This window comes from Rhinoraja longicauda, chromosome 29 (genome assembly GCF_053455715.1).
Source record: "Rhinoraja longicauda isolate Sanriku21f chromosome 29, sRhiLon1.1, whole genome shotgun sequence".
NCBI lineage: Eukaryota > Metazoa > Chordata > Chondrichthyes > Rajiformes > Arhynchobatidae > Rhinoraja > Rhinoraja longicauda.
In genome coordinates, this window is record NC_135981.1 from 28,302,050 (window position 1) to 28,545,842 (window position 243,793).

Consider the following 243,793-nt stretch of genomic DNA (forward strand, 5'->3'; position numbering starts at 1 on the left):
GGGCAGTTTGCGGCCCGGTGGTATGAACGTTGACTTCTCCAACTTCAGATAGCTCCTCTGTCCCTCCCTTCCCCTCCTCCTTCCCAGATCTCCCTCTATCTTCCTGTCTCCACCTATATCCTTCCTTTGTCCCACCCCCGACATCAGTCTGAAGAAGGGTCTCGACCCGAAACGTCACCCATTCCTTCTCTCCCGAGATGCTGCCTGACCTGCTGAGTTACTCCAGCATTTTGTGAATAAATCGATTTGTACCAGCATCTGCAGTTATTTTCTTATACTTCACAATTGCGTTGTTAGACAGACAGCATTACCATCACCCAGTGCCTTACCTTTAACATCCTGACATACACAATCAACCAGAAACTCAGCCAAATCAATTCTGTTGTTACAAGATTTAAGTGAGAGGTTAGGTCATGCAGCAAGTAATTTATCTGCTGAGCCTACAAAGCCTTTCTACAACTGACAAGGCACTCGAAGGTGCATGATAGAATATTCTCTACATGAGAACACAAACACATAAGTTCAGCATTTTTGAGGACTAGGCAGATCCTTGATTAATGTTCAGTTTAGTTTATTGTCACATGTACCGAGGTACAGTGAAAGCTTTAGTTGCGTTCTGTCCAGTCAGCGGAAAGACAATACATGATCACAATTGAGCCATTTACAGTGTATAGGTACATGGTAAGGGAATAACGTTTAGTGCAAGGTAAAGCCAGTAAAGTCCAATCAAATATAGTCTAAAGGTCACCAATGATGTAGATAGTAGTTCAGGACTGCTCTCTAGTTGTGGTAGAATGGTTTCAGTTGCCTGATGGCAGCTGGGAAGAAACTGTCCCTGAATCTGGAGTTGTGCGTTTTCACACTTCTATACCTTTTGCCCGATGGGAGAGGTGAGAAGAGGGAGTGGCCAGGGTGCGACTCGTCCTTGATTATGCTGCTGGCCTTGCCGAGACAGCGTGAGGTGTGGATGGAGTCAATGGAAGGGAGGTTGGTTTCAGTTGCATCCATAATTCACTGCAATTTCTTGCGGTCTTGGATTGCGCAGTTCCCAAACCAAGCTGTGATGCATCCCGATAAAATGCTTTCTATGATGCATCTGTAGATACCAAACTTCCTAAGCCTTGTAAGGAAGTAGAGGTGTTGGCATACTGATGTCCCATTGAACATCCTGAATATTCATTCCCTCCACCAACCCACAGTGGCTGAATTAGTTACCATTTACAAAACACTACGCAGTTACTTAGACCAACTCTCGTACCTGAGACAGACACTAAAAGCTGGAGTAATAGCGGGAGGAATAGATGCACAGAGTCTCGTGCCCAGAGTGGGGGAATTGAGGACCAGAGGACATAGGTTCAAGGTGAGAGACTTGGAAAACACAGCTGATAATAACGTTACTCAAGGGATAATGGGAAGTAATATTATTCTGATCTCAGCTGGACTTCCTTCCCTGCTTCAGGATTGGTGTCAAGTCTCTGTGCTGCTCCTAAAACCCAGAACGATACAGGAACAGATAATCCTGAATGACATGGGAACAAATAAAGAAGGTGCAATTATATCAAGAAAGCATCTCTCTTCTTCGACTTTTGTTGATTGTTGGATAAAGCTGTGTACATTTGCCAAAGAGGAGAAGACATCAACACTGTGCTGGATGTTCTGTTCCAACATCCGGCACAGTTGGAACAGAAATGGATCACGTTTCCTTGATGAAAATATATTTAATTTTGTACCTTTTTTCCAACAGAGAAGCTTAGTCTGACATTTTCACTCAGAGAGTGGCGGGTGTGTGGAACAAGGAGTGTAGGCACGTACTAGAACAGCACTAGAACAGCATTTAAAAGACACTTGATTTATTCACAAAATGCTGGAGTAACTCAGCAGGTCAGGCAGCATCTCAGAAGAGAAGGAATGGGTGACGTTTCGGGTCGAGACCCTTCTTCAGACTGATGTCAGGGGGGCGGGACAAAGGAAGGATATAGGTGGAGACAGGAAGATAGAGGGAGATCTGGGAAGGAGGAGGGGAAGGGAAGAGAGGGACAGAGGAACTATCTAAAGTTGGAGAAGTCGACGTTCATACCACTGGGCTGCAAACTGCCCAGGCGAAATATGAGGTGCTGTTCCTCCAATTTCCGGTGGGTCTCACTATGGCACTGGAGGAGGCCCATGACAGAAAGGTCAGACTGGGAATGGGAGGGGGAGTTGAAGTGCTCGGCCACCGGGAGATCAGTTTGGTTAATGCGGACCGAGCGCAGGTGTTCAGCGAAGCGATCGCCGAGCCTGCGCTTGGTTTCGCCGATGTAAATAAGTTGACATCTAGAGCAGCGGATGCAATAGATGAGGTTGGAGGAGGTGCAGGTGAACCTCTGTCTCACCTGGAAAGACTGTTTGGGTCCTTGGATGGTGTTGAGGGGGGAGGTAAAGGGACAGGTGTTGTATCTCGTGCGGTTGCAGGGGAAAGTGCCCGGGGTTAGGGTGGTTTGGGTAGGAAGGGACGAGTGGACCAGGGAGTTACGGAGGGAACGGTCTCTGCGGAACGCAGAGAGGGGAGGGGATGGGAAGATATGGCCAGTGGTGGGGTCCCGTTGTAGGTGACGGAAATGTTGGTGGATGATTCGTTGGATCCGTTGGCTGGTGGGGTGGAAGGTGAGAACGAGGGGATTCTGTCCTTGTTGTGAGTGGGGGGAGGGGGAGCAAGAGTGGAGCTGCGGGACGTAGAGGAGACCCTAGTGAGAGCCTCTTCTATAATGGAGGAGGGGAAGCCCCGTTTCCTGAAGAACGAGGACATCTCAGAAGCCCTAGTGTGAAACACCTCATCCCGGGCGCAGATGCGGTGTAGATGGAGGAATTGGGAGTAGGGGATAGACTTTTTGCAGGGGACCGGGTGGGAAGAAGTGTAGTCCAGATAGCTGTGCGAGTCAGTGGGTTTGTAGTAAATGTCCGTCACCAGTCTGTCTCCTGTGATGGAGATGGTGAGGTCCAGAAACGGGAGGGAGATGTCGGAGGTAGTCCAGGTATATTTAAGGGCAGGATAGAAATTGGAGGTGAAGTGTATGAAGTCAGTGAGTTCTGCATGGGTGCAAGAGGTAGCACCAATGCAGTCTTGGACAGGTACATAGTTTAGAGAGACATGGACTAGATATGGGCAAATGGGACTGGGGTAGATGGGCATCATGGTCGCACAGATGAGTTGATGAATGAATGAATGAATGAATGAATGAAAGAATGATACTCCATTGTCACATGTAACTAGTGTATCTAGGAGGTACAGTGAAATGCTTTTTTTTTTAGAGATACAGCGCGGAAACAGGCCCTTCGGCCCACCGGGTCTGCGCCGCCCAGCGATCCCCGCACATTAACACTATCCTACACACACTAGGGACAATTTTTACATTTACCCAGTCAATTAACCTACAAACCTGTACGACTTTGGTGTGTGGGAGGAAACCGATCTCGGAGAAAACCCACGCAGGTCACAGGGAGAACGTACAAACTCCGTACAGACGGCGCCCGTAGTCGGGATCGAACCTGAGTCTCCGGCGCTGCATTCTCTGTAAGGCAGCAACTCTACCGCTGTGTCACCGTGCCGTTTGTTTTGCCTACAAGCTCGGCGGTACAACTAGGCAGCGCTGCCACACAGGAAGTGGTTGCACTGCCCTCACCTGCGGTCCGTTTGTCTTTTGTGGGTTTTTTTGTTTTGTCTTAATTGTAGTGTTTGGATGTGATGTATTGTTTTTTGTGGTTGTGTGTTATGTGTGTGGAGGGGGGGAGAGCGGGGATCTATTAAAAATTCCGTACGGAGTCTCTTCCGTACGGAGACACGACCTTTGTTTTCTGGGTTGTGTCTCCGTTCCCGCTGCGGCCTACCATCGGCCAAACACCTGGAGCTGGCGGCCTCCAGCTGGGACCACCTGAGCTCTGGTTCGCAGAGCCCGCGGACCGGACTTACCATCTGCGGAGCTGGCTGCCTTCGGAGGCTCCGGGGAGTTTGGCCGCGGGACGTGGGCCGCGTGGACGTCAGAAGCCCTGGGTGGGGGCCGACATCGGGAACTCCGGCAGCTGCAGTGTCTTCGCCCGCCCCGAATCGTGGGGCTTGAGTCGGCCCGCTGTGGACCTTTCACCGTCCGGCGCTGCCTGGACTAGGCCGCGGGATTTTCTCTGCCCGGCGGGGGCTTCAATGTTGGGAGTCACGACCGCCCCGTCGTGGCAACTTCAACAGCCTGACCGTGGGAGGAGACGGCAGGGGAAGAGAAAAGACATTCTGGCCTTCCATCACAGTGAGGAGGTGACTGGAGGAGACTCACTGTGATGGATGTTTCTTTTGTTTTATGTTGGTTTTGTGATTGTGGGTTTTATTGCTCTATTTTTATTGCTTCTTATTGTTGGACTGTGGGTAACGGAATCTCGTCCAAAAACATGTTTTTGGATGAGAATAAAGGCGATTCTGATTCTGATTCTGATTCTACAAGTGTCTAGGAAGGAAGTGCAGATGCCGGTTTAAACCGAAGATAGACACAAATTGCTGGAGTAACTCAGCGGGACAGGAAGACAGCATCTCTGGAGAGAAGGAATGGGTGACGTTTCAGGTCCAGACCCTTCTTCAGACTGTCATGTGTTGATGTTGACAAAGTTACAAAAGTAACGAACAGTCCTCTCTACTGCCTGCCACCATACGTGGCAGCCCCCCCTTCCCCCCCTCCCCACCCACCCCTTCCCCCCTCCCCACCCCCCACCCCCCACCTTGCAGGGAGTTCCCTCTTCATTCTTGATGCCCCCCTGCCGGGCCCCCCTTTGTTCTCGCCCCCCCCCCCCCCCCCCACACACCGCGGGGCCAAAGTTAAAGGACCTGCTACCGTGCTGTACGACTCTGATCTATGACTCTATATCGCTTTATTGTTGGCTGGGACCTGCAGGAACTGTAACCTCGAGCAGAAGATGGGTCAGACTTATGGCCTTGTTCCATGGCTGGCAAGAAGTCATTGTGTGCTGTGTAAACTTAGATTTACATTTCCGTTCAATAAATTCTGCAGCTCTATCACAAAAAAAAGAAAAGACAATTACAAGTACTGCAGACAACCAATATTTATGAACTTCCAGCTTTTATCTTAGTAGCAGAATAATGGGATAAATGTTCCAGGTTGGCAGTGAGAAGCATGTGGGACCCATAGCCTGGTGTGCCAATGAACATTGGGCTGCTGCTTTATGATTCTATGTCTATTTTTATTTCCATATTCAAAAGAAGTCCATCATCAGAATTGTGTAGGAAAATAACTGCAGATGCCGGTACAAATCGAAGGTATCACAAAAAGCTGGAGAAACTGAGCGGGTCAGGCAGCATCTCAGGAGAGAAGGAATGGGTGACATTTCGGGTCGAGACTGATGCTGCCTGACCCGCTGAGTTACTCCAGTTTTTTGTGATACCATCATCAGAATTGTGACAGATTTGTACGCAGTTGAAATGAACTCTTTAGTGGTCCAAACACTCCACCCTTCCTGAGGTCACCTGTTGCCGGCCCTGTTTTAGAAACATGGAAACATAGAAAATAGGTGCAGGAGAAGGCCATTTGGCCCTTCAAGCCAGCACCGCCATTCATTGTGATCTGGCTGATCATCCACAATCAATAACCCGTGCCTGCCTTCTCCCCATATCCCTTGATTCCGCTAGCCCCTAGAGCTCTATCTAACTCTCTCTTAAATCCATCCAGTCGAGACCCTTCTTCAGACTGTAGTCTGAAACATCTTCTATTCCTTTTCCCCAGAGATGCTGCCCGGCCCGCTGAGTTACTGCAGGCCTTTTGTATCTGTCTTAGGCCCAATTTTGTTCTGGCCTTCTCTATGGTTCAGTCTGAAGAAGGGTAAAGATCCGAAACATCACCTATTCCTTTTCTCCAGAGATGCTGCCTGACCCACCGAGTTACTCCAATATTTTGTGTCGATCTTCGGTATAAACCGTCTGAAGAAGGGTCTCGATCAGAAATATCACCCATTCCTTCTCTTCAGAGATACTGCCTGACCCGCTGAGTTACTCCAGCATTTTGTGTCTATCTTCAGCAGTTCCTTCCTGCCCAACTTGTACATCCATAGCGGACAGTGAAAGCACGGTTTATTTTGTGTTCTTGAGAAACTAATAACTTAATTTTGCTTCACACATTTACTTTGAGAACTTTCTCGATGTTAGGCCACAGACAGAGATACGATATGGTAAACGTTGCATCTCTGTCGAGGAAAGAGATAAGCAAATAATCTCCCCCCCCCCCCCCCATAAAACAAGCTAAAGGTACACTAAAACATCAATCTTTCAACAAACTAACAACAACAAAGAAGGAAAAAGATGAGACAGACAGATGGTGAGGCATCCATTGTCGGAGCCACCGAGCCATCTTGCCATTAATTGCATTTCTTCCCCTTTCATTTGATCTCCCAAACTGCAACACCTGATAATTTAGACTCATCTCCATCTGCCATATCTCCACACATTTCTGTAGCTGATCCATATTCACTTTGACATATTCCTTCCTCGCAGTCTGCAACCCCAGCAATCTTGGTGTCATTTGCAAAACTACTAACCAACCCGTCTATGTTTACATCCAAGCCACTGATATCACAAACAGCACAGGTCCCTGCGGAACCCCACTGGTCACAGACCTCAGTCCGTCCACCACAACCCTGTGTCAGTAAGTCAGAGAATAAGGATAGGGGGGTCTTGAAAATACGATGAAAGAATGGAGGCTTGTATTCACTGGAATAGAAGGATGAGAGGGGGTCTTATAGAAACATATAAAATTCTTAAGGGATTGGACAGGCTAGATGCAGGAAAAATGTTCCCGATGTTGGGGGAGTCCAGAACCAGGGGTCACAGTTTAAGAATAAGGGGTCAGCCATTTAGGACTGAGATGAGGAAAAACATTTTCACCCAGAGAGTTGTGAATCTGTGGAATTCTCTGCCACAGAAGGAAGCGGAGGCCAATTCACTGGATGTTTTCAAGAGAGAGATAGATTTAGCTCTTCGGGCTAAAGGAATCAAGGGATATGGGGGAGAAAGCAGGAATGGGGTACTGATTTTAGACGATCAGCCATGATCATATTGAATGGCGGTGCTGGCTCGAAGGACTGAATGGCCCACTCCTGCACCGATTTTCTATTTTTCGATGTTTCTAAAAGAAAATCAGAAAAGCTAAGTCATGGTGTTTGATGTTAACGAAGCGTGTTGGTGGGACTGGAAACACAGGCAGCCATTAATCCCAGCACATCTGTGCATGCTGCCAGAGCTGACCGGCATTGGATCCTGCACTCCACGGACTGTTCCCATCAGGATTCAGGTGAGATTGGAAACTCATTGCAACAAGAAACACGAATGGGTGGTGCAGCGGTCGAGCTGCCGCCTCACAGCGCCAGAGACCCGGGTTCCATCATGACCACGGGAGCTGTCTGTACGGAGTTTGTACATTCTCCCCATCACCTGTGTAGGTTTTCTCTGGGTGCTCCGGTTTCCTCCCACACTCCAAAGATGTACAGATTAGTAGGTTAATTGGCTTTGGTAAAAAATTATAAAATTGTTCCTAGTGTGTGTAGGATAGCGCGAGTGTGCGGGGATCACTGGTCGGCGCGGACTCAGTGGGCCGAAGGGCCTGTTTCCGTTCTGTGTCTCTGAACTAAACCAAGAATCCTTGCATTTAAATCACAGCGTTCGTCTAGGCAGACGCTGTTCTGCACTTGGTGTTTCCATTTTAGTCAACGTTGCAGTGAGGATTATGGAGGAGGTTTTGTGAATGAGAGGGAAGCATTGTCCAGTGGCTGAGACCCTGCTCTGGCATTTACACCTCACGCTGCCTCAGCAAGGCCAGCAGCATAATGCAGGACAGGTCAAACCCTGGCCACTCCCTCTTCTCCCCTCTCCCATCAGGCAAAAGTGAAAACACACACCTCCAGATTCAGGGACAGTTTCTTCCCAGCTGAACCATCCTACCACAACCAGAGAGCTGTGCTGAACTGTTATCTACCTCATTGGTGACCTTCAGACTATCTTTGATTGGACTTTACTGGCTTTACCTTGCACTAAATGTTATTCCCTTACCATGTGTCTGTACACTGTAAATGGCTCGATTGTAATCATGTGTTGTCTTTCTGCTGACTGGTTAGCGCGCAACAAAGAACTTTTCACTGTACCTCGGTACATGTGACAATAAACTAAACTGAACTAAGAATCTAAGATAGACACAAAGAGCCGGAGTAACTCAGCGGGACAGGGAGCATCTGTGGAGAGAAGGAATGGGTGACGTTTCAGGTCGAGACCTTCCTTCAGACCCGAAACATCACCCATTCCTTCTCTCCAGAGATGTTGCCTGTCCCGCTGAGTTATTCCAGCTCTTTGTATGTACGGTAGCGCAGCGGTAGAGTTGCTGCTTTACAGCGAATGCAGCGCCGGAGACTCAGGTTCGATCCTGACTACGGGTGCTGCACTGTAAGGAGTTTGTACGTTCTCCCCGTGACCTGCGTGGGTTTTCTCCGAGATCTTTGGTTTCCTCCCACACTCCAAAGACGTACAGGTATGTAGGTTAATTGGCTGGGTAAATGTAAAAAAAAATTGTCCCTAGTGGGTGTAGGATAGTGTTAATGTACGGGGATCACTGGGCGGCACGGACTTGGAGGGCCGAAAAGGCCTGTTTCCGGCTGTATATATATGATATGATGATATGATAAACACTCGAGATTCGGAAGGGAAGGTTACCATCTAATCGACCTTATTGACCACTTTGAGGGGAAAACAGAGTGAAGTTGGATAACATGGTGGAATACAATGAGATTTCTGTCCATTTCTCTGGTCATGTTAGATATAGAATGGCCACAGTTTAGTTCCTTCCTAAACTAAAAGTCTGCTCCCTGGGCCAGCTCTCACTGAAGCTGATGGATTACGGCAGGTGAGTTCCATTAATTAACGAGGCAGGCAGCCTGCTGCTGATTGCAACGTTTGACTCGATGAAGCAAGGGTTGAGGCTGGCTCAGGAAAGTCCTAGGTCTGACATTTCTCGGTGCCTGTGTGTACAGATGGCCACATCCATTCAACTGATTGCTCTGGGAACCTGCAGAGCGTGACAAATTGAATTCTAATAGCACCGGCCTCATCAGCTCAAGGCATTTTGTACATTTTAACGCAAGAAACAAGCAAGCTTCTTGTCAATAATTCCACATAAATTTGGCAATGCCGCTGCAATACTCAGTGATGTACGGTAAAAAAAAGTAATAATGAACTGCAATCAACATTTGGAAACCTGTCAAGAGGCCTTTAAATCATTATTTTGTGTGTGACAGCTGGCTTTAAAAATGCAAACTATATTTTACATTTTGTCAAGCTGTGGGGTTTAAATAAATGTCAGTTTGTGCTCACTGATGTTTAAATAGCATTAGTTGGTGAATACAGTATTTCCAAAGCACCAAACACAACCAATATTACTTTATCTGCACAAATTGTTTTAAATGCCACTATGGTATCTGCCTCCACCACTACCCCTGGCAGTGAGTTCCATGGCCCCACCACCCTCTGTGTAAAACACCTGCTCTGCAATCTCCTTTAAAAGTTGTCCCTCTCATCTTAAAGCTGTGCCCTCTAGTCTTTCATCTTTCCATCCTGGGACAAAGGTCCCCTTTCACAATCACCTTTCAGGTCTCAGTGTGAAACTGGCCTTTGGTATGGTTCATTAGTGCTGAGGGAACGTTCTGATTACTTAACTGGTATAAAATGACAGAGATCAGAATATCCAATTGTAAGTCAAGTTTTGAAGAAGGTGCCTGATCGGAAATGTCATCTGTCCACTCCACTCAACAGATGCTGCCTGATGTGCTGAGTTCCTCCAGCGGTTTTCATTTTTGCTCAAGATTCAAGCACCTGCAGTCTCTCCTGCCTCCTTTCACCTCCCCTGGTTGTTATACAGATGCTCCTCGACCTACGACCTAGCTTAGTTGGCTTCTGTAAAAATATTGTAAATTGTCCTTCGAGTGTAGGATAGGGTTAATGTATGGGGGGGTTGCTGTTGATACAGACTCAGTGGCCAAAGGACCTGTTTCCTGAGCCTCTCTGTTTAAGGGTAGCGATCGGAAGTCTTCCTGAGTCAGTGATAAACTACTGGCCCTGCAAACAACTGGAGGTTCAGAGACTAAACGTTGGGGTGGCACGGTGGTGTAGCGGTAGAGTTGCTGCTTTACAGCGTCAGAGACCTGGGTTTGATCCTGACTACGGGTGCTGTCTGTACGGAGTTTTACGTTCTCCCTGTGACTGCGTGGGTTTCCTCCAGATGTTCCGGTTTCCTCACATACTCCAAAGCGGTACAGGCTTCTAGGTTAATTAGCTTTGGTAAAAATTGTAAATGGACCCTAGTGTGTAGAATAGTGCTAGTGTACAGGGTGATGGCTGGTTGTCGCGGACTCGGTGGGCTGAAGGGCCTGTTTCCATGCTGTGTCCCTAATGCTAAAGTAAAGTCTACAGTAAAGACACTTGTGGTGTTCTGACAGTGTTGAACTTAGCGGTGTGGTTCAGAAAACTTCCAATGTCAATGGTGTAGATGAGGATGACACTTGAAGAACAGCCTTTGGGTGAATGCTACCTGAACCCTGCTCCAAGTGTCAGTGCCTTTCACAAGGAGCAGGCAAACATGAACAAGGTTCGGTCAAATAAGAAATGATTAAACGTCACATGCTGTCCGCAGTCATCACCTTAGAATAAGAGAGCAGGGGAACAGGACGCGACAGTTGGACAAATGTGAAGAAAGTTAGAGAACAATTCATTCCATGGCCTCTGATGCCCATTGGGCTCCTTTCCACCTCCAACCTTTATCATGTGCTCTTCCCACCTGCCAATCCCCCCGTCCCCCACACACGTGGCAGCCCATCACTTGCCAGGCTTTGTCCCAGTCTACCTATCCTTTCCTCCACTCTAGTCTTCCTAGGTTTCACCAAGGTTTTTTTGGGTGCAGCGGTAGAGTTGCTGCCTTACAGCGTATGCAGGTTCGATCCCGACTACGGGTGCTGTCTGTACGGAGTTTGTACGTTCTCCCCGTGACCTGCATGGGTTTCCGAGATCTTCGGTTTCCTCCCACACTCCAAAGGCGCACAGGTATGTAGGTTAATTGGCTGGGCAAATGTAAAAATTGTCCCTAGTGGGTGTAGGATAGTGTTAATGTGTGGGGATCGCTGGTTGGTGCAGACCCAGTTGGCCAAAGGGCCTGTTTCCGCGCTGTATCTCTAAACTAAACTTTTCTCTACTCCAATCAGTCCGGAGAAGCGTCTTGATCCAAAATGTCGTCTGTCCATTTCCTTCTGCAGATGCTGCCTGACCTGCTAGGGTGGGATTAGCTTTGTTCATTGTCATGTGTAATGAGATACAGTGAAAGGCTTTTCTGCGTGTTATCCAATCAAAGACTATACATGAATATAATCAAACCGTCCGCAGTGCAGAGAGAAAGGATAAAGGGGGAACATTTAGTGCAAATATTTAATATTGAAGTCCAATAAAGTCCTATTAAAGATCGTTCAAAGATTCCCAATGAGGTCGATGGGAGGTCAGGTTTGCAATTTAGCTGATGAGAGGACAGTTCGGTTGCCTGATAACAGCTGGGTAGAAACTGTTCCTGAATCGTGCTTTTTCAAACTTCTCAACCACCTCCCTGCTGGAAGAGGTGAGAAGAGGGAGTGGCCAGGGCGGGCGAGACTGGTCCTTGTTCCTCCAAGACTTTAATGAAGACTATGGTCAAATTAAATGAGGGATGACCTTCGATGAAGCTCTCAAATTCCACAATGTAAAATAGAAACACAAAATGGCGGAAACACACAGCAGGTCAATAGACAATAGACAATAGGTGCAGGAGGAGGCCATTCGGCCCTTCGAGCCAGCACCGCCATTCAATGTGATCATGGCTGATCATTCTCAATCAGTACCCCGTTCCTGCCTTCTCCCCATACCCCCTGACTCCGCTATCCTTAAGAGCTCTATCCAGCTCTCTCTTGAGTGCATTCAGAGAATTGGCCTCCACTGCCTTCTGAGGCAGAGAATTCCACAGATTTACAACTCTCTGACTGAAAAAGTTTTTCCTCATCTCCGTTCTAAATGGCCTACCCCTTATTCTTAAACTGTGGGCCCTTGTTCTGGACTCCCCCAACATTGGGAACATGTTTCCTGCCTCTAACGTGTCCAACCCCTTAATAATCTTATACTATGGCGAGTCCGAAACTTGTTGGTTGTAGAAGAAGTTTATTGCAGCCGCAATATTCGAATACAGAGTTAAACAACAAGGTAAAGGACAACCATCACAAACTTACTGTCTTCTTCGAAGACTTCGCCGAACTGACTAAATCGGGCGCCAAACGCGCACATGACATCGCTGGCCAATCAGCGATGTCGCTCCCTGGACCAATCCCCATGGTCGCGTTCCCACGTGACCTCGCTGGCCAATCCGAGGGTTCAACGACCTGGACCATTCTCTATGGTCGCTACATGACCCCCCCCAGAGCCCGAGGTGCGGAACCTAGCAGGGAGCCGGATTTCGCGACCATAACGAGTACGGAGAGGGACAGCCTGAACCACAGGAGCCGGGGGTTCCGGACTTGGCGGAACAGCCGGAACGGGAGGTCCTGGAGGAACTACCGGAACGGGGGGTCCTGGAGGAGCTGCCGGAACGGGGGGTCCTGGAGGAGCTGCCGGAACGGGGGGTCCTGGAGGGACTGTCGGAACGGGGGGTCCTGGACTGAGCGGAACTAACGGAGGTCGGCCTCTCCTAGGGGTTTGACCGACCAGGACTGGTTGATCCGGATCCAAATGGGCAGGTTTAAGCCGGGACACCGAGACGAGCTCACTCTTGCCGCCCATGTCTAAGGTGAAGGTAGCCGTTCCCTTACGCAAAACCCGGAACGGCCCTTGATAGACCCTCTGCAACGGGGCGCGATGGGAATCTTTTCGCAGAAAAACGAACTCACAGTCCTTCAGGGAAGGCGGTTCATGTACCATGGGACACCCATGACGTAAAGTCGGAACTGGAGCCAGGGAGCCCACCCGTTCCCGGAGAGACGCTAACACTGATGGGACTGTAGGCAGCTGGTCTGAAGGGTCCGGAAACAGATCTCCGGGTACTCGAAGTGTCGAGCCATATACTAGCTCTGCGGACGACGCACCGAGATCTAGCTTGGGAGCAGTCCGGATGCCCAACAGAACCCAAGGAAGCTGGTCTACCCAGTCCGGGCCTTCAAGCCTTGCACTGAGGGACGCCTTAAGTTGGCGGTGGAACCTTTCTACGAGTCCATTTGCCTGGGGGTGATATGCAGTCGTGGGTTGTAACTTGGACCCGTACAGTTCTGCAAGCGCGGCCCAGAGGGACGAAGTGAACTGTGGCCCTCTGTCAGTGGTAATAACTGCCGGGACCCCGAAACGAGCTACCCAATGAAGGGCCAAAGTCCTAGCACAAGACGCTGACGAAATATCAAACAATGGGAAAGCCTCTGGCCACCGGGTGAACCGATCCACCACCGTGAGGAGGTGGGTGTAGCCCCGGGAGGAAGGCAAGGGCCCGACCAAATCCACGTGGATGTGGAAAAAACGAACAGCCGGGACCTCGAAATCCTGTACGGGGGGCTGGACGTGGCGCTGGACTTTAGCGGTCTGACAGGGCACGCAGGAACGTGCCCACCCCGCTACCTGTTTCCGTAGGCCATGCCAGACAAACCTCGCTGCTACCAAGGCAGAGGTGGAGCGGATGGACGGGTGCGCCAGCCCATGAATGGCATCGAAAACCCGGCGCTGAAGGGAGGCGGTACTACCGGCCTGGGACGGGGAAGAGAAACATCGCACCAGACTTTTGTGCCCGCCGACCCACAAGCTACCTGGGCCAACTTCAATCCCGAAGTGGTGGACCGGTAAGCCGAAACGGTATCCGCCAGAAGCTGTGCCTCCGCAAGCTCCTGGGGATCCACTTCGCAGTCCACCGCCGAAATAGGGGGAAAAGCAGGTCTAGACAGGGCGTCAGCAACGGCATTAAGCTTACCCGCGACATGACGGACATCGGTGGTAAATTCGGAGATAGCAGTCAGGTGCCGCTGCTGGCGGGCCGACCATGGGTCAGACAATTTCAAAAAAGCAAATGTTAATGGCTTGTGGTCCGTAAAGGCCACAAATGGGCGGCCCTCGAGGAAGTACCTGAAATGACGAACAGCTAAATAGAGAGCCAGAAGCTCTCGGTCAAATGCGCTATACTTCAGCTCGGCCGAATTTAGTTGCCGGCTGAAAAACGCTAAAGGCTGCCAACGGCCACCGACCTGCTGCTCCAGAACCCCGCCCACCGCCACGTCAGAGGCGTCAACCGTCAGGGCCGTGGGGGCGGAGGGTCTCGGATGGACCAACATGGTGGCGTCTGCCAAGGCTGCCTTAGCTGCTGTAAAAGCCGACTCTGCGGTCGGGGACCATATCAACTCTACCGGATTCCCCGCAAGGCATTGGAAAAGTGGGCGCATGACTCGCACAGCTGCCGGAACGAACCTATGGTAGAAATTAACCATGCCTACGAACTCCTGTAGCCCTTTTACTGTGGTGGGCCTGGGAAATGCCCGGATAGCCTCCACCTTCTCGGGCAAAGGGGAGGCGCCGGCAGGGGTAATTCTGTGCCCTAGGAAATCAAGAGCAGGAAGGCCGAATTGACATTTGGAGGGTTGGATAATGAGCCCGTGGTCTTGGAGCCGCTGGAACACGGTCCGCAAATGGGCCTGGTGTTCCTGCACTGAGGGGCTGGCGACCAGGATGTCGTCTAAATAAATAAACAAAAAGGGTAAACCTCGGCCCACGCGGTCCATCAGTCGCTGGAAAGCCTGTGCCGCGTTCTTTAAACCGAAAGGCATACGCAACCATTCAAACAACCCGAACGGAGTAATTGTTGCAGTTTTCTGTATGTCCTCCGGTCGCACCGGGATCTGGTGGTATCCTCGCACCAAATCGATTTTGGAAAACACCACCGCTCCTTCCAGCCCAGATGAAAAATCCTGTAGGTGCGGTATGGGGTAGCGATCAGCCGTGGTGACAGCATTGAGACGCCGATAATCGCCACATGGTCTCCACCCCCCAGATGCCTTGGAGACCATGTGTAACGGCGAGGCCCACGGGCTGTCAGACTGACGGACAATTCCCATTTCCTCCATTTTCCTGAACTCCGCCCGTGCCACCACCAGTTTGTCTGGCGGTAGTCTCCTGGCCCGAGCGAAAACGGGAGGGCCTTCGGTGCGGATGTGATGGACCACGCCGTGCTTGGCCGAAGGCGTGTCAAAACGTTGGATGAGCAGCTCTGGAAACTCTGCCAGAATCGCAGCATACGAGTCGGGGGCCGCGACGACGGCCTGGACAGTAGGGCTGGGCGAGGAGGCGATTGTCGGAGCGACGTGCTCATCTTCGGCGGAGGGTCGGAGGTCGTTACCGCGGACATCCGGAACCAGTGAAAAAGCCCAGAGAAAATCTGCGCCCAGGATCGCTTGTTTGACGTCGGCTATGATGAATGGCCATTCGTACGTGCGGAGGCCTAACACAAGGGACATCTTCCGTGTACCGAAAGTGCGAATTGGGCTGCCATTAACCGCGATGAGGGTGGGACCTGTCTTACCCGATCTGGTTTCGAGGTCGGTCGGCGGCACTATGCTGACGATGGCTCCCGTGTCTACCAAAAATTCTGTGTCCGTGAATCGATCATGGACATAGAGGCGCCGGTTCTGGCCAATCGTAACTGCCCCTATGTACGATCGGCCGAGGCATTTCCCGCGAAGGTACAAGGCAAACGGCAGTTGCGGGATTCGTTACCCCATCGTAGGTGATAATAGCACCAGCCGCGCTTGTGCGGATCTTTTTGGCGGGCTTTCGGAGAATTGGCGGGAGATGTGGCGCCATCTTGCCGTCGCTGTGGCGTGGTCACTGATGTCGAGACCTTGTTGATCGAACCACTTGCCTTGTTTTTTGCCACTATGAGCGCGTCCGCTTTCGCTGCATATGCTTCGGGGTCCTTAAAAGAACAATCCGTGAGCAGCAGTCGGACATCCTCGGGAAGTTTCTCGCGGAATGCCTGTTCGAACATAGGGCAGTCCGTATGCTCACCGGCTAGCATCATCATTTCGGACATGAGGACGGAAGGCAGTTGATCTCCAAGATCCGGTAGGTGCAGAAGTCTTGCCGCACCACCATGCTTATTAAACCCGAAGATTCGCAGTAATACTTTCTTCATGGCCTCGTACTTGTTTTCCGCAGGTGGATCCACGATGAACCGCATCACGCGCTTGGTTGTGTCCGGCGATAGGGCGCTGACGAGGTAGTAGTACATCGTGGATTCGTCCGACACCTTCTTTATATGAAATTGAGCTTCGGTGTGGATAAACCAAGCTTGCGGTGCTTGCGTCCAAAACAACGGAAGATGAACGCTTGCCGCGCTTGACTCCGGTGTGCCCGGCGCGGTCATCGTCAACGAGGCGTCGGGTTCCTGTTTATTCGGTGATCGTCCAGATCACGTCGGGGTCACCAATATGGCGAGTCCGAAACTTGTTGGTTGTAGAAGAAGTTTATTGCAGCCGCAATATTCGAATACAGAGTTAAACAACAAGGTAAAGGACAACCATCACAAACTTACTGTCTTCTTCGAAGACTTCGCCGAACTGACTAAATCGGGCGCCAAACGCGCACATGACATCGCTGGCCAATCAGCGATGTCGCTCCCTGGACCAATCCCCATGGTCGCGTTCCCACGTGACCTCGCTGGCCAATCCGAGGGTTCGACGACCTGGACCATTCTCTATGGTCGCTACAATACGTTTCGATAAGATCTCCTCTCATCCTTCAACTGTCCGTTCAAAGAGAAACAGACTCAATGTTTCAGGTCAATGGCTTTAATGAATGTGGGTTTGGTGCAGGAAAATGGAACTGAGGTAAAATATCAGCCAGAATCTAATTGAAGATTAGAGCAGGCAGGAAGGGGCAAATAAAGCTTCTTCAGCCTCTGTTTCTTATGTCCTCTGTTTGGAATATTTCTGATGTGGGGCCATTGTTGTGAAACATTCACTTTGCTTGTGTCTCCACAGGTGGTGACTGACCTGCTGAGCATTTTCTTATTTGTTTTTCAGGTTTCAGATGTGAGTAAAGTTCTGATTAGCGCCATATATTCTTCAAATAACAGGGGCGGCTTTGTCTACACCCACCGCTCAGCAGCCCAGTTGGGTTCCACCCCACCCTCACACCCCCACCCTCACACCCCCACCCTCACACCCCCACCCTCACACCCCCACCCTCACACCCCCACCCTCACACCCCCACCCTCACACCCCCACCCTCACACCCCCACCCTCACACCCCCACCCTCACACCCCCACCCTCACACCCCCACCCTCACACCCCCACCCTCACACCCCCACCCTCACACCCCCACCCTCACACCCCCACCCTCACACCCCCACCCTCACACCCCCACCCGCACACCCCCACCCTCACACCCCCACCCTCACATCCCCACCTTCACAAACTCAACACCCATCACACCCCCACCCTCACACCCCCACCCACACACCCCCACCCTCACACCCCCACCCTCACACCCCCACCCTCACACCCCCACCCTCACACCCCCACCCTCACACCCCCACCCTCACACCCCCACCCTCACACCCCCACATCCCCACCCACACACCCCCACCCTCACACCCCCACCCTCACATCCCCACCCACACACCCCCACCCTCACATCCCCACCCTCACATCCCCACCCTCACACCCCCACCCTCACATCCCCACCCACACACCCCCACCCTCACACCCCCACCCTCACATCCCCACCCTCACACCCCCACCCTCACACCCCCACCTTCACAAACTCAACACCCATCACACCCCCACCCTCACACCCCCACCCTCACAACCCCACCCTCACACCCCTCACCCTCACACCCCCACCCTCACACCCCTCACCCTCACACCCCTCACCCTCACACCCCCACCCTCACACCCCCACCCTCACACCCCCACCTTCACAAACTTAACACCCATCACACCCCCACCCTCACACCCCCACCTTCACAAACTCAACACCCATCACACCCCCACCCTCACACCCCCACCCTCACACCCCCACCCTCACACCCCCACCTTCACAAACTCAACACCCATCACACCCCGACCCTCACACCCCCACCTTCACAAACTCAACACCCATCACACCCCCACCCTCACACCCCCACCTTCACAAACTTAACACCCATCACACCTTACACTTTAGAGATACAGTGTGGAAACAGAGCTTTTGGTCCACCGAGTCCGTGCCGACCAGCGATCATCACGTACAATAACACTATCCTACACACTAGGGACTATTTACAATTTACAGAAACCAATGTCCTGAACATACAGGTTCAGGAACAGCTTCTTTCCTACAGCCATTCAGCTGTTAAACACTGCAACCTCAAATAAACTCCGAACTACATAGACTATTATTGTTATTGTTGCACAATTATCGTTTTTTTGTTGTTGTGTGTATGTATGTGTGCATATGTGTGTTTGTGTATATATGTATGTATATAAAGTGTAAGAAAATAACTGCAGATGCTGGTACAAATCGAAGGTATTTATTCACAAAATGCTGGAGTAACTCAGCAGGTCAGGCAGCATCTCAGGAGAGAAGGAATGGGTGACGTTTCGGGTCGAGACCCTTCTTCAGTCTGAATCGGTTTACATAATCTTCAGTTTAAACCAGCATCTGCAGTTCCTTCCTACTCATATAAAATATAGACCACTGCAAGGAGTCATAGAGATTAGCATTGAACATAGAACAGTACAGCTCAAGAACAGGCGGCACGGTGGCGCAGCGGTAGAGTTGCTGTCTCACAGCACCAGAGACCTGGGTTCCATCCTGAGTCGCGGGTGCTGTCTGTACGGAGTTTGTACGTTCTCCCCGTGACTTGCGTGAGTTTTTTTCTGAGATATTCGGTTTCCTCCCACAATGCAAAGACGTACTGAGGTTGCAGGGTGACTTGGACAGGTTGTGTCAGTGGGCAGATGCATGGCAGATGCAATTTAATGTGGATAAATGTGAGGTTATCCACTTTGGTGGTAAGAATAGGATGGCAGATTATTATCTGAATGGTGTCAAGTTACAATGAGATCTGGGTGTCCTAGTGCATCAGTCACTGAAAGGAAGCATGCAGGTACAGCAGGCAGTGAAGAAAGCCAATGGAATATTGGCCTTCATAACAAGAGGAGTTGAGTGTAGGAGCAAAGAGGTCCTTCTGTAGTTGTACAGGGCCCTAGTGAGACCGCACCTGGAGTACTGTGTGCAGTTTCGGTCTCCAAATTTGAGGAAGGATATTCTTGCTATTGAGGGCGTGCAGTGTATTTTTACTAGGTTAATTCCCGGAATGGCGGGACTGTCATATGTTGAAAGACTGGAGCGACTAGGTTTGTATACACTGGAATTTAGAAGGATGAGAGGGGATCTTATTGAAACATATAAGATTATTAAGGGATTGGACATGTTAGAGGCAGGAAACATGTTCCCAATGTTGGGGGAGTCCAGATCCAGGGGCCACAATTTAAGAATAAGGGGTAGGCCATTTAGAACTGAGATGAGGAAAAACCTTTTCAGTCAGAGAGTTGTAAATCTGCCGAATTCTCTCCCTCAGAATACAGTGGAGGCCAATTCTCTGGATGCTTTCAAGAGAGAGCTAGATAGAGCTCTTAAAGATAGCGGAGTCAGGGGGTATGGGGAGAAGGCAGGAATTCACTGATTGTGAATGATCAGCCATGATCACATTAAATGGCGGTGCTGGCTCGAATGGCCGAATGCCCTACTCCTGCACCTATTGTCTATTGTTTATAATGTACTGATCAACGGTTTTGGGAATCTCCTTAATCCTGTTTGCCAAGGCCATTTCATGTTCTCTCTCTGCTCTCATTTCATTCTACAGGTCTCACCTTCATTCTCCATCAACCTCACTGGATCCACTCAATACCTGACACCTGACTTATGCTTCCTTCTTATTTCTGATCAAACCTTCAATTTCCTTTCATAATCTCACCACGTTTGCTTCTTACCCTTACGGCCACACGCTGAGTCTGAGATCTCACTACCCTGACTTTAAACACCTCCCACTTATTTTTAATAAAAAAGGAACTGCAGACGCTGGTTTATACCAAAGATAGACATAAAAAGCCAGTAACAGCAGGTCTGGCAGCATCTCAGGAGAAAAGGCTGAGTAACTCAGCGTTTTGCACATTGTGTCGATTCCAATTATTTCTGTTGTCTTTTCCATCCAGCATCTGTTCCCAGTCTATCTTTGCCAAGTGCTGTCTTACACTGTTGAAATCAGCCCCTCCCCTCCCAACTCAATACCCTAACTCTTTGATCAACCTCAACTGCTGCCAGAACAAATTAGATGCCCAAATCAAAAGAGTGAAAGAGCCTTGAATCAGTTTAGTTTAATTTAGAAATACAGTGTGGAAACAGGCCCTTCAGCCCACCGAGTTCACGCTGACCAGCGATCACTAGTTCTGTCCTACACACGAGGGACAATTTACCAAAGCCAATTAACCCTCAAACCTGTACATCTTTGGAAAGTGAGAGGAAACTGGAACACCCAGAGAAAACCAACGTGGTCACGGGGAAAACGTACAAACTCCGTACAGACAGCACCCGTAGTCAGGATCAAACCCAGGTCTCTGGCGCTGTAAGGCAGCAACTCTACCGCTGTGCCACTGTGCCACCATATAACACCTTTTATGGCAGGCTTTAGAAAGGCCGTTTTTGGTGGGCAATTTACAAAGTCAGACTATCTGCAAGGAAGTTTACAGGCAGTGGAATAGTGGTGGCTGCTGTATGGCAGAACTCACAATTGTCAATCTGCAAACTGCAATAACGCACAAGCTACAGATGAAGATTGAAAAGAGAATTCCTTTCGATGATATTGCTTGTGGGGTCTTTGGTGGCCAAGTCGACAATTAGGCAATTCTCCTTTCTTCTTCAAACTAGTTCTCTCGGATCTCTTATGCCTTGTACATAATACCCCATTCCAAGACAGCATTGTGCAGGTCCCATTCAGTGGAGTGTGCTGGGCTGTGTGTCTGTTCTCTGGTGCTTAATGAATGAAGGAAGGAATGAATGAATGATGCTTTATAATCACACATGGCAAGTCACAGTGAGATTCTTTGTTTTGCATACACGAGTATGCAAAGAGTTGCCACATAAAGGGCGCCGACAAGTTACAGTGTTCAGTATAGTCCCCAACGGTCCCCCTTTGTTCTCCCCCCCCCCCCCCCCCACCCCACCCCATGCCGTTCAAGTTGTTCCACTGGTGCTACAGACTGAAGGGAAGAATACCAGTGGATAGCACTTACTTACTCATCCAAGTCATAGCGTTATACAGAACGAAGCAGGCCGTTCAGCCCAACTCATCCATGCTGACCAAGTCTCGCGTCCAGTTGTGTTTTGCCTTTTAGAGACACTTATTCCCGGACTTTCCCCTTTCTTGGGGAAAATGCGACTAAGGTGCATTGAGGTGCATAAGGTGCTGATGGTGAAAGTTCCCTGAGTTAAACTGCAGCATTAGACTGAGAGCAAAAACCATAACAAGGGAGTCACAATCTTCATATAATCAAGATTTGTTGAACGCAAGAAGCCAATAGACGCACTATAGTGGGGGAAGTCATTGTGACCTTTTATCTTTGTATGGCTTGTGTAAAATCAATGTTTTAAAATATTATAATCTGCACTTCTTTAGCACACTGTTGCTAGATGTATCTCATTAATGCAAAGTGCAGCGAGCCTATTTTATTTCCCTGGAAGTTTGTGGCCAGCCGGCAATATGTTGGTGTGTCTCTGTTGAATAACAAAAGGACCATTATCTTAATGTTAATTATACCTGGTGGAGTTAAATGCGGCACTGGTTTGTGTCTGTGGATTTAGCTGCAGCTTATTGAATTTCCATTTAATAACTTCCGCAAGTATGAAGAGGCAAGGTACTTTCTCATGGAAAAATATTTAATCAACATTGACTGGCCCCCAAAGCCCTGTGTAATAAAACAAGCCTGAAGCTGGATATTCACTTCTTCTTTCATCTCTGTGTGACTTTGCTTTCTCTTTTGTTCTGCCATCATACTTTGAATTCAGCAAACTGTCCTTTTACATTGAGATACATTCATTACATCAAGCTACTTGTAAGTTCAAACAAGGGTGGTGCAGCGGTAGAGTTGCTGCCTCACAGCGCCAGAGACCCAGGTTCCATCCTGACTTTGGGTGCTGGCTGTGTGGAGTTTGTACGTCCTCCCCTGTGTGGGTTTTCTCCGGGCACTCCGGTTTCCTCCCACACTCCAAAGACGTACAGGTTTGTAGGTTAATTGGCTTCGGTAAAATTGTAAATTGTCTCTAGTGTGTAAGATAATGTTAGTGTGCGGGGTCTCGACCTGAAACGTCACCCATTCCTGAGATGCTGCCTGACCTGCTGAGTTACTCCACCATTTTGTGAATAAATATCTTTGATTTGTACCAGCACCTGCAGTTATTTTCTTACACTTAGTGTGCTGGGTGATCGCTGGTCGGTACGGACTCGGTGGGATGAAGAGCCAGTTTCCGTGCTGTATCTCTAAACTAAACTAAACTAAACAAACTAAACAAGATAATGTTACATCTGATTGAGAGCAAATGCGTATGTTCTATGATGTACCCTCTTAACCCTGCAGAGATTCCAGATATATAAACATGTGGACCCAACAATTCACTTTCCCTCTGGTGTGCAGAGAAGTGTGGAGGGGATTACAATCTGATATCACTTTTTAAAACATTTGAATAGACAATAGACAATAGACAATAGGTGCAGGAGTAGGCCATTCAGCCCTTCGAGCCAGCACTGCCATTCAATGCGATCATGGCTGATCACTCTCAATCAGTACCCCGTTCCTGCCTTCTCCCCATACCCCCTCACTCCGCTATCCTTAAGAGCTCTATCCAGCTCTCTCTTGAAAGCATCCAACGAACTGGCCTCCACTACCTTCTGAGGCAGAGAATTCCATCCCTTCACCACTCTCTGACTGAAAAAGTTCTTCCTCATCTCCGTTCTAAATGGCCTACCCCTTATTCTTAAACTGTGGCCTGCCATTGGTGGGAAGAGCCCATTCTGTTACATATACCACGTGCTAGCAGCAGACACAAGCAACCACAGATGCTGGTTTTCACAAAAGGACACAACACTCAGGCAGGGTCAGGCAGCATCTCTGGAGAACATGGAAAGGTAACCTGATGTTGTCATGTTTTCAAGGAGATCTTGAAAAGATCGTTGAGTCTTTCCCTGAGTGGCTGTGGTAATCTCTTCCCTTGCTGGAATTTAGAATAAACTAGAGTGAGTGGACCCGTTGGGCCCAAACCTCTCCTGCATTGGTGCAGCACCCTCTCCTCCCCCACTCCTCCCTCCATCTCCCCCTCCCCCCTCCCCCCTCCTCCCTCCACCCCCTCCCCCCTCCCTCCCACTCCCCCTCCTTCCCATGCCCCCTCCCCCCCTCCCCGCTCTCCCACTCCTCCCTCCATCCCCCTCCCCTCCCCTCCCCCTTACTGCCCTCCCTCCCCTCCTCCATCCCCCCTCCCTCCCCCCTCCCCCTCCTCCCCTTCCTCCCGATCCCACCTCCTCCCTCCCTCCCCCCCTACCCCCTCCCCCCTCCTCCCTCCCTCCCCCCCTCCCCCCCTCCCCCCTCCCCTCCCTCCCCCCTCCCCCCCTCCCCTTCCTCCCCCCCCCTCCCTCCCTCCCCTTCTTTCCCCCCTCCCTCCCCCCATAATGGATGTTGCGTAGCAACCCGCCTCCGGGCCCGGGCGGCCACCATTGGTGGAGTGTGGGTGGGGGTCCTGTCCTGTCCCGGTGAGGGGATGTTCAGTGCGCTGTGTAGGTTGTGGCGGCAGTGGCAGCTCTCACACTGTTGCTGCACCGATGCTGCTGGACTCTGGGCGGCGTGGGGAAGGTGCTGAGCTGGCCGGGAAGAGGAGGGGGGACGGAGGAGCCGAGGGCAGGCCCAGCGCCAGGCCCAGGCCTCGTCCTCCACCTCCACCAGCCTCACCGCCGCTGCTGTTGCTGCTGCCTTTCGCCTGGCCCATCTCAGGCTCGCGGTTACCCGGTCACATCCAGGCCCAGGCCCAGGCTCCGGCTGCTTCCCCCGGCACCAGGCCTGGCTCTCCCGCCGCTACGGAGCCGGCAAACCCGCCCCCAAGAGACAGGCGGCCGAGCCCTGCTCGTACCCAAAATCAACGGGCTCCAACTGTGCAGGCGCGGATGCGTTTGTTCTGCGCATGTGCGGATGCGGCGGCCATCTTATGAAAGTACCACAACCATGGGGCCCCAACTGCATATGCGATTTTTAAAACTTTAAAATGTGAATAACTTTTAAAATATAGCACCGATTTGAAAGAAACCTCATCCATAGCACCACTGGACGACTTGAGTAAGGTGGGCCTAAAATTGTCATGCTATCGTGTACCGTTTTGGCTGTAGTTCAGGAACAAACAAACAAACAAGAGTTTTAGTAGTATATAGATGGTCTGCTTTGGAAGTCTAGTGCCAGGCATACAAATCGTTTGGTCGATGCAACATGGTGAATGAAAGCAATTGGGATCTTTGTTCTTCCTGTGAGTTTGGAGGATTTTGCATAGATAACATCTCACTTATCAATAGTTCAACCAGGACACTCACTGTAATGGACAGAGACATCCCCATCCATTCTGTGGTTCCCTTAAAGCTTCCTTCAAGGGGACTTCATCAAGCAACAGTGATCAATCAGCTCAAATTGATGCCAGATGTCAGATGAGGGGTGTTTGGGGGTAGGATGATCGAGTGGACATTTTGAACACTGTTTCATCCAGTGACTCGAGTGGCACAGTGACGCAGCAGTAGAGCTACTGCCTACAGTGCCAGACACCCGGGTTCAATCCTGACTACAGGTGCTGTCTGCACGGAGATTGTACGTTCTCCCCGTGACCTGCGCGGGTTTACTCCGGGAGCTCCAAAGACGTAGAGGTTTGTAGGTTAATGGATTTGGTATAATTGTAAATAGTCCCTAGTATGTGTAAGTGTGCGGGGATTGCTAGTCGGCACAGACCCGGTGGGCCGAAGGGCCTGTTTCCACGCTGTATCTCTAAACTAAACTCTGGCACTGTAAGGCAGCAACTCTACCATGCCACAAAAATATCTCTAAACTAAATTAGAATTATGGGGAGAAGGCAGGGGAATGGGGTTAGGAGGGAGAAATAGATCAGTTTTTTATTTTGAGTTAGATGTGGCCCTTGTGGCGAAAGGGATCAGGGGGTATGGAGAGAAGGCAGGTACAGGTTGCTGAGCTGGATGATCAGCCATGATCATATTGAATGGCGGTGCAGGCTCGAAGGGCCGAATGGCCTACTCCTGCACCTATTTTCTATGTTTCTATGTTTCTAAACTAAACAAATCAAAGATGTAATGTTATCTGTCTTTTAAAAAATGCATTATCAGTGTAAAGAATGCCCTATTTGGTAAAGTACATTTACTCCCACAGTCCAAAGAAGTACAGGTTTAGGTTAATTGGCTTGGTATAAATGTAAAAATTGTCCCCAGTGTGTGTAGGATAGTGTTAATGTGCGGGGATCGCTGGTCAGTGTGGACTCGGTGGGCCGAAGGGCCTGTTTCCACGTTGTAGCTCTAAAACTAAAAAAACTAAAACTCACAGCCGCTGAGTTACTTTGTGTGTCCCTCCTCCATTTCCTTCACCTTGTTAGTCGGACAGACTTCAACCAGGGTTGGCACTGGGAGGTCTGGCTGGTACTTCCCGTCCTGTAACTACACTCCGGCTAACGTTCCAGCAATCCATCAGCATTGCTCCCCAACCTGGGGACTAGTGACCAACTTTACATACAAGAGAGAGTATTTCACTGAAATATGTCAGACTATTTACCAGTAAATTAGGCAGCAGATATTATTATGACATATTTTAAGTTATTTCTCAAGATCAAATAAGTTGCATGAAATTGATATTGGTTGGGCCAAAAGTAATCAGATACCGTGGAGATCTCTGTGTGCCACACAGTCGTATCATACTATAAATTGGAGTTATTATAACCTACAGAGCAGTCTCTGAGGAACATTATTGAAACTGTTGAGTTTTACGATATCTTTGATTGATTGATATCACAGCTTGCCGTGATGAAATAATCTCCCAGCTCTGGTTCACTAGTCCTGAACCTCAGGACCAGCACACCAGTATTGTAGGAACGGGGGGACCATATCATTGTAGAATCAGCTTCAATAACTCTAGTCGACACAAAATGCTGGAGTAATTCAGCGGGTCAGTCAGCATCTCTGGAGAAAAGGAATAGGTGACATTTTGGGTTGAGACCCTTCTTGATTTGAGATCCTGCATCATGACACCTTTTCCTGGTCGTACCTGTTGAATAGTAGGTTGTGGTTCTGGTTGTGGTTGTGGTTCTGGTTGTGGTTGTGGTTCTGGTTCTAGTTGTGGTTCTGGTTGTGGTTGTGGTTCTGGTTCTAGTTGTGGTTCTGGTTGTGGTTCTGGTTCTGGTTGGTCACTGCGCAAACACCTCATAAGTGGTTATCTCGCGCAGGATGGGTGGTGTGTGATCCTCTGATCTGGAATCTGTTCTGTATATTGCTTTTCCTGACTCTTTACTATCTACTCCTTGCTTATCTACTCATTTACAAAGCCTGCAGCATGTTTGCATGTGTGTTTATGTGTTTGTGTGTGTGTGTGTGTGTGTGTGTGTGTGTGTGTGTGTGTGTGTGTGTGTGTGTTTATGTGTTTGTATGTGTGTGTGTGTGTGTGTGTGTGTGTGTGTGTTTATGTGTTTGTACGTGTGTGTGTGGGTGTGGGTGTGTGTGTGTGTGTGTGTGTGTGTATGTGTGTGTGTGTGTGTGTTTATGTGTTTGTACGTGTGTTTATGTGTTTGTACGTGTGTGTGTGGGTGTGTGTGTGTGTGTGTGTGTATGTGTATGTGTGTGTGTGTGTGTGTTTATGTGTTTGTACGTGTGTGTGTGGGTGTGGGTGTGTGTGTGTGTGTGTGTGTGTGTGTGTGTTTGTGTGTGGGTGTGTGTGTGTGTGTGTGTGTGTGTGTGTTTATGTGTTTGTACGTGTGTTTATGTGTTTGTACGTGTGTGTGTGGGTGTGTGTGTGTGTGTGTGTGTGTATGTGTGTGTGTGTGTGTGTTTATGTGTTTGTACGTGTGTGTGTGGGTGTGTGTGTGTGTGTGTGTGTGTGTGTGTATGTCCGTGTGTGTGTGTGTGTGTGTTTATGTGTTTGTACGTGTGTATGTGGGTGGGTGTGGGTGTGTGTGTGTGTGTGTGTGTGTGTGTGTGTGTGTGTGTGTGTGTTTATGTGTTTGTACGTGTGTGTGTGTGTGTGTGTGTGTGTGTGTGTGTGTGTGTGTGTGTGTGTGTGTGTGTGTGTGTGTGTGTGTGTGTGTGTGTGTGTGTGTGTGTGTTTATGTGTTTGTACGTGTTTGTGTGTGTGTGTGTGTGTGTGTGTGTGTGTGTGTGTGTGTGTGTGTGTGTGTGTGTGTGTGTGTGTGTGTGTGTGTGTGTGTGTGTGTGTGTGTGTGTGTGTGTGTGTGTGTGTGTGTTTATGTGTTTGTACGTGTTTGTGTGTGTGTGTTTGCTCCATTATGTCAATGTGTGTGTTTCTCATGAGTGTTTGACTAGGTTTTTGAGTTTAAGCATCTCTGAAGAAAAGGAATAGGTGACTTTTCGGGTCGAGACCTTTCTTCAGACTGAGAGTCAGGGGAGAGGGAGACGAGAGATATAGAGATACAAAGAACAAATGAATGAAAGCTCTGCCAAAGGATAAATCAAAGCCAGCAACGATGATCAGGGAAAGGTGGAGCCCACAATGGTCCATTGTTGGCTGTGGAAAAAGTAATTACGAGTGAAACTAATGAGTGAAACAGTGAAACTAACCAGGGCGACAGTGAAACTAGTAGGATGACTAGGGGGGAGGGACGTAGAAAGAGGGCATGCAATAACTAAATTCACAGTGATCATTATTCTTTGTCGCATTGGGCTTATGGGCTGGCACATAATATAAAAACTCAAATGGTGAAACTGTTTGAGTTGTGGCCTCACGGCGCCAGAGACCCGTCTTTGATCCTGATCTCAAGTGCTGTCTGTGTGGAGTTTGCACGTTCTCCCTGTGACATTCTCTCTGTGACAACGTGGGTTTCCTCTGGGTGCTCCGGTTTTCTCCCACACTCCAAAGACGTGCGGGTTTGTAGATTGATTGTCCTCTGTAAAATGCCCTTAACGTGTCGGTGGTAGATGAGGAGGTGGGATAACGTAGAACTTTTGTGAGCTGGTGATCGTTGGTCAGTGTGGGCTTGGTGGGCCGAAGGGTCTGTTTCCCTGCCGTATCTCTAAACTAAGTGAGGTACAGTGAAGCGCTTTGTTCTGCATACAACCTAAATAGTACACGTGTCACTACGTTGTGGCACCGACAACATTACAAAAGTACTGAATAGTCCTATCTACTGTTCTTCACTCCGCTAACAATCTTTTTGTGATGTGAACAACATTATATTCCTGCCAATTATGATCATTGCATTCATCCAATGTTCATAACTTCATTAGTTCCAGCAGCAGAATTAGGCCATTCGCCCATCAAGTTTACTCCGCCATTCAACTAGGGCTGATCTATCTCTCCCTCCTAACCCAATTCTCCTGCCTTCTCCCCATAACCCATGACACACGTACTAATCAAGAATCTGTCAATGTCTGCCTTAAAGATATCCACTGACTTGGCCTCCACAGCCTTCTGCGGCAATGAATTCCACAGACTCACCACCCTCTGAAAAAATGAAATTCCTTCTCTAAAGATACGCCCTTAAATTCTGAGGCTATGACCTCAGGTCCTAGACTCTCCCTCTAGTGGAAACATCCTTCCCACATCCACTCTATCCAGTCCTTTCACTATTTGATAAGTTTCAATGAAGTTTCCCCCCTCATCCTTTTAAACTCTAGCGAGTAGAAGCTCAGTGCCATCAAACGGCCATTGTACGTTAACCCAATCATTCCTGGGTTCATGCTTGTGTTGTCCTGCTCGGATCATTGCCATGACTACAGTAGGTAGGTTGTGGCCAGATCTGTTGCTGAACCTGAGAAACTGTGTGTGTGACACGCCAATTTTTTGTCTACCTTAGTTTAGTTTAGGGATACAGCATGTGCACAGGCCCTTGGGCCCAGTGAGTCCGCACCGACCAGCGATCCCCGCACATTAACTCTATCCAACACACACTAGGGCCAATTTACTTTTGTGCCAAGCCAATTAACCTACAAACCTGTACGTCTTTGGAATGTGGGAAGAAACTGAAGATCTCGGTAAAAATCCACGCAGGTCACGGGGAGAACGTACAGACTCCGTACAGACGGCACCCGTAGTCAGGATCGAACCCGGGTCTCTGGCGCTGTAAGACAGCAACTCTACCGCTGCGCCACCGTGCAAATTCTGCAGCAAACACCTTCATGTTGGATTGTAAAGAATGGATTCAGCTCTGAAGGACCTCAGCATCACAGCCCCACACAATGGAATGTCTCAATTTCCAGTCTGAAGAGATTGCACCATTATTTTTAAGTATTATCCATAATGATTCTATTTCATTGAGGCTGCAGTATAAATTTGAGAAATATTGCAGGTTGTTGAAAGTGAGTAATAATATTGTAATTGAACCAAACAATTCAGGCAAATTTATTGGTCTCTTATAACTTTATTTCTCTCTGTGGTAAAATTGTTAAGGAACTTGATGTGCACAATGTAACCTAAATCAGACCTTAATCAGTTTAATTTATTGTCTCCTTCTGAGGCATTTTACCAGGCGTTAATCCACAGGCTTGCTTGTGCTGTGTGCATGAAACATTTCCACCATCTCAAACAATTCGCCACGCATTCCGCTCTCCGCTGTATAAATTGCCTCAGCCATCACATTCTGTTTGAAAAAGTACCGAACACAACTTGTTTGATTGGGGCAGAAAGGCATGAAGTTTCAGATTAATGTTGTCATTTAAACAACCGCACACTCCGTGCTTTCTGTTATACAGAAATAATATGAAGCAGTCAGGGCTGATTGGTTCAAGCCATCTCTCGCTCCCCAAAGGACTCTCCAAGCAGCCATGCAGAAGAAAAATCTACAGGTTCTGGCAAGTGACAGGGCTGGAAAATTTCATAGAATAGGTATTTACACTGGAAATAATTCAGTGTTTTGAGATTGAAAGTGTATTTATCTAAGTGACAGCAAGCTGTGGAAGACAGACGGAGGCTCTCAATGTTAAAGAAGGCAGTTGGTAAAACTGAACAAGGCAATAGAATGAAATTCAGTTTAAATGTTATCTTGCGGACAGCAGGCTTGTTATGGTGACCTGTGGCACGAGGAATCAGTTGTTTACAAGTTAAAGTAATAGTTTGGGCGACCCAGTGGCACAGCGGTAGAGTTGCTGCCTTGCAGCGCCAGAGTCCCGGGTTCGATCCTGACTATGGGTGTTGTCTGTACGGAGATTGTACGTTCTCCTTGTGATCACGTGGGTTTTCTCTGGGTGCTCCGTAGGGTTTCTATCCACACTCCAAAGACGTACAGGTTTGTAGGTTAATTGGCTTTGGTTAAAAAAATTGCAAATAGTCCCTAGTGTGTAGGATATTCCTAGTATACGGGGTGACCGGTGTGGACTCAATGGGCCAAAGGGCCTGTTTTCACTCTGTTTCTCTAAAGTCCAACGTTCGGGCAGGCAAATGACAAACTGTTAGTGGCTCAGTAATATTGTTTGTGACAGAAACGTACAATCTCTATAATAGAAAGATTTAGATTTCCTTGCATCCCACCCTCTCCACCCCCACCCTTTCTGACAACATTAAATCACCTCAGGCTAGAGTGTGTTGAGCCTCTGGTGACTGGCTCCAGGGAACCTGTTTCATTGACTACGCCCATGGAACGTTCTTGCTGAGCATTGAAGTTCCACAGCTCATCCTGGTCAGTACAGGTGACATCTTTGGCACCAAATCTGTTCACCATCCTGGTTGTGTGTTCAGGACAATGTACATGGAACATAGCACAGGTAGAGGCCCTTCAGCCCACAATGTCCATACCAAATGTAGTGCCAGCTAAAACAAAATGCCTTTGCCTGCACATGATCCATATCCCATGTGGTCTCCTGAGATACTCATGTGCATAAGTTATAGGGGGAGAATTAGGCCATTTGGTACATCAGGTCTACTCTGCCATTCAATCATGGCTGATCTATCTTTCCCTCTCAACCCCATTCTCCTGCCTTCTCCCCGTAACCCCGGACACCCATACTGATCAAGAATCTATCTATCTCTGCATTAAAAATATCCATTGACAGCCTTCTGTGCAGTGAATTCCACAGATTCCCCACCCTCTACTGAGTGTTCCTGCACCGAGACTTGTAGCGCACATCGGCAACCCTCCCCATTCTGGGCCCCATTGTCTGCTCCTAGCACCAGCTGTGATAGAATCATAGAGTCTTACAGCATGGAAACAGGCCCCTCGGCCCAACTTGCCCACACTGACCGACATGCCCCATCTACACCAGTTTCACCTGCCTGCATTTGGCCCATATCCCTCTAAACCAGTCCTACACATGTACCTGTCTAAATGTTTCTTCAACGTTGCCTCATTAATGTCCCTGCCTCAATTACCTCCTCTGGCAGCTCGTTCCACACACCCACCACCTTTTGTGTGAAAAGGTAGCCCCTTAAATTCCTTTAAAATCTTTCCCCCCTTCCCCCCCCCGCCCCCCCCCTATGTCCTCTGGTCCTCGATTACCCCACGATGGGCAAGAGAATCTGTGCTTCGACATCATCGCAGAAGCACCTGACTTTTTTCTCCTGGCATGCTCTCCACCTTCTGAACCTTCTCCTGGTTTCCAACTCTATATCTGGTGATGATGTTCCACACGCTGCCTCTCCCACCCATTGAGGCTTGCCTCCACTAATACTCTGCCCCTCAGTGCATCGACCCTTATCCCCAACCAACCTCTCCCACCTTCACCCTCCCCTCCCCCCCCCCCCCCCCCCCCCACTGGCTCCATCTGCCCTCGCTTTTCCTTGTTTGTTTCCACCTATCACTCCAGTACTCGCCCTCTCCTACCGAGCACTGATTCCCACCATCCACCCTTGCTTGCTCCATCTGTCACCTGCCCCCCCTCCCCCCCCCCCCCCCCCCCCCGTCTCACCTCTTCTCTTTGTCTTGCCTCTAAATCCTGATGCAGGGGCCCAAACCGAAACGTCGACAATTCCATTCCCCCCACAGGTATTTCTTGCCCTGGGTTGTGCTGAGTTCCGCTAACAGTTAGCTCTTTTGTTCTATTTCCCAGGTACACAACACAAGCTGCCATCTTTCTAATTTGTCCTTTTCCTCAATTTGTCGTGCTCTCCAGCTGTTAGATTCACACCATGCAGTGGCAGGCCCTTCTGCCCATCTGGTCCACACTGATCATCAAGCATCCTTGGGCATGGTGCAGCGGTAGAGTTGCTGCCTCACAGCACCAGAGACTTGCGTTCGATCCTGACTACGGCTGCTGTCTGTACGGATTTGTACGTCCTCCCCGTGACCTGCGTGGGTTTTCTCTGGGTGCTGCAGTTTCCTCCCACACTCCACAGGCGTACAGGCTTGTAGGTTAATTGGCTTGGTAGAAAGGTAAATAGTCCCTGGTGTGTGTACGTGTGCGGGGATCGCTGGCTGGTGCGGAATCAATGGGTCAAAGGGCCTGTTTCCGCGCTGTATCTCTAAACAAAACTAAACTAAAGATCCATCCACACTAATGCCTTTTGCCCACATTCCCAGCACCAGCCCTCAGATCCTACTGCTTGCCCCTGTACTGAGGGCAATTTTCAGTGTCCAATTATTCTACCGACCCTCACGTCTTTGGATATGGGGGGAAAACTGAAGCACCTGGAGAAACCCTGAGGGCTCTCAGGGAGAACGTGCAAAGTGCACACTGAGAGCACAGGGGGTGAGGATTGGACCTGGGTGGTTGGTGCTGTGAGGCAGCAGCTCTACCAGCTGTGCAACAGAGCCAGATACTGCCCTCCATGCTAAGACAGCCTTGGATCCAGTACTCAAAATCCTTCCTTTGATACAAATGTCCAAGTATTTGCACCACCCCCACCACTCTGTGGCGCACTTTACAAGCCAACGATTATGGCACTCAGAGTGAGACTATAAATAAATGAATGAGGCAATCGTTAGTGTAAAAACTCAATCTGGAACTCCACTAACTAGCAGTATCTGCCGCGTAAACACCAATGAAACTGCGTCAAAAGTAATTACTTTCTCACAAGCAAGGAGCTCAGTTCAGTTGAGTTTATTGTCACGTATACCGAGGTACAGTGAAACGTTTTTGTTGCATGCTAACCAGTCAGCGTGAAGACAACACATGATTACAATCGAGCCATTAACAGATACACGATAAGGGAATAACCTTTACTGCAAGGTAAAGCCAGTAAAGTCCCCTCAAAGATCACCAAGGGTCACCAGTGAGGTAGATAGTAGTTCAGGACCGCTCTCGAGTTGTGATTCAGATGCCTGATAACAGCTGGGAAGAAACTGTCCCTGAATCTGGAGGTGTGCGTTTTCACACTTCAGTACCTTTTGCCCGATGGTATTACCCCTTAAGATTCAGGGCTGTTCATAAGCAAGATTTCCTCTTTGCAATTTTTTTCCTGTTAGTTCTACTTTCATTTGTCTCTTCATTCAAATCATGTGTTGTTATTTTGTTTTACCTTTTCTTTCCTCTATTTCAGTTATCTTTGGTATTCTTGTCAATGGCTCTCCTGCATCACCATTGTCCATTGTCTAGGCTTCTTGATTGTCCTGCATTCTCCTTCTATAAGAACAACTCTACCCCAGAGCTCGCTGAGAACAGGCCAATTCAAAGCTGCACCATTCGCCATGTGACCCTGCCTCTCTCTTCCTTTCCACACTCTGACCTCACCTCACCTCTTCCTCAAGACGCAAGAAGACTTTGTTATTAACTATAGTGCTTTTTAAAAATTATCCAACTCTTACTTTATTAAAACCTTATAGCTTGGAAATTGGATCATTGCCACCTGTACTTTATGGGCAAATAGAACATGGAATATAGAACAGGCCCTTCGGCCCACAATGTCCAATCTGCTTCTACATGATCCACATCCCCTCCATTCCCTGCATACCCAGATGCCTCTGTATATCAATAGACAATAGACAATAGGTGCAGGAGTAGGCCATTCGGCCCTTCGAGCCAGCACCGTCATTCAATGTGATCATGGCTGATCATTCTCAATCAGTACCCCGTTCCTGCCTTCTCCCCATACCCCCTGACTCCGCTATCCTTAAGAGCTCTATCTAGCTCTCTCTTGAATGCATTCAGAGAATTGGCCCCCACTGCCTTCTGAGGCAGAGAATTCCACAGATTCACAACTCTCTGATTGAAATTTTTTTCCTCATCTCAGTTCTAAATGGCCTACCCCTTATTCTTAAACTGTGGCCCCTTGTTCTGGACATAAAGTCATAGAGTTGGAGGGCTACATCCCATCTTTGTCCCGCCCCCTCCCCTGACATCAGTCTGAAGAAGGGTCTTGACCCGAAACATCACCCATTCCTTCTCTCCCGAGATGCTGCCTGACCCGCTGAGTTACTCCAGCATTTTGTGTCTACCTTAGAGTCATAGAGTCCTACAGCACAGAAACTATGGCACAACTGACCGAGATGCCCCATCTAAGCTAGTTCCAGATGCCCGCATTTGGCCCATATCACTCTAAACCTTTCCTATGCATGCACCTGTCGAAATGTCTTTTAAAGGTTATAGTACTTGCCTCAACTACCTCCTCTGCTGCTCGTTCCATATACCCACCACCCTCTGAGTGAAAACGTTGCCCCTTAGGCTCCTTTTAAATCTTTCCCCTCTCACCTTAAACTATGTCCACCAGTTCTTGATTTATTATTTAAATCATTCATTAAAGCAACTGATGTACCTGACGTTATCTCCAGGTGCCACTTGCACCTTACAGGAAATGTCCTTGTGAACATCTGCATTTCACCTTTGCAAAGCTTTGCAGCATCTGTTCGGCACATGCTGATGTGGCCAGGTATGTATCCTCCTGTAATTAGCAGGCACTGGAGATTTTGGATACAATCTACAATCTTTGTTAGACAGTCACAGTTGGGAAATTTCGCAAATGACACGTAACAAGGGATATGAATCATTAATTAACAATTGTGAATTAATAATTACTTATTACTTATCAATTGACAATTAGGGCAGTGCGGTGCCTCACAGTGCCAGAGACACGTGCTTGATCATGATCCCAGGAGTTTCACCTTCCACTTGTGACCACATGGGTTTCCTCCAGGTGCCCCGGTTTCCTCCCACATCCAAAGACGTGTGGGTTTGTAGGTTAATTGGCCTCTGTAAATTTCCCCTTGTGTGTAAGGAATGGATGAGAAAGTGGGATAACATGGAACTAGTGTAAACAAGAGATTGATGGTCAGCATGGACTCGGTGGGCCGAAGGACCTAGTGTAAACAAGAGATTGATGGTCAGCATGGACTCGGTGGGCCGAAGGACCATGCTGTGTTTTTCATACAAAATATTTTTGATACATATGAATATCTGTGAAGATAGGTAATACATCAAAGACCCACCTACACTCTCAGCTACACTCTCAGGTACAGGAGAAGGTACAGAAGCCTGAGAACCATGATCTCTAGGTTAAAGAACAGCTTTTTTCCATTAACCATCATGGTGGCACAGTGGTGCAGCGGTAGAGTTGCTGCCTTACAGCGCCAGAGATATGGGTTCAATCCTGACTACGGGTGCTGTCTGTACGGAGTTTGTATGTTCTCCCCGTGACCACATGGGTTTCTCCAGGTGCTCCGGTTTCAACTACATTCTGAAGACGTTCAGGTTTGTAGGTTAATTGGCCTCTTTAAATTGTCCCTGGTGTCTAGGGTAGATGTAAGGGTGATTGTGGTCAGTACAGCCTTGGTGGGCTGAAGGGCCTGTTTCCACGCTGTATTTCTAAAACTAAAACTAAACTAAAATATCAGGCTCGTGAACCACCCTGCACAACCCTAACCACAACCCTAACCACAACCCTAACCACAACCCTAACCACAACCCTAACCACAACCCTAACCACAACCCTAACCACAACCCTAACCACAACCCTAACCACAACCCTAACCACAACCCTAACCACAACCCTAACCACAACCCTAACCACAACCCTAACCACAACCCTAACCACAACCCTAACCACAACCCTAACCACAACCCTAACCACAACCCTACCTCAGCACTGAACTGCTATGGACTTTGTCTAATGTAACAATATGTATTCAGCTTGTACTATAATGTTCCAGTTACCTAATATTACTCATGTTTTGTTGTATTGTTGATGACTGTATATTTATTTGTAGTGTTGTAGCATTAATGTACCTGTAAAGCTGCAGAAAGTGAGGATTTCACTGTCCTGCTCCTTGTGCATATGGCCATTAAATACACTTGACTCTTGATAATCTCTCACATCCTCCGTTGTTACTTCACCTGCACTGTTCATCTAAACATCAAGGAATGAGCCTTAGATCCGATCACAGACACGGATCGCTGTAACTGTTTTCAGTAGTGGGCAAAGATAGACACAGAGTGCTGGAGTAACTCAGCAGGTCAGGCAGCATCTCTGGAGGAAAACGATGGGTGACGTTTCGGGTTGGGACCCTTCTTCAGACTTCAGTAGTGAGCAGCTCACTCGAAAATAACTCGCATGAGCCAGATAGACACTAAAATCTGGAGTAACTCAGCGGGACAGGCAACATCTCTGGAGAGAAGAAATGGGTGACGTCTTTGGAGTGTAGGAGGAAACCGGAGTTCGCAGAGAATACCCACGCAGGTCACGGGGAGAATGTGCAAATTCCGTACAGATAGCACCCGTAGTCAGGATCGAACCAGGGTCTCTGGCACTGTGAGGCAGCAACTCTTCTGTTACGCCACCGTGCCGCCCCAGGGATCTGCAGATGCTGGTTTGTAGGAGGCAGGGCTGAGGAGAAGCAGGAGAGAGTCAGTGGGCATGTGGGAGAATATGTTCCAGGGAAAACTGACATGGACAGGTTGAGAATGAAGCCCACATCAGATCGACAGCAGTTGTGCAAGAAGGCAGCACATCCCAGATTGTGTCAGAGAGTGATAATGTATCAGGGAAACAGACCCTTTGATGCCACTTGCCCATGCTGACCATGTTGCCCCATCTACACCAGTCCCACCTGCCCACATATGGCCCATATCCCACTACGGCTTTCTTATCCATGTACCTGTTCAACAGTCTTTTAAATGGTGTTATGTGGCGGCTCCCAAGGGTCGGGCCATATTTCTACCGACCCCTCGGCACGGGAATGGACCAGTCCCGGGAGGCGGTCCAGGACTCAGGTATATAAGGACAAGGTTTGGGCGCCAAGCCATTCCGGCAGACTAGACCCGTCTGATACCCACGATACAATAAAATATACCTTCCCGAAATACCTGGCTCCTTGCCTTTATCGACGCGCTACATTGGTGACCCCGACGTCAAAAATTCAACGCCACGTCCGGGCGCCACTCCAAGGGATCGGTCTACCCTGCCGCCGTTTCGACCACCTGCACGTGGACATTGTGGGCCCGCTCCCGCCGTCCCGGGGCATCACCCACCTCTTTACGGTGGTGGACCGCTTCACGCGGTTGCCGGAGGCCATACCACTGGCTGATACGTCTACAGCCACATGCGCTCGTGCGTTGGCCGCGCACTGGATTGCTCGCTTTGGTGTGCCGGTGGTCATCTCATCGGACCGGGGGCCACAGTTCACCTCCGAGCTGTGGTCGGCCATGGCCCACCTGTTGGGTGTGCGGCTGCACCACACCACGGCCTATCACCCGCAGGCAAACGGCCTGGTGGAGAGGTTCCACCGGCAGCTGAAGGCAGCGCTGAAGGCGCGACTCGCCGGCCCCGACTGGATGGACGAGCTACCATGGGTTTTGCTGGGCATCCGGACTGCCCCCAAGGAAGACCTGGCTTCATCCTCAGCGGAGCTCGTCTACGGGTCCCCGCTCACGGTGCCCGGGGAGTTCGTGCCCTCGTTGCCGGGGCCCACTTAGACATCGACCAACCGGTGCGGGTGGCCCAGCCTCGGCCACGAGGTCGCCCACCTTTGCGGGTCCCACCGCCTGTCCCTCCAACTGTGCCTCCGCCGGCCCCTCTGTCGACCGATTACCATACGCGGTCCGGTCGGGATGTGCGACCACCAGTGCGTTTCGTGCCTCCGGTTCTGGGGAGGGGGTACTGTGGCGGCTCCCAAGGGTCGGGCCATACTTCTACCGACCCCTCGGCACGGGAATGGACCAGTCCCGGGAGGCGGTCCTGGACTCAGGTATATAAGGACAAGGTTTGGGCGCCAAGCCATTCCGGCAGACTAGACCCGTCTGATACCCACGATACAATAAAATATACCTTCCCGAAATACCTGGCTCCTTGCCTTTATCGACGCGCTACAGTTATTTGTTAAATATTGTATTTATTTGTAATATGTTGTATTAAATGTTATTTATTAATTATTGTAGTACTTCAACCTCTGAAGGTTATCTCCTCTGACAACTCAATCCATATACACACCATCCTCTGAGTGAAAAAGTTGCCCCTCAGGTCCTTATTAAATCTATCCCCTCACTTAAACCTGTCTCCTCTGGTTCTTGATTCCCCTCCTCTGGGTAAAAGACTGTGCATTCACCCTATGTATCCCCCTCAAGATCATATACACTCTGTAGGTTCACCCCTCATCCTCCTGCTCTCCAAGAAATAAAGTCCTAGCTTGCCAATCTTCTCCCTTCAGTTCAGGCCCTCGAGTCCCGGCAACATCCCCATAAATGGACACAAAATACTGGAGTAACTCAGCGGGACAGGCAGCATCTTTAGATGGAACGAATGGGTGACGTTTCGGATGAGACCCTTCTTCAGACTAAGAGTCAGAGGAGAGGGAGACACAGAGATGTGGAAGGAAAATAACTGCAGATGCTGGTACAAATCGAAGGTATCACAAAATGCTGGAGTAACTCAGCAGGTCAGCCTGACCCACTGAGTTACTCCAGCATTTTGTGATACCAGAGATATGGAAGGGTAAGGTGTGAAAACGAGACATCAAAGAGCACTCACACCTTACCCTTCCATATCTCCGTCCCCCTCTCCCCTGACTCTCAGTCTGAAGAAGGGTCTCGACCCGAAACGTCACCCATTCCTTCTCTCCAGAGATGCTGCCTGTTACTCCAGTTACTGAGTTACTCCAGCATTTTGTGTCTATCTTCAGTTTAACCAGCATCTGTAGTTCCTTCTTACACATTTCACATGCGCAAGGAATTTAATGCTGCAAAAACAAAGAACTACAGATGCAGGTTTACTAAAAAAAGACACAAAGTGCGGGAGTAATTCAGCAAGGACATAGTGAGAAGGTGCAAACTCCACACAGACAGCACCAGAGGTCAGGATTGAACCTGGGTCACTGGAGCAGTGAGGCTGCACCAACTGTGCGTCTTTGACCAAAATGACCGACTCTGCTTTGTTCCCTCTGATGCTCCCTGATCTGGGAAGCTATCGCGATAGTCTTCAAACATACCACTGCCACACTGGACCAATACCTCAAGTACCAGGATAGATTCAGAAAGGTTGGTAACTGTGTAGACGTGATCCAGATATCAATCCCCACATAGTAACAGAATCAATTACCAGCAAATGTAGATTATCTGAAGAAGGATCTCGACCCAAAACATCACCTGTTCCTTTTCTCCAGAGATGCTGCCTGTCCCGCTGAGTTACTCCAGCATTTTGGTCTATCTTTGGTTTAAACCAGCATCTGCAGTTCTTTCCTACACAATGTAGATTATCTGTTCAACTGGTACTTGATAAACACTTGAGATTCGGAAGGGAAGGTTACCATCTAATCAACCTTATTGACTTCTTTGAGGGGAAAACAGAGTGAAGTTGGATAACATGGTGGAATACAATGAGATTTCTGTCCATTTCTCTGGTCATGTTAGATACAGAATGCCAGACAACATTTGCTGGACATGTGGGGCCACTGTGTGGAGGTGTTGTGGGCACATTGGGAGATGTGGTTTGGTTTAGTTTGGAGATACGGCGTGAGATACAGACTTGGCCCTCTGAGTCCATGCTGACCATCGAACACCCACTCACACCAGTTCTGTGCCATCACACTTTCTCATCCACTCCCTACACACCTGTGGCAATATACAGATGCCAATTAACCTAATATTCTGGTTATGAGATTAACTTGAGGAAGGAGCTGGTGTGTTAGGGTGGAGCCTAGTTGCAAGACTTGCTTCCACTGCCAGTTCTATGTTATCACACTTTCCCATCCACTCCCTACACACGGGGCAATTTACAGAGTTAATTGCCTCATCCACCAAGTCTCATCCACTCCCTACAAATACACACGTCTTTGGGATGTGAGAGCAATCCGGAGCATCCGGAAGAAGGGTCTTGACTAGAAACGTCATCCATTCCTTCTCTCCAGAGATGCTGCCTGACCTGCTGAGTTGCTCCAGCATTGTGTGTCTAATACCCGGAATAAACCCTTACGGTCCCAGGAAGAATGTGCAAACACTGCACAGACAGGATTGAACCCGGGTCTCTGGGGCTGTGAGGTAGCAGTTCTACCTGCTGCATCACTGTGCCATCCCTGTGCTGTCAGGTCAAGCAACAGGTGAAGTGTGATGTGTCCAGCGTTCTCCTCAGAGAGGCTGAATCACGCCAAGTCCCCGCGTGATGGTGTTCACTGTCACCATCTTTCCATTGTCTTCACTCATTCACACTAGTTCTGTTATCCCATTTCCGCATCCATTCCCGACACACTAAAGGCAATACAGAGGCCAATTAACCTGCATGCCCGGGATGTGGGAGGAAACCGGTGCACCCGGAGAAACCCACACGTTCACAGAGAGAACGTGCAAACTCCACACTGATAGCACTCAAGGTCAGGACCCAACCTGGATCTCTGATGCTGTGAGCAGTTTGGCTCATATGTTCTCGGAGCAGAATTGGGCCATTCGGCCCATAAAGTCTACTCCGCCATTCTATCATGGCTGATCTATCTTTCCCATTGTATTTCCTTCTCCCCATAACATCAGACACTCTTGCTCATCAACAATCTGTCAATATCCGCCTTAAAAATACCCATTGTCTTGGCCTCCACAGCTGTGGCAATGAATTCCACAGGTTCACCAGCATGATATGACTGCTATTGGGCATGCGTGGAGGGACATTTGCCCAGGGATGTACAGAATTAGTAGTGGCAGCATTCAGGAGCATGTAAATGAGCAGGAGACATGAGGAAGACATGTTGCTCTGAGTGTCAGCAATGCCCACATGCTCATCGCACATCATTATTCCCCTGCCCCTTTGTGGAGGTAATCCAATCTGGTTTCTTTAGAATCTATCATTCTGAAGCAATTAGAAACCATTTAGAAATGTATGGGTTAGTCAAGTGTAGCTCAAGAGGATTTGTTCAAAGTCACTCATGCTTGCAACTGTGATGAAACTATTTGAGTAAGTGCCTGGTTGGGATAATGGGAATTTTGTAGAGTTAGAGTATGTAGATTTTCAGAAACCATTCAATTAGTCGCCTCACAAGAGATTTGTTAGAAAGAGAGACATAGCCTAAATTGGATATGTGTAGGACGGAACTACAGATGCTGGTTTAAACCAAAGAGACACAATAAGCTGGAGTAACTCAGAGGGTCAGGCAGCATCTCTGGAGAAAAGGTACAGGTGATGTTTCAGGTTGAGACTCTTCTTCAGACTGAGAGTCAGGGGAAAGGTAAAGGAGAAATATAGACGGTGATATAGAGAGATATAGAACAAATGAATGAAAGACATGCAAAAGGTAATGATGATCCAGGACAGCTGGTGGATGGTCCATTGTTGGCTGTGGAACAGGGTGATCCAGACAGTGAAATTGGAAGTGGGAATATGGTGTTGGTTGATTTTTACTTAAATCATCCTGGGGAGATGCTTCAGATAATCCCAGTGGTTTGCCATTTGTGGTTCCTCTCTCCCTCGGTTATGTTCACATGATTGAATGGCAGAGTAGATGAGATGGGCCATATGGGTCTAACTCTGCATCTTGCTGGCTCCAAGGGCCGAATGGCCTCCTCCTGCGTCTATTCTCTATGTTTTCACCAGGTAAGCAGTGCATCAAAACTACAGCAAAAGTATTTTGTTGGAAATAGATAGGATGAATCTTTGCCCCAGAGTCGGGGAATCAAGAATCAGAGGATATGGGTTTAAGGTGAGAGGGGCAAGATTTAATGGGAACCTCAGGGACAACTTTTTCTCAAAGAGGCTGGGGGGTATATGGGACGGGCTGCCGGAGGCGGTCGTTGAGACAGGTACTAAAACATAATTTAAAAGACATGTAGACAGGTACATGGATATGGGCTAAACACGGCAGGTGGAAACAAGAGGAGATGGAACATCTTGTTCAGCCTGGGCAAGTTGGACTGAAGGGTTTGTTTCCTCACTGTATGACTCAATGCGCTATGACTGCGTGGGGTTCTTCCGGGGACTCCAGTTTCTTCCCACATCCCATAGATGTGCAGGTTTGTAGGGTAATTGTCCTCTGTAAACTTCCCCCAGTGTACAGGGAGTGAATGAAAAAGGAAGGTGACATAGAACTAGTGGTTGGCATGGGCTTGGTAGGCCAAAGGGACTGTTGCCACGCTGTATCTTTCAATCCATCAAGTGGTGGACTGGAAAGGTCCAGGTGGCCCTTTAAATCCAATCCACACGGTTACTGTTCAAATGTCTATTAAATGTAGTCATAACACAACTTCCTCTGGTCACCATGGATGAATTGGGCCGAAGGGCCTGTTTCCATGCTGTATTACTCTAAGACTCTGACTATGTCAAAGTCCATCGTCAAGAGTCATGACACAAAAGTCCACAATGGGAGAGAAGTGAATCAGACAGTTTATGGAAGAACCATTCAGAAGCCCGATAACAGAGGGAAAGAAGCTGTTCCTGAGTCTGGTGGTGCGTGCTTTCAACTTTATTGATCTTCTGCCAGACGGGAGCTGGGAAAAGAAGGAATGAAGGGTTGGTCATGTCTTTGATTATGTCGGCTGCTTTCCCAAGGCAGCGTGAAATGTAGATGGAGTCAACAGTGTGGAGTCTGGTCTGTGCGATGGACAGGGCTACATCCACAACTCTCCATCATTGGTTGTATTAAAAGTGCTTATGTGTGTAAAGTGCACCAATTATAACAAATCCTGTCTTTAGCTGGTTAAACAATGGAAACCATTGGCAACTGCCAATAGCAGCATTATGGTTGGGCAAGGTTTGATTTTCAGTTTGTCTTTCATCAGTTTCTATGTTGAAAGGTGGGAATCGATGGCAATAAGCAGTGAATAAATCATAGGTTCCGTGTGGGATTGTTCCATTTAGGTTTGTGCAGAGGGATCTCTAACATTCATTTGCAATGTTGCAATGATAGATTTTTGAAGGTTTTCAAGGAAGGAATCACGAAACTCTGAACTTTAGACTTCTAAATCAGACTCGACCACTAAGCTATACAACATGAGAACTTCTCTTCAATTTGTCTTTCGGAATGAACTATGTTTTAGATAAAGATAAACACTAAATGCTGGAGTAGACCAGTGGTTCGGGCAGCATCTCTGGAGAGAAGGAATGGGAACAATGGGCTGGACCACTCCATGCAAGCCGACCGTGGTCTCGAGCGATGACGGAGGCCCGGCTCATCACCGCAGAATGGAACTGATCTTGAGCCACCGGCATCAACGGGGACCGCACCACTGAAAGGGTGGGGGGACCGAGAGAGAGGGACTGAGAGAGAGGGACCGAGAGAGAGGGACTGAGAGAGAGGGACCGAGAGAGAGGAGGGACCAAGAGAGAGGGACTGAGAGGGACCAAGAGAGAGGAGAGACCAAGAGAGAGGAGGGACTGAGAGAGAGGAGGGACTGAGAGAGAGGAGGGACTGAGAGAGAGAGGGACAGAGAGAGAGGAGGGACCGAGAGAGAGGAGGGACCGAGAGAGAGGTGGGACCGAGAGAGAGGTGGGACTAAGAGAGAGGAGGGACCGAGAGAGAGGTGGACTGGCGAGAGCAATGGGGGACTCAGCATGGGGGGCTGCCAAGACAATAGTGCTAGTACACTTGTAGTGCTTGTATGCTGAGAACAAAGGGGGACCAGGCAGGGTGGGGGTGGGGGTTGCTGGCAGTAGATGGGACTGTTCAGCACTTCTCTAACTTTGTTGGCACCAAAATGTGACCACACTTGTGTACTACCTAGGTTGTATACACAACAAAGCATTTCACTGTACCTCGGTACATAAAGTATCATTCATTAATGATTTAACTCGCAGTCTCGGGTTGAGACCGGTCGGACGCTCCAAGCTGCCTGAGGTTCGGCTAGTCCCGACCCGGGGTAGATCGCCCGGCACGGGGGAGCCGAGATTCCCTCCCCCTCCACGAGGAAGGCCGCCGCTGGCTATGGGAGTCAAGATCGTCCCGTCAACGGAAGGCTCGAGGCCCCCGACCACTGGAGGACGAAGAAGGAAAAGATTGAACGTTTTTTCGCCTTCCATCACAGTGAGTAATGTGGAGGAGTCACTGTGGTGGAGGTTCATGTTGAAATGTGTTTTGTGTGTCCTGTTGCTTTTTATTGTTATGACTGAATGGCAAATGAAATTCCTCGTCTGTTGCAAAAAAAACTTGGCTAGTAAAGTATTATTGTGATTGTGATTGTGATTGTGATATTGATAATGATACTGACAATAAAGTGTCATTCATTCATTCATTCATCCATTCATGCATCCATTCATTCATTCATTCATTCATTCATTCATTCATTCATTCATTCATTCATTCATCCATTCATTCATTCATCCATCCATTCATTCATTCATTCATTCATTCAGGTGACGTTTCGGATCGAGACCCTTCTTCAGACTGGGAGTCAGTGGAGAGGGAAACTGGATTTTCGAAGGAAAAGGGTTTCAGATTAACCTTTGTTTCTATACTTTTAATATATATTTTTTTTCTGAAAGTGACAAAAAATCAGTTATATGTTGAAGAATGTTGAGTTATATGTCTCAAAAAGGTCATGCCCAACTTCTACCAACACACCACGTGTGTCACCAGGGGGGATAGGACTCTGGACCACTGCTACACGCCGTTCAGGAAAGGCTACAAGGCCGTTCCTCTCCCACCTTTTGGAAAATCTGACCACGCTGCCATTTTCCTGCTGCCGGAGTATAAACAACGGATAGTACGGGAAACGACAGTGACGAGGGACGTAAAGCGGTGGTCTGACCATTCAGAGGCCATGCTGCAAGATGCACTGAGAGATGTCGACTGGAACATGTTCCAAGCAAGTTCCAGAGACGTAAATGAGTTTGCGGAAGCGGTTACGGACTTCATTGCCACAATAGCCGATAACATCATCCCCACAGTAAGGGTCGGTATCTTTCCTAACCACAAACCCTGGGTGGACAGGTCTATTCACGTTGCCTTGAATGCTCACACCGCTGCTTACAACTCCGGCCTGGCATCCGGCAACATGGACGACTACAAGGGAAAGTCCTACCGACTGCGAAAGGCAGTGAAGGATGCAAAAAGGAGGTACAGGGACAGGATGGAGTCACAGATGGAGCAGCAGGACACCAGGCGCCTTTGGCAGGGGCTACGGACAATAACTAGCTACAGGTCCAGCACACCCTCAACCGGAAGTGCCGGCTCCTCCTTAGCTGATGACCTGAACTCTTTTTACGCACGGTTTGAGACGGGTAACACCACCAGCTCGCCGTCTAAAAACAGCACCGAGGGGGCGCTGGCTAGCGAGGCTGGAGGGGGATCCACCGCCGGGGATGTGCACACATTCTCGGTGTCCGAGCATGAGGTGAGGTGGGCTCTGACGCGTGTGAACACGAGGAAAGCTGGAGGCCCAGATGGTATATCTGGGCGAGTACTAAAGTCTTGTGCTACTCAGCTTGCTCCAGTGCTCACCACAATATTCAACCTCTCCTTGGCAAAGTCCGTGGTCCCTGCATGCTTCAAAAGATCCATCATTGTACCGGTGCCAAAGAATGCCTCTCCAGCGTGTTTGAATGACTATCGACCGGTGGCCCTCACCTCGGTTGTCATGAAATGCTTTGAGAGGCTAATCAAGAAGCACATCTGTGCCCTCCTTCCTCGCAACATGGACCCACTACAGTTCGCATACCGTCCGAACAGGTCCACGGATGATGCAGTCTCCCAGGTTCTACACACCTCTCTCTCATCTGGACAGCCAGGGGGGCTATGTGAGGATGCTGTTCATTGACTTTAGTTCAGCATTCAACACAATAGTCCCCAGCAGACTGGTTGAGAAGCTGCTGGAACTGGGGCTTAGCACCCCTCTGTGTGCCTGGGTCCTGGACTTTCTCACTGCCAGGCCCCAAGTGGTCAGGATGGGGGAACACACATCTAGCTCCCTCACCCTGAACATAGGATCCCCCCAGGGTTGCGTCCTTAGCCCCCTACTGTACTCCCTGTACACACATGACTGTGGGGCCAGGTTCAGCTCAAACTCCATCATCAAGTTTGCTGATGACACTGTGGTGGTGGGCCGGATCTCCGACAACGATGAGAAGGCCTACCGGGAGGAGGTGGCTGATCTGGCACTCTGGTGTCAGGACAATAGCCTCCTCTTGAATGTCACTAAAACTAAGGAGCTGATTGTAGACTTTAGAAGGGCTAAACATCCAAGGACGTACACGCCACTGGAGATAAATTGGTCTACTGTGGATAGGGTGAGCAGCTTTAAATACCTGGGAGTCCACATCACAGAGGATCTGACATGGACAACATACATTGCCACACTGGTGAGTAAGGCAAAGCAGCGCCTTTACTACCTCAGACAGTTGAGGAAATTCAGAGTCTCTCTGAGGATCCTTCAGTGCTTCTAATCTGGGGCTGTAGAAAGCATCCTGTCCGGCAACATCACAGTCTGGTTTGGGAACAGCTCTGCCCAGGACAGGATGGCCCTGCGGAGAGTAGTGCATTCGGCAGAACGCACCATGGGAACTACACTCACCCCCCTGCAGGACCTATACATCAGGAGGTGCAGATCCAGAGCAAGCAAGATCATGAGGGACCCCTGCCACCCCAGTAACGGACTGTTCCAGCTGCTACGGTCAGGCAAACGCCTCTGCTGTCACGCTGTGAAAACGGAGAGGATGAGACGGAGTTTCTTCCCACAGGCCATTAGGACTGTTAACTATCATATCACCAGGGACTAATTTAATTTACTGTATTCATTTTTTTTTTGTGTTAAAACATTTTTTGTTACTATTCTGTTTTGTAGTTTAGCACAATCCGCAGGCGTTGCCACTTTCATTTCACTGCACATCTTGTATAATATGTATGTGACAAATAAACTTGACTTGACTTGAAGAGAAGTGAAAACACCAAACACAATCGATTTATTCACAAAATGCTGGAGTAACTCAGCAGGTCAGGCAGCATCTCGGGAGAGAAGGAATGGGTGACGTTTCGGGTCGAGACCCTTCTTCAGACTGATGTCTCAGTGAGATGTCTCTCACTGAGCTTGTGGATGAGTGGAAATGGATTGAAGTCAGCCTCAGAGCATTTGTATCTGCGGCGGTGTGTCAAATCTATCCTCTCCCAGTGCTGGCTTCTGTTGGCAGGTGTTTGTATTCTCTTTGAATGCTACAGATGATCAGGTTTCACAAAAACAACATGACTGTGATTTACTGTTGGCCACAGGAACACAGGGTTGAAAGCCAGACGTCGTGAGCTCACTGGTTACTGTTATCCTTTCTCTGTCTAACGACAGATGAAAGATTCACTGAACCAATTCCTCTTGAAAGAGCCAAGTCAGGCGAAGCTTCCTGCTGCCATCCATCCTATTTGATGTCTTCATCAGTGAAGTGTTGCAGGGGACGTGTCAGATATTTCTGTGGAAAGAATTCCACATTACCTTTTGTAGATGAAACTGTGCTGTTGGTGACACTACTGGGGACCTTATCTAACTGTGGTCCATCTCGAACACAGACTAATCAGTAGATGCAGTTGACAGGAACTCCCAAAAGCAGCAAGATGGTTAAGCACGGGCTTGATTTGGAAGGTGCAGCGGCATCCAACTCCTTAAGGCCCAGAGATCTTTAATGTCCATGCTGCTCCCCGGGAAGGTAGGAGAGGAAATGAGAATAAAAATAAAAACCATCGTTGCTCGAAAGCTTAAATAAAGCTGGAAACACTCAGCAAGTCAGGCAGCAATGTTGGGAAGAGAAACGGGGTTAATTTTAGTTTAGAGGTACAGTTGGAAACAGGCCCCTCGGCCCACTAACTCCACGCTCTCGACCCGATACGTCACCATTTCCTTTTCTACAGCGATGCTGCCTGACCTGCTGAGTTACTCCACCATTTTGTGTCAATTCCACCATGATCACCCGTACACTAGTTCTAAGTTATCCCATTTTCACAACCTGCATATAGGGAACAATTCATAGAAGACAATTGTCCTACAAACCTGCACGTCTTTGGAATGTGGGAGGAAACCGGAGCACCCGGAGAAAACACATGCAGGACACGGGGAGAACATACAAAGAGAACATTTTACCTTAACCAAAATCAGTCAGCATGGCTTTGTACGTCAGGTCGTGTCGTGCTAACTTGATCGAGTTTTTGAGGAGGAAATGATGGTGGTGGATGAGGGTAGGGTGATGGATATTGTCTACATCGATTTAGGTAAGGCAATTGATAAAGTCCCTCATGGTCGGCTGCCCATATTAAGATGCACGGGATTTACAGTGACTTAATTGTATGAATTCAGAACTGACTTACTGAGAGTAGACAGAAAGACAATCTTCAGGATGGAGGTCTGAGACCAGTATAGTTCCGCAGGTATCTGTGCAGGAACCTCTGTTGTTTGAAATATTAAAAAATGATTTGGATGCAAACATAGACGGGTAGGTTAGTTAGTTTTCAGGACACCAAGATTAGACAATAGACAATAGACAATAGCTGCAGGAGTAGGCCATTCGGCCCTTCGAGCCAGCACCGCCATTCAATGTGTTCATGGCTGATCATTCTAAATCAGTACCCCGTTCCTGCCTTCTCCCCATACCCCCTGACTCCGCTATCCTTAAGAGCTCTATCTAGCTCTCTCTTGAATGCATTCAGAGAATTGGCCTCCACTGCCTTCTGAGGCAGAGAATTCCACAGATTCACACCTCTCTGACTGAAAAAGTTTTTCCTCATCTTCGTTCTAAATGGCCTACCCCTTACTCTTAAACTGTGGCCCCTGGTTCTGGACTCCCCCAACATTGGGAACATGTTTCCTGCCTCTAACGTGTTCAACCCCTTAATAATCTTATACGTTCCGATAAGATCCCTTCTCATCGTTCTAAACCCCAGATTGCTGGGGTTGTGGACTGCGAGGAGGGGTTTTAAAGTATAGTTTATTTAGTTTAGATGCAGCGTGGAAACAGGCTCTTCGGCCTACTAAGTCCGCAACGACCAGCGATCCCCGCACTATTCTCCACACACTAGGAACAAATTGCACATGAGGTTTGGAGCAAGGAGGTCCTACTGCAGTTACACAGGGCCCTGGTGAGACTGCACCTGGAGTATTGTATGCAATTTTGGTCTCCTAATTTGAGGAAGGACATTATTGCTATTGAAAGAGTGGTTCACCAGGTTAATTTCCGGGATGGCGGGACTGACATATGATGAAAGGATGGAACGACTGGGCTTGTCTTCCTTGGAATTTAGAAGGATGAGAGGGAATCTCATGGAAACATATAAAATTCTTAGCGGATTGGACAGGGTAGATGTAGGGAAAATGTTGCCGATGTTGGGGGAGTCCAGAACCAGGGTTTAAGAATAAGGGGTAGGCCATTTAGGACTGAGATGAGGAAAAACCTTTTCACCCAGAGAGTTGTGAATCTGTGGAATTCTCTGCCACAGTAGACAGTGGAGGCCAACTGGATGTTTTCAAGAGAGAGTTAGATTTAGCTTTTAGGGCTAACGGATTCAAGGGATATGGAGAAAAAGCAGGAATGGGCTACTGATTTTGGACGATCAGCCATGATCATATTGAATGGCGGTGCTGGCTCAAAGGGCCGAATGGCCTACTTTTGCACCTATTTTCTATGTCTATGTTTCTATGTTTCTATACCAACCCAATTAACCTACAAATCTGTACGTCCTTGGAGTGTGGGTAGAAACCGAAGATCTCAGAGAAAACCCACGTGGTCACGGGGAGAAACAAATATGGTCATGGAGAGTTAAATGTGTAAGAAGGAACTGCAGATGCTGGTTCATACTGAAGATAGACATAACATGCTGGAGAAAATCAGCGGGTCAGGCAGCATCTCTGGAGAAAAGGAATAGGTAATGTTTTGGGTCGGAACTCTTCTTCAGAGTGAAAGATGGGGGGGGGGGGGGGGGGGGAACTGGAGGCGGAAAAAGGCCAGAACAAATCAGTAATGGCAACAGATGGCTTGAGGAAGGGCGGAGTCTGTAATGGCCCATTGTTGGCTGGGGACGATGTGCTAACGAGAGGGATACAAGGATGTGGAACAGTGGAACTGGTAGGACAGCTAGGGTGGGGGAGAAGGAGGGGGAGAGGATGCAGGAGGTACTTGAAATTAGATAATCACCACTGGAGTGTAAGCTGTCCAAGCGTAATATGAGGTGCTGTTCCTTCAATTTGCGCTGGGCCTCACTCTGACAGTGGAGGAGGCCCAGGACAGAAAGGTTAGCGTGGGAGTGGGAGGGGGGGTTAAAACATTTGGCAATTGGGAGATCAGGTTGACCCAGCTGGACTGAGCATGAGTGTTCCTTTTCTCCACAGATGCTGCCTGACCCGCTAAGTTACTCCAGCATTTTGTTACTATCTTGTGGTCATGGAGAAAACGCAATCTCCACGCTGGCAGCACCCAATGCTGGTCCCCGGAGCTGAGGGCTGCTGTACCCACCTGCGGCAAACTATTTATGGCAAAGTATTCTCCAACTAAAAGTAGGAGATGCTGACATGGTTCTGTTTGTTTGTCGTTCTGCTAGCGACACAGTGTGCAGCAGGTAGTGTCTCACAGTGCCTGAGACCCAGGTCCAATCCTGACATCGGGTGCTATCTGTGCGGAGTTTGCACGTTCTTCCTGTGACTGAGCGAAACGGTGGCGCAGCGATAGAGTTGCTGTCGTACAGCGCTCAAAGCGCCCGAGATCAGGGTTCGATCCTGGCTACATGTGCTTGTCTGCATGGAATTTGAACGTTCTCCCCGTGACCTGCGTGGGTTTTCTCAGAGAACTTTGGTTTCCTCCCACACTCCAAAGGCTAATTGGTTTGGTATGAATATAAAAATTTGTCCCTAGTGTAGGATAGAGTTAATGTGTGGGGATTGCTGGCTGGTGCAGACTCGGTGGGCCGAAGGGCCTGTTTCTGCCCTGTATCTCCAAACTAAACTAAACTAGACTGCATGGGTGGCAACTGGGTGTTTCGGTTTCCTCCCACACTCCAAAGACGTATGGGTTTGAAGGTTAATTAGCCCTCTGTAAATTGCCTCTAGTGTCGGGAATGGATGGAAAATTGGGATAACATAGAACGAGTGTGAAAAGGTGATTGGAGGGACTCGATGGGCCGAAGGGCCTGTTTCAATGCTATAACTAAACCAAACGTAATGTTCTGCTGGGCTGCATGTGTTGAATGAATAGGACATTGATTGAAGAATCCTGTAGTCTTCATTTGAGAGACTTGGTTGTTGCACATTGCAATGTCTTTATAACATTGCCAGTCACTCCATTTCCATTTGATTATTGAACTGGTGGGTGGTGGAGTTTCAAATAGAAAAGAATCAGTTAGATAGAGAATACATTTAGAACTTCATAACTTCTATTACACACATACCAGTCAGAGCCAAAGGAATATATTGTAAAAATTATAAAGAGTAAATGATATTTCAACATTGTGAACAGTGCAACCCTCACACTTATTTCCATTTTCTTCCTTCCAGGTGCTTTAGTAATGGAATATCTCAAACCGTGCCGATCCATGAAACGTCCTCTCCTCTGCTGAGACTGTATTTACGGCAGAACTAATCAGAATGTGAATAAGTAATAAAAAGCTAGAAATCAGATAGGTTTGTCTTGTTTTTATGTATATGTTGTGCAGACGTTGATGATCACTGTGGATTACTCTGGACATTTTGAGGTGAGAGATCGTCCCTCTTGCATTATCGTCCCAGGAGCTTCCATGCACTGCGGCACGGTGGCGCAGCGGTAAAGCCCCCGACAGCCCCAGAGGTCTGGCTTGATCCTGACTACGGGTACTGTCTGTATGGAGTTTGTACGTTCTCCCCGTGACCTGCGTGGGTTTTCTCCGGGTGCTCTGGTTTCCTCCCACACTACAAAGACGTATAGGTTTGTAGGTTAATTGGCTTCATATAAATGTAAATTCTCTCTTGTGTGTGTGTGATTACACTATACTAAACTAAACTAAACTAAACTAAACAGTGTCCATGTTGATATACTGTATCGGTTACACACCTAGCTGTGCCATTAGTTTAGTTTAGAGGTGTTTAATTAAGAGACACAGCACGGAAGTAAGCCCTTTGGCCCACCGAGTCCACACCGACCAGAGATCGCTATACGCTGGCACTATCCTACACACACTAGGGATAGACAATAGACAATATACAGGAGTAGGCCATTCGGCCCTTCGAGCCAGCACCACCATTCAATGTGATCACGGCTGATCATTCACAATCAGTACCCCGTTCCTGCCTTCTCCCCATACCCCCTGACTCCGCTATCCTTAAGAGCTCTATCTAGCTCTCTCTTGAAAGCATCCAGAGAATTGGCCTCCACTGCCTTCTGAGGCAGAGAATTCCACAGATTTACAACTCTCTGACTGAAAACGTTTTTCCTCATCTCCGTTCAAAATGGCCTACCCCTTATTCTTAAACTGTGCCCCCCTGGATTCTGGATTCCCCCAAAATTGGGAACATGTGTCCTGCCTCTAACGTGTCCAATCCCTTAATAATCTTATATGTTTCAATAAGATCCCCTCTCATCCTTCTAAATCCCAGTGTATACAAGCCTAGTCACTCCACCCTCTGACGGAAGAAATTCCTCCTCATCTCCTTCCTGAAGGTACATCCTTTTATTCTGAGGCTATGGCCTCTGATCCTAGACTCTCCCACTAGTGGAAACATCCTCTCCACATCCTCTCTCTCCAGGCTTTTCACTATTCGGTAAGTTTCAATGAGGTCCCCCCCCCCCCCCCCCCAACCTTCTAAACTCCAGCGAGTACAGGCCCAGTGCTGTCAAACGCTGATCACGTGTTAACCCAATCATTCCTGGGATCAGGCTTGTAAACCTCCTCTGGACCCTCTCCAATGCCAACGCATTGCTCCCTCAGATATGGGGCCAAACATGCTCACAATACTCCAAATGCTCACAATACTATGAATTATTTGCTTCACTTCAGGAGTTCTGGAAGGAAGGAATTGTCACCTCCTGCATGCTGACAGACCTCCAGTAGAGGACAGTGTCTGATGGTGTAGAGAAGTGAACAAGACTCCTGGACCCATGGTAAGTGTCTTGTTGAGCAGCAGGAGCGGGAGGAAGATGAAGACTAACCACTTGTTCATCACCTGCATCTCACACCTGGTGCAGGGAGGCAGGCAGCTCGGGAGGGTTGTGATTGTTAGGAACTGAGAAGGCTGGGGCCACTGGGAGATGGTGGGGCATGTCTGGGACTTGCCTCAGTGCTTGAGGGGTTGGCTGGGATGATCAGCGAGGGGCTGGGCATCTCTCTCTGCACTCACTTTAAAGCTATGCCCTCTAGTCTTTGATATTTCCATGCTGGGAAAAAGGTTCTGACTGTCTACCCTATCGAATATTAGAGGGCATAGCTTTAAGGTGAGAGGGGGAAAGTTTAAAGGAGATGTACGGGGTACGTTTTTTACACACAGGGTGGTGGTGGTGGGGGCAGATACGGTGGTGACATATAAGAGACTTTTGGATATGCAGGGAATGGAAATGATATGGATCATGTACAGGCATAGACATTGTGGGCCAATGGACCTGTTCTTGTGTGGCACTGTTCTATGTTCCATGTTCTAGTACAAGACAATGGGAAAAGCCTGGTCAACCTGGGAGCCTTCCATACTGGAGAAGGATAATGGGAAATTAGGACAACAGAGTAAAGGCAACTTAAAGGTCACAATAGAAGAGGCAATAATAGGTTTAGGATATTGTTTAGTTTGTAAGGCTTTAGCTAGCTGGAGCAAAGATAAGGTCAGAAGACAAGGAGAGTCACGTGAAAGAAAGACAGAACGATAATGTCTTTTCCCCATTTGCAGAGGGATTGGGGAAAATGGCCGGAGGGCAAAGGTAGAGAGGCCCAGCTATGTGACAGACCGAGACAACCCCCACAGACCGAGACAACCCCCACAGACCGAGACAACCCCCACAGACCGAGACAACCCCCACAGACCGAGACAACCCCCACAGACCGAGACAACCCCCACAGACCGAGACAGCCCCCACAGACCGAGACAACCCCCACAGACCGAGACAACCCCCACAGACCGAGACAACCCCCACAGACCGAGACAACCCCCACAGACCGAGACAACCCCCACAGACATAAACAAGGATTAAATACGACGAAGAATAAGCTTGCTGATTAATTATCGTGAAAATGTAAAATCCACCTGTAAGCATTATAACGAGGGTTGCCAACTATCCCGTATTAGCCGGGACATCCCGTATTTTGGGCTAAATTGGTGTGTCCTGTATGGGACCGCCCTTGTCCCGTATTAGGCCTGGGGGGCGCTGTAGGCCCGGATGCTGTAGGTTTAGACGCTGTAGGCCCAGACGTTGTAGGCCCGGACGCTGTAGGCCCAGATGCTGTAGGTTCAGACACTGTAGGCCCGGACGCTGTAGGCCCGGACGCTGTAGGCCCGGACGCTGTAGGCCCGGACGCTGTAGATCCGGACAGTGTAGGTCTGGACAGTGTAGATCCGGACATTGTACGCCCGGACAGTGTAGGTCCAGAGGCCCGGGCGCCGCCTAATGGAGGTTACATAGCAACCCGCCTCCCGGCCCAGGCGGTCGCCATTGGTGGAGCGGGAGCACGTGGCCGCTGTCTGGGTGAGTTCACGTGGGGCGCGGGGCGGTGACGTCACTTTGTCCCTTATTTGGGAGTGAGATTGTTGGCACCCCTAATTATTACACACATACTATAAATTGCAGAATGTTTTTTAAGTCAGTGAAGTATCTCTCAACCCTTCCTCAATGTGCCTCCCCAGCATAGTGTGAGGAGGTCTGAATTCACTGGCGTGTTCAGGAATCTCTCCCCCGCTGTTTAAGACTCTCTCTGTTTACTGCCCTGGTCTCAACTAATTAGGAGAGCGACTGGGCCCCAGGTGAAAGCCAGATTTAGGGTCAAACAAACAAATCTCTTCTCCCCCCCCCCCACCCCTCTTGTTCCACCTGTAGTCACAACTATTTCTCCCCTCCCTCCCCTTCTATACATTCCAACCTCTGGATTCATAGTTTGCAACTCTTCAATCCTTTTGTCTCGCACATTTTTTATTTGTATCTCTGACCTATGGTCTATTCTGACCTATTCTTGCTATGGAGGGCGTGCAGCGTAGGTTCACTAGATTAATTCCCGGAATGGCGGGACTGTCGTATGTTGAAAGGCTGGAGCGATTGGGCTTGTATACACTGGAATTTAGAAGGATGAGGGGGGATCTTATTGAAACATATAAGATAATTAGGGGATTGGACACATTAGAGGCAGATAACATGTTCCCAATGTTGGGGGAGTCCAGAACAAGGGGCCACAGTTTGAGAATAAGGGGTAGGCCATTTAGAACGGAGATGAGGAAGAACTTTTTCAGTCAGAGGGTGGTGAAGGTGTGGAATTCTCTGCCTCAGAAGGCAGTGGAGGCCAGTTCGTTGGATGCTTTCAAGAGAGAGCTGGATAGAGCTCTTAAGGATAGCGGAGTGAGGGGGTATGGGGAGAAGGCAGGAACGGGGTACTGATTGATAGTGATCAGCCATGATCGCATTGAATGGCGGTGCTGGCTCGAAGGGCTGAATGGCCTACTCCTGCACCTATTGTCTATTGTCTATTGTCTATTGACCTTGGTTTATCTGCCTATCAAACCCTCCCCTTCAACTATATCAACCTACTAGCTATGAGGCACAAAGAGCTGGTGGAACCCAGCGGGCCAGATGGCATCTCTGGAGAGAGGGATGGGTGATGTTCTGGGTCGAGACCCTTCTTCAGACCTATCACCTGTCCGGCTTTGCCCTGCTCCTCGTCTCTCCCAGCTTTCTTTCCCCCACCCTACAATCAGTCTGAAGAAAGGTCCCGACCCGAAACGTCACCTATCCGTGTTCTCCAGCGATGCTGCCTGAACTGCTGAGTTACTCCAGCACTCTGTATCTTTTTTTTGTAAACCAGCATCTGCAGTTCCTTGTGTCTGCACAAATCCCTCCAACAGTTGTGAATAAATAACTTTCACAAACATGCAAATACGTATAAGAACTGTGTTATTAAATGCAATTGAAATATTAAATTATTCTTTCTTTGAAAATTATAATTACAGATAAAGAGGAGAACATAATTAACAACAATGAGATGCATTAAATTAATTGAAAGATAAATGATTTCCCTGATTTCCCGATGGGCATGCTGGACTTGTGCCAAGTTAACCTGACATGGGTTCAACAGGCAGATTGGCCAACCTCAACAATGGGCAATGCCCAGAGCTTGGTGCTTTAGTTTAGTTTAGTTTAGTTTAGAGATACAGCGCAGAAACAGGCCCTTCTGCCTCTGGGTCCGCGCCGACCAGTGATCCCCGCATATTAACACTATACTACACACACTAGGGATAATTTTTATATTTACCAAGCCAATTAACCTACAAAGCTGTACGTCTTTGGAGTGTGGGAGGAAACCGAAGATCTCGGACAAAACCCATGCAGGTCACAGGGAGAACGTACAAACTCCGTATAGACAGCACCCATAGTCGGGATCGAACCCGGGTCTCCGGCGCTGCATTCGCTGTAAGGCAGCAACTCTACCACTGCGCCACTGTGCCGACTTCCCATTGGATACCAGGAGAAGGCTGGCAGTGTGGCACAGTTACCACAACATCATTGATGGGCTGAAGGGACGGCTGGACTTCCGTCTCAGCTCAACAATCCTCATCAATTGAGTCATACAGCATGGAAACAGGCCCTTCGGCCCAACTTGCCCATGCTGGCCAAAATTCCCCATCTACATTAGTCCCACCTGCGCACATTTGGCCCATCTCCGTCTAATTCTTTCTTATCCATGTACCTGTCCAAATGTCTTTTAAATGTTGTACCAGTCCTGAACCATTTCCTGGTTAAGTAGGGAGACTCTGGCAGCTCTGACTGAGTGGCACTGTGACACTGTTATACAGTTATCATGGACACAGAAACAGGCCCTTTAGCCCAACTTGTCCATGCAGACAAAGGTGCTCCATCTACACGTCCCACCTGCCAACGTTCTGCCCATACCCTTCTAACTGTTTCCTATTCATGTACCTGTCCATGTTCTCTTACGAGGATGTTGCCAGGACTAGAGGGTGTGAGCTGTAGGGAGAGGTTGAGTAGGCTGGGTCTCTATTCCTTGAAGTGCAGGAGGATGAAGGGAGATCTTGCAAAGGTATATAAAATCATGAAAGGAATAAATCAGGTAGATGCACAGAATCTCTTGCCCAGAGTAGGGGAATCGAAGACCAGAGGGCATAGGTTCAAGATGAAGGGGAAAAGATTTAATAGGAATCTGAGGGGTAACTTTTTCACACAAAGGGTGGTGAGTATATGGAACAAGCTGCCAGAGGAGGTAGTTGAGGCAGGGACTATCCGAACGTTTAAGAAACAGTTAGAGAGTTACATGGATAGGCCAGGTTTGGAACGATATGGACCAAACGCAGGCAGGTGGGACTAGTGTAGCTGGGACATGTTGGCTGGTGTGGGCAAGTTGGGTCGAAGGGCCTGTTTCCACACTGTGACACTCTATGACTCTATGACTCTACAACTCTTTCAGACACAGCATCAACTTCGTATTGGCTGATCCTTTGGGACTAACTGAAGGAGCATTTGCTGGAAATGCTATCAACAGAAGAAGTATTAATCTGGGGCTCCTTCTGCCCTCTCAGGTTGACATGCCAGACTAATATTAATCTCTTGACGGATGCGAAGGGCAGCACGATGGCACAGCGGTAGAGTTGCTGCCTCACAGCGCCAGTGACCTGTGTTCGATCCTGACTACAGATGCTGAATGTGTGGAGTTTGTATATTGTCTCAGTGCTTCCAGGTGCTCCGGTTTCCTCCCACATTTCAAAGACATACAGGTTTGTAGGTTAATTGGCTTCTGTAAATTGTTCCTAATGTGTAGTACTAGAACTAGTGTATGTGTTATTGATGGACGGTGTGGACCCGGTGGGCCAAAGGGCCCATTTCCCCGCTGTATCTCTAAAGTCTAAAAGACTAAACATCATCAAAGAGCAAATTGTCGAACAGTTGTGGGACTCAACTATTGCTCATGAACCATAGAAATTAGAATTAGTCATTAGTTTAATGTCACATGTACCGAGGTACAGTGAAAAGCTTTTTCAGACTTGACATGTAATAATAATGGGTGCAAAACACTTTGAGATCCCCTGTGAAAGTGAAATCTATGCACTGATTTCATTTCAAATTTGGATTTAGACCTACCAATTGACTTGGTATGTGTCTCACAAGGATAATTTGTGGTTTTTTAAGAATATTAGAAATTTGGACATTGCTGCCAAGGTCTTTTGTTGCACTGAAATTATGGATATAATGAACAATATTTATGGATGTTCCAGGTGAGAGAACAGCATGGGGAAGGATGATGGGGAGTTGGTGAGATGGGAGGTGCGGTGTCTGAAGAATGTGGATTCTTATTGATATTCCTCAGATAGATTGATCTTCCCAAAAGACCGCTGGATGAAACAGCAGCCCATTTAATTTGTTTGAGTTTACAAGTAGTAGAGGAGCTGTTCAGTTTGAGAGGCGGGTGAGTGTCAGGCCTGTGCTACCCGGGTCATTCTTGGTAGTTATTCACGTCTTATCAACAGCTATCTCAACCTGAGTCGACGTGGTGGTGCAGCGGTAGAGTTGCTGTCTTACAGCGCGAGAGACCCGGGTTCGATCCTGACTATGGGTGCTGTCTGTATGGAGTTTGTACGTTCTCCTCATGGCCCGCGTGGGTTTTCTCCAGGTGCTCTGGTTTCCTCCCACATTCCAAAGACGTACAGGTTTGAGGGCTAATTATCCCTATGTGTGTAGGATAACAATGGCATACGTTTGATCATTGGTCGGCGTGGATTTGTTGGGCCGAAGGACCTGTTTCCACATTGTATCTCCAAACTACAGTCAGTGAAATTGTGGCTAAAGATAAGAAAATAACATATTTACAAAGTAAATGTAGTGTAAACTATTCTGAAAATGTTACGCTTCACTGCAAAAGGCCTAAGTGAGTTTTTTAATGATGTGCTATGTTATAATTGCAGGTTGAAAAACTATCTGGTTATAAAAGTCTAATTTTATGCGTGCTGATTACAAAACAGGTAAATTCTTCACAATAAATTACTTTAAAAGAAACAAATCACTTTTACGCAGTTTATTATAGATTCTGCTTTAATTAGATGTGTGTGATTCTATTTTTAGTTCATGTGCAGAATATTTATGAGGTTCATTGGGACTTGTGCTTTTCCTTTCTGGTTGTTTGGTTTAGTTTAGTTTAGAGATACAGCGCGTAAACAGGCCCTTCAGCCCACTGAGCCCGTGCCAACCAGTGATCCCTGCACATTCCAGAACCAGGGGCCACAGTCTAAGGGGAGACCATTTTCTCACTGAGGTGAGAACATTTTTTACACCCAGAGAGTTGTGAAATTGTGGAATTCTCTGTCACAGAAGGCAGTGGAGGCCAATTCACTGGATGGGTTTAAGAGAGAGTTAGATAGAGCTCTAGGGGCTAGTGGTATCAAGGAATATGGGGAGAAGGCAGGCACAGGTTACTGATTGTGGATGATCAGCCAAGTTCACAATGAATGGCTCGAAGGGCCAAATTGCCTCCTCCTGCACCTATGTTCTATGTTAACACTACCCTACAAAAACTAGGGACAATTTTACATTTATACCAAGCCAATTAACCTACAATCCTGTACGTCTTGAGTGTGGGGGGAAACTGAAGATCTTGGAGAAATTCCACGCAGGTCACGGGGAGAACGTACAAACCCCGTACAGACAGCACCCGTAGTCAGGATCGAACCTGGGTCTCTGGCGCTGCAAGGCAGTAGCTCTACCACTAAGCCGCCCATACACACGAGGGACAATTTACAATTTTTACCTAGGCTAATCAAGCTACAAACCTGTACGTTGATGCCAACAATCACTTATCTACCTGCACATCTACCTGCTCCAAACCTTGCATATCCATGTGCCACTCTGTCCATCCACCCAGTATCCAAAAGTCATTCAATGCCAGAAAGGTATCTGATTCACCCACCACCCCCGGCAGCATGTTCCAGGCACTCACCACCCTCTGTGTACAATACACCCACACATCTCTTTTAAACTTTGCCCCATTCACTTTAAAGCTATACCCTCTAGTCTTTGACGTTTCCATGCTGGCAAAATAGGTTCTGACTGTCTACCCTCTCAAATACTAGAGGGCATAGCTTTAAGTTGAGAGGGTGGAGATTAAAGGGCCTGTCCCACTTAGGCGAATATTTTGGTGACTGCCGGCGACTGTCAAAGTCGTAGCAGATCGCCTAAATTTTCTTTTACCCGACGACAATGACCACGACAGTGCTGTGCCAGGTCGAGATTACAGCGTCTTCTGAAACATCGCGAAATTCCCATGCTGGCAATGCTTCTCCGGCGTCCTAATTTTCGCTGAAATCACTGACAAGTCGGTAAGCACTTGAGAGTTTTGAACTATAACATCTTGTATGGGTTACTTAAAAACCAAGCTTCACTGTAACAAGGCATAAACTGGATTTACTTCCAGTTTACTAATAGCAGTATTAAAAAAATAATTTAAAAAGTGGTTAAGTGGATTTTTGTGAAAAGTGTGTGGGCATTCTTTGAAAATGTATGGGAGTTGCATATCTGGTTTCTGGGTTGCATATCTGGGTTGGGAGCCCACTTTAAATGTAATGGCTGATGGCCATAAACATCGCGCAAATTCCCACGCTTACCTGACCGTCAAACTGTCGCCTCCAATCTACCTGTCAAATGTCCTGACGGGAAATAAATTGGTTAAACACAAGTATTTTATGGTATTTTGAAATGACTTTACTTATTTTAATATTATGTGCTTCTAAATGCATCTAAGAGAACCTAGCAAACCTGGGGACAGCATGCGACAGCGACCGCAATAAACAACGATACCTGGCGACAAGCCAGCTGTCGCCGAGAGATTTCACTCCGGATGATTTCTCAGTGATGCACTGAGATCCACTAAGATCCACTACGATTCTTGGAAGACTCCTCACGATCATGCCCGCGACACACGGCGAACTGTCGGCGACAGCCTAGTTGTCGGCAGTCGCCTTAAAATTGCCTAAAGTAGGACAGGCCCTTTAAAGGAGATGTACGGGGTACGTTGTTTTTTTTTACCCACAGGGTGGTGGGTGCCTGGAATGCACTGGTGCTGGTGGTGGGGGCTGATACAATAGTGATGGCTTTTGGATAGGGTCTCTGGCGCTGCAAGGCAGTAGCTCTACTGCTACGCCACCGTGCTGCCCATACACACTTCGTACAATTTACAATTTTTACTGAAGTCAATTAAGCTACAAACCTGTGAATCTTTGGAGTGTGGGAGGAAACCGGAGCACCCGGAGAAAACCCACACGGTCACAGGGAGAACGTATCAACTCCATACAGGAAGTAAACAATAGACAATAGGTGCAGGAGGAGGCCATTCGGCCCTTCGAGCCAGCACCACCATTCAATGTGATCATGGCTGATCATTCTCAATCAGTACCCCGTTCCTGCCTTCTCCCCATACCCCCTGACTCCGCTATCTTTAAGAGCTCTATCTAGCTCTCTCTTGAATGCATTCAGAGAATTGGCCTCCACTGCCTTCTGAGGCAGAGAATTCCACAGATTTACAACTCTCTGACTGAAAAAGTTTTTCCTCATCTCCGTTCTAAATGGCCTACCCCTTATTCTTAAACTGTGGCCCCTGGTTCTGGACTCCCCCAACATTGGGAACATGTTTCGTGCCTCTAACGTGTCCAACCCCTTAATAATCTTATACGTTTTGATAAGATCTCCTCTCATCCTTCTAAATTCCAGTGCCCATGGTCAGGATTAAACCGGGGCCTCTGGCGCTGTAAGGCACCAACTCGACCGCTAAGCCACAGTACTACAGATGTTGTTTTAGAATTATTTATATGATCGGCTGCTGATGGCGCCCAGAGATGCGGAGTGCCAGGGTCTGCCTTGCACCAACCAACATTGCAAGCAGTGAAGATGGCACACTGGCATCATCAGATCATTATCAAGAGCCAACAGTGTTTTATTGTCATGTGTACCGAAATGGAACAACGATATTCTTACTTTCAGCAGCACAACAGGTTTGTCAACACAGCACTCCATAGATGACGAGGGTAACACAGACTGTTTGTGGTTTGGTGAGTGTTTGTAATGTTCAATAGTTGGTGCCTATGATTTCCTGGATCATCTCTGCTTCCCTTAAACAAAGGAACAGCATCGGTCACTCTCCATTTCTCTGGGACCTTGGTGGTAGTTAGAGACCATAAAGATCATTGTCAAACCCACAGCAATCTCCTCTTTTGCCTCTCTCAACAACCTGCGATAGATCTCATCAGGTTCTGGGGATTTATCCACCTTGATGCTCTTCAAGAGCTCCAACACCTCCTCCTCCTTAATCTCAAACTGCCTTTGCACATTAGTATTCTCCACACATATCTCACTGTCATCCATGCCTGTCTCCTTGGTAAATACAGAGTCAAAGTACTCGTCTAAAAGCTCAGTATCACCTGTAGACCACAAACCTAGCTGCTCCTTGTGTTCATAAGTTATAGGAGCAGAATTAGGCCATTCGGCCCATCAAGTCTACTCCACCATTCATTCATGGCTGACCTATCTTTCCCTCTCACCCACATTCTCCTGCCTTCTCCCCATAACCACTGACACCCGTACCAATCGGGATTCTATCAATCTCCGCCTTAAAATTACCCTTTGACTTGGCCTCCAAAGCAGCTTGTGGCAATGAATTCCACATTCAGAATGTTGCTGCTATGCTCTGAGATGCCACCATGCACATCCCCCCACCTGTTCCTCAACAGTATCCAACATGGCATACACACCAGAGAGAGAGAGAGAGAAATTACCACCTGCCAACCCCGACAGCCTTCTCTAGTGGCTACCCAGCTCTTTCTGCCGTACCTGCAGTATAACCAACTCATAAACACTCTCTCCGCCACATTTTCCCCAGCTTGGAGACTGCTTCATGCAGTGTGACCTGTCGATGTGAGAATCTATGCTATTAGTTGATATAGTTAATTAGAGATATTGATATTTTGTTGTTGTCTTAGCTAATATAAAATGAATGCTTATTTTCAGTAGAAAGCAGTAAGATGGATGCTTGTGGCAGAAACGTTATCATTGGGATGGAATGTGTTTGTCCTTTTATGAATGATAGGGAGTAGACAGAGGAGTATTACTCCCTTGTCTGATAGTGTATTGAAACAGTAGAGCAAGGTCATACAGCTGCGAGATTGCTCGTGTATAAAGATAAGTTTCTTTCTCAATAACAACTTATATGGGTGCGTGTGAAAGTAGGAAAAGTTTCGAATCCACTCTAGGCAAATTGATGCGTTTCCCCGAAAGCATGTGACCTGTATTAATGATTTTGTTTTCTCTGTAACCATGGAAATTGTATTAGAATTGTAATTGGTCCTTAATTTTATCTGTTACGCCCCTTTTTATTTCTGTATAAAAAAGTAAACAATCGTGGAAAAGTTGTTCTTCCCCTCTCCTGAGTTGAGATCTTTTCAGACACTAGTATTGTGTCTGGAGATCGTCACGGGAAGAAGCCCACGGTGGAATAAATCTGATGTGCTCATCCAGTATTACGTGTGATTATTCAGACTGAAGGTAAAGAACTCGGATTATCAGATGGACTCACTGTGCTTGGGGCTCCACAGTGAGTCCATCGACAGGTCACACTGCTTGCAGCATCTCCAGGAGCTACGGCTGGACACACGTCCTGTAGTACAGTCTCAAGGGACACTGGATCTTCTCCATCCTGCAGGTGGAACACCCTAACTTCCATGTCCTTTATCCACAGTTCATTCAGCTGAAAAACATGTCCCAAGAAAGTAGGGAATATATTTCAAGGAGCATTCCCTCAGAATGATTTTTGCTTTTGTCATCCGTAGAAGAACTGGACAACTGGACTAACAAATTTAAGTGGACATTTAAAGTATAACAAGGTCTAGGTGGCATGGCAGCGCAGCGGTAGAGTTGCTGCCTCACAGCACCAGAGACCCGGGTTCCATCCTGACTACGGGTGCTGTCTGTACGGAGTTTGTACGTTCTCCCTGTGACCACGTGCATTTTCTCCGGGGGCTCTGGTTTCCTCCCACACTCCAAAGACGTCTGCAAGTTAATTGTCTTTTGTAAATTGTCCCAAGTGTGTCAGAGGTGATCGCTGGTCAGCGTGGACTCAATGGGCCGAGAGTCTCGTTTCTACGCTATATTTCTAAAATCTAAAGTCTAAACTTAAACAGGCTCCAACTTCAGTTCCTCCTGTCATGTAGTACCTGCATGTCATGCAGATACAGCAGGCAGTGAAGAAAGCCAATGGAATGTTGGCCTTCGTAACAAGAGGAGTTGAGTATAGGAGCAAAGAGGTCCTTCTGCAGTTGTACCGGGCCCTGGTGAGACCACACCTGGAGTACTGTGTGCAGTTTTGGTCTCCAAATTTGAGGAAGGATATTCTTGCTATGGAGGGCGTGCAGCGTAGGTTCACTAGGTTAATTCCCGAATGGCGGGACTGTCGTATGTTGAAATGCTGGAGCAATTAGGCTTGTATACACTGGAATTTAGAAGGATGAGGGGGGATCTTATTGAAACATATAAGATAATTAGGGGATTGGACACATTAGAGGCAGGAAACATGTTTCCAATGTTGGGGGAGTCCAGAACAAGGGGCCACAGTTTAAGAATAAGGGGTAGGCCATTTAGAACAGAGATGAGGAAGAACTTTTTCAGTCAGAGAGTGGTGAAGGTGTGGAATTCTCTGCCTCAGAAGGCAGTGGAGGCCAGTTCGTTGGATGCTTTCAAGAGAGAGCTGGATAGAGCTCTTAAGGATAGCGGAGTGAGGGGGTATGGGGAGAAGGCAGGAACGGGGTACTGATTGAGAGTGATCAGCCATGATCGCATTGAATGGCGGTGCTGGCTCAAAGGGCTGAATGGCCTACTCCTGCACCTATTGTCTATTGTCTATTGTCTATTGTAATGTCTTCTCAGGCACTTCCCAGGGTATGAGGAAGACTTGCTTCCACTCTGATTTAATTGGTTTAAGGTGAAGGCCATTGTAGGTTATATTCCGAGTTCTTTACCTTCAGTCTGATTTAATAATGATTAAATCGAATACTGGTTGAGTACAACAGATTTTATTCCACAGTGGGGTTTCCCTCTCAAATTCCTTCAGACCCAATGAGTGTCTGAAGGGCTCTTTGCAGGAGAAGGGAAAACCGGCTTTTCCAAGATGAATTGCTCTTTATACAGAAAGGAAAAGGGGTAGTGCATTGTTACTCAATAGCCAATTACAATCTTAATACAATTCACATGGTTACAGAGAAAACAAAGCTCAACTCATTAATACAGGTCACATGATTACAGGAAAACGCATCACAGAGGGAAAATCAAAACTTAACTCTTCTACTTCAACACATGTCCATTTAAGGGGTTGTTATTCCTAGAAGAAGCAAAACCCTCATCAGTAAAGCAGGCTCATATCAGTAAAGTATGCGGGCTATTCACTCTTGAGCTGGTAAGCAACATTCCATTCCTTTGAGAACATCACCCTTCTACAAATCAATATCCATTTTACTGCTTTACTGTTTTAAAAACAGGCATTCATTTTCTATTAGCTAAAACAACAACAAGAGCTATTTTCTAACCATCTACAACAAGATATCAATACCATTAATCACTACACAACCTAGTAGCATCCTTGTACACTATGTTGCTATGGGAGCTGCAGACACTTGCATGGATGACCCAGGAGATGAATGATGGGACGGGTGGTGGAGGAGTTCGTCAAGCTGTGCACTCCTTGCCTCACACCCACTCACACTTCCTTCTGCACCTTACACATAGCCTTGAGATTAGTTTATTTTGTTTTAGAGATCCAGTGCCCTTCAGCTAACCGAACCCGCACTGAACAGTGATCCCCTCAGACTAACACTATTCTACACACACCAGGGACAATTAACAATTTTCCTACAAATTAGCCTTCAAACCTGTGCGGCTTTGGAGTGTGGGAGGAAACTGGAGTTCCTGGAGAACGTACAAACTCCACATAGACAGCACCCATGGGCAGGATCGCACCCAGGTCTCCAGCACTGTGACGCAGCAACTCCACCGCTCCATCACTATGCCACTCCTCAATACTAATCCCAAACACTCCCTCTCCACTTTGCGTGGTCCTTGCGCGAGGTTGACAGCAGGGGGGGCAGGAATGCTGCGCCTCTCCAAGAAAGCTTTGAGTGCATTGTTGAATCTTTTTCTCTGCCCATCTGGTCATCTCCCATGACAGAGCTTGGAACAGGGTGTCTGGAAAAGTAACATTGAACCTTGGACATCACTCAGAAATCAAACTTAATCACAGACTCAAACAGGACAAAATTCAGAATGGAAATGTTATTGCACCTATTGTAAGAAGGAAGTAAGGATTCAACTTGTGTAGGAAGGAACTGCAAATGCTGGTTTAAATTAAAGATAGACACAAAAAGCTGGAATAATTCATCGGGTCAGGCAACATCTTTGGAGAAGAGGAAAGCCCACAGCCAACAATTAACCATTGTGGGCTCCACCTTTCCTTGATTATCGTTACCTTTTGCATATCTTTCATTCATTTGTTCTATGTCTCTCTATATCACCATCTATATCTCTCATTGCCCTTTCCCTTGAGGCTCAGTCTGAAGAAGGGTCTCGACCCAAATTGGCACCTATTCCTTTTCTCCAGGGATGCAGCCTGACCCGTTGAGTTACTCCAGCGTTTTGTGTCTATCTAAAGATTAACCTTGGCAGTGGAGAGTTATAAAATTACAAAGTGAATTACAGAGCAACATAAAATGCCAGCTCACTCAACATTGCCCCAATAACCCTGGTGGTTGAAGATTATATGAACAAGTTAAACATTTGCCACAAGGAGAATAATCTTTAGCACAGCAATGAATCTTTGAAACAGTGACAAAGAACTAATGTCTGCCGTGAGACACCATTAAACGGGATTGTTATTATGTTTTAACTTGGTGTCTCTTTGTAGTTTCAGCACATAAACCACTAAAATGGTACATATTAGTCTCTCTGAATAGCACTCTATTAAATTAATCTGTTCTACAGTGGTGGAGTTAACCAGGATGTTTTGTTACAACAGAAATATTTATTAGCACAAAAGGATGCTTTAAAGTGTTGTGATTATCTGGTTGCTGTTCCCAACCAACATAAAATAAGCTTAGAATTAGTTTTAGTTTAGAGATACAGTGTGGAAACAGGCCCTTCGGCCCACAGAGTCCACACCGACCGGTGATCCCCGCACACTAACACTGCCGTACACACACTACGGACAATTTTACATTTATACATTTATACTAAGCCAATTAACCTACAAACCTGGACGTCTTTGGAGTGTGTGAGGAAACCGAAGATCTCGGAGAAAACCCATGCGGTCACGGGGAGAACGTACAAACTCCGTACAGACAGCACCCGTAGTCTGGACTGCACTTGGGTCTCTGGCGCTGTGAGGCAGCAACTCTACCGCTGCACCACCGGTTAGTTGAACCTCTCTAACTAAAGGGCATTCCTGGTGAAGTGGGACACTTTCCACCTCAAGAAGCTAAGGATATTTTATATTTGCTTCCTTAAAACACACAATGCTGGAGTAACTCAGTGAGGATTTTGCTTTCCCCTGGCTCTCAGTCTGAAGAAGGGTCTCAACCTCAACACATCACCTATGCCTTCTCTCCAGAGATGCTGCCTGACCCGCTGAATTACTCCAGCACTTGTGTCTATCTTCAGTGTAAACCAGCATCTGCAGTTCCTTCCTACACAGCCATCCGTGACATCCTCCTTAACCAACAATGCAACCCCCCTCCTCCTCCTCCTCCTTTTCCCTCACCCCTGTCTCTCCTGAAGCTCCTGTACCCCGGAACATTGAGCTGCCAGTCCTGCCCCTCCCTTAACCATGTTTTAGTCATGACTACAATGTCCCAGCTCATCTGCCTTACCCGTCAGGCCCCTTGCATTAAAATACATGGTTTAAACCAACCCTCCTTCCTCACTCTCCGCCTTTCACCTGCCTATTCTGTCCACTAACCTTTCCCACACCACCCTTCATACCAACATCTAGCCTCTCACGTGCCTCAGTCCTGCACAAGATCCCACCCCCTGCCAATCTAGTTCAAACCCTCCCGTGTAGCATTAGCAAACCTGCCCGCTAGGATGTTGGTCCCTCTGCTGTTAAGGTGCAACCCGTCCCTTTTGTACATGTCACCCCTGCCCCGGAAGAGATCCCAATGATCCAGAAATCTGAATCCCCACCCCCTGCACCAACTCCTCAGCCACACATTCATTTCCCCTATCTTCCCTGTTCTTACCTTCAGTAGCACGAGGTACTGGGAGCAATCCTGAGATCACTACCCTGCATGTCCTGCTTTTCAGTCTTCTACCCAATGCCACAAATTCTTGTTGCAGAACCTCCTCCCTCTTCCTACCTAAATCATTTGTGCCAACATACACAACGACCTCCGGCTGCTCCCCCTCACACAGTGTGCAGCCACTCCGAGACATCCTGGACCCTGGCACCAGGGAGGCAACACACCATCCTAGAGTGGCACGGTGGCGCAGCGGTAGAGTTGCTGCCTTACAGCGAATGCAGCGCCGGAGGTTCGATCCTGACTACGGGCGCCGTCTGTACGGAGTTTGTACGTTCTCCCCGTGACCTGCGTGGGTTTTCTCCGAGATCTTTGGTTTCCTCCCACACTCCAACGTACAGGTATGTAGGTTAATTGACTGGGTAATATGTAAAAATTGTCCCTAGTGTGTGTGTAGGATAGTGTTAATGTGAGGGGATCGCTGGGCGGCGCGGACTCGGTGGGCCGAAGGGCCTGTTTCCGTGCTGTATCTCTAAATCTAAATCTAAAATCTAAAAATCTCGCCTGCAGCCACAGAATCCCTGACAATGGAATCTCCCACCACTGTGGCCCTGCCTGACATCACCCTTCCCCATTGAGCCTCAGCACCAGGGTTAGGATCGCAGCCCTGGCTACCACTCAACCTTGTCGTGTCGTCCACTTCCAAGAGGGTGTACCTGTTTTCAGCAGGTACAGCCACCTACTGCACTCCACGTTTACTCCTCCTTCTCAGAGTCACACACCTTCACTCTTCCTGTACCCTTGGTGTTACAACCTCACTGTAGGTCCTGGCCAGGAAACTCGTTTTCCCAGATGGTCTCGAGGTCATCTAACTGCTGCTCCAGTTCCCCAACACATTCATTCAGGAGCTGCACCTGGACACTATTCCTGCAGGTGTAGTTGGCAGAAGTTCCAGCGGTGTCCCTGCTTTCCCACATCCTGCAGGAAGCACATTGTACCAACTTACCTGCCATTACTTCAGTGGACAAAAAAAAAAATCACAAATCTCAAATCAAGTGTATCCTCCTTGCCAAAGATTCTTGAGCCGAAGACTCACACATTACTCACCAAGGCACTTCACCCCCAACAAGCCACTCCCCCTAGAGTGAGCCCTACTTTTATTTGCTGTTCAATTAACTAATCAGCTAATTTACAGATTTGGATACCAGTTTTTAAACGACCCGCTCTTGAAAAACTCTGCAGCTTTAACTTCTTCAGCCAATCCCCGCACTTGCTCCTTCACCTGCTGCTCCTCTGCCGACCTTGAGGATATGTGGCATGACAGATTCTGAATTTAAATTTAAGGTGGGTGACTGGTCTTGAGGGGTGCAGTTTTGTGAAGCTGGCTGTCCGTTTTACACTCAGGTGCTGTGAGGTTGTAAAGTCCTGTAGGTTCCATCTGAGGATGAACACGGGGTCTTGTAAACCGCTCCCACTATAAACCCTCAGCACATGTGTGACAGGTGACCTGTCTGTTCATCAGGTTCCCAGTCGTTGGTCCGAAAATAGTAATGGTTTAGTCCCCAGCTACCAGGTCAAGCTTGACAAAATGTCCTTCACCCTCAAAGCTCACCCTTGCCACTGACAGCAAGGAAGGCTTTGAAGCTTTGATTTTGATTATTAAACTGTGTTTTCAAAATACACTGCCTCAATCTCTTTATTAACTTTGCTCTCCACAGATTGCCAGCTGGTAGTGGAATTATAGGACAGAAATTAAAAATCCACAATTGATTTCTGCTTCGTGTGATCGTTAAGCCATTTTACACAAGCTAAACGCAAAAACTAAACTGCAGCAAGTGGAAATCCTAATTAGAAACTGAAATCTCGCTGGCTCAGCAAGGCCACAAGCATAATCAAATGTACCAGCAAACAAGGTTGTGCTGTGGGAACCCACCCATGGAAGGCAGAACCCGGGACGACCAAACAAGACCAATCTGAAGACGTTGATGGACGACGCATATGTAGAGACAAAAGAGGAGCTGGCGAGCTGTGTGGGGGACAGAGATGTGTGGGGCATCCATCACCGTGCCTGTCACAAACCAGCAACACCGCGTCGCTAATGTTTTCAACGATTTTAATTTGATTAATTGAAAAAATTAAAATATTAGAAATATCCAGCAGATCAGGTAACATCTGGAGAAACAGGGCAAATGTTTCGGGTGGGTAGGAACTGCAGATGCTGGTTTATACCGAGGATAGACACAAAGTGCTGGAGTAACTCAGCGGGTCAGGCAGCATCTCTGGAAAAACGGAATAGGCGACATTTCGGGTCGAAAACCTTCTTCAGACTTGAATGTTTTAGGTAGACGGCCTTCCATCAAGACTGAATATTTGCAGCATTACCAGTTTTTATCTTCTACTAGACCAAGTGGACCCATTGGGCCCAATCCTCCCCTGCATTGGTGCAGCACCCTCTCCTCCCCCCCTCCCCTCTCCCCCCCCTCCCCTCTCCCCCCCCTCCCCTCTCCCCCCCTCCCCTCTCCCTCCCAACCCTCCCCCTCCCCTTCCCCTCTCTCCCCCAACCCTTCCCCTCTCTCCCCCAACCCTTCCCCTCCCCTCTCCCTTTCACTCCCTCTCACTCTCCCCTCCCCTCCCCCTCCCCTCTCCCCTCCCCCCTCCCCTCTCCCCCTCCCTCTCTCCCCCTCCCCCTCCCCTCTCCCCCCTCCCTCTCTCATCCCTCCCCCTCCCTCCCTTCCGCTCCCCCTCCTTCCCCTCCCCTCTTCCCTTCCCCTCTTCCCCTCCCTCCCCCCTCCTTCCCCTCCCCCTCCTTCCCCTCCCCCTGCCCCCCCCTCCCCCTGCCCCCCCCTCCCCCTGCCCCGCCTCCCCCTGCCCCCCCCTCCCCTCACCCTTCCCCCACCCTTCCTCTCCCCCAAGAGACAGGCGGCCGAGCCCTGCTCATACCCAAGATCAACAGGTGCGGATGCGTTTGTTCTGCACACGCGCGGATGCGGCGGCCATCTTACGTAAGTACCAGATCATGGAGAGGGTGCTGCACCAATGCAATGTGAATAACTTTAAAAATATAACACCGATTTCAATGAAACTTCTGCCATAGGACCATGGGATGACGGTGAGTAAGGTGGGCCTAAAAATGTTGCGCTATCGTGTACCATTTTGGCTGTAGTTCAGGAACAAGCGAACAAATGGCAGCACGGTAGCGCAGCGGTAGAGTTGCTGCCTTACAGCGAATGCAGCGCCGGAGACTCCGGTTCGATCCTGACTACAGGCGCTGTCTGTACGGAGTTTGTACGTTCTCCCCGTGACCTGCGTGAGTTTTCTCCGAGATCTTCGGTTTCCTCCCACACTCCAAAGATGTGCAGGTTTGTAGGTTAATTGACTGGGTAAAAATTGTCCCTGGTGTGTGTTGGATAGTGTTAATGTGCGGGGATCACTGGGCAGCGCGGACTTGGTGGGCTGAAAGGGCCTGTTTCCGCACTGTAGAATCTAAATCTATTTTTTTTTTAAATGATAATTTTAATATGTAGATAATATTGTTATTTTTTCAGGTACTAAGGAGTTAACATTAAATTCAAAACTTAGCTGCCAATAGTTATTGTTACACCTCTAAAGTACTTGCCCAAACAGTTATTCAGTGCCTGAAAACATTAAAAGGCATTGTAAAGGTATGAGCACACTGTCTTTGAATGCAGTGTTGGGAGGAATCTATTTGTATGTGTGCAGGCACGTAGTGTACACGTCTCACTGATCCAACCAGAGATTCTATCCCTGGTCACCGCACCATTATATTGCCTCTCACTGAATGTGCATCTTCGGAATTTGCTTCTCTTAGTCTGGGAATATAATAACACCGGTGGCACAGCGGTAGAGTTGCTGCCTTACAGTGCCACAGACCCGGGTTCCATCATGACCACGGGAGCTGTCTGAATGGAGTTTGAACATTCTCCCTGTGACCTGCATAGAGTTTTCTCCAGGATCCTCGGTTTCCTCCCACATTCCAAAGATGTACAGGTTTGTAGGTTAATTGGCTTGGTATAATGGTAAATTGTCCAGAGTGCGTGTAGATTAGTATTAGTGTGCGGGGATCGCATGTCAGTGCGGGTCCAGTGGGCTGAAGGGCCTGTTTCCGCGCTGTATCTCCAAACTAAACTAAAGGTGTAGAGCTGCAAGCTACCCAGTGAATCACAACTGTCAAGAACAGCCAGGGGAGACACAGGAGAGTGCACCTCCTCCAACCTCATCTATTGCATCCGCTGCTCTAGATGTCAACTTATTTACATCGGCGAAACCAAACGCAGGCTCGCCGATCGCTTCGCTGAACACCTGCGCTCGGTCCGATTTAACAAAACTGATCTCCCGGTGGCCGAGCACTTTAACTCCCCCTCCCATTCCCAGTCTGACCTTTCTGTCATGGGCCTCCTCCAGTGCCATAGTGAGGCCCACCGGAAATTGGAGGAACAGCACCTCATATTTCGCCTGGGCAGTTTGCAGCCCAGTGGTATGAACGTCGACTTCTCCAACTTTAGATAGTCCCTCTGTCCCTCTCTTCCCCTCCTCCTTCCCAGATCTCCCTCTATCTTCCTGTCTCCACCTATATCCTTCCTTTGTCCTGCCCCCCTGACATCAGTCTGAAGAAGGGTCTCGACCCGAAACGTCACCCATTCCTTCTCTCCCGAGATGCTGCCTGACCTGCTGAGTTACTCCAGCATTTTGTGAATAAATCAGGAGAGTGTAGATACTGGAACCCAGCACTGAGAGCAATGGTGTTCCTGCTTATCGCCCTCCCACAATTCCAATTTCACAGTTAACCCCGACTGCTCTCTACACTTCCAGTGACTGCTCCCATTTCCTCCATCCTACTGTCTTTCTCCTCGGTAAATACAGAGGAGAAATACTCATTGAGGACCTTACCGATCTCCTGTGGCTACACACAGAGGTGACCGCTTTGATTACTGAGAGGTTTTTTTGTTTTCAGGGGAAGGTGCAAAAATAGCCAGACCAGGGCAGAGAGAGAAAATAGCTGAAACTGTGAAATACGGAATATTCCAGTGTTAGTTTAGAAATACAGCACAGAAACAGGCCCTTCAGCCCACTGAGCCTGTACCGACTAGCGATCACTGTACGGCAGAACTATCCTACACACACCAGGGACAATTTACTAAAGCTAATCACCCTACAAACCTGTACGCCTTTGGAGAGTGGGAGGAAACTGGAGCACCTGAAGCCAACCGGCACGGTCACAGGAAGAACGTATAAACTCCGTACAGACTGCACCCGTAATCAGCATCGAACCCGGGTCTCTGGCGCTGCATTCACTGTAAGGCGGCAACTCTACCGCTGCGCCACCATCGGGTTACTGCTGTTGAGGTCATTGTTGCCATGAATTTTTACCTTGCCGGTTTCCCTGCAGAAATCCTCATGTTTCTTATCAATAGACAATAGGTGCAGGAGGAGGCCATTCAGCCCTTCGAGCCAGCACCACCATTTAATGTGATCATGGCTGATCATTCTCAATCAGTACCCCGTTCCTGCCTTCTCCCCATACCCCCTGACTCCGCTACCTTTAAGAGCTCTACCTAGCTCTCTCTTGAAAGCATCTAGAGAATTGGCCTCCACTGGCTTCTGAGGCAGAGAATTCAATGTAGAAGAGGCCATTGCATGTATTTATTCACCACTCATAAAGCACTCTCCCGGTACAACAGCAAGCAGTAAGGTCCAGGTGAATCATCATTGTATTCAGAGATTTGCATCTATCAGATTGAGATGCAATGGTTCATTTTGTTTCAATGGTGTTTTGTTTTGTTTGTCCCTTGGGCAACTGCACAGTGAAATTATCTTTGCATATTTACACGTGCAGGCACAACCATGTTGTTGGCGTCATTTCCAAAGTCCAGTCCACCCGGGACACGATGCAATGAAGTTCCTTGTTCACATGAAGCTCATGGTATAAACAGCATACAGCGAAGAATGGTAAATATAAAAATAAATACAACAATGGGTGCAAACCAGTAGAATGGTGCAAGCTTGTCCTGCAAATTGAAGTAGTTTTAGTTTAGAGATACTGCGCGGAAAACAGGCCCTTCGGCCCACCGAGTCCGCGCCGACCAGCGATCCCCGCACATTAACACAATCTTGCACACCCTGGGGACAAATTACACTTATACCAAGCCAATTAGCCTACAAACCTGTATATCTTTGGAGTGTGGGAGGAAACTGGAGCTCCCGGAGAAAACCCACGCGGCCACGGGGAGAACATACAAACTCCGTACGGACAGCACCCGTAGTCAGGATCGAAGCTGGGTCTCTGGCGCTGTAAGGCAGCAACTCTACCGCTGCACCACCGTGCCACCCCTGAAAAATCAATCAGAATCAAGTAGTGGAATAAAAAAAGTACAATAACAGAATAACATGAGAGAATTAAATGTAACAGCAAGAAGAAGAGGCGGTGAAAGAGAAGATTGGTTGGGTGACGGTGAGAAAGGGAAGGAAACATGGAATGCAAAGGTCCCCGGGTGTTGTGCCTCTTGAGAACAGGTTTACGCCACTTGGAAGCTGTCGGGAAAGAAGACGTTGCCACACTGAACGGCAGACTGGCCTGCGAAGCAAAAAGTGCTGTTGAGCCAAAAGCAAAGAGGCCGACGTCAGGCAACGTCGTGGTAGTAGGAGACTCCATTGTGAGGGGTACGGACAGGGGTTTCTGTGGCAACAGGCGGGATTCGAGGATGGTGTGCTGCCTCCCTGGTGCCAGGATCCAGGATGTCACGGACAGAGTGCAGGAAATCCTCAAGGGCGAAGGTGAACAGCCGGAGGTGGTAGTGCATGTCGGCACAAACGATGTTGGAAAGAAGGGGATGAATATTCTGCAGCGTGACTTTAGAGAGCTCGGAAAAATGCTGAAAAGCAGGACCTCCAGGGTGGTTATCTCCGGTTTGCTTCCAGTTCCTCGTGCTGGTGAGAGCAGGAACAGGGAGATACAGGACCTGAATGTGTGGCTGACGAGCTGGTGCAGGAGGCAGGGATTTAGATTCTTAGATCACTGGGATCTGTTTTGGGGTAAGGGGGAATTGTACAAAAGGGACGGGTTGCACCTTAACAGGTGGGGGACCAGCATTCTGGCAGGCAGGTTTGCCACTGCTACACGGGTGGGTTTAAACTAAATGGGGGGAAAGGGGTGTCAAATGGGAGAGACAAGGATGGAGTTAAAGGGAAAGAGAGTAAAGGGATAGTTAATGACCCCAGAATTAGCAGGAAAGAAAGCTCACAAAGGGATAGAGTATGGCCAAGTGTAATAGCGATCGATGTTCAGACAGAAGAAGGGTCTCGACCCGAAACGTCACCCATTCCTTCTCTCCTGAGATGCTGCCTGACCCGCTGAGTTACTCCAGCATTTTGTGTCTACCTTCGATTTGAACCAGCATCTGCAGATATTTTCCCTAAGAGATATGAAATGTTACATAGAACAAATTAATGAAAAATGTGCAAAAAATCAGATCAAAGCCAGCACCAATGATCAAGGGGGTGTCCACAATGCTCCAGGAGAAGGTGATCATGATTTTAGATTTTTTTAGATTTAGAGATACACCGAGTCCGCGCCGCCCAGTGATCCCCGCACGCTAACACTATCCTACACACACTAGGGACAATTTTTACATATTACCCAGTCAATTAACCTACATACCTGTATGTCTTTGGAGTGTGGGAGGAAACTGAAGATCTCGGAGAAAACCCACGCAGGTCACGGGGAGAACGTACAAACTCCGTACAGACGGCGCCCGTAGTTAGGATCGAACCCGAGTCTCCAGCGCTGCATTCGCTGTAAGGCAGCAACTCTACCGCTGCGCCACCGTGTGAGATACAAACTCAGCAGTCGACAGTGAAATTAGTGGGGAGGGACGGAGAGAGAGTGGATGCAAGGGCCACTTGAAGTTAGAGAAATCAATATCATACTGCTGGGGTGTAAGCTGCCCAAGCGAAATATGAGGTGCTGTTCCTCCAATTTGCATTTGGTACTATTACTCATTTAAGATTGTTGCATTGAGGAGGTAGGTGGTTAATAATTGGGCCCAACAAAATGTGCAAAATCTGTTAAGTTTGTCAGTATTTTACGTTGCATGAACTAAATGTAGCTGGAAAGGGTGTATTTATAAATCGTTAATTATTTGCCTTGTCGCACTCCCGTCATGAGTTCTCTTCAGTTGCAACTTATCCCCGAATGTTTTGATTTGCTGTGTCACCTTCTTTTCGAAACGTTGGACTTAAAACTCACAAAAAATGTCCAGAAAAGAAAATACTTTAATTAGCAATGTCTGGTGCCATCTTTATCCCATTCCTACTGCTTTCTGCATTACAATTTGGAACATTAATCACACGAAGACTCTGCTTCAACATGTTAAATTCTTTAACATTACCACTCCAGCTATTTATATCATTGCTCAGCAGACTACTTGTTAACCTTGGAGTCTTTTGTTGCTTATTCTGTTAAAGTCATAGAGTCATAGAGTTATACAGTTTGGAAACAGACCCTTTGGCCCCACTTGCCCACACCGACCAACATGTCCCATCTACACTAATCCACCCTGCTTGCATTTGGCCCATGTCCCTCTAAATCTGTCCAATCCATGTACCTGTCTAACTGTTTCTTAAATGTTGCGATAGTGCTGGAGTAACCAAGCAGGCCAGGGGCATCTCAGGAGAACATGGAGAGGTGATGTTTTGAGTTGGGACCCTTCGTCACACTGCTAAGTGATAGGTGGATACAGGTAAGTGATAGGTGGATACAGGAAGTGATAGGTGGATACAGGTAAGTGATAGGTGGATGCAAACAAAGATACTAGAGGAGCAATATAGACCACTTGACCCTAAAAACCGTAGTATGTCATGGCACCATTGTAGTAGGCAGAAACTTGCAGAAACATTTTAAAAGAAAAATAACAAAAATCTGTGAATTGATAGATGAGATTTTTATGGTATCATCACACATATTGTTCCCCCAAAACACTGATTACACTGCGAGAGGCATAGCGAACGGCTGGTTTTGCCTACTAAAATGGTGGATGCTCCGCTTCTTTGCGTACTACACTTCAGTATAGGCGATTTCGACGATGTGGTCCATCTTGTTCCTCCAGTATCTTTGGATGCAAGTAAGTGATGCAAGTAAGGAACAGAGAGATAGAGGGTATGAATTTATGGCTGAGGGGCTGGTGCAGAGAGCAGGGATTTAGATTTCTGGACCACTGGGATCTCTTCTGGGCTAGGGGTGACTTGTACAAAAGGGACGGGTTGCATCTTAACAGCAGGGGGACAAACATTCTGGCAGGCAGGTTTGCTAGTGTGACACCTGTGGCTTTAAACTAAGTAGTGGGGGGGAGGGGTTAACAAATTGTGAATATGAAGATGAGGTCAAAGGGAATACAGGAGATATTGCAAAAGACTCTCGGAAGAATGGGAACAGAAGTTCTAGAGCGGAAAAGAAATTAAGGGCAGGGCCAATTGTGAACGATGTGAGAGAGGAGGTAAATACAGAAGTTAAAGTGTTGTACTTAAATGCGCGTAGTATAAAAAATAAAGTGGATGAGCTTGAGGCTCAGTTAGTCATGGGCAAGTATGATGTTGTAGGGATCACTGAGACATGGTTACAAGAGGACCAGGGCTGGGAACTGAATATTCAGGGGTACACAACGTATAGAAAAGACAGACAGGTGGGCAGAGGGGGTGGGGTTGCTCTGATGGTAAGGAATGATATTCATTCCCTTGCAAGGGGTGACATAGAATCAGGAGATGTTGAATCAGTATGGATAGAAATGAGAAATTGTAAGGGTAAAAAGACCCTAATGGGAGTTATCTATAGGCCCCCAAACAGTAGCCTCGACATAGGGTGCAAGTTGAATCAGGAGATAAAATTGGCGTGTCAAAAATGTAATGCTACGGTGGTTATGGGAGATTTCAACATGCAGGTAGACTGGGAAAATCAGGTTGGAAATGGACCCCAGGAAAGAGAGTTTGTAGAGTGCCTTCGAGATGGATTCTTAGAACAGCTTGTACTGGAGCCTACCAGGGAGAAGGCAATTCTGGATTTAGTGTTGTGTAATGATCCTGATCTGATAAGGGGACTAGAGGTAAAAGAGCCATTAGGAGGCAGTGATCACAACATGATAAGTTTTACTCTGCAAATGGAAAGGCAGAAGGGAAAATCGGAAGTGTCGGTATTACAGTATAGCAAAGGGGATTACAGAGGCATGAGGCAGGAGCTGGCCAAAATTGATTGGAAGGAGGCCCTAGCAGGGAAGACGGTAGAACAGCAATGGCAGGTATTCCTGGGAATAATGCAGAGGTTGCAGGATCAATTTATTCCAAAGAGGTGGAAAGACTCTAAGGGGAGTAAGAGACACCTGTGGCTGACGAGGGAAGTCAGGGACAGCATAAAAATTAAGGAGAGGAAGTATAACATAGCAAAGAAGAGTGGGAAGACAGAGGATTGGGACTCTTTTAAAGAGCAACAAAAGTTAACTAAAAAGGCAATACGGGGAGAAAAGATGAGGTACGAGGGTAAACTAGCCAATAATATAAAGGAGGATAGCAAAAGTTTTTTTAGGTACGTGAAGAGGAAAAAAATAGTCAAGGCAAATGTGGGTCCCTTGAAGACAGAAGCAGGGGAATTTATTATGGGGAACAAAGAAATGGCAGACGAGTTAAACCGTTACTTTGGATCTGTCTTCACTGAGGAAGATACACACAATCTCCCAAATGTTCTAGGGGCCGGAGAACCTAGGGTGATGGAGGAACTGAAGGAAATCCACATTAGGCAGGAAATGGTTTTGGGTAGACTGATGGGACTGAAGGCTGATAAATCCCCAGGGCCTGATGGTCTGCATCCCAGAGTACTTAAGGAGGTGGCTCTAGAAATAGTGGAAGCATTGGAGATCATTTTTCAATGTTCTATAGATTCAGGATCAGTTCCTGTGGATTGGAGGATAGCAAATGTTATCCCACTTTTTAAGAAAGGAGGGAGAGAGAAAACGGGTAATTATAGACCAGTTAGTCTGACATCAGTGGTGGGGAAGATGCTGGAGTCAATTATAAAAGACGAAATTGCTGAGCATTTGGATAGCAGTAACGGGATCATTCCGAGTCAGCATGGATTTACGAAGGGGAAATCATGCTTGACAAATCTACTGGAATTTTTTGAGGATGTAACTAGGAAAATTGACAAGGGAGAGTCAGTGGATGTGGTGTACCTCGACTTTCAGAAAGCCTTCGACAAGGTCCCACATAGGAGATTAGTGGGCAAAATTAGGGCACATGGTATTGGGGGTAGGGTACTGACATGGATAGAAAATTGGTTGACAGACAGAAAGCAAAGAGTGGGGATAAATGGGTCCCTTTCGGAATGGCAGGCAGTGACCAGTGGGGTACCGCAAGGTTCGGTGCTGGGACCCCAGCTATTTACGATATACATTAATGACTTAGACGAAGGGATTAAAAGTACCATTAGCAAATTTGCAGATGATACTAAGTTGGGGGGTAGTGTGAATTGTGAGGAAGATGCAATAACGCTGCAGGGTGACTTGGACAGGTTGTGTGAGTGGGCGGATACATGGCAGATGCAGTTTAATGTAGGTAAGTGTGAGGTTATTCACTTTGGAAGTAAGAATAGAAAGGCAGATTATTATCTGAATGGTGTCAAGTTAGGAGGAGGGGGAGTTCAACGAGATCTGGGTGTCCTAGTGCATCAGTCAATGAAAGGAAGCATGCAGGTTCAGCAGGCAGTGAAGAAAGCCAATGGAATGTTGGCCTTCGTAACAAGAGGAGTTGAGTATAGGAGCAAAGAGGTCCTTCTACAGTTGTACCGGGCCCTGGTGAGACCGCACCTGGAGTACTGTGTGCAGTTTTGGTCTCCAAATTTGAGGAAGGATATTCTTGCTATGGAGGGCGTGCAGCGTAGGTTCACTAGGTTAATTCCCGGAATGGCGGGACTGTCGTATGTTGAAAGGCTGGAGCGATTGGGCTTGTATACACTGGAATTTAGAAGGATGAGGGGGGATCTTATTGAAACATATAAGATAATTAGGGGATTGGACACATTAGAGGCAGATAACATGTTCCCAATGTTGGGGGAGTCCAGAACAAGGGGCCACAGTTTGAGAATAAGGGGTAGGCCATTTAGAACGGAGATGAGGAAGAACTTTTTCAGTCAGAGGGTGGTGAAGGTGTGGAATTCTCTGCCTCAGAAGGCAGTGGAGGCCAGTTCGTTGGATGCTTTCAAGAGAGAGCTGGATAGAGCTCTTAAGGATAGCGGAGTGAGGGGTATGGGGAGAAGGCAGGAACGGGGTACTGATTGAGAGTGATCAGCCATGATCGCATTGAATGGCGGTGCTGGCTCGAAGGGCTGAATGGCCTACTCCTGCACCTATTGTCTATTGTCTATTGTCTATTGTGATAGGTGTATACAGGAAGTGATGGGTGTATACAGGAAGAGATAGGTCGATACAGGAGGTGATGGTGGATATAGGTGAGAGTTTTTTTGATTGGCAGATGGTTGGACAAAGGTTCTCCAGTCACTTTGTATTGAACAAAAAACTTTAAATTCCCCTTTTGACTTGGAATGTAACCACACTGCATAACATAGATACAATCCTAGCCGCAATGGGCCCTGTTAAGAATAAAATGGCTTCCTCACTGACCTCTTGTGGGTAAACTGTCCACTAATGAGACTGCATCAGAGGAGCATTCACAAGACTACTCGGGGAATCTTCCAAATTCAAAAGGTGGTTGTCTAATCCTGGTCCCCATCACTGTTCACTCACAATACAACACAATACAATACAACACAATACAATACAATACAATACAATATATCTTTATTGTCATTGTACAGGGGTACAACGAGATTGGGAATGCGCTTCCCATACGATGCAATAATTTAATTAGCTAGTCAGTATTAATTTAAACAACAACAACCCAACAAAACAAATTGTAACAGTTTTAAGACAGAATAAAGTGCAAGTAGATCTGTGCCGGTTCACTGTGCGTTGTGACCATCTGGCTCAGCAGGACCGGTTCATGGCAGCTATGGCCCTGGGGATGAAGCTGTTCCTGAGTCTGGAGGTGCGGGCGTAGAAGGCCTTGTATCGTCTGCCCGATGGAAGGAGTTCGAACAGACTGTTGCAGGGGTGTGAAGAGTCTTTGTGGATGCTGGTGGCTTTTCTGAGGCATCGTGTGTTGTAGATGCCCTCCAAGTCTGGTAGCTGTGTTCCGATGGTCCTCTGAGCTCTATGGACTACCCGCTGTAGAGCTTTTCTTTCTGCCTCCGTGCAGCTGAGGTACCACACAGGGATGGCATGTATTAGGATGCTCTCTATGGTGCAGCAGTAGAATGTCGTCAGCAGCTGTTGGGGTAGACCAGACTTCTTCAGTGTTCTTAGGTAGAACAGTCGTTGCTGTGCCTTCTTGACCAGCGCAGCAGTGTTATTGGACCATGTTAGGTCCTCTGAAATGTGAGTGCCCAGAAACTTGAAGCTGGATACTCTCTCCACACTGTCCCCGTTGATAAAGATCGGGGCATATTCTCCATTATACAGTGATATCAGTGATATACATGGACCTCTGCACCACGAAATGTCAAGATCTCCACTCCTCACTGACCAATGCCATTGCTAAACATCCAACGTGAAGCCATACACTACACACAAGGAACTGCATATGCTGGTTGACAAAATAGGACACAAAGTGTTTGAATAACTCAGCAGGTCAGCCAAAATCTCCACAGAATATGGATAGGCATCGTTTTGGGTCGGATCTGAAGAAAGGTCTCAACCTGAAACATCGCCTGGGAAGAGTTACTCCAGCATTTGCTTCTATCTTCAGTATAAACCAGCATCTGCAGCTCCTTCCTACTCTTTGCTGGTTGAGATTCAATATTCTCCATAATATTGTAAAACTACCTTCAGCCATTATTGCAACACGATGACCGAGGAATTCAATCTTTGCCGTGCATGTTCTTTTAAGTGCGAGAGGCTTGAACGTTGGTGTGAGATCGATTGTTCAGCTCAGTGTCAACCCTACAAAGCACATCTCATGAAACGATTGATGTTGGGGAACTGAGCACATAATATACGTGTGCCTCAAAACAGTTGGCTATTCAGCAACGATGTTAAATACAGAAGCAAGACATATTGCGCTAGAGTAACTCAGCGGGCCCGGCAGCATCTCTCGGCCTGAAGGCTCATGGGTCGGTGTAACCGGCAGGGAGCTGGAGACGCCGAGCCCTCGGAGTGGGCCGGTAGGAGGGTGAACCGGGCCTGTGCCTCCAGCACCTTCACGGTGGGTGCAGGAGGTGGCCCCAGGACACAATGTTGACCGGGAGGGGAGGGGAGGGGAGGGGAGGGGAGGGGAGGGGAGGTGAGGTGAGGTGAGGTGAGGTGAGGTGAGGTGAGGTGAGGTGAGGTGAGGTGAGGTGAGGTGAGGGGAGGGGAAGTGAGGGGAGGGGAGGTGAGGTGAGGGGAGGTGAGGTGAGGTGAGGTGAGGTGAGGGGAGGGGAGGGGAGGGGAAGGGAGGGGAGGGGAGGGGAGGGGAGGGGAGGGGAGGGGAGGTGAGGGGAGGGGAGGGGAGGGGAGGGGGAGGTGAGGTGAGGTGAGGTGAGGTGAGGGGAGGGGAGGGGAAGTGAGGGGAGGGGAGGTGAGGTGAGGTGAGGTGAGGTGAGGTCGGCTGGCTGGCTGGCTCACAGGAACTGCTCCAGTACATCGAGCGTACGGGCTGACCGGACTCTGAACTTTGAATAATGGTGGCAAAAATGGTGGTGCCCACATGTGTAATATATGCAAACAGAATTTCACTGCGCAGTTGCATATGTGACAAATAAAGCAGCATTGAACCAGTAAACTAGGTGATGTCACGTGTCGGGACTCTTCTTGAGACTCGATGTTAAACATATTCTAATAATGACACAGAAGGAGACTGTTTGGCCCATCTGGTTTCTGTCAGCACCCAGGGGAGCATTCCCCTCTCTTTATTTCCTGGAACTACTACAACACATTCTCTCTCACACATGCCCATTAACTGTCATTGTTTCCTGTGTAGGAAAGAACTGCAGGTGTTGGTTTAAACGTAAGATAGACACAAAAAGCTGGAGTAACTCAGCAGGTCAGGCAGCATCTCTGGAGAGAAGGAATGGGTTACGTTTCGAGTCGAGACCCTTCTTCAGACTCTTCATTCCTTCTCTCCAGAGATGCTGCCTGTCCCGCTGAGTTAATCCAGCAATTTGTGTCTATCTTCTGTCGTTGTTTCTTATTGTTTTGCCATTGATATATTTGCTAATGTGTAATTAACAGTGGCCGTATAATTTATCATCAAAACTCTGGGATGGGAGTGATGCAGGCACAAAGAGCACGTACAAACTCCACACGTATAGCACCTGAGGTGGGGATTGAACCTGGATCAGCAGCGGCGCCCAGCAGCGCCCAGCAGCGGTGTAGCGCTGCCAGAGCTCACCAGAGCCCCGCTCCAGCACCTCTCTAAACAAAAAGCCAAAATAAACAGCGGAGAAATTAACAGCGGCAGTGACAGCTCCGGCACCTACATAATTAGCACTGCTACACTGGTGTCCAGACCTGTGAGGCAGCGTTAGGTTTCATTCTGCTCGTGTCACGTGGGTGAATGCTGGAAAGAAATGCCACGGGCCACAAAAACAGGAAAGAAAATCTAAACAGAAGGAAACAGCCTCGTGTGTCCAATAGATAGAGATGTCCCATTACATACACTCCCAGTTGGGAAATGCAATGGATAAGGCATTGATGAGTCAGATGACGTAAACACATTGCTGTAGTGGTATCATGCGTTGCTGTAGGGGTATCATGCGTTGCTGTAGGGGTATCATGCGTTGCTGTTGTGGTATCATGCATTGCTGTAGGGGTATCATGCGTTGCTGTAGGGGTATCATGCATTGCTGTAGGGGTATCATGCGTTGCTGTTATAGTATCATGCATTGCTGTAGGGGTATCATGCGTTGCTGTAGTGGTATCATGCGTTGCTGTAGTGGTATCATGCATTGCTGTAGTGGTATCATGTGTTGCTGTAGGGGTATCATGCATTGCTGCTGTAGTATCGTGCGTTGCTGCTGTAGTGGTGTCATGCATTGCTGTAGGGGTATCATGCGTTGCTGTAGTGGTATCGTGCGTTGTTGTTGTAGTGGTATCATGCAAGATTCCCATTTTTGTGACCCGGGTTTGATTTCCGGGCAGTGCACACGTATTTTTCTTGATTAGTGCGGGTGTCGGGTAATGGGGAGAAGGCAGGAGAATGGGCCTAGGAGGGAGAGATAGATCGGCCATGATTGAAGGGCTGAGTCGACTGGATTTGTCAAATGGCCTAATTCTACTCCTATTCCTTATGACATTGAGGTGCGACAATGGCGCAGCGGTAGAGTTGCTGCCATACTGCGCCAGGCACCAGGGTTCAATCCTGACTATGGGTGCTGTCTGTACATAGTTTGTATGTTCTTCCTGAGACCGTGTGGGTTTTCTCTGGGTGCTACGGTTTCCTCCCACACTCCAAAGACGTAGAGGTTTGTCGGTTGATTGATCTTGGTAAAAATTGTAAATTGTCCCTGGTGTGTGGGGTAGTGCAGGTGTGCGCGGATCGCTGGTGGCACGGACTCGGTGGGCCGAAGGGCCTGATTCCACGCTGTATCTCCAAACTAATCTAAAAACTAAATTACTCTAGAGGAACGTACAAACTGCCCTGGGTCTCTGCACGGTATGCCTTCTCCCCAAACATAATCATTGAAGAAAAACATCCCAGAATGAAAAGGAAATTCCAATTCTGATGAGAGCTAGCCAAATTTAAAATTGTAGATCTATTTACAATGGGTCCATTAGTCATGAACATAGATTGGATTACTTTTGTCTGGAATAAATATATATTTTTACTTCAAGTGTGGAACATTCCATTTGATAGTTTACTCTAAATACATTGGGCTCTGCTCAGTTCCGTCTGTTCACTATTATGTTGCCTCTTCACTACTTCCAACTGAAGGAGACAGTCTTCCTTCCAGAAATCTTGCTTCACAGATACACCCGACCCCTCTTGCCTCTTAGTTTCCAAGAAGATGTTCTTCTCCTCAGTTCTTGCTGGTGCTCTGCCCGCTCCTTGCTACCACACACTGTTGTTGTTTGAGTTCCTCCATTTTGTGTTAACACGCTGCAAGATTTCCAATGTTCTCAGCCTGAAGAAGGGTCCCGACCTGAAACGTCACCTACCCATGTTCTCCAGAGATGCTGTGTAATCCGTTGAATTACTCCTGCACTTTGTGCCATTATTGTAAACTAGATTCTGCCATTCCTTGTGTCTCCATCCTCAGTGAGGTCCTTGGACTTGTGGCTTTCCAGCAGGCTTCGGGGTTTTGACTTAATTTTGCTTTATTCCCATCCTCAATCTTGTTCTATAAGAAGATAACTGCAGATGCTGGTACAAATCGAAGGTGTTTATTCACAAAATGCTGGAGTAACTCAGCAGGTCAGGCAGCATCTCAGGAGAGATGGAATGGGTGACGTTTCGGGTCGAGACCCTTCTTCAGACTGATCAATCTTGTTCTTGTGCTGTACTGTTTTATCAGATATCCTGTGAGCCACTAATAAGCTAATCTTAGCCTCTTTCCCCCATTTAGGCAGTTCTGTCCCTTTCTCCCCTCCTCTTCCGCCCACAGTCACTGTCTACCTCTGTCCGCCTCCTTCTGTACAATATTCAAACTTTGTTCCCCAAATTTCCATTCTAAGAGTTGATCCTGGATTCTGTGCTTCACCCAAAATCCTGCTGTCAAAAGTCGAAAGTCTAAAAATAAAAATGCTGCTGTCTCGTTGCGACAACAATGGAAGGCTCCATGAAGAAATTGCAGCATCTTCACTGCCATCTACAGAGTCCCTGGCCAAGGCCACAAGGAGAAGGAGGAGTATTTGGGGAAGTATTGAGAACCTCAAGGCCATGCATCGAGAACACACGGAATGGCAAAGGTAAATGTTTAGAGATACAGCACAGAAACAGGCCCTTCGGCCCACTGAGTCCGGACTGACCAGCGATCCACACGCACTAACACTATCTTACACACACTAGGGACAATTTACATTTATATCAAGCCAATTAAACTACAATGTGGGAGGAAACCAAAGATCTCGGAGAAAACCCACGCGGTCACGGGGAGAACGTACAAACTCCGTACAGACAGCACCCAGAGTCAGGATCTAACCCGGGTCTCTGGCGCTGCAAGCGCTGTAAGGCAGCAAATCTACCGCTGCACCACCATGCCACCGAACAGTTTAGTTTATTGTTGTGTACTGAGGTACAGTGCAAATCTATTGTTGCGTGCGAACCAGTCAGCAGAAAGACAATATATGATTACGATCGATCCATTTACAGTGTACAGATACATGATAAGATGTGAGAAGAAACCGAAGCACCCAGAGAAGACCATGAAACGTCACAAACTAACCACCCACCCGGCCCATCAGACACCACCACATCCACTCTATCCAGGGCTTTTCTCCGGGTGCTTCAGTTTGCTCCCACATCCCAAAGTGGGTTTGTAGGTTAATGGGTGTCTGTAAGTTACCCCTAGTGTGTAATGAGTGCATTAAACTCACTCTGCCACTGTTCAGCCCATTTCACCAACACATTCATGCTCTCTGCAGGCCAACACTACCTTGTACTCTACCAATCTTCCCATGAACTTGCGGATCTAACCTCCCACATCAACATCTAAATCATTCACATAAATTACAAATACCACGTGTCCCTGCCCTGACCCTCGAGCAACGCCAGGAGTCACAGATACAGAATCTAATCACAAAAATGACCCACAGCCATCTCCCTCCATCTCTGGAGCTCGACTCCATCTACACGTCACACTGCCTCGGCAAGGCCAGCAGCATAATCAACGGCCAATGTCACTCCCTCTTTTCCTCTCCCCCATCAGGCAAATGGTGCAGAAGTGTGAAAATGCACACCCACAAATTCAGGGATAGTTTCTTCCTAGCTATTATCAGGCAAGTGATCTATTCTATTAACAACTAGAGCAGTCTTGACCCACCATCCACCTCATTGGAGACCCTCAGACTATCTATAATTGGACTCTACTGGACTTAATCTTGCACCAAAACGTTATTCCCTTTATCATGTGTCAGTAACGTCTCGATTGTAACCATGTGCTGTCTTTCTGCTGACTGGTTAGCATGCAACAAAAGCTTTTCACTGTACCTCGCTACACGTGACAATAAACGAAACTAAACTAAATCTCCTATTTAGAGGGGCAGAATTATGGTGACACGGTGGCGCAGCGGTAGAGTTGCTGCCTCAGAGCGCCAGAGACCCAGGTTCGATCCCAACTACGGGTGCTGTTTGTACGGAGTTTGTATGTTCTCCCCATAACCGCCTGGGTTTTATCCAAGACTCCACACTCTCCCACACTCCAAAGACGTACAAATGTGTTGGTTAATTGGCTTGGTATGAATGTGAAATTGTCCCTGGTGTGCGTAGGATAGTGTTCAAGTGCGGGGATCGCTGGGAGGTGCGGATTTGGGAAGAAGGAGCTTTGAAGTGAGACTTGGTACGTGGTTCATTTTCAAGCTTTAATGAACAGATTTGCCCTGAACTTTCATCCATCACACTTGCCGAATGACGTACAAAATGCGATGAACATTACGCAAAAAATAGACCTCCACGTCACTAGGGATGGATGTAAAAATATGGGAAATTATTTAGAAGGCAGTATCTCCAAGCTCAAACAAGATTGAAGGATAATGGATTTACGTACATGCTATGGGTCTGCGCTTTTTTTTTTTTTACAATATCCTCATAACCTTTGTGCATAAAAGAAGGTCAAATGTTTAATAAGCATAAACAATGAGGCAAGAAATGTCATTGCCATAAACCAGACCAGGACATAATAGCTGTAGGATATGGATTACTTGATCCTGCAACGTCTGATAGCATGAGTTCTTTATGACTGGGCACTCCAGCGCTGACTAGGCCTGGGAGATAGCTCAAATCATACATGCCTCACAAGCTGCATCCTCGGGTGTCAGATAGGCTGGACATATTTAACCGTTCCTGAGCAAGTGCCAGTCATTAAAAACCCATAAACATACAGCTATTTTTAATGGAGGCGTAAGAGACTGCAGATCTAGAGTTTAAAAAAACCGAACTGCTGGAGGAACTAAACCTCTTGTGATGGAGATCGTGGGGCAAGGTCTTGGTTTGGGACCCTTCTTCAGTCTGAAATGTCAGCTATCTCGTTCTCTTACAAATGCTGCCTGTCCCACTGATTTGCTGCAATAACGTGTTGTACACCTGTGCTTGATGCTTATTTGCAGATTATTTAGAGGAGAATCGCCTTGATTATAGTTTTGTCTAACCAGTAAAAATCTAACGAGGAGCTAGGTCTTCAGGTTTCCACTCCAGTCATGACACTCAGAGAAAACCACCAGTTCGTGTTCAGAGGGGTGTCTATAACATTAATTTACAACTAGGATGGGAAATTTTACATCTACTCTAAGAAGATGGAAGTTCCCTTTCCTAATGCTCTCTGATCTCTGGTGCTTAATGTTCCCTTTCTGTCCAGAATCTAATTCAAAACCTATGGTCCAATCCATTTTCTCTCTCACTCATTTTGGCACAGTGGTAGAGTTGCTGCCTCACAGCGCCAGAGACCCGGGTTCAATTCTGACTACGGGTGTTGTCTGTATGGAGTTTGTACGTTCTCCGCTTGATCACGTGGGTTTTCTCTGAGTGCTTCGGTTTCCTCCCACATTCCAAAGACGTGCAGCTTTGTAGGTTAATTGGCTTCTGTAAATTGTCCCTCGTGTGCAGGATAGAACTAGTGTACAATTGATGGTTGGTCAGTGTGGACTCAGTGGGCCAAAGGGTCTGTTTCCACACTATATCTCTAAACTAAACTAAACTAAACCGGTGTTTTGCTTTGTTGCTTTACAATTACTTCCGCCTTCCGATATGTTGGTCAGTTGGTGAACGTCTTCAGTCTGGGGTTCACTCCCAGGTTACACGGAGTTATTGTCCATTTGCACTTTTCAAACAAAATCATAAGAACAAAAGAAATAAACCCAGGAGTAGCTCATTTGGCCCCTGGTGTTTGCACTGTGATCTCAGCACCATTTTCTTGCACATCCTGCCCTAACCGCATATCCAAAACCCTGTCTTCATTATATTCAGACCAGCACATCAAGTCTCCACAGCTTTCTTGAGTTCCAAAGATCCACCGCTCTTAGGATGGAGAGGTATCTTCTCACCACATTGCTGAATAGCTGGCCCGTAAGCAAGTCACCTTTGCTCTACCTATTGTACTTGAGTTTGACTGCGGTTGCAGTTCCTAGACTGTGGAACAGCATCCCTCTCCCCATCAGAACTGCCCCCTCCATCGACTCCTTTAAGTCCAGGCTCAAAATCTATTTCTACTCCCTAGCGTTTGAGGCTCATTGAGGAGGCGCTGTGAACTGTTTGCGTGCTACTGTATGTTTCATTTTTTTCCTTAGTACCTATTCAGATGTACAGCACTTTGGTCAACGTGGGTTGTTTTTAAATGTGCTATACAAATAAAATTGACTTGACTTGAGTTTATTGACATATAGTATTATCTGATCTGATTGGTAGAATGCAAAACAAAAATGTTCACTGACACTAAGTGCTGGAGTAATGCAGTAGGTCAGGCAGCACCTCGGGAGAAAATGGATAGGTGACCTTTTGGTTCGGCACCATTCTACACTGTGGAGAAGAGTCCTGACCCAAAAAGTCACCGAGCCATTTCTCCAGGAGGCGCTGCATAACCCAATGACTTACTCCAGCACTTTGGATCTTGTTTTGTAAACCAGGATCTGCAGTTCATTGTGCATTCAAAGCCTTTCACTGTTTTTCAGTGCATAGCTAAATGTAAACCTGAGATGGTGATCCTCTATCATAGCCAAGGGAACCTGCATCACTGCATTAACCTGATAGACAGGGAGATGAAGCAATGCCAGGACCAATGGCCCATCCTTAATTTCCCCTTCACAAAGACGCAGTTAAGAGGCAACCACATTGGTGGTTCTGGAGTGACACAGGGTAGCAGCTTTCTGACAGTGAAGGACATTGATGAACCAGAAGGGGTTTACAACAGTTCAAGTAGTGTAAGAAAATAACTGCAAATGCTGGTACTGGCAGATGATGCTATTGAGGGCGTGCAGTGTAGGTTTACTAGGTTAATTCCCGGAATGGCGGGACTGTCATATGTTGAAAGACTGGAGCGATTAGGTTTGTATACACTGGAATTTAGAAGGATGAGAGGGGATCTTATCGAAACGTATAAGATTATTAAGGGGTTGGACACGTTAGAGGCAGGAAACATGTTCCCAATGTTGGGGGAGTCCAGAACCAGGGGCCACAGTTTAAGAATAAGGGGTAGGCCATTTAGAACAGCCACGAGGAAAAACTTTTTTAGTCAGAGAGTTGTGAATCTGTGGAATTCTCTGCCTCAGAAGGCAGTGGAGGCCAATTCTCTGAATGCATTCAAGAGAGAGCTAGATAGAGCTCTTAAGGATAGCGGAGTCAGGGGGTATGGGGAGAAGGCAGGAACGGGGTACTGATTGAGAATGATCAGCCATGATCACATTGAATGGCGGTGCTGGCTCGAAGGGCTAAGCGTGATTGGGCAAGAGTGGGATCATGTCGGTGTGCAATGTCCCCGTACTGTTCGCCTTGGCTGTTTAGCCCACATCGTCTTTTCAATTTCAGAATTCATTGCAGAGCCTTAGATATATAGAATGGCCACTTGGATAGAGTATAAGAGGATACCTGATAGCTCCACCTCCACTCACTGCAAATCAGCACCATCAGCAGGGAATATGCAGCAACTGGGACTAACTAAAGGATACTTTCATAAAATAGACTCTGAGAACCTCAAGGATTTGAACAGAATAGTTATTAATTATTCCTTCTGGTGTATGGATAGGACAGGTTTAGAGCGATGTAGGCCAAGTGGACCCTTTAGCTCCAAACCTCTCCTGCATTGGTGCATCACCCTCTCCTTCCCCACTCCCCTCTCCCTTCCCCCCCATCCCCCTCCCCTCACTCCTCCCCTTCCCCTTCCCCCTCCCCTTCCCCCTCCCCTTTCCCCTCCCCTTTCCCCCCTCCCCTTTCCCCCCTCCCCTTTCCCCCTCTCCTTTCCCCCCTCACCTTTCCCCCCTCCCCTTTCCCCCTCCCCTTTCCCCCTCCCCTTTCCCCCTCCCCTTTCCCCCTCCCCTTTCCCCCTCCCCTTCCCCCTCCCCTTCCCCCTCCCCTTCCCCCTCCCCCTCCCCTTTCCCCCCTCCCCTTTCCCCCCTCCCCTTCCCCCCTCCCCTTTCCCCCCTCCCCTTTCCCCCCTCCCCTTTCCCCCCTCCCCTTTCCCCCCTCCCCTTTCCCCCTCCCCTTTCCCCCCTCCCCTTTCCCCCCTCCCCTTTCCCCCCTCCCCTTTCCCCCCTCCCCTTTCCCCCCTCCCCTTTCCCCCCTCCCCTTTCCCCCCTCCCCTTTCCCCCTCCCCTTTCCCCCCTCCCCTTTCCCCCCTCCCCTTTCCCCCCTCCCCTTTCCCCCCTCCCCTTTCCCCCCTCCCCTTTCCCCCCTCCCCTTTCCCCCCTCCCCTTTCCCCCCTCCCCTTTCCCCCCTCCCCTTTCCCCCCTCCCCTTTCCCCCCCTCCCCTTTTCCCCCTCCCCTTTTCCCCCTCCCCTTTCCCCCTCTCCTTTCCCCCCTCACCTTTCCCCCTCCCCTTTCCCCCCTTCCCCCTCCCTCCTCCCCTCCCCTTCATCCCTTCCCATCCCCTCCTCTCCTCCCTCCCCTCCACCTCCCATCTCCCCCACACGCCCCCCTCCTCCCCTACCCCCTCCCCATCCCATTCACCCCTCCTCCCACTTTCCCCTCCCCCCTCCCCGCCCCCTCTCCTTCACCTCTCCCCCTCCCCTCTCCCCTCCCCATCCCCTTCACCCCTTCCGCATCCCTCCCCCTCCCTCCCTCTCCCTCCCTCTCCCTCCCCCCCTCCCCTCCCCCTCCCCTCTCCTCCTCCCCATCCCCTTCACCCCTCCCCATCCCCTTCACCCCTCCCTCCGCCCCCTTCCCCTCTCCTCCTTTCCCCTTCTGCCCCCCACCCCCCTCCCCTCCCCCTCTTCCCCTACCCCCTCTCCCTCTCCTCCCCATCCCCATCCCCTTCACCCCTCTCCCCATCGCTCCCTCCCCTCCCTTCTCCCCCTCCCCCCTCCCCCCTCCCCCCTCCCCCACGTTTTTAAATGGAATAACGTTCTTTAAGAGTATATACAAGGGTTAATGGTCTTGTGATAGACACAAAGTGCAAGAGTAACTCAGTGGATCAGGCAGCATCCTTGTTGAAAATGGACAGGCAAAATTTCAGGTCGGGACCCTTCTTCAGGTTTAATAGTGTGTGGTTAAGTGTAGAGCAGAGAATATATTTGAGGACAAAGATTTCAGATAATAGCCAAAGGAATTAGGAGGAAAATTAGTTATTTTTAACTAAGTGAATTTTTATGGTCTGGAATAAAATACCTGAAAGGTCAGTGAAAGCAGACTTCAGAGTTACCTTCAAAAGATATTGAATATATTCAATATACATATTGAAAAGAAAAACTACGGGATTAGGGTGAAAGAGAATTGTAAGATATTATGGCTTCAGCATGCAGATAGAAGCACAGACAGGTTTCCAGTGCACACTGTTGCCTGTGTGGGCCTTCTTCATTGTACATCGCGCAGACTCACACACATTCACGAGACTCACAAGATATAGAACATATCACACAACACAAACTGTACCATTCTAGTACTCAATCCTTAAAGTTACAGTTACCATTATATGCACGACACTGCTCTCCCCTTAGAAAGTAAAATAACTTGTAAATGAGACAAACAAGAATAATTTTATAAAGTTAATCTAACAACTGGTTCACGCACTCTTTCTGATCTCCTGAGTGGTTTAGGGGGAGTCTCAGGTTGTGGTTCTAAAGGAGAGTCAAGTTCAGGATCATTTACGTTTGTCTCCACTTCCTTTGGAGATTCTGATCTTACATCTGAACTTGGAATAATGCCAAAGTCTGACAGATCTGCTTCATACGTGCTCTGTTCTTGTATCGGTTCATCCCTTGTTGGGATCATGTGGTTTATGTGCACACGTCTAACACGTCCTCCAATTTCTACCAAGTACCTCCTGGTACCACACACTTCAACTACTGTTCCCACCTCCCATTTGTTTGCTTTGTAAGGGGGGTTGAGAACACAAACCTGATCCTGTGTATTGAAACAACGTTCTGTTTGACTTCCATCATAATGACGTTTCTGATCAGATTGTTTGTGTTCAACCTGAGGAGACAGGTTAGGTAGAAGCACACTCAGTCTAGTTCTCAGCCTACTTTTCATGAGAAGTTCAGCTGGCATATACCCTGTGGTAGATTGTGGCATGGGACGATATTTCAGTAAGAAACTGGCTAGTCGCTGTGCATACTGCATTTTGAATTCCCTTCAAGAACTTGTTCCTTGAGAGCTCCTTTGACTATCCTGACTGACCTGCCGGCTGTGCCGTTAGATGCCGGATGGTGAGTTGGCACTGAGGTATGCTTGATACCATTAATCTTCATGAAATTTTGGAATCGTGCAGCACAAAATTGGGGGCCGTTTTCAGAGACAAGATGATCAGGTAATCCATGATAAGCAAAGATTGACCACAATGCATCTATTGTTCTTTCTGTTGTTGTGTTTGTACCCATATGTACCACCTCAATCCACTTTGAGTGCCTATCTACCAAAACAAGAAAATGATTCCCTTGTTCACAAAAATCCACATGAACCCTCTGAAAAGGTCTAGTAGGCCAAGACCATGTTTGCAAAGGGGTTTGGGCAGGCCTACTCTGACAGGTCTGACAGGTACTACAAATCTGCCAGGTGTGACATTTACTTGCCATTGCTTCTATGTCATTGTCCAATCCCTGTCAATACATGCAACTTCTGGTTGAAGACTTCATTCCAACAATACCTGTGTGTTCACTATGGAGATCTATAAGTAATCTTTGTCTTAAACAATTGGGTACTAATACTCTGTGACCCCATTTAATACACCTTGCTCTCAAGACAATTCATGTCGTCCATTGTGATAAGGTTTTAGTTCATTAGTACATGGTTTTATGTCCGACCATGCATCCAAAGTTCTCCCTCTATCTTCCTGTCTCCACCTATATCCTTCCTTTGTCCCGCCCACCTGACATCCGTCAGAAGAAGGGTCTCGACCCGAAACGTCACCCATTCCTTCTCTCCTGAGATGCTGCCTGACCTGCTGAGTTACTCCGGCATTTTGTGAAATAAATGCATACAAAGTTTGTTTGTACACTTGTTTTAGCACTGTGTCCTTTTGAGTTTCAGCAGCAATTTCAGCTGCTGTGACTGGAAACTCATTGTCCACTGCTTCTGTGATGTAGATAACGCCTTCAGTGCCCACTTCTGATTCTTCGTGAGGCAAACGCGACAATGCCTCAGCGGTTGGTAGTGGATACTGTTCATCATCTGCTTCTTGGTTGATGGTCACTTTGTAGGCTCCACACAATCTCACTGTGTTGTCTTCTTTCAGAACCACTGTTGGAGTAGCCCAATCACTGTGCTCTGTTTTAACCAGTACACCATTTTGTTCCAACTGTTTGATTTCAGCTTCCAATTTACTTTTCAGTGAATGTGGTACTGGTCGCGGTCTACAGTAGACAGGCTCCACATCGGGTCGAATCCTGATGTGTGCTTGCTAACCCTTTATGCCATCGTAGCTGTCATTGAACATAGCATGATGCTTCTGCAACTACTGATCCAGTTGTGTTTGCGCTTTGACTTGGAATACAGATTTCCAGTCCAGTTTCAGTAAGCGGAGACTATTTTTTCCCATCAACGTTGGTCTATTGACATAACACACGACAACTATTGGCCAGTTCAAAGTCTTGCCTTTGTGTTGTCCATCACTAACTATCTCTCAACACACCTCCATTACTTCTCCAGAGTACATTTTCAGCTGAACGTTTGTTTCTGTGATTGGCATATTGTGAAACTTGGATTCATAGGTGTCTTTGCTTATAATTGAGCTATCAGCAGCGGTATCAATACACGTAGTAATGTATTGAATGGTCACCTTGACCCTTGTCTGAAAGTCTTTCTTTCCAGGCCCACCGTTCGTAGTATAGATGTCGTGCAGTCCATGTTCATCACTCTCTGACCCACCGTTCATAGTATAGATGTTGTACAGTCCACGTTCATCACTCTCTGACTGTTCCTCGAGGTTGTGAATCCCACGTGTTTGGTTTTGTTGAGCATTTTGTTTTGCTTTGTCCTGTGATGGTGCGCTGTATGCTGATGTAATATGGCCTTTCATTTGGCAGGTGTAGCACATAGAGTCCTTGAACTGGCACTTATTTGCTTTGTGTTGCCCATTGCATTGATAGCACAGATATGCACTTTCCCCAGAACTTTGCTGTGAAGGCCTTTGCCCTGTCTTGTCGCGCTTGTGTTTTGGAACTGCCTTTTGACTGTTGACGGTGCCAGCATGTGGCCGAAACTCTTGTGCACTTTGACATGCCATCTCCATGGCCAAAGCAGTTTTGCACGTCAAATCAAAGGTCAGGGCTGGTGTGTTCAGTAATTTTGATTGGATTCGCTCATCCAGCATCCCACATACAAACTATCACGCAAAGCTCGATCCAGAAATGCCACTAAATTATTGTGGAGACAAGTGATAATGAACTCACCCACAGTTTCACCAGACTTCTTGTTTCTTGTGTGACATTTGTAACTTTCTGCAATATCTATGGGCTGAGGGTTGAAGTGAGCATCAAGCTTTGAACGAACAGTCTCAAATGAAACATTCCTCGCTTTCTCTGGGGCGAGGATGTTGATGAGAGTTTCGTAAACTTCAGGACCAATGCCAGTTTATAGAATGGCTTTCTATCGTTCCTGGATGGCCTTGTTTTGTGCTCTTACCTGCACTTGATCATCATCCTCTGTTTCTTCAGCTTCAATAATGTCATTCGCAATAAAAAACATTTCCATTGGCTCACAGTAAAGGTTTCACAGTTCTTGTCGAAAGTCCCTGGCCGGCTTATGTATCCCAAGGACGCCATCTTTCCCCGTAGACACAACGCAAAGATAGCCTGACAAACTCTAGATGACTTGTACAGCTGCTGTTTTAAACTACAGTCCCTTGCATAGAAGGATCTGCTGCCTATTCGTGCCCAGTTTGCAAACAACTGCGACACAGCTTCGTATTTGTTGTTTAAAATGTTAAACAATACTGCATATTGCAAAATAGTCCTGCACTGTATTTAAAGGTTGAGTTCACAAACTCTATCCGATCCTTGTCGCAATTGTAAGATGTTACTGCTTCAGCATGTAGATAGAAACAAGCACAGGTTTTCAGTGCACGCTGTTGCCAGTGTGGGTCTTCTATATTTTACAAAAGTACACTGCCCATACTCACACACATTGACGAGACTGATAAGATATAGAATATATCTCATGACACAAATCATACCATTATAGTATTCAGTTCCTAAAGTTACAGTTACCATTATATACACTACGAGAATGGAAGTGAGATTAATTGAAATGGCTTCCTTAAGAAAGCAGGGAGGTAAAGGGCTGAAAATGATCTTTTACTGGCAGGAATCTGAAATGCCGCAGGCAGCAAGTGAGGGGTTGCATATACAATCATCCGACCAATGCCAAACTACTTTTGTCTGCAATGTCAAGTCACCACATGTACTGACCAAGTTATCACAGAGATATTGCTAACCATCGTAATACCAGCTACAAATAGAATTTCCTTTCCTGTTTGAGGAAGTGGCCTGATGTTTCAACTCGAACACACAAAATACTAATTTTCTCCGTAGATCGCGGCTGCTGTTTGGAGCACACAAAGGCCTGGCAACATGCACCCTAGTCCCACACCAATGTTGGGCCCTCGCCTTTGGCCTTTGATGGGAACTCTGCTGTTATTTTCCTGTCTACTATTGCAACTTCGTGCATTCAATATTGATGCTGAAAATCCAGCCGTTTACTCAGGACCTGAAGGGAGTTACTTTGGATATTCTGTTGAGTTCTACATGCCTGAGGCTGGCAGGTAAATATCTTGTTTCTGTATTCAAACGTTGGGAGTGAGAAATGTGTGCATTGTTCAGGAATTCAGTGATCGCTAGCCAAGCATGGGTTTGCATCTGCTTCACTTCCAGCAGCACAGGAGTTGACAGCATGATGTCTGGGGTTTATTTGACCCTCGGGACAATGTACAATTATACCAAAGCCAATCAGTCTACAAACCCGTATGTCTTTGGAGTGTGGAAGGAAACCAGAGCACCCAGAGAAAACCCACACAGGTCACGGGGGCAAATGGACAAACTCCGGACAGGCAGCACCCGTAGTCGGGATGGAACCCGGGTCTCCGGCGCTGCAAGGCAGCAACTCTACCGCTGCACCACCGTGTGTTGTGCTGCCTCCCACAGTGAATCTCACACGAGGTTAAAATATATACGTTACCCAATTTTTAGTGCTAGTTCCTTAATTAATGGTGTAATAACAAAACTGTGGACTTATCATTCTCATGCAGGACACACTGCGTAATGAGGAAGGGTTAGTTAGCAGTCTTGTTGTGCGAGGCCCCTTGGGCAAGAGTGATCATAATATGGTAGAGTTCTTCATTAGGATGGAGAGTGACAAAGTCGATACAGAAACAAGTGTTCTGAACTTAAAGAAAGGTAACTTTGAGGGTATGAGGCGTGAATTGTCCAAGATAGACTGGCGATTGATGCTGAAAGGGTTGACGGTGGACATGCAATGGAAGGCATTTAAAGGTCGCATGGATGAACTACAACAAGTGTTCATCCCAGTTTGGCAAAAGAACAAACCAGGAAAGGTAGTGCATCCGTGGCTAACAAGGGAAATCAAGGATAGTATTAAAACAAAAGATGAAGCATACAGATTAGCCAGAAAAAGTAGCATACCAGAGGACTGGGAGAAATTCAGAGTCCAGCAGAGGAGGACAAAGGGCTTAATTAGGAAAGGGAAAACAGACTATGAGGGAAAACTGGCAAGGAACATAAAAACAGACGGCAAAAGCTTTTATAGATATGTCAAGAGAAAAAGATTAGTTAAGGCAAATGTAGGTCCCTTGCAGTCGGAAACAGGTGAATTGATCATAGGGAACAAGGAGATGGCAGACCAATTGAAGAAATACTTTGGTTCTGTCTTCACTAAGGAAGACATAAACCGTCTGCCGGAAATAGCGGGGGACCAGGGGTCTAATGAGATGGAGGAACTGAGGGAAATCCAGGTTAGTCGGGAAGTGGTGTTAGGTAAATTAAATGGATTAAAGGCAGATAAATCCCCAGGGCCAGATAGGCTGCATCCCAGAGTGCTTAAGGAAGTAGCCTCAGAAATAGTGGATGCATTAGTGATAATTTTTCAAAACTCTTTAGATTCTGGAGTAGTTCCTGAGGACTGGAGGGTAGCTAATGTAACCCCACTTTTTAAAAAGGGAGGGAGAGAGAAAACGGGGAATTATAGACCAGTTAGCCTAACATCGGTAGTGGGGAAAATGCTAGAGTCAGTTATTAAAGATGTGATAGCATCACATTTGGAAAGTGGTGAAATCATCGGACAAAGTCAGCATGGATTTACCAAAGGCAAATCATGTCTGACGAATCTTATAGAATTTTTCGAGGATGTAACTAGTAGAGTGGATAAGGGAGAACCAGTCGATGTGTTATATCTGGACTTTCAGAAGGCCTTCGACAAGGTCCCACATAGGAGATTGGTGTACAAACTTAAAGCACACGGTATTGAGGGTTCAGTTTTGAGGTGGATAGAAAATTGGTTGGCGGACAGGAAGCAAAGTGTAGGAATAAACGGGTCCTTTTCGGAATGGCAGGCAGTGACTAGTGGGGTACCGCAAGGCTCAGTGCTGGGACCCCAGTTATTTACAGTGTATATTAATGATTTGGACGAGGGAATTGAATGCAATATCTCTAAGTTTGCGGATGACACGAAGCTGGGTGGCAGTGTTAGCTGCGAGGAGGATGCTAGGAGGCTGCAGAGTGACTTGGATAGATTAGGCGAGTGGGCAAATGCATGGCAGATGCAATATAATGTGGATAAATGTGAGGTTATCCACTTTGGCGGCAAGAACAGGAAAGCAGAGTATTACCTGAATGGTGACCGATTGGGAGAAGGGGAGATGCAACGTGACCTGGGTGTCATGGTGCACCAGTCATTGAAAGCAAGCATGCAGGTGCAGCAGGCAGTGAAGAAAGCGAATGGTATGTTGGCATTCATAGCAAGAGGATTTGAGTTTAGGAGCAGGGAGGTTCTGCTGCAGTTGTACAGGGCCTTGGTGAGACCGCACCTGGAGTATTGTGTGCAGTTTTGGTCTCCTAACCTGAGGAAAGACGTTCTTGCCTTAGAGGGAGTACAGAGAAGGTTCACCAGATTAATCCCTGGGATGGCGGGACTTGCATATGAGGAAAGACTGGATAGACTGGGCTTGTACTCGCTGGAATTTAGAAGACTGAGGGGGGATCTTATAGAAACATATAAAATTCTTAAGGGGTTGGAGAGGCTAGATGCGGGAAGATTGTTCCCGATGTTGGGGAAGTTCAGAACCAGGGGTCACAGCTTAAGGATAAGGGGGAAGTCTTTTAGGACCGAGATGAGAAAACATTTCTTCACACAGAGAGTTGTGAGTCTGTGGAATTCTCTGCCACAGAAGGTAGTTGAGGCCAGTTCATTGGCTATATTTAAGAGGGAGTTAGATGTGGCCCTTTTTGCTAAAGGGATCAGGGGGTATGGAGAGAAGGCAGGTACAGGCTACTGAGCTGGATGATCAGCCATGATCATATTGAATGGCGGTGCAGGCTCGAAGGGCCGAATGGCCTACTCCTGCACCTATTTTCTATGTTTCTATGTTTCTATGTTTCTATGTTTCTACACCAGCTGAAAACAGAGTAAATTAATAAGTTATTTCTAGCACAGGAATTTCATATCAAGCAGTTTCCTAGGTGTGGGAGTGTTATGCTACCCAATAATTTCATAGAGTCATATGTCAGGTGTAGCCATTGCCTCACAGTGCCAGAGACCCGAGTTCGATCCTAACCTCAGTTGCTGTCTGTGTGGAGTTTGCACGTTCTCCCTGTGACTGCGTGCTTTTTCTCCAGGACTTCCCGCAGCCTCTGGCGTTCCAGAGAAAACATTCCGAGTCTGGGGTCCATCCTCTCCCTGTAGCTAATACCCACGTATCCAAGCAAAGTTGTGTTAAACCATACTAAGTGGACAGTGTAAAAGAGTAGACCCACTGGGTCAATACACAAGAGTCACCATGGGCCACGGTCATCTTGTGCCCTTCAAGTCCGAAGTTGAAAAAAAATGTAACAGTATTAGCTTGGTCCCTTTGCCCTGATGGTAATTGCATGACGTGTACGGGGGAGAGGAGGCACGTGTGTGTGTGTGCGCGTGTGTGTGGGAGCATTGGGTACAGGTACAGGAGCATGTGGGAGCGTGAGTGTGTCTTTATGGACAATGCATAGTTGACATTAGCCAGTGACGTTGATGGACGGCGATGGATGTTCCAACAAGTTGCGCGGTTTCTATTGACGGAATTGGTTGATATCTTTGCTGACTTTAACCAAGGTCATTAGAGGTCATGAAACCTGCAACAACTGGGACCTGTCATCGTACAGCAAGCTCCTGCCACAGTCATAGAGGCCAACATCATGGTCACAGACACTTGGCACAATGTTCCCATGCTGACCAAGATGTCCCTTCAACACTAGTCTCCCCCGTTTGGTCCATATCTCTCTATATCTATCCTGTCCATGTACCAAATGCCTGTACAAAAGGGACGGGTTACACCTTAACAGCAGGGGGACCAACATTCTGGCAGGCAGGTTTGCTAGTGCTACAAGCGTGGCTTTAAATTAAGTAGTGGGGGGGAGGGGTTGACAAATTGGTAATATGGAGATGGAGTTAAAGGGGAAGCGAATACAGGAGAAACTGTAAAGGACTCGCGTATGAATGGGAAGGGAAGTTCTAGAAGGGATATGAGAGTAAGGTCAGGGCCAATTGTGACCGGTGTGAGAGGGGAGGTAAATACCGAAGTTAAAGTGTTGTATTTAAATGCGCGAAGTATAAGAAATAAAATGGATGAGCTTGAGGCTCAGTTAGACATTGGCAAGTATGATGTTGTGGGAATCACTGAGACATGGCTACAAGAGGACCAGGGCTGGGAGCTGAATATTCAGGGGTACACAAAGTACAAAAAAAACAGGCAGGTGGGGAGAGGGGGCGGGGTAGCTCTGTTGGTAAGGAATGATATTCACTCCCTTGCAAGGAGTGACATAGAATCAGGAGATGTAGAATCAGTATGGATAGAGATGAGGAATTGTAAGGGTAAAAAGACCCTAATGGGAGTAATCAACAGGCCCCCAAACAGTAGCCTCGACATAGGGTGCAAGTTGAATCAGGAGCTAAAATTGGCATGTCACAAATGTAATGCTATGGTCTGTCCGTCTTTTTTTTTTTTTTTTTGAGTGTCGGTGTTGGGATGATTTTGATATATATTTTTTTGGTTGTGTATGTGTGGGAGGGGGTGGTGGTGTGTGGGGGGTGGGTGTGGGTGTGGGTGGGGGGGGGGGTGGGTGTGGGTGGGGGGGGGTGGGTGTGGGTGTGGGTGGGTGGGTGTGGGGAACTTTTCTCTTCCTCACGGCGCGGGGTGCGGCTCGGCTGCGGGGCCTAACATCCCCCGGTGCGGCTCGGCCGCTGGACTTTACATCCCGGTGCGGCTTGGCCGCTGGACTTTACATCCCGGTGCGGCTTGGCCGCTGGACTTTACATCCCGGTACGGCTTGGCCGCTGGACTTACATCGCCCGGTGCAGCTCGGCTGCGGGGCTTAACACCGCCCGGTGCAACTCGGCTGCGGGACTTTACATCGCCCGGTGCAGCTCGGCTGCGGGGCTTAACACCGCCCGGTGCAGCTCGGCTGCGGGGCTTAACACCGCCCGGTGCAACTCGGCTGCGGGACTTAACACCGCCCGGTGCGGCTCGGCTGCGGGACTTTTCACCGCTGGTGCGGCTCGGCTGCGGGACTTAACACCGCCCGGTGCGGCTCGGCTGCGGGACTTTTCACCGCTGGTGCGGCTCGGCTGCGGGACTTAGCTGCGCAGGCCTTTCATCGCCCGGTTCGGCCACGAGACGTTTCAGCGCCCGGTGCGGGGACTGTGCGGGTCGGTCGGGGACGAGCTGTCTGTCCGTGGGCGTGGGGAAGAGAGGGGAAGTTTTGTTGCCTCCATCACAGTGAGGGGGTGTTTGGAGTCACTGTGATGGACGTTTGTGTTGGGGTCATGTGTCTTGTGTTCTTTTTTTTTTCTATGACTGCTATGTAGTTTCGTTCGGTACTTCGGTACCGAACGACAAATAAAGCTCTGTTATACCTGTTATACTGTTATGGGAGATTTCAACATGCAGGTAGACTGGGAAAATCAGGTTGGTAATGGACCCCAGGAAAGAGAGTTTGTGGAGTGCCTCCGAGATCGATTCTTAGAACAGCTTGTACTGGAGCCTACCAGGGAGAAGGCAATTCTGGATTTAGTGTTATGTAATGAACCTGACCTGATAAGGGGACTCGAGGTAAATGAGCCATTAGGAGGCAGTGACCACAATATGATAAGTTTTACTCTACAAATGGAGAGGGAGAAGGGAAAATCGGAGGTGTCAGTATTACAGTATAGCAAAGGGGATTACAGAGGCATGAGGCAGGAGTTGGCCAAAATTGACTAGAAGGAGGCCCTAGCAGGGAAGACTGTGGAACAGCAATGGCAGGTATTCCTGGGAATAATGCAGAAGTTGCAGGATCAATTTATCCCAAAGAGGAGGAAAGATTCTAAGGGGGATAAGAGGCACCCGTGGCTGACAAGGGAAGTCAAGGACAGCATAAAAATAAAAGGGAAGAAGTATAACATAGCAAAGAAGAGTGGGAAGCCAGAGGATTGGGACTCTTTTAAAGAGCAACAGAAGATAACTAAAAAGGCAATACGGGGAGAAAAGATGAGGTACGAGGGTAAACTAGCCAATAATATAAAGGAGGATAGTAAAAGCTTTTTTAGGTATGTGAAGAGGAAAAAAATAGTCAAGGCAAATGTGGGTCCCTTGAAGACAGAAGCGGGGGAATTTATTATGGGGAACAAGGAAATGGCAGAAGAGTTGAACCGGTACTTTGGATCTGTCTTCACTAAGGAGGATACAAACAATCTCCCAGATGTTTTAGGGGCCGGAGATCCTAGGGTGACAGAGGAACTGGAGGAAATCCACATTAGGCAGGAAAAAGTTTTGGGTAGACTGATGGGACTCAAGGCTGATAAATCCCCAGGGCCTGATGGTCTGCATCCCAGGGTGCTTAAGGAGGTGGCTCTAGAAATTGTGGACGCATTAGTAATTATTTTCCAATGTTCTATAGATTCCGGGTCAGTTCCTGTGGATTGGAGGGTAGCTAATGTTATCCCACTTTTCAAGAAAGGAGGGAGAGAGAAAACGGGAAATTATAGACCAGTTAGTCTGACATCAGTGGTGGGGAAGATGCTGGAGTCAATTATAAAAAACGAAATTGTGGAGCATTTGGATAGCAGTAACGGGATCATTCCGAGTCAGCATGGATTTACGAAGGGGAAATCGTGCTTGACTAATCTACTGGAATTTTTTGAGGATGTAACTAGGAAAATTGACAGGGGAGAGCCGGTGGATGTGGTGTACCTCGACTTTCAGAAAGCCTTCGACAAGGTCCCACATAGGAGATTAGTGGGCAAAATTAGAGCACATGGTATTGGAGGTAGGGTACTGACATGGATAGAAAGTTGGTTGACAGACAGAAAGCAAAGAGTGGGGATAAATGGGTCCCTTTCAGAATGGCAGGCAGTGGCTAGTGGGGTACCGCAAGGCTCGGTGTTAGGACCGCAGCTATTTACAATATACATCAATGACTTGGATGAAGGGATTAAAAGTACCATTAGCAAATTTGCCGATGATACAAAGCTAGGTGGCAGTGTGAACTGTGAGGAAGATGCTATGAGGTTGCAGGGTGACTTGGACAGGTTGTGTGAGTGGGCGGATGCATGGCAGATGCAGTTTAATGTGGATAAGTGTGAGGTTATCCACTTTGGTGGTAAGAATAGGAAGGCACGGTAGCGCAGCGGTAGAGTTGCTGCTTTACAGCGAATGCAGCGCCGGAGACTCAGGTTCGATCCTGACTACGGGTGCTGCACTGTAAGGAGTTTGTATGTTCTCCCCGTGACCTGCGTGGGTTTTCTCCGAGATCTTCGGTTTCCTCCCACACTCCAAAGACGTACAGGTTTGTAGGTTAATTGGCTTGGTAAAATGTAAAAATTGTCCCTAGTGGGTGTAGGATAGTGTTAATGTATGGGGATCGCTGGGCGGCACGGACTTGGTGGGCCGAAAAGGCCTGTTTCCGCGCTGTATTTAAACATAGCACAAAAGGTAAGGAAATTTGTGTTTGGTAGATTATATCTTTGTTGTAACAATGCTTCTTGGCAATAAATCTTATACTGTTGGAAAGCCTGTTTATTTCCCTTTTAAATGGTGCCACATTTGTAAGGAACATGCATTTGTGGGATGAGCAGCAGAGCTGAGTATATGGGTTGCGCCCATGAAAAATTTGCCAAATCTCTGCCAATGCCAAACAGCTTATTCTGCTGTTGCTATTGACTCTTGTTTTGAGCTTCTGGTACCCCCAGGTGCTGAGAAGAATGGGATGCCATCCCACAACAGTGTGTGACCAGGCTGGTGACCAGCATGAGGAGGAGGTGCCAGGCTGTTATGGCTGTGTATGGTTCTTCCACACGCTACTGTGGCTCCTGTTCATTAAATGAATAAATTGTTAAATTGCCAATATGTCTTGTTTCTTCAGACCAATCATCCAATCCACCAAACAACACCGAACAAGAGTCAATGGCAGAATAAGCTGTTTGGCATTGGCAGAGAAGATTTGGCAAATTTTTCATGGGCGCAACCAATATACTCAGCTCTGCTGCTCATCCCACAAATGCATGTTCCTCACAAATGTGGCACCATTTAAAAGGGAAATAAACAGGCTTTCCAACGGTATAAGATTTATTGCCAAGAAGCATTGTTACAACAAAGAAATAATCTACCAAACACAAATGTCCTTACTTTTTGTGCTATGTTTATATGATATGATATGATCTCCCGGTTATTGACCATTCTCCCCTTCCCATTCCCATACCAACCTTTCTGCCCTGAGCCTCCTCCATTGCCAGAGTGAGGCCACATGCACACTGGAAGAACAGCACCTCTTATTTTAATTTGGTAGCTTGCAACACAACAGTAAGTACATTGAATTCTCTAATTGTAGATAACTACAAAACTCTCTCACTCTCCCTTCTACCACCACATTCCCCCCATCCTACACACCCCCCTCTCATGTGCCCCACCTGGACTCGCACCTATTTCTCCCCTCCCTCTTTCGCTTCCACCTACATTCCTTCATCTAGCTTCACAGTTCACAACTGTTTGATCCTTTTGTCACACACCTTCTCACCTGTACCCACCTATTACTTGCCAGGCTTTATCCTGCCCCTTCTCTCTTTTAGCTTTCTTCCTCCACTCATCTCACCATCCCTACAATCAGTCTGAAGAAGGGTCCCAACCCGAAACGTCACCTATCCATGTTCTCCTGAGATGCTGCCTGATCCGCAGAGTTACTCCAGCACTTTGTGTCTTTTTTCGTAAACCGGCATCTACAGTTCATTCTTTCTAAACCTTCTTCTTGGGAAATGCGGTTTTAATGAGGATGCTTTACTTCCTCTCCGGTGGTGTGGGTGTTGAGCTGGTTAATGATGGAGCGGACTCTGCTACCTGTGCAACCAGCTGACAGGTGTAGACAAGGGTGACTGCCCCTTTTGCTATTTATATGCTTCTGATGCATGGTCTCAGTGTTCAACACCATCCCAAACCCTCCCTCTGCTCGTTGAATGGTCATGGTCAGAGACTGATCAATTGAATTGATAGATTGAAAGATACACCATGGAAACAGGACCTTCAACCCACACTGACCATTGATTACCCGTTCACATTAGTTCTATGTTTATCCCACTTTTACATCCACTCTTTACACACTAGGAACAATTTGCAGAGCCCAGTGAACGTCTACAGGAGATGCTCGGCACCATTTTCACACAGAGGGTGGTGGGTGCCTGGAACTCGCTGCCAGGTTTGGTGGTGGAGGCAGATACGATAGTGGCATTGAAGAGACTCTTGGATTGGCATGTGAACCTGCAGTGAATGGAGGGATAGGGATCATGTGCAGGACGATAATAATAATAATAATCCTTTATTCGTCCCACAACGGGGAAATTTGCAGGGTTACAGCAGCAAAGTGGATAGCAAAAATAAATAAGCATTCATTAAAAAATAAAATGACGGTGATTGTCTTTATTTACTGGTGTGCTGGGAGCAGTGCTGGTTGTGCAGTCTGACAGCAGCAGGAAGGAAGGACCTCCTATAATCTCTCCCTCACACACTTGGGGTGAAGGAGTCTGTCACTGAAGGAGCTACTCAGTGCAGTGACAGTGTCCAGCATGGGGTGGGAGTCGTTGTCCAGCAGCGATGTTAGCTTTGCCATCATCCTCCTCTCTCCCACCGCCTGCACTGAGTCGAGGGGGCAACCCAGGACAGAGCTGGCCTTCCTGACCAGCTTGTCGAGTCTCTTCCTGTCAGCAGTTGAGATGCTGCTGCTCCAGCAGACCACTCCATAGAAAATGGCCGATGCCACCACAGTGTTGAAGAAGGTCCTCAGGAGCCCCCTGCACTCCAAAGGACCTGAGCCTCCTCAGCAGGTACAGTCTGCTCTGGCCTTTCTTACACAATGCATTACTATTATCAGTCCAGTCCAGTTTATTGTTCAGGTAAACACCCAGGTACCTATAAGAGTCCATTCTCTCAATGTCCATTCCCTGGATGTTCACCGGTGTCGGGGGGGGGGGGGGCGTGGCTGTGCCTGCGGAAGTCCACCACCATCTCCCTGGTTTTCCCTGCGTTGATCTGGAGGCGGTTCCGCTGGCACCAGTCCACAAAGTCCTGGGTTAATTCTCTGTACTCCCTGTCATCGTCGTCTGTGATGAGGCCGACGATGGCAGAGTGGTCAGAGAACGTTTGCAGATAGCAGTTGTCTGAGCTGTGCATGGAGTCCACAGTGTACAGGGTGACCAGGAAAGGAGCCACAACTGTTCCCTGCGGAGCCCCTGTGCTGCAGACCACCATGTCTGAAATGCAACTCCTTGTCCTCACGTACTGTGGGCGGTTGGTGAGGTGGTGATCCACTCCCGTGTGCTCCAGCTTGTCCCTCAGAAGCACAGGCTGGATGGTGTTGAACGCACGGGAGAAATCAAGCAACATGATTCTCACAGTGCTACCAGGCTTCTCCTGGTGTGAGAGAGCTCTGTGTAGGAGGTAGATGATGGCGTTGTCCACCCCGATTCCAGGCGATGCCAAGAGGTGGTCACGGCAACAGGCTTGGCACAGACATTATGTGCTGAAGGGCCTGTTGCTGTGCTGTGCTGTTCTATGTTCTATGTCTTTGAGATGTGGGAGCGAACTGGAGCATGTGGAGGAAACCCACATGGCCACAGGGAGCAGGTGCAAACTGCAGGACCGAGGCAGGTCATTGAGTCATACAGAATGGAAACAGGCCCTTCGGCCCAACGCCCGTACCAACCAACATCCTATACTAGTCCCTCCTACCTGCATTTGGCCCATATCCCGCTAAACCTGTCCTGCCCAAATATTTCTTAAACATCGCGGTAGTGGTCGCAAGCTCCATTCAGCCGCCAACACAGCCAGAGAACTGTGCGGAGCTGCCTGGTCCATGCATCAGAGTGGCAGACCATCACCAAGTGTCATGTCTTTGAATCACACTGAAGCTAACTGGAAGATAGACACAAAATGCTAAATTAACTCAGCGGGACAGGCAGCATCTCCGGAGAGAAGGAATGGGTGACGTTTCGGGTCGAGACCCTTCAGATTCGACCCAAAACATCACCCATTCCTTCTCCCCAGAGATGCTGCCTGTCCCGTTGAGTTACTCCAGCATTTTGTGTCTGTCTTCGGTTTAAACCAGCACCTGCAGTTCCTTCTGACACAAAGCTAACTTGGTCAAGTAAACCTATGTGTATGCAGTCAGCACCGGAAAGTATTTACTTACCCTCTCCTTAAGATTCATGATTTGCTTAAATGGTGTCATTATTGAAGGAAAGAAATCGAAAGGTCTTCACATTAGTGAAGTCAAAACTAATTCAGGGTGATTAACAACCAGAGAAAAAGTGAAAGGAAGCATGTTGGATAAACGCTTTTAAAATATTGTCTTGCCTGTTTTCAGTCCAGGTATCCTCATTGGAGCTCCAAAGGCAAACACAACCCAAGAAAATATAAATGAAGGAGGAGCAGTGTTTCTCTGTCCTTGGTCGGCTAATGGAAGTCTGTGCAGTTTAATACCATTTGATACCAAAGGTAAGATATCAGTTCAACAGGTAACTCAGTGAACTCAGGAAGGCTGGAGGCTCTGACCACTTATGTTACAATATTTAAAATCAAATTGCTTTAATTGTCATTCAAAAATAAATTTGAACGAAATTGTCGTTACCACGCAGTCACAAACAACAAAGATCACAAGACACACAACCACACAAGTTTAACACAGACAACCATCACAGTGATTCCTCCAGGCACACCCTCACTGTGATGGAAGGCAAGAAAAGTCTTATCTCCTCCTCCCTTCCTGTCCCGCGGTCAGGCAGTCAAACTGCTGCCTCGAGGCGATCGAGGGTCCCGACTCCCGAAGCCCCCGCCGGGCGATGGAAGGTCCCAGGCCGAGCCGAGCCGAGCCGAGCAGGCCGATGAAGGTCCTGAGCCCCCGCCGGGCGATGGAAGGTCCCAGGCCGAGCCACGCAGGGCGATGAAGGTCCTGCGAACGGGTCGATCGAGCCTCACGGTTCGGGCCAGTCGAAGCTGCTACGGCTGGAGCTCCCGAAAGCCGGTCGCCAGCCAGAGACCTGCGAGCTCCCGATGTTGCGGTCTGTAGGGCCCGCGGCCCAAGCCTCCGAGATGGTGAGTCCAGGCCCTGCGACCGGAGCCTTCAAGGTCGATCCCAGCTGGAGGCCGCCGACTCCACGGTTGGTGAGCATTTGGATAGCAGTAACAGGATCATTCCGAGTCAGCATGGATTTACGAAGGGGAAATCATGCTTGACAAATCTACTGGAATTTTTTGAGGATGTAACTAGGAAAATTGACAGGGGAGAGTCAGTGGATGTGGTGTACCTCGACTTTCAGAAAGCCTTCGACAAGGTCCCACATAGGAGATTAGTGGGCAAAATTAGAGCACATGGTATTGGGGGTAGGGTACTGACATGGATAGAAAATTGGTTGACAGACAGAAAGCAAAGAGTGGGGATAAATGGGTCCCTTTCGGAATGGCAGGCTGTGACCAGTGGGGTGCCGCAAGGTTCGGTGCTGGGACCCCAGCTATTTACAATATACATTAATGACTTAGATGAAGGGATTAAAAGTACCATTAGCAAATTTGCAGATGACACTAAGCTGGGGGGTAGTGTGAATTGTGAGGAAGATGCAATAAGGCTGCAGGGTGACTTGGACAGGTTGTGTGAGTGGGCGGATACATGGCAGATGCAGTTTAATGTAGATAAGTGTGAGGTTATTCACTTTGGAAGTAAGAATAGAAAGGCAGATTATTATCTGAATGGTGTCAAGTTAGGTTCAACGAGATCTGGGTGTCCTAGTGCATCAGTCACTGAAAGGAAGCATGCAGGTACAGCAGGCAGTGAAGAAAGCCAATGGAATGTTGGCCTTCATAACAAGAGGAGTTGAGTATAGGAGCAAAGAGGTCTTTCTACAGTTGTACCGGGCCCTGGTGAGACCGCACCTGGAGTACTGTGTGCAGTTTTGGTCTCCAAATTTGAGGAAGGATATTCTTGCTATTGAGGGCGTGCAGCGTAGGTTCACTAGGTTAATTCCCGGAATGGCGGGACTGTCGTATGTTGAAAGGCTGGAGCGATTAGGCTTGTATACACTGGAATTTAGAAGGATGAGGGGGGATCTTATTGAAACATATAAGATAATTAGGGGATTGAACACATTAGAGGCAGGAAACATGTTCCCAATGTTGGGGGAGTCCAGAACAAGGGGCCACAGTTTAAGAATAAGGGGTAGGCCATTTAGAACGGAGATGAGGAAGAACTTTTTCAGTCAGAGAGTGGTGAAGGTGTGGAATTCTCTGCCTCAGAAGGCAGTGGAGGCCAGTTCGTTGGATGCTTTCAAGAGAGAGCTGGATAGAGCTCTTAAGGATAGCGGAGTGAGGGGGTATGGGGAGAAGGCAGGAACGGGGTACTGATTGAGAGTGATCAGCCATGATCGCATTGAATGGCGGTGCTGGCTCGAAGGGCTGAATGGCCTACTGCTGCACCTATTGTCTATTGTCTATTGTTAGGCCATAGTGCGAACGGAGATACGACACGATAAAGCTCGCACCTCCGTTGAGGAGGAGATTTAAAACAAAAGGTTTCCCCCACCACCCCCCACATATACATGGCTAAAAATAGGTAATTACATACATTAAACACTAACAATACACAAAGAAAGAAAAAGACAGACAGACTGCCTGTGAGCCGAGCCGCAAGGCGCAGCCACTTCCGGAATTCAGGCCCATTGCTTGTAAAGTTCAGGAGCACCATGATTTACTTAAATCCCTCTAATCCTTGCCTCCGCTCTCTCTCCGCCCCTCCCCCACCCTAGTCGGCGTACTAGTCTCACTGTCGTCCTGCTGAGGTCACTGTTTGTATCCACTCGTTATCACCTTCACCACAGCAAACAATGGACCATTGTGGGCTCCACCTTTCCTTGATAATCGTGACTGGCTTTGATTTGTCCTTTTGCATACCTTTCATTCATTTTATCTATGTACCTTTTCATATCTCTCGTTTCCCTCTCCCCTGACTCTCAGTCTGAAGAAGAATCTCAACCCGAAATGTCACTTATTCCTTTTTCCCCAGAGATGCTGCCTGACCTCTTTAATAACAGTTGGGAGTAGAACGCTTCTGTATTGATTGATGTAAATCATGGTTTGAATGGAAAAATATACAAAATGCAGAGCCAGTGTTAAAGCTAAACTTGTCGTGTCATGCCCCACACTTCCATTTAAAATGAAGGTAGACTCAAAAAGCTGGAGTAACTCAGCGGGACAGGCAGCATCTCTGGAGAGAAGGAATGGGTGGCGTTTCAGTTTGAGACCCTTCCTCAGACTTTCCTTCCTATCCATTTAAAATTGCCTTGGACTCTGAGCGCTGAGTTATAGTGGGGTCAGTGAGGCAGACAGTTCAAGTACAAGGGCGGCACGGTGGCACAGCGGTAGAGTTGCTGCCTTACATCGAATGCGATGCCGGAGACCCGGGTTCAATCCCGACTACGGGCGCCGTCTGTAAGGAGTTTGTACGTTCTCCCCATGAGCTGCGTGTGTTTTCTCCGAGATCTTCGTTTCCTCCCACACTCCAAAGACGTACAGGTATGTAGGTAAATGTAAAAATTGCCCCTCGTGGGTAGAGGATATAGTGTGTTAATGTGAGGGGATCGTTGGTCGGCGCAGACCCGGTGGGCCGAAAGGGCCTGTTTCCACGCTGTAACTCTAAACTAAACTAAACTACAAGTTTATTGCTGTCTGCATGAATGTGGTGATGTACAGAATCAATAAAGATTGATCCCTGGGATGGTGGGACTGTCATATGAGGAAAGATTGAAAAGACTAGGCTTGTATTCACTGGAGTTTAGAAGGATGAGAGGGGATCTTATAGAAACATATAAAATAATAAAAGGACTGGACAAGCTAGATGCAGGAAAAATGTTCCCAATGTTGGGCGAGTCCAGAACCAGGGGCCACAGTCTTAGAATAAAGGGGAGGCCATTTAAAACTGAGGTGAGAAGGAACTTTTTCACCCAGAAAGTTGTGAATTTGTGAAATTCTCTGCCACAGAGGGCAGTGGAGGCCAAATCACTGGATGAATTTAAGAGAGTTAGATAGAGCTCTAGGGGCTAGTGGAATCAAGGGATATGGGGAGAAGGCAGGCACGGGTTACTGATTGTGGATGATCAGCCATGATCGCAATGAATGGCGGTGCTGGCTCAAAGGGCCAAATGGCCTCTTCCTGCACCTATTTTCTATGTTTCTATGCAACATCACAGGCACACTACACACACACACACACACACAAACAAATTATAGGTACATTTTGCACAGACTACAGATAAACTTCTAAAAGAATGAAGACTGCGCAATAATATAATAATATATAGAGGACCTATCTTACCACTTCACTGCAAAAAGAAACACTTCCCTATGTTCTAGTTTAGTTGGCATTTTTAGAGAAACATGCCCTGTGGCCCACTGAGGGCCTCGCCGACCAGCGATCAAGCCGCACTAACACCATCCTGCACACTAGGGGCCGTTTACAATTTTTACCAAAGCCAATTAACCTACAAACCTGTACGTCTTTGGAGTGTGGGAGGAAACCGGAGCACCTGGAGAAAACCCACGTGGTCACGGGGAGAAGATACAAGCTCCGTACAGACAGCACCCTTAGTCAGAATTGCACCCGGGTCTCTGGTGCTGTAAGAAGCAACTCTACTACTGCCCAACGAGTTTTTGCTAAGGACTCAATGTGATATCAAATATCATTAGGATATTCTTCAAATGGTGCATAATGTTCCTGAAACTGGCTGACAATGGGATGAATAAGGGTGTGTTTACAGCCCAAGTCAGCTGGTCTAATCGAGTGCTTCATTCTTCATAAATAAAAAGGCTGGGCAACTGGGGAGAGCTTGTATTATTTTGTGGGCTTGTTATAACCGCACATGAAACCGTACTCAGAGAGAGGGATGATTTACTGTTTGCCCTCGGCATTAGAAGCAGATTGTGAAGGAGCTTCTATAAGAAAATAACTGCATATGCTGGTACAAATCAAAGGTATTGATTCACAAAATGCTGGAGTAACTCAGTCGGTCAGGCAGCATCTCAGGAGAGAAGGAATGGGTGACGTTTCGGGTCTCGGAGTGCTTTACTTCGAGAAGTGAAGGGTCTCGACCCGAAACGTCACCCATTCCTTCTCTACTGAGATGCTGCCTGACCTGCTGAGTTACTCCAGCATTTTGTGAGTGAAGAAGCTTCTGATTGAATAGTAAATGGATAAAGGGAATATAGAGGTATGGTTAGTGGCATCTGGCGTGGCTTGGTGTGAGTCAGCGAGAGAGAAGTACAGGTGGCTCCTGTACAAACTGCAGAGGTGGGTCGCAGCCTGCAACGAGCAGCTCAACACAGTGACACAGAGGTGTGTTATTCCTGAGTACCTGTCCGAACCTGTGCATGCCTCCTGGCTGGTATCCAGACAGCAGCTGGGTCTGGAGCAAGTGTTTGCCAAGTTTGTTATTGGGCTATTGCAGTACTCAGTGAGTATTCTGCTCATCAACCCCTCTGTCCAAAATGCCAGCTTAAACTGTGCTGAAAGGTTCACAACAGTAACAGAAGCTCCAATGGTAACTAGATGGCCATTGTCTCCACTCTATTCCAGGAGACCCTGTGATGTATATGCTGGTTGTTATTCTGTGCCAACAACATAATGAATCACATTGGACTACTAAAAAACATACTTTGAAGAAGTTATGCATCTTGTTTATTTTGCTGTGCAGCATCATTATGATTGTGTGTATATGTCATAGATATACTGCATATAAATAAATATGCTGCCTTCCATTCCTTCTCTCCAGAAATGCGGCCTGTCCCGTTGAGTTACTCCAGCATTTCGTGTCTACCTTCGGTGTAAACCAGCACCTGCAGTTCCTTCCTACACATTTCCCCTCCTGCATTTGCTTACCATTTTGGCAAAGACAGCGTGATGCACGTGTTCACACGATCTACAGATAAAAGCTGTCACTGTTACGTTTCTGTGATCTTAAAGGGATTTGAGTCCTTGGTGTTGTATCTACTTCTTGGACCATTGCACCATATAATAATTCGACAGAAAATTGAATTGAATGGGGGGAGGGGGAGCTGTTGCTCCCCTCCCCCCATTCGTAACAAGGACAGAGTCCCCCTTGTCCTCACCTTCCACCCCATCAGCCATCGTATACAACAAATTATCCTCCACCATTTCCACCACCTCCAACGGGATCCCTCCACTGGCCACATCTTCCAATCTCCACCCCTTTCTGCGTTCCGCAGAGACCGTTCCCTCCGCAACTCCCTGGTCCACTTCTTCCCACCCTGTTTCCTGTAAAAACTCTATCCCCTACCCCAATTCCTCCGTCTACGCTGCATCTGTGCCCGGGATGAGGTGTTCCATACCAGGGGATCGGAGATGTCCTCATTCTTTAGGAAACGGGGGTTCCCCTCTTCCATTATAGATGAGGCTCTCACTGGGGTCTCCTCGATATCCCGCTGCTCCGCTGTTGCTCCTCCTCCGCCCATTCGTAACAAGGACAGAGTCCCCCTTGTCCTCACCTTCCACCCCATCATCCGTCGCATACAGCATAGAATCCTCCAACATTTTCACCACCTCCAACGGGATCCCACTACTGGCCACATCTTCCCATCTCCACCCCTTTCTACTTTCCGCAGAGACCGTTCCCTCCAAAACTTCCTTGTCAACTAGTTCCTTCCCACCCAAATCACCCCCTCCCCAGGTACTTTCCCCTGCAACCGCAGGAGATGCAACACCTGTCCCTTTACCTCCCCCTCGACTCCATCCAAGGACCCAAACAGGTTCACCTGCACCTCCTCCAACCTCATCTATGGTTCTGTTCCAGATGTCAACTTCTCTACATCAGCGAGACCAAGCGCAGGCTCGGCGATCATATAGCTCAACACCTTCGCTCAGTCCGACTCAACCAATCTCCCGGTGACTCCTCCTCCCATTCTCCCACTGACCTTTCTGTCATGTGCCTCCTCCATTGTCAGAGTGAGGCCCAGCGCAAATTGGAGGAACAGCATCTCATATTTCGCTTGGGCAGCTTACACCCCAGCGGTATGAACATTGACCTCAGGTAGTCTCTGCTTCCCCTCTATCCCCCCCCCCTTCCCAGTTCATATCATATCATATCATATATATACAGCCGGAAACAGGCCTTTTCGGCCCTCCAAGTCCGTGCCGCCCAGCGATCCCCGTGCATTAACACTATCCTACACCTACTAGGGACAATTTTTTACATTTACCCAGCCAATTAACCTACATACCCTGTACGTCTTTGGAGTGTGGGAGGAAACCGAAGATCTCGGAGAAAACCCACGCAGGTCACGGGGAGAACGTACAAACTCCTTACAGTGCAGCACCCGTAGTCAGGATCGAACCTGAGTCTCCGGCGCTGCATTCGCTGTAAAGCAGCAACTCTACCGCTGCGCTACCGTGCCGCCATTCTTCCTGTCTCTGACTACATCTTATCTTTGCCCCGCCCCCTCCCCAGACCAGTCTGAAGAAGGGTCTCGACCCGAAACGTCACCCATTCCTTCTCTCCGGAGATGCTGCCTGACCCGCTGAGTTACTCCACCATTTTGTGTCTACCTTTGACTTAAACCAACATCTGCAGTTTTCTTTCCTATACTTCTCTTATGACTTGTCTGAACCAAGGTCATTTATGTTCTGAGTCAGCATTAGTGACTTAGCAGGAATGTAATTGCAGGAACGCAACAGGGCACGAGGGAGGGGTGGAGGGGAATGGAGGGGAGGGGTCTCCATTGCTGGGCACAGCGGCAGTTCTCCTGGGGTAGGGCAATCACACAATTTTAATCAATTTAAGCGGTCTGGCAGACAGTTGGCTACAGCACCAGTTTCACAAGTTCATACGTTCATAGGTTATAGGAGAAGTATTAGGCCATTCGGCCCATCAAGTCTACTCCACCATTCAATCATGGCTGATTTACCTTTCCCTCTCAACCCCATTCTCCTGCCTCCTCCCCATATTCCCTGGCACCCGTACCGTACCAAGAATCTATCAATCTCCACCTTAAAAATATCTATTGACTTGGCCTCCACAGCCATCTTTGACAACGATTTCTACAGATTTATCACCCTCCAACTAAAGAAATTCCTCCTCATCTTTCTAAGGGAACGTCCTTTTATTCTGAGGCTATTGCCTCTGGTTCTGGACTCTCCCACTAGTGGAAACATCCTCTCCGCATTCACTCTATCCAGGCCTTGCACTATTCAGCGCATCATCAGTTTGTGTTGTTTTTCTTAACATTATTCGTTTTAAACTGTCATATTTGATAACCTTCTGTTCAGCTGCTGGCAAATGTCCCCACACTCGAGCATCATCTTTGACGTTAAGTGTGCAGAAAATAGTGTTACAGCTATAAAAAAGCACAGATTTTTAAAAAGTGCAAGAGCTGCAATGAGGTGGATTGGAAGATCAGGAATACATCCTCAGCAGAGCAGTTGCCATAGGGTGCTTTCTATGCTAGAAATAGAAAAGATTCCAACAGATATGGATGAAAAGCAGGCACAGTGCCATCGAGTGACTCCATAACGCTATGACACAGTCGATTGAGCAGAATAGGGGAATCGTGAACCATAGGCTTCAGGTGAGGGGGGAAAGATTTATCTGGAATCTGAGGGCTAACTTTATCACACAAAGGGTGATGGATGTAGGGAACGAGCTGCTGGAGGAGGTAGTTGAGGCAGGTTCAATCTCAATGTTTAAGAAACATTTAGGCCAGCACATGGAAAGGACAGGTTTAGCGGGATATGGGCTAAAAGCAGGCAGGTGGGACCAGTGTAAATGGGACATGTTGGCCAGTGTGGGCGTTGGGCTGAATGGCCTGTTTCCACACTGTAAGACTCTATGAATCATTATGAGTGTCTCTATAAGTGGCTATAAGCCTCTCTGTGACTCTGATGCTTAGAGTCATAGAGTCAGACAGCACAGAATAAGCTACACATCTAACAGATAATCATCAGGGTCAGCTTGAAGGGGTTTAGACTAAAGGCCTGTTTCCGTGCTATATGACGCTATGGTTCTGAGTCAATGGAAACTTGCCATATTGCCTTGTCTGCTGAGGAAGTAGGTGAGATTTTTTGGCCGTAACACCAACGTTGTTGGATCAGGAGAAATTGTTGGTAATATTTACACCGAGTAACTTGAACCACTTGACCATGTCCACATATGCACCATTAATGCAGACTAGGATATGTAGTATTTTTGGTTTTTAGTTTTAGAGATATAGCACGGAAACAGGCCCTTCGGCCCACCAAGTCCGCACCGACCAGCGATCCCCGCTCACTAGCACTATCCTACACACTAGGGACAATTTACAATTTTTTTTACCAAAGCCAATTAACCTACAAACCTGTAAGTGTTTGGAATGTGGGAGGAAACCGAAGATCTCGGAGAAAACTCATACAGTCACGTTGAACGTGCAAACTCCGTGCAGACAGCACCCATAGTCAAGGTTGAACCCGGATCTCTGGCGCTGTAAGGCAGCAAGTGAATTCCTCCCACATCTTGGAATGGAAGACCAGCACCTTAGTTTTGTTGTCATTCAGGGAGAGGTTATTTCTTGACACCAGGCACCAAATGCATTAATTGACTGGGTAAATGTAAAAATTGTCCCTAGTGTGTGTAGGATAGTGTTAATAGTGTTAGTGTGCGGGGATCGCTGGGCGGCGCGGACTTGGTGGGCTGAAAAGGCCTGTTTCCGTGCTGTATCTGAAATATGGAAATATGAAAAGCTCTGTCTCTCCTTCCTGTACTCCATTGATCATTGTTCATTGTTCGAGATGCAGCCCAGCATGCTGGTGTTATCTGCAAATTTGCAAACAGAGTTGAAGCAGAATTTGGGCACACAGTTATGATTACATAGGGAGTAGCATAAAGAGCAGAAGAATACAGTCTCGTGGGTTTGAAGAATGATCATGGAGGATGTTCTGTTGCCTTTCTCCACTGATTGAGGTCTATGGACCAAGAAGTAATTGCAGAGGGAAGTGGGGCATGGTGACTTCAGCCGATGGAATTGGAGGGGTAGTTGTGGGAGGTGGTGTTGGAGCGGGAGGGTGAGTGAGCACGTTGAGGCGGCCGCGGGAGGTCCTGCAGCAGCCGGGCGGGCGGGCGGGCGGGCAGGCGAGCACATCAAGTGTAGACTGCAGTGGCTACAGGGAGCAGCAGTGACTGTGACAGGAACCGGCAGCATCGCGCTGGGCCAGGCCGATCCGATCATCATTGACCCGCACCAGGACAATGAGGAAATAAGAAATGTACGTCTCCCTTAGGCCAAGACAGGACTTGATATTTTTAGAGACATGAGACTTCAAAAGAGGATCTGCTATTACCTACTTCAATTATTCCACTCTCACATGCATATGATCTTATCCATGGTATGATTTGACTGGATGGCAGGTAAAACAAAGGTTTTCATGGTATCTTGGTACACTTGGCCACACAGTGGTAGAGATGCTGCCGTACAGTGCCAGAGACCAGGGTTCGATCCTGTCTGTGGATGGAGTTTGTACGTTCTCCCCGTGACCCATGTGGGGTTTCTCCAAGATCTTCTTTTTCCTTCCACATTCCAAAGACGTACAAGTTTGTAGGTTAATAGGCTTGGTATAAATGTAAATTGTCCCTAGTGAGTGTAGAATAGTGTTCGTGTACGGGGATCCCTGGTCAGTGCGGACTCGATGGGCCGAAAAGCCTGTTTCCATTCTGTATCTTTAAACTGAACTAAACCAAACTAAACTAAACTATCCTGCCTTCTATTGGAATGTATTGTCACCCCTCATCCCGCCTTTTAAATGAGTAAATCTGGGATCTCTTTGTAGAATTACAACTAATTAATTCAGGCCTAAATGGGGATTGAACTGGTGACCATCTTGGCCTGGCATGTCTAATGCTGCACAAATGTTGTTGGAATATAACTGTTAGCTGAAGAAGACTCGAAGAGGATGAAACACGTTGTTATTAGATTGTAAAATCCTTTCTCCACTTTTATGCCGAGCAAATGGTGCACTGAAAATATTAATTTTAATTTGGCGATTTTTAATAATGTTGTACACTTAACTGAAACTGAACAGTAGAAAGTTTATTGTTCCAATAATAATTTTTGCAATGCAATTAACATTCCCAGCAGTGTTTTTTTTCTCTTTTTCTGTCTGTGAGCACGAAAGAACGAAGCTAACAAGATAAGGTAGAGGTTGGAGGAATTGGAGGAATAGCACCTCATATTTCGCCTGGGCAGTTTGCAGCCCAGTGGTATGAACGTCGACTTCTCCAACTTTAGATAGTCCCTCTGTCCCTCTCTTCCCCTCCCCCTTCCCAGATCTCCCTCTATCTTCCTGTCTCCACCTATATCCTTCCTTTGTCCCGCCCCCCCTGACATCAGTCTGAAGAAGGGTCTCGACCCGAAACGTCGCCCATTCCTTCTCTCCCGAGATGCTGCCTGACCTGCTGAGTTACTCCAGCATTTTGTGAATAATAAGGTGGAGGTTGTGTCTTAGTGACACTCACTCCAGTGCTGGGCTGTGCAGTTATTCACTGCAGCCAAATGATTTCACATCCTAGGTCACTTGCATGTGCCAACTAAGAGGATGGTGAAGGAATATTTTGAGGTATTCTCCGAATATTTTGAGGCCACACGGTGGCGCAGTTGTAGAGTTGCTGCCTACAGCGCCAGAGACCCGGGTTCGATCCTGACTACAGGTGCTGTCCGTATGGAGTTTGTACCTTCTCCCTGTGAGCATGTGGGTTTTCTCGGGATACTCCGGTTCCTTCCAAAGACGTGCGGGTTTGTAGGTTAATTGGCTTCTGTAAAAATTGTAAGTTGTCCCTCGTGTGTCGGAGAGTGCTAGTGTGCTAGTGTGCTAGTGTGCTAGTGTGTGGGGTGCTAGTGTGTTAGTGTGTTAGTGTGCTAGTGTGCTAGTGTGCTAGTGTGCGGGGTGCTAGTGTGCTAGTGTGCCAGTGTGCTAGTGTGCTAGTGTGCGGGGTACTAGTGTGCGGGGTACTAGTGTGCTAGTGTGCTAGTGTGTGGGGTGCTAGTGTGCTAGTGTGCTAGTGTGCGGGGTGCTAGTGTGCTAGTGTGCTGGGTGCTAGTGTGCTAGTGTGCTAGTGTGTGGGGTGCTAGTGTGCTAGTGTGCGGGGTGCTAGTGTGCTAGTGTGCTAGTGTGCGGGGTGCTAGTGTGCTAGTGTGCTAGTGTGCGGGGTGATCGCTGGTGCCGACCAGGGCTGAAGGGCCTGTTTCCATGTTGTGTCTCTAAAGTCTGAAGTGACGTCTAAAAATGATGTGGATAGGTCTCAGATTAACCATATTCCCTGCATGACCAGACAAGACCAAGGGAGCACAATGGATTTTAGATTTAGATTTAGAATTACAGCGCGGAAACAGGCCCTTCGGCCCACCAAGTCCGTGCCGCCCAGCGATCCCCGCACATTAACACTATCCTACACCCACTAGGGACAATTTTTTTAACATTTGCCCAGCCAATTAACCTACATACCTGCACGTCTTTGGAGTGTGGGAGGAAACCGAAGATCTCGGAGAAAACCCACGCAGGTCACGGGGAGAACGTACAAACACTGTACAGACGACGCCCGTAGTCAGGATCGAACCTGAGTCTCCGGCGCTGCATTCGCTGTAAGGCAGCAACTCTACCGCTGCACCACCGTGCCACCCGTGGATTCCTCCTTCCTGTCGGGAACATCATGGAACATCAACATTATGGAACATCAACATAATATGAATTTACTCGCTTTATAACACATTTGCAACAAACTGTACTTTTCTTGGTTGTATCTGTATTGGGCATTTATGTCATCCTTATGGCAGATATAATCTGTTTCCAGTGGTATTGGTTGAGGATCAACTGACCAGGAGAAACCTCCTCTCCTCTACTTTTGTGGAGAGTATCTGCTGCTTCACTGAGCACCTTAGAGATCCCTCTAATGCCTCCAGTCTTCAATGTTGAGGTGTTTTCTGGAGATGATCAACTACTCTGTACACGCGAGAGACTACAGATGCTGGAAGGTCCATGCAAACGGTCCCGACCCAAAATGCCAACTGTCCATGCCCTCCGCAGGTGTTGCCTGGCCCATAGAGTTCATCCATCAAATACTCTGCAGATATTCTCAGCTGAAGACTGGATTTGGTTTTGTTGGGACATCCTCCATTACCAAATAGCCTCACAACCCTCATTGTTTTTGACTTGTAATTTGAGAATAGTTATTTGAGTCAGTTCTTAGTTCATTGAACAGTAAGATTCTTCATCTGCTGGAGAACAAGTGGGAAACGGGAGTGGAGATAAACATAGTCAATGTGGATACATGGTCAGGGTGGGGGTGGATATAGGGTCAGGGTGGGGGTGGATACATGGTCAGGATGGGGGTGGATACATGGTCAGGGTGAGGGTGGATACATGGTCAGGGTGGGGGTGGATAGAGTCAGGGTAGGGGTGGATACATAGTCAGGGTGGGGGTGGATACATGGTCAGGGTGGGGGTGGATACATGGTCAGGATGGGGGTGGATACATGGTCAGGGTGAGGGTGGATACATGGTCAGGGTGGGGGTGGATATAGGGTCAGAGTGGGGGTGGATACACGGTCAGGGTGGGGGTGGATACATGGTCAGGGTAGGAGTGGATACATAGTCAGGGTGGGGGTGGATATAGGGTCAGAGTGGGGGTGGATACACGGTCAGGGTAGGGGTGGATAGAGTGGGGGTGGATACATGGTCAGGGTGGGGGTGGATAGAGTCAGGGTAGGGGTGGATACATGGTCAGGGTGGGGGTGTATATAGGGTCAGGGTGGGGGTGGATAAATGGTCAGGGTGGGGGTGGATACACGGTCAGGGTGGGGGTGGATACATGGTCAGGGCGGGGGTGTATATAGGGTCAGGGTGGGGGTGGATAAATGGTCAGGTTGGGATGGATATAGGGTCAGGGCGGGGTGTATATATATTGTCAGGGTGGAGGTAGATTTATGGTCAAGTTGGCGTGAATATATGGATAGATATGGGATATAATTATGTAAAATTAATGTAATGTCCAGCGATTAGTTGAATGCCTTTTGTCTACTAACGCTGATGCAGAGCTGCAATAACCTGCCCTTGTTCATTCAGGGGACTGGTACATTGACACGTCAACAGAACTTATGATGGATCACAAATCTAACCAATGGTTTGGAGCAACTGTCAAAGCTTACAAGGAGAAAATTGTGGTTAGTTTTTTTTTATACATATCTGCAATTCATAAGTTTATAAGTTATATGAGCAGAATTAGGCCATTCGGCCCATCAAGTCTATTCCGCCATTCAATCATGGCTGATCTATCAATCTTTCCCTCTCAACCCAATTCTCCTGCCTTCTCCCCGTAAACCCCTGACACTCGTACTAATCATGAAGATATCAATACCTGCCTTAAAAATATCCATTGATGGCCTCCACAGCCATCTATGGCAATGAATTCCACAGATTCACCACCTTCGGACTAGATAAATTCCTCCTCATTTCCTTCCTAAAGGTACGTCCTTTAATTCTGAGGCTATGACCTCTAGTTCTAGACTCTCCCACCAGAAGAAACATCCTCCCACGTCCACTCTATCCAGGCCTTTCATTATTAGGTAAGATTCAATGAGGTCCCCCCTCATCCTTCTTAAGTCCAGCGAGTACAGGCCCAGTGCTGTTAATCCATCATATGTTAACCCATTCATTCCTGGGATCATTCTTAAAGAAGATTGTGAAGTGGAATTTCCTGTGCATCTGAGCCTAGGGACAGGTGTACTAGGGCACAAACAATCAAGGAAACTCAGGTGCAAGTAAAGAAAATCACACAAGTTTATTTTTCATTTAAACGCGCTGTGTCAATTTTATATGAATGAAGGATAAGTTTAATTTTCATGTTTACGAGGGATAGTCGGAAGGAGTCTGCACTTTTTATTCGGACAATTGATGATGTTCATTTTCATTTCCTTCAACCCTATTTTATACTTTCTCAAATTTAAAGGAGATGTGTGTTGGAAATGTTCATGTAAATAGAGTGGTGAATCAGATTTCTCTTTCAATTATGTTCCCATGGAAAGTCATGCCCTTGGGTTTTGGGCAGTTTGGAGGAGGCACTAGTGGCTGGAGTCTGATTCTGTGCTGAATATTGTGTGTAGGAAATGAACTGCAGATGCTGGTTTAAATCAAAGATAGACACTAAACGCTGCAGTAACTCCGCGGGGCAGGCAGCATCTCGGGAGCAAAGGAAGGAGTAACATTTCGGGTCGAGACCCTTCTTCAGTCTGAAGAGGGGTCTCGACCCAAAACGTCACCCATTCCTTCTCTCCAGAGATGCTGCCTGTCCCGCTGAGTTACTCCAGCATTTTGTGTCTGCCTTCTGTGTTAAACATTAATACGGGAGATTGTTTCCTCACACCACTCATTGCGTACATGTGTGTCCAGGCACTGAACTCTTGTCCACTGTATATGTGACTTGCCTCCTTATTAAATGTTGGCTTCCATCAACTGTGTGGCAATAGGTTCGTTGACTGCTGGCATTGAATCTACCTTAATGTAGAGCCCTCTAACTGAAAATCCATGAAAGTAGTGGCAGCAGAATACGATGAAAGAACGAGTCGACTGGGCTTGTATTCACTGGAATTTAGAAGGATGAGAGGGGATCTTGTAGAAACATAAAATTCAGGGGTTTGGACAGCCTAGATGCAGGAAAAGTGTTCCCCAATGTCGGGAGAGTCCAGGACCAGGGGTCACAGTTTACGAAAAATGGGTAGGCCATTTAGGACTGAGATGAGGAAAAACTTTTTCACCCAGAGAGTTGTGAATCTGTGGAATTCTCTGCCACAGAAGGCAGTGGAGGCCAATTCACTGGATGTATTCAAGAGCGTTAGATATAGGCCCAAGGGAATCAAGGGATTTGGGGAGAAAGCAGGAACGGGGTACTGATTTTGGATGATCAGCCATGATCATATTAAATGGCGGTGATGTCTCGAAGGGCCGAAAGGCCTACTCCTGCACCTATTTTCCATGTTTCTATGTCTCTAAGAAACATTGGCAGATGCTTTTCCCCACTGCTACAGTCAGTCTGAAGAAGGGTCCCAACCCAAAACATTGCCAGTCCATTCCCTCCGTAGATGCTGCCTGACCCACTGAGTTGTGTGGGGGAAGGAACTGCAGATGCTGGTTTAAACCATAGAGAGACATAAAAGCTGGAGTAACTCAGTGGGACAGGCAACATCTCTGGAGAGAAGGAACGGGTGACGTTTCGGGTCGAGACCCTTCTTCCCACTGAGTTCACCCACATTCTGTGTTACTCTTGACCACTGTGTTCTTGGTTGATTAGGTGTGGGCAATGAATAGGTCTGTGCACACAAGGAAAGACTGCAGGGCCACACACTTGTGATGCTCCTGCAGAAAAGTAAGCCAATAAGGGGTTGTCAGATGGCCGGATGGTGTTGCGCGGGCGTTGGGAATCTCAGGCGGGTGACGGTGTGCTCTCTCCCCAGGCCTGTGCCCCCTTGTACCGCTGGCAGTACGTGAAAAAGTCCTATGGGATGACCCTGACTGGTGGCAATACGCCAGTGGGGTCGTGCTGGATAGCAGCCGCGAATCTCAGCAGCTACGCCGAGTATTCACCCTGTCGGTCCAAATTTTTTGAGAAAGTGTCATCCGACTATGGTAAGAGAACGCACCGCATTAAATGTGTAGGACGGAACTGCAGATGCTGGTTGACACCCAAGATAGACACAAAATGCAGGAGTAACTCAGCGGGACAGGCAGCATCTCTGGAGAGAAGGAACGGGTGACCAATTTTGCTCATATTCCTTGGGTCTCTCTCTTGTATATATGATCATGGCTGATCATCTAAAATCAGTAACCAGTTCCAGATTTTTCCCTATATCCCTTGATTCCTTCAGCCTCAAGAGCTAAATCTAACTCTCTCTTTAAAACATCCAGTGAATTGGCCATCACTGTGGAGAATTCCACAGATTCACAACTCTGAGTGAAGACGTTTTTCCTCATCTCAGTCCTAAATGGCCTACCCCTTATTCTTAAACTAGGACTCCCGGTTCTGAACTCCCCCGACATCAGGAACATTTTTCCAGCATCTAGCCTGTCCAATCCTTTAAGAATTTTACATGTTTCTATAAGATCCCCTCTCATCCTTCTAAATTCCAGTGAATACAAGCTCAGTCGGCCCATTCTGTCAATCCCGCCATCCCGGGAATTAATCTGGTGAACCTACACTGCACTCCCTCAATAGCAATAATGTCCTTCCATGAATTAAGAGACCAAAAGTCTCACCGGGACCCTGTACAACTGCAGTAGGACCTCCTTGCTCCTAAACTCAAATCCTCTCACAATGAAGGCCAACATGCCATTAGCTTTCTTCACTGCCTGCTGTACCTGCATGCTTACCTTCAGTGACTGATGCACAAGCACACCCAGGTCTCATTGCACCTCCACTTTTCCTAATCTGACACTATTCATATAATAATCTGCCTACCTGTTCTTGCACCAAAGTAGATAACCTCACACTTATCCACATTATACTGCATTTGCCATGCATTTGCCCACTCACCCAACCTGTCCATGCATCCGCCCACTCACCCAACCTGTCCATGTCACCTTGCTGCCCACTCACCCAACCTGTCCATGTCACCTTGCTGCCCACTCACCCAACCTGTCCATGTCACCTTGCTGCCCACTCACCCAACCTGTCCATGTCACCTTGCTGCCCACTCACCCAACCTGTCCATGTCACCTTGCTGCCCACTCACCCAACCTGTCCATGCATCTGCCCACTCACCCAACCTGTCCAAGTCACCTTGCTGCCCCATAACATCCTCATCGCAGCTCACATTGTCACCCAGCTTTGTGTCATCTGCAAACTTGGAGATGTTACTTTTAATACCCTCGTCTAAATTGTTAATATATATTGTAAGTAACTTGGGTCCCAGCACTGAGCCTTGCGGCACCCCACTAGTCACTGCCTGCCATTCTGAAAAAGACCCGTTAATTGCTACTCTTTGCTTCCTGTCTGCCAACCAGTTCTCTATCCATTTCCTAACTATTTCTAACCCAACACCATTTCCTGACTAATGTGGATTCCCTTCAGTTTCCCCTCCCACTAGATCCTCAGTCCCCTAGTATTTCTAGTAGATTGGTTCTGTCTTCACTGAGGAAGACAGAACCAAAGTATTCGTTTAACTGTTCTGCCATTTCTTGGTTTCTCATTATAAATTCACCCATCTCTGATTGTTTGGGACCTACATTTGTCTTCACTAATCTTTTCCATTTTACACATCTAAAGAAGCTTTTAGAGTTAGTTTTTATATTACCCACAAGCTTGAAAGAAAGCTTGCGGGTAATATAAAAACTAACTCTAAAATGCTTTTTTTCCCCCTCCTGTTAATTAACCCCTTTAACCTCTGTGAGCTCTAAATTTCTCTCAGTCGTCTGGTTTGCTGCTTTTTATGGCCAATTTATTTGCCTCTTCCTTGGATTTAACAATATCCTTGACTTCCCTCGTCAGCCACGGTTGAGCCACCTTGCCAGTTTTATTTTTTCGCCAGACAGGGATGAACAATTTCTGGAGTTCATCCATGCGGTCTTTAAATCTTTGCCATTGCATTTCCACCATCAACCCTTTAAGTATAATTTGCCAGTCTACCCTAGCCAATTCCTGTCTCATACCTTCAAAGTCTCCTTTATTCAAGTTCAGGACCCTAGTCTCTGAATTAACCGTGTCACTCTCCATCATCATGCAGAATTCCACCATATTATGGTCACTGTTGCCCAAGGGACTTTGCACAACAAGATCGCTAACTAATCCTTCCTCATTACACAATATCCAGTCTAGGCTGGCCTGCCCTCTAGTCTGTACTTCTACATATTGGTTTAAAAACCCATCCGGTATACTTTCCAGGAAATCCTCCTCCTCAGCACTGTTACCAATGTGGTTGGCCCAATCCATATGTAGATTAAAGCCATCCATGATAACCTTTGCTACACGCATCCCTAATTTCCTGCCTGATGCTCTCCCCATCCTCCCTACTGCTGTTTGGTGGCCTGTACACAACTCCAACAAGCATTTTCTGCCCTTGGCTATTTTGCAGTTCTACCCATACCTATTCTACAGCATCCAAGCTAATGTCTCTCCTTACTATTGCATTAATCTCCTCTTTAACCAGCAGTGCCACCCCACCTCCTCTTCGTTCCTGTCTATCCATCCTGAATATCGAATACCCCCTGCATGTTTAGCTCCCAGCCTTGGTCACCTGGAGCCATGTCTCCGTAATTCCAACTATATCATATCCCTTAACTACTATCTGCACATTCAATTCATCCACCTTATTACGAATGCTCCTCACATTAAGGCACTCAGCTTTCAGGTTAGGTTTTTCTGATCTCCGTTCTGCCATTTGCTTCTGTCCTTTTAGGTCCCTCTGTCTCCTTGCATTGGTTCCCATCCCCCTACCCTGTTAGTTTAAACGTGACCTTTCCTACACTCTCTTTCCCGATATGCTTCCACGTTGTTGACCCCCCATTAAACTGTTTAGTTTAATCCCACCCGTGTAGCACGGGCAAACCTGCTGCCAGAATGTCCGTCCCCCTCCAATTAAGGTGCCTTTTGTACAGGTCACCCCTGCCCCAGACGAGATCCCAGTGATCTAGAAATCTAAATCCCTGCTCCCTGCACCAACTCCTCAGCCACACATTTAGGTCCCCAATCTCCCTGTTCCTGCCCTCACTAGCACGAGATACTGGAAGCAACCCAGAGATATCCACCCTAGAAGTCCTGCTTTCCAGCCTCCTGCCTAGTTCTCTGTACTCATGTTGCAGAACCTCCTTCCTTTCGTTCCCCACGTCATTTGTGCCCACGTGCACAACTACTTCCGGCTGCTCACCTTCCCTCACGAGGATGTTCTGAAGTCGGTCTGAGACGTCTTGGACCCTGACACCAGGGAGGCAATACACCTTCCTCGAGTCTCGCCCGTCGCCACAGAATCTGTTGTCCGCACCTCTGACAGTGGAGTCACCCACCACTATGGCTCAGCCTGACGCTGGGCTCGCCGGTCGAACCTCAGCGGCAGGTTTCATAGAAACATAGAAACATAGAAAATAGGTGCAGGAGTAGGCCATTCGGCCCTTCGAGCCTGCACCGCCATTCAATATGATCATGGCTGATCATTCAGCTCAGTAGCCTGTACCTGCCTTCTCTCCATACCCCCTGATCCCTTTAGCAAAAAGGGCCACATCTAACTCCCTCTTAAATATAGCCAATGAACTGGCCTCAACTACCTTCTATGGCAGAGAATTCCACAGACTCACCACTCTCTGTGTGAAGAAATGTTTTCTCATCTCGGTCCTAAAAGACTTCCCCCTTATCCTTAAGCTGTGACCCCTGGTTCTGGACTCCCCCAACATCGGGAACAATCTTCCCGCATCTAGCCTCTCCAACCCCTTAAGAATTTTATATGTTTCTATAAGATCCCCCCTCAGTCTTCTAAATTCCAGCGAGTACAAGCCCAGTCTATCCAGTCTTTCCTCATATGTAAGTCCCACCATCCCAGGGATCAATCTGGTTTCGAGTCACAGACCTGTCCGCCGCTCGGACTGGAAGCCTCGTCTGCCCCGGCAGCTCCCAGGAGGATGTACCTGTTTACAAGAGGTCTCCTGCACTCGTTTCCTCCACTTCCTTTCTGTCTCTAACCGTCACGCCTCCTGAACTCTCGGAGTGACAGTCTGACTAGGTCCTGTCCAGGAAGCTTTCATCTTCCTGCTGCTCCAGTTCTCTATCTCGGTCTCTGAGGAGCTGCATCTGGACACAGATGCCACAGGTGCAGTGGTCAGTGACACCAGTGCTGCCCACATCCTGCAGCAAAAGCACTGCAATAATATTCCCACCATCACACCAATAAGTTTTAATATTTAAATTAAACATACAACCAAATAAATGTAGCCTCCTCACCAAGACACTTGAGCCAAAGACTCACACTTTACCTCCTCGCACGGCACCACAACTCACCCAGGCCTCTCCCCTAGGCCAAGCTCTACTTTAATTTGTTAATCAATGAACCAATTTACTAACTAACTAACTTACCAATGAACTAATTTAGATTCTGCAGCCAATCCCCGCACTCACTCCTACAGCTGCCGTTCCTCTTCCGACCTTCGTTAATCCTTGTCTATATCTCTCGTTTCCCTTTTCCCTGATCAGTCTGAAGAAGGGTCTCGACCTGAAACATCACCCATTCCTTCTCTCTTGAGATGCTGCCTGACCCGCTGAGTTACTCCAGCTTTGTGTGTCTACCTTCTCTAACTTCAAGTAACCTTTGCTTTCCCTCTCTCTCCATCCCTCCCCTTCCCAGTTCTCCGATCAGTCTGTCTGCCCCCCTGATTAAATGTTATCTCTGTGTGCTTCGTTGTCACTTTCTCCCAGCTAACAATGATCGATTCTGCATTTTCCTTGACCTCCATCCCCTTTGATGTCTCATTTACACACCTTACACTTCCTTATCTCCGTGTCACCCTCTTCCCTGACTCTGTCGGAAGAACGGTCTCAACCTGAATCGTCACCCATTCCTTCTATCCAGAGATGCTGCCTGACCTGTTGAGGCACAGCAGAAAGTGGTCTGTTTTAGTTTGATTTAGTTTAGAGAAACAGTCGGGAAAGGGGATGTCCACCTTACCAGGCACGCCAACCAGGGCAGGTGGACACGTGAGCTCATCCTCTGTAGCAGCAGAAATCGGAGAGCTGGCTGGGTTTCAGACGGAGAGAGGTGGGATGGTGTTGGTGTGGAGAGGGACCTGGGAGTCCCTGGACAGCCGGCACTGGACGGTTCCTGCAGGGAGAGCAGCAGGAAGGTGGGAGATGATCCGTGGGCCTTTACTGCGAGAGGGTTTGAGTCCAGGAGTAGAGTCTCGCTCCAGTTGTCCGGGGCCCGGGGGAGCTGCACCGAGAGTATTGTGGGCAGGTCTGGTCCCCCCACCTGAGGGGGGATCAGGTGACGTAGGAAGAGCAGCATCGGGTCACCGGATCGATTCCCAGGGTGGGGGGTTTTGTCCCGGGGGAGTGAGGAAGCAGACTGAGACCGTCCTCTCTGGAGTTCAGAAGAACGAGGGGTGATCGAGGTTGAGGTCATGGGGGCCGGAGGTCGGACGGGCCGGCGTGGGTTGCGGAGGTTGGTCGAGGGCACGCCGCTGAGAACAAAGGACCCAGCATGGGGGAGGGGGGAACAAAGTAGAACCCAGCATGTAGGGGGGGGGGAGAACAAAGGAGGACCCAGCATGGGGGGGGTGGGTGAACAAAGGGGGACCCAGCATGGGGGGGGGGGGGAGAATAAAGGGGGACCCAGCATGGGGGGGTGGGTGAACAAAGGAGGACCCAGCATGGGGGGGGGGGGGAGAACAAAGGAGGACCCAGCATGGGGGGGGGGGGGAGAACAAAGGGGGACCCAGCATGGGGGGGAGAACAAAGGGGTCCCAGCATGGGGGGGGGGGGGAACAAAGGAGGACCCAGCATGTGGGGGGGGGCGAGAACAAAGGAGGACCTAGCATGGGGGGGGGGCGAGAACAAAGGAGGACCCAGCATGTGGGGGGGGGAGAACAAAGGAGGACCCAGCATGGGGGGGGGAGAACAAAGGGGTCCCAGCATGGGGGGGGGGAGAACAAAGGAGGACCCAGCATGTGGGGGGGGGGGGAGAACAAAGGAGGACCCAGCATGTGGGGGGGGGGGGAGAACAAAGGAGGACCCAGCATGTGGGGGGGGGGGGCGAGAACAAAGGAGGACCCAGCATGGGAGGGGGAGAACAAAGGAGGACCCAGCATGTGGGGGGGGGGGCGAGAACAAAGGAGGACCCAGCATGTGGGGGGGGGGGGGGGGAGAACAAAGGAGGACCTAGCATGGGGGGGTGGGACAAAGGAGGACCCAGCATGTGGGGGGGGGGGGAGAACAAAGGAGGACCTAGCATGGGGGGGGGGAGAACAAAGGGGTCCCAGCATGGGGGGGTGGGACAAAGGGGGAGCCAGCATGGGGGAGGGGCAAGAACAATGGGGTCCCAGCATGGGGGGGGGGAAACAAAGGAGGACCCAGCATGGGGGGGTGGGACAAAGGGGGAGCCAGCATGGGGGAGGGGCGAGAACAAAGGGGGGACCATTGGAGACTTCATTGAACACTTTATAACTTTGTCCGCGCCCTATATGTGGTGATCCTTTGCATACCTTGTGTGCGCAAAACAACGAATCTCACTGTGACCTGTCATGTGATAATAGCGTATCATTAATCATTCCACCATCGATCACCCATTCAGTTTTTCACGCTGTGGTTTAGTTTAGTTTAGTTTAGTTTAGAGATACAGCATGGAAACAGGCCCTTCAGCCCGTGTTGGCTAACGATCGCCCGTTCACTGCTGATTCCTATTTATATGACATCTGCAATTGTGTCCTCAATGCTAAAAGAATATTTACAATTGTCTTTATTTCTCAGTCCCAGATCAACGTTTTTGTGAAGCAGGATGGAGCTGTGAAATCACGGAGGTAAAAACCCCATGTCTTTGTTTGTATATCATAGTTCATAAATTCATGTGATAGGAGCAGAATTAGGCCATTCAGCCCATCAAGTCTACTCTGTCATTTAATCATGGCTGATTTATCTTTCCCTCCTAACCCCATTCTCCTGCCTTCTCCCCATAATCCCAGGCGCCCGCACTAATCGAGAATCTACCAATTTCTGCCTTAAAAATATCCATTGATGGCCTCCATGGCCTTTTGTGGCAATGAACTCCACAGATTCACCACCCTCTGACTAAAGAAATTCCTCCATCTCCTTCCTAAAGCAACGTTCTTTAATTCTGAGGCTGTGCCCTCTGATCCTAGACTCTCTCACTAGTGGAAACATCCTCTCCACATCCACACTATCAAAGCCTTTCACTATTTGGTAAGTTTCAACGAGATCCCCCCTCATCCTTAACTCCAGCAAGTACAGGCCCAGTGCTGTTAAACGCTCATCATATGTTAACCCACTCATTGCTGGGATCATTCTTGTAAACCTCCTCTGGACCCTCTTCAGTATCTGCAGTTCCTTCCTACACTTCCTCCAAATCCAAGGCGTAGCTATGGGCACTCGCATGGGCCCCAGCTACGCCTGCCTCTTTGTCAGGTACGTCGAACAATCCCTGTTCCAGGCTTACACTGGCCCTAACCACTCCCCCAAACTCTACCTCCGCTACATTGAGACTGCATTGGTGCTACCTCCTGCACCCATGCACAACTCACTGACTTCATACACTTAACCACTAATTTCCATCCTGCTCTTAAATATACCTGGACCATTGCCGACATCTCCCTACCGTTTCTGGATCTCACCATCTCCATCACAGGAGACAGACTAGTGACTGACATCTACTACAAACCTACTGACTCCCACAGCTATCTTAACTACACTTCTTCCCACCCTGTTTCCTGTAAAAACTCTATCCCCTACTCCCAATTCCTCCGTCTACGCCGCACCTGCACCCGGGATGAGGTGTTCCATACCAGGGGATCGGAGATGTCCTCATTCTTTAGGAAACGGGGGTTCCCCTCTTCCATTATAGATGAGGCTCTCACTGGGGTCTCCTCGATATCCCGCTGCTCCGCTGTTGCTCCCCCTCCCCCATTCGTAACAAGGACAGAGTCCCCCTTGTCCTCACCTTCCACCCCATCATCCGTCGCATACAACATAGAATCCTCCAACATTTTCACCACCTCCAACGGGATCCCACTACTGGCCACATCTTCCCATCTCCACCCCTTTCTACTTTCCTCAGAGACCGTTCCCTCCAAAACTCCCTGGCCCACTCGTTCCTTCCCACCCAAACCACCCCCTCCCCAAGTACTTTCCCCTGCAACCGCAGGAGATGCAACACCTGTCCCTTTACTTCTCCCCTCGACTCCATCCAAGAACCCAAACAGTCTTTCCAGGTGAGACAGAGGTTCACCTGCACCTCCTCCAACCTTATCTATTATGTCCGCTGTTCCAGATGTCAACTTTTCTACATGGGCGAGACCAAACGCAGGCTCGGCGATCGTTTCGCTCAACACCTCCGCTCAGTCCATCTTAACCTACTTGATCTCCCGGTGGCTCAGCACTTCAACTCCCCCTCCTATTCCCAATCTGGCCTTTCTGTGCTGGGCCTCCTCCATTGTCAGGGTGAGGCCCAGCTCAAATTGGAGGAAATGCACCTCATATTTTCCTTGGTTAGTTTACACCCCAGCGGTATGAACATTGACTTCTCTAACTTCAGATAGCTCTTGCTTTCTCTCTCCATCCCCTCCCCCTTCCCAGTTCTCCCACTAGTCTTCCTGTCTCCGACTACATTCAATCTCCCGCTCCCTCCACTGACATCAGTCTGACAAAATGTCTCGACCCGAAACGTCACCCATTCCTTCTCTCCAGGGATGCTGCCTGTCCGCTGAGTTACTGAAGCATTTTGCGTCTTCCTTCTTCTAGAATGATCAGCCATGATCACATTGAATGGCGGTGCTGGTTCGAAGGGCCGAATGGCCTACTCCTGCACCTATTGTCTATTGTCTATTGTCTAATACTTTTATATCCCTTCTTGAAATACTTTTTATTAGTTCTGGGGGACAAATCTGTTTGGAAATGAATCTGAGTTGCAAGGCTGTGGTGACTATTTAACAAAGACTTAAGAGATTCTTCCCTTTGCTCCTTAAATGAGAAACACTGATCCGGTTTCCTCCCACATTCCAAAGGCGTGCAGGTCTGTAGGTTATTTGGCTTTCGTATAATATATGGTCCCAATTGTGTAGGACAGTGTTAGTGTGCGGGGATCACTGGTCAACATGGGCTCGGTGGGCCGAAGGGCTGTTTCCACTCTGTATCTCTAAACTAAACAAATTTCAAACTGAAATCTCAAATGAAAGAACTTTGTGCAAATATATTGTACATTCATCCAATAATATCTTACATTAATGTTCGTTTACAGCAAGGAGAAATTGAAGGGGTGGAGACTCTTTAATAAAATGTTCACATTAGGCAACATTATGTAGCATCACTTCTTCCAGCTGGAGAAGGGAAGATTTGGTAGTTTCCCCCAATAATCTTGAGTTGGCCCAACCTGCCCTCAGAGATCAGGATGAATTTTATACACATAAACTGAACTATGTGACTATTGCATTTGACTTATATTGTTGGATGAATAGTCTGGTTTTTGGCGGGATCATCTTTTAATGCTTTCTATGATCTTCCCAATGGCACATGGCACAGTTGGTGGAGTTGTTGCCTCAACTGCCAGAGATCCTGTTCTATCCTGACAAGTGCTGTTTGTACGTTATCCCTGTGACTGGGGGTTTCTTCTAGGTGTCATGGTTTCCTCCCACTGTGCAGGTTTGTAGGTTACTTGGTTTGAAGGTCACTGGATGTTTTCAAGAGAGAGTTAGATTTAGCTCTGAGGCCTAATCAAGGGAGATGGGGAGAAAGCAGGAACGGGGTGCTGATTTTGGATGATCAGCCATGATCATATTGAATGGCGGTGCTGGCTCGAAGGGCCGGATGGCCTACTCCTGCACCTATTTTCTCTGTTTCTATGTTTCTATGTCTCTGTAATTTGTCCCTAGAGTGCAGGGAGTTGATGAGAAAGTGGGAAAACATAGTAGTGTGAGTGGGTGATCAATGGTCAGCGTGGATTCGGTGGGTCTAAACTAAACTAAGTTCTAGTTCCATCCTTTCTTTAGAGTATTAGCCAAGTGCGACACTGCCATTTGAGGGATAGAATTTCTACAGGCTCAGTAATATTCTATAATCTTGCTGAAGCCACACCTCATTAAAAATAGAAAGAGGAGGTATAAAGGGAATAGAAAAGGAGTTGTCCTGTTCCACCATTCAACACATGCAATCTCCAGAGGCTGGCAGTAATCAGTGCCATGTTGCCAGCTTCTCCTCACATCCCTTGATCCAGTTAGCATCAAGAGATAGATATGCCTCCTCTTTGCTTATATTGAATGATAAGACCGCTAGCTTAAAGACCTCCACAAATTCATCACTGAAACATCTGCTGATCGTGGTTCTAGACGGCATCCCCTGTACCCCGAGGCTGAGACTGTCCCTGGAGCTTCCATTATCAGGAACATCCCTCCCCTGATCCAATCTCTCCAGTTACAATTTACACCAAACAGTTATCCTCACTCAAATCATAGAAACATAGAAACATAGAAAATAGGTGCAGGAGGAGGCCATTTGGCCCTTCGAACCAACACCGCCATTCATTGTGATTCATTGTGATCATAACCCGAGCCTGCCTTCTCCCCATATCCCTTGATTCCACTAGCCCCTAGAGCTCTATTTAACTCTCTCTTAAATTCATCCAGTGATTTGGCCTCCACTGCCTTCTGTAGCAGAGAATTCCACAAATTCACAACTCTCTGGGTGAAAATGTTTCTTCTCACCTAAGTTTTAAATGACCTCCCCTTTATTCTTAGACTGTGTCCCCTGATTCTCGACTCCCCCAACATTGGGAACATTTTTCCTGCATCTAGCTTGTCTAGTCCTTTTACAATTTTATACGTCTCTATAAGATCCCCTCTCATCCTTCTAAACTCCAGTGAATACAATCTTTTCTCAAATAACAGTCCCTCCATCCCAGGGATTAACCTCATCAACCTACACTGCACTGCCTCAATAGCAAGGACGTCCTTCCTCAAATTGGAGTCATTGGAGTCCTGGTAACTTAGAACTTTAACACCTTTAATATAATACAATGCCAACAAAATCTTCAGCTTTTGTGAATTGCTGTAGAGTTCAGGATGTATCGGGCAGGTTTCAGGGAGTGACTTGGAACTCCACCATTTTATCCATTTTATCCCTTCCAATGTTTCAATTCTACTCAACCTTCAACTAAACACAAGGCCAAGCACAGTTCTCCCCTCTGCGGGCTTATGCTGCATGACCAACACTTTCTACACGGCAGACACAAAATGCTGGAGTAACTCAGCGGGTCAGGCAGCATCTTGGGAGAGAAGGAATGTGTGACGTTTCAAGTCTCGACCCATAACATTACCCATTCCTTCTCTCCCGAGATGCTGCCTGACCTGCTGAGTTCCTCCAGCATTTTGTGTCTACCTTCGATTTTAACCAGCATCTGCAGTTCTTTTCCTACACTTTCTACACAGTGTGGCCGCAGCGGTAGTTTATGATCATGGTCATAGTGAGGCTGGCCAGCAAAGCTTCAATGCATAAGAAAGAACTGCAGATGCTGGTTTAAATCGAAGATAGTCACAAAAAGCTGGAGCAACGTAGCGGGACAGGCAGCATCTCTGGAGAGAAAGAATGGGTGACACCTCGGGTGGATGTGACACCTCTTCTCCAGACTGTCCCTTCTCTCCAGAGATGCTGCCTGTCCCGCTGAGTTGCTCCAACTTTGTGTGTTCATCCTGCTTCAAATCCAACAAACCCCAACCCAGTCCCAGCTTCTTACAAAGTGTTTAGAAAATACACAGACAAACATGGCCGATGTGCTGGGCCTCTACAGATCCTGGGTCCCAGTCAGTAACAATTCCCTGGCTGTCGTTGGCAACTTCACTGACGTACTGGTTACTTCACTCAGCCAGGACTCATCTCAACTCACCAGTCATAGTCCTGGTAACTATTAAACAATTACTAGAGTCTCACACATAGAGTCTATAGGTTAGTTTTTTAGTGTAATTTAGAGATGCAGTGTGGAAACAGGCCATTCAGCCCACTGAGTCCGTGCTGACCAGTGGTCACCCATACACTAGTTCTATGTTAGCCCAATTTTGCATCATACACACTAGGGGCAATTTACAGCAGCCAATTAACCTACAAACATGCATGGCTTTCGAATGTGGGAGGAAACCAGAGTACCTGGAAAAAACCCACGCGGTCACGGGGAGAACGTACCAACTGCACAGACGGCACCTGTAGTCAGGATCAAACCCGGGTCTCTGGCATTGTGAGGCAGCAACTCTACCACTGTGCCAGTGCTCACCCAGAATTAGTTGTCAGAGGAGGTAGTTGAGGCAGGTATTATGACAACATTTACAAGATATTTGGACAGGTACATGGATAAGCAAGGTTTCGAGGGATAAGGGCCAAATCCAGGCAGGGTCGATGGGCCAGGTACTGTTGATGGGCCAGCATGGACGTTGGGCTGAAGGGCCTGTTTCCATACTGTTATACTCCAGAATAACCCTGGAGTGAGTTCAATTATAAGAATATGTTAAATGGACCATGATGTTCAGCATTGCAATGGCCGCATTGAGTGCATAGGATATGAGCTGACATTACTTTTAGGTTTCATAGAATCATAGTCATAGAGTCATATAGCACAGAAACAGGCTCTTCGGCCTGAAGGCCATACTGACCAAGATGCCCCATCTACACTAGATCCACCTGCCTATGTTTGACCCATATCCCACTAAATCTTGCTTACCCATGTATCTCCAAATGTCTTTTAAATGTTGTCATGGCACCTGCCTCAACTACCTCCTACTTCCATATCCCCACCGCCCTCTAAGTGAAAAAGTTGCCCCTTAGATTTCTATTAAATGAGTCCCCTCTCACCTTAAACCTATTCAAATTCATGTTGTTAGAATAAAGGCCAAAGGGAAAGATTTACAGAGCCTCAGTTTACAAGTAGATGAAAGAGCACACTGTAGACAAAAACACACTGTAAAAGCTTGATCCTTCTTGTTTTTTAGGGAGGAGAAATAGTCCTGGGAGCACCTGGCAGTTTTTTCTGGCAAGGTAAGGAACTCTAATATTGAGGGAATGTCCAGCGGTATAAACGCCACAGAGGTCAGAAGGAATAGGAGTAGAATTAGGCCATTCGGCCAATCAAGTCTACTCCACCATTCAATCATGGCTGATCTATCTCTCCCTCCTAACCCCATTCTCCTGCCTTCTCCCCATAACCCCCGACACCTGTACTTATCAATAAGGCTGAAAGAGCTTTAGTTTCAAAGCAGAATAATATTTGGGTAATTTCAGAATAACTGCAGGCCGTCCATGGGGTCATGAACGAGCTCCATGATGTGCATAAGATGGGAAATACACAAGAATCACTCTATGCGGTCACCAGAGAACCGTAGTGTTGTAGCTTACGACATGGTACATTACTAGGCTATTCACATTTCAGGGAGGCCACCTTTCATCAGGATGGTGAAGAAGGTCCATCAACTGGAAAATCTATTGTGTTTCTCTCTCACCTGATCTGCTGAGAATTTCCAGTATTATATACACCAATCAGCCAAAACATTATGACCACCTGCCTAATATGCTGTTGGTCCTCCGTGTGCAGCCCCATACGCAGCAGGGTGCGATGCACTGTGTATTGTGACACATTCCTCCTGTGACCACTATTAAAATTTTCTGTGACTTGTGCCACAGTCGACCTTCTGTCGGTTCGAACCAGACGGGATAGCCTTCGTTGCCCTCGCGCATCGATGAGCCTTGGGCGCCCAACACCCTGTCACCGGTTTGTGGTTTGTCCCTCCTCGGACCACTGTCGGTAGGTACTCACCACTGCTGACCGGAAGCACCCCACAAGCCTTGCCGTTTCAGAGATGCTCTGACCCAGTCGTCTGGCCATAACAATCTGGCCCTTGTCAAAATTGCTCAGGTCTTTACTCCTGCCCATTTCTCTTATATCCAACACATCAACTTCAAGAAATGACTGTTCACTTGCTGCCTAATATATCCCACCCCTTGACAGGTGCCATTGTAACAAGGTAATCAATGTTATTCACTTTGCCTGTCAGTGGTCATAATGTTTTGGCTGATTGGTGTATGAGGACTTTGTATCTGTGACACAATCTGCAGTCCACATAATTTTCAGTTTGTTGCAATGCGCCGGAGACCCGGGTGCGATCCTGACTGCGGTTACTGTCTGTACGGAGTTTGTACGTTCTCCCTGTCACCTGTGTGGGTTTTCTCCGAGATCTTTGATTTCCTCCCACACTCCAAAAGACGTTCAGGTTTGTAGGTTAATTGGCTTGGTATAAATGTACGATTGTCCCTAGTGTGCGTAGGATAGTGTTGATGTGCGGGGATTGCCGGTTGGCTCAGACTCGGTGGGCCGAAGGACCTGTTTCCGTGCTGCATCTCTAAACTAAACTAAATTAAATCAGAGAACCAGGCAGAAAACTGGGTTCGATCCTGACCTTGGGTGATGCCAGCGTGGAGTTTTCACATCCTCCCTTTCTCTGCTTGGTTTCCTCTGGTATTCAGGGTTCCTCCAACATCCCAGACACGTACAGGTTTGTAGGTCAATTGGCCTCTGTAACTTGCCCCTCGCGTGTAGGGAGTGGACGAGAAAGTGGGATAGCATTGGACTCGCTGGGTCGAAGGGCCTGTTTACAAGCTGCATCTCTAAACTAAACTAAAATGTTGCACATTTTTCACACCTCGCAATGCAATCAGATCAGCTTTAGCTTCAGAACCCCAGTACTTTGTCACTTTGCCTGCTCTCCCTGAATTGTTCAGTGTAGTTTAGTTTAGTTTAGTTCAGAGGTACAGCACGGAAACAGACCCTTCGGCCCACCGAGTCCGCGCTGACCAGCGATCCCTGTACATTAACACAATCCTAAACACACTAGGGACAATGTTACACATACACCAAGCCAATTAACCTACATACCTGCACGTCTTTGGAGGATGGGAGGAAACCAAAGATCTCGGGGAAAACCCACGTGGTCACGGGGAGAACGTACAAACATATGTGCAAGCAACTCTACCACTGCGCTACCATGGCTTCCTCCATGCTGGTATGGTGGCCATATCGAGTGATTTGTGTGTATTTTTCAATGTGTACACATAATGAAGTTCATTCATGACCCATTGTCTGTAGTTATTCAGATAAACCTTCTTCAGGCTGCTACAAGTCTAACATGATGCCACCAAGGAGCGTGGTACATCCACTTGTGTGGCACCCGTATTTCATGCTAAAGCCTCGAGGAGATATGATTAGAGACAGAAATGTTCTCAAAATCTCCCTGCTTTCCTTTTGTAACTTTGCTGGAAACCCATTTCTATTCTTCTGTCAGTAATAATGAGATTATAATCCATAACACCACATATATCTATCTCAATCTTAGCCTGAAGATAGACACAAAATGCTGGAGAAACTCAGCGGGACAGGCAGCATCTCCGGAGAGAAGGAATGGGTGATGTTATGGGTCGAGACCCTTCTTAAAATCTGCTCCCTACTTTGTCGTGTCATTCGCGACCATTCTCCCACCCCTCCACTCCATGAAGGTGAAGTCTCCCAGTCCCATGACATCCAACTGATGCTGTCCTTCAAATATCTGCTCATGTAAAGTGCCTGAGATATCAATGCTTAAACCTTCCTGTAATCCAATCAGGCCAGTTGATCGCTGCCGACATTGACCAGATTGTCCACAAATACAACCGCAACGATCCGCTGAAAGTATTGAGCCCGAGCAGGCAAACCGAAGATGCCAAAGGGTACCAAGATAACATCTTCTTGGGTAAGGCTCCAGTGCTCTTTACTGGGAATTTATATTCTGTATTTTCTCTTTGAGGATACAGTGGTGTTCTAAGTAATTGAATTAAATAGAATTGAATTGAATACTTTATTGTCCCTAGTGACAAATCACAGTGAAATTCTTTGCTTGCGTACCCACGGCATGCAGATAGTGGCCACATAAAGGGCACTGACCAAGTCACAAAGTATCACGTGCCAGGTCCACCCTTGTTCTCCCCCTCCCTCCCTCCAACCAATTATTTCAAGTATGCTGAGGCAGAGAGGCATCTGCAGGGTAGACAGTCAGAACCTTGATCTCGGAGAAAACCCACGCAGGTCACGGGGAGAACATCCAAACAGACAATCACCGGTAGTCGGGATGGAACCCGGGACTCTGGCACTTATGTGTGAGTAAGCCCGATTCCACGGGTATCTCTCCAATATATTGGAGCAGCTCACACCCGGGGAAAGAACATTCATTGCATCAAGATGGTCTTCCTTTCCACTTTGCCCCAACTGGCTGGTTCTTTCAACTCGCCACCTCTTGCCCAACCACTTCTTGCAGTGCAGCAAGACTATTATAGCAAGGGTCCATTGTTTATTGTGTGGTCAAATGAGAGCAGAATACTGGCTAAAACACTGGACAATATCCCATGCTCTTCTACAGAATAGTGGATGGGATCATTTACACCCAACTGACACCTGTCCTAGAGTCATAGAGTGATACAGCTTGGAAACAGGCCCTTCATAGTCATAGAGTGATACAGTGTGGAAACAGGCCCTTCATAGAGTCATAGAGCGATACAGTGTGGAAACAGGCCCTTCGGCCCACCTTGCCTTCACGTCCACCAACATGTCCAAGCTACAGTAGTCCCACATGCGTGCCAGTCCATATCCCTCGAAACCTGTCCAATCTATGTACCTATCTAACTATTTCTTAAATGTTGGAATAGTCCCTGCCTCAACTACCTCCTCTGGCAGCTTGTTCCATACACCCACCACCCTTTGCGTGAAAAACGTACCCCTCAGATTCCTATTAAATCCTTTCCTGTTCACCTTGAACCTATGTCCTCTGGTCCTCGATTCCCCTACTCTGGGCAAAAGACTCTGTGCATCTACCCGATCTATTCCTCTCATGATTTTGTATACTCTATAATATCACCCTCATCCTCCTGTGCTCCATGGAATAGAGACCCAGCCTACTCAACCTCTCCCTGTAACTCACACCCTCTAGTCCTGGCAACATCCACGTAAATCTTTTCTGAACCCTTTCAAGCTTGACAATATCTTTCTTATAGCATTGTGCCCAGAACTGAACACAATGTGGTCTCACCACCTGTCCACTCTGGGTAAAAGTCTTTTCTGAACGAAGGCAGCCATATAAAAGCAGCATCCCCTCAGCAATGCACTGTGGTGGGCCTAGATTACACACATCTGGAGTGGCACTTAAACACCTCACTTTCACAGTGATGAGCCACTCATCACCTGCCTTTACAATTCCTCTCCTTTGCACGAGCAATGGTTTAGTACTTTATGTGAAGGAAGGAACTGCAGGTGCTGGTTTAAACCAAAGACAGACGCAAAATGCTGGAGTAACTCAGCGGCTCAGGCAGCATCTGTGCAGAGGGGGAATGGGTGGCGTATCAGGTCGACACCCTTCTTCAGACTAGTTTAGCTTCATGTAGAGATTTAGATTTAGATTTAGATTTAGAGATGCAGCGCGGAAACAGGCCCTTCGGTCCACCGAGTCCGTGCCGCCCAGCGATCCCCACACATTAACATTATCCTACACACACTAGGGACAATTTTTACATTTACCCAGTCAATTAACAGACATACCTGCACGTCTTTGGAGTGTGGGAGGAAACCGAAGATCTCGGAGAAAACCCACGCAGGTCACGGGGAGAACGTACAAACTCCGTACAGATGGCGTCCGTAGTCAGGATCGAACCTGAGTCTCCGGCGCTGAATTCGCTGTAAGGCAGCAACTCTACCGCTGCGCCACTGTGCCGCCCCATACAGGGAGGAAACAGACCCTTCGGCCCACCGGGTGGGCACAGACCACAATCCCTTGTACACTAGTTCTATCCGACAGATGAAGGACAATTTACAGGTCAATTATACAATTCGGCCGACTGAGTCCACGTCGCCCAGCAATCACATACACTAGTTCCATCCCTCACACGGGGCACAATTGACAGAAGCCCGTTAACCTGCAAACGTGTACGTCTTTGGAATGTGCTGGAAAACTGGAGAACTGGGAGGAAACCCACGCGGCCACAGAGAGAACGTACAAACTCCACACAGACAGCACCTTAGCCAGGATTGAACCCCAGTCTCTGGCGCTGTAAGGCAGCAACTCTACCACTGTGCCACTGTGCTGCAGTCCTATTGGGGTATCTTTTCTATTTCATTTATCTTTAAAATAATTCAGTTGAAAAATAATCTGGAGTTTTTGCATCAGTTCTTTTTGTAGGTGAATGTCAGTTTTGTGTCACTAGCTGACAATACAATATATATATATATATATAGTTAGTTTATTTGTGATTTCACTCCTTACAGATCGTGCAACGAATGGGATGAAACAGAGTGCCTCTGGGGGCCACAGTGCAATACAAATGCTAAACATATAGACGGGATAACAGTGCAGTACAATACGATACAGTACAATACAATTAGACAGTGCAATACAATACAATACATATAGACAGGGGATTAATGCAATGCACACACTGGATCACTTCATTCATAGGGCATCATATTAAAGGCACAGGAATGTCCTCAGAAGCATTGTTTAACAAGTGACCTTCAATAAGCATGCTTTATTTGAATGTTTTAAGGTCAGAGAGTCACAGAGGCATAGAGTCATACAGCGTGGAAACAGGCTTTTTGCCCCACACGCCTCCCCTACACATAAACACTTCCATGAAAGTAATCTGTTCCACAACTCCCCTGCCACACCTTGTGTTCCCTGGAAAATATCTGCAGGCACCCTGTTGGGTAACCACTCATGATAAACTCCTGTTAGAGACACAATATATCAAGGCATAGATGTTTAAAAAAAGATGACATATTATTGAAGATATTGTCATGTTACTACTGAATTCCTCATTATCTTGTCAGTTGGCTTCAAGTTGTCAGGAAATCTCGTTTCTAATGGAAGATGTCACTTGTCATGTTGAGAAAGTCCCAGGACACTTACATTTGAAAATCTGTTCTGTTAAATGCAGCTTGAAAGGTGGTGAAATACTTGTCTCGTGATATTACCTTCATAACCATCTGAATGTGTCTAATTTCCAGGCTCCTCGCTTGCCATGGGGGAGTTCACAGGCGACTCTGTAAAAGGTAGGGTTCATTGTCTTCTACTATTCTAGTTTAGTTTAGTTTAGAGAAACTGACCCATCGGCCCACCGAGTCCGCACCGACCAACGTTCCTCGCACACTAACACTATCCTACACTCATTAGGGACAATTTACACTTATACCAAACCAATTAACCTACAAACCTGTACAGCTTTTGGAGTTTGGAGGAAACTGAAGATTTCAGAGAAAACCCATAGGGTCAGGGGGAGAACGTACAAACTCCGTACAGACAGCACCCATAGTCAGGATCGAACCCAGGTCTATGGCACTGTAAGATAGCAACTCTCATTAATCCTGAGAGACTCTAGACCAAGTTATTCTGCATTGTCTGGGGATATGTGTTGTTTTGTCTTCCTGTGCAGTAGAATTAAATTCTCAATTAAATTCTTTTTGATTAGAATCTAGTTACATCTCATTTTAATATGGTCCAAATAAATCCTATGAGGCACCTTAATATCATTCTCATTTAATTGCATCTTGTTCTCACTCCACATTGTACAAGATTCCGAAGGTCTATTTGCTAACATAACAGAATTCGGAGGGGCAAACGGTGGTCTCAGTTAATGGCTTGAGACAGGGAAAGCAGAGTTTGTGCACATCTAACCCAAAAATATCAAATAGCTTCATAAGTTCATGTTCACAGGTTATTGGAACAGAATTAGGCCATTTGGCCAATCAAGTATACTTCGCCATTCAATCATGCCTGATCTATCATTCCATCTTAACCCCCTTCTCCCCATAACCCCGGACACCCGTACACATCAACGATCTATCTATCTCCACCTTAAAATTATCCCATTGACTTGTCCTCCATGGCCATCTGCGGCGATGAATTCCACAGATTCACCACCCTCTGACAAAATAAATTCCTCCTCATCTCATTTCTAAAGATACGTCCTTTTATTCTGAGGCTGTGGCCCCTGTTCCAAAATTCTCCCACTGGTGAAAACATCCTCTCCACATCCACTCTATCCAGGCCCTATCCAGACTTACCGGCACATGGCACCTAACATAGTGTTGGAACCCTAATTCCCACATGAACTCATGTTTTTGGATATGGAGGACAGATACACTTGTGGAGTGGGCAACAGAGGTGAGAGTCAGAGTCAAATCTAAAGCAATGTAGAAGTCCAGCCCATTACATACTTGTCCTTAGAGCAGCACAGTGGCACAGCGGTAGAGCTGCCGCCTCATGGCTCCAGAGACCCAGGTTTGATCCTGACCTCAGGTCAGATCGCCCGGCGCGGGGAAGCTGAGATCCCCCCCTATGCGGGAGCTTGATCGCCCCGACGCACAGGGCTTGACCGCCGGCTACGGGAGCCAAGATCGTCCCATCAACGCAAGGCTCAAGGCCCCCGACTGCGGGAGGACAAAGAAAGGAAGAGATTGAACTTTTTTTTCCTTCCATCACAGTGAGGAATGTGGGGGAGTCACTGTGGTGGATGTTCATGTTAAAAATTTATTTGGGTGTCTTGTTGCTCTTTATTGGTATGACTGTATGGCAAATCAAAATCCTCGTATGTTGCAAAACATACTTGGCTAATAAAGTACCATTATTATTATTATTATTATTATTATTAGGTGCTGTCTGTGTGGCGTTTACACGTTCTCCCTGAGACCGCATGGGTTTCCTCTGGGTGCTCCGGTTTCCTCCCACATTACAAAGATGTACGGGTTGTAGGTTAATTGGCCTCTGTAAATTCCCTTTAGTGTGTATTGGGAAATGTGAAAGGGTGATGAATGGTTGGCATGGATTCAGTGGGCCGAAGGGCCTGTTTCCATGTTGTTTCTCGAAGCTAGACTAAGCAGAACCCATGGGAATGAATTGAAGCTGGTAAATCCTGAAGGAAATGTACTTATTTTGTACAGAAGTCTGTTGTTTCCATTGGAAAACTGGAGAAACAATCATGTTCTCAGGTACAGGGGGACAAGTAGGATTGCTTCAGTCAGTGGGAGTTCTTCCAGTCGTGACTCCAGCCTGGAGCAGTGAGAGTGTTTTCTATAATCTCCCCACATCCTCACCATCTCCGGCATTTTTCTTGGAAAGACCCTCACGTATCTGTGTTGCCCATCATCATCCCACCCTGGGGTGAAACTTAACATCCTGATCAGCCACACCCATCCCACACCGTTAATGCTCATAGTTTGTGATTAATTTGGGAAGTAAGACTCAGGCTGATGGTTTGGTTGCGGAGTAGGAGGCATGACTGATGGGAGGAGTAGTTTAGTTTAGTTTAGAGATGCAGCATGGAAACAGGCCCTTCGGCCTACCGAGTCTGGGCCAACCAGCGATCCCCGCACACTAACACTATCCTACAGACAAGGGACAATTTACAATTTTTACCAAGCCAACTAACCTACAAACCTGTACGTCTTTGGAGTGTGGGAGGAAATCGGAGCACCCGGAGAAAACCCACGGTCACCCACTGGCGCTGTGAGGCAGCAACTCTACCGCTGAGCCACCATGCCACCCTTTTGGGGTATTTGGAGGACTCTGAGGAAGGGGTGCGATGGGGGATGTTTTTAGCATAATGGGGACCTGCCTGTGGTGGGTTATAGACAATAGACAATAGGTGCAGGAGGAGACCATTCGGCCCTTCGAGCCAGCACCACCATCCAATGTGATCATGGCTGATCATTCTCAATCAGTACTCCGTTCCTGCCTTCTCCCCATACCCCCTGCCTCCGCTATCCTTAAGAGCTCTATCCAGCTCTCTCTTGAATGCATTCAGAGAATTGGCCTCCACTGCCTTCTGAGGCAGAGAATTCCACAGATTCACAACTCTCTTCCTGTTGTCAGGCTCCATGGCCTGTGCTTGGCCAGGGAGATCTCATGTCAGTAATGAAAGGCTGTGAAGGCCTGTTTCAGGAGGCCCGCCGGGCTCAGTGCAAGCCTGAACACCTCTTCTATAACTTTCATTCATGCATTAGAGTGTTGGTCGGGTAGGCACTCAATCCATTGTACATTAAAAGACACAAAGTGCTGGAGTAACTCAGTGGGTCAGGCAGCATCCCTGGAGAACATGGACAGGGTGTAGCCAAGACCCATGTCTCAGACTGGTTCTAATACCATGCCATGGCCTTCATTCACATGGACACATTGAGATGTACTTTAAAATTAATCCAATGTGTCCACTCTTTCAATCTGCTTGTTCATTGTCTCTTTGTTAATAAAAAATTCTAACTTGGATCTCAAATGTGAGAACAAAAGAATTGGGTGATCAACTTTTCAGTGTGCCCTTTGTGCCTATGTACTAAAGGACCCGACCCAAAAGGTCACCTATCCATGTCCTCCAGAGATGCTGCCTGGCCCGCTGAGTTACTCCAGCACTCTGTGAATCGTCATCTCTCCGTGTTCTCCACAGATGCTGCCTGACCCGCTGAGTTACTCCAGCACTCTGTGAAACGTCACCTACCCATGTTCTCCACAGATGCTGCCTGACCCGCTGAGTTACTCCAGCACTCTGTGAAACGTCACCTACCCATGTTCTCCAAAGATGCTGCCAGACCCGCTGAGTTACTCCAGCACTCTGTAAAATGTCACCTATCCATGTTCTCCACAGATGCTGCCTGACCCGCTGTTACTCCAGCACTTGGTGTCTTTTATGTAAACCAGCATCTGCAGATCCTTGTGTCTAGTAATTGATTTACCATTCATCAAACAAACCTTTTATCTACCTGTTCATTCCACAGAATATGTCGTTGGAGCCCCCAGAGGGAAAAGCACACTGGGTTCTGTATGTATCATTTATTACTTAAATGCTTTTTAGTTTTTAGTTTAGATTTTTTAAGATAGTGTGGAAACAGGCCCTTTGGCCACGCTGACCAACGATCACTCTGTACACTAGCACGATCCGAAACACTATGGGACAATTACCCTACAACCCTGTGCATCTTCGGAGTGTGGGAGGAAACCGGAGCACCCGTAGAAAACCCACACAGGTCACAGGGAGAGTGTACAAACTCCGGACGGACAGCACCCGTGGTCAGGATGGAACCCGGGTCTCTGGTGCTGTGAGGCAGCAACTCTACCGCTGAGCCACGATTAAATGTTCATCCAATTAATATTTCTATCAGTAATATTAACCACAAAACATCTAGTCAATAAGCAGGAAGCAGGCTAAATCCACAACGACCATTGATCACCTGTTCACATATTAATTAGTTCCACACACTCACTACACATTTGGGGCAATTTACAGGGGACGGTTAATTTACAAACTTGCATGTCTTTGGGATGATGGAGGAAACCTGCACGGTCACAGGGAGAACATGCAAACTCCACACAGACAGCTCCCTAACAGGTGACAGCTCCCTAACAGGTGAACTCAACGGGCTGAAGGGACTGTTTCCATGCGGTATCTCTAAGCTAAACTACATTAAATATCTGAAGACAAGTAGTCTGGGCCTGAGCAGGTCCATTGTTTAAGATGAGCGTTTTTTCAGGATATTTTTCAGGTTTAAGCCAGCACCCAGAGATAGCACAGTATGGTGGCTTCTGGCCTGGTCTTCCAGATCACGATTGAACCTGGGTCTCTGGCGCTGTGAGGCAGCAGCACTACCAGCTGCACCATCATGCCACACTAATGGACTTTATCTGCTCATGAAGGGGCTAGCTCATTTTGGATTCTATAAGTTAAGTGACCTCCTTTGACAAACCATTTGAGGAACTGGACCCGTTTACAGGCAGACAATAGACAAGAGACAATAGGTGCAGGAGGAGGCTATTCGGCCCTTCGAGCCAGCACCGCCATTTAATGTGATCATGGCTGATCATTCTCAATCAGTACCCCGTTCCTGCCTTCTCCCCATAACCCCTGACTCCGCTATCCTTAAGAGCTCTATCCAGCTCTCTCTTGAAAGCATTCAGAGAATTGGCCTCCACTGCCTTCCGAGGCAGAGAATTCCACAGATCTACAACTCTCTAACTGAAAAAGTTTTTCCTCATCTCCGTTCTAAATGGCCTACCCCTTATTCTTAAACTGTGGCCTCCCCCAACATTGGGAACATGTTTCCTGCCTCTAACGTGTCCAACCCCTGAATAATCTTATATGTTTTAATAAGATCCCCTCTCATCCTTCTAAATTCCAGTGTATACAAGCCTAGTCGCTCCAGTCTTTCAACACATGACAGTCCCGCCATTCCGGGAACTAACCTAGTGAACCAACGCTGCACGCCCTCAATAGCAAGAATATCATTCCTCAAATTTGGAGACCAAAACTGCACACAGTACTCCAGGTGCAGTCTCACTTGGGCCCTGTACAACTGCAGAAGGACCTCTTTGCTCCTATACTCAACTCCTCTTGTTATGAAGGCCAACATTCCATTGGCTTTCTTCACTGCCTGCTGTACCTGCATGCTTCCTTTCAGTGACTGATGCACTAGGACACCCAGATCTCGTTGTACGTCCCCCTTTTCCTAACTTGACACCATTCAGATAATAATCTGCCTTCAAGGGATTTGGGCAGAAGGCAGGCACGGGTTATTAATTGGGGACGATCAGCCATGATCACAATGAATGGCGGTGCTGGCCCGAAGGGCCGAATAGCTTCCTCCTGCACCTATTTTCTATGTTTCTATGTTAATATTCTTACCACCAAAGTGGATAACCTCACACTTATCCACATTAAACTGCATCTGCCATGCATCCGCCCACTCACACAACCTGTCCAAGTCACCCTGCAACCTCAGTACGTCTTTGGATTGTGGGAGGAAACCGAAGATCTCAGAAAAAAACTCTTTGCATCTTCCTCACAGTTCACACTGCCACCCAGCTTTATGTCATCTGCAAATTTGCTAATGTTACTTTTAATCCCTTCATCCAAGTCATTAATGTATATTGTAAAAGCTGCGGTCCCAGCACCGAGCCTTGTAGTACCCCACTAGTCACTGCCTGCCATTCTGAAAGGGACCCATTTATCCCCACTCTTTGCTTTCTGTCTGCCAACCAATTTTCTATCCATGTCAGTACCCTACCCCCAATACCATGTGCTCTAATTTTGCCCACTAATCTCCTATGTGGGATCTTGTCGAAGGCTTTCTGAAAGTCAAGGTACACCACATCCACCGGCTCTCCCCTGTTCATTTTCCTAGTTACATTCTCAAAAAATTCCAGAAGATTAGTCAAGCATGATTTCCCCTTCATAAATCCATGCTGACTCGGAACGATCCTGTTACTGCTATCCAAATGCTACGCAAATTTTGTCTTTTATAATTGACTCCAGCATCTTCCCCACCACTGATGTCAGACTAACTGGTCGATAATTTCCTGTTTTCTCTCTCTCTTCTTTCTTAAAAAGTGGGATAACATTAGCTACCCTCCAATCCACAGGAACTGATCCTGAATCTATAGAACATTGGAAAATGATCACCAATGCACTCCATGATTTCTAGCACAACTTCCTTAAGTACCCTGGGATGCAGACCATCAGGCCCTGGGGATTTATCAGCCTTCAGTCCCATCAGTCTACCCAACACCATATCCTGCCTAATGTGAATTTCCTTCAGTTTCTCCGTCACCCTAGGATCTCTGGCCACTAGAACATCTGGGAGATTGTTCGTATCTTCCTTAGTGAAGACAGATCCAAAGTACCGGTTCAACTCGTCTGCCATTTCCTTGTTCCCCATAATAAATTCCCCTGCTTCTGTCTTCAAGGGACCCACATTTGCCTTGACTATTTTTTTCGTCTTCACATACCTAAAGAAGCTTTTACTATCCTCCTTTATATTATTGGCTAGTTTACCCTCGTACCTCATCTTTTCTCCCCGTATTGTCTTTCTAGTTATCTTCTGTTGCTCTTTAAAAGAGTCCCAATCCTCTGGCTTCCCACTCTTCTTTGCTATGTTGTACTTCTCTTTTATTTTTATGCTGTCCTTGACTTCCCTTGTCAGCCACGGTTGCCTCTTACTCCCCTTAGAATCTTTCCTCCTCTTTGGGATGAACTGATCCTGCACCTTCTGTATTATTCCCCCGAATACCTGCCATTGCTGTTCCACTGTCTTCCCTGCTAGGGCCTCCTTCCAGCCAAATCTGGCCAGCTCCTGCCTCATGCCTCTGTAATCCCCTTTGCTATACTGTAATACTGACACTTCTGATTTTCCCTTCTCCCTCTCAATTTAAGTAGATTAAAACATCATATTATGATCACTGCCTCCTAATGGCTCTTTTACCTTGAGTTCTGTTATCAAATCAGGTTCATTACACAACACTAAATCCAGAATTGCCTTCTCCCTGGTAGGCTCCATTACAAGCTGTTCTAAGAATCCATCTCGAAGGCACTCCACCAACTCCCTTTCCTGGGGTCCAGTACCAACCTGATTTTCCCAGTCTACCTGCATGTTGAAATCTCCCATAACCACCGTAGCATTACATTTGCTACATGCCAATTTTAACTCTTGGTTTAACTTGCACCCTAAGTCGAGGCTACTGTTTGGAGGCCTGTAGATAACTCCCATTAGGGTCTTTTTACCCTTACTATTCCTCATTTCTATCCATACTGATTCTATATTGAATTGAATTGAATGGTTTGTTGGCACATTAGCGAAGAACGCTTGCATTCCGAAGGTATGCAAATAGTCGCCAACTAAAGGGCACTTACAAAGTTACAAATTCCCCCCCACCCTCCATGCCAGTTCCCCCATTGTTCTCATCCCTCTCCCCTCCCCCCTCCTCCCAATCCAGGTCCCCATCGTCCATTGTCCTCCCCCTCCCTCACGGTGGCCCCTCCATGCCGGGTCCGCCTTTGTTCCTTCCCTCGGCAGCGACGTCCTCACTTCCCCGTGTCCCTCCTCATCCTTTATTCGGCGCCATCATAGACCGCCGCACGACCTCTCCACTAACGTTGCCGGGACCTCTCTGGACACGCGCCTCCATGCCGCCGGGCCGGGCCCCAGCTGTGGGCTCTGACGACCCCGGCTCCTAGGCCAGTGGGCTTCATTGACCCGCGAGGCACGGGCTGCGAGGCTTCTGCCCGCGAGGCACGGGCGCGAGGCACGGGGGAGGGGGGGCTCGGCTTCTCAGTGGCACCACCGGAAGGCATACACCCCCATCTATGCTGCATCAGGTTCCATGGCTCAGGCTGACCCTGGATGGGTACTCTGTGTATTTGGAGCAGGTTGGGCACACATTGACCATGGTTGTTCTCTTACTTTGACAGGTAAATATCATACGGTCTACAAGCATGGCAACCATACTAATCATAATTGGTGAGCAGGTAAGAAATGAAAGTTAGTTCTGAAACAATGAGCCTTACTGTTTCCAATTTGGAGACATGACGACACGGGTAAAATAGCCACTGCAACTAACAACTGTCTAACCATCTGAGTCGGGAAGGGTGGGGGAGACTGAAAGCTGTATCCTGCTGTAATCCCACACCACATTACTACTTCTATTGGCTGTTAGGTGCATTGGGACTTGCTGAGTCATGCGATGCACTGTTTTGGTTTTAGAGATACAGCGCAGAAACAGGCCCTTCGGCCCACCGTGTCTGCACCGACCAGCGATCCCCGCACATTAACACTATCCTACACACACTGGGAACAATTTACAATTATACCACACCAACTAACCTGCAAACCTGTACGTCTTTGGAGTGTGAGAGGAAACCCACATAAAACCCGCGTGGTCAAAGGAAGAACGTACAAACTCCGTACAGACAGCACCCATTGTTAGGTTCAAACCCGGGTCTCTGGCGCTGTAAGGCAGCAACTCTACCACTACACCACCGTATAAATGCAGATTCTTACTTTCTGTTGAAGACAAATTTTAAGCCGGTTTTAACATGCCCGGTATTAATAAGCACATTTCTAATCCCATTTATCCTTCTTCTGTTAAATACTTTCATTTGCCCTGAACTTCAACGCCCACTTTAATATATGAACGATGATATATTCTCATCCCTGATTTAGTAATAGCCACCTACATTAGCTGTAGAGCAGAAGATGATTTTAATATTATTTTGCAGCAAACAAATAAGACTGAAAATAAACACAAAATGCTGGAGTAACAGTGGTCAGGCAGCATCTATGGAGAAAAGGAATGGAAGACCCTGAAGAAGGGTCTCGACCCGAAATGCCACCCATTCCTTTTCTCCAGAGATGCTGCCTGAGCCGCTGAATTACTCCAGCATTTTGTGTCTGTCTTTGTATAAACTAGTATCTGCAGTTCCTTCCTACACAAGTTAAAGACTGTTGTGATGCTCCCTCTGGTGGTGTGTGAGAGTACAGCAAAGAGTCTGGAAGAGAAACCAAAGGTCCCACACTTCATGTTTCTCAACATAGAAGGTGTCTGTTCGGCCCATCTAGTCTGTGTCAGCTCTCAGAGCATTCCATTCATTGCCATTCTCCCATTTATGTCACTGTTACCCTCTAAAGACAATTTACTCCACCTTATTAATCTACCAGCATTGCTTTTAATGTGAGAGGGAGTCAGAACACGAGCAGAAAATGGGAATGGGAATAATGAGTTGAGTTTGAGTTTCATTTAGTCTGAATCTAGTGTTAGAGATGAGAACAGAAATTCCCAAACAATCTTAGGCAATGCCACACCTTCCCCATCATTTCACTTCATTCAAAGCCACTTCTGGTATTCACACCTGATTATTGCAAAACGTCTTTAATGTTCAAAGGTTTCAAGTGCACATAAATACATGGGGTGTGCATGCACAGTACGTATTCCACTAATATTCAATCATCATGCGTTTAATAAATGACTCGTACTAACTTCTACATACACCATGGAAACCATACTGTCTGGTTGCTTCACCGGTTGCTTTTGGAACAGCTCTGCCCACGACCGCAATGAAATTGCAGAGTTGTGGATGTAGCCCAGACTCCATAGACTAGACTCCCCACCATTTAGTCCATCCACACTTAATGATGCCGACATAATCAAAGACTTGTCCCTCCCTGGTCAATCTATCTTCTCCCTGCTCCTGTCTGACAGAAGGTACAGAAGCTTGAAAGCACGCACTACCAGACTCAGGGAGTGCTTCTCCCCCTCTGTTATCAGGCTTCTGAATGGATCTTCCATAAACGAGGGTTCTGTCTGATTCACCTCAACCCCATTGCACACATTGGACTTCTAAATGGAACTGGTGCGCTCCGATGCTGAGAACGATATTCTGTACTCTGTATCTTCCCCTGTGCTCTACCTACTCTACTTGCATTTGTTTTGATTGTATTTATGTATCATTTTATCTAATCTGATCGGATTGCATGCAAGGTAAATCTTTTCACCATGCATTGGTACGTGACAACAGTGAACCTAAACGTTTAATATAAAACAAATAGAACTACCTGCCTCCTATTATGCCAGTGGAAACAATGAGAAGACATGTTGTCCAATGTAGGAAAGCTAATGCCTTCATTGTCACCACTATGGTTTTGCTTTGCAGGTGGCAGCGTACTTTGGCTATGCAGTGGCTGTTGTGGATATAAACAGTGATGGGTAAGGATCTGTTGCCTCTGAATATAAAAGCTTACAATTGCTTGCTGGATCCCTGGATATCTTACGGACTGATCAGAGATACAGATTCAGAGATACAGTGCAGAAAAAGGCCCTTCGGCCCACTGAGTCCATGCCAGCCAGCAATTCCTGCATATTAACTCTATCCTAAACATACTAGGGCCAATTTACATTTATACCAAGCTAATTAGGGTGGCACGGTGGCGCAGCGGTAGAGTTGCTGCCTTACAGCGCTTTCAGCACCGGAGAGGCGAGTTCGATCCCATCTGTGCAGAGTTTGTACGTTCTCCCAGTGACTGTCTGGGTTTTCTCCGAGATCTTTGGTTTCCTCCTACACTCCAAAGACGTACAGGTTCGTAGGTTAATTGGTTGGCTTGGTATAAATGTAAATTGTCCCTGTTGTGTAGGGCAGTGTTAATGTGCAGGGATTGCTGGTCGGTGTCGACCCGTTGGGCAGAAGGGCCTGTTTCTGCGCTATAACTCTAACCTGAACTAAACAAAAAAATAAACCTACAAACCTGTACGTCTTTGGAGTGCGAGGAAAAACCGGAGATCTCGGAGGAAACTCACGGGGAGAATGTACAAACTCCGTACAGACAGCACCTGTAGTCGGGATCGAACCCGGGTCTCGGGCGCTGAAAGCACTGTAAGGCAGCAACTCTACCGCTGCGCCACCGTGGGGCTTCGGGCAGATACAATTGCTCACCTTCTATTGTGTGTGTTTGCTTCAACAACTCGCACTTGCCTCCATGTCCCTCAGTCCTTCCTGAAACTCCCAGCTCATCTTCCCTCTGCTCCTCTGCCTCCTGGTTTACCAAGCATAAGCTCTGTAACTCCATCTTCGTGGAGGCAGGTGGTTATACAACATGCAAGCAAGCCCTTTGACCCAACTCGTCCATGCCAACTATGGTGCGTACCTGAGTTTGTCCTCCCACCAATTCAGCTCTACCTTCACTGCAGGGCCGTTTTTACAGCATTATGGGCCCCCGGGCAAAGCAGTGTACTGGGGCCCCTACCGTTACTCTCCCCCACCCCCCTTTCCCTACCAGCCCCCCCCCCCCTGTCGTGCCAGCGAAAAGCACTTACCGAAAAGCACTTAGCGATGGACTTAGGGTGCTACATTGTTGCAAAAAGCACTTACAGATCGCTGTGAGAAGCACTTAGGGACCGAAAATGTTGCGAAAAAAGCACTTATTGAACCTACATTTTTAAAGTAGTATTTATTTATTGCAAGTCACTTAACATACACAGATCAGCATGGGGCCCCTATGCTCGTGGGGCCCCGGGCAAGTGCCCATCAGGCCCATGCGTTAAGACGGCCCTGCTTCACTGGCACAAAGCTCGATCACTTTGAGTCATAGTCATAGAGTGAAACAGCATGGAAGCAGGCCCTTCGGCCCAATTTACCTATGCCGACATAAATGCCCCATCTACACTAGTCCCACCTGCCCATGTTCGGCCAACATCCCTCTAAACCTTTCCTATCCATGTACCTGTCCAAATGTCTTTTAAAGACTTCAGTGAGGAATTTGTTCCACGTTGCTCTGCTGCCTGTTTTCAGGCATCCAGATTTCTTAAACCTTCGCTCACTCCGTGAAGTGATCATTGTAATATCTTACCATAAGGAGAGAAAGGCTCTCAGTGTCATGGTCATAGTGTGGAAACAGGCCCTTCGGTCCAACTTGCTCACACCGACCAACAATGTCCCAGCTACACTAGTCCCACTTACCTACGCTTGGTCCATATCCCTCCAAACCTGTCCTATCCATGTACCTGTCTAACTGTTTCTTAAACGATGGGATAATCCCATCCTCAACTCCCTCCTCTGGCAGCTTGTTCCATACACCCACCACTCTCTGTGTGAAAAAGTTACTCCTATTAGATCTTTTCGCCTTCACCTTGAACCTATGTCCTCTGGTCCTCGATTCCCCGACGCTGGGCAAGAGACTGTGCATCTACCCGATCTATTCCTCTCATGGATTTTGTACACCTCTATAAAATCCTCCCTCATCCTCCTACGCTCCATGGAATAGAGACCCTGTCTACTCAACCTCTCCCTATAGCTCACACCCTCTAGTCCTGGCAACAGGACTAAATCTTTTCTGAACCCTTTCAAGCTTGACAATATCTTTCTTAATCGAGGAGGCCATTTGGAGCATTGTTTAGAATCCTAGACTAAAGGATTAATTAAAGGAAGTTTTTGGTACATTGGCCTTCATCAGTCAGGGTATTGAGTATAGATGTTGGGATCTTTGTTCAGTTTAGTTTAGTTTAGAGAAACAGGCCCTTCGGCCCACCGAGTCCGCACCGACCAGCGATCCCCCACATTAACACAAGCCTACACGCACTCGGGACAATTTACACTTATATCAAGTATACAAACCTAAGCCAATTAACCTACAAACCTGTACGTCTTTGGAGTGTGGGAGGAAACCGAAGATCTCGGAGAAACCCCACGTGGGTCACGGGGAGAACGTACAAACTCCGTACAGACGGCACCCGTAGTCAGGATCGAACCCAGGTCCCCCGGGCCAGATCAGTGGCTGGTTCTTAGTGAGTTTAGATGTTGTAGCAGAACTTTGTAGGGTTGTACTGTAGTCTAGACTTCAGTAAAGTTTATAAATTGTCCCTACTGTGTGTAAGATAGTGTTTGTGTTGGGGGATCGCTGGTCGGCACAGGCTCGGTGATCTGAAGGGCCTGTTTCTGCGCTATATCTCTAAACTAATCCAAAATGGCGAGACCACCCCACAGTGATCTCTCTCTACCATCAGTGCCGAGTGCATTCACATCTGCTGTAAGATTCACATAAATAACCTACAGTAATAAAAAGGAACTGCAGATGCTGGATTATACCAATGATAGAAACAAAGTGCTGGAGTAACTTAAAGTCGCAGCTTGCCGTTTTAGTGTAGAATTGTTATCTCTTTTATCTCACCATGTAAAGACTTGGCAGGACTTTGCATTGGCATCCTCCAATAACTTTGTTCTCATGACCATACCTCAGTGTATAATTCTGATTGATGCTTTTAGCCATATTTATATTTAGCATTCAATTGGACCCGTGTTGAAAATGTTGGCAATATTTGAATAAGTAATAATTTCTACATTATATTCAGGATGAAAAGACCATGTGTGCTGCAAATTATATCAGAATATGCATTGAAATTAAATTGCAGTAACCATACTCCTATAGCACCTCAAGCGCACAGTGAACATACTTTAATAGTTTAGTTTAGTTTAGAGATATAGAGCAGCAACAGGCCCTTCGGCCCACCGAGTCTGCACTGACCCAGTGATCCCCACACATTAACACTATCCTACACACTCTAGGGACAATTTACACATACACCAAGCCAATTAACCTACAAACCTGTACGACTTTGGAGTGTGGGAGGAAACCGAAGATCTCGGAGAAACCCACGCGGTCACGGGGAGAACGTACAAACTCTGTACAGACGGCGCCCGTAGTCGGGATTGAACCCTGGTCTCTGGCACTGCAACTCTACCGCTGCACCACTGGGACCGCCGCCATTATGTTCAGGATACAGTGGTGTGTCCTGAGCATAAGTTAGACTGTACCCCTAATGAACTGTAAAACTATACCCCTAACATATCGCAGAACTGCATCCCAACATCAAAAAGAGAATGATATGGCAACATGCATTAGTATTATTCCCCAATATTGCCACTACACTCCCATTGGGCAAAAAGTATAGAAGTGTGAAAAAGCACACCTCCAGATTCAAGGACAGTTTCTTCCCAGCTGTGATCAGGCATCACAACTAAGCAGTCCTGAGCTACTATCTACCTCATTGGAGATCTATTCACAAAATGCTGGAGTAACTCAGCAGGTCAGGCAGCATTCTCCTGAGATGCTGCCTGACCTGCTGAGTTACTCCAGCACTTTGTGAATAAATACCTTCGATTTGTACCAGCATCTGCAGTTATTTTCTTACACTCATTGGAGATCTACCTCATTGGAGACCCTCGGACTATATTTGATCGTACATTACTAGACTTTATCTTGCACTAAACGTTATTCACATAATTCCCATCATGTGTCTGTACACTGGATGGCTCGAGTGTAATCATGTATTGTCTTTCCGCTGACTGGTTAGCACGCAACAAAAGCTTTTCACTGTACCTCGCTCGGTACACGTGACAATAAACTAAAATAAACTAAACAACATACCCAGAGAAGAATATCATACTTGTTATGGATATGTACCCAAATACATCATGGAACAGAATGGAATGGATCTGTTGCAAACACATCACATCGCAGCACTGCAAAAGAAGGGCTTGTACTTCACAGTGTTGAGTTGTGGGTATTTATTCTTATTTATGTGCCTTAACATCAAATCATGAGAGGCATATATCGGGTAGAAGCACAGAGTCCCTAGCCGAGACTTGGGGAACCGAGGTCCAGGTGACATAGGTTTAAGGTGAAGGGAAAAGATTTAATAGGAATCTGAGGGGTAGGTTTTTCACACAAAGGGTGGTGGGTGCATGGAACAAGCTGCCGGAGAGGGTGGTTAATGCAGGGACCATCACAACGTTTAAGAAACAGTTGGACAGGTACATGGATAGGACCGGTTTGGAGGGGGGCTATGGACTGAACGCAGGCAGATGGGACTAGTGTTGGCCGGTGTGGGTAAGTTGGGCTGCAGTGCCTGTTCTGTATGACTCTATGACTCTCTGACTCTATATAAGTCATTATTAAGAGGTCGTGGATTATGGTTAATGTGAGATATTCTTTTTATAAAAGGGAAGAATAAAACTGAGGAAAGAATCCAGGATAATATTGCTCAAAAACTCCCAGTTAATGCCATATTGATTTTAGATATCCATATGATCCTGGTACCAACACATAACCTTTCAGTTTAATTTATTTGGATGTTATGACAGGCTATTTATGGGCTTTCTCTCTGTCTGCTGCACAGGAAAGATGATATTCTAGTTGGAGCTCCGCTGTTCATGAGCCAAGGACAGGATGACAAACTGCACGAGTTGGGGCGGCTTTACCTTTACCTACAGGAGCAGCCTGGAGCCTTCAAAAAACCACACCAGACCTTCACCGGGACTGACAAGTTTGGCAGGTTTGGCAGTGCCATAGCCAGCCTTGGCGACATCGATTACGACGGATACAAGGGTATGAAGTGCACCGACGACAGGCACGAAACTCAGCGGGTCAGACAGGAGAAAATCTCTGAAGAAGGGTCTCGACCCGAAACGTCACCTATTCTTCCTCCAGAGATGCCGTCTGACCCGTTGAGTTACTCCAGCTTTTTGTGTCTATCTTTCGTTTAAATTAGCATCTGCAGTTTCTTCCGACACAAGTGCACAGGACAGTGGTGGGAAAAACGTACACAGCTCACACTCACAGAGATGAAAGTGTGTAAACTGTACAGACCTAGGGCACATGGTGTCATAAATCATCCACTATATACATGTGCAAAAGGATTTTTGCATGTTTTTAAACATTTTAAAATTGTTTCTGTCTCCATTTTGGAGCTACAATTTATAGCCGAGAGTCACCCGTTGGTTCAGTCTACCTCTCAACTAAAATTAAATTGTACGCAATCTGCAAAGGTCCCAGGTCAAATGGTTTATATTCAACCAGCTGTGCAAAGTGTACATTGCATTTAACCCTAACCAGTGGCGCGTCGGTAGAGTTGCTGCCTTACAGCGCCAGAGACCCGGGTTTGATCCTGACTACGGGTGCTGTCTGTACAGAGTTTGTTCGTTCTCCCCATGACCTGCATGGGTTTTCCCCAAGATCTTCGGTTTCCCTCCTCACCCCAAAGACCTACAGGTTTGTAGGTTAATTGGGTTGGTGCAAATGTAAAATAATTGTCCCGGGTGTGTGTAGGATAGTGTTAGTGTTCGAGGATCGCTGCTCAGTGTGGACTCGGTGGGCTGAAGGGTCCTTTTCATCACTGTATCTCTAAACTAAACTAAGAAAGCCATGTTGGAATATGATTCTGTCTCTAGATTTATTACACTGATCCACACGGCCTTAGTATATTGTAGCTCTTGATCATAGACTTGATTTGATTTCAAACACGATTGCTTGTACCTCACTCCTTCATGGCATTCACCCATGTTTGGACACGATGCAATGAGGCCTGGATGCTGTTTCCAAAGCCTCTAGTTCCTGACAACACTGAGAAATTCGGCATGTCTCCAAAGAGGAGACATAATTTTAAGGCAGAGATAAATATATTCTTGATTAATGCGGGTGTCAAAGGTTATGGGAAGAAGGCAAGAGAATAGGGTTAGGAGAGAGAGAGCTAGATCAGCCATGATTGAATGGCGGAGTTGACTTGATGGGCCGAATGGCCTAATTCTACTCCTATCACATGACTCTTACAAACTTCTACAGGTGCACCACAGAAACCATACTGTCAGGTTGCATCACAACTTGGTTTGGGAACAGCCCTGCACAAGAGTTACAGACGTAGCCCAGTCCATCACCCAGGCCAGACTCGCCATCATTGACTCCATCTACACTTCACGCTGCCTCAGCAAAGTCAGGACGTTGATGATCCACTGACAGAGGGGTTCAGGCACAGTCAGCTGGGTGAGTTTGTAGTGTAGTAGCTCTGGCACAATGGTGTTAAAAGCAGAGCTAAAGTCCACAAACAGAATCCTGGCATAGGTCCCCTTGTGGTCTAGGTGCTGGAGGATGAAGTGCTGGCCTAGGTTGACTGCATCGTCCACCGATCTATTGGCCCTGTATGCAAACTGCAGGGGGTCCAGCAGGGGGTTTGTGATGTATTTCAGGACGTCCTTCCTCAAATTAGGAGTGCAAAACTGCACACAAAACTCCAGATGTGGTTTCACCAAGGCCCTATACAACTGCAGAAGGACTATCGAGTCCACATCTCAAGATTAGATATTGTTCAGCCAGAGATGAACACACTTCTCCGCATCTTCATCGTAGGCAGCGAGTTCGGCAGTTGTGCATTTGTTTTCCAGTTGGGGGCATTTCAGCAGATGTTCCACCGTTTGTGGTTCAATGCCACATTCGCAGGTGACACCATTGAAGTTATATATCCCCACTTGTTTAGAGAGGCCTTGGCTCTGCAAACACCAGTTCTCAATCGATTGAGGCATTTCCATCTGGCCCAGCCTGCGTTTGCACCAGGAGTGAGGTGCTCACTTGCCGTTAGTCCCATGGTAGTTGAGGGAGGTAGAGTGGATATTCTAGCACCCCATATGGAGACACGTGCTTCACTTGTTCAATGCCAGCCTCAAGAAGAGTCATGCAGTTAAGAAAACTTCTCCACTTTAGGTGGCTCGGAAATGGTGTCTGGCCAAACATTGGATGTGGTTCATCTGTTACCTGCCGCTGTCTCCTTCAGGCTGGCTCCTGCTCTCCTGGTGTCTGGCAGGGCCATGCCTGCCAGGTGGTCTAGGCTGTCAGTACTTGTTGGCACAGATTACTGAGCAACATCGAGGGTTTCAGATGAAAAGGAAATGAATTGGATTTAGTTCATATGATTAGAACTGTAATATTTCCTTCCTCGGAGCTACTTGTGATCTTCTTTATTTAAAATATATCTGCTGACATTATTTGTTACAGTACCAGAGTTGGATAGAGTCATAGTACCAGAGCCATACAGCACGTAAACAGGCCCTTCGGCCCAACTTGCCCATGCCGACCAAGATGCCCCATCTACACTAGTCTCACCTGCTTGCGTTTGGCTCATATCCCATTAAAGCTATCTTATCCATGCACCTGTCCAAATGTTTCCTGAACGTTGTGATAGTACAATGGTATTGAAATATCGGTGTCCTTGCAGATGTAGCAGTTGGAGCTCCATTGGCCGGTGAAGATGGCAATGGCAGGGTGTTTATTTACCTGGGACATGCGACTGGACTCCACCAAAGACCATTCCAACAACTGAAGGGGATGTGGGCCACTGATGTGAAGTCGGCAGCATTTGGCTTTTCATTGAAAGGAGGTCTGGATATCGATTCAAATAATTTCCCAGGTAAAGTCTTAAATCTCCTTATCTCCCGCATGTGGTTATTATTATTACCTGGGGAGCAGGTAGTTAAAATACCAGGAAGCCATCATTATTTCTGCCAAAAGACAATATTTACACTGAGGAAGTTACAGGTAGGCATGGCCTGTGGGTTTTAGTGTGCAAATTTCCATGGCTAGTCATGCTAGATTGTAATAATGCACAGTCTTTCCACTGACTGGTTAACACGCAACAAAAAGCTTTTAGCTGCACCTTAGTACACGTGGCAATAAACTAAACTAAACTAAACTAAACTAAACACAGATTCATAAACAATAAGAACAACATTTAACTTGTTAAAACACAGTTCAATGTTATATCTTAGCCCCGCAGCTAAGCATTTCTCATGGATAGTTTAGCAATAACAATGCTCTTTTTTAAAATTAGATTTAGATGAAATGGTATGGGGAGGGGTTGGGAAAAGCAAAGGTAAATGGATGGGTGATGTTTTGGGTGGAGACCCTTCATCGAGACTGAAAGAGTAGAGGGGAAGTAGCCAATGTAAAGAGATGGGGCGAGAGAGGAGGGGAAGAGCTGGCTAGTGATCGGAGGGTACAGGTTGGAAGGTGATTATCAGATCACAATGGGGGAGGGAGGAGTGGAGATGGGGACAGAGGCTGGGGGGTGATGTGCAGAACAAAAGGCTGCAGAGTCTGGAATCTGATAGGCAAGATAGACGGGGAGGGGGGGGAGGTGTGAGGGGTGGTGGCAAGTGGGAACAGCAGGAGGAGAGGAGAGGTGAGGGGGGGTGAGGGGTGGTGGCAAGTGGGAACAGCAGGAGGAGGGGAGAGGTGAGGGGGGGGTGAGGGGTGGTGGCAAGTGGGAACAGCAGGAGGAGGGGAGAGGTGAACAATGGGAGGGGAGGGCATCCAGTGGGAGGAGTATATGGAGAGTTAGATTTAGCTCTAAGAGCTAAGGGAATCAAGGATATGGGGTAAAAGCAGGAGCGGGGTATTGATTTTGGATGATCCGCCATGATCATATTGAATGGCGGTGCTGGCTCGGAAGGGCCGAATGGCCTACTCCTGCACCTATTTTCTACGTTTCTATGGGGAGGGGTTAACAGCATGATTGGGGGTGGGTAGGGGGAGAGGTGGAAAGATGAGGGTGTGACAGAGGGCCGGTCAGTAGGAGGGGAGAGAAAGAGGCAGAGTAGTGCAGATTATCTGAAATTGGAGACTTCAGTATTCATGCCATTGGATTGGATACCAGAGTCATAGAAACAAGCCCTTCACTGCAACATCCATGCCGACCCAGATACCCCATCTAAGCTTGTCTCATTTGCCAATATCCCTCCTATCCATGTACCTGTCCAAGTGTTCCTTGTGATGTTATAGTACCTGCCTCACCTACCTCCTTTACACGAAGGACCTCAGAGATACAGCGTGGAAACAGGCCCTTCGGCCCACTGAGTCCGTGCCGACCAGCGACCACCCCGTGCACTAGCACTATCCTACACACTAGGGATAATTTACAAGTTACCAAAGCCAATTAACCTACAAACCTGTATGCCTTTGGAGAGTGGGAGGAAACCGGATCACCCGGAGAAAACCCACGCGGTCACAGGGAAAACGTACATACTCTGTATAACAACACCCGTGATCAGGATCGAACCCGGGTCTCTGGAGCTCTAAGGCAGCAACTCTACCGCTGTGCCATGGCTCCACCCCTCGAACAGCTCATTCCACATGCCCACCACCCTCTCAGTGAAAACGATGCCCGTCAGGTTCCTGTTAAATCTTTCCCCCCTCACCTTCAACCTATGTCCTCTGATTCTCGATTCCCCTACTCTGAGTAAAAGACTGTGCATTCACCCGACCTATCTTATACACCTCTATAAGAAAATAACTGCAGATGCTGGTACAAATCGATTTATTCACAAAATGCTGGAGTAACTCAGCAGGTCAGGCAGCATCTCGGGAGAGAAGGAATGGGTGACGTTTCGGGTCGAGACCCTTCTTCAGACTGATGTCGGGGGTGGGACAAAGGAAGGATATAGGTGGAGACAGGAAGATAGAGGGAGATCTGGGAAGGAGGAGGGGAAGGGAGGGACAGAGGAGCTATCTGAAGTTGGAGAAGTCGACGTTCATACCACCGGGCCGCAAACTGCCCAGGCGAAATATGAGGTGCTGCTCCTCCAATTTCCGGCGGGCCTCACTATGGCACTGGAGGAGGCCCATGACAGAGAGGTCAGACTGGGAATGGGAGGGGGAGTTGAAGTGCTGGGCCACCTCTATAATATAACCCCCCACCCCATAGACGCCAACACTCCACGGAATAAAATCCTAACCTGACCAATCTCACCCTCGAGTCCTGAAAACGTCCTGGTAAAACAGCCATGATTGGAGGGGCTGTTGCTCTAGTTCACTGGGACACTGCCTTGCAACGTGAGCTGATACCGCCCTCTAATGGAGAGCACAGTGTTTACAAGGAAACATAACTTTGTCCACCTTGGCCTACGTGATCTTCCCGTTGCAAAATACTTGAATTCCCCTTCCCATTCCCACACTGACCTTCCTGTCCTGGGCCTCCTCCACTGGCAGAATGAGGCCAAATACTAATTGGGGGAACAGTACCTCACATTTTGCCTGGGCATCTTACACCCCAGCAGTATGAATATTGATTTCTCTAACTTCAAGAGACCTTGGCATCCCCTCTCTCTCCGTCGCTCCCCCGCCCTAGTCGTTGTACTAGTTTCACTGTTGTTATGTTGAGTTTCACTGTCTGTGTAACTCGTTATCACCTACCCTTCCGCCAACAATGGACCATTGTGAGCTCCACCATCCCATGATTATTGTTGCTTTTTGCATATCGTTCATTCATTTTTCCTATGTACCGTCTATACCTCTTGTTTCCCTTTCCCCGACTCTCAGTCTGCAGAAGGGTTTCGACCTGAAACGTCACCCATTCCTTCTCTCCAGAGATGTTGCCCGTCCCGCTGAGTTACTCCAGCGTTTTGTATCTATCTTCGACTTAAAACAGCATCTGCAGTTTCTTCCTACACACTAGCAAATGATTGATTGTTTTTACACCTCGGTAGAATACTCCTGTCTTTAGCAAACTGGCACACCTTGTGTGTGGCATGAGCATTGTGTAATGAGCTATGAAGGAAACAAATAGGAAACTACATTGGGCAAAGATGGTACCAGAATTAAACCTGTACATGTTAGAGTGACTAGCAATAGAAGCTAGGAAGACTATTTCAACTATCTAGACCAGGAAGCTTGCTGCCTGCTTCAATGCCCCAGAGGTTGTGAGTTGATGCTGAGTAATGGATGGAAATCAATAATCAGTGGAATCATTGACTCACTGAGAAAGCCGACATTGTGCAGCACAGTGACACAGCTGGTAGAGCTTCTGCCTCACAGCACCAGAGACCCGGGCTCGATCCTGACCTCGGGTGCTGTCTGTGTGGAGTTTGCACGTTCTCCCTGTGACTGCGTGGGTTTGCTCTAGGTGCTCTGGTTTCTTCCCACGTCACAAAGACGAGCGGGTTTGTAGATTAAGAAAATAACTGCAGATGCTGGTACAAATCGAAGGTATTTATTCGCAAAGTGCTGGAGTAACTCAGCAGGTCTGGCAGCATCTCGGGAGAGAAGGAATGGGTGATGTTTCGGGTCGAGACCCTTCATCAGTCTGAAGAAGGGTCTCAACCCGAAACGTCACCCATTCCTTCTCTCCCGAGATGCTGCCCGACCTGCTGAGTTACTCCAGCACTTTGTGAATAAATACCTTCGGGTTTGTAGATTAATTGGATTCCATAAATTGTCCCTAATGTGTTGGGTGTGGATGTGAAAGTGGGAAAACATAGAACTAGTGTGAACGGTGATCAATGGCCGGCAGGGATCTGATGGGTCGAAGGGCCTGCTTCCCTGATGCACCTTTCAATCAATCAATCAATCAACCAATCAATCAATCAATCAATCAATCACCAAGAAACTAGGTGAGCATTGAAATCACCAAGGCGTAGTTGTGTGCTGGCCAAGTGGTGGTACATGGGATTAGTGTGGATGGATGACTTATGGTCAACATGCATTAAGTGAGGCAAAGGGCCTGTTACTGTGCTGTGTAGTGTTGCCAACTGTCCCGTATTAGCCGGGACATCCCGTATTTTGGGCTAAATTGGTTTGTCCCTTATGGGACCGCCCTTGTCCCGTATTAGGCCCGGGGGGTGCTGTGGGCCCAGACGCAGTGGGCCCGGACGCTGTGGGCCCGGACAGTGTAGGTCCGGACAATGTAGGTCTGGACAATGTAGGTCCAGACAGTGTCGGTCCGGAGGCCTGGGCGTCACCTAACGGAGGTTGCTTAGCAATCCGCCTCCCGGCCCGGGCGGCCACCATTGGTGGAGCGGGAGCACGTGGCCGCTGGCTGGGGAGGTCACATGGGGCGCGGGGCGGTGACGTCACCTTGTCCCGTACCTGGTGCTATGTGACTCTAGGACTGATCCCAGTACCGGTGGGACTGTGGCCTGCAAAACCACCATTGTCATTAACCCTTCCCTCCCCTATCTAGCACAGTATCCATACCCACCGCACAGTCAGCAACTTGGCTGCGGTCTCAGGCAATGGGTTGGGAAGATTGTAACAAGTTTTACAGACTCAGACTGGGTAATAATCTTCAATGCTGTGAGGCAGTTCTGTGACTTCAAAGAAATGCACAGGAATATCAGAGACAAAAGACTGCAGGTGCTACAATGTGGAACAATAAGCAAAGTTCTGAAGGAACGCATTGATGCAGGATCATGGGCCGAAATATTGACAATCTCTTCGCCTCCATAGATGCTGCCTGTCCCGCTGAGTTCCTCCAGCATTTTGTCTTTCTTTCACAGTTAGGGCAGCATGGTGGTGCAGTGGTAGAGTTGCTGCCTTTACAGCACCAGAGACCCAGGTTCAGTCCTGACTACGGATGATAACTGTATGGTTTATGTATTCTCCCCGTGACCACATGGGTTTTCTCCAGGTGCTCTGGTTTCCTCTCACACTCCAAGGACTTACAGGTTTGTAGGTTAATAGGCTTTAGTAAAAATTGTAAATTGTCCCTAATGTGTAGGATAGTGCTAGTTGGTTGCCCTGGACTCGGTGGGTTGAAGGGCCTGTTCCTGTGCTGTATTACTAAAGTCTAAAGTCATATCATAAGGCCCTCTTTAGAACTGTGTGGTTAGTTGCAAGAAGAAGTAGGCGCCATGCTAATGCATTGATGTGTGCCCGTCCTTGTTTTACAGATTTGATTGTCGGTGCCCACAATGCTGACAAAGTGCTGGTGTACAGGTGAGGACCTGTTCCTCTTCAAGTAGTCCCCATCAGCCACATCTCCAAGGATCTTTGTCCCCAATCAAGTGTCCTCTTTACACCTCCAATTTATGGTCTTGTCTCAACCACTTTGGCCTATTGGCCTTCATCAGTCAGAGCATTGAGTACAGAATGTATATGGCATGGTTAGCAAGTTTGCAGATGACACAAAAGTGGGTGGCATTGTAGATAGTGAAGATGGTTGCCAACAATTGCAGCAGGATCCTGATCTGTTGGCCAGGTGGGTTGAGGAATGGTCGATGGAATTTAACAGAGAAATGTGAGGTGTTACATTTTTGGAGCCATAACATGGGCTGAACCTCCACAGTGAACGGCAGGGCGTGGAGTAGATCATCGGGATCGAGGAGTGCAGGTACATAGTTCATTGAAGGAGGCATCACAGGCAGATAGTCAAAAAGACTTGGCACCTTAGCCTTCATCAGTCAAAGCATTGAGTATAGAAGTTGGGAGATTATGTTGCAGTTGTTTAAGACGTGGGTGAGGCCACATGTAGAGTATTGTGTTCAATTTTGGGCACCATGTTATAGGAATGATGGTGTCATGCTGGAAAGGGTGCAGAGAACATTTACGAGGATTTTGCCTGGATTCAAGGACCTGGGCAATATGGTGAGGTTGAGCAGGCGAGGCTTCTATCCTTGGAGCACAGGAAGATGAGGGGTGATCTAATAGATGTGTACAAAATCATGAGAAGGATTGATTGTGTAGACACACAGAGTCTCTTGCCCAGATTAGGTGAATCAAATGACCAGAGGACATGGGTTTAAAGTGAGAGGGGGAAGGTAATCTACACCGGACAGTGTAGGTCCGGGCACAGCGTAACAGAGGTTGCATAGCAACCCACCTCCTAGCCCGGGCGGCCACCATTGGTGGAGCGGGAGCACGTGGCCGCTGGCTGGGTGAGGTCACGTGTGGAGCGGGCGGTGACATCACCTTGTCCCGTATTTGGGAGTGAGGAAGTTGGCACGCCTAGTTGTAAGTCAGTGCCTGACACTACATATGCGTGTGAGGAAGGGAAAGGTGGTGGGCCGATAGGTTGAGATGTAATACAACAGTGCTGACCATGCAAGATGCTACGTTCTTCCCTTTCTCCAACAGGGCAAAACCGGTTGTAACAGCAGAGGTCAAACTCCTCAACATACCAAATACTCTGAATCCCGAATTAAAGTCGTGCAAGTTGCCAAATGCTAACACCCTCGTGACATGGTAAGGCGGGGGGAGGTGGAGAGGGGAGAGAACGAAGGAGGACCTGGTACAGGATACTTTGTGACTGTGTCAGCGCCCTTTATGTGGCTCCTCTTTGCATACCTTGGGTATGTGAAACAAAGAATATCACTTGGAGGGAGGGTGAGGGGAGAGGGGAGGAGGGGGAGGGGAGGAGGAGAGGTTTGGGCCCAAAAGGTCCACTTCGGCTGCTCACTGCCCTCCCTGGAGCACCTGTTCAGCCTACGCTGCCTCAGTAGAGCAGGCAAAATAATAAAAGATCCATCCCACCCCGGCCACCGTCTGTTTGTTCATCTGCCCTCTGGTCGACGTTTCAGGTCGATCAAATCCCGAACAAACAGACTTAAGAACAGTTTTTACCCCAGGGCCATACGAGAACTGAACACTACTTTCTGCACTAGGCAACTCTGTTAAAACTTTTGTACTTAATATAATTGTATTTATTTGTTTTTGCATTTATTGCATATATGTTTTTACGCACCGTCAGGATTGGCTATTTTTTAATTTCGTTGTACTCGTTGCAATGACAATAAATGAATATTATTATTATTATTATTATTATACTTGGTCTAGTGTGACAATAAAGCATTCATTCATTCCATTGGATTTCTGCTAAGAATTAAGAAAGGTGTAAACTTGATTACTGGAGCTCATAGATCACGGCACAGAATAAGGCTGTGGAAAAATGTTACATGTTCTGCATGTTTAACCACAAGAGTAATCTTCAGTGACGGGTGTTTCCAAGGGAAGGGCAGAGAGCTCTGCCCCATTTAAGGTGTCGAACTGAGAGACATTTACTTACTCTTAGCTGTACAAAACCTTGAGAGGAATAGATCGGGTAGACGCATAGAGTCTCTTAGCCATGGTAGGTAAATCAAGAACCGGATGACATAGGTTTAAGGTGAGGATCAAAGATTTAATAGGAACCTGGAGGGTAACTTTTTCACACTAAGGATTGGGGGTGGGGGGTGGGGGGGTCGATGGAACGAGCTGCTGGAGGAGATAGTTGAGGCAGGTACTATCGCAACATTCAAGAAACATTTAGTACATGTGTAGGAAAAAAACTGCAGATGGTGGTTAAAATCGAAGGTAGACACAAAATGCTGGAGTAACTCAGCAGGTCAGGCAGCATTTCGGGAGAGAAGGAAAGGGTGACGTTTCGGGTCGAGACCCTTCTTCAGACTAATCAGACTGGATAGACTTGCATTGTTTTCTCTGGAATGTCAGAGGTTGAGGGGAGACTTGACCTGAAGGGTCTCGACCCGAAACATCACCCATTCCTTTTCTTCCGAGATGCTGCCTGACCCGCTGAGTTTCTCCAGCATTTTGTGTCTACCTAGCCAGGGACATGGATAGGGTTAGAGGGACATGGGCCAAGCGCAGGCAGGTGGGACTAGTGTAAATGTTGGTCGATGTTAGTGTAGAGTAGATGTTGGTTGGCGTGGGCAAGTTGGGCAGTCGGGCCTGTTGCTCACTCTACGACTCTATGACTGGGGTTTCAGTGGAACAGTCAGAATCTCACTGTACAGGAAGGGAAGGAAATCCCTTCACTTCTCCAGCTTCAACTGTCGTCCACTCAACGGGTCGTTCACATTGGAGCTGGAGATAAAATGGCAGTTATAAATATATTACTCTTTTAACTCTGGGACTCTTTTAAAGAGCAACAGAAGATAACTAAAAAGGCAATACGGGGAGAAAAGATGAGGTACGAAGGTAAGCTAGCCAATAATATAAAGGAGGATAGTAAAAGCTTCTTTAGGTACGTGAAGAGGAAAATAATAGTTAAGACAAATGTGGGTCCCTTGAAGACAGAAGCAGGTGAATTTATTATGGGGAACAAGGAAATGGCAGACGAGTTGAACCGGTACTTTGGATCTGTCTTTACTAAGGAAAATACAAGCACTCTCCCAGATGTTCTAGTGGCCAGAGATCCTAGGGTGATGGAGGAACTGAAGGACATTCACATTAGGCAGGAAATGGTGTTAGGTAGACTGATGGGACTGAAGGCTGATAAATCCCCAGGGCCTGATGGTCTGCATCCCAGGGTACTTAAGGAGGTGGCGCTAGAAATCGTGGACGCATTGGTGATCATTTTCCAATGTTCTATAGATTCAGGATCAGTTCCTGTGGATTGGAGGGTAGCTAATGTTATCCCACTTTTTAAGAAAGGAGGGAGAGAGAAAACAGGAAATTATAGACCAGTTAGTTTGACATCAGTGGTGGGGAAGATGCTGGAGTCAATTATAAAAGACGAAATTGCGGAGCATTTGGATAGCAGTAACAGGATCGTTCCGAGTCAGCATGGATTTACGAAGGGGAAATCATGCTTGACTAATCTTCTGGAATTTTTTGAGGATGTAACTAGGTAAATTGACAGGCGAGAGCCGGTGAATGTGGTGTACCTCGACTTTCAGAAAACCTTCGACAAGGTCCCACATAGGAGATTAGAGGGCAAAATTAGAGCACATGATATTGGGGGTAGGGTACTGACATGGATAGAAAATTGGTTGGCAGACAGAAAGCAAAGAATGGGGATAAACGGGTCCCTTTCAGAATGGCAGGCAGTGACTAGTGGGGTACCGCAAGGTTCGGTGCTGGGACCCTAGCTATTTACAATATATATTAATGGCTTGGATGAAGGGATTAAAAGTACCATTAGCAAATTTGCAGATGACACAAAGCTGGGTGGCAGTGTGAACTGTTAGGAAGATGCTATGAGGTTGCAGGGTGACTTGGACAGGTTGTGTGAGTGGGCAGATGCATGGCAGATGCAGTTTAATGTGGATAAATGTGAGGTTATCCACTTTGGTGGTAAGAATAGGAAGGCAGATTATTATCTGAATGGTGTCAAGTTACGAAAAAGGGACTTACAATGAGATCTGGGTGTCCTAGTGCATTAGTCACTGAAAGGAAGCATGCAGGTACAGCAGGCAGTGAAGAAAGCCAATGGAATGTTGGCCTTCATAACAAGAGAAGTTGAGTATAGGAGCAAAGAGGTCCTTCTGCAGTTGTACAGGACCCAAGTGAGACCGCACCTGGAGTACTGTGTGCAGTTTTGGTCTCCAAATTTGAGGAAGTATATCCTTGCTATTGAGGGCGTGTAGCGTAGGTTTACTAGGTTAATTCCTAGAATGGCGGGACTGTCATATGTTGAAAGACTGGAGCGGCTAGGCTTGTATACACTGGAATTTAGAAGGATGAGAGGGGATCTTATCAAAACATATAACATTATTAAGGGATTGGACACGTTAGAGGCAGGAAACATGTTCCCAATGTTGGGGGAGTCCAGAACCAGGGGCCACAGTTTAAGAATAAGGGGTAGGCCATTTAGAACGGAGATGAGGAAAAACTTTTTCAGTCAGAGAGTTGTAAATCTGTGGAATTCTCTGCCTCACAAGGCAGTGGAGGCCAATTCTCTGGATGCTTTCAAGAGAGAGCTAGATAGAGTTCTTAAAGATAGCGGAGTCAGGGGGTATGGGGAGAAGGCAGGAACGGGGTACTGATTGAGAATGAACAGCCATAATCACATTGAATGGTGGTGCTGGCTGGAAGGGCCGAATGGCCTACTCCTGCACCTATTGTCTATTGTCTATTGTCTATTACTGGTTTCTACTCCAAAAGGGAGAAGGCAGGAAAAGGGTACTGATTGTGGATGATCAGCCATGATCACATTGAATGGCGGTGCTGGCTCAAAGGGCCGAATGGCCTACTCCTGCACCTATTGTCTGTGTATCTATGTATCTATGTTTTGAGGCATTTCTTGTACCTTAACGAGATACTTCTTAATGCAAGGATTCAGTCTGTTGCAATAGATGAATAAGAGGCATGTTTCGAAATGCAGGATGGCGCAAATAGTTTACAAGAGTAATCTGATAATACTCAAATGCAGAATAGTGTAAAAATTTATGTAAAATTGTATGTATTTGCAATAATGACGGGCAAAGGTCTATCGTAAATGTGTGGTTTCAGAATTCTAATGATTCAATGGTGCTTTCTCATGATGTGTACCAAGGTACTGTGAAATTATTTTTTTGCATTCAGTTTCATAACAATCTCACTCTACATTAGGCGCAATTATACTTACATACAAGTGTGTTAGTAGCTTACACTGAGACAGTACACAAGTATCGCCACTTTTCCAGCACCATCTCATATCCTTCAGCATGGTTTGGGAACTTATCTCCAGCCAAGTCTGTGTGGAATTGTAGAGAATCGTGGACATAGACCAGACCATCCCACAGACCAACCTCCTTTCCATTGACCCCATCTACACCTCAAGCTGCCTCGGCAAGGCCACCAACATAATCAAGGACCAGTCTCACCCTGGACACTCTCTCCTCCCCCTCTCCCATCGGGCAAAAGGAATAGGTGTGAAAATGCACACTGCACGTTTCAGGGACAGTTTCTTCCCAGCTATTGTAAGGCAACTGAATTATCCTCTCACCAACTAATGAGCAGTCCCGACTTACCACCTACCTCATTGTAGACGCTTGGATTATCTTTAATCAGACTTTTAAAAACTTTATCTTGCTCTAAGCAGTATTCGCTTTATCCTGTATTGGTACATTGTGGACGGCTCGATTGTAATCATGTATAGTCTTTCTGCTGACTGGATAGCAAGCTTTTCACTGTACCTTGGCACAGGTGATAATAAACTAAGCTAAACTAAAGTTCAGAGGTGTTAAAAATAGTAGAGACTTCACTTGGCTCCAAAGGCCCATTGTCGTGCTGGTGGCACTGGGGCACTGCCGAATGGTCCTGGCCAGGCGATATTGTTGCTGCCCCCACCACTGCTCCATGCAACTGTGGGCCACAGTTAATTCATGCGCTTGACCACTTATAGCGGTGCCCAATCTAATTGAGCCCAGGCTCCCGCAGGGCCTCCAGCGGCCCATTCCACCAACATCTCGATCTGGACACATCGCACATCGGCCCGTGAACCTGCCAATCCTTGCCTCAGACCGCCACCGCTCAGCCTCCATGCCCAGGGTACCTCCTGCAGCAAATGCAATGAAGAGGCCCAGCAGTATTTGCATACTCTGTCAGTCCATCAGTCTGAAAAAGAGTCTCGACCCAATTCCTACTCTTCAGAGATGCTGGCGGTCCCGCTGAGTTACTCCAGCAGTGTCTTTCTTTGGTTTAAACCAGCATCTGCAGTTCCTTCCGACACACTGCAGTATTTGTTCCTATATCCCGAGACATTGGGGATAGGTTCATGAAAAGGCTAGCTGAATGTATGCGTACAAACCCAATCTGAACATCTTTCCTGGACCCAGCACACTGCTGCAATTATAAATAAAGCCCATCAACGCCTCTACTTCCTGATTACAGAGATTCGATATGTCAGAGAGGATTCTCTTGAACTTCTACAGGTGTACAGTAGAGAGCATATTGACTGGTTGCATCACGGCCTGGTTCGGCAACTTGAACGTTCAGGAGCAGAAAAAACTGCAAACAGTTGTGAACACTGCCCAGTCCATCACCAGCTCTGACCTCCCCACCACCGAAGGGATTTACCGGAGTCACTGCCTCAAAACGGCAGTCAGCATCATCAGAGACCCACACCACCCTGGCCACACACTCATCTCACCCCTGCCATCGGGAAGAAGGTACAGGAGCCTGAAAACTGTAACGTCCAGGTTCAGGAACCGCTTCTTCCCTACAGCCATCAGGCTATTAAACACTACAACCTCAAATAAGCTCCGAACTACAATAGACTTGGGATATTGGTTTTGTATTTTTGCAATAGTATTTTTTGTTTGTTTTTATATTTGTGTGTGTGTGAGTGTGTGAATATACATACATACATATATACATACATATATATATACACACACACACATATATACATATATACTGAACTTTTTCTTGCTTATTATATTGTTTACCGAGTACCATATGTATTCTGTTGTGCTGCTGCAAGTAAGAGTTTCTTTGCTCTGTCTGGGACATATGACAATAAACACGCTTGACTCTCTTGACTCTTGAAAAAGATAAAAGGAAGTTCTGCTAAACCTGCGATCATAACTGCACTGTAAATGGAGTGTCATTTTATCATCTTGTTACAAAAAATGGGGTTATAAGTGGTGTACCCTCCACCTATTGGGATGCTGCTCTGTAGGAAAGCATTGCATCTGTGAAACGACACGGGAGAAATAGAAACATAGAAACATAGAAAATAGGTACAGGAGGAGGCCATTCGACCCTTCGAGCCAGCACCACCATTCATTGTGATCATGGCTGATCATCCACAATCAGTAACCCATGCCTGCCTTTTCCTCATATCCCTTGATTCCACTAGCCCCTAGAGCTCTATCTAACTCTCTTTTAAATCCATCCATTGGCTTCCACTGCCCTCTGTGGCAGAGAATTCCACAAATTCACAACTCTCTGGGTGAAAATGTTTTTTCTCATCTCAGTTTTAAATGGCCTCCCCTATATTCTTAGACTGTGGCCCCTGATTCTCAACTCGCCCAACATTGGGAACATCTTTTCTGCATCTAGCTTGTCTACTCCTTTTATAATTTTATACGTCTCTATAAGATCCCCTCTCATCCTTCTAAACTCCAGTGAATACAAGCCTAGTCTTTCCAATCTTTCTTTATATGACAGTCCCGCTATCCCGAGGATTAACCTCGTGAACATACGCTGCACTTCCTCAATGGCAAGGACATCCTTCCTCAAATTAGGAGACCAAAACTGCACACAATACTCCAGATATGGTCTTACCAGGACCCTGTACAACTGCAGAAGGACCTCTTTACTCCTATAGTCAAATCCTCTCGTTATGAAGGTCAACATGCCATTGGCTTTCTTTACAATGCAATTAATCTGGTAGTCTGTTAGATATTTGCAAAGATCAGTCATTATGATTGGGTTCACTGGTTGTTGCTTGTTTCCAATAGCTGGTAAAATATAAGAGTGCAAATTTAAAATAGATGTAAGAATAATGAAAGTGGTTTTCTTTGCATCATGGATATCTAGAATGCTAATTTTCGTTCACAGAGGTATTACTGAATCAGAGCCAGGTAATCCTTTTTAACAATGAAACGGTTGCTTAAAGGAAGGAATGTTAAAAATGTAGTTCAAGGGACTGTGAGCTGGAAAGGGTGCAGAAAAGGTTTATAAGGTTGTTGGCAGTTCTTGAGGGACTGAGGTATCGGGAGAGGTTGAGCAGTTCCCCCCATCAGGCAGGAGGATAGAAACATAGAAACAGAAAATATGTGCAGGAGGAGGCCATTTGGCCCTTCGAGCCAGCACCGCCATTCATTGTGATCATGTCTGATCATCCACAATCCACAATGATGAGGGGTGATCTTCAAGTTGTGCGGAACAGATAGAGTAAATATACAGAGTCTTTTACCCAAAGTAGGAGAATCGGGAACCAGAGGACATGGTTTTAAGGTGAGGAGGAAATGATTTAATAGGAACCTGAGAGGCAATTTTCTTACACAAAGGGTGGTATGTATATGCAACAAGCTGCCAGAGGAGGTAGTAGAGGCAGGTACAATCACTACTTTTAAGAATTATTTAGACAGGTACATGGATGGGATAGGTTTAAAGGGATATGGGCAGGTGGGATATGCGTAGATGGGGACATGTTGATCGGTGTGGGCAAGTTGGGCCAAAGGGCCTGTTTCCACAGGTATGACTTGATGACTATGTGATTGTTTAGTGTTAACCTGACAAAGTAGGGTGGGTGAGTAGTCCCCGATCATTCCCTAATTCAAAGCCAAGAGACATTGAGCAGAGTAGTTTTTGTAAATTTGATCATCTCTTGTCTATTTTATTAGTATACCTCTCGTCTTAATACATTTTCCATTATTTTGCAGTTTTGTCATGAAAATGTGTGTAAAAGTGACAGGGCGAAATGCACTTCAGCATTATGGTAAGTGTAAATATGAAATCATGGATTCTGCCACGGCCGCACTCTGACCACACGGACATTTACCATTCCCATCCTAGATTTTGTTGACTTGCTTCCATCTGTCAGCCACCCGCCTCTGTCTGTCTGGTAGTTCCCCCCACCCCTGCTACCTCTGTCTGTCTGGTCGTTCCCCCCACCCCTGCTACCTCTGTCTGTCTGGTCGTTCCCCCCACCCCTGCTACCTCTGTCTGTCTCGTAGTTCCCCCCACCCCTGCTACCTCTGTCTGTCTCGTAGTTCCCCCCACCCCTGCTACCTCTGTCTGTCTGGTAGTTCCCCCCACCCCTGCTACCTCTGTCTGTCTGGTAGTTCCCCCCACCCCTGCTACCTCTGTCTGTCTGGTCGTTCCCCCCAACCCTGCTACCTCTGTCTGTCTGGTAGTTCCCCCCACCCCTGCTACCTCTGTCTGTCTGGTCGTTCCCCCCACCCCTGCTACCTCTGTCTGTCTGGTCGTTTCCCCCACCCCTGCTACCTCTGTCTGTCTGGTCGTTCCCCCCACCCCTGCTACCTCTGTCTGTCTGGTCGTTCCCCCCACCCCTGCTACCTCTGTCGGCCCACCGCACCTGGTTGCAACTATCACCTACCCGTCTCGCCCTTCCAACCTACTCTTTTCCTTAATTTATTCACGGAAACAGGCCCTTCGGCCCTCCGAGTCCGTGCCGACCAGCGATCCCCGCACATTAACTCTATCCAACACACGAGGGACAATTTACATTTACACCAAGCCAATCAACCTACAAGCCTGCACTTCTTTGGAGTGTGGGAGGAAATAGAGGATCTCAACAAAAACCCACGCAGGTCACGGGGAGAACGTACAAACAGCCAACAGTACAGACAGGACCCGTGGTCAGGATCGAACCTGGGTCCCTGGCGCTGTGAGGCAGCAAGTCCACGCTGTGCCACTATCCCGCCCCTTGTTGCCTCCTTTTCTCTATTCTACATTGTTTGGTGTAACACAGAGCAGTACTGAGGGCTCTGTGGCAGATCACTGCCAGAATGGCCACGCACCCAGAATAGTTAAGAAGAAGAGAACCTTGTTAACATGAATGATCCCAGGGATGATAGGGTTAATGTATGAACAGTGTTTGATGGCTTTGGGCCTGTACTCACTGGTGTTTAGAAGGATAAGGGAGGATCTCGTTGAAACTTATAGAATCTTGAAAGGCCTGGATAAAGTGGATGTGGAGAGGATGTTTCCACTAGTGGGAGAGTCTCGGATCAGAGGGCACAGCCTCAGAATAAAAGGACGTACCTTTAGAAAGGAGATGAGGAGGAATTTCTTTAGTCAGAGGGTGGTGAGTCTGTGGAATTCATTGCCAGACAGCTGTGGAGGCCAAGTCATTGGGTATTTTTATAGTGGAGATTGACAGATTCTTGATTAGTACGGGTGTCGGGTTGTGAGGAGAAGGCAGGAGAATGGGGTTGAGAGGGAAAGATAGATCAGTCATGATTGAATGGCAGAGTTGACTTGAATAGCTGAATGGCCTAATTCTACTCCTATAACTTCTGAAATGGAACTCGTTCTCCATTCACCTGAACATTCAGCAATTTTGCAGAATCTCGCGTGTGCTTTCTATCCCTCTGATATTGTTAATGTTTCACTGATGTTTTATTGCCGCATGCACCTAGGTGCAGGGAAAGGCTTTGCTTTGCATACAACCCGGTAAATCAGGCAGCAGACCTCACCTGGGCAGTACACAGGTGGCACCACAATTTGGCAGCGACAAAGTTACACAAGTTCCCCGAACAGTCCTATCAGCTGCCTGCCGCCACACATGGCAGCACCCCCCCACCCACCCCCCACCCCCACCCCACAAGATTGTAAATTGTCCCTAATGCGTGGGATAGTGCTAGTGTACAGGGTACGCGCTGGTCGGCGCCGACTCGGTGACCGTTGGGGCCTCTAAAGTATCTCTAAAGTAAAGTAAACTAAAGTCGTGAAAACATCCTATTACCTGTCAGGTCAACGATTGACCATCTGTTTTTAATTTCTACTGTGTTACGGTGCAGCTTTTAATTTTATCTATCCTTTGTTTCAAGTGCTGAATGTTCAGATCGAGCTGGACAAAAACAAGCAGAGGTCCCAGCGCAGAATACTGTTCCTACATTCACACCAAGCCCAGGAACAGTTTCGGTTTCCACCAGTAAAAAACGAGGCAGAGCCTTGTGAAGAACGAACAGTTTACCTCAGGGTATCTGCCTCCCTTTGTTTAAAGCTAAATGTACTCATAATTATGTCCTGAGATGGTGCTGGGGGAGGAGCAGGAAGGAACTGCAGATGCTAGTTTACACCGAGGGTAGACACAAAATGCTGGAGTAACTCAGCGGGACAGGTAGCATCTCTGGAGAGAGGGAATGGGTGACGTTTCAGGTCAAGACTGTCACGTATTCAAGTCGCACATGTGTGTCCTGTGTTGTACTCCTTTAATTCCCAGGCCTAGCCCGTGACGTCATGTCCTCTTACAAGCAGGTACAATATCTTACATCTCCCTTCTTTCATAAAAAAAACCATCTATAAAACATAAAGTATTATAACAGAGCAAAACAACTTCAAATGGATTTATTGTCCATACTATTAATAAACATTAACCAAACAATTGAAAGAAATGAATCACTTTTCCTGTGCTTCCAATTTTTAAATATCTCAACCAACATTAATTTTGGCTAAACACAACATAGCAAACTTGGTACATATTTACAAGTCCAAATGGTTGGGTTTCTTGCTAACGCGTCCACTCCTGGTAGTGTATTCAGCTTGTGGAATTACTGGACGAGCTGGATGGGGTTGACCTCCTTCTGATGCGTTCAGCTGTGCAGACCTGGTCTGGCTGGTAGCTGACCACTGACATGGTGAATCGCGTCCTAGCCCTGGACTCGGTTGAATTTCATCTGATGTACGTAGTGCATGACCTGGTCCTGGCTGGGGCGGTGACTTCACCTGTGCCGATGACTCCGGTCAGTCGACTGGCTGGGTCTGCGGTTAGCCTGGTGCGTAGCCAGCCGCAAGTCTTTGCGATATCTCCTGTACTTCCTGTACTTCCAGCCGTTACGGTCAACAACATATGACCTGGGACCATGATGTTCCAGAACAGTGGCCAGCAACCACTGCTTAGTTCCCGGTAGCAGTGTCATCCTGACTGGATCGCCCGCTTCAAGACTGGGAAGTTCTGACCAGCCTACTGGTTGTAGCATTGGGCTTGCCTGGCCTTCTCTTTGTCCAAACGTTGCTTGACCTCTGCTGGGTTGTAGAGCATTGGCTGAAGGATCTTCCTTGCAGTTGGGAGCTTGTTCCTCGGCCTGCATTCCATCAGTAGCTGTGAAGGTGACAGGTTACAGCAGGCAAGGGGGGTGGTACGGTAGGCCAGTAATGCAAGATGCCTGTCTTTGCATTTCTTCCAGACACTTCACCATTCGTACAGCACGCCCGGCTTCCCCGTTGGACTGAGGGTGGTGTGGGGAAGACGTTTGGTGGGTTATCTGGTATTCTGCACAGAATGCTTCAAATTCAGATGAGACATACTGTTGTCCGTTGTCCGTCCTCGACGTTTCCGGTATGCCATGGCGGCTGAATTGTTCTTTCAGGGCATCAATGACTGATGTACCATGATGTTGACCATGATTGGTTCCAGATCCGGTTCACTTTCCGGTAGATTGGCTCTGCTCAATGCATCACCGATAGGCACCTCCTTTCCCGGCTTGTACATGACAGTCAGGTCATAGGGCTGCAACCTGAGGAGCATCCTTTGCAGTCTCATTGGTGCTGACAGCAAAGGCTTGAGGAAGATGCCTGTAGGGGCTTGTGATCTGATTCCACTAGCACTGACTTTCCGAAGATGTAGTGGTGGAATTTGCGGCATCTGTGCATGATCGCTAACATCTCTTTTTGGATCTGGGCGTATGGCGTTTCAGTCTGTCACTGCCCTTGATGTATATGCTATGGGATGGCCTTCTTGGAGTAGCACTCATCCCAGAGCGTCACACTGCATTACTACGTTCTTTGGCACATCGTATTAGGCTAGTACAGGGGAAGTGGTGCGCAGGTCTTTGAGCTTGTCGAAGCTTCACTCCTGGGCATGATCCCACTGGAAATGTGCCTCCCTCAAGGTCAGGGCTCTAAGTGGTTCATCAACCTTGCTGAGGTGTGGAATGAACTTAGACAGGTCCTGTACGAAGCCAAGGAATTGTTGCACTTCTTTCTTGTTCGTAGGTGCAGGCATCCGCTTCACAGCTTCAATCTTTGCTGGATCAGGCCTGAGTCCTGCTGCTGTGACAAGGTGTCTGACATACCACACCTCAGACTTCCAGATCTGACACTTCTCCATGTTTAGCTTCAGGTTGTTCAGCTTTGCCTGTTGTGCCACTTGCCGGAGTACGTTATCGTGCTGTTTCCTGTCTTTTCCCGATATCAGGATGTCGTCCATGATCGCTCTTGCCCCATGGATCCCTTCTAACATTCCATCCATGATCCTCTGGAAGATTTCTGGGGCGCTCTTGATCCCAAATGGGAGGCGGAGCCAGCGGTAGCGTCCACGAGGGGTATTGAAGGTCGTCAGCAAACTCCACTCCTAATCCAGTTTGATCTGGAGAAATCCTGATTTTGCATCTATGACGGAGAAGACTTTGGCATCTGGCATCGATGCCACTACCTCCTCTACGGCTGGTTTGGGGTAGTGTTCTCGTCTGATCGCTTTGTTGAGGTCTTTCGGGTCTATGTAGATGCATACCTTTCCGTTCTTCACTACCGTCACCATTGAGTTGACCCAGTCTGTTGGCTCTTGCACTCTGACAATGTGCCCATTCCTCTCCATCTCATGTAGCTTCACTGAGATTTTCTTGGCCAAGGCTTGCGGTTGTCGCCTTGGTGCAACCACAACCGGTTGGTGAGTTGGGTCGAACTGCTTTGTGCAGTTTTGGTTTGTTCTCCATCTTTTTGAAGATATGCGCTGGCATTATTGAGTACGAGCATCCTGTGTCTATCTGTACTCTCATCTCCTGTCCATTGACATGCAGAGTTTCATACCAGTCATCCCCTGACTGAGTGAGTGGCTTGTCATGTACAGCATACATGTGTGCATATTCATAGCCGTCCTCACTATCTTCATCTGCGGAAGAGTCTGGTGGATAGGAAGCTGCTGCCTTCTCAATCATATTCGCTTGCTGATTTCTCTGTCTGCAGACTGCTGCAAAATGGTTGAGTTTTTTGCAGTCTGAACACTTCCGAGCTTTGTCAGGTCAACTCTCATGTTGTGTAGAGTATCCACATCTCTTACACTTCGAGTCGGACTCCTTGCTTGCTCTTTGTTATTTGTGTTTATCTGGGCTCCTGTAGTGACTCTTATCCAGTCTAGGTTTGGGCCTTTTCTTTCTGGATCCCATGAAATTGCCTCTGCCGGCACCTGTGTACATAGCATGCACTTTATCCTCTTCTTTGTCGATGGCTTCCATTACTCTCTTGGGCTGTTTCATAGTTCTGGCCAATACTGATTGCCGCATCCAGTGTTTGTTCATCTCTTTTCTCAAGGCATTTCTCACACACTGTCTGGTGGTGGGAACGGAGCACAATTGCATCTCTGAGCATTCTCTCCTCCTCCTTATAGTGACAATCCTTGACCAGCAACTTCAGGTCAGTCACAAAGTTGTCAAACTTCTCGGTGTCCCACTGCCGTCGTCTGTGAAAGTTGACAGTGGCCCTTATCTGAGTTTCCTTGGGCTTGACATACATCTCCTAGTGCTTGTACACTCCTTGCAGAGTCTCGTTCTCAAGGATTTCATCCCCGTTTTGGAGAGTAATTGTGTGTCCATCGGAAGGTTAGATAAATGTCCCTCCCTTTATCGCCTATGTATGTAGGAGCAAAGAGGTCCTTCTGCAGTTGTACAGGGCCCTAGTGAGACCGCACCTGGAGTACTGTGTGCAGTTTTGTTCTCCAAATTTGAGGAAGGATATTCTTGCTATTGAGGGCGTGTAGCGTAGGTTCACAAGGTTAATTCCCGGAATGGCGGGACTGTCATATGTTAAAAGACTGGAGCGACTGTATACACTGGAATTTAGAAGGATGAGAGAGGATCTTATCGAAACATATAAGATTATTAAGGGGTTGGACACGTTAGAGGCAGGAAACATGTTCCCAATGTTGGGGGAGTCCAGAACCAGGGGCCACAGTTTAAGAATAAGGGGTAGGCCATTTAGAACGGAGATGAGGAAAAACTTTTTCAGTCAGAGAGTTGTAAATCTGTGGAATTCTCTGCCTCAGAAGGCAGTGGAGGCCAATTCTCTGAATGCATTCAAGAGAGAGCTGGATAGAGCTCTTAAGAAAAGCGGAGTCAAGGGGTATGGGGAGAAGGTAGGAACGGGGTACTGATTGAGAATGATCAGCCATGATCACATTGAATGGTGGTGCTGGCTCGAAGGGCCGAATGGCCTCCTCCTGCACCTATTGTCTATTATCTATTGTCATCAGATAGTTCACCTTTTCTTTCTCAGACTTACTGGCTAGTGGACCCTCAAACGTAAAATGGCAGTGCTGTTTGAAACGTTTCCATTCTCGGTGCAGTTCGTTTGCCTGCCAGTTCATCGATGGCCTATCACTTGCCGACATCATGCACTCAGGTCACTCCCACCACACTGTATACACGAGACTGTGGTCTAGCGTACACACTGTGCCTTCAAACACTCGACGCTCGGCATTCGATTTGTCCCTTTTCAGCTTCAGGATTGCTTATTCCTGTCAGGATTCTCCCTTCACGGACTTTCCTTTTCTCAATTCATACGTGAATTAAGGACACCGGGACTATTTCAGTGTTTCAGGTTCAAAACTTCTGACACCATGTCACATATTCGAGTCGCACACGCTGTGTCCTGTGTTGTATTCCTTTAATTCCCGTGACGTCATGTCCTCTTACAAGCAGGTACGATATCTCACAGAGACCCTTCTTCAGACTGAAAGATAGAGGTGGGGGTGGGGGGAGGGGAGATTATGGACTCCACACTTCCTGAGGTCATCTGTTGCCGGCCCTGTTTTGTTCTATCCCTTTTTGCGCCTCCAGTTTCCCCCCCCCCACCCCCTCCTACTCTTTGTCTGAAGAAGGGTTCCAACCCAAAACGTCACGTGTTGGCTTTTCTCCAGAGATGCTGCCTGTCCCGCTGAGTTACTCCAGCATTTTGTGTCTATCTTCGGTGTAAACCAGCACCTGCAGTTCCTTCCTACACATCTGTTGTACTTCGTGGTCCGGTACCTGTTGTACCTTTGTTGTGACTCTGGAAGGACCACGAGTACACATGTTTAAGATGTTATCATGGTGGAGCTTAACTCCAGGCTGTTTATTCCAAGGCTGCCTGGATCCAGAGTGACCGCCTAATCACACCAATCACTTATATACACAGGCATACAAAGTAGTCCTTGGATACACAAAGTAGTCCCAGCAATATCACAACAACATCGAGTCTCGAGATCCTGCATGGCTTGGTTTCTGTGGCAACGCATGGAATCCAGAGCTGCAGAACCACACACCGCCTGCAGGAGGGGCAGCTGAGAGCAGGAGCATTCCTTGGCAGACAGCAGCCTGACCAGGATGAGGAGGAACTGTCCATTAATGGCACCTCTCCCCAAACAACAATAGGTTAAAGAAGCACCACATGATAAAAACCTGCTGCCATTCACAGCCTCAATAAGTCCTTGTGTGTTCTGCAGCCAGAGAAAATATTTCAGCAGCGCAATTACTTACAAAGAGGAGACACAGTGGTGCAGCGGTAGAGTTGCTGCCTTGCAGCGTCGGAGACCCGGGTTCGATCCTGACCACGGGTGCTGTTTGTACAGCGTTTGTACGTTCTCTCCGTGACCTGCGAAGATTTTACCCGGGTGCTCCAGCTTCCTCCCACACTCCAGACACGTACAGATTTGTAGGTTAATTGGCTTCAGTAAAAATTGTAAATTGTCCCTAGTGTATGTAGGATAGTCTTAATGTGCGAGGATCGCTGGTCAGCACGGACTCGGGCTGAAGGGCCTGTTTCCACATTGTATCTCTAAAACTAAACTAAAAATCTAACTAAAAAACTAAATTACTGGTTTGCTATGAAAAAAACTAAAAACTAAAATCAAGTTTATAGGTTTAAAAGTGATTTATTATTTATGATAGTAATGGAAATGGAGTTAAAAATATTTGACAGGGTGGGACAGGAGATTATTTGATCTAATCTTCAGGATCAACTCTAACAAGGATCACCAGTCTTGGTGCATCAACCCTGAAACAGTTCGACTTGAGCCAGTTCTTGAGCTATCGTCCTTCTTCACACTGAGTTGTCTGTAATTCTTCCGTCAGTGGCGGGATGTGTGGGGGTGAGGAGTTAACGATGGGCAGGCGAGGAGGGGGGGGGGGTGGAGATGATGGAGGCTGGGGGGGAAATGAGGGGGATGGCACCAATTTGCCATGGCACGGCATTGTACACTTCAGGAGACACAAGGAACTGTAGAATCCATTGACAATGAATAGGACACAAAGGTTTGGAGTATCCCAACAGATCAGGCAGCATCTCCATCCTATCCCCCCTGGTCCAATCCCTCCCTACCTATGACGAGAGAAAGCCTTTGATAAGGTCCCACACGGGAGTTTGGTGACTAAAATTAGAGCACATGGTATTGGGGGTAGGGTGTTGACATAGATAGAAAATTGGTTGGCAGACAGGAAGCAAAGAGTAGGAGTAAACGGGTCCTTTTCAGAATGGCAGGCAGTGGCGAGTGGAGTGCCGCAAGGCTCGGTGTTGGAGCCGCAACTGTTTACCATATATATTAATGATTTGGAAGAGGGAATTAGAAGCAACACTAGCAAGTTTGCGGACGACACAAAGCTGGGTGGCAGTGTAAACTGTGAAGAGGATGTTAGGATAAATGTGAGGTTATCCACTTTGGTGGCAGAAACAAGGTGGCATATTATTATCTCAATGGTGTCTGGTTAGGTAAGGGGGAAGTGCAGCGAGACCTGGGTGTCCTTGTACATCAGTCACTGAAAGTTGGTGTGCAGGTACAGCAGGCAGTGAAGAAAGCTAATGGAATGTTGGCATTCATAACAAGAGGATTTCAGTATAGGAGTAAAGAGGTTCTTCTGCAGTTATATAGGGCCCTGGTAAGACCACATCTGGAGTATTGTGTACAGTTTTGGTCTCCTAATTTGAGGAAGGACATCCTTGTAATTGAGGCAGTGCAGCGTAGGTTCACGAGATTGATCCCTGGGATGGCGGGACTGACATATGAAGAAAGATTGAAAAGACTAGGCTTGTATTCACTGGAGTTTAGAAGGATGAGAGGGGATCTTATAGAAACATATAAAATTATAAAAGGACTGGACAAGCTAGATGCAGGAAAAATGTTCCCAATGTTGGGCGAGTCCAGAACCAAGGGCCACAGTCTTAGAATAAAGGGGAGGCCATTTAAAACTGAGGTGAGAAAAAACTTTTTCACCCAGAGAGTTGTGAATTTGTGGAATTCTCTGCCACAGAGGGCAGTGGAAGCCAAATCACTGGATGGATTTAAGAGAGAGTTAGATAGAGCTCTAGGGGCTAGTGGAATCAAGGGATATGGGGAGAAGGCAGGCATGGGTTATTGATTGGGGCGATCAGCCATGATCACAATGAATGGCGGTGCTGGCTCGAAGGGCCGAATGGCTTCCTCCGGCTCCTATGTTTCTATGTTTCTATGAGAGATCTGGCAGCATCTCTGGAGTTCATGGACAGTTGACGTTTTGGGTCGGGACCGTTCTTCAGACTGGTTGTGGTGGGGAGGGAGACTGCTGGAAGAGAGGTGGAGGCTGGATATATCTCTCATTCCCCTCTCTCCACTGAGTATGAAGGGTCCTGACCCAAAATGTCACCTATTCCTTTTCTCCAGAGATGCTGCCTGACCCGCTGAGTGACTCCAGCCTTTTGTGTCCATCTTCAAAGTGTGGCAAGTGATAGGGGGATACAAGTGAAGGGGGGGGGGGTTGATTGGAGGGTAGTTGGACAAAGGCCAGAGACGAAGAGACAAAAGGTGTGAGTCGAGGAGATAAGGATATTTGAGCTCTGATTGTGAATTTCTGCACCTGATGGAATAACCCTGCCATTGCCTCCTTCAGGATGAAGCCCAGTTTAAGGACAAGCTGAGCCCGATCGTGGTGACGGGGAACTGCAGCCTGGAGGAGCCGATGAACAGCTCTGGCGCCCTGCCCGCCATGCTCGCCCCGCACAGTCAGGTCCTGGTGACGAAAAAGGTGAGGCTTCAGTGTGGCCTCCACACTCGTGCAGCGGTAGAGTTGCTGCCTCACAGTGCCAGAGACCCGGGTTCAATCCTGACCAAGGGCGCTGTCCGTACTGAGTTTGTACGCTCTCCCTGTGACTGCGTGGGTTTTCTCCAGGTGCTCCAGTTTCCTCCCACACTCCAAAGACGTGCAGTTTTGTAGGTTAATTGGCGTTTGTAAATTACCCCTAGTGTGTAGGATGCGGAACTGGGACTTCATGGAACTAGTATACGGGCGATCATTGTTCCATGCCGACTCGATGGGCCGATGGACCCGTTTCATCGCTGTATCCCTGTGGTGCAGCTAGTAGAGCCGCTGCCTTTTAGCACTAGAGGCCCAGGTTCAAACCTGACTTCGAGTTCTATCTATGTGGAGTTTACACATTCTCCATGTGACCACGTTGGTTTCCTCCGGGTGCTCCGGTTTCCACCAACATCCAAAGAGGTGTGGGTTTGTAGATTGATTGGCTGCTGTAAATTGCCCCTGGTGTGTAGAGAGAGGATTTGAAAGTGGGTAACATAGGCACCTTTGGGAATATTTTGAGACCTTTGTCTCATGGTTAGGGTTGCCAACTTCCTCACTCCCAAATAAGGGACAAGGTGACGTCACCACCCCATGCCCCACATGACCTCACCCATGGTGTTCCCGCTCCATCAATGGCGGCCGCCCGGGCCGGGAGCACGTGGCCGCTGGCTGCGTGAGGTCAGTGGAACACGGGGTGGTGACGTCAACCTTTGTCCCTTATTTGGGAGTGAGGAAGTTGGCAACCCTACTAATACGGGACATGGGCGGTCCCGTACGGGACAAACTAATTTAGCCCAAAATACGGGATGTCCCAGCTAATACGGGACAGTTGGCAATCCTAGTCATGGTGCTCAGACTGAAGATCTGTGGACTCTCAGGTGGCAGAGGGTAAAGCAACTAAATTAGATTTCCCTCCTTAGATTTGATGCAGCAATGCATTTAAGCACTGATTTTCCAACTTTTCATTGCTAATGGATGTATAGACTCCCCTGACAGATGAATCTAGTATTTAGAGATAAAGCACGAAGACAGGCCCCTCGGCCCATCGAGTCCATGCCGGCCAGCATTCAACCATTCTCACCTGTTCTATGTTATCTCACTTGCTACACACTTGACAACATTTACAGATGTCAATTAAACTACAAACCCTTACGTCTTTGCGATGTGCGAGGAAACCAGCGGCCCCAGAGAAAACGCACGTGGGCGTAGGGAGAACCTGCAAACTCCGCATTAACCTTGATATTTTTTCTCTAAAATGAAGATTGATTATTATTATTCAGAATTTATCAATTTTACCTTCCACACGCTAAACAAAAGTAATAGTCAGGAAAGCACGAGCAACTGTTTGGAGATTCACGTGGGGCGTCAGTGGAGTTGCTGCCTTACAGCGCCAGAAACCCGAGTTTGATCCTGACTACAGGTGCTGTCTGTGTGGAGTTTGTACGTTCTCCCTGTGACCTTTTCTCTGACTGCTCCGGTTTCCTCCCACACTCCAAAGACAACCCTCAAAAAAGGTTGGTTGTTAATTGGCTTCTGTAAGTTGTCCCGAGTGTGTAGGATAGTGCGAGTGTGTAGGATAGTGCGAATGTACGTACGATCGCTGGTCAGCGTGGACTCAGTGGGCCGAAGGGCCTGTTTCCACACTGTATCTCTAAGCTAAGATAAGCTATGTAGATAACTGTCAGCTAATACTGTTTCTCCATCACCCAGTTATTGCTGGACACCAGGATACTGAAACATTAACTTACATTGCAATATATAGAGTAAGACAGTTAATATAAGCATAATATTATGCACTGACTGGGATCTATATCAAAATGTGTAGGAAAGAACTGCAGATGCTGGTTTAAATCGAAGATAGAAACAAAATGCTGGAGTAACTCAGCGGGACAGGCAGCATCTCTGGGGAAAAGGAATGGGTGAAGTTTCGGGCCAAGACGGTCGGGTCTGAAGAAGGGTCTCGACCCGAAACGTCACCCATTCCTTCTCTCCAGAGATGCTGCCTGACCCGCTGAGTTACTCCAGTGTTTTATGTCTATCTGGGATCTTTATCAATCTCAATACATGCCGTAACATTTTACAGCTGGCTTGGGATAAATGTAATATAGTCCCCAGTGTGCGTAGATAGTGTTAATGTGTGGTGATCGCTGGTCGGTATGGACTCGGTGGGACCAAAGGGCCTGTTTCAGTGCTGTATCTCTAAAACTAAAAATAATACAGCACTTCGTCCCAGAGCATGTGGTTGGTGACGTACATCACTGCTACCATCTGTACCCAGCTTTAAATCAGAGTCTGAACGGCATCTGAAGAAATTAAGACCAACGCCTTATATTGTTCCCTTTCCACTCTAGCTTCGTATTCTCCTGAACTGTGGACCTGACAACGTGTGCATCCCAAATCTCAAACTATCTGCAACAACGTAAGTTATTGCTTAATTGGTTCTAATTTTTCAGATGTATTCTGAACTGGGTTTTTATCCAACAGTTCCAATCAAAAACAAAATGAGTGACAAGAAATAGCTTCGGAAAGATCCTTTGATCAAATATTAATGACAATGCTTGAATCATGCTGTATTAAGGCAAGATCTTAATTTTGGAATAAGCCTAATACATTTTGATTTTCTTCACTTTCATTTGATCTCCATTCTAAAGGGGCATCGTCTTTGATGGGGACTTGTTTGGTAGAATGACACCTTCTTGCAAATGGTCCATGCTTTTCATTTAAACTATGACAAAACCCTCCGAGTATCTTTGATCGGATTGTACTGGCTTTATCTTGCACTAAACATTATTACCTTATCATGTGAATGGCTCGATTGTAATCATGTATTCACTTTCCACTAACTGGGAAGCACACAACAAAAGCTCTTCACTTTACACGTGACAACAAATTAAACGAAACTAAACGACAAAAAGGTTTACGATGATTTTCTTGGCTTCATCATTGTCAACCATGCCTTCAACTGCCAAGGTTATAAATCTTGGACATTTGCTAAACCTTTCTGTCTTTTTCTCTCTGCCTTCTCTGTCAAGATGTTCTTGGTGAGGGTAGGCACAAAATGCTGGAGTAACTCAGCGGGTCAGGCAGCATCTCGGGAGAGAAGGAATGGGTGACATTTTGGGTCGAGACCCTTCTTCAGACTGATGTTCTTGGTGAGGTTCTTGGTCAACTTCCCCTGTGGCAATATCTGTTTAGGTGTCACATTTTGTTTGATGATTTGTTTGTTTGTTTGATAATGATCCTCTAACGCACCTTCTGAGGTGAGCTTTCACATCGTGAAACACACAATGTAAATGGACTTGTGTAGGAAGGAACTGCAGATGCTGGATTAAACCGAAGATAGACACAAAAAAGCTGGAGTAACTCAGCAGGGCAGGCAGCATCTCTGGAGAATACATGTGTATGGAAAGACCAACTCGGACTTTATCCTTAAGATGAATTTGCTCATATTGGAGTGTGCTGGTGCTACATTCTGTCCTGCACTAGACATGGAGTCCATTGAACTGATTTTTGTGTCGGGAACTATCTGGAAGGTCGCTGCCCTCCCTAATCCACCCTCGCTCCCCGCACCATGACAAGCCATGGTTCCAGCTCCCACTCTCTCCATTGTCAAAGCCACAATGTCAAAGAAGGTGGATGTGTAGTGTAGTGTAGTGTAGTGTAGTGTACATGTACATGTACATGTACAGTGCGATGTGGCATTGTGCCTCATCGTGTGATGTAGTCCCAGCCATGGTTATTCTGGCCTGTGCTGAGTTAATGGTCACACACAGGTTGGCAGTGGAGCCATTGCATTCAGAGGCCAGATGTCAACCAGATGTTCCCAACGCTCTATCCAGTGACAGTTTGAAACTTTTATATGTCACATTTATACTGGAGTTCTTGCAAAACCTGGTGCATAACATCTGGGGCAGGGGTGGTGAGTTGATGAGAATATAGTCACCAACCAACATGTCCCTTCTGCACTGGTCCCACCTGCCTACGTTTGGCCTGTGGCCTATGTCTGTACCTATCTTAATGCTTCTTAAACATTGCGATATTACCTGCCTCAACTTCTTCGTTCCATACACCCACAACCCTTTGTGTAAACAAGTTATTCCTCAGGTTCCTATTAAATCTTTCCCCCCTCACCTTAAACCTATATCCTCAAGCTCTCAATTCCCCTTCTCTGGGCACGAGACTCTGCATTTACCTGGGAATGGTGGGGAAGGGGAAGGGGAAGAATCAGGGGGAAAAACGGAGTTCTCATCACACTCGAGATCTCACTGTTTCTCATCAATGATGGATCAGAGTTCTGCCTGTGACTGTTTTCTTTCATCATTACTTCCACAGAGACAAAGACCATTTGATCGCTGGAATCTCAAACCCGCTCACGATGGTTTTCAATGCAGTCAATGAAGGAGAAGGATCGTATGAAACGGAACTACATATCCCCCTCCCTCCTCAAATTGACTTCATAAGTGTTGTGCGAGATAATGAGGTAAGGTTGCTGCCACTGTATCATGCTTTGTCTCACATTGGGCACCAGTCCACTGACTCAATGCTGATCTCAGAGCAACCCCATCCTCGTCCTCACTTCCCTCAAACACCCATCAAATGGAACCATTGGACCATTGAAATCATAAGATGAGAGGAGCAGAATTAGGCCACTCGGCCCATCAAGTCTACTCCGCCATTCAATCATGGCTGATCTGTCTCTCCCTCCTAACCCCATTCTCCTGCCTTCTCCCCATAACCCCTGACACCTGTTCGAATCAAGAATCTATCTATCTCTGCCTTAAAAATATCCATTGACTTGGCCTCCACAGTTTCACCACCATCTGGGTAGGATCCTGACTGTGGGTGCTGTCTGTATGGAGTTTGTACGTTCTCCCTGTGCGTGTGTGGGTTTTCTCCGGGTGCTCTGGTTTCCTCCCACACTCCAAAGACGTACAGGTTTGTAGGTTAACTGGCTTCTATAAATTGTAAATTGTCCCTCGTGTGTAAGATGGTGCTAGTGTACAAGAGATCGCTGGTTGGCGTGGACTCGGTGGGCCGAAGGGCATATTTCCGCGCTGTATCTCTATAGTCCAAAGTAAAAATGCATCACCTCACTCTTATCAGTACTTCTGCCAAAGCTCCTCTTGCCCTGATGCTCAAAACTCTCTTCCCACATCTTCCTCATTTTGTTAAGATGTTCCTTAAAACTTAGTCTTTAGTCAAGCATTGGCCACTTGTCCTAATGTGTTATTGCTAGATGGATTGATATGTTGTTTGGATAAGGTCCAAACCCAGGAAGCATGGTGGTACAGCTGGCTCCACACAGCGACAGCAAGTCTATTCAAACCTGACCTTGGGTTTGGTGTGAAGTTTGCACTTTCTCCCTGGGACCACGTGGGTTTCCTCCAGATGCTCTGGTTTCTTTACAGTAGTGCAGCCTGTAGAGCTGCTGCTTCACGCCTGCAGCAACCCGAGGTTGATTGTCATCTCAAGTGCTGTCTGTGTGGAGTTTGCATGCTATCCCTCTGACCACGTTTGACCCTGAGTGTTTCCACATGCCATAGATATATCATATCATATCATATCATATATATACAGCCGGAAACAGGCCTTTTCGGCCCACCAAGTCCGTGCCGCCCAGCGATCCCCGTACATTAACACTATCCTACACCCACTAGGGACAATTTTTACATTTACCCAGCCAATTAACCTACATACCTGTACGTCTTTGGAGTGTGGGAGGAAACCGAACATCTCGGAGAAAACCCACGCAGGTCACGGGGAGAACGTACAAACTCCTTACAGTGCAGCACCCGTAGTCAGGATCGAACCTGAGTCTCCGGCGCTGCATTCGCTGTAAAGCAGCAACTCTACCGCTGCGCTACCGTGCCGTCCTATGGTATAGGAAGGTTCGGTTCTGGCCTTTGACTACCTCCAGTTGCTCCCCCCCCTACCCCCCCCCCCCCACATCCCCCCTCTACGTACAGTCCAAAGAAGGGTCAGACCCGAAACGTCACCTTTTCTCCAGAGATGCTGCCTGACCCACTGAGTTACTCCAGTACTTTGTGCCTGCCACTGACATGGGATGGGTAGGTCACTATAACTTGCCTCTTGTGTGTAGGTGGGTGGTAGAATCCCAGGTTATTAATGGGAACATGGAGAGAATTTAAAGGAAATGTGGGATTAGATTGGACAAGTTTCTGGTGATCGGACAGACATGATGAGCTAAATGGCCTGCATCCATGTTGTCTGGTTCTATGAACTCTATAGAACGTGCTCTGTATTTCAGTGCAGTTTGTAGCCATTGTAAATTGACTGGTGAATTCAGGTGACGATATAGGATGAGAGGAGGCAGCAAGAGCAAAGAGCATTTTATTGTCGTATGTACCGAAGCGGAACAATGACATTCTTACCTGCGGCAGCCCAGCAGGTTTGTGAACACAGGTTTACAGCTGCAGCAGCTAGGGTCATCACCAGAACTCACCAACACGCACCAACTCCTGGCTTGGCTGGCGGTGAGGGGAGCCCACCCAGTCAGATCCTTCCTACACCGCCGGAACCTCACTACCAGCGCACGCTGCCCTCGGGGCGGCTGCTATGGAGAGGAGACTGTGGCCCACCTCTTCACAGAGTGTGGATTTGCCAGGAGAGGTCTGCAGGGGTCCTTGTCACGGTTTATTTCGAGCAGCTCCGTCACAGAGGACTCTGTGATCTACGGACTGTTCCCAGGGACGCATCCGGAGACTGACATCGAGTGCTGCTGGAAGGTCATCACCTCGGTGAAAGACGCTCTTTGGTCTGCCCGATCCTTGTTGACCTCCCAGCAGAGCGAGCTGTCCGTGGGGGAATGTTGCCGACTGGCCCGCTGTAGACTGCAGGAGTACGTGCTGAGGGACGCACTGAAGCTCGGTGCAGCCAATGCCAAGGCTCTGTGGGGGAGGACCACAGTCTAGGGTCCTTCCGCTGCTGGACATGGGGGGCAGGGTGTGGTGGAGACGCCCCTCAAACAAGGGAGGATCACACCGGGGGGGGGGGGCACATGAGTAGCAAGGGTGCTTGGTATAATAGACAGATAGACACAAAATGCTGGAGTAACTCAGCGGGACAGGCAGCAACTCTGGAGAGAAGGAATGGGTGACATTTTGTGTCGAGACCCATCTTCACTTTTCCAGGAATACTGCCGAACAGAACGCTAACAAGCGCATGTACAGCCTGCAGAATGTTGGAGCAGTTTGCACAGTTCTTATTTGTACACATTTATTATCCTGAATAAAGTTTATTTTGATTAATTAAAAAAGAACCCAGGTGAGTAACGGAAATCTCAGCTCGAAGGGCCGAATGGCCTACTCCTGCACCTATTTTCTATGTTTCTATGATGCTGTGTGTAGCAGTGGTGGTGTGGTGGTGTGGTGGGGTGGTGTGTGGTGGGGTGGCGTGGTGGGGTGGTGTGTGGTGGTGTGTGGTGGTAAGGTGTGGTGTGGTGGTGTGGTGGGGTTTGGTGGTATGGTGTGAGGTGGGGTGGAGGTGTGGTGTGGGGTGTGGTGTGGTGGTGTGGTGTGGTGGTGTGGTGGGGTTTGGTGGTATGGTGTGCGGTGGGGTGGAGGTGTGGTGTGTGGTGGGGTGTGGTGGTGTGTGGTGGTGTGGTGCTGTGGTGGTGGTGTGTTGTGGTGTGTTGTGGTGTGTGTGGTGGTGTCTGGTGGTGTGGTGGTGTGGTGTGTGGTGTGGTGTGGTGGGGTGTGTGGTGGGGTGTGGTGTGGTGGTGTGGTGTGGTGGGGTGTGTGGTGGGGTGTGGGGTGTCGTGTGGTGTGGTGGGGTGTGTGGTGGGGTGTGGTGTGTGGTGTGGTGTGGTGTGGTGGGGTGTGGTGTGTGGTGTGGTGTGGTGGGGTGTGTGGTGGGGTGTGGGGTGTGGTGTGGTGTGGTGGGGTGTGTGGTGGGGTGTGGGGTGTGGTGTGGTGTGGTGGGGTGTGGTGGTGTGTGGTAGGGTGTGGTGTGGTGGTGTGTGGTGGGGTGTGGTGTGGTGGTGTGTGGTGGGGTGTGGTGTGGTGTGGTGGTGTGGTGTGGTGTGTGGTGTGGTGGTGTGTGGTGGTGTGTGGTGGGGTGTGGTGTGGTGGTGTGGTGGTGTGTGGTAGGGTGTGGTGTGGTGGTGTGTGGTGTGGTGTGGTGTGTGGTGTGGTGGTGTGTGGTAGGGTGTGGTGTGGTGGTGTGTGGTGGGGTGTGGTGTGGTGGTGTGTGGTAGGGTGTGGTGTGGTGGTGTGTGGTGGGGTGTGGTGTGGTGGTGTGTGGTAGGGTGTGGTGTGGTGGTGTGTGGTGGGGTGTGGTGTGGTGGGGTGTGGTGGTGTGTGGTGGGGTGTGGTGTGGTGGGGTGTGGTGTGGTGTGGTGGTGTGTGGTGGGGTGGGGTGGGGTGGGGTGGGGTGTGGTGTGGTGGTGTGTGGTGTGGTGTGATGTTGTGCAGTGGTGCAATGGTGCAGTGGTGTGCTGCCTTTTGATGTCTATTTACAAAACTATGAACAATTTCAAATTAAATACAGCAGTCAATGGTAAGTTTATGTACGAGACACTGATGGTTTATTTTGCAACATGCCAACTTATTTTATTGCCTTCTGGTTACTTTGTAATGAGCTTGTTTAACGTGTCCTGTGCACATTTCTTTCTTCAAGAACCTGACAAAGCTGAGCTGTAACCCAATAGAGTTCAATGGCACTCAAACGGTGATCTGTGACCTCGGTAATCCCATGGCATCTGACTTGAAGGTGAGACCCACAGAAGCTGACTATGACTTGTACAAAGATCTCTATTAACTACGATGCTAAGGTGACACAACCGTATGTTAATTGTGGACGCAGCCCAGAGCATCACACAATCCAACCACCCTTCCATTGGCCCCATTTACACCTCACGCTGCCTCGGCAAGGCCAGCAGCCCAGAGCATCACACAAACCAACCACCCTTCCATTGGCCCCATTGATACCTCACGCTGCCTCGGCAAGGCCAGCAGCACAATCAAGGATGAGTTACCCCCTGGCCTCTCCCTCTTCTCCCCTCTCCCATCGGGCAAGAGTTACAGAAGTGTGAAACGCACACCTGCAGATTCAGGGACAGTTTCTTCCCAGCTGTTATCAGGCAACTGAACCATCCTATCACAACTAGAGAGCGGTCCTGAACTACTATCTACCTCTCTGGTGATCGTCAGACTATAGGTGCTCCCCGGCTTACGATGCTTCGACTTGCGATAGTTCGACTTTGCGATGGTGCACACCGCAATGACCCGTAGTGAGCCGCCGCTCGCTGCCGGCCACGTGATCGCGTGTATTCAAAGCATTTCGACTTACAATATTTTCCGTTTCCGATGGGTTTCTCGGAACGGAGCCCCATTGTAAGCTGGGGAGCGCCTGTATCTTTAATCAGACTTTACTGCCTTTACCTTGCACTAGACGCTATTCCCTTATGATGTATCTATGCACTGTAAATGGCTCGATTGTAATCATGTGTTGTCTTTCCCGCTGACTGGTTAGCAGGCACCAAAAGCTCTTTATTGTACGTGACAATAAACTAAACTAAACTAAACTAAACTAGAATGCGGCTGAAGTATGTGCGTCTCCGTTGTTTATTCCCGTCACCATGCTCTGCATACACACATTTCCCACCTATCCTGTTTGCCGGATGCCCTTTACTGGCAATGCAACCGTGACAGTGGTCCGTGTGAGCGACCATCATTGTATCTTGCTCACCAACACCCAGCCCAGGATACGTTCAACATCAAACAGAAGCCAGCTTCACTTTTTAATTATGGGGTATTGTGTGTAGATTGATGATTGCAAAAAATGAATTTAATCCATTTTAAAATAAGGCTGTCACATAGCAAAATGTGGAAAAAGTGAAGGGGTCTGATACTTTCTGAATGCACTGTAGATACACACAGAGTTAGCCACACCTACCTGCAGTTGGCCCATATTCCTCTGAACCTTTCATTTTCCTTGTGAGAAATTACTTTAGTTTGGTTTATTATCACATGTACCAAGATACAGTGGAATATTTTTCTTTGCCTACTCTCCAGTCAAAGGCCATTGAAGTGCTATCAAATCAAAGGCTAGTCACGGGATGTGACCAGCTCTATCACAAAGACAGCAGCAGTAGACCACACACTGTTCAAGTCAGCGGCACGGTGGCACAGCGGCAGAGTTGCTGCCTCACGGCGCCAGACACCCGAGTTGCATCCTGACTTCGGGTGCCGTCAGTACGGAGTTTGTACCTTCTCCCCGTTAGCGGAAAGGGTGATTGCTGGGCGGCACGGACTCGGTGGGCCGCACGGTCTGTGTCCATGGGTGATGGGTGGTGGGTAATGGGTGGTGGGTGGTCGGCACGGACTCGGTGGGCCGGACGGTCTGTGTCCATGGGTGATGGGTGGTGGGTGATGGGTGATGGGTGATAGGTGATGGGTGGTCGGCACGGACTCGGTGGGCCGCACGGTCTGTGTCCATGGGTAATGGGTGATGGGTGATGGGTAATGGGTGATGGGTGATGGGTAATGGGTGATGGGTGATGGGTGATGGGTGGTGGGTGGTGGGTGGTCGGCACAGACTTGGTGGGCCGCATGGTCTGTGTCCATGGGTGATGGGTGATGGGTGGTGGGTGGTGGGTGGTGGGTGGTCGGCACGGACTCGGTGGGCCGGACGGTCTGTGTCCATGCTGTATCTCTAAACTAAGCTCAACTCTAAGGGTTGGTTTAATCCAGGGTGTAAATGTTTCACAGATGAAGATTCACCAGGGTCTAACTCTGGCCTGCAAAGATACTTAGGCATTAATGATGCATGGCCCATCGCCCAGAGCTACAGAGAATGCACCAAGCCCTTTTTTTAATGTTAATCTACCCCAGCATTATTTCCATCTTCATTTATTAGTTATTAATTGCTGCCTGGCATTATTTCCATGCTAACCATCTGCCCCTCACAGCTGCAGTGACAATGAAGAAGGCCAATTGACTCTGTTGCTCTTTAGTTATCCACAGGACTCCATTTCATGGTGCACAGCCTGGAACTCGTGGCCTCTGTCACAATCAGCATGCAGATAAAAAGGTAAACAGCAGCTTTGTATGTGTGTGCCTCCAGCCCACGTAACCAGAGCTGACACACACACACACACACACACACACACACACACACACAGCCCCTGGCTGACACACACAGTGCAAGGAGCTCACTGCCTGACTGATTGATTCTACACCGGCCCACCCACCCTGTCAAACACCAACTGCCCCTGTTGGTGCAACAGTCTACCACCCCCAACGTTGGCCACCAGGATGGAAGAACGGAAACACAATGAGGGTGTTCACAAGTTCACGAGTTATAGGAATATATAATAAAAGGAATATATAGGAATATGTAATAATGAAAACAAGCATTATTGTTGCATTATTATTAAACCAGAAGATACTATTGCCTGTATCTTTCATTCAAGGGAGGGGAACACATTGGTATTGACAGTAAATCAAGAGGCTCCGATGTTCATGTTATAGTAGAATTAGGCCATTCGGCCCATCCAGTCCACTCCGCCATTCAGTCATGGCTGATCTCTGCCTTCTCCCCATATCCCTTGACACCTGTTCTAATCAAGAATTTGTCTATCACTGCCTTAAAAATATCCACTGACGGCCTCCACAGCCCTCTGTGGCAATGAGTTCCACTGATTAACCACCCTCTGACTAAAGAAGTTCCTCCTCACCTCCTTTCCAAAAGCGCCCTTTAATTCTGATGTTGCCAGGACTAGAGGGTGTGAGACATAGGGGGAGGTTGAGCAGGCTTGACTCTATTACTTTGAGCACAGGAGGATGAGGGGGTGATATTATGGAGGTGCATAAAATCATGAGAGAAATAGGTCGGGTCGATGCACAGAGTCTTTTCCCCAGAGTAGGTTAATCGAGGACCAGAGGACAAAGGTTTAAGGTGAAGGGGAAAACATTTCATAGGGATCTGAGGGGTAACATTTTGACACAAAGGGTGATGGAGATATGGAATAAGCTGTCAGAAGAGTTAGTTGAGGCTGGGACTATCCCAATGTTTAAGAAACCGTTAGACAGGTACATGGATAGGACAGGTTTGGAAGGATGTGGGCCAAATGCTGGCAGGTGGGTCATGTTGGCCGGTGTGGACAAGTTGGACCGAAGGGCCTGTTTCCATTCTGTATCACTCTATGACTCTATTAGCCAACTCCAAACCCACAAATCCAGAGCTCAGGGAAGTCACCCTCAATCCCAAGCGAATCCCAAAGAAAACAAGGCAGAAGCCCAGCACCCAGCAAAGAATAGAAAGTGCAAAGCTGATGAAAGATCTGATAATAAAAACGAACTGCAGATACTGGTCTATACCAAAAATGGATCAAAGTGCTGGAGTAACTCAGCAGGTCAGGCAGCATCCCTGGAGGACATGGATAGATGAGGATTTGGGTCAGGACCCTTGTTCAGCCTGATTGTCACCCATCCATGTTCTCCAGAGATGCTGCCTGACCTGCTGTGTTACTCCAGCATTGTGTGGGATGATTTGGGTGCAGAAGGATACACAGTGCCTTTGTTTATGACAGTGCATGTGGTCCATCGCAATGGTGGCTCTGTGACGTCAAATGTCATTATTTTGTTTACCGTACGTTGGCTAATCATGCGTGCAAACACCTGTTAGTCTGCAAAAGGAGCACTGGGTTCACTCTTTGTGGACGGAGAGGCACCAAGCGGAGGCCGCCCTCAGCATCATTTGTGAATCTGTTGCTAGAATGGGCATGTGGCGATGGCTGGGATGTCAGCTGGCACCGGGTACCAACGAGGATGGCAGCAGTCTGCACCTGCTGCATGGGTCTCCATTTCCATTGCACCTAATCATGTGGAGCTGTTCATCAGGGTGAAATCTGCCCTGCATGATTGTCCAGCATATGTTGTGTGCTGACAAAAAGAAACAATTAACTTTACAGGTTCATCAGCTCGAGGAGTACAATTAGCCCATCAATTTTACCCCACCATTCACCAATGGCTGATCTTTCTTTCTCTCTCAACCCCATTCTCCTGCCTTCACCCCACAACCCCTGACACCCTATTATCATCCACACTGGTGTTACCTTACCAGCGCAACAGTAGAGTTACTGTCTTACAGTGCCAGAGATCAATCCTGACTATGGGTGCTGTCTGTACGGAGTTTGTACCTTCTCCCCGTGACCGGGTGTGTTTCTCCGGTTTCCTCCCACACTCCAAAGACGTACAGGTTTGTAGATTAATTGGCTTCGGTAAAAATTGTAAATTGTCCCTAGTGTGTAGGATAGTGCTGGTGGATGGGGATCGCTGGTCGGCGCGGACTCGGTGGGCAATCATCAACCACCCGTTCACACTAGTTCTATGTTATCCCACTTTCTCATCCACTCCCTACACACAGGGGGCAATTTACAGAAGGCCAACAAACCTACAAACCTGCACGTCTTTGGGATGTGGGAGGAAACCCAAGCACCCTGAGGAAACAGGAGCGTGCAAACTCCATACAGACAGCACCCATAGTCAGGATGGAGCCTAGGACTCTGGCGCTGTGAAGTAATAACTATCAGCTTCTCCATGGTGGACATGGTAGCAATAACTATCAGCTTCTCCATGCCTTTCAATGATCAGCTCAACCTCACCTCCAGCTTCCGATGTCCTTGATCATAATTCCCTGTGGCTCAGGAGATGTGTATAAGTTGGGATTTATTCTTAAGGTTTGGGTAATGGGATAAAGGCTCGTGTAATGAATAATGTCTCTACTACTAACCTCTATAACTCTATATTAATTTTTTTTGCAGTAAAAACTCACAAAATCCTGACAGTGAGGTGGTGAATTTGAAGTTGCAAGTCAAAGCTGTGGCTCAGCTTGTTCTCAGAGGGTAAGATACAATTTATAATCACTACTTTAACCATCTTTCATGGGCATCTTTGTGGAATATCAGACCGACCTAAGATCTCCAGTTGTTACAGGGATCAGTTACAATTTAGTTTATTGTCACGTGTACAGTGAGAATCCGTTGTTGCGTGCTAACCAGTCAGCGGATAGACAATACATGATCTCCATCTTGGATCTCGACCAACAGCTGAGTTGGATAAACCATCCTCTTGTGGTTTTTACTGTATAACACACAAGCCATGCTTTTAATTGAGTTTGGTTTATTATTTATTATTGTCATGTGTTCTGACGTACAGTGAAAACCTTTTGTTTGTGTGTGATCCAGTCAGAGAAAAGGCGATACATAAATGCAATCCAGCCGTCTAGAGTGCACAGATAAAATATAATGGGTACAATATTTAGTGCAAGATATAACATTGAAGTCTGATATAGTCTGATTAAAGATAGTTCAAAGGTCTCCAATGAAGTTAGATGGGAGTTCAGGACCGCACGGTGGTGTAGCGGTAGAGTTGCTGCCTCACAGCGCCTGAGACCCGGGTTTGATCCTGACTATGGGTTCTATCTGTACGGAGTTTGTACGTTCTCTTCGTGACTGCATGAGTTTACTCCGGGTGCTCCGGTTTCCTCCCACACTCGATAGACGTACAGGTTTGTAAATTGGCCCAGGCTTGTAGGATAGTGTACGTGTACGTGTGCGGGGCTCGTGTACGGGGCAATCGCTGGTCAGTACGGACTCGGTAGGTCGAAGGGCTTGTTTCCGTACTGTACTTTGCTCGCATTGTCTTTGGATAGGGAGTTCCAGGGACTTTGCTAAAATGAAGGAATTGTGATATAAAGTAGGATTGATGTTTTTAAATAAGTAAGAATGATGTATAAGTTTAAATAAGAAGGAAGAGAACATGAACATGACCTTAACATATTCGCATCAACTTCCACTGCCTTGTTCCAATAATGTAAGGCAGAGAGCTGAGAGAAGAGTGACAGAATTGGTGCAGGTTTAGATATAGAGCACAGAAACAGGCCCATCGGCCCACTGGGAACACGCCAACCAGCGATCCCTGCATATTGACCCTATCCTGCACACACTAGGGATTTTTTTTTTTAATTAAATTTGCCCAGCCAATTAACCTACATACCTGTACGTCTTTGGAGTGTGGGAGGGAACTGAAGATCTCGGAGAAAACCCACGCGGGTCACGGGGAGAACGTACAAACTCCGTACTGACAGCACCCGTAGTCAGGATTGAACCCGGGTCTCCGGCGCTGTAAGGCAGCAACTCTACCGCTGCGCCACCGTGCCGCCCTAGGTTGAGACTTGCCATGGACGGTACTAGAGGAGAAAAAACATTTGATTCATATTTCAGTCACTTCCAGCTACAACCGCACTGGGCCCAGTGTGTGTGGAATCTCCCAGCACATCAGCCACCAGCATGCACGTGGATAGTTTGAGTTTAGTTTATTGTCACGTGTACTGAGGTACAGTGAAAAGCTTTTGTTATATGCTAACCAGTTGGTGGAGAGATAATACATGATTACAATCGAGCCATCCACAATGTACAGGCACATGATAAAGGGAATAACGTGAATAATGTTTAGTGCAAGATAAAGTCCAGTAACACAAGTAAAGTAAAGGCAGCAGTCGAGTTGTTGCCCTACAGCGCCAGAAACGCGTGTTCGATCCTAACTACGGGTGCTGTCTGTACAGAATCAGTGCGTTCTCCCAGTGACCACGTGAGTTTTCTCCGAGACCTTCGGTTTCTTCCCACACTCTGGAGACGTACTGGTTTGTTGGTACAATACGGTGTAAATGTAAATTGTCCCTAGTGTGTAGGATTGTGGTAATGTGTGGGGATCTCTGGTTGGTGGGGACTTGGTGGGCTGAAGGTCTGTTTCCACGCTGTATCTCTTAACTGAACTAAACAAAGATAGTCTGGGGGTCTCCAATGAGGTAGATTGTAGCTCCGGACTGCTCTCTAGTTGTTGGTACGATGGTGCAGTTGCCTGATAACAGCTGGTTAGAAAATACCCCTGAATCTGGCATGTATAGTTTGATAGCCATCCTGATACCCATCTTTATCACATAGGACATTTGGTACCACATTGGAACAGCACCAAAATGAAAATCAGATGCAAAGATCATAAATCACTCGAACATCCATTTTGAGGTATCATCTGGTCTGGATTTGTATGTGAAGTTCAACAATAAAAGTCTATTCTGTCCTGATTAAATAGGAAAGAGAGGGTTATCTGATCAGCTGCTCTGCATTAGACTATCTCAAATCAATGAAATGAATCAAGACAGATCTGTCCATAAGGCAAGAAACTGAATAAACAAGAATCAGGAGCTCACACAATCTCATAACCTTTTGTTTTTCAACATCAGAACTTCGCGGCCTGAGCGGATTATTCTCCCATTCATCAATTTTGAATCGCCTTCAGATGTGGTGGTGAAGAACAGCAGCCTCCCAGAGATAGCTCACGTCTATGAGGTAGGTGCACAACATTGCCATCACCAGTGCCTGTGTACATTGCCACCTTGACATGCAGCCTCCCAGTGATAGCTCATGTCTATGAAGTAGGTGCACAACATTGCCATCACCAGTGCCTGTGTACATTGCCACCTTGGCATGCAATGTGCCCTCCCATTTGGGTAAGTGCATCCCAGAGTGCTGCTCGGGAACATGAAACAGCTGAAGGTAGACACAAAATGCTGGAGTAACTCAGCAGGACAGGCAGCATCTCTGGAGAGAAGGACTGGGTGATGTTCTTCAGTCAGTCTGAAGAAGGGTCTCAACCCAAAATGTCACCCATTCCTTCTCTCCAGAGATGCTGCCTGTCCCAATGAGTTACTCCAGCATTTTGTGTCAATCTTCGGTTTAAGCCAGCGTCTGCAGTTCCTTCCTACACATAAAACAGCTTGTTATCTCATTGTCAATTGGTGAAGGATGAGGCATGGATCCTGTCTCACTGGGTGCAATTGCGATACTGTTGCTACCATTAAGTTTGATGACATCTAGTTTCACTGTCTCCTGATTACATTTTACTGATTGTGTGCCTCATCATTATCATCATCATCAAAACAAGGATGTTTTGCAACAAATGAGGAATGTCATTTGCCATGCAGTCATACCAATAAAAAGCAACAAAACACACAAAATACATCTTAATGTGAACATCCACCACAGTGACTCCTCCACATTCCCCACTGTGGTGGAAGGGGAAAAAATGTGCAATCTCTTCCCTTCTTTGTTCTCCAGCGGTCGGGGCACTTTAAACCTCCGTTGACGGGGCGATCTTGGCTCCCATAGCCAGCGGTCGGACACTCCGCATCGGGGCGATCAAGCTCCTGCATCAGGGGGATCTTCCCCTCAGCTAACAATGATCCAGTCTTCATTTTTCTTGATCCACCCTCCCCTTTGATCTCTCATTTTCACACCCTACCCATCCATATCTCTACATCTCCTTCTTCCCTGACTCTCAGTCTGAAGAAGGGTCTCGACCCATAATGTCTCCCATTCCTTCTCTCCAGAGATGCTGCCTATCCCGCTGGGTTACTCCAGCATTGTGTGTCTATCTTCGGTGTAAACCAGCATCTGCAGTTCCTTCCTACACATCTTTCACAAAGATATTCAAACACCGCAGTACATCAGCATTGTCGTCGTGGCGATCCCTCGAGGTCGAGGATGATGGTCTATGGTCCGTTGTAGCGATTGAATCAAGTATTCACCGCCTCAGCGCCGGTCCTTGACGTGGAGCTTCCAGCCATCACCATCGCACTTCCCCCATCGCCGAAAGTCATAAGTGAAGTGTTGTGCTGCTCACACAACGAAGAAACCTGTGCGTGTGTTTGTTTAACGTGTACTTGATGTTGCATTCCAAGAAGCACACGGTCCTTCACAAATCAATCAACTCGTTCCAATGGCAAGGGAAGCAAGACGATTGGAGCTGATAGATCTGTTGCAGCCTTCATCCGCCTTCACTGCCGTTGAGTTCAAGATAACTTTGTCCACCTGGTCCACCGTTGAGGTCTTGTAGGTTGGAAGCAGAATAGAAAACTATCAATTTGACTTTACCTGTCCTTCTGCAATTTAAAATCTAAGCCTCAGGCATTCCAGCCATTTCATCTTAAACTCCCAGCATGTCTTTCTGTATCCTCTCCTCTCATTGGGACGTCATCAGTCCGAAGTAGGGTCTCGACCCGAAACGTCACCCATTCCTTCTCTCCAGAGATGCTGCCTGACCTGCTGAGTTACTCCAGCACTTTGTGTCTATCTTTGGTTTGGACCAGCATCTGCAGTTCCTTCCTACACACAACATCTTGTGATGAGTCAGCAGAGAAAGTGATTACTTTTTGTGAAAGCTCATTGAGTTATTGGTGAAAGACAGGTCTGTATCTTTGGTGTGGATGTGCAATATTGATGTGAAGCAATGCTAATGAATCCTGCTGATGACTTCGCCAGATTCTATAAACATTTGCTGTGAGAACTTGAATATCTAAAGCATACTGGAGAACATTGTGTGCCTCAACTGTGCAAAACTTAAACAAAGCGCAGATACATCAATTTAGTTGAATAGTTGAATTGTATTTTAGGAATTATTATGCAAAATAATAATGGTAATATAATTGATCCTATGTGAATACAAAATGCACTCTTTTATTCATTTTCCCTGATTTTGGGAATTACTTTGCAAATTGGTGTTCAGAATTGAAGTTTCGCCTTGTTGCCATTTTCTTTGTGATAAACTAAAGGGACTGTCCCACTTTAGGCGATTTTTTGGGCAACTGCCGGCGACTGTCAAAGTCGTAGCAGATCGCCAACATTTTCTTTTACCCGACGACAATGACCACGACAATGCCGAGTCAGGTCGAGATTACACCGTCTTCGGAAACATCGCGAAATTCCCACGCTGTCAATGCTTCTCCGGCGTCCTAATTTTCGCTGAAATCACTGACAAGTCAGTAAGTACTTGAGATCTTTGAACTATAACATCTTGTATGGGCTACTTAAAAACCAAGCTTCACGGTAACAAGGCATAAACTGGATTGACGTCCAGTTTACTAATTGCAGTATTAAGAAATTTGATTTTAAAAGTGGTTAAATGGATTTTTGTGAAAAGTGTGTGGGCATTCTTTGAAAATGTACAGGAGATGCATATCTAGTTTCTGGGTTGCATATCCGGGTTGGGAGCCCACTTTAAATGTAATGGCTGATGGCCATAAACATTGCGAAAATTCCCACACTTACCTGAACATCAAACTGTCGCCTCCAATCTACCTGTCAAATGTCCTGACGGTAAATAAATTGGTTAAACACAAGCATTTTATGGTATTTTTAAATGACTTTACTTATTTTAATATACTGTGCTTCTAAATACATCTGAGAACCTAGCAAACCTGGGGACAGCATGCGACAGCGCCCGCAATAAGCAATGATACCTGGCGACAAGCCAGCTGTCGCTGAGAGATATCACTCCGGATGATTTCTCAGCGACGCGCTGAGATCCACTACGATTCATTGAAGACTCCTCACGATCATGCCCGCGACACCCCGGCGAACTGTTAGCGATAGCCTAGCTGTCAGCAGTCGCCTTAAAATCGCCTAACTGGGACAGGCCCTTTAAGGTAGAGAAGCAAGTCCCTTGAATCTACACCTTCTTCATCAAGACAATGCTCCAGCCTTCACCTCGACACATTGTTGTCCTTATTCCTGCACAGTTGATTCCCTTACAGCCCACCACCTCATCAATATTTAAAAAGTGTCCCCAGTGTGTAGGGTATTGTTAGTGTGTGGGCATCGCTGGTCAGTGCGGATGGGGTGGGCCAAAAGGGCCGTTTCCGTGCTGTATCTCTAAAAAAACTAAACTGAAAATCTTGGATTCTCTCTTCAGACATCAGACTTTAGAGATACAGTGCAGAAACAGGCCCTTTGGCCCACCGAGCCCGCGCCAACTAGCAATCACCTCATACACTAGCACTACCCTACCCACACGAGGACAATTATACTGAAGCCAATTAACCTAGAATCCTGCACGTCTTTGGAGTGTGGGAGGAAACCGGAGCACCCGGAGAAAACCCACACAGGTCACAGGGAGAATGTGCAAACTGTGTGCAGACAGCACCCGTAGTTAAGATCGAACCCGGGTCTCTGGCGCTGTGAGGCATCAACTCTACCACTGAGCCACAGTGACACCTAAGCTGAGAATTTACAAGGCTTCTTGGTAGGAGATACTAAACATTCAGAATGTTCTTCCTCACTCTTAAAAGACTCTTCTCCTGAGACCAGGTGCACACAAGCTGTATCTCCATCCTCTCCATATCTACCCAATTCAGTCTTATCAGAAGACTTATCTTATTATGGGCGGCACGGTGGCGCAGCAGTAGAGTTGCTGCCTTACAGTGCTTGCAGCGGCAGAGACCTGGGTTCGATCCTGACTACGGGTGCTGTCTGTACGGAGTTTGTACGATTTCCCCATGACCACGTGGGTTTTCTCCGAAATGTTTTGTTTCCTCCCACACTCCAAAGACATAGAGGTCTGTAGGTTAATTGGCTGGTATAAGTGTGAAAAAATATCTCCCCAGTGTGTGTAGGGTCGTGTTAAAGTGCGGGGATCGCTGGTCAGTGCGGATTCAGTGGGCCGAAGGGCCTGTTTCCATGCTGTATCTCTAAACTAAACTAAACTGAAGAAGGGTCTCGACCCAAAACGTCACCTCTCCAGAGATGCTGCCTGTCCCGTTGAGTTACTCCAACTTTTTGTGTCTATCTAAACTAAACTAAACCTGGAATCTTTCAGGATAATTTCTCATTCTTCCAAATTCAGGAAAGCCCAAACTTTTCACACTCAATCTCCCCTCACAGATTGCCCATTGCCTTCAGAGATTAGCTGGGCTGGGTGCATTACTAAAGGCTAAAATTGCACACAGTATTGCAAGCACGGTCGCCTTCCTTTCAAGCTCCTTGCAGTGAAATCCATTTGGCTTCTTAATTGTACAATGATTAAAAGTAATAACAAAGTTCTTAACACAACAGGATTGTCTGTCGGCTTGCTACCACTAGCAGACCACCCCAGTGCCACACTCTTTTATCCCAGTGTGGTCTTGCGTACCCCCAACCAAGTAAATAGAGCTCAAACAATGATCAGACTGTAGTGAGTCCAGACGAGTGGTATTATCCAAATACTTTATTGGTATAAAACCCGTGACAAACGCAACAGACTTCTTTCTGGACGAACACTAACTTCACTCACTAATCTAATCTCTAATCTAACGTTTGGCGCCAAATACCCCGCACTTCCTCACCCCGTGACCGTAACCCAATCCGAGGGTTCTATTACCTGGCCAATCCCTATGTCCCTACATGACCCCCCCCAGAACCCTCGAAACCATACCTCACGGGCGGCCGAACCTCCCGCCCAGAACGTGTACGGATGGGGGAAACCGATACCCCCAGCGTGACAGGAGGCGGGGTGGACGCCGCCGCTGGAGGCGATGGGGGGTCCACTGGAGCGGAGGGTGCAGGTGACGGGGGGCACTTGATGAACAACGGCAGCCCGGGACCAACCATAGGCGGCGGAGGCCCAAGAGGTGGTAAACTGGGCGCCGCTGACGGGACCAGTCGAGCAGCCACAGGCCGGCCCCGGCGCGGCGGCTGAGCCACCGACACGGGGAGGTCCTGGTCTAAATGGGCCGGCTTGAGACGGGACACTGAAACCAGCTCCTGACGATTTCCTACCTGCAAGGTGAAGGTTACAGTCCCTCTTTTGAGCACCTGGAACGGGCCTTGGTAAACCGGCTGGAGAGGGGGACGGTGGCAATCTTTCCGAAGAAACACGAAATCACAGCTCCGCAATTCCGAAGGAACGAGAACTGCTGTGCTTCCGTGACTAGAGGTGGGGACTGGAGCCAGAGAACCCACCCGTTCCCGGAGGGAGCCCAAGACTGACGTGACGGATGGCGGCAAGGCGGGAGTGGAAGGGAGAATGTCGCCCGGCACCCGCAGGGGCGAACCGTAGACGAGCTCGGCCGAAGATGTGCCCAGCTCAGCCCGCGGGGCCGTACGGATGCCGAGGAGGACCCAAGGCAGCTGGTCAGCCCAATCGTAGCCAGTCAGGCGAGCACAGAGGGACGCCTTCAGCTGCCGATGGAAACGCTCAACCATCCCGTTGGCTTGGGGATGATAGGCGGTGGTCTGCTGTAATCGAGCACCATACAGCTGCGCCAGCGCGGCCCAGAGAGACGAGGTGAACTGGGCTCCCCGATCTGTAGTGATGATAGCCGGGACCCCGAAACGAGCCACCCAATGCAACGCCAGGGCCCGTGCACAGGAGGCCGCCGAGGTGTCCGACAAAGGGAGCGCCTCCGGCCAACGAGTGAACTGATCAACCACCGTCAGTAGATGAGTGTAACCCCTAGAATAGGGCAATGGACCCACCAAATCCACATGGATGTGGAAAAAACGGGCGGGGGGAACCTCGAATCTCTGGTGTGGGGGCTGGACATGACGATGGACTTTGGAGGTCTGGCACGGAATGCAGGCGCGTGCCCAGGCTGCCACCTGCTTTCGCAGGCCATGCCAGACAAACCGGTCGGCCACCATGGCTGAAGTCGCCCTGATGGACGGATGTGCCATGCCATGAATGGCCTCAAAAACCTTACGCCGCAGAGCGGCAGGCACCACCGGGCGAGGACGTGGGAGAGTAACGTCGCACCACAACTTGGTACCTGTGGGGCCACACGCCACCTGCCCTAAACGCAGTCCCGAGGTTGTGGAGGCGTACACCGCGGCAGTTCCTTCCAGGCGCTGAGCCTCCGCTAGCTCCTGGAAATCCACATGTTTACCAACCACGGCTACGGAGGGAATGGCCGGCCGGGACAGGGCATCAGCAACGGCATTCAGCCTACCCGCAATATGACGGACATCGGTCGTAAACTCCGAAATGAGGGTTAGGTGCCGCTGCTGGCGAGCCGACCACGGATCAGAAACCTTCGCAAAAGCAAATGTCAAAGGTTTGTGATCCGTGTAGGCCACGAAAGAACGGCCTTCTAAAAAATAACGGAAGTGGCGGACTGCTAAATAAAGGGCCAGGAGCTCCCTATCGAACGCACTGTACTTGAGCTCCGCTCGAGAGAGCTGCCTGCTGAAAAACGCAAGAGGCTGCCATTCACCGTCAACCTGCTGCTCCAAAACCCCACCCACCGCCACGTCTGAGGCGTCCACCGTCAGAGCTGTGGGGGCGGAGGAGCGCGGGTGCACCAGCATGGTGGCATTGGCGAGGGCCTGTTTGACCGCAACAAAAGCCGTCTCCGCAGCTACGGACCATACCAACTCCGCGGGGTTACCTGCGAGACATTGAAAAAGGGGGCGCATAACCCGAGCTGCTGCAGGCACGAACCGATGATAGAAATTGACCATGCCCACGAATTCCTGCAAGCCCTTGATGGTAGTCGGGCGGGGGAAAGAGTGGACCGTGTCCACCTTAGCTGGTAAAGGAGTTGCACCGGCCGGAGTAACCCGGTGACCCAAAAAATCCACCGCCGACAGGCCGAATTGGCACTTGTCCGGATGGAGAATCAGGCCATGGTCTCGCAGCCTCTGGAACACCATGCGGAGGTGGACCAAGTGCTCCTGGACCGAACGGCTGGCAATCAAAATATCGTCTAGATAAATAAAGACAAACGGCAACCCTCGACCCACCCGGTCCATCAGACGCTGGAATGCCTGAGCTGCATTTTTAAGGCCGAAAGGCATACGCAACCACTCAAACAGTCCGTACGGGTTGATGGTCGCTGTTTTCGGAATGTCCGGCGGGTGGACCGGCGGCCCTTCGGTTGGAATGAAATGGACGACCCCGTGCTTCTCCGAAGGTGAATCAAAACGCTGGACGAGGAGCTGCGGGAAGTCGGCCAGGACTGCATCGAACTGACCGGGAGACGTGGTAAAGGACTGGATAACTAGGCTGGGTGGGGCGGCGCTTGTAGAAGCCTCTGGCCCAGTACCCCGAGGCCGTACATCAGCCGAGGGTTGTAGGCCCCTCCCTCGGACGTCTGCGACCAAGGAAAACGCCCATAGGAAATCTGCCCCCAATATGGCCTGGCCCACATCCGCAACGATGAATTCCCAACGGTAAGTCCTGGACTCGAAGGACAGGGACATGGTCCTTTTACCGTATGTACGGATGGTGCTACCATTCACTGCAATTAGGGGCGGGCCCTTTTCCCCCACTCGAACTTCACAGTCATAGGGGGGCACAATACTTACGACCGCTCCCGTATCCGCTAGGAAAACGATCCCGGTACTCTGATCCGTAGCGTAGAGGCGGTGGTTACGGCCAACCGAGACTGCCTCTACAGTCGATCGGCCCAGGCGTTTCCCGGAAACGAACACAGGGATCTACAGCTTCGTGCCTCGCTGCCCCACCGCCGATGGAAAGAGCACCAGCCACGCCTATCCGGCTCTGTTGGTCGAGCCCGCTGCCAATGAACAGGCGCCGCCGCCCTCTCTTGGCGGGCCGGCTGCGCAATAGCGGCCGATGCGTCGCTCTCCCGGCCGCACCCCCGACTGCCGCTGGGCCTCGAGACCCGGTTAACGGAGCCGTCTCGGGCGTTGCGTTCCCTCACGAGCGTGTCGGCCTTCTCGGCGAACGCTACCGGATCTTCAAAAGGGACATCTGCCAACACCAACCTGACGTCCCCAGGTAGCTTCTCCCGAAAGGCCGCTTCGAATATCATGCACGGCTGATGGTCGCCCGCCAAAGCCAGCATCTCGGACATCAGCTCCGACGGCAGCCGCTGCCCCAGCTCTGGCAAATGGAGGAGCTTCAGAGCCCGCTGGTCCTGGGCCCAGCCGAAGGTCCGCAGCAGGAGCTTCTTGAGCCCCACGTACTGGTTCGTTTGGGGTGGACTGGTCAGGTATCGGCTGACCCGCGCAGCCACCTCCGCCTGCAGACAGCTCACCAGGTGGTGGAACTTCTCCTGGTCTTCCTCCACCTTTTTAAGATGGAACTGTGATTCTGCCTGCACAAACCACAGGTGCGGCTGATGGGCCCAGAACGGCGGTAGATGGATTTCGCCCGCGCTCGCTCCTGCCTGCGACATGCTGCTGCTTTCTTCCTACGTTCGAGGTCACCAATGTAGTGAGTCCAGACGAGTGGTATTATCCAAATACTTTATTGGTATAAAACCCGTGACAAACGCAACAGACTTCTTTCTGGACGAACACTAACTTCACTCACTAATCTAATCTCTAATCTAACGTTTGGCGCCAAGCATTTAAATACCCCGCGCTTCCTCACCCCGTGACCGTAACCCAATCCGAGGGTTCTATTACCTGGCCAATCCCTATGTCCCTACAAGACAGAGTACCGGAAGGAGATGGATTTGGAGCATGATATTAAGACAATGATCTCTTGCTCAATGCCAGCAAGACTGGAGAGCTGATTATCTATGTTATCAAACAGGTGTAGTACACGCCCCAGTCTGTATCATTGGTACCAAAGTGGAGATGCCAAAGAGCTTCAACTTCCTAGGTGTAACTATCGTCAATAATTTGCTCTGCTATAACAGCACTTGAATGCGACAGCCAAGAAAGCAACCAAAGCCTCGACTTCCTCAGAAGGCTAAGGAAATTAGAAACATAGAAGGGTATTCAGTGTATCTCTCATGACTCTTACCGATTTCTTCAGAAGCCTTACAGAACGCAACCTATGCAGATGTATCACAACTTGCTATGCGCAAAATGTGCAAATACCTACCTCAAGGGGTCTTTGATGCATAAACAATATCAGGTGATGGAGATTAAGTGGAGCGTTATATCTATAACTAGACTAAGTGGACCCGTTGGGCCCACAACTCGTTGGGTGCCCTTGTGACGTGGGAAAATCGCGTTTTTTCTTTAATATAAATGGATTTTTAAAAAATAAAATAAATCTCAATGAAAATCAAGATTTTTCTTTAAAATGGCATTTATTTCCGCATTGGTCTAGCACCCTCCCCTCACTCACTCCATCCCCCCTCAACCCCCCTTATCCCCCCCCCACCTCCCCCACTCACCTACATCCCCCCTTATCCCCCCCTCCATTCTTAGAGGCTCTCCGGCGGCGGCGCCATTCCCGCCCGTCGGGTTTCCATTGTGATGTCGAACACGGAGGTATTACTGCGCATGGGCTGCTGACAGGCACAGCAAGTGGAAAAGGGATTTATTAAAGTTTAAAATGTGAATAACTCAAAACACAACAACAATTTGAACGTTAAAAATGAGATTTATTTCAGTAACTTGTCAGTTTGTGTTTTGCGTTCTTTCTCATTGACCCTCGACATGTTCAGTTATTTCTTGTTGCCTCTCTTGTTCCCTTCTGTTCCTCACCGCCTCTCAATGTCTCTTTGTGGCGTTCTTTTCTTGACCATGCTGCGACTCGTTTGCTCTCTCCTGTTGTCATGATGCAAAAAAGAGATAGATATTCATCAGGATGTATATATTTATAAACTTCTAAAAAAAAAACTATTTATTAATCAACACAGAAGCATTAGATCAAAATGCCATTTTTCTGTTTGAAATAAAATAAATCTCAATGAAAATGCTTCTTTATTAACCGGTCAGTTTTGCATTCTTTCTCGTCAATCCCCAACGTTGAGTTATTTCTCATCACTTCTCTTGTTCCCTTCTGCTCCTCACTGCCTCTCGACGTCTCTTTGCTGTTGATGAAGAAAAAGACACACAATTTTAATATAGAGATATTATTGATCGGTCAAACTTTAACTTGAAGAAAATGAGTCATAGCTTAACGAAGCACGCTTCTAATTTTTAAAAAAATTCAGATACAGCGCGGAAACAGGCCTTTTCGGCCCACCAAGTCCGCGCCGCCCAGCGATCCCCGCATACTAACACTATCCTACACACACTAGGGACAATTTTTACATTTACCCAGTCAATTAACCTACATACCTGTAGGTCTTTGGAGTGTGGGAGGAAACCGAAGATCTCGGAGAAAACCCACGCAGGTCACGGGGGGAACGTACAAACTCCTTACAGTACAGCACCCGTCGTCAGGATCGAACCTGAGTCTCCGGCGCTGCATTCGCTGTAAAGCAGCAACTCTACCGCTGCGCTACCGTGCCGCCCGTCAACATCCTTGGTCGATCTCCCATTCTTCAGGGAAACTTTGACACTTTCCCTAGCCTTTCCATCGGCCAAGAGTCACATACAGTTGTCCATGCTGAAATACCGGTTTCTCAAGGTATATCAACACATTCTCCATTGTTTGTCCTTATTTTTTATGGATTGTCGTAGCAAAACTTGACTGAATCGGGAATTGTCTCCGCTTAAGGGGAATGTCTTTGCCTTCTGTTAAAGTGAGCGTTATCTTAGGAATCATACCAATGTCGTCTTTGAACGCTCCAATGTTGATTTTTGTAATGATCAGATTATCATGTAGCTGTTCCACGATCATCCTCCAGTGATCTTCCTGATAAAACCATGTCTTCTGGGATTAAAATTTGATCGTCATCATTTTTTGAAATCCTGTCTTCTCCGACTTTCAGTAAAAATTGAGAATAGTTGTCTTCCCCATCTCTCAATCGCATATTCCTCTTCAATTGAAACTTGGTGAAAGTTCTCCACAAGTAGGATTTTTTGATGCAGGAATTTTCAACATCAGCATCATTTCCCCTTTTCACAACAGGAAGGAGTTGTCAAAAATCGCCACAACAAATGGTAAGAATGCTGCCAAAAGGCTCATCGGTCTTTTCGCATAGATCTCGAAGAGTTCTGTCCACCGCTTCAAAGCTCTCCCTCCTAATTACTCATCCCAAACAGTCTCACTCTCCTGATTCAGTCTCACTCTCCTGATCAAATGTGCCGTGTTGGAGTTCTTCTCAATGTTGCACATTGTATTATCGGTCACTACGATGGGTATCTTGAATCGAGAATATGCAGTTCTTCCACCAGGCATCAATGTAGCTGCTATAGACAATAGACAATAGACAATAGATGCAGGAGGAGGCCATTCGGCCCTTCGAGCCAGCACCGCCATTCAATGTGATCATGGCTGATCATTCTCAATCAGTACCCCGTTCCTGCCTTCTCCCCATACCCCCTGACTCCGCTATCCTTAAGAGCTCTATCTAGCTCTCTCTTGAATGCATTCAGAGAATTGGCCTCCACTGCCTTCTGAGGCAGAGAATTCCACAGAATCACAACTCTCTGACTGAAAAAGTTTTTCCTCATCTCAGTTCTAAATGGCCTACCCCTTATTCTTAAACTGTGGCCCCTTGTTCTGGATATACCAGAGGATGCTACAGCAAAAGCAACATCAACTTGACCTTGAACTTTGGAGAGGATCAAATTGGTGAGAATTGTCTTGCCCGTTCCTGCTGGTAAATCAATGAAAAACATTGAAGTAAGATTCCTTTCCAAGCAGCTGCACACATGGTCATACACTGCTCTTTGCTCAGCATTCCTGAGGCTCCTTCTCTTCAAAAATCGCTGTTGTTCAGGTCTATTGTACTGCAGTTCACTCAGCAATTCTGAATTGTCACCATCAAGGTTCATCCTTCCATGTCTTGGTAGTGGCACATGAAAGTATCCCAGTGTCTTGTAATTCGCAAGCTTGTCTTGAATATACAACAGAGCCTGATCATGATGCCTCTCATCAATCATGATATTTGGATCATCGATTGTTCTCCGTTCTCTTTGAAGGTAATCTTCAGACATTGAATTCTTGAAGCGATCCCATATTTGTCGAGGAGTGTTGATCTCGGCAATCGCCAGCAAAACAAACAAATCTCTCATTGCTTCGGGGAGTCTTGTCCGCTCAGCATCTTCCATCGTCTGTTGCCAATGGTCGTCAGTTTGCAACAAACCTCTTTCTATGCAGACGTGTTTGAAGGAAGGAAGAATATGTCCGTCATGTGTCCTCAATGAATCGAAGGATATTGGCCCTTTTATGTGATGGAGAAGCAGTCTCAAATAGTAGAGGTCACATCTTGGAGAAACGGTATACACTCATCCCAGAATGTTGGCTTCAAACATACTTGGAAGATCTTCCACTATCTTCCCAAACTTCCTTCTTTGCTATTTCCTATTGTTCCACTCGTAAAATCGGGGTACATCAGCGTACACATTTGAAGTTGGTGATGCCATCCATCATCTCCACGTGGAAAGCAAAGGGCATATTGAAAACTATCATACTACCTACGAGACTCTGAAATGATCCACAGGCCTCATCCTCTTTTGTTCAAGACAATGTGCCCTGATCTCACCTCGGGTTCATCATTGCTTGGTATTATGACGGCAACTTCGTCGACAATTTGTGCGTTAAACCGCCTTTCATGTTCAAAAGCTGGCCTGCGATCTTGATCAATGACGATTAATGCCTCTGGCAAATCTCTCATTCTTCCCATTTGCCGTTTGATGAGAAGAAATGTAAGGGTTGTTTCGTCTTATCAAGTTTTCAAGCATCTCAACAATTTCCCTTTGAATATTAGCATCTCGCAGAATACACATTCGCAATTCAACACTATCTTGGGGGCCCATAAAATAGATCTGAAAGAATTGACTCAGCTGGTCTAGGTCAGGCATCAAGGGACCAAGGTAATGATGAATCTGCCCTTGAATGGTGGCTGAAGGAAAAAGATCTCTCCTTGTGAGTTGTGCATTTCATCTCATTTTATCTCTGGCCCGCTGTTCAGGCAGTCTTCTAGTTCTTTCATCTCCTGGGGATGGAGTGGATGGGGAGAGGAGGAGGGGGATAAAGGAGGAGGGGGGGATGGAGTGGGTGAGGGGGGGTTCTTTAAAACAACCTTAACGCAATTTCAGTTAATACAGGAGAGGTTTGGGAGAAATAACAACATTTCAAGGCAGTGGTTGACTTATTCCAGACAGTTTGGGGCGGCACGGTGACGCAGCGGTAGAGTTGCTGCCTTACAGCGCCAGGGACCCAGGTTGGATCCTGACTACGGGTGCTGTCTATACGGAGTTTGTACGTTCTCCCCGTGACCTGCGTGCGTTTTTTCCAGATGCTCCAGTTTCCAAAGACGTACCGGTTAGTATGTTAATTGGCTTGGTAAAATTGTGAACTGTGTTAGTGTGCGGTGATCACCGGCCGGCACGGACTCGATGGGCCGAAGGGCCTGCTATGCGCTGCATTTCTAAACTAAACTAAAAATGAGGGATAGTGTGTTAAATGAGTGTGGAGAAATGTATTTATTGATTGAAGAATCATGAAATGATTGTAATGTGATCTAACACCCTCTTTATCTAATCCCAGCTTTACAACAAAGGGCCGTCAGCAATTAGTAAAGCCATTGTTGAAATGGCCTGGCCTTCAGACTTCAATGGCATTAATCTCTTGTTCAAATCAATGATTGTACCAATGAATGAAATCAAGTGCACAGTGAACTCCACTGAAGCTGACAACTGGGTAAGATTTTGGATTATCAAAAGTTCCTTTTTTTTTGCCTTGGAATAGGAATGTCAAGATGGGAGTGTCCTGCTGGTGGCAATCGAAAAGCAAAATTAAAGAGTGCAGGTGTTGGTAATCTGAAACAAAAACAGAAAGTGGCTGTAATACCCAACAGGGCAGACAGCATCCGCCAGAGAATAGGTCCTGTTGCAGATCAATAACCTTTCATGAGACCAGCATCTGCAGTTTTTTTCCTACACCTTTCATGAGAACAAGGAATAGTCAGAAATGAAAGATATTTTGAATACCAGAGAAACTGGAGGGATGGAGAAAACAAAGGGAACAAGATAATAAATTCATAAGGTCATAAGTGATAGGAGCAGAATTTGGCCATTCAGCCCATCAAGTCTACTCCGCCATTCTATCATGACTGATCTAACTCTCTCACCTAACCCCAATCTCCTGCTTTCTCCCCGTAACCTCTGACACCTGCACTAATCAAGAATCTATCTATCTCTGCCTTAATTATAGGAAGGATGTCGACAAAATGGAGAGGGTACAGAGGAGATTTACTAGAATGTTGCCTGGGTTTCAGCACTTAGGCTACAGAGAGAGGTTGAACAGGTTGGGTCTTTATTCTTTGGAGCGTAGAAGGTTGAGGGGGGACTTGATAGAGGTTTTTTAAATTTTGAGAGGGACGGACAGAGTTGACGTGGGTAGGCTTTTCCCTTTGAGAGTGGGGAAGATTCCAACAAGGGGACATAGCTTCAGAATTGAGGGACAAAGGTTTAGGGGTAACATGAGGGGGAACTTCTTTACTCAGAGGGTTGTGGCTGTATGGAATGGGCTTCCGGTGGAAGTGGTGGAGGCTGGCTCGATTTTATTATTTAAGAGTAAATTGGATAGGTATATGGATAGGAGGGGATTGGAGGATTATGGTCTGAGTGCAGGTAGATGAGACTAGGTCAGGGAGAATGGTCGGCGTGGACTGGTAGGGCCAGACAGGCCTGTTTCCATGCTGTAGTTGTTATATGTTATATGTTATATGTTAAAAATATCCACTGACTTGGCCTCCACAGCCTTCTGTGGCAATGAATTCCACAGATTCACCAGCCAGACATTACAATGTCCGTGATGGAATGGAGACTGAAAGAAACTGAACGACAGTGGTGGTCTTGATGCTGGGGGAGTGAGGGTGAAGGCTTGTTCATAAAGAAGGATAGGGCAGAGCAAAATAAATGGTGATATCCATCCTGGTTCCAGTGTCTGCATCCTCTGCCTCGCAGTGCCAGAGACCCGGGCTCCATCGTCACCTTGGCCGCAGTCTGTGTGGAATTTGTACGTTCTCCCTGTGACTGCGTGGGTTTTCATTCGGGTGCTCCAGTCTCCTCCCACATCCTAAAGATGTGCGGGTTTGTAGGTTAATTGGCCTCTGTAAACTGTCCCTAGTGTGTAGGAAGTGGATAAGAAAGTGCAATAACATACAGCTAGTATGAATAGGTGATCAATGGTCTGCATGGGCTCGGTGGGCCGAAAGGCCTATTTCGGTGCTCTATCTCAAACCTAAACCAAACTATATCACAGCTTTCAAGAGAGAGCTAGATAGAGCTCTTAAGGATAGCAGAGTCAGGGGGTATGGGGAGAAGGCAGGAACGGGGTACTGATTGAGAATGATCAGCCATGATCACATTGAATGGTGGTGCTGGCTCGAAGGGCCGAATGACCTACTCCTGCACCTATTGTCTATTGTCCATTGTCTAATAGCCCAACCATTATTTGGGCTAACACAGTAGTCCAGTGTGGTTGTAATTAAACCGTGTCAAGATCACAACAGTGGTTGGTGGGGGGGGCACTAAAGGCTCATGGCCACATGGTCACATGACCACTAAAGGCTCATGGGCACTTGGCCACTAAAGGCTCATGGCCACTGAAGGCTCATGGCCACTGAAGGCTCATGGTCACGTGACCACTAAAGACACATGGCCACGGAAGGCTCATGGCCACATGACCACTAAAAGCTCATGGCCACATGACCACTAAAGGCTCATGGCCACATGGTCACATGACCACTAAAGGCTCATGGCCACATGACCACTAAAGGCTCATGACCACTAAAGGCTCATGACCACTAAAGGCTTATGGCCACTGAAGGGATCCTCTACAAAATGCACAGAAGGTGCAGGCAAAAAGGTTTTTGGTACAATGGCCTTCATCAGTCAGGGTAATGAGTATAGAATTTGGGATGTGTAGGAAGGAATTGCAGATGCTGGTTTAAATCAAAGATAGACACCTGGTGGCGCCAGCAATGGCTGAATTGCCAACAGTCTGTCTGTCCCTTTGTTGTTTGTTTGTATGTGTTAAATGTATGTTCTTAGTGTTCTCTAGCTTGTTTTATGTGGGGGGTGGTGGGAAACTTTTTCTAATCTCTTACCTCGACGGAGATGCGATTTCTTTCAGTATCGTATTTCTGTCCACACTGCGGCCAAACATCGAGGAGCTGGTGGCCTTTGCTGGAGACCGACTGTGGAACTAATATCATGGAGCTGGCGATCCCTTTGCTAGGGATTGACCTCTGAGCTCCAACCGCGGGGGCCTGCGGACTTTAACATTTGGAGCTCGCGGTCTCTGGTTAGAGACCGACTTTGTGAGCTCCAAACCGCAGGAGCTTCGACCGCCCCGACACGAGGGCTTCGATCGTCCCGATTGTGAATGTTTCGACTGCCCCGACCACGGGAGAATAAAGGGGAAGGAGTTCAGACTTTACAGTCAGGAATGTGGGGAATCCACAGTGGTGGATGTTTATGTTAACTTTTATGTAGTTGTGTCTTGTTGCTTTGTTTTTAGTATGGCTGTATGGTGATTCAAATTTCACTGTACCTTAATTGGTACATGTGACATAAACTGACCTTGAAACCCTGAAACCTTGAAATGCTGGAGTAACTCACCAGGACAGGCAGCATCTCTGGAGAGAAGGAATGGGTGACGTTTTGGGTCGAGACCCTTCTTTAGATTGATGACGAGGGAGTGGGCAGTACATAGATAAGGAAGTGTAAGGTGTGAAAACAGGACAAAGGGAATGGAGATTAAGGGAAATGTAGAATAGATCATTGTTAGAATTTGGAATGCTATTTACAGTTGTAAAAGACATTGGTGAGGCTGCATTTGGAATATTGTGTTCAGTTTCGGTCACCCTGCTAAAGGAAGGATGTTTGTTAAAAAGGAAAGGAGGGCAGAGAAGATTTACAAGGATGTTGCCAGGACTTGTGGGCATGAACTATGGAGGGAGGTTGGGTGGGCTAGGCCTTGGAGTGCCAGGGCATGATCTTATAGAGGTGTACAAGATCATGAGGGGAATAGAAAGGATGAATGCACAATCTTTTACCCAGAACAGGGGACTCAGAACCAGAGGATACAGGTGGAAGGTGAGAGGAAAAAGAGTTAGGCACCTGAGGGGCAACGTTTTCACACATGGAGAGGGCGATGGGTATACGGAATGAGATGCCAGACGATAGTAAAGACTGGTACCAAAACAACTTTTTGAAAGATATTTGGACAGGTACATGGATAGATTCAAGATTCAATTTATTGTCACATGTACCAATTAAGGTACACTGAAATTTGAGCTACCATACAGCCATACTAAGTAAAAAGCAACAAGACACACAGCCACATAAAATAATATTTAACATAAACATCCACCACAGCAGATTCCACATTCCTCACTGTGATGGAAGGTAACAAAGTTCAATCATCTTCCTCTTTGTTCACCCGCGGTCGGGGCTGATGAACCCCAGTCGCCGCTGCCGACTGTCCGAAGCCCTCGTGTCGGGATGATTGATACTCCCCGCGTAGGAACGGGTGAAACTCTCCGTGGCATGGAGCTCCCGAGTCGGTCTCTTCTTACCAGAGACCGCGTGCTTCACGATGTTAAAGTCCACAGGCCCCGCGGTTGGAGCTCGCCAATCCTCGGCAAAGGATCGCAGCTCCCGCGACGTTAAAGTCGGTCGATCTCCAGGAAAAGCCGCCAACGCCTCGATGTTAGGCCGCAGTGGGGACGGAGATACGATACAGAGAAAAATCACATCTCCGTCGAGATAAGAGATTGAAAAAAAGTTTCCCCCAATTACCCCCCCCACATAAAACAAACCAAGGAACACTAAAACATACTTTTAACACATAGTTAAATGAATAAAACAGTAGAAAGGACAGACAGACTGTTGGCGAGGCAGCCACTGTGGTGGTGCCACCCGATGGAATGGTTAAGAAGGATAAGGGCCAAACGTGGGCAGGTGGGACTAGTGTAGATGGGACATCTTGGTTGGCAAGGGCAGGTTGGGCCAAAGGGCCTGTTTCCACGCTGTATAGCAGATCATGCAATCCAGTCTGTTGTTCCTCAATGAGATTGTTAAAAATAGATTCATGATGTAACTGCGATTGTTGTCAAAACATCTCAAGGATCTTTAGTAAGTTATACTCTTCTTTTACCTGTAGGTCCTGTCTTTAAGTACCGAGAAACCATACACTACTGAGTACGTACGTCATGAGCTGAATAAAAGAGAGGTCAACAAACCTGAAGCTTTAGTGGAGGAAACCATCTTAAATTTGGTAAGAATAATCATCAAAAACTCAGATGAAAATTATTTGTTGTTCTAAGTTTCATTTGTTATTATAAAGTCACTCTCTGCCCACAATGATCCCAAGCTTTTGATATGGTAATATCTTGGCATATTAATTGGTTCCATCTTTCCTCTTGGCTGAGTTTGCATAAAGTGTATTTCCATCCATATATGCATTGAAAGAACACAAACTACTGGAGTAACTCAGCGGGCCAGGCGGTATTGCTGGAGAGCATGTTTTGGGTTGGGATACATTCTTCACACATGTCCTTATTTGTAAAGCAGTCAGTTCTTTGTTTCTACATTGAAAAGATGCTGGTCCATTTACTGCTAACTTTCTGCTGTCAAAAATTTAACAAAAGGCATCCAGGTGCAAAGTATAAGAAAATAACTGCAGATGCTGGTACAAATCGAAGATATTTATTCACAAAATGCTGGAGTAACTCAGCAGGTTAGGCAGCATCTCGGGAGAGAAGGAATGGGTGACGTTTCGGGTCGAGACCCTTCTTCAAAGTGGTTGTAATGCAAAAGTGTTGCCTCACTGATGATCACACATTCAGAGCCCAAGGCAGGATAAGCCGTTCCATCCATAGCTTCCCTGAATTTAAAAGAGAGTTAGATAGAGCTCTAGGGGCTAGTGGAATCAAGGAATATGGGGAGAAGGCAGGCACAGGTTACTGATTGTGGATGATCAGCCATGATCACAATGAATGGAGGTGCTGGCTTGAAGGGCCAAATGGCCTCCTCCTGCACCTATTTTCTATGTTTCTATTGTTTCTATGCTTCATTAAAACCAGCACATTCCAAGTCCAATAGAATCCTGGCCCATTTAGGTCTAAATTTAAAATGGTTTCTGCTTGTGTTGGATTCTTATTCTAAATAAAGGATAATTTCCTGTCAACTGTGATAGTTCCCACTTCTATTTTTTTACGTTTAATTGTACAAAAATTTTCAGGGAAATATTGTGGGTCAGATTAACCCTTTTTTATAATTCTTCTATTGTGGGCCTGCTCTGTAGATTGTCGGTGTCATTTCATGGGAAGATGCAATTTTGGAATAGGATTTGTAAAGATTTTGCAGGCTTTCTGGGAGATCTTGGCGATGGACAATAGTTCATCTGGTTCATTTGTGTGATTTGTGAACAAGTATACATTAATCCTATCAGCTTTGGCATCAGTAAGGTCTACCTTCACTCTTTAGATGGGGCCAGAGTTTACCATTAGATGTTACCAAATAATGCATTGGCTCCTGATTTACTGTCTCTACCAATGTGTTCTCCTCCCTTGAATGAAAGATACATGCAATAGCATCTTCTTGTATAATAATAATGCAATAATAATGCTTGTTTTTATCGAGAATCATTCGAGTTACCAATGATAATAACCATTTTGTCCAGTTAATGATATTTGTCCTGGATACCAAAATCATGTCCTGCTAATTGTTAACAAAATGAGCTTCGAGTCCCATTAACTCTTCATCTGGACTGACTCAAGGTGGATATAAAACATGCCTGGGCTTCTGACGTTCTTTTTATTAAGGAGTGCATTGGTTATGAAAATTATATTGTGAGAAGATAACCTTTGCATGGGTCTGACAAGCATTAAGGCTGATTAAGGCTGTCTTCATTTTAGACCTGTGATGCTTCCAAATGCGTGAAAATTGTGTGCTATGTGGGTCGTCTGGAGAGAAACAAGAGAGCAGTGATCAGCATACAATCCACTCTCAGAATGGAGCCCTTCATAAAGGTAAACCACAGCTTCATCTTTCAAGTCATTCATATCATGGTGATGAAAATAATATTACAGTGGTGGATGGTTATAGTAGTCTCACCAAATCCGCGCCGACCAGCGATCCCCACGCACTATCGCTATCCTACACACACTAGGGACAAGTTACAATTTATCCAAGCCAATGAACCTGCAAACCTGTACGTCTTTGGAGTGTGGGAGGAAACCGGAGATCCCGGAAAAAATCCACGCAGGTCATGGAGAAAACGTAACAAACTCCGTACAGACAGCACCTGTAGTCGTGATCGAACCCGGGTCTCCGGCGCTGAGAGGCAGCAACTCTGCCGCTGCGCCACCGTACCATCACAGTGGTTAGAGGAGATTTGATAAAGCGAGAGACCAAGCATAGACTAGGCGACTGTTTCACCGAACATTTGCACTTGTTCCACCAAGGCTGCTGGATCTCCCGTTCCCAGACTGATCTTTCTGTCCTGGGCCTCATCCATTGCCAGAGTGAGGCCACAGGCAAGCTGCAGCAACAGCACCTCATATTCCACTTGGGTGGCTTACACCCCAAAGGTATGGACACTGAATTCATCAAGCTACATAAATCTTAAATAGAAACAAAATGCTGGAGCAACTCAGAAGGACAGGCAGCATCTCTGGATATATAGAATGGGTGACGTTTTGGGTCAAGAAACTTCTTCTGAAGGGTCTGCAGAAGGGTCTCGACCCGAAACGTCACCCATTCCCTCTATCCAGAGATGCTGCCTGTCCCATTGAGTTACTCCAGCATTTTATGTCCATCTTCAGTGTAAAGCAGCATCTGCAGTTCCTTCCTATACGTGAATCTTAATTCCGTCTAGAAAATAATGGGGAAAAAGTAAACAAAACCACAAATTTGTGTTTTGCAGAATCAATACAAACAGTATACTTTCCAGTCCAGAGCATCTTTCATTGTGCAAGAAATGCCATACAAAGTACAACCCGAAGAATTCCCCAGTGGCAATAGCATGGTGAGTACTGAAGACTCAGAGTCCAGCTGTTGGAACCCATCCAACCTCCAGCCACATGGCATCCTGGTTAACATAGAGGTGTGATGAATAAATGCAGCAAGGATCCAGTCAGACAATGGAAGACTGGTGGAAATCCTTAGGCTGCAGGTGGGAATCTTGTTGTTTCCGTTGATCTTTTGCTGATGTTATCCATAATGGAACACTTAGCTGCCCATTTGCATTTGCCCCATTAATCTGTTCACTGCCAAGTTTTTTTTACTATTGGGCATGACCCGATTTTACTCGGGGGTGGCACTGAACAGGTTAAAGAAATGAAGGAGTAAATTTGATTTTATCTCAGAATCTTAGGATACCACATTTAGTAGAACTGCTGCCTTCACTGCTCCAGTGACAGCTCCAAACCTGACGTCTTGTGTCTATGTGGAGTATGTATATTCTGCCCATGGCCAGATGGAAATCCTCCCACATGTTCTAGCTTATTTTCTTGCATTCCAAGTACGTGGGGTTTGGTAGATTAATTGACAACTGTAAACAGAGCAAAATGTAGGGGATGGGGGAATGTGGAGGAGTTTATGAGTGTGTAGAGAGAATGGAATGGGATCAGGATAAGATTAGTGTAAAGAGTGGCTGGTGTTTGGTGCAGACATGGTGAGCTCAATGGTTGGCTTCCATCCTGTACGAGTACGTGGCTTATCCAACATCAGGATATCCAAAAAACATCTTATAATCATTGAGGTGTACAGACATAATAAAATCCGCTTGCTATTTTATACAATGCAAATGTGTAGGGTCTCGACATGAAACATCACCCATTCCTTCCCTCCAGAGATACTGCCTGTCCTGCTGAGTTACTCCAGCTTTGTGTCTTATTCAATGCAAAACCCCACAATCACAATAATATGGTGAGGAACACTTGTATTCTTCAATTTAGTGCAGTGGAAGTGTTTTGCATTCATCAAGGAGGCAGATGGAGCCTAGGTTTAGTTCTTCATCTGTAACAAGACCTTTCCTTCTGGGACACCAGCTTGCAAACGTGGCAATTTTAACACAATCGAAATCAAGGGATTTATTTCTGTGGAACCTATGAAAACACTGTCCAATCGTGGAATGTAGGAATTTTCTTCTTAAAGTAATAATCAGGGCCTATAATAAGTATGTACGAATGAAAATAGTACCCTCAGCTCTCGAGCCTGCCTCAATATTCAATATACTCACGGCTGAACTGCCTGGGGCCCGTCTCCTTTCCTGTGCTATTTCCTCATAGACCTTAAGTCTCAGATAATTCAAAAATATATCGACCTTAAATATCCCCAATAATCTTGCCTCCATAATCCTCCAGGGAAGAGAATTTCTGAGTTTCACCACCTCCTGAGAAGATCAAACGCCTGTCAGTTTTAAAAGACCGTTCTCTAATCTTGTGACCATTGTCCCTCATTCAAGATTCACCGACTTTTAAAGAGATCTCCATATCTACTTTGTGTAGGAAGGAACTGCAGATGCTGGTTTAAACTGAAGATAGACACAAAAACCTGGAGTAACCCAAAATGCTGGGCGGTCACGGTGGCGCAGCGGTAATGTAGCTGCCTTACAGCGAAACCAACCCTGGAGACCCGGGTTCGATCCCGACTACAGGTGCTGTCTGTAGGGAGTTTGTACGTTCTCCCCGTGATCTGCGTGGGTTTTCTCTGAGATGTTCGGTTTCCTCCCACACTCCAAAGACGTACAGGTTTGTAGGTTAAGTGGCTTGTTAAATGTAAAAATTGTCCCTAGTGGGTGTACGATAGTGTTAATGTGCAGGGATCGCTGGTCGGCGCGGACCCGGTGGGCCGATAGGGCCTGATTGTGCACTGTGTTTCTAAACTAAACTAAACTAAACTAAACTAAACTCAGCGGGTCAGACACAATCTCTGGAGAAAAGAATAGGTGACGTTTCAGGTCGAGACCGTTTTTCAGACTGGGTCTCTTATTTCCCTTTCCCTGAATCTTATCATGCCTATGTTTCAATTAGGCCATCTCTCCGTCATCTCACTCCAAAAGAAGATAGATCTAGTTTATTTAGCCTTGTGATAAGCTACCAGCTCATCCCAAGAAATGGCACAGTGAGCCTCTCTTGGGCTGTCTCCAAAGCTAGTGAACCCCTTCTTGAATAATAAAACCAAAACAATGCACAATGCTCCAGATGAGGTCACACCAACACCTTGTATAATTGTACAAATCTTCCCCATCTCTAAACTCGAACACTCGAGTCATAGAGTCATGGAGTGACACAGTGTGGAAACAGCCTCTTCAGCCCAACTTGCCCACATGTCCTAGCTACACCAGTCCCAGCTACACCAGTCCCATTAGCCAGGATTTGATCCATATCCCTCCAAACCTATCCTATCCATGTCCCACCACTATCCATGTACCTGTCTAACTGCTTCTTAAATGTTGGGATTATCCCTGCCTCAACCACCTCCTCTGGCAGCTTGTTCCGTTCCATACACCCACCACCCTTTGTCTAAAAAAGTTACCCCTCAGATTCCTATTAAATCTTTTCCCCTTCACCTTAAACCTATATCCTCTGGTTCTCGATCCCCCTACTCTGGGCAAGAGACTCTGTGCATCTACCCAATCTATTTCTCTCATGATCTTGCAAGAATGGTGAGTATTCCATTTGCCTTCCAATCATTTGCTGCACCTACTGGCTAATTTCTTTGTAGTTGTGCACAAGAACAAAGGTGCAGCCTCACAGCGCCAGAGATCCAGGTTCAATCCTGACCTCGGGTGCTGTCCATGTGGAGTTTCCATGTTCTCCCTGTGACCATGTGGGTTTCCTCCGGGTGCTCCGGCTTCCGCTCAGGTCCCAAAGACGTGCAGGTTTGTAGGTTCATTGGCTTCTGGAAATTGTCCTCGTGTTTAGGAAGCGAATGAGAAAATGAGATAACATAGAACTAGTGTGAATGAGTGATAGATGGTCGGCATGGACTTGGTGGGCCGAAGGGCCTGTTTCCATGCCATATCTCCAAACAAACACTTGGATCCCTTTGTACAGTTGCACATCGGCAATCTTTCTCCATTTAGATAAGTCACGGTTAGATTCTTCTTGCTGGAGTGCATAACATCATACTTCTGCACATTAAACTCCAGCGGTTATCAGGCAACTGAACCATCCTACCACAACCTGAGAGCAGTGCTGAACTACTATCTACCTCATTGGTGACCCTCAGTCTATCCTTGATCGGACTTTGCTGGCTTTACCTTGCACTGAATGTTATTCCCTTATCATGTATCTATACACTGTAAATGGATTGATTGTAATCAGATGTAGTCTTTCTGCTGACTGGTAAGCACGCAACAAAAGTGAGACTGAAATGAACTGAACTGCGTTGCCAAGTTTTCATCTGCTTGCTCAACCTATCTATATGCAGTTGTAGAGTCCCAACATTGACATCAAAACATTCCTTCCCATTTATTTTTGTACCTTCAGCAAACTTGGATACTTCACATATTGTCCCCTGCATCGGAGCATTTGGAGATTATGCCATGTGTAATCTGCTCACAAATGGGAACTATTGATTCAGTGCTCAAATCCCAGCCAGGCCACTGCGAATGTTTGAAATCAAATAATAATCTTAGAGCTTTGTTTTTCAAACAGTTAGTCACTGTAATACCATATCATCAAAAACCCATTGGCTTCATGAGAAGAAATTGCAGGTGCCCTGGTTGAGATGTCATTAAATACTGGTGAGGTGACGGAAAACTGAAGGAAGGCAAATGTTGTGCCTCTATTTAAGACGGGCGGAAAGGAAAAGCCTGGGAACTATAGGCCAGTGAGCCGAACATATGTGGTTGGAAAGTTACTATAGATTATTCTGAGGGATTAGATGTACAGTACATGCATTTGCATAGACATTTGATTAGGGATAGTCAGCATGGTTTTGTATGTGGAAGATCGTGTCTCATGGATCTGACTGAGTTTCTTGAAGATGTGACCAAAAAGGTTGATGAGGGCAGAGCTGTAGATGTTGTATATATGAGCCAGCAGGGCATTGACAATGTGCCACATGGGAGGCTGTTCTGGAAGGTTAGATCGCATGGGATCCATGAGAACTAACCAACTGTACAGAAAATTGGCTTCATGGAAGGAAGCAGAGGGTGATGGCAAAAGGTTGTTTTATGGACTGGAGGCCTGTGACTAGTGGTGCACTTCAAAGATTGGTGCTGGGCCCATTGGTGTTTGTGGTTATACCAATGATTTGGATGAGAATGTACAAGGCAGGATTAGTAAGTTAGCAGATGACACTAAATGGCCAATATGGTAGATAGTGAAGATGTTTATCAAAGTTTACAGCAGGATTGTGGGCAGTGGGCAGTGGGCAGAGGATGGTTAAGATAAATTTCTTGTATTTTGGGCAAAGTCTAACCAGACTAAGAGTTCCCCAGTGTGTACTCATAGTTGGTACTCAGTTTACATTCAATTTAATCAACGCTTCTCAATTCTGTGATTTTTGTGCTGAATTTATGTGACAAAAATGAAGCAATCTTCATCGCTGAGCACAGTGGCGCAGCGGTAGAATTGCTGCCTTACAGCACCAGAGACCCGGGTTCCATCCTGACTATGGATGCTATCTGTACAGAGTTTGTACGGTCTCCCCGTGACCTGCGTGGGTTTTCTCCGGGTGCTCCAGTTACCTTCGGTTACCTCCCACATTCCAAAGCCATACAGGTTTGAAGGCTATTTGGCTTTGGTAAAATTGTAAATTGTCCCCAGTGTGCATAGGATAGTGTTAGTGTGCAGGGATCATTGGAGGGCTGAAGGGCCTGTTTCCGTGTTGTATCTCTAAAATAAACTAAACTAAAAGGTTTCCCGCAAAGTTTGAGGAAAGAGGAATTCAGAGGGAACACAAAACCAGCGTCGGCCCTTCCATGTAGAAAAGGGAATTGGCCCACCTCAGGTTAACTATAACTAAACTATAACTAAACTACAACTAAACTACAACTAAACTATAACTATAACTAAACTATAACTAAACTATAACTATATATCACCACCAGGTGGCGCGAGCAATGGCTGCCGCCAACAGTCTGTCTGTCCTTTCATTCTTTGTTGTTTAATAGTATGTGTTAAATGCGTGCTTTTAGTGTTCTTTAGTTTGTTTTTGATGGGGGGGAAGTGGGGGTTTTCGGGGAAACTTTTTTAATCTCTTACCTCGACGGAGAAGCGACTTTTTCCGTATCGTATCTCCGTCTGCACTGCGGCCTAACATCGAGGAGCTGGCGGCCTCTGCTGGAGACCAACTTCGGGAGCTCCAACCGCGGGAGCCGGTGGGACCTAACATCGTGGAGCTGGCGGTCCCTCTCGGGGATCGACGATGGAGCTCCAACCGCGGGAGCCTGCGGACTTCAACATCGTGGAGCTTGCGGTCCCTAGTTGGAGACCAACTTCGGGTTTTCCAAGCCGAGGGGGCTTCGACCTCCCCGACGCGGGTTGCTTCGATCGTCCCGATCGTGGGGGTTTTAATCGCCGGCTGCGAGAGCTACGATCGCCCCGACTGCCAGTGGTTCGACTGCCCCGACTGCGGGACAATGAAGAGGGAAGAAGTTAGACTTTATTGCCTTCCATCACAGTGGGGAATGTGGGGAATCTGCTGTGGTGGATGTTTATGTTCACTTTTATGTAATTGGGTGTCTTGTTGCTTTTTTAAAAAAGAATTTAGTGTGGCTGTAAGGTAAATCGAATGTCACTGTACCTTAATTGGTACATGTGAAAATAAACTAACCTTGAAATCTTGATATCTATAACGAAATATCTATAACAATCACTATATATCGATAACTAGATCGATGTGCATCTGTAAGTATAACTACCACTATAACAATATCTATTACTATATAATTATATCTATAACTAAAACTATAATGTTTAAATGTTGTAAGTGCCTTCCATTATGGTGGTATCTGCTTGTATTTGCAGGTGGAATCTGTCATTGAGTGTTGTGAACCAGAGGGATCCAAGCCGGTCCCGGTTTGGTACATTATTGTAGCTATACTCGGGGGCTTGCTACTCATAGCTTCGGTGACACTCCTCCTTTGGAAGGTATGTGTGTGGATGCCCCTTCCCCTTCCCCCAGAAACCTGCAGATGCTGCAAATCTGACATAAAAAGCTGAAATTGCTGGATAACATTCAGCAGGTCAAGCAGCATCAATGGTAGATAGAAACAGAATTAACGTTTCGCTTGAGATCCTTCATTAGAATTGGGAAAGAGATGAAAAAACCTAACTCGAAGTTGCAGAGAAGGTAAGCGATGGATTGTGCAGGAAGAAACTGCAGATGCTGGATTAAACCGAAGATAAACACACAAAAGCTGGAGTCACTCGATGCATCAGCCAACATCTCAGGAGAAAAGGAATAGGTGACATTTCGGGTCGAGACCATTCTTCAGACTAGGTAGGGAAAATGGAATCGAGAGATATAGACGATGATGTGGAGAGAAAAAGAACAATGAATGAAAGATATGCAAAAAGTAACAATGAGAAAGGAAATAGGTCATTGTTAGCTGTCTCTGGAGAGGAATAGGTGATATTTCAGGTCGATACCCTTCTTCAGACTGTGTGTCAGGAGAAACTGAGAGTCAGAGAGATTGTTGGGAATGATTGAAGGTAACGCTGGGATGAACAGGTTAAAGGGAATATTGGTGATAGGTTGAGTCCAGTTAAGCGGGGCACTTAGAGGGTGATTATACTTTGTCTGGTCTATCAGCTGTCATGGCAGGGCTCTGAGACATGCCCAGTGGTCATTCCTGTTGCAAGCTATCCATCTGAGACAGGCTCAGTTTTTTCCTCACCAAGGTATGGTGAAAAGCTTTGGTCTGCATTCTATCCAATCAATTCAGATATACCACACAAGTATGGCAATGTGGCACAGCAGTAGAGTTGCTGTCTTACAGCGCTTATAGTGCCGGGTTCGATCCCGACTACAGGTGCTGTCTGTACGGAGTTTGTACGTTCTCCCCCGTAACCTGCCTGGGTTTTCTCCGGGCGCTCCGGTTTCCTCCCACACTCCAAAGATGTACAGGTTTGAAGGTTAATTGGCTTGGTCTGTGTGTAATTTGTGTGTGTAGGATAGCGTCAATGTGCAGGGATCGCTGGTCGGTGCGGACTTGGTGGGCTGAAGGGCCTGTTTCCACACTATATCTCTAAACTAAACTGAATTAAACAAAACATAAATATAATCAAGTCAAATTCAAGTACAATAGGTCGAGGAAAGGGGAAGATCCTGAGTGCAGAATACAGTTCTCAGCATCGTAGAGCACCAGTCCCATAGACAAATGTCCAATGTCCTTAATGGCATGAGAGGTGAATCTCGGTAAAGATTAGTAAGGGAGTCAGAGGTCGTGGGGAGAAGGCAGTAGAATGGGGTTGAGAGGGAAAAATAGACCAGACATGACTGAATGGCAGAGCTGACTTGATGGGCCGAATGGCCTAATTCTGCTCATTATGGACTCATGAACTTATGAAAGACAATTCATAAGCCTAATAACAGAGGGAAAGAAGAACAATAGGCAAGGGAAGATACTGTGTTTTGTATATCCGATCTGTTTGGATATCAAAGCTTTTCGCTGCACCTCGGTATAGGTGGAACGTAAACGTAAACCAAAGGTTGAAGATACAGAGTGCAGAATATAGTCCTCAGCATTGTAGAGCATCAGTCACATAGACAGTCCAATGTCCACAATTGGTAGACAGCACCCTAGCTTATGGAAGGACCATTCAAAAGCCTGATAAGAAGGGGAAGACACTGTTCCTGAGCCTGGTGGTGTGCACTTTCAAGCTTCTATAGCTTCTGCCAGATGGGAGCAGGGAGAAGACGGAGTGACAAGGATTGTACATGTCTGTCCGTGTTGGTTGCTTTTCCAGGGGCAGGGCAAAGTGTAGACGGATTCAATGGTAGGAAGTTCAGTCTGTCCTGCTGGGCATATCACACAGTGCTGCTACATGTAACACATGGCATGGACATCAGTGTCCAGCTGGGTCATTTACCTATATCACCTGGTCTCACCCGACCACAGATATCCCCCTTGTCCTATCCATCACTTCTGCCACTTTCTCTGCAACTTAGTCCCTTTCCAATTCCGAAGGAAACAGATCTCTGTGCTGAAATATCAACAGTTTATCTTTCCACATATGCTGTTTGACCTGCTAAGTGTTTCTATTTTCAAGACATAAAATAAGGCTTCCTAATGAATATCTGTTTGATGTTGTGTTGTGTAAAGTCAATGCGAGAAGATTTGGGAGACATTCCAACTGAAGTGTCCACCCCCGAGAGATTGTGGCTGCTTTTCAGTTCCAAGGCTTTTATTAAGGATAAAATTAGGATTGTTTCTTTAACAGACTGTCAGTTTGTCAGGCTGGTGATGAAGGTAATAATTATCTCATGTAAGTCGAAGCAGGAGGAATCCAAACTTCAAGCAAAGTAAAGGGAAATTTCCAGTATTGAAATATTTGGTTGAATTCCCAAAATTTTATTGGGAATTTAACCAAATATTTCAATACTGAAGATATGTTTAAAGGCATATAATTGGTGGCGTTAGTGAAGCAAATTAAGGGGAGTACTTGGATCTTCATCATGAGATCAGAAGAAAGTAGGAAAAAGTGGTCATTATGGTCAAAAAACAGCCATAGCCAATATCTGAGTTTCAACAAAAACATTAAACATCTTAAAGCAAACTATTTGCTACAAGAAGATATTGGACCAACGTAGATTATTTTCTCCAGAATGCCTGATATAAAAACATTATGAGAGGCATAGATATGGTAGACAATCAGAACCTTTCTTCTGGGGTGGAGATGTCAGACAACAGGGCATAGTTTTAAGATGAGAGGGGCAAAGTTTCAAGGAGATGTGCATGACACATTTCTTACACAGAGGGTGGGGAGTGCCTGGAAGGCTAATGGTGGAGGCAGTGGTGAATAGTGCTGTGTAAGGGGCTTTTAGATAGGCTCATGGATATGCTGGGAATAGAGGGATATGGATCATGTGCAGATACATGAGAACTTTATCTTGGCATCATGTTTGGCACAGATATTGTGAGCTAGAAAGCCTGTTCCTGAGCTGAACTTTTCTACTTATTCTATATGTGTGTGTTAGTATATGTATATACACACACAAATACACACGCAAACACACATGCACGCATATATATATATATATATATATATATACGCGCGCACACACACATATGTATGTGTGTTTGTGTATATATGCAAACACACATGTATAGAATATAGAAAATTGCAGATCTATATATATACACACACACATAAATATAAATACACACACACATATATAGAATATAAAGAAGTGGGAATATACAGACATGCATGCGCGCACACACACACACACACATATGTGTGTGTTTATATAGGCCCCTTTATTTGAATGTTCAGCACAGAGCTGGATCTGTTCCAGGTGCAACAAACAGCAGCAGGTTGTGCTTATTATCACTGAGAGGGAAGAAATGGGAGTGATTTTTAAAGTATTTTTGAGTTTTTTATTGCCTCTTTATTTTTGTTACAGTGTGGATTTTTCAAAAGGAAACTGCCCCCAACTGAAACCGAAGATTTGTTGTGACATCTCACCAATAACAACACCTGTTTCCCAGCGGGCCCAGGATGAAGAGAGTATTGCCTCTCTAAATCCTAGTAATATTGCACGAGGCACATTGTCGCCTTGACGCATAGAGTGTTAATCTCAGCCACCATGGGTTCCTTCAACAGATCTATCTCATGGGTGCTTCTGCCAGGCAGGATTCTTCACCAGAAGTCTTAAAATTATTACTGAAAACGTATTTTCAAAAGTGTGAAAGCAGCTTAAACTAATCAGTGGCCTTGCAGGTGGTGTCATTCCAGATAGAGTCACAGTTAAATCACAACAAGTGTCTGAACATGGGTAACTACTGCCCCAGAAGAAGCCCATATAATCTCAAACAACCATCATCATTTGTTACAAGACAGGCCCATGTGTAGTGCATTCTTGCTTTGCATTTCCTACCAAGCGCTAAATATTCTAACCCTTTCCCACTGGAAGCTGCATACTCTAACCATTTTCTACCTAGCTCAATGTACTCTAACCATTTCATACCTGGTGCTACATACTCTAACCATTTCCTACCTAGTGCTATGTACTCTAATCCATGCAACATTGTGAAATGGGATGCAGGCCCTTCGTGGTACATTCTCCGACTTGCTAGTGATTGTCAACCTCAATTATCCCTTTACCTCTCTGTCTCTCTCTGTCATTTTTTTTTCTTCATTTTTTTTTCATATTTCATATTTCAGATACAGCGCGGAAACAGGCCTTTTCGGCCCACCAAGTCCGCTTCGCCCAGCGATCCCCGTACATTAACACTATCCTACACACACTAGGGACAATTTTTACATTTACCCAGTCAATTAACCTACATACCTGTACGTCTTTGGAGTGTGGGAGGAAACCGACGATCTCGGAGAAAACCCACGTACAAACTCCTTACAGTGCAGCACCCGTAGTCAGGATCGAACCTGAGTCTCCGGCGCTGCATTCGCTGTAAGGCAGCAACTCTACCGCTGCGCCACCATGCCACCCTATTCTTGTATCTTGCTCTCGTTGTAATCCACGTGTTCCTTCTCCACGAAGCTGACTGGGCTCTCCTGGTTCTAGACATAGACCTGCCTCGATATCTCACCTATCAAACGAGGTATCACACTCATATTTTGCAAGGTTGTTTCAACATTGTATGGACTCTCATTTCTGTTGTCAGTAATTTTTCAGATATGATCATTATACAAGACAAAGCCTGGCAGATTGGCATCCATTGGCATCAGAGCATTTTTAAGTTTTCGATATAAATATTCAGTTTCGTTTTCCTGTGTTCACTTTGGTTTGACTTCAAAATATTTCAAGTGAATTTCTTAAATGCTTTAGTGATCAAAGATATTGCCCAGGGCAACACGAAGCAATTCTGGACAAGTCCCTTGTGATATATTTATCTGCTTTTTTCTTTTAGCTTTTCTTCCATCTTCCCCCAAATAATTTTCCTTCTATTTCCTTTTTATATCCAAAATAAAAAAAGGATAACAAATGTTAGAAGGACCAGGAAAGAGAACTGAGATGGCCTGGGATTACTGTTGCAGTTATTCTGAATAAATATTGCAAAATAACACCCATGTCTGTAAATAAATATCCTTTATCTCAATTCAGGATTCTATATAAATGCAGCATTTTTAGTTATAGATTTTTTAGGCAATGTTGTTGTTAGCAACTGTTCCCCACTTTCTGGAGGTTCCAAACATCCATCTGATCTGTACGGTGGACTAATAAATGTTTTGCATGAAATAAAGATTGCATGTGTCACATAACTATCTGTGTCATTAAGACTGCTTTGTTCATGTCAATAATTATGATCTGAAATAAGGATCATAAACAGTTGTTTAATGCCTTTGTGTGATCTCGGGATGCACCAAATTGCTTTTGAATTGTTGTAACTAGAGTCAAGAGTCAAGAGTGTTTCACTGTCAAATGTCCCAGATAGAACAATGACATTCTTACTTGCAGCAGCACAGCAGGATATGTAAACATAGCACACTGTAAACAATATAATAAGCAAGAGAAAAATAAGTCCAGTGTACACACACGCACGCACACACACACAAGCGCACATATGTACACACGAAAAACACACAAAATAGTGCAATAATAACAATAATAGTCTATTGTAGTTCAGAGCTTATTTGAGGTTGTAGTGCTTAATAGTGGCGGCATGGTGGCGGCACTATTAGTGGCGGCACAGTGGCGCAGCGGTAGAGTTGCTGCCTTACAGCGAATGCAACGCCGTAGACTCAGGTTCGATCCTGACTACGGGCGCCGTCTGTATGGAGTTTGTACGTTCTCCCCGTGACCTGCGTGGGTTTTTCTCCGAGATCTTCGGTTTCCTCCCACACTCCAAAGACGTACAGGTATGTAGGTTAATTGGCTGGGTAAAATGTAAAAATTGTCCCTAGTGTGTGTAGAATAGTGTTAATGTGCGGGGATCGCTGGGCGGCGCGGACTTGGTGGGCCAAAGGGGCCTGTTTCCGTGCTGTATCTCTAAATCTAAAAAATCTAAAAATCTTAATAGCCTGATGGCTGTAGGGAAGAAGCGGTTCCTGAACCTGGACGTTACAGTTTTCAGGCTCCTGTACCTTCTTCCCGATGGCAGGGATGAGATGAGTGTGTGGCCAGGGTGGTGTGAGTCTCTGATGATGCTGGCTGCCGTTTTGAGGCAATGACTCCGGTAAATCCCTTCGATGGTGGGGAGGTCAGAGCTGGTGATGGACTGGGCAGTGTTCACAACTGTTTGCAGTCTTTTCCACTCCTGAACGTTCAAGTTGCTGAACCGGGCCGTGATGCAACCAGTCAATATGCTCTCTATTGCACACCTGTAGAAGTTCAAGAGAATCCTCTCTGACATATCGAATCTCTGTAATCAGGAAATAGAGGCGTTAATGTGCATTCTTTATAATTGCATCAGTGTGCTGGGTCCAGGAAAGATCTTCGGAAATATGCACGCCCAGGAATCTGAAGATTTTGACTCTCTCCATCGTCCTGTTGATATAAACAGGATTGTGGGTCCTCATCCAAAATCCACAATCAGTTCCTTGGTTTTACTGACATTGAGAGCCAGCTTGTTGTGCCGGCACCATTTGGTCAATCGGTCAATCTCACTTCTACACTCTGACTCATCACCATCTGTAATTCATCCAACAATGGCGATGTCATCGGCGAACTTGAAGATGGAACCAAAGAACTGCGAGTCCTGTGAGAAATATATTCCACATTTGTTCGGTCACAACTGGGCACTGCACACACAGCCAGCCACTGCACTGCACACACAGCCAGCCAGCCACCGCACTGCACACACAGCCAGCCACCGCACTGCACACACAGCCAGCCACTGCACTGCACACACAGCCAGCCAGCCACTGCACTGCACACACAGCCAGCCACCGCACTGCACACACAGCCAGCCACCGCATTGCAGCAAAGGTGGACAGCACAGGGGTGACAAGGATGGAGGCTTGACACTCTCACCAGGATTGGAGAGCTGCAGCTCTGAGGAAAGGTTGTTTAGTTTAGTTTAGAGATACAGCACAGAAACAGGCCCTTCAGCTCACCGTCCGCACATCCTGCACTAGGGTTGCCAACAGGGCCGGATTAAGCTAGTGCATAGCACGTTATAAAGGGGCCTTAAATACGGGACAAGGAGACATCACCGCCCGCGCCCCACGTGTCCTCACCCAGCCAGCGGGCACGTGCTCCCGCTCCACCAATGATGAGGTGGATTGCGACCACCGTTCAGCGAACACACTCGGCTCCCCCTGTCCCCGAACACACTCGCCCCGCTCCCACAACCCCTCCATCCTAAAGAAGTACAGGAAAAAAAGCTGCAGATGCTGGTTTAAATCGAAGGTAGGCACAAAATGCTGGAGTAACTCAGCGGGTCAAGCAGCATCTCGGGAGAGAAGGAATGTTTCGGGTCGACACCCTTCTTCAGACTAGCACTCTAGTACACCTTCATTGGAATACCTTTATGACAAATAAACCCTTCCTTCAATAAATACACAGCTCCATCTACGCTTGCCTCACCAAAACATGTGCTGATGCGAATAGGACTTGTTTGCCAGCACCCTCCAGAATGAGAACCAACTTTCCACTTGAATGTTAATTTCTTGGTGCAACATCTTCCCAATTTTTGGTTTCTTGAACAACGCTTTTGTTAGTGAAAACAATTGAAGAAGAAGTAGCATATTGTTGTGTAATTTTTTTTTAGGTTTAGGTTTATTATTATCGAAATACAGTGAAAAGCTTTATTTTGCATGCTATCCAATCAAATCAGATATACCATACATAGATACCATCAAACTCAAATACAACAGAGAGTGCAAAGGTGAAAAGTGTAATTACACTGAGCATGGACAAGCAGCAAGAAACAAAGCCCCAAAATACATTTAAAAATGAGTTGATTTCCAATCAGATGGAAGAAAATCCTTTTTTGTTCATTCCATGGATGACCTTCAACTGATGGTACTGTGTACCAAGTTCACATGAATAAAATATAGTTCATATTTTGGATGCTGATCCAGCAGGAAGCCATTTGATTAAAGCACATTCCTACCAACTGCAATATATAAGACAGTTTTATGCTGAGCATAAACTTTCTGCACACTGTACGATTTAGTCCAGACTCCCCTGATGTATACAAGTTTACTGCCAAATGTATCTTTGGAACAGACAGACCCAGCAATGTCCCAGGGCATCACTATAGACCAGTGATGAATTGACTCATCTGAGGTGGACTAGTTGTGAACGAGCTTCAAACTCCCAGGGCTAGATAAAGGGACAACTGAGCCTGCTTCTGATCTACTGAGGCAACATGCATTCACTGAGATTTGATTATTATTGTCAAGTGTGCTGAGGTACAGTGAAAAGCTTTGTGTTGGGAGCAATCCAGTCAGCGAAAACATTCTCTATGAATACAATCAAACCAGTGTACAGATAATAGACACAAAATGCTGGAGTAACTCAGCGGGACAGGCAGCATCCCTGGAGAGGAATGGGTGATGTTTTGGGTCGAGACCCTTCTTGATATTCCTTCTCTCCAGAGATACTGCCTGTCCCGCTGAGTTATTCCAGCTTTTTGTGTCTATCTTCGGTTTAAACCAGCATCTGCTGTTCCTTCCTACACAGTTTACAGATAAAGGATAAATGGAATACACATAATGCAAGATAAAGTCCAGTAAAGTCTGATTAAAGATAGTTCAAAGGTCTCCACTGAGGTAGATGGCAGGTCAAGTCTGCTCTCTAGTTGGTGAGAGGATGGTTCAGTTGCCTGATAACAGCTGGAAAGAAACTAGCCCAAAATCTGGAGGTGTGCGTTTTCAAATGTCTGTGCCTCTTGCCTGATGGGGAAGGGAAGAAAAGGAGGTTAGACTGGTCCTTGATTATGCTGGTGGCATTACTGAGGCAGCATGAAGTGTGGATGGAGTCAATGGAAGGGAGGTTGGTTTGTGTGATGATCTGGGCTATGTCTTCCTTGCCCAATTTCTTGCAGTCTTGGATGGAGCTGTTCCGAAATCATACAGTGATGTATCCCGATAAAATGCCTTCTACGATGCATCTGTAGAGATTGGGATCTGTAGACATGCATATAATTGTGCAACTTTCAAACGGAAGGTGACCATGCTGTCAGAGAGGGCACTATTGTTAATAGTAATGAATGTGGGGAGAGAGAAGTTGGGTTGTGAGGGGTATGAGGGGTATGGTAGACATGGGGTTGAGGATACAATAGGTGGGTAGCTCAGAAAGGAGATGCAATGAAGGGCATGGATGAATGCCCAATGTACAATGGTGAGAGGGGATTTATTTCACAAAATGCTGGAGTAACTCAGCAGGTCAGGCAACATCTCAGGAGAGAAAGAATGGGTGACGTTTCGGGTCGAGACCCTTCTTCAGACGAAGGGTCTTCTGAAGAAGGGTCTCGACCCAAAACGGAGTCTGAAGAAGGATCTCGACCCGAAACGTCACCCATTCCTTCTCTCCTGAGATGCTGCCTGACCTGCTGAGTTACTCCAGCATTTTGTGAAATAAATACCTTTGATTTGTACCAGCATCTGTAGTTATTTTCTTACACTACCTGTTGCTCCACTGCGATTTCTCCTCGTGGTGAGAGGGGAGATGAATGAGGAAGAGGGATGGGGCAGATTGGGTTACAGGTGGGGGGACAGTGACAACTGGGATTGTAAGAGAAGCCAAGGGGAATATCTGAAGAAGGGCCTCGACCCGAAACGTCGCCCATTCCTTCTCTCCCGAGATGCTGCCAGACCCGCTAAGTTACTCCAGCATTCAGTGTTTACCTTCGATTTAAACCAGCACCTGCAGGTTTATTCCTACAGGGGGAAAATTATTGTCCTTCACGGGATGGGGAGGTGGAGAAACTGAAATATTGGAGAACAGAAGGAATTTTGGAAGGCAAAGTTATAGAGAACTTTAGGACTTTGGGAAGAGGTGCAAAAAGTAACTGAGAGAGGGAATGATAGGTATCAGAAAGAGGAGGAAAGTCCTCCCCTCAAGCAAATAGAGGAAGAGGTAAAGAGACCAAACCTGCAATAGATGACAGATTGGGAATTCAGATGACCTTTCTTTGAAAGTGGCATCACAGGTAGATAGGGTGGTCAAAAAAGGCTTCATCAGTCAAAGTATTAAGTACAGCAGTTGGGAGGTCATGTTGCAGTTCTATAAGACATTGGTGAGAAGACATTTAGAGTATTGTGTTCAGATTTGGGCACCATAATTATAGGAAAGATGTTGTCAAGCTGGAAAGATGCAGAGAAGATTTACAAGAATGGTGCCAGGACCAGAGGGTGTGAGCTCTAGGGAGAGATTGAGCAGGCTAGGACTCTTTTGCTTGGAGCACAGGAGAATGAGGGGCGATCTTATAGAGGTGTACAAAATCATGAGAGGAATAGATCGGATAAATGCACAGTCTCTTGCACAGAGTAGGGGAATCGAGAACCAGGGAACATAGGTTTACAGTGAGGGGGGGGATGGAAAGGTTTAATAGGAACCTGAGGGGTAACTTTTTCGCACAAAGAAGGGTGGGTGTTGCCAGAGAAGGTAGTTGAGACTGGTACTATTGCAACGTTTAAGAAACATTTAGACAGGTACGTGGATAGGATAGAAAGGATATGGGCCAAACGCAGGCAGGTAGGACTAGTGTAGATGAGACATGTTGGCTGGTGTGGGCAGGTTGTGTCTAGGGCCTGTTTCCACACTGTGTGACTCTGTGACTCTGATGGGAGAAGTCATAAGTCGGGGCTTTCAGGAGAACAAAGGGGAAAACTGAAAGGAGGATGTATTTCCTGCAAATCACAAAGATGGTTTATTGCTCTGAACAGGCATGATGTGTTTCCAGAAAATTACTAACCATTTTCTTTCTTTCCAAATGAGTTTCCTCAGATAATAGAATTGAATGAGTCATTCTCTATTTATGGAGTTCTTTGTTCAGCTGGAATCATGATTGCAACTGCATGTAAGAGAAGACAGACACAAAGTGCTGGAGTAACTCACCAGGTCAGGCAGCATCTCTGGAGAAAATGGATGGGTGACATTTCAGGTCAGCACCCTTCTTCAGACTAGACTTCCAGTCTGAAGAAAGGTCCCAACTGGAAATATCACCCAACCCTTTCCTCCAGAGATGTTGCCTGACCTGCTGACTTACTCCAGCACTTTGTGTCTACTGTATCTTCAGTATAAACCAGCATCTGCAGTTCCTTTCTGCACGCTGCATGTAATAGCTTCCCAGATCCAATGGGCTTTCCCATGGATGGAGAATACATTCCCTGCTGGTGCTGGCTAGCTAAAGATAACCAGCTGGGTTTTTTAAAACTATATTGCACAAGAGTCAGTAAATTCAAATGAAATTAGTCATAGAGTTATGTAGCAATGAAACAGCCCACCAAGTACACGCCAACCATCAAGTACCCATTCACACTAGTTCTATATCATCCACATCCTACACACAAGGGGCAATTTACAGAGGCCAATTAACCTATGGAATGATGTGGAGAAGATGGTTTCGCTTGTGGGAGATTCTAGGACTAGAGGTCATAGCCTCAGAATTAAAGGACGTTCCTTTAGGAAGGAGATGAGGAGGAATTTCTTTAGTCAGAGGGTGGTAAATCCGTTGTATTTTTTTGCCACAGAAGGCTGTGGAGGCCAAGTCAGTGGATATATTTAAGGCAGAGATAGATTCTTGATTATTATGGGTGTCAGAGGTTATGGGGAGAAAGCAGGAGAATGGGGTTAGGAGGGAGA

At 47.4% G+C, this 243,793-nt stretch overlaps 1 protein-coding gene across 1 annotated transcript; it reads left to right on the forward strand.

The window, feature by feature from the left end:
* Positions 1 to 97,981: 97,981 nt before the first annotated feature.
* LOC144607519 (integrin alpha-8-like) lies at positions 97,982 to 237,258 on the forward strand. The gene is made up of 30 exons (XM_078424418.1): positions 97,982 to 98,188; positions 109,518 to 109,648; positions 123,294 to 123,391; positions 125,678 to 125,849; positions 132,664 to 132,713; positions 138,894 to 138,939; positions 141,555 to 141,680; positions 144,977 to 145,021; positions 148,733 to 148,776; positions 153,196 to 153,252; positions 155,434 to 155,486; positions 160,449 to 160,657; positions 163,314 to 163,505; positions 168,760 to 168,805; positions 169,943 to 170,050; positions 177,901 to 177,956; positions 180,034 to 180,185; positions 188,098 to 188,232; positions 190,635 to 190,702; positions 192,616 to 192,763; positions 196,921 to 197,013; positions 199,259 to 199,335; positions 202,070 to 202,150; positions 204,550 to 204,655; positions 218,427 to 218,579; positions 223,053 to 223,166; positions 224,809 to 224,922; positions 225,819 to 225,920; positions 231,877 to 231,999; positions 235,481 to 237,258. Exons 1-30 carry the CDS (start codon positions 97,998 to 98,000, stop codon positions 235,532 to 235,534), a joined length of 3,144 nt encoding a protein of 1,047 aa, XP_078280544.1. The 5' UTR covers positions 97,982 to 97,997; the 3' UTR covers positions 235,535 to 237,258.
* Positions 237,259 to 243,793: the final 6,535 nt, after the last annotated feature.

Bases quoted from the DNA above. Each gene is read 5' to 3' on its own strand.
- LOC144607519 (XM_078424418.1), top strand. From the start codon at position 97,998: ATGCACCCTAGTCCCACACCAATGTTGGGCCCTCGCCTTTGGCCTTTG. The intron at 148,777-153,195 runs GTATGTATCATT...TTACTTTGACAG, and splicing joins GGAAAAGCACACTGGGTTCT to GTAAATATCATACGGTCTAC. The intron at 197,014-199,258 runs GTGAGACCCACA...GTTGCTCTTTAG, and splicing joins CCATGGCATCTGACTTGAAG to TTATCCACAGGACTCCATTT.